We start from the raw sequence: 288358 nt of genomic DNA, 5'->3' as shown, positions 1-288358 counted from the left end.
ACGCCTTCAGTTACTATGGGACTGTGTAAAACACAGGAGATATCAACTATTTGTTCCCAGGTCTCCACCTTTTTTTTTCTTACTTTTGACAAGTCAGCCCTTGGCCGTAAACCAATTCTGGGCTCTCAGTGAACCCTTCTAACAGCTAGAGACTTTAGATATTCTAGTACAGAGGTGACCATCTAGGCTTTCATGCTCTGAGAAGCAAACTGGAAAAGTAAATGGACCATTGGCCAGGTTTTGTCAGAGAAAAAGATACTCTTCCATTTTCTATTTTACCTGACATTAGGCAGTATAGCACTTAGTTTTTTTCCCTATGGAATACATATTCCTCCATAAATGCAATTACATTTCCAGTTACACAGAAATGGTTATGAAAATCAGATAAGAAAAGCAGTATAGACAAGACTATATCCCAGATATACCCCAACCCCTAGGCAACATGCTAATTTATGGAGCAGTACCTTACTCACTGTTCCTCTTGACATCTTCTCTGACACAGAGGAAACAATAAAAGACCCATCAAAAATTCAAGTATCATAGTAGGCATATGAACAAAACTCGGCAGTTCTGAAAATACGAACATAAATTACTTTTTGGTGTATGTTTCCATCATGTGAAAATGAGCCTCTCAAAGCAGATGTGGGGGAGAAGAAATGTCCATTACACTCTGAGACCCTAAAAAGCAACAACATAACAGCCTACATTGCTTTCTGATACTCTAATAATCAGCAAAATAAATAAACCTGTAGAGAAAGAAAAGTCATAGCTAAATGATGCCCCTACTCTATTATGTTTTAGATACCTCCGTATCTACTCATCCTTGACACTTAGGGTTTGAATATTCATGCTGAAGTTTCAGAAGCTCACAAACGCTGACAGTCATCTACATCCACCTTTGCCAGAAATCTTTGTATGATATAATAAAGCTGCATTTCGAACTCCTTGTGAACTAGGGAGGCCAAAAAGCCGAAAGGCTCACAGTACGTGCATTTTCTCCCTGCTGGAAATGCAGGTACGATCTTATTCGTGGAAGGAAACTGCCCACAGTAACAGGCAGCAAAATGAAATAAGGGAAACCAGATAAAGGGGTCTCTTCAGGTTACTCTAACATCTCTCTTACACTTACTGACTTGAATTTCAGCAAGAAAAAAAATTAATAAATGAGGAGAACCATTATACATTCTGAGGGCCTGAAAGGGTCAAAAGCAGAATGATGAAGCCAGAGGCCTTGAGAGCAGTGTTCTGTGGGGCCTTAAAGGGTCGATAACAGAAAACTGTGCTCAAGGCCTCTGGCTTCATCATTCTGCTTTTGACCCTTTCAGGCCCTCAGAATGTATAATGGTTCTCCTCAAATAAAATCTTGTTTCTCCAGTAGCCTTTAAGTCTTTCTTTTAGTCTGTGTCAGTCATTTGTATACAGAAGTCAGATACAACTCAGAAGTAATATCAACCACAAAAGAGAAGGGAATAAAAGTACTTCTACGTTACTGGCCTTCACCGGGGCTGTTTGCTCCCATGCTTTCTCCAGCCCTTTCTAAGAAATGATTGTGCATCAGCAGTGTCAGAAATAATGACTCTGAGTCAGTAATGACCGAAATGCACGAACTCAAACATCCTGTTCCTATACATACGTACTTCAGTGATGGCTTAATTTTTCAATTTTTCTGCAATCATGTCCACTACTTTTTTTCTTTTTTTTAATCCCCATTAGACAAAAAATAAAATTCCATAGTATGTCAATGCTTTCCTTAACTGAAAAATTCTGGTGCAAGCTGTAGGTCCTCCTGCCAAGGCTGATCAGACTTGAGTGAATTGGGACATCCACTTACCCAGTTCTAGCTTCTTCTTCCTGTATTAGTCAGCAAAAGAGACTACAAAGTGTCAGCTAGCACACTCCCATCACTCATACAAGGCAAACTCAGCTGTTCAAATCAATATTTGTTAGCAGGCAGAATAAGCTAGTTTTGAGACTGTCCTAATTAGACAATAGAGATTATTACAAAACACCTGCAATGTTTGTAATCATTTAAAATAATGAGAATCAATATTAGCTTCCAAAGGCACCATATGGTAAATGCTCATTCCAGGCAGGTGGTCCCTGATAGGCTCTCAGTGTTTCAAATGCGATCATTAACGTTTTAATCTCAATGAACTTCTTCTCAGTTAATGCATCGGCTGCTGGTTTGTCCTTTGCATGTTGACCGCACACAAATCTGGCTTAATTGCAATGCCTCCTCAATTCATGCTGCAGGACCAGAGCTAGCTTTTTCAGCAAGTGACCCCACCAGACCAAGTCCACCAGGAAAGCTACCTTCCTCCTCTCTGTAGCATCCATGATCAAGAATCTCAGACATTTCAATGAAAACAAGCAAAATGTCTTTCCTGTAAGTCATATCTGCAGATTTGTCTGTATGTCAGTTTGGTTACAACTATTCAAGTGACCAATTTCATTTTCCAGTTGCAAGAAAAGCAGATTGCACACCTACAGTGTTGTGGAAAAAATAAATATAAATATCCCTAAGAGGTAGCTATTGCCATACCTCTTTTACAGAAGTATAATTTCAGATACTGTCTGTCCATGCCAAGATATAATTTTTTATTCAACAGGTAGTAACCCAGAGAAAAATCTTCCTATGCTGGTATGAAAGAAGACCTCAGTTTCTTCCCAGGCATACTGTGTACAGTGACTTCTGCGAGCTGATCGTGAAAGTAACAAAAGAAAGATAAATGAGTTACTTCCTTAGGTTCTCCCTTTAGACAGCAAGAAAAAGAAGCTGAATTCAAATAAATGTAAATATACTATTTTACAAATTAAATAATGCATCATTAAAAGTTCTCAGCCTCACTCTTTGCAAGGATAACAGCATAGTATGCCAAAGACAGAAACAGAAATTCAGGAAACTCAAGGAAACAGGTAGAAACAAACAAACAAACAAACCTTGAGATTGTCTAAGTCTAAACTTAGATAAACTTCATGAGGTTTTGGATACTAAACAATATTCAATGTGTTTATCTATCAACTATCATGCCAAGGATTTCCAAGCATCAAATTCACAAATTACTGAATCACATCAACAGATGTGATCTATCTGGACTTCTGTAGAGCCTTTGACACAGTTCCCCACACCATCCTTCTCTCTAAATTGGAGAGATATGGATTTGATGGGTGGACTGTTTGGTAGGTAAGAAACAGGTGTATAGGTGAATTGTAATTAATTGAAACAGTAAGAGAAATGCAGAATGGCAACTGAATCACCTGAGTCGGAAATTAATTACAGCTCCAGGGTGAAAACTGCAAGACTCTTAGAAAATATATCACTGGATTTTTTATGATTATAAGTAAAAAGGGTCTCATTTGAAATATTTAACCACAAGTCATATTACTTCTAGTAGTGATGCTGGGCATTATTTCTGAGTAAACTTGGGGAAGGAAAAAGCCTAACAAAGATCAGATGATCTTTCAAAGTCCCTTCCAACCCGAGTTATTCTATGATTCTATGAAATGACCATGACAGATTCTGCCATCTGCTTTAGGGAAGATCTTGTAATAAAAAACAGTGATTTTTCTGGCTTTATTTTATAGTTTGAAATTTTGAAAAATGTCAAAACTTCAGGGGGATGTTCTGATCACTGAGATATATCAAGTAGCTTTAAAGGAAGCTACTAGAAAAACAAAATTAAGCATTTAAATTTAGACTGTTAATAGAAATTTTTTAATGGTCACTACCCTCCCCTTGAGAGAAACTGAATTTCATTAAAAAAATGTATAAAAATATATTTTGTAGACTATTTTGATCATCTCTACTTTAGCCCATCTATGGACTTCCTATGACACAAAGAGAGCCAGAATCCTGGAGAGTATAAATAATGCACATTGCTTTGCTACCCTTTCACAAGCTGCACTAAGCGATACACCAAAGAAGGCACAGAGGAAAAGAGAGCTCCTGGGTTGAGCCACAACCAACAGACCACCCAAAGCAAGCAGCTGAGAGCTGACAGATCGGAGTAACACAAGGGCAGTCCTGCATTCCTCCTTTCCCGAGATGTTCCAAAACCTGGAGGCACAAAAGTGGTGCAAAGCCATCATTACTGTTTTACTTACTGGTTGGTGCCTTTGCTGTTGCTTCCCCTGAAGATTTAACACTCACTTGGACCAATATTTTGTCTCTAAGCTTTTCCCCCAGCTTTTTACCCCTGTGCGTTCAGCTTAGCTGGAATTAAATGACCATATCACAGCACAAGATGGAATACACAGAACTAGGAATGTTCGTTTCATGAGACACCAAAGCCAAAGTACACAATAAGAAGTCAGGAGACAGGATTTACCACAAGGCTTGTCCTTGTCCAGGGTTTTACACTTCATCATCCTCCTTCCTTCTATGTGAAGTATACATGGATTGCTGCTCTGAATTGCTCTAGTAAAGCACTGCCTGCTAGAGAGGCTGAGATCACAAACTCTTTGGGTACTGACACTTGTCACCATGATTGTAAGTCACAGCAATACAGAAACATTTTCAAAATGCTGTGAGCATAACTTCAGAGGGTTAATAAAGCTGCTTTCCAGTCCTGTATCTCCTTCCATCGATAACTCATTCAAATTGTAATTGCTTTTAATGTGAACCCTATATCACATTACTACATGTATTCCCTGGAGACATCCATCATCCCTGCCTTTCAGTAACGTTCTTATTCTTGCCCAACGATGGCAGCCAGGGTACCATTAACACATGGAGTATTGTCCCAAACCTTAACTGACACCCTCCAACCCTGACTCTCTTACCCTCAATCCCAGCTTAGTCCATTGCATTCAAATCAGCTCTTCAGCAGGCACTTCCGACAGACCAATTACCTTCCACATGGAAAACAGCATCATTGCCACCTTTTTCTCCTCCAGAAAACTCAGAGGCTGAGCATCCTCTCATTCAAACAGCAATTCCATCAGCTGCGCTCTGTATTTCACCAATGCAAATCATGGCAGACTGCTTCCCTGGCCTGGAAGCACAGCCAGCCACATACTGTTGAAGGAGGCAGTAGTGTTCTTCCCAATCAGTAGGCAAAAGCACTGAGCAAAACTACTCCTTTACGGTAGTTGTAAAATACCTGTAATTGAAAGGATAACATCACAGAGGCAGACAAAGCTCAATAAGCTTCCCTGATGCCCACTTCAACACTTACTTGTAGCACATATTTTTATCTTCGTCATTAATTTTATAGCATCCAAAGTTAAGGTAGGTTGGTTCCTGAAATATATATGACAATACGTACTCTGAAGACTTTCTGAAACTATTTCAAATGAGATAGGCTACGCTAATATTAAAGAAAGGTGGTCTCCTGGTGTAAGGAAGATCCAAGCCTGATTCAGACATGACAGAAGTCTACGTGCAGTGTAAAGACACAGTAAATAAAATGGTGGGCCTTTTTGACATAGCCTCTTTCAGCTCTGCTTTTGATCTCCACAGAGGCTCTGTGATGTGACCTGCAGCTTCCAGGCTCAGATGTCACCACAGCATTTTGATACATCTTAATTGCAACTCTCCAATTCCTGAATTTCTAGCGCTGGCTCTTCTTTAGGAAGGGATGACAACAAATACTGTAATTTAAAACTAAGAAGATGTTTCAAACACCTTAGTGTTCGAAAATTCTGAAGCAAGAAAACAATAACTATTCTTTTTATTTGCAGATCTTCATAGCTATGCATAGTCGTTGTTTGGAAGTAAATTTATCCTGAAAGCATTCCAAAGTGCATGTTTTAGTTCCACTTTATTGGCAAAAAAAAACCCAAACAAACAAACAAAAAAACCCCAAAAACACCCAAACAGTAAAGAAATAAACAAAAAACAAGGGGTGGTTGTGAGGTGTGCCCAAAGCTAACTAGCAAGTAGAAGTGACAGATCTAGAACGTCCAGATCTGACATCTACAACCAAAGGACATCTTAGCTGGCTCTCAGACTGTGTGTGTGTGGCCTCACAAAGAGGGACAAAGCCACTAGAAACATCTACCTAGTCATCGACAGGCAACGTGAGGTGGCTCTGTCCACGCTCTGAGCTGCCTACATGTGAGCCAGTTCTGGCCAAGAAACACTGTGCTCATCTTAATTCAAGTGTAGTGCTACACAAAAAGTCAAATGCAACTTCTGAGCATCAAGAGTCAAGATCTATTTCATACCATCCTAAAACACTGAAGGAAATCCCCACATCTGGCCATATGATTGCCTGCACAGGAATATACAGCTATGCCTCAGAAAAATTTACTCCTGTAACACATTTACCCTGAAATCTATTTGACTTCAGCAGATGTTTTTTCAGTGGTCCCGAGATACAAGCTTATCAAGTGGTTGAAAGAGACACTGGGACAGACGAGTAGTACTTTATTCTTTGTCTCTGTCTCCTAATGATCTGCGTTGCTCCTCTTCCATCCCCTATGTGGTCTATGGATTTACATGTTTTAGTTCAAGAACTGTCTCTTAGTAAGTAGATGGATAGTACCTAACTTAGTACATAAGCACTGCTGAAATATACATCGTAACAATTTCCCTAGCTGAATATTGTACAACATCCCCTCTCCTCCAGTGACCTCTCACTGAATCACAGAATCACAGAATCATTTAGTTTGGAAAAGACTTTTAAATCTACAAGTCCAACCCTAAACCTAATACTGCCAAGTTCACCACTAAACCATGTCCCTAAACACCACTTCTACGTGTCTTTCAAATGCCCCCAGGGATGGAGACTCCACCATTTCCCTGGACAGTCTGTTCCAGTGCTTGGCAACCCTTTTGGTTAAGTAGTATTTCCTAACACGCAATCTAAACAACTCCTAGCACAATTTGAGGCCACTTCCTCTTGTCCTCTCTCTTGTTATTTGGGAGAAGAGACCAACACCCACCTCACTACAACCTCCTTTCGGATAGTTCCAAGGAGTGATAAGGTCTCCCTTCAGCCTCCCTTTCTCCAGACTACACAGCCCCAGTTCCCTCAGCTGTTCCTCATAAGACACGTGTTCCAGAACCTTCACCAGCTTTGTTGCCTTTCTCTGGACATGCTCCAGCACCTCAATGTTCTTCTTGTTGTGAGGGGCCCAAAACTGAACACACACAATATTTGAGGCGCAGCCTTTCTAGTGCCAAGTACAAGTGGACAATCACTTCCCTGGTCTTGCTGGCCACACTGTTTCTGCCACAAGCCAGAATGCTGCTGGCTGCCTTGGCCACCTGGGCACACTGCTGGCTCATATTCAGCTGGCTGTTGACCAGTGTCCTCAGGTGCTTTTCTGCCAGGCAGCTTTCCAGCCATTCATCCCCAGGCCTGTAGTGTCGCATGGAGTTGTTGTGACCCAAATGCAGGACCAGACACTTAGCCTTGTTGAACCCCATGAAGCTGGCCTCAGCCCATCGACTGAGCCTGTCCAGATCCCTCTATAGCGTCTTCCTTCCCTATAGCAGACCTACAGTCCTGCACAACTTGGTGTTGTCTGCAAACTTACTAAGGTTGCACTCAAGCCCCTCATCCAGATCATTGATAAAGGTACTAAATAGAACTGATCCCAACACTGAGTCCTGGGGAACACAAGTGGCACAACTGAGTACCGTAATGTTATATTTGTTGCAACAAATAATATACTGTCTTTTTCCACAGATATTCTCAGTCCCCTGCACATGTTCCGAACCAGAAGAAGTCCAAGCTAGAGGGAAAATGTGGTTGGCCTCAGCCTAAGCACAGTATTATTTTTAGCTCACGGCTGATTAATCTAATGCATGCGAAAGGAAGAGATAAGCATTTAATTGTTACTAGAAGTGGGAAAGCTGATCAGGGCTGAATTAGTAGAATCTGTGGCCTAACTTCATAATTGTTTTAATGTTCTAGAAACTCAGGGCTTGTGCTTCTGCCAAAATGAGGCAGACAGCTCTTCAGACTGCTTTCTGCAATGGATGTTACCTTCTTCTCCCATTCAAACCTCTGCCTTGCTTCCAAATGAAGCTGCCCAGCCCATCAGCTTGCAATTACTTCTGTGCTACTATAAGATACTCTGCCCTTTATTTTTTTCTGTTCAGGCCCCACTTTTCACACAAGACTAAATATCAGGTTCCACATTAATCTGATCCTGACAGTGGTATGACTGATAGGAGCTCCTCCAAGTGCCCCAGAATTTGCATAGACACAAAGCACATGATAGATACTGTATGCTATGTATTTATATATTATCCTATAGATAAACCTGGTGAAGACTTCAAGTTATAATCAAGTTATAAGATCCTGGACCAACCAAGATAAGGTGTAGGGTGTGACACTCAGGTGTCCTAGCAGAAATGAACCTAGATCTCCACTTCTCAAAAGAAATTTTATTCTGCAGTATGCCTCTAATATTAGGGGGCATGCATAACTTTAGGGTAGAATTAACACATTTTCTCCAAGAAAACAACTAGATTACCACTCCTTCCCCTTCTTTGTTTCTCTTTGGGACATCCTGCTCTGCGTGAGGACAAAGGATAGGAGATTTTCTTCAGTTTGCAAAAAAGTATTCTAGAGATAACAAGAAGGGAAAGGAAATGGACTAGGAAAAACAACTGTGTATTTGTTTCATTTCCCTGTCCCCTCTTCTACAAGAGAAAGCCTGTTTGGGCAGCATTTGTTTGCAGGTGTTTCATTCAGCAGACCAAACACCCCAAACCCAAACTCTTTCTGACAGCAGTGAAGTCCCAGGTGCTTAGTTCCTCATAGGATGATGGCCTAGGTATGAGAGAGTCCAGGTTATTAACTACTGAGCAAAATAGTAGCTGAAATTAGATCTTCCCCACTCCACCCCCATTGCTTAAGACAAATCATTTATCTTCCTAGAGATCGTGCAGTATACCAAATTCCACACGCTGCTTCTCCAACAGGAGAGTTAACATTCCCAAGCAGGACTTCTTCAAAAACAGATTGCTTTCCCTTTGTGATTTACATTACCAGAGAGTCTATTAGTAGGCTGATATTTTACCTCCAACACTGTGAGAAATATTGCTGCCATAAACCCTGATGCCCTTAGTAGAAGTGAAACTACTTGCAAAAGCTAATAAAACGAGGAACAATGACAGCAATTGCCAATGAATACTTAAGCACCAAATGAGGCAGCTGCCCACTTGCACTCATGTGCACACACACACACGCACACGCACACATGCAAGCATTTCTTCTTCACACGGTTACTGCACCAGCAGAAAGGGGAATATAAGGACACTGCTGTTTTCACTGTATGCCATACAAAGCAGTAGAGCACTGGCAGGGAGATGGATGAGGTATTTTCACAGATCCTTAACTCATATGATTCACATTTCTCTTTGCAAACTTAGTTTTGTATCTAGCTAGTTTATTAAATGGTTCTGCTTTTTCCTGGATTCTTACCAAAGAAAGCAAGAAACAGAGATGGTGTGTAAGAAGATTTTATCAATGCAACAAAACTTTCTGTCCTCTCTTTCATACCACCTCTACTTTAAGAAAAGTTTTGAGTAATAAAATACAACAGCTAGAGTTAAATAGCAATGAAAGGAAATACATAATTGAAACATTCAAGCTGCTCTGAGCACAGGAGCTGGTCAGGGAAAATGCTCTTGTGCCAGTAGCTCCAGGACTGGAGAGAGAGGAGAGGAACTTCTAAGCGATACCAGCAGAAAAAACAGAAAGACACAGGCCTCATTAATTCAGTTGGGATGTGACAAAGACTTTGAAAGATGAGAGAAATTCTGAACCTCAGAAATTTACTGCAGCAAATACACTACCCTAAAGGATTATTATTCAAGGTTCCTAAGAAAAATCACTCAATCTCCTCTTTCACTCACTTCTGGTACTAGTCTGCAGCATCAAAACTTTGAGGAATTCTAAAAATATAGGATGCACTAGTCAATTATATTAGTTATTTAGCTGAAATCACTAAAGGTGCACAAATCTAAAAGCCGCTACTTAGATCCAAGGAGAGAATATTTTTTAGGGAAAGTCCAGGTCTACTCCTCCATTTTTGTATGGTCTGTCTTCCTGGACTCACAAAGGGGTACTTTGGGGCATGCAACTGTGTAAAACATCTCTGCATTCAAATTATTGTCCCATTTGCTATGTCTGCAAGTTTTTTGGCAGTTTTTTGCTGTTAGGAAAAGCATTTAATATTACAACTAGACATTTGTTTGATTTCTGGAGACTAAAGTATAGCAAGACGGTAAACTTCTATAACTACTTTTATTCTCTTACAATACTTCTGTCATCTGAAGAGCTGTGTAGCAGCATTCGCACTCATGGGAAGCCTTTTTTCTCCAGACAGTAAATCAAGAAAGTCTCTCTTCTCTGGATAGTAATCCAACAGCATTCTGTCACAACTCTAAACTCTCCTCATTTCTCCCTTCTCCCTGCAAAATCCCACTGGTGATCAATCTCATTAAGCATGTTACTACGCTAACACCTCCACCGTATTTGGCCTAACACACTTACGTTACTCTAAAGCTTCATGCGACCCAGTTTTGGTCTGCACCTTGACAGACACACTAAGGGCTTTGTACGGATCAACTTTGGAGTTCTGCAGCAAGGTCCGTTACTGTAGTAACTATTCACATATTTACACAACTCATCTACAGGTGCTCATTATTAACATATTACTTTGGCTGCTTGATTTTGCAGATTTCAGAGGAAAGAATTGATGTGGCTTCCTCAAGCTGGAACTTGCCTGTATTTAACTGGCCTACCCTTGCCTTCTCAGAGACCTAAAAAAAAAAAGAGAAACGGTCAACCATGCAGTGCCTGAGCCTCTCTGAGGTAACCATAGGGAAGGAAGCAAGGTCTTGTAATGAGAACACCTATCCCTTCTGGTTCACAGCAGGACTAAAACCCTGCCATAAAAGCATAATTATCAGAAGAAAAGCATAATTAGTCATTGCCAGCCAAGGTCACAGTATCCATAGTGATGGTCTGCATGAAAAAGTGTGGAGATCCCATTTTTAATTCCTGATCTAGCCAGATCCTTCCATGTAAGTCTGCTGTCATAAAAGAATCAGATATTATTGTGTATTAGGATGGTACATGCAAGAATCTTGAGACAGATCATTTCTTTATTGGCTCACAACCAATAAGGTTCATTGGCACTTGCAGCCTTCTACCTTGTGACCTTCTCACCTTCCCTACACTACCTGCTCCCTACTCCATTCATCTGCCAAGAAGATTCTGCTTTGCGTTAATTAGTGTCGGTGCCCTGAACTCCAAGAAAGTAGTCTTGATGTACTCCCCCACAGAGCACGGCCTCTGAGATTATGCAGTGAGACCCCAGTCGGCTCCTGCCACAGGGCCTGGGATTTATATGCTGCCCAGTCTCCTTTTGGCTTGGCATTATCTGCTCTGCCAGTGGTCTGAGTCATTCCCTTTAAGATACAATGGCCCTGAGGTGGGGCTGACAGGCTGTGATGAAGAGGGGTAGAAGGGTATACATACTCCCTTTATTTTGTCACTGCATCTACCCAAGCACTGTAAGGGAAATGTTACCAAGAAACTGTTAAAGGGCAACTTTTTCTGGAGTCACCCATACATCTCTGTGTGACATTTACTCTGCTAGGAATGATTTATCCCTTTAGAAGGAAAGGCCTGAGTCACAGACCAGCAATAACAAGTAAATCACCTTCTGGAGGAAGCTAATGGCTCTGCCTGTCATAGAGGGTTTTAAACCTATCAGATCAAACTCAACCCCATTCTTGATGAATAGTTAAATCTCACGTTCAGACTATGGTATTAAAGTCCCCAGATAGCCAAGAATACCTGGCCTTTATTCCCTCCTTCACTACTAATTCCCTAAGGGACTCTCTTCTTCCTCCTTCACTTGAATACAAGGCACTAATCATTACCTAACTCACATGGTGATTATGGGAACACAAATCAATACTGGCACAGAAATCTGACTCACAGAAGGGAAGTGCCAGAAGAAGAGTAAGGAGCATTGGCCTCCCACTTTTCTACTATTCCAACTCAAACATAATAAAAGAGCCAGGATCAGGAGAAAGGACTCATCTGTACTGAGAAATTTCCTAGCACAAAATTCTTCCTAGCACTAAGGAGCCTGACAGCATTGAAAAAAAAAAAAAAAACCAAAAAAAAAAAAACCACAGAAAAATGACAGAATATAAAAGCAACAGCGTAATAAATAATATTCAGCACTAGAATGCTTTTTAATGCCTTCCCCTGAGTCTTGCCAGGTTACAGCAACTTATGTTCTGCCCCAAACCGCCTGCTGTTCACCGTAAGATTATTCTCCAGTGATGTATTCTCACTATTTATCCTAATCCACTTTGAAGTGATTTGAGCTCCAGTTTCTGCACACGTTTAACTTTGATCACTTACAAGTGGAATCCTCCAGACATACACAACATCTATGCAAGTACAAGGAAAAGACACAGAAGAAACACAGGGTCACAGTTAAGCATGTACTGGCAAAGCTCTACAATGTGACCTAGACAGAATTACTGGAGGAAAGGAGCAAAAGATTTATACCTATTTACATTATCTTTGCTTCTAACCAGGAGCAATTTCCCCTTATTCTAAAACACTGAAATTTCCTAGGAGATTTGCTTAAATAACAGATGGAAAATGAGAATTCAGCTGCAGCTACTTCAGCCTAGAAAATGACGACACAGAGAGAATGTCAGACAGGGTTAAAAGCAGAAGGGAAGTCCAGCAGCTGTACGTCCACAGGGGAGCTCAGGTGAACAGAAAGTTTCTGGCATTATTCAGTGCTGCAAAGAGCAAGAGTTACACAAGACCAGCAGAGCCTGTGGTCAAATATTCTCTCCTGCAGGGATGGCATTCAGGTGATTACATGCCAGCATGCACACACTGTACTCACTCCAAAAGTCTCCTTCAAGTTGATACAAGATCCTGATGTGATCACAGCTTAAAGGTGGATCAGCCAAGGCTTGTGCATGTGGTGAGCAGTATCACAAGTGTTTTATAGTCAGAACTAAACCTATTATATCTTTCAGATGGAGAAAATGAAAAGCAAGGACATAGGGCAGACCAGAAAAAAAAGTTTTAAAGTTACATGCTTTGCCTTTTCTGGGGGCCTTTTGTTCCTTGCTCCTTTCAATATGCAGTTTCATAATCCTCTGGGCTGTAGCACACCATGCACAGACCTAACAGGGTCCCTGGGGAAAAGTCTATCCTTCCACTGCCTCAACAATCTGACTCTTTGCTTACTCCTGACAGTATTCTCCCGTGGCCAGTTTGTGCTGCAAAGCCCTTGCCTACTGCAGTCCTCTTCTTCTACAAGCCCCACTGCACACCCCAAAAGGTCCTAAGTCTTCTCCCTCCACCATGTGTTCCAGGCCCCACAGTGAAACTCAGTTTCCCTTGTTGTGGAAGGTCTTGTCTGAGCTCATCCCTTGAAGGACAGAATGATGTGGCATAATAAGCAGTAAGTAAAATCTCATCTGTCATGCAATCATTAGAAGTTCTTCTTAAGGAAGAGCTACTGAATTTGTCCCTATATTATATGTTAATATGGTCACTACTCTCCTCCAGTAGCAGCTGCAGATTAACTACACCGGTCTGTGAAAAGCTATTCTTTTTCAGAAGTGGCCCAAGGACTGCTAAAAGGTCAAGAATTGGAGTAAAACACCCCTTCTTACACTCAGTCAAAACATCTTACATCCTGCAGCCAGCCAGATCAAGTGTTTCTTGCCTACTCTGTGAGATCAGTCCATCCACAAACAAGACTTTCTACTGCAAGGGAGCAGTGCCTTGAGAAAGGACTAAAAAAGAACTTTTATAAAAGAAAACTTTCTCTTCCCAGCAAGTAATACCATGCTGTCACTTTCTGTTAAAGCACAGATAGATCACTGAGCTGAAAGAAACTTGCACTTGCTAAGAAAGGAAAGAAAAGTACAAACGGGAACATAACAAATCCAAAAGAAGTCAGGAAAGAATACGCAAAATGGACCATTTGGTCATGTGCAAGTAGAGCCCTCCTGCCCCTGTGCTTCATACTTGCTTTGGTATGTAACTGGGGAGCTTTTATGGTCTTTTGGAAGACTGTAACAAAAGTTAAGATACTTTAGATAAAAACAGAATATGACTCTTCACTAAAGTTCCTCAGTGCTGAAACACTCTTATCACTTTATTTTGATATATGATTTAATTCAGTCAATAAGGTGGTATTCAGATTATCATTCCCTTCTAAACTGGAAGGCTGTAAAGATTACTCTTTTGTGAAACAGGCTCCACCACTACTACTGAGCTGTTTGGGAAGCTGTTCTGTGGTACTTGCAACCTGAGCAGATGCTGGCACTATTGGAGGTCACAGAAAAAGCCACTGCTCATAGTGCTCCTTTTCCATCATTGTTCATGTGAACCTTTAATAGTTCGGGTTGGACGGGACCTTAAAGATCATCTAGTGATCATCTTTGGAGGCTTCTTTGTACTGATCTGCCAAACTTTTTTCTCTCCCTCCTCTATCCCAAGCTCTTGGATGCTCCACAAATCCAATGTCCAGACTGTTTGCTCCATTGCACAGAAATGCCATCATGCTGAGAGCCATTTGGCAACACCTGCCAGCGATGACTGTGCTTTATAACAGTCCATTAGCACAAGGTTCTTAATGAAAATGAAAGCTGGTAATGAAGCCAAAAGGCAGCAGCAGCATCTAGTCTGGGGAGGGTAATTAAGCTAGGAGGGATGGGGAGACTGAAGAGCAAAATTAACACATGGATAAAGAAAAGAGAGATCTGGTAGTGCATTAGCACTAATGTAGTTATGGCAAACCATCCAGCTCCCTTTATAAAAACATTTGTTTGCATTTCATAGACAATTTTTATATTACTAGGTGATACAACAAATTATTGCTTCCTCAGAGATACAGACATCAACTGGAGCAACACACACTGGATTTCAATGTGGGTCAAATGAAGAAATTTTGGAAAATGAAGGATCCTATATGTCTGTAGTATGGTACATTTGAACTTTGAAGAAGACAAAAGGTGTAAGTGATCCTCCTCTAAGTCACCGCCTCATGTCCACTATGTATGGAAGAGAAAGACTGGCTCCCAAGAATCGGAACTTCATTTGGTTTGTTTTCATTATAATTGTCAAAACTCAGTGGTTCCCGTTTTCTCACTTGGAAAAAGTACTCTATAAACTAATGCTATAGTTCACCATGTTAAGACGTTCCCCCTTGATAGTGGACCTAGAACACCTTTGTATGACTGAGTGGCACCCCTTCTAGGTAACTTCCCCAAGACTACACCTGCATAATTCTTCTTTCTTCTTTGTGTTTATGCTCTGTATGTGCTTGGAGAGGGCTTTCATTTCATATCTTGCCACTTTCTCAGCATGAAGATTAGCTATACATACTAGGTCTTTTATTGTTCCCTCATAATCAAGCCATGCATGATCTTAATCATCAAGCCCTTTCAAAATTCTTACAAATTGTTTGACATAGCTCCATCTTAAAGTATTTCAGGCTCTTAGCAGTTTAGACTAGGTGCAGCTTATCAGATCTTACAGATGAATTATCCACCTACTGCTTTATGAAGGATGTCAAGGCACTTATGCAACATTTATTCTGTTTTCTATCCACACTGATGATTGCAATTCTTTCTATTCTAGTCAAATGTACACATTTCATTAATGTCATTTCTTCCGCTTTTTGTGATTACTGAGAAAAACGCTGGACAGAAATGACTGTAACTTCCAATTTGTCTAGCCCTCCCAGTTCATGAAAATGCTGTTGCATTTTGTATTGTTCATTTATTTTATAAAACACTTCATGTTAAAGCCAAATTTTAATTGTTTTTTTTCAAGGAAGATTATATAGGGCTTTTGTCAAATAACACATTGAAGTCTAGATATATCATAACACTGTCTTCCTTTCATCCATTAATTTTGCAACTCAGTCCAAAAGTAATCAAATGAGTTTTGTTTATTAAATGATGATGATGATTGCTTATGGTTCTATTAGGCTGTATAGTTACAGATTCATTATTCTTAATATTGCTTCCATTATTTTATTGGAAGCTGATAAGGCTTTTAAGAAACAGTTTGAAAGTTAATTCATGGAATTGTTTGGGGAAGGACTGGAATTTAGCTATAGACAGAATCTAACTGTTGAAAAGCTGCCATAGCTTTTTAGTCTCCTAAGTATAACATACAGGACCAGAAGAAACAAGAGCAAATGAGAACTAGAGGTTATGTTATGATGGTTATATCATTGATAATATAGTTGAGAAATACACACAATGCACCACAACTGTTAGGCAAATTCAGAAAGTTTTGACAACCTCACAGAACAAAAGACTGATGATTCCACTGCCTGTTGGTTTGGGTAATTTTTATGTGTTTCATTATCACCCTATACAGCATCAAGAAATCTTGTGGACTTCAGGGTCTCACACACTAGAAATTATAATAGGAAAGGTGTACTTAAAGCTCTTTCTTTGATGTAATGTCAGCAAGATGGGGTGAAAGGGTTAGAAAGGGGGGATATGAACCCACAGAACCCGGTAATAGAATGAGAGGAACTGGCACTTTTCCTCTCTAAGAAACCCACCACACCAACAGTTGACAGCTAGGGGTACCTGAATTAATAAAAAAGATCTGACTCTCCCTGCCCCGTACCTACTGTGCCAACTGCCCTCAGATCACTTTGTTTTGCCCCTGTTGAAAGTTCATATTAGAATTCCTAAACATTTCCAGCAGTGGCAGCAGTAATAACACCAGCAGAGAGCTCTGTCAGATGGCAGGACAGCCTGCTGCCTTCTTTGGCTCAAACATTGTGACCTGGGAAGACTGGAAAACTACAATCAAACCTCTTTATGAGTGGATTGAATAACTGGCTGAATTTACAGCTGTTTATGTGGTGTCCCAGAAGGCACCAAGTAAACACCTGAACCTAGGCAATCACTCGTCTGTAACTAGAGCCTTGCAATGTAATAAATACTCAGTTCAGTATAAACGACAAATAATCTTGTAGTAAAAGACTCTGGAATCACTCTTATTTTTCCAGTGTTTCCCTTTCTCTAATGCACTCTGTTAACAAAGTGAAATCTTTATGTACAATGAAAGTTAATCTCCCCATTTCTTGGCAAGCCAGTGTCTCAAATGCAGTAGAGATGTTTTAATTAATATTATTTGCCTGTGAAAGGCTAAGAAAGTGCAGTAGAAGCAAATTCTATGTTGTCTAAGAATAGCATCAGTGCTTAGGCACACTTCTATATACGGCTTTGATGTGAATTGCTGTACCTAGCACGTTCAACTGAAAGCACTCTCAGCTCAGTAGCTCTCTGCCAACAGGAATCTGAGCCCCTGGCACTAGTAGCTCACCCTATCTCTGTGGAAAATCAGGTAAACTCTGTCCTTCACTATCTTCTTTTGTTAAGTGTTCTGAGTGAACTTAGCGTTCTGAGTGACCACACAGTACCTTCTGTTCAGAGCTTTATCAGTGTGTCTTGTTTCTAGCTCTGCTGTTCCACCAAACCCTACTTGCTGAAGGTCCAGAGATAGGCACTAACCTAACTCAGGAGTCCCAGCAGTGGGATGGCATCAATACCCTAGATCAGGGTGCAAGAGGGTCCCAGCACCACATTATCGAGCATGGCAAGCCAAAGCAAGTCAAAATCAAGGTTTATGTGGTAGAGCTGTGAAGCAAGAAAAAAACCTCTGTACTACAGTTCCAAATCTACTTACTTAGGTAGGGTAATATATATGGTAATATAAGGAAACACTTAAAACTGTTTTTGGCATAGATGTTTGAGATGGAAACATACTGACTATTATTCTGATAAAAATATACTTGGAACAAAATACATTTTTTTAATCACAGCTATTCATCAGTATAAAACCAAGGTAAAATAAACTGACATACTAAGAATATAATCAGAATAAAAAATACAACAGAAATAATGACTAGATGGAAAGAGAACAGAGGCTTAGATAAACATTATGGAACAACAGTATCAAGATACTGGAATTCTTATGGGAAGGTGTTAGTTATATAGGATCATATAATCATAGAATAGTTAGGGTTGGAAGGGACCTTAAAGATCGTCTAGTTCCAACCTGCCTGCCATGGACAGGGATACCTCCCACTGGATCAGGCTGCCCAAGGCCCCATCCAACCTGGCCCTGAACACCTCCAGGGATGGGGCAGCCACAACTTCCCTTGGCAACCTGTGCCAGTGCCTCACCACTCTCATGGTGAAGAAATTCTTCCTAATGTCCAGTCTACATCTGTCCCTCTCCAGTTTACACTCGTTCCCCCTCATCCTATCCCCACAAGCCTTTACGAACAGTCCCTCCCCAGCTTTCCTGTAGGCCCCCTTCAGGTACTGGAAGGTCAATATAAGATCTCCTCTGAGCCTTCTCTTCTCCAGGCTGAACAAGCCCAACTCTCTCAGCCTGTCCTTGTAGGGAAGGTGCTCCAGCCCTCTGATCATCTTTGTAGTCCTCCTCTGGACCCGTTCCAACAGCTCCATATCCTTCTGATGCTGAGGATTCCAGAACTGGGCACAGTATTCCAGATGAGGTCTCACAAGAGAGGAATAGAGGGGCAGAATCACCTCCCTCGACCTGCTAGCCACACTTCCTTTGATGCAGCCCAGGGTATGATTAGCTTTTTGGGCTGTGAGTGCACATTGCCAGCTCATGTCGAGCTTCTCATCAACCAGCACACCCTAGTCCTTCTCTGCAGGGCTGCTCTCAATCACGTCATCCCCCATCATGTACTGAAAATGGGGATTGCCCCGACCCAGGTGCAGGACCTTATACTTGGCCTTGTTGAACCTCATGAGGTCCTCACAGCCCCACTTCTCTAGCCTGTCCAGAACCCTCTGGGTGACATCCTGTCTTTCCAGTGTGGCAACTACAGCGCTCAGCTTGGTGTCATCTGCAAACTAGCTGAGGGTGCACTCAATCTCACTGTCAATATTCATAAAGATATTGAACAGCACTGGTCCCAGTACGGACACCTGAAGGACACCACTCGTCACAGATCTCCATCTGGACTTTGAGCCACTGACCACTACTCTTTGAATACAACCATCCAACCAGTTTCTTATCCACCATACCATCCACCCATCAAATCCAGATGTAGTGGGGGACCATGTCAAAGGTTTCACAGAAGTCTAGATAGATCGCGTCCATTATAACTTGAGCAAATTCATATTCTACATAGCCAAGGCCCTGGGATCTCTGCTCCTGTCCCAGAAATGCCCCATCAGCCAAACACACTCCAATCAAAGTCAACAAATCTGCATTGTAAGAGGAAAGGTTTAGCATTTAACTAAACTATGTGAACAAGTAAGGAACAAATACCAGAGAGCTTGCAAAAGCATGCAGGAATGCCTATGAAGTAACTCCATCCAAATTGTTTGTGTGGACTCAACAGGGCACAATCTCCCCATTTACACTTACACCTCATCTTACTGAGTCTTAACTGACAGAACAGGAAAAATATTACAACTTAGAAGTAGAATAAAATGAGTCAAGTCAGGTTATGCCTGATACTTATCAGAAAAGCAATAACAAACATTAACTGGTCCTTTCTTGGTACACATAATGTAGAGGGTAAAGATCATACAGCCGTAGTCACTATTGTGTTCCCATTTACCTAAGGACAGGGCTGAAAGTTTTGAACAAATAAGGACAGCACATACAGTGGAAAAACACAAAGTGAAAGCAGAAGCAAAGGCAGGACAAGAAAAGTTTCTGATATGGTCACTTCTCTGAGGAGGATGTCACACAAGAGCAAAATAAGTTAGGTGCCTGTCAGTTGCTGCTGCCTGTGGAGCAGTCAGCAGTGACTCCCAGATGCTGAAAGCTGTGCAATGGAGAGCAGGTAGCAAGTTCAGAGATCAAGACACAGCCGCAAGGTGGGAAGCTAGTGCCCCAGAAGGTAACTTGCCTGTCTCTGGCTTCAGCTACCCTGTGTAGGAATAGAGAAGATCCTTCCAGTCTGTTCGTTCTATTTTTACAAGCTGCAACTACCTAGTCTTGGGGACAGACATTTTAGTAGGGCCTGTAGTGATAAAACAAGGGCTAAGGGTTTTAAACTAAAAGAGGGTAGATTCAGACTAGATATAAGGAAGAATTTTTTTACAATGAGGGTAGAGAAACACTGGAACAGCTTGCCCACAGACATGGCAGATGACCCACCCCTGGAAACATTCAAGGTCAGGTTGGACAAGGCTCTGAGCAACCTGATCTAGTTATAGATGCCCCTGCTCATTGCAAAGGGGTTGGACTAGATGACCTTTAAGGGTGCCTTCATACTCAAACTATTCTATGATTCTATGAAAAATATACTGCCTTCAGGGTAAAAATTCAATTTCACTTGAAAGCAGGGCTGCTGTATCTTACTGAGAAACGCTCAAACCTCTCCAGCAATACTGAGATTAGCATGGACCCTATGTGCCACCATTGTCATCACACACAGACTCAGCAGGGCACCTTATAGAGCTTTTGCCCCTTTCCCATCATTGCTCTCCTGCTATTTGCTTTCTCGGCACCAAAGCATTACTTCTCTCAGGGTCTTCAGACAGTGCTGCCTGAGCTAAAGGTGAACTGAACTCTTTGCCTACAGCCCAAAGTCCAGGTTCCCACCAGCAGTGACATCTGTCAGGCTCTGTACAACCACAAGCCAGTCCCCAGGTCAGTTTGTGGATAAGGTGCAGTATGGTCAAGACTGCAAGCTGTGTTGCCCCTCTAGAGCCTGAGACATATGACCCACCAGTGCCATGAGGCAGTTCCTCTTCTCACCTCAAAAGGGGGCTGACCCTCCTGTTTCTACCAGTAGTATTGTGTCTACCCCACACATTACACAGAGGAAGAGATAATAAAGGGACAGAAATAACCCACCACTAACCACACCTGACATCACTGCTGGATGTGTGACCACAGTACGGGGCATAAGAATAATACTTTATCCTCTTCTTTTGTACTTATCACCCAAAAACTTAGCACACTTAAAGAGTAATTAATTTAGTTTCATGCAACATAAGAAAGTTATCACTGATTCCATTTCACACATGAACAAGCTGAGATTCACTGTAGGCAATCAGAATAGCCTGAAGCAAAATCAGAGCAACCAAGAACTGAACTGAGGACTCTAAATCTTGTGCCTTAACATTACCTTTCCTTTCTCAGCATGACCTCCTCTCAAGCTGAGATGCAACTTTTCCATATTCAAGGATATTACTTTCCTCCCTAGAGAGACCTGAAGGCTGAGCTGGCTTTTTTCTTCTTTCTCTTTGCTTAAAGAAAAAAACACATCCACAAACACACTCCAAAGGCAGCCTTACTTAATCCCAGTATAACTCTCACTGCTATTTCTTAATCCTTCCACCTGTGAGATAATTGCCAGCATTCTGGGAAGAACTCAATACTAATCATAGACTTGCATAAAAAGAGACAAAGAACCAGATAAAACAGACTAAGGGAAATCACAAGGCTTGAATTAACCATGCACATACACATCTACTCCAGACACCCTGCTGGATTAGCCTCTTTCACTACAGATAAAAGGTCCACTTATGGGCCTGGAGGAGAAGGCCATGAAAAGCCATGTCAGTAAATGAAGGCTTTAGGCTTCTGTGTGCACTGTGGAACGAGATGCTACAAAAACCAAAGAACCAAAACACACTCCCCCAAGTAATACCTAACTGACTAATATTCAGCAAAAAAATCATGTGCAGGAAATCTCTCACTTCGTTCTGTCCAGAAGACTAGCACTCATGTTAGATTCTCCTACCACTTTTTCTGGGCTACTCCTTCCAGATAAGAGTACATATGTTTCTACTACCCATACCTCTGCTTCCCTTCTCACTCATCCATCTGCCCCCTCTTCCCACCGCTAATGCTGTACATCCATTCTTCTTCCTCATAACTGTGAAAAAAATAATAAATCTATTCTCGGACAATTTAAGTACCTTCTTTCTTTTCCACTTCTTTCCTTCTATTCTTCCTTAAAGAAGAAACCCATGTTGTCTCTGCACTCATATGTACTTTCCCAGCGAACTCCTCACATAGTGCACTCGAGGCACTTCTGCTTTATGGATTTTTTTAATTCTGTGGATTTTTGTCACAAAGAATAAGTGTTGTTCCCTTTGTAAAATATGATAGCTATTTCTATGTTCATGTACATGTTTATCAATAGATAAATACAGTTTTAATCTTCTCAGAGAACTGCTTTAGCAGGTGGAATGTAATTTGGAGAGTCCCTGGTAGAAGCAGCAGGCTACTCACTGGTTGATAAAATAGACTGCACTGGTGCTTACAGGAACAAGAATGGACAAGAGAACTCTGGCATTTATTGACTGTTCTCCTTCAGCTCACTCCATCTCTCTGTGCTTCTGCTTATTCAACTGTAAAACGAGGAAAACAAATAATTAACCTTCTTACTGGACGGATGTGAAGTTGAATGATAATGCTTTGTACTCACTGCGTATTGTTTTCAAGACATTCTATAAGCATCAATGCAGCAGTCTCCTTGTGCAGTGGCAGAGGGCTTTTGTCCCCACTCCACTGCCACAGAGGCACAAAGGCCCCGACAATTCAGAGAGAAAGCCAGCCACGGAGCCGAAAAACACAACTCTCACTTCTGAGGCCTCCCCATTAAGCATAACGCTACTTAGGAACGTATTCCAAGCATTTATAAAACACTTATCAGGACAGGAGGTTGGTGGGATGTCAACATGTTACATGTGCACAGCTGATGACAAACAATGAGCACATAAAAAAGTATGTTTCAAGAGAATCACAGACAGGGCTGAAAATAGCACAGATAAGAAAAGCAACCACTCACAAGAGCAGAAGTCATAATTCAGCATCTCTTACAACAAACTGCTGAGAAATGGCCAACTGAAAATCCCAGCAAATAGAGCTACAACAAGCTCAAGGCCGGAAAGAAGGGAATCAGTGTCTATCCACTAAGCACATCAACAGGAAAACTTGTAAAGAGGTCTCAAGCTCCTGGATCAGTCAGATGGGAGAAGAGTCAAAGAGAAAGTGATTCCTGAAATAAATTTCTTTTTGGTTATTTTTGGAAAAGGAGACAAAAAGGAAGGAGGCTGGTACATTGGAAAGGTGACAAAAATCATTATTCTCTATAAATTGCTTTGACATTGTATTGGCAGTGACCTTCACAGCAGTACCAGTTTAATGGCATTTACTTCAGCAGTAGCTGATTTCACTATTAAACAGGGATGCATAGCACAAGATTACACAACTAAATCACTCTTGTAAATATTTAATATCATTGCCTTTCTTTTTTTTCCTTTTAACAAATAGCTATCAAAGGCAGAGCACACAGTAGAAAACACACTTATTTATTCTACCCTAGAAAAAGCTTAGTGCTCATGCATTTTATCTATCTAGTTCTCCAAATGACTTTGACACTTGAAAGCCCTTGTGATCAAAACAGTCTGAAGGAAGGCAATTTTGCAACCATTTAAGAACTGATTTCATGCACTGATCAACATTTACCAAACTCGCCTGATGGAACAGCACAAAGTTTAACCCAGCAGACTGATAGCAAACACCTGAAGGAGAAAATTAGTAAGAAGACTATACTGGTTGAAATAGAAGTATCTTAGGAGATAAAAAAGAAAATCAGAGATCATCTCTCCACTCTTCTCCTCACCCCCACCAAAAAGAAATAAAAAAAAAATCAGTATTTGGGAAGTCAAAGAGAACTGACACTAACAGAAAGAAAGTCACACTTCTGGCTGACAATACAATAAGTGCATCCACCACATAATACATTCATTCCATTATGGACATACAGTGTAGCACAGCAGGAAATAAAGTATCCACAGATTTTTCTTTAAAGACATCTGTTCTAAAGATGGAGTCAATAGATAAAACAAATAAAATTACTAATGATGTCTCTAGTATCATATCTAGTAACATAAAGCCAACTGAGAAATCAAAATATGAAGTCTGGAATTGAGTAACTTAAGTATAGGAAGTAATTTTTAAAGAGAACCTTATGATCTGTACATTCTGATTTTTCCAACTTTAGGAAAATATTTTTTCCACAATCTGGCATAAATGATCTGTCACATTGTGGCAAAAACTATATTCCGTTCAAACTGCAGATGATCAATGCCAGAAAGTGTTTTTTATGACAGTATTCCAGGAGACAAATAATGGAAGTCAGGCATCTTTTCAGCAATTTAGCAACAGAGGAAAGATAAATCAATGGATATTTAGCAACATAACAAATTCTGGAGAAAACAATAATTTGGTAAACTGAGGGATAAAAAACAGATGTAGAGAGCAGCTTGACCCACATGCCTACAGACTTCATTGAGACAGTCTGTGGAGTAAGACTCTCCAAAATAAATATGTGTAGTGGAAAACAGTCAGATAAATGTATTATTTGGATGATGGAGTTGGCCAGTCCTGCAAGGCACTGGTGCCTGAAACGTGTGCCCTTCGTCAGAGCTGGGAAATGCAAATGCATGGCAATGCTAGGTGCAGCCCTGAGTTTTATAAAAGCTTGCAACATCTTTAATGCAGAGCTAAGTGAGAGCCTGTAATCCCTGCACTGCGATGCAGCAACGTGCTCTTCCCTCACAGGACAAGCTAACAGCTATGCAAGATCCTTTTATCAACAGTCACAGGGCTGGAAAATAACTGTTCACAGTTTGATTCCCAACATTACCAGGTGAACCAAGAATTGCTCAGAGAACCGGCAGCTGAATACACATGTACAAGACAAAGGTTCTTCAGTGATATTTATTCTAGCCAAGTTTTAATATTTCAAGGCTTTTAGCAACTAACTCTTTACATAATCAAATGTAATTGTCTGATCCCAGCTGGTGATCAGCACATTCATCATCAACCTGGTCATTATTCATATATCATTAACTAGGGGGAATAAAGGTGTGTGCTTTTTAATGCTGGCTTAATACAATTCCACCATACCTAATAAGACTGCAGCTCCTTTTAAAATACAATTACTTTAACATTCAAGTTATACATTTTTGTTACCACTACTAACAACTAACAATCACAGAGCCATACCATTTTAGAACAAATGCTAAAATGGTTTTTAGAGTCTTCAGTAAAAATAATTTGGTCCTCTAAAAGGAACTATATTTTGCTTTAGAAATAATATGACACATGAGCAGTTTCCCAATCAAACTGAGTTTTGAGAGAAAAGCTCAATTAAAATGCATGCAATTGACAGAATCAAATCATAAACACTTACCTACATACACTACATACATTCTTCTTGCTCTACTGTAGGAGAGAAAGCGATATCTCAGGCACCACGGTGTGGTACTGCTTGGCAAATGCTACTGACTTTTTTAATGGTGACAACTGTGTACACAAATCCTCAAAGTACCAGTTCTGTTTAAAGCCTTTTCCCACAAAGCAGTGCTGGTAAAGGACTGTTTTATTAAATGCTTTGCTGTCTTTTACTTTAACAAGAGGGGAACTAAGACCATCATTTCGTGAGAAAGATCCAGAATCCCTCAGGTTAGTGTTTGAACAGTCTCAGAACCAGATTCTTCTCCATACTATTTCTTTTATATCAGTGCATTTCCTCTGCTTCGATATCAGTTATATCACAACAAAGTCCTTGCAGTGCAGTGAAGAATGCAGCTCTTAATACTATTACATCAAACTTACTGGTGTATAAAGCATATCCACTATGAGACCAACATCTCACAGAAAATACTACTGAAACAGAATTTGGGGACTTTACCCTTGCAGGTTTGCAACACGTTCCCAGATGCAAAACACCTTTAATTTCTGTGGGCTTCACCAGCTGTTTAGGGAACACAGAACCTTAAGGACAGCAACTTGCAGGATAAGTCTTCTGTAACATAAATTTCAAAACAAAGGGCTTTGAAAACAAATGAATGTGCTACAGCCTGTGAGTGCTGGATTCACACCTGATCGCTTGCTCTCTGTAGTGGCATTTTCTATTATCTCCTCTTATTTCACCACTTGTCAGTACTGATGTGTACTTGGACACATGCACTCAGAGCTATCGAGGCTCTTGAAACAAATGTGGAAATGAAAAAACAGCATGAGAAGGAGCTCTAGTTCCATGAAAGAGGCAAGCATGGCCCAAAAACTGAAAGGGTGTCACAGGAAGATCTGCACTAGCAATGGTGTACTGCCAAAATCAGAATCAAAAACCAGAATACTGATGGGAAAATCACACACCATTAGATGTAACCTATTAACTGGCACAGGCGATATTGGGTGAGTTATATCAAATGATTTGAGAAAGCATGACCTTCTTCACAGCAATAGTTTTACAACCATTTGCATGGTGTGTTATCCACTAATCTCTAGTCAAAATATTTACTATCTGCTAAAGCACTGCAAATAAGGGTGCTTTAGCTGAGTGCTTACTCTTCATGCATAAGATCCAGCTTACATAGCACATATTTTCTAAACTGTTCAATACTGTAATGTTATCACTGTAGTGCACAGAAGGCTACAGTAGACCTTAAATCAGGAAACTCCCCTCTTTCACTGAGTTTCATATTTTGCAGGGCTGTCTGATGTGTGTGACAGGGGTCTATTTCTGTTCCTGATGGCATTACCACCACTTTGCTGCATTACCATAAAGCCCAGGAAATAAGCTATTATCCACCATCACTCCTCCCAAATGTTATCACAGAGAATCATGAATTCACAAAACAGCATTAACTGTGCGAATTAGAGTCCATTTAAACTGCAGCTGTTCCCTCATTCCTAAATAGGTTCTTAGATCAAAACTTCTTCCTGACTGGTCTCATTACCAAATGTCCCTTTCAACTGGATGAAGAAAAAGATCACTTAAAAAATGTGATAAAAATGTATGTTTCACAAATAACACTCCTTCCCTGTATTATGACAACCAGGTACGTAACATTAAAAGGAAGAATTTTTAGAAAAATACAGTGGACACTCTAGCTTTCAGAATTGTGAGTTGAAATTTTACCTTCAAATGTCTGGCAACAGAAAAGAACCTGTAATTACGATTTTCTATTTCTAATTTATCTGATTTTCAGAATTTCAAGTCTCAGTTACTCAGGGAAAGACATTCTGTTTATTTTTAATGACAATACTAACTCTGCGCTAAGGGCTTTCTTTTAAAAGCAAAACCTAAATCCTGGATCTAATATACATGCTGGTGCTCCTTTCAGCTCTAAACCCGTGCCCTAGAAAAGCCCACAACCTTACATTCTGCTGTTATCAAAGAAAACATTGCTTATTATGTTCCATTTCCCTCTCTGCTTCTTTGCCTCTTTGTTACTGTCTGTTGGAAGCACTCCAACCTGCAGGAAAAAACCACTCTCAAATCTAAACTGAAAAACCTAAATGCCAGGAAAAAGCACAATGTCTCTTTAAGAGTCAACAGTAAATTAACTTGCCCATAAGAGTGCAATAATTAGCAGTTAGTAGCTTATTAAAAGGATGGCAAAGGCCAAGCTGCCATCTGGGATCTCCAGTTTCTTGTGATTGTTATTATGTCAAGATGTGCAACTTGCATTAGCTTTCATGTCACTGTGCTTGCCCTTACTTTACATGTAAATTTTAATGAAAGATACAGCACTTTAAAATCAGGCGTCCATCAAAAGTGCTATTAGTCTGCCTTTTACAAAGCGTATGTCCTGTTTTGCTACCTCTGCATCTCTACACACCACTGAATGCCTCAAATGAAGAAAACAGAGGAAGAAAAAAAAGCCTTTCAATGATATCAATTAAATATTCTCTTTGGGCAGAGTGAAACCTGAGAGTCATCGGAAACAGAAGACTACAATACAGTGAAAGAAGACAATATTTTAGCTCCTGTTTACACACAACAGAACCGCAATGCCTTTAACTCTCACAGGAATCATTCTTCTTAATGAAAATGAAAGCAAATGAAGAATCAGCTGTCTATTCACACATTAGAAAGACACAGTTTTAAAATAAGGCAGAAAGAAAGCACTTAAGAAAAAATAAATTACCTATAACCTACAAAACACTTAACACATTATTAAATATTTTATGCATACACATTATTTATTAAGATGCACGCTCATATGCACAAACAAAACATAATTTACAAGGAACACTCTATTTAAACTCTCATTTGTCTGCCTTCATAAAAATATTATAGAGGTGTAAAAAGAAGAATGTTTATAAGACATCTATTTCTTTGTTTTAGCTGCTATTCAACACTTAAGTGACTTCATTCACCAAAGTCTGGAAAATGTCAACATCTCTGGAATATAAATAGGATGAACGCTTTGCAGAAATGTATCCCAATATCTTATATTTTAAATTCATCAACTATCAGAATTACATTAAAGTACTTGTTTCTTTCCTAAATAAAATATGAAACCAGCAGAAAAAAAATACTTGCAAAAAAATTATTCCAGAAGAACCACATTTACATTGAAGGGTCCTCGAGCCTATCAAAAAGGTTTTACAGATTGGGTGTTCGCTAACCATAAGATAAAATACTTTCTTTTTTAAACAGTCATTAAGAAGAAAGCAAAAACTGAAAGTCACCATCCTTAAAATAATGGAAGATTTTTCCTCACAAAAAGGAAAATGAAGCCAATACCACACATATTAAAAAACTTAAGGAAAGAACTGTAAGTGTAGAAAGCAAAAGCATACAATATTTACATTTGATACCCAAATATTAAGATATTTTACAGGGCAAAGCAGAGCTTAAAAAACACTGCCAAGGATGGCAAGATGAATGTAGTGTTGTTTTTCCCCTTGTATAATTAGATATTTATAGAGTACAAATGATTTAATTTGTTACTGACATTTCACTTCAATGTTTGCATAAACTCTTGGCCACTCAGATGGACTTACCCACATCATACTGAAATCCTAACGGTATTACTGGTGAAATTATTTTCCAGATCAGTAAGGCCCAGTTGTTTCCTTCTATCTGAGTCCACATATGCTATTTCGTTTTTTCTGTGCCATTACCTCCTGGTCAATATTATTGAACAATTCAAAGGAATAACAACCTCACACTGCTCACTGAGAGCAATGATGAACATTACAAGACTTAAAAGACCTACTTGGCTTCAGAGCAGTTAGGACCAAGGGAGATAATCTGATTTTGTGATGCTGAGAGCTACACAGGGAATTTGCCAGTGGCGTCTTCAGTAAAAGATGTATTAAAAAATGTTTCAATCATGAAATATGTGAGTACTCCTTCATTTCTCTCTGAGAACACAGAAAAGAACTGCTCCATGTTGAAAATGGGTGTGCAGCTTTGCAGCTGAGCAGAGTTACTGATGGAGGGAAGGAGCCCAGTGCCTTACAGGAGAAGCAGCCATCTGCAGACTACACAAGGAACTACCAAAGTGTCCTGTGCGCACCCTGAAACCAGACACACCTGATCATCATTTTTTGTGTCAGAAGGGACTTTGGGACTTTTCAGTTCCTTGAGTGAATCTTGGCCCCTAAATTCAATGTCAATTTTGTTATTGCCTTCAAGAAGACACAGGACTTAATTCATCAAAAATAGCTCAATCCCATCAAGAATACAGCCAATTTCCTCTGGAGGCACAAACCTCAATAGAAGCGAGGTCCAAGCCAAGAGTGATTACAAAATAAAACCCACTATATATAAAAAAGAATAGTGAAAGTTACCAAAAAGGCCAATTATCATTTCTATAACAAAGGCTGTCAAGAAAACAGATTAGACGGAACAGTCTGACTACACAATAACTCCGGTTCAACAGCAAGTTAGAGTTGGATATTTATGATCTCCTTTGGTATCATTTACTTGTGCGGGAGTGTTAGGAAAATAAACTCAATATAATTGTTCCTTAATTGTCAGTTTTTCTCCAGAAGAGAAATCGTATTTTGCAGTTCATCACGAACTAAACAAAAGTCAGCCCCACTCATACATTTACCTCACCTCCATGAACAGTTCCATATGCCTAACAAAAACACAAACAATGCATATATACTCAGTTTGGGTTAAAACGCAAGTAGTATCCAGATGCTTTTCTGTATCTCAACTACCCCAGAACACCTACACTTCACTTCATCTTCTTCACCTTCCCAGGAACTTAGAAATGAAAAAAATAAATGTCTTGAACTTTTTAAAAAGGACAGAAGAAGCCTATTTACTGTAGTGGAAGCAACCTATGACAGACATGTTTAGAATGATGAATGCAAGGTCACAGACTTTTATATGTTGTGAAGAGGTTTTATGAAATCAAATACATCACATCCCTTGGTTACATATGTGGTGTGAGACAGAATGGTTGCCAGTTTTTACCAAAAACTTCAAGAATACTGAAAAATATGAACCTTCCCGGTATGATCACTGAGGCATCTGGTACCACCTCCTCTGCTGAAGGCCATCCATGGGTTCAAAATTACACCTGGAGCCCTCTGAAGGTAATATCATTTTTCATACAGAGTGATGGCTCTCTTACAAAATCACTTGCTATAACCAGAGCTAAAAACTACACATAGCTGGGAAGTGAAACAATATTTTCACTCAGTGACACAATAAATCAAGTTTCAGTGCATATGAATTAATTGTGGACTATATATTATAAACCTCATTCCTACAGGCTTGACTGGGAGTTTTGCTTCAGAAAAGATGTTCAGTTTAGTCCCGCATAGACTGGCCTGCAGTACAAATGCCACCCAAGAAAAGACGGGAGCAACATGAGCTAACATCATGCCATACAAGGTTCACCCTGATCTACACTGACCCTTAAATCACACTAAGCCATACATCAGCTAACTCAGTTATTGGCAGCTGTGTCAAGGCACAGCAACTTTGTGTGATGTGCTTAGAGCTTTAGGTTCTCACATTTTTTTGCAATGTATATGTGTGATTGTTACGTTGGGATGTTCACCTCTTGCTAAGAAGACAGCTCTGAGTACAACTCATGTATTATCTTCCATCATCCAATTTAGGATTGAATAGAAAAGCTATGGAATGATTTATTGGAATATTTTTTAAACCTAAAACCAGAACAAATAAAATTGATTACATGATGCTCCTCATCACAGAGAATCCAACAACACAAATTTGATAGAAGAAGACAGGGGATCAGAAAGAGGAACCATACAAAGAAAATATGCTTAATATGCCATTGTGCTCCCCAGAACTCAGGTATTACAGGAGCGATCATGAAGCAGATACTGCTTGTGCCTCAAAGAAAGTTAGTATGAGCAAATCCTCTCATATACTTGCAAATTCATAGCAGTACAATTAGTCATTTCATCCCCCAATGTCTTACTGGCATGGACACACACAAGATCCTCCAATGTGTTCAAATCACGCTGATCAATAGATCAGATTCTTCAGCAGTTGAAAAAGCAGTAAGCTTCAGCATAATAAAACTCTTTAATCTCTCTGTCTCATTGGAAAACTGGACAAAGAAATAGATTTTGCTCAAGCAGTGCTTGTAATTTATCCATTAATCTTCACCCTTGCCTCCAGTCCAACTGGAGACCTGCAGTAGGTTTGCAGCATTTTGCCTTTTTGACAGTTTTGATTAGGGATGGATGACTGCTCTCTGCATGCTGAAGATTGGTGTGAACTGCTGAAGAGCAAGCTGGAGTAGCCTTACATGCCCTGTGCTGTATGGAGCTGCAAAGGAAATAGACCTCTGTTTAGCCATGCCGATGACTTCTATTTCCTCTGCAACTTTTCACAATTCAGTTCTTCCTTGAAAACCACCTTTTCACTAACAGAGAAGATCGGAGGTGGAGCTCGAGTGAGAAATGATAGCTCAAAAGACCTCCATCGTTGAAGAGTACTGGACAAGCTCAGGTCCTACTTCCACCAACACCAGTGCCAAAACTCCCAACAGCAGCATTGCTCCAGTGCAAGAGAGTCAGCAGTACCAGCACCCTGGCCTCTGCGTTCCACTGAACTGACTATCCCTTTGCACCCCAGCATCACCAGCTCCAGAGAGTTTGACACTGCATAGCCCATGATTAGTGTGAACAGAGAGAAAACAACATATGTTAAGAAGGCCTCAAAGCATTCATCTTAATAAATATTTCTTCCATAATTCAATACCAAACAAGATTGTTGAAAGACTTTTAAAAGTAATAGCATTAAGTTCTAATACAAACCACATTTATAAAAATAAAATTTGTCAACAGACAAACAAACATTTTATAAGCAATGAAGTCTTAGAAAGAACGGAATTTCTACCTTTGCTTCTACCTACAGACAGGGAGGTGTGCATCCAGTTAACAGGAGGAACAAGAAGGGTGTCCATCATGGAGGAGGCAAAAGAGAAGAGAGGGAAGAAATATAAAAAACAAAAAATTATGCCATTGCTCGTACTTACAAAACAACCCAAGAAAATGAACATATTTATGTAGCAGACAAACCGAGCAAAACACAATGTCAAGGGAAAAATGAGAGACACGCCACAACTGAAGTACGAAGCAAGGCTTAAACAACTGATAGTACAACCAGCAACTGCCTGGTTAAGCCCTCGAGTTTTAATTTGATTTTCTACTAAGAAATGCAAACCCCTCATGCGATAGCACACCAGTGATATGCCTCATTCCATGTCAAATTCAAAACAGCAAGGGAAACAACAGAGTAGGACAGAAAAAAAATAAATCTCATCGTAATATATTTGCTAAACACATTTCACCTTCCAGAGTTAATGTATTTGTATATTATGTTGACATTGCATATTTACTCACACATATACATTTACATATTTTATGTCCATCATATTTTTATAGAGAGTAAATATTTACCAAAAGGGAATATCTGTGAGTCCCTTGGCAAGAAAAGAGAAGCCACTGTTCCCTGATGCATTATGGGTAAATAAGGGTGGCTAAAGTTGCCAGAAGCCAATAGTTTTCAAATCGTTTTCCCAGGCAAGGGAGTACAGAAAGGGATAATGAGCATCATACAGGCCTGAATAGGTCATACAAGTCTTCACGAGCCAGCTGGATTGCAACTTGTAATTTAAATAGTCAAGTGCATCTGTTTATATAATCCAGTGCTAAATCACAGACTACTACTAAGATATGTTCAGTGTTACTCAAATTGGAAGTGATCAGGAAAGTTCACTGTTCTGATTACTCCAAATTGCCATCATCATTCCACTGCCAATAGCTTGCTGCATCCTAAGCAGTTAGGACATGCTGAAAGGACCTGTCTGCTGGTGCCTTCACCAAGCACAACCTCCGAGCCATGAGGCTAGCTGAACAGCAAATGGGGATAGAGAAGGAGCTCAATGCTTCCCAGAGCTTAGTCAGATGCTTCATCTGCCAAATAACATGGCCTTGATATGCACTCATAAATAGCCTTATTTTCCTACCTTTCCCATCACATAGGGATGCTAAGCAGCACGGAAACTCAAGATTGAGCCCTAGATTCACTTCTGACTGTTTCTTAAGCTTTCACAACGGCAGAGCAGACATCTGCCTTGAACTATAGAATAAAAACTGATTATATCCTAAGCCTCTCTACATTTCACTGAGATACGCAAAAGCGATGTCTTTTTTATTCAAGTATCTAATGACTCCTAATCATCCACAGGATCTACTTTCTATCTTATTAACTCCTTGGACTCTCTAACTTCAGATATGTGTTCACTTAAAGGCAAAACACTATTGTGTACATCTAGTCTTGGTAAGTCTAATCAGGCTTTAGACTGAAACTTCATGTTTTTTCCCTGCAGACAAACAGTTAGTCTGGTCTTCCTAGTGTACAATACGCACAAACCTTACATTAAGTCTTTGATCATTTCACTCCTGCATTCGCAAGACTAGAATGCATCACCAGCACCGCTAACTCCTGCCTGTGTATCCATGTCAGCAAGATGCTGACACTGTCCAAGGAAAATAGAATCACTCCTCTCTTCACCTCACCCCTCCTCACCGGCATCTTGCTCCGCACCCCCACAGTGCAAAATAGGACTCATGATCCCATCATGTCATGCTCAACAGATCCATAACACAATCCAGTCTGAGATATTAAAATGCAAACTCTGATACAGGCCTAGATACAATTTGTAGCTCAACCTGGGGTTAGCCTTGCTCTTTTTCTAAACCATTTTGGTCTGTGCATATTTGAATCACTTAAATTGCAGACACAGGACTTACAGGCCATTATATGTAATTTTGCTCAGGATTCATGAGTTAGAATCATGTCATGAGGGCTATTAACACATTTTTTTTAATAATTGCACTCTTCAAAATAAAGACCAACACTGAGGTCTACATTTAGCAGGCATAAGTGGGAGTCATTATAGCTGGCACAACAAGAAAGAAATGGCAAGATAAAATAGTTGATGGGCTGCAGGGGAGGGGGAAGCATACCTCTTTACTGTCCATGGAATCATTCTGTGCTCCCTCCTGGGTACCCAAGTCCCAGGCTGACAAGAAACTGCGGCTCATGGGACAGGGATGCATAAATGCAAATGGCTTAACCAGCACCCAGTAGGCTTAGTTGCTTTTTCCATGCAAAGCCTAGCTCAGAAAAGTAGCAGGGGCAAAGCTCTTTCATGATCAGTGACTGAAGCAAAGAGAAAATCTAAGAACTTACCTTGTTCACCCATCATCAGGTGTGAGAGGCCTTTGAGAGAGAAGGAGAGAGAGAGAGAGGAAGTAAGAAAAAAAGAACAAAACAGAAAAAGCAGCAGCAATATCCATGCACATTGGTCACAGTCCAACACCTCTCAGAACTGGAGCTTGCATACTTGAAGGAGACCAAGTATGGGTGTAGCACACAGGGCACACACACATGCTGGTGCTGCTTTCCACACTGAGCAGGAAAATGTCTGTCACAGGTAGAAATACTCTGCTGGTAGTTGCAGAACTGTGTTCGATGTTCATCATATCCCTTGGGGAGAGACTCCAGAGGTACTGCACACAGGTATGGCCGAATAGGCTATGAAGCCCAAGGTCTGCAATGGGGCTCTGCAGGAGCATTTGCTTCTCTGCAGAGCTATAGAAATAACTCCATCTCATCAAAAGATTTGAAATTCAAGGCTGCAGTGGTCAGTGAAAGGGAGGCCATGATCTCACCACATTTTTGCCTCAGACAAAACATCTGGGCTAAATGCACACAGACACACAAAGCTATTGCCATTCTTGAATGTGATTGCTTCAGCACGTAATTGTAGGAGCTGATCAAAACTGCTCACACTTACTAATTAGACACCAATACACCACGACCTGGCAAGGACTAAAAAAATCACCAGTAATTTGTTTTTAATACTACTCCATTTCCTTTCTGGAAAGAACTGGTGATTCAACTTCTGAGGGTAGTGTGCTACTTTATGGGTCCATAGCTAAAGCTACTCATTGGTTTCATAATTCAAGATAAGGCCAGAAAGCAGCACAGCTCCCTTCAGCAGCAACAGTCACTGACAGCTTTGTAGATGGGGCTGTGGTGGTCACCTGAGCTGCTCCACTCTCTGTCCAGTAACTCTTTCTGGCATAAAGCTTGTTTGTTTCAATTAAAATCCATTTCTAGCCACAATTTTCTAATGTTTACTGTACAACTGTATTCATGCAAATATTATTTAGTTACTATTGTATATATGTTCACGTCCAATTCATTAAGCATCAACTGACCCATTAGTCAATTTTGCGACACATGATTTCACAGAACTGACATATACAAAACTCGAGTACTACCCACTCAAGCCACGAGTGACCCCTTCAATACTTGGTTCCCTGTTCTCCTTCCCTTAGCCTTATTCCTTCACACCTCCTACCTCTCACAGCACTTAGTATGGCAGGGATTTTGATACAACCATACACACACACACCCCCTATCTTAAGTCAGTTTATTAATCTAACAGGGCTGTGACTTTTTTAAATTTCAAATTAAGAGAGGTCAAATGAATTTATTTGAATAAGAATTTTCAACAAGCAGCATGCTGAGTTTAAATTTGTTTATTTCTCTCTCTTTTATATTTTTCCTTTGCATCTGCTGGAGAAATCTAAAATCCAGATCATCCCAAGAATATGTTCACCCACAGAGAACTCCAAGCCAGATAAGGGGATTAATCATTGCACAGTCTAAGGAATGTAAATATCTTAATGTTCTTGAAGATTATTGTGGATTTAGAAAAATAATCAGAAACACAACGTAGGTTCGGGGGGGGGTTAATTTTTTTAGCTATAAATAAACATAGAAGATTTGATACAGTGGGACATATTTCTGGTCTAAATTATAAGATAGCATTTCAATTAATTATTTTGCTCTGCTAGCCGAGTTGGTTGCATTTGTTTCTCTATTTTATTTGTCTCTCTATTTATGGCCACAGACCCCGTCATTCTTGAAAGGCAAATATTAGGCTGTCCAAATGGGCACTTGAAAGTCACTATAAAAGGCACTGTAAAAGACAACAAGACAAAAGTATAATTGTTAGGACCTACAAAGCAGAGAGACCCTGCAACAATAGAGAAAAAGGAGAAAAGGCAAGAAGGTGGCACTATGTTATGCAGCTGACTTGGCCAGACAGTGAGGGGACATCAGAGCCAGAGCAGAGATCATGGTCCCAAGCCCTTAGCCCTTGTACACCAAAGGGAAGGAAAGCTATGGCTAAGAGTCACAGCACCAACAGATGCAGCTGCTGGGCATGGCATGGGCCTTGTCAACTTGGGGAGACAGGACACTGACAAAAAGAAACCTCCAGGGAGGCATCAAAGAAAAAGTCTGTATTAAACACCCTGAATCACACTATAAGAAGACCCCTTCTCTCTCTACAAGCTATAAAAATCTCAAAATGTCAGGAATGTCAACACTTCTTTCGTCCTTATTCCTGGAAGGCCAATGCTGTGTGTCCTATCTGTCAGGTGCATCAGCCAGGTGCAGCCCAGAGCCCCTTGCCTTGCAGTTCCCAATCTGGCCTTCACTCAAATAGCTGAGAAAGAAAGTCTCCTTGAGAAATGTTTTGGTTCTCTGCTTCTTGACGAATTTGAAATACAACAGCAACTGTAGTATTGCATATACCTCTTGATCTTCCAGTCCCAACTGGACAATGGAAGTAGGGAGATTAAAGAAAAACAATGGTCCCCTTTCAAATGCTACTTTTTCCCTTTTAAAACAGAAAAAAAAAGGAGGGTGGATTGGAGATATAACAAAAAAAAAAAAACAAACCCACAACAGCATTAGCCCTTAAATTGTCCATCAACACAGATCCTTATTTTAATGAAGAGAACTGAAACAGAATTTCACATTCATTATTGGAAAGTCGTATAATATAAATAATGAAATAATGTATCAGCTTTTCTCATCTGAAAATTTTCCTCCCTTGCAATTTAAAGTAGGAGTGAAAATGAGTGTATTTATCTCCAACAAAATGTCATTAACAACCAAAACCTTCAACCATTGAGATCTAAAATCTGTGACATTTGCAGCATATGTAACAAAAGCCCCAAATTAGTCACAGTAAAATCAACACAGAAAACGTGAACTGACATCATTGTCTCACCTTGTAACATCAGTTACAAGATCTGACAAGACACTAAAACATTTTTCAAATCATAAAAGTCAAAGTTATCTCAAGGTGACATGGTGTACCAGCCACTATTGGACTATAAAAGTAATAGGGCATCCAACAAACCAATGCAAGAGGTGTGAGAAATGTTCAGACCTGCAAACTAGACCAGATTTTGCCAGAACAGCAGGGACACCTATCACCATGCTATTTGAGTATCAACCATAAAGGCCAGCAAAGCTTTCAACAGGCTCAGGACACCAAATGAATTCATAAGGCCTCAAAGCATGTTATTCATATATAAAATCACTGTTTGTGCCAAGAGCCATCCATTCCAGGGAAATTCTGTAAGAAAATTTGGTTTTGTTTAAATCTAGGCAAAACATGCTTTCCTTTTAATCTAAGAAACCCTGATTAGAGGCTCAAGGCTCAATACCCAGCCAGTGTAGAACTGGGAAAAGGTTGACACAAATTGGCATGAGCAACAATGGTCAAGGAGTTGTGTGCTTTTTCTAAACCAGTCTAGCCATAACAATCTACTGCCTGGGCACTACTGCTGCCCAACAAAAACAGTGGACAGCAAGTGTTCCAGAGAAGGTTTATGAAAATCTCAGAATAAATGTCTTCTCTGCCTGCAAAGAAATTTTATATCAAAGTCAGAAATCTGGTGACTTACTATTCCTGAACTTCAAACACGAGAAAGGACAAGCATATGGCTTTGAAAGGCGGTTCTCGATAGGTTTCTTAGATAATGATAAATATCTGCTTGTGCTCAGTCTTTGGAGCCCTAGCTTCTTCAGATCTTCATTAGTAATGTGAAGAGAATGTGGCCTGCTTCTATACTTCTTCAGAACACTGGTTTGTTATTAAAATAATATGTCCATTGCTGAGGGCAGAGACACATCTAAACTCTGCTCTCTGGCCATGATTTACCACAACTGTTTTGTCCTTTTTAGGTGTGTAAGGGTTTTTCATATTTCTTTAACCTACTACCAAATAAGTATTATTTTCTTAAAGGTTAATATTAATCTCTCCTGATCTCAAAGTAACACATTTTAAAGAACTGTATTGTTAAAAACATACTGTGAACAATCTGCTTTCTATATCAAAATAGTAAAATTAAATTGCTCTAACTGTAGTAAGTATCAAGGGCCAACACTGAATAGTCATGAAGCCAGAAGGACATTTTTTAAAGTAGCTTCAGAGTAAATGATATGAAAGAACAATGTAGTTAAACAGTAGTCCTCATATTTAAGGATGTACCGGTGCAATTTTCAGGGTGGAGGAAAAAATGAAGGCAAACCTTTGAACCTCAGCACACTGCTTCCCCCTGCACTGCATTTGGGTAATTAGCACTAAAATGGAAAAATAAAGCTGTAAACACAAGAAGGTAGCAAGAGCACAAAACACAGCTGAGAGTGACAACTGATTGCAGCAACAAAGGAAGATGGACTCCTTCATCTAGTTAATTATAGCTTGCCCTGTATTACTGGCCCCATGCTCTGGGGGTGTGCACATGTGCGTGGGTGTGCACGCATCGCTGAATTGCTCTGTTAAGGCAGACAGCCACAGTATTTCCCTTTTAATAATGCTGCCAGATGATAAGCCCAAAAGCTCTTAATGAATGGGAAGAGAGACTGCCAGGCAGCAGCAGCCCAGCTCTCCTCAGGGGCAGGCTTGCCCACAGAGGATCATTTTCTGGGTATCAGCCTCCATGACCCATTCAAACAATAAGAGGGCCAGCTGCAGTATGTGACTGAGGTAGGGCATCGTGTTCTCTAGTCTAGGATATGCTTGCAAATCTTTTATGGCAGAACTGAAGAAAGAAATCGCGCAAACCAAAGATTCTTCCAAAAATAAAATTGTATCTACTATAGAGATGTGCAGTCTGATGAGCGATTAAGTCTATTGTTTACAACTCTGTCTCTAATTTCCTAAAACTAGTACTTCCTTAAGAAATAGGCTTTTTTCCTCCTCTGAACCTCCTACCTCAGCTTCATCTGCAGTTGCCCTTTCTAATTAGGGAGGAGAGCTGACAAGTCCCTTGTCTCCCACACAGTCCTTCTTAAAATAGGCATCCTGAGGTTTTCTAAAACCCAAAGACCAAGAAAGACTCCCTAAGGGTCCCCATGTACCAAAATGAGGGCATTCCAGCAGGGCCAAAGGATGAGATTCAGAGGAAGATGCAAAACCGTTGTCTTAAAAGATGTGAAGAATGGATGATGAGAAAAAAGCATTCTGAGACCTAAATCAGACCTTTTACCTGCTAGACAGGTCAGCTTAGCCAAGAGGATGACCTAATTTCTTGGTGGCTGGCATACATGATGCCTATTGTTTCTAACTGGCAAAACAGTATCACAGGCTGAGGAGCAGTCATTTTTGTTTGAATCAACCACGATATGCACAACAGCCAAGAGGCTCCTTTCAGGCCCCAACAGTGCGGCCAGTCAGGAGTGCAGTTTTGTTATTGTAGCCCTAGGCCCACTTCCAATCCAATTACACACAACAGCTGTGCTAGCTCCTCTTTTCCATCCCCTTTGCTTCCTTTGCTATGTAATTCCAGGATAGGTTTTGTCATTATTTGGGGCAGTGAGTCAGGGTGAGTGGCAGCTACTCTGAATGGTCAAAGGAATAAGAGATGAGGCAGAATCCAAAGAGAAAGTCGTTTACTCCAAAATCTATGATCAGAAATAGCGATCAAACCATACTATCCCCTTTTGCCCATGGCAGAAACAGGATTCTGACATTGCATGTGACATATTCCTAGAAGTAATCACACAGGAAGGGCTACAAACATGGTGGTGTTTGAAAGGATGAAATAAGTATGCAAGTGTTCACAAAGATGGCCACATGCACAAGAGGATGTGTAGCATCCTCTAGCAGGTAGCAAGGTAGCAAGACCTGAGGGTGAATGCATTTTATGGCTGATCTATAAGAAGTTGTGTGTCAAATCAGAGTACCTGATCATCTAGATGCACAAGTTTGGAAAAGAAGAACTGCTAGACATGGAATAGAATTCCTCATCTTGGGAAAGATCCACCTGACAATTTATAAGATAAAAGTAAAATCCCTAATAATCAGATGAACAGGGAATTTTTTTTTTTTCCCGTTTGTTAGAACATGAGGAGTAGGAGTGACTGACTTAAATTCTCAAGCAACAGATGCAAAAACAAGTCAAAGATAGTATTTCTCACATTTAAATGATTAAACAATGGGACTTGTTATCATAGGATACTGTGGAGTTAAACATATAAGTAGATTAAGAAAAATAAAGACTTGACACATCCAGAGAAAATATGTCCATCAATGATTGTACAACACCATGATCTGGATGCAGTATCAAGTCAGAGAGTTCTTAAAACAATAACTACCAGAAACCACAAAGGTATATGAGGACAAGACCAACGCTAATGTAGTTTCTTAAACATCTCCAAAGCATCTACTTTGATAAAAAGAGGCTTCTGGGCTACGTCAATTCTTACTCTGACCTCAGTGAACAATATTGCTATTTGGTTGCACATAGCTGTGCACCAAGCTGAAAAACACTCAAGATTTCAGTGTGAGAGAACCCGATTTAGGAACAGTGCTTGTGCAAAGAGCATGCAAGAATCAAAACCACAGTGACAGCTATGAAGAAGTATGTAAGCCTATACAAAATTATTTCAAACATCCATGTAAGTGGCACTGAAGATACAGCATTCTTACTCTGACCTAGTACCTTCTGCAAACAGGAAATTTCAAATGGGCTGAAAGACAATGCAAACATTTTCATGCCCAAAAAGCAGAGTTCAGCTTCGAGGAAGCAGAAGCCAGCATACAGGTACTGCTTAAATGACCCTATGACATGTGACATGATGTTAAAGAGACAGACTAAAACAGTAGCCCTGAGATGAAAAAGGGAGATAAGCATTAAAAGATGGAGTCTGAAAGATTAAAGATCTGGATCAAAAAGTGTGCTAGTATGCTTGTGCCTTCAAGGGTCTCTGTATCTTTATGAAGGAGTTATTCAGGCAAACAAGGACTAATTTTTCCTCAGGGCTCCAACTAACTAGGTCATTTCTACTGGGCTGTGTCCATTCAGTTACAGGAAGACTCTAGTCAGCAATAAAATCACGACAGCAAAATGCCCAGAAACTTTATCCTCTAGCCTGCTCTCATGAACATCTGAAAATCTCCCCCACAAAGGCATGCATAGGAAAAGAACTGTTTAAACTTCTACACCCCCTAAGCATCAATATCAGTCACTATAATATCAAGGACCCGTAATTAGTTCTCTCTCCCATATGTTCTTCCACTAAAAAAAGCCAAATGAGACAGGACCCTATCACTTGCTCCTTGATCTGCTGTTTTTTTCCAAATAATTTGTCTTTCAGCACCTAGATCACTCGCAAAGAGTAGAAGGTGAGAGGAAGGGGCAGATACTGTGCAGACATGACAGAGGCATCCATTCTGGTCTGTGCTGCATACCGTTCCTCAGCCAACGCACTTAACCTCTGTAACAAGGTCCTTAACCTCCATAGTGTACAGCCCAAGATCTCTAAGCATGTTGTGAAGGTGGATGAGGCTGTAGCTATAACCCTGAAAAGAAAACTGAAGTACTTAAAAGAGAACTTTCTTCTCCTTTACACAACACAACAGAGTGACCCAACTGAGTAAAGACACCAACAATCCCGACTCCAGTGCCCTGTTCTAAAAATTTTACTTTGCTGCTTACATTGTAGTGTTGTTATTTTGTGACCAGGGGCAGCAATACCTGCAGGGCAGCAATATCTGCAAGGCAGCTGGGCTAACATCTGACAAACTCCTTTGATTTGTGAAATAAGCCAGATGGGATCTTCAGTAGGGTCTTGAAAGCAGTGTAGCGCACCAGCCCCTGTTGCTGGAGTATCCCTTTTTCACAAGCAGAGACCCCACAGCTTGGGAAGGGTCATACTAAACATTTCTGTTTACTTTGAACAGGATCAACTCCTCTGCAACATGCGCGAATTGCACCCATCAAAGCCCTGTGGTTCCCACTTCTGCCAGTCCCAGCCTAATCACAGCTGTCTTCGCTTACTGGGGAAATAGCTCTAATGGGTTTATTCAACAATAAAAATATGCAGTTAATCAAGGGGCAAGGGGCTCTTTACAGCACTTCTACTGCACTGTGGGCATCCTGGTTTCAGCTGAGATAGAGTTAATTTTCTTTCTGGTAGCTGGTATAGTGCTGTGTTTAGGATTTAGTATGAGAATAATGTAGATAACACCAATGTTCTAGTTGTTGCTAAGCAGTGCTTATACTACTCAATGACTTTTCAGCTTCTTACGCCCTGCCAGCAAAAACCTGAGAGGGGGCACAGCCAGGACATCCATGCCATACCGTATGATGTCACGCTCAGTATATAAATGTTGGGAGAGTTGGCCAGGGGATGCCACAGCTTGGGAATTAGCTGGGCAGTGGGAGGTGAGCAATCATGCTATGCATCGCTTATCTTACACATTATTTTATCATCATCTTTTTCTGTCCTATTTAACTGCCTTTATCTCAACCCATGAGGTTTACCTATTTTTACTTATCTCTCCCCAATCTCACTGGGGGAGGAGAGTGCAAATAGTTGTCTAGTTGTATTAGCAGCCTGCCAGGCTAAACCCCAACAGCGGGTAAATAGTTATCATGAGCTCATAAAATCACTAGTTTGTCTTGCAGACAGTGGATGGTTACAGTAACCATTTTGACAGGGGCCTGGACTCTGTCCTCACAATACAGATAGCTGGATGGCCAGACAGGAAGAGAGCCTCCGTGCAGCCACACCACTGCAAACGCAGCTGAGCAGAGGGATTAGACTGCCTAGGCTCAAACAGTTAAGGAGCCCAACAATGATGTGCAGGTAATCATCAGACTGAAAATATACAGAGCACATGGAAAAAAGCACTTGTGTGTGACTAGAAATCCATGTGAGAAAGCACAGAGCAGTCCTGAGAATAAGAACATATGTGTATGAGCAATGGGGAGAATTAAAAAATGAACATCCAAGCATATAAATTATGAGAATATGAGGGCAGTGTGGCAGAAAAGCCCATTCAGAGGGCAGAAGGATGGACTCCTCCAGGGTGCCCACAGTATCAACAGCAGGGTCCTGTCCTCATTGTGCCATCTCTGCTTGGGCACCTACTAGTGATGCCGTCATTCACTGCAAACTGTGTGGGCCTTGAAGATGGCCCTCATGTTGTTTGAAGTAACACTCGTTCATGACTTTATACCATGAGTCCTACTGGTAGAGCATAGCAAGACCATGTCTTCCCAGTCTAACCACCCTCCCTGCCACAGACACCAGGAGCTTCAGGATGTGGTGGAAACACTTGTGACCCCAAGCCCTTGGTGCATGTCCTGCCAGATCCTGCCATGATGAGAGGAGACGGGAGTACATGGACACCTCAGATTGGTGCAGAGAAGGTACATCTTCAGCCCCATGGGTCACTGAAAAGATTCAGTGTTACAGTTGACAGAGTCATTCTTCCCAAGGCATGCTAAGCAACATTTACCATTTGGCCACTTCCACTGTTGCCAGATGAGATGCACACAGAATGCAAAGGACCACAGCAGAATGAAAAGGAGGCTGACAAGAGAAGCCAAAAGGCTAAACACACGGGCAAATTACCCAAGTAGCTGCACTTCTCTAAAGTGTTTCACAAAATCTGATTATCCAAGCATAGGAAAGAGGCAAATTGAATGGAGAACATATTCCATGTCCAGGTTGGATTTAGCAAAAGTTATGCAGAGAACTGAGAAGGAAAAGAGTCTTGATGCTCCCATCATCCCACTCCAGCCAGGGCACTGCCAGCCGCTTCCCTGGGCTCTCATTTCCATTTCACATAATGATAAACCAGGTTGAGCTGTCTGAGCATGAGGTAAAAGCTAGTTTCTTAAGCTTCAGTTGACAACAGTATGTGGAATACAGAGTAAGGTGGCCTGCTTTGATTAACTCTTGTACCTGAAGTCTGGGGACACAGATCCTCTCGGCAATGAGAGAGCAATCAGGAGAGGCAGGTTTGGAGTTCTCTGTGGTAAAGTACTTCTGTGTTGAAGAACTCCTCAAATAAACAAGCACATAAACCACACATTCTTTATTCCTTTTAAATTAATCATTTGTGCCCTGACAGGAATTAAAGTTTTGTCCCCTAAATAAGATCACACATTCACATTCAGCCACAAGGATACCCTCTGGCTTTTAAAACCTAAAATGAAACAACACAAAAAAAACCCCTTTGTTAGTGGAAATAAAACTCAACAGGGTATCAATGGGACTAGCCAACGGAGTAGACTGCAGCAGGAGAAGGAAAATGACTGAACTAGATTTGTATGCCAGACTACACACAGATGCATCAGAAATAAACTGTATATAATACAATGTTCAATGTCAGGTAATGAACAATACAGGCAACATTTTTTAATGTGATTTTCATCCAGAAAACATCCCTTTTACTGACCAACACAATGTAATCTCTGAAGAGGGAAGTTTGTGAGCTTTGCTACTGTGAGGTCCTGCTTTTAGTAAAGACTTTGCAATCCAGACCCTATGACGCCCACTATGAAGATCTTTTCTGTGCACTCTTAGGAAGCGGGATGAGATTTCTGCCCCTGGTAACTGCCCACCACCACTCCTTAAAGAGCAGTCTTTCAGCTCAGCAAAAGCAACACTTACCTGGAATATGATTGACATCTGTTGAGGTGTTTTCATGGCAAGCAGAAGGGAGAAAAGGAAAAGAGAGAGAAAGAAGAGAGAAAAGCCATTAGAGATGCACACAGCAACTCAGCATCCTTGCATGGAAATCAATTTCATGCAAAACCAGAAGTAATTAGGTTTGTTTGAAGGCCACCCATCTGCAGCCAATCACCCAGCCATGCAAGGGAGGAGGCATTGGCTCCGTCTCCACTGTGCATGTACAAGTGAATCCACCATCACATCTGTCCGGAGAGAGAGTTCCTGGAATCAGATAGAACCAAGCTACGTCAGTTCCTGTAAGAATATTGGTTAAAATATTCTACTGGTTTTCACACACAAAAGCAAGACAAAGAAACAAAAAACAACCTGCCTGCAGTAGGTTTCTATTGCACATAAATTCAAGCAAGTTTTCAGAAAAAAAAAAGAAAAGAACCTGCTCCCCTTTAATGAGGGGCAATGTGAATTTATGACCAGGTGCAAGACACTCAACATAGTCCCAAAGTCTAGAAGAGAGTCCATTCCTTTTCATTCCCCCTGTCCATCATTCCCAAAACAACATCCTTCATTGCAGACAGCAGTGGGGGTGGGGGAAGAGTGCCAGAGGCTTGCACGTCCCACATGTTGTCTTTTCACAAGATGCTGAAATCAGACCAAATGTCATTCAATATTATTTCTCTTTGTGTCATAAGATAGCTTTTCAGAATCATCCACATAAATCCCAGAATAAATTAGTCCTTTAATAAAGAGAGGAGCAAGACTATGTATGTGACCGTATCAATCGCAGAAACGGTATATCATTGAATGTAGTATCTGTTTCGGGCAGAGCCCACCAACCCCAGAGAATGTACTTTAAAAAATATAACCCTCTGCTTTTTTAGTATCCCAAGATTAGTCTTGCTCTGAATAGCTAAGCTTATCACAACACCATGAGGGAAGAACCCCTTAAATCTCACAGGATTAGACTACATTAATATCTTCCTCCCAAGACAGCTGTCCAAAGAAAAAAATGAACTTGCTTGAGGGCACAGTGAGGCCGCATCTATAGGTAGCATTCTTCCCTGGAAGCCTGTACTTTGCCCAGGAGTTGTGTTGCTGTAGGTATCATCTTTTAAGTAAGACTTCAAAGCATACATTAATAATTTGGACTACTACACATCCCAGACCACTTCTGCCACAAGTCTAGGAGCATGACATGATGGGTGCTTTGGCTACACACCAAGGTCTAGGAATGTATTCTCCTTCCCCAAACACCCCCTCCAATTTCCATCAGTATTCCCTCTTTCTGTCCAAACCAGCTGTGTTGCTGTGAAACTGGTGCCACTTGTCTTCCTGAGACACTTGCAATTCAGTGATGAGTAATTCCCATGCATGTTGCTTTTCATTTATCACTTTCTGTTGCTTTTTTTTCATCACTTTGTAATGGCTCCAGATTCATTCGAGGAAAAGTCCCTGTGGTACATCACACATATATCAAGCTATCCTTTTCTAAGGAGGTAATAACCCAAATAAAACAATGCACAAAGAGGGGAGGAACTGTTGCATTGAATCATTTAATTTCTGTAGCTTCTACTAAACATATATGTCAGATCTCATGAGTGTTATTTGTTGCTTTTCCTTTTTTAACATATAATTATATTTAAGAACTGGTGTGTTGGTATGCAAGCCTGGAAGGACACTTAACACTGAAAGTTTGCCTGAAAGTAATTATTTTTAGGTAGGAAAAGAAAATAAGTGTCAGGCAGCAATGTATGCATTGAACAAGGAAGGCAAAAAGGAGGTGAGAGCAGGGATGGAAGTAAAGACCAGAGCCTTAAACAGTGCTGCAGAATGGAAGCACGATGCCAAAGAATTTACAAGTCCACAGCCAGGACCTGAGTTGAAGCATTGCTTGGGAAAATCAGTGGCAGTCAAAGAAGGTGATCACACATTTAAAGAGAGGAAGAAGGGAGCATTATAATGTACTACAACTTTTTCTGGTGATCCAGATGCTGCCTGAAAGCCTATTCTAAGTAGGTAAAAAGCTCTAGATCCATGATGTCCTCTCAGCCTTCCTGCACACTTGACAAAGGAGAAGGCATGGCAGCAGCCTGGGCTACCTCAGGGGCCCGGGAGCAGCAAGCAGCCTCACCAGGGTGTGTCTGTGCTACAGGAGGAAATCTGTGGGCTGATTAAGGAGTAAAAAGGATCAGCAGATAGAAGAGGCAAAGGAAAGAGCTAAGCAAGGGTAACCAAGGGATAAACACATTAAGCAAATAAAAGAGGAGGCACTGGGCAGTAACTGATATACTGCTTGACATAATACTTATTTAACTGTGTGTGAATTGAACAGGTCATGAAGATGTTAAAAAGGGGAACAATGAAGTATTAAGAACTACACAAGCATCTCTAAAATGTTTCTCAATGGAAAGTAACAGGGAACAGACAGCAAGGGGATTTCCATTTACCATTTTTTCATTCCAATGTCGTTACGAGTAGGTGTCCCCAATCCTAACTGGCTTTACTCTTAGCTATCTTTTCGCTATATCTTTTTCAGAAGCTTTCCACCCAACATAATTTCTGTATACACTAGCTGCATCAGAAAAGTCACTGTCGGCATCTCTCTGACATTTTTGCAGTATTTACCTATGTGGAAGTCCTGGTCACTACTGTTACTTCCCATACTAAACACAAAGGGAGTCTCTTGTATTGCAGACACCCCCCCCCTGTGGTACCTGCCGGCAAATGCTGATCTTCAAACAGTGAAAGTACTTGTTTTCTTTTATTTTAAAACAAGCGTGAGAAAGCACTGCTTTCTTTGTGAAGACAAAAACCCTATATAGCCAGTCAGTCCTCACTGAAGACCCTACAATAAATACCACTGCGGCATACAATTGGAATTACCATGCAAGTCCACACAGGAAACTCCACAATACCTCTGCAGTGTGGCAGGCCACTCCACTGGGGTGCATAATTAAAACTGTGGTTGCATATGTTGACGGAAGTGAGTCTTAATAAGAAACCTCTGATGCAGCAGCTTACAGCTGGTGGGTCCGCAATTAGAAGAAATCTAATGCCTCAAGAAAGGTAGAAGATGGAGATGGCAAATAGGCAGAGTGACCAAGATGGGGGAGCTGAGTCAACTGTCCTTCAGACCCTGTCATCTGAGACATTTTCTCAAATTCTCTTCACGTTTTTCTGGTTTGTTTTTAAAAGGACTGATTAAAATATGTCCTCACTTTCTTCCTCTTCCATCAGCACTAACTTCCCCTCCCATAGGGATCTCCTACCTGTCATAGGGACTCAGGAGGTACAGTGTCCCCAATTAAACTGGGAGCACCTCTAAGAACCCATGGCTAACAAAAAGCCCAGTTACCATTGCCGTACAGGTGGAGGTTTCTCTACTTCCTCCAGCTCAGAAGACTTCACAGAAAGGTCTGTGTCTTAACCAACGAAAAGGCAGAGTTTGCTGTATCCTTTACACAATGGTCCATTTACTGTGTCTTTGTAAAGGGCTGAGCCGCAAGCCGGTGTTGTTTGCTTTTGTTCTTTGATGCTAATAGCTGGGTTGAAAGAGGGATCAGCAGGGCTGCTGCCTTTGTTTGGTGCAGCCCCAACCATCTGGGTGGGGTGGAAGGGGAAGGAGAAGGATGACAAGGAGTGGGAGGAACAAAGCAAACATTATTACAGCTCAGATCATTGCCATGCCTGTAGAGGAAACATCTGAGGTATTTTTAATTCTAACATTTTTAACAAAAAGGTTAGCAATAAGGGAAGATGTCATGAAGAGTGCACTTCTGTCTTCACTTGGAAGACAAGGACAGCACAGACTTTCTATGCACACCAGCCCCACCAGTACATGTTACCATGACCTGAAGAGTCCTGCTTTCTTTCCTGTCTCCATTGTCCATTCAACCTTGTCCCTCTCCCTTTGATGGGCTGTGGACACCTGTCTTCTGCCAGCTAAACTAAGAGCCACTGACAGAATTCACACATCATAAACCAAGTGTCAGGTGGAAGCATCCTGGGCTAAGTGGAAATAAACACCTAGAAGAGAATAGCACTGTCTACACTCTACGAGTCCCTCGACCTCTCTGGCAAAACCCTCCAGGGCTCTCTCGTTACTCTCTCTCTGAACACCCGCATGTGGAAAGGACTGGGGAGAGGAGGAGAACAAAAGTGTAACATTTAGATGCATATTTGTTTCATAGGGCACCCACTCCCAAATAAGAGGAGATCCTGCCTTCAGACAGGAAAATGACCTTATTCTGAAGCTCATTCAGCTACCAACATCTAAAGAAGCTTTTCTAAAGCAGATTTGGTTGTCATGATGATGCAAACAACAGAAAATGGACATAAGCACAATTTCACCAGCAGAAGTATGACTAGTTGGGAACTCTCAGTCACTGACTTTGATATACTGATATATACAAAAACAGTTCAGAGATCATATATTGATACATTTACGTCAGCCTGTGGAATGATTTAAAAGATATGTGATGAGCCAGTCTGGATTCCTGTGATTTGGTAGTAAGAGATGCTGGTGACTGAGAACTGGGTAATTTGCTCTTAACCGAACTTTGATGCAACATTCTAACAATGGAATCAAGAGCTGAATTTTGGCTGAGCTGGAAACCCCTTAAATTTGAAATGAGCAAAATCTTCATTAATTTGATACTTCATCAAACAAAGTGTTAATCCTAGATGCCAATTTGGCAACTGCTCTCATTCCACCCTAACCTGGTCTGTTAAGGTAAATGTAAACATTTGGCTCCTGTACTGTTGGGGGCCAGTATTGTTGATGCAAAGCTGTACAGTCTCCCCATTTTTCTCGAGGATATAGTGGTTCAAAGCCACATGGGAGGGTTACAGCGACATAAACAGAAACAGTATTTACATTGTATAAACAGTTTCTAACAACAATTTGCTTGGGTAAAAACAGGCTCTGTAAAGCGATGAATTCCAAGCATCAGCACAACATCCCTGCAGGGCTGATGCTCACACGTGAGACAGGCACCTTGAAGATTGTTGTATGTGTGGCTAACTAGGTTAAGTTACTTTGACAGCGTCATATTTACTTAACAACTTTTGTCTTACTCTGATAGTAGGCTCCTCCCCTGGTATCTCTCCACTGATTCTAGTGGAATTGCCACAGAAGTAAATTTGACCAATTCTATTTAATTTGCTAAATATTTAGGATACTGAAACAAATCCAAGTCTGCTTGAGCCTATGATGTCTGTCAGTGAGCTGCATAATGGCACCACGAAGAATTTCACTGTTCTAGCAGGTGTAGGCCTTATTGTCTCTCTCTAGAAGACTAGGACCCTGTAATTTGTGTTAATGGAGTGTTGAACACTTCTGATTTTATTCAGTGGAGATAAGTGGTGACACATACACAAATAAGTTCATTACAATCAATTACATTTCTTCTGTGTCCTTTGTCCTAGGGGATCTCTTAGGCTTCAGTCTCTCGGGAATATTGCTCACTTGATGTGTTGCATAGAATTGCAGACATTTGTGGTACTGTGCCTTTGCACAGCTAATACTTGGGATCCTAAAGCACTTATTAGCTGTGAATATAGGAATCATTCATCCAGCACTGAAATGCAGCCAGCTCTGAAGTGAAAGAGACAGATGTTTAACAGCTTATAGGAACACCATACATCAGTTTACTGTGTCAGAGTTAGAACAAGAACTATTTTAAAAGGCAGAATGAAACTTGACTGATTCTACTAAAAGCATCACATGATTTTAAAGTACTTCTGATTTAAATGAGGGGAAGGGAGTTGATTTCAAATCTGAATGATTAACAGTGATGTGGTGACTCCAAAAGTCTCCTCCATACTGTGTGCATTAATGTTAGGGGCAGCCTGCCCTCTCCACAGGGGAGAGCTGGGAGACACTTGCAAGCAACTGGGTTTGTGACAATTGCTTGGTCAGTTAGAAAAGCACTTTCATGTCAACATCATATAGATGGATTAAATACGCCTGCTGCTTTCAGAAACTAATGCAGAGAGTTACTTAGCTCCAGAAAGAGTAAAAAAAAACAACAAAAAAAATCTTAGAGAAATTAATTCATAATAATTCCTGTAATTAACTTGGTATCATTACTATTCTTAGATAAAGTTGCTGGCTGATTTCACGGCTTTCAGTGAAAGTACCATCTTCTCCTACACATCCCAACAAATATGCTCATGTATGTTCCTCAGGGCTCTGGCTACATAGCTGGGAAAAAGTCAGTAGTTCTGTAGCCTACTACTAGCAAAAATTCAGCTGGGATTTAATTACTCAGTGTCCTCCAAACAATATCTTGACCTTCATTTAAACTGCCTAGACCCATTGCCTGAGCACTCCAGGATGAAACTTCTTTCTATTTCACCCTAGGTGCCTGGGCACCAGAGGAAACAGAAGATTTGCTCCCTGCCACTTTTCACCATACATCTCCATTCAGCCATTTGCATTCATAGTCTTGTGGAGTGCACAAAGGTAAATAACTGTACAATTTATGAAGTGCATGGGCAAGCAGAATAATAAAAAATGTCCTCTGTATTCACCATAGATAGAATGAAAAGAAACTTATGACACAGGACAGGAAGTTTTGGGTTAATATTAGAAAAAAAATGGTAGCAACAGGGTAGAAAAGCTCTGGAATAGCTTGGCTACTGGAAGATAGCCACCAGCACTGGAGACTATTGAGAAAAGACTAGACAAGTATTTCTCACTAGTTTTTCAGATACACCTGATCTGTCTTGGAGGGACTGGAAAGATCTTTTCCAGTCTCAATTTCTACTATTTTATTATTATAATTCAAAATGCACTTTCCTCAGACAATCCCATCAGTAGCAGCTGCCAGGCACCATAAGTTAAGAGCTTCAATAATGGAGCAGGATAGACACTAAGGGTGAGCCTCTCACAGTTGCCAAGCACCAGTATTCAGGGAAAAGTCAAAGGAACTGAGAAAATTCACAGTATGCTTATTCACAGCTTCCAGCAATGATAGACTGGTGGAGGTTGCATCATGGTCAAAATGTTTAACAGTCCTTGATGGCCTTTCTCCTCCTTGAATTCGTCTGGTGTCTTCTAGAACTAGTGTCGATGTGGAGCGAAACAGTATTTTTGTTGGGTTTTTTGTTTAAAACCAGCAGCTGAATATGTTACATTTGGTATCTCTTATCTATTGCATTATAAAAGTTTATCAATAAACATTCTTCATTCAGCATTACCACAGCACTCTTGATTATAATTATCCTCCTCAAGTCTCGCTTTAGCCACTTCTAGAAACTGAAGAGTGCTGGTCCATCAAAACCCTATGCATACAGCAGCCATTCTGTGCCTACAGTGAAAAGACTTCTAAGTTACCTAAAGCAGGGCCAATTTTTAATTTTATCCTTGGGTTAGTTGAACTGGCCCATTTGTGTAACTATACTTTAGCACAGGTCTAAACCTATCAGAAGCCTGTCTCTTCCCCAGGGGCACACAGTACTACTCAATCTGGCTGAAAATCCAATGAGAACAAAGCTTGTCAGAAACACAGGCTGACAAGTTTACGAATAAGAAATATATACAGATTGTGTTTGGACAAATTAGCCTAAGAACACACTGCCTCTCTGGAGATCCTTGTTCCTCACCAGGGCCGTGAGCAGATCCAGACCCTCTTTTCTCTTTTCATGTAGTACTATCATATACACAACCCCATGAAGAGCACTCATCTGCCCCAGAGTTCACTTGCGACACTTGAGCCAAGAACAAGCTCCTGTGAAGGGTAAATATTTACCAGAGGACAAACAAAGCATGTCATAGAAAAACACGGACATACCATGATGTGTGCCCAAGTTACGCACATGCAATACACAGTCTCCTCCACAAACACTAGGATTTGTTATTTGATATTCTGTGCAAACAGCAAAAGTTGCCATATGCTTCATCATGGTATGTAGTAGAAGAGTGAAAGCTTTTTCCACATAAGTGGCCACTCACAGAAGAAATGGGGACTAAATTACTCTCCTGCCTTTAGCTACAATATTTGGAACCACTATTTATAAACCACTTACGTATTAGGAGCAGTGGCAGGGTTACTCAGAAAGTTGATTTTGCATTTTCATAGGTCATCTTCACTGGTAAAAAGAGGAAGATGATTTCTCTTTCCCCTCCCTGAGCTGAGCCAAGAGCCCGTGACCTTCTAAAATCATACATTGCTTATACATTCACCTATTTCATCACATTTCTATAACATTACCTAGGTACCTCTGTACCTGCTTCCATGTAAACAATTACAGCAGGAAACTCTTGCCCTCATTCAGATTTCCCTTTAAGGTAAGAGAGCCCTGTGCTTTGCAAAGCCTTTCAAGAACTACTTGCAAGAGAGCTACATTACCATGGACATCTGCTTCCTCATATTTAACTACAGTTGAAAGTACCTTACCATTACAAGACAAATTTTTTCTCCAATTTTGACTTCAGAAAGGTCTAAATCAGCCAATGTGACACTTCAGTGGCTGTATCATCTCATAGCAAGAGATGTTCTTATGAGCTGGAGGTAACTCACACCAGAGATCTTATGAATACAGGATCCAGTCTTTCTCCAATGGCCTTCCTATTTTAATTGATCTGGGCAGCAGGAAGGAATGGCAACTGGATGGATCTCTCTACATGAAATACCCTCCCTGCCAGGAAGGCCTTGCCTAGATTCACCAACATAGCTACTTCTTCTCAGATCCAGCAAAAGCAAAAACACTAGAAGTTTATCAGGACATAAAGACAACAGGGAGCTTGCTGATGATAACGCACAACAGTGGACTGACCACCACAAAAGTTAACCTATTTTTGAGCAGTCCTGTGGCTTATACTAAAGTGAACTAGCCATGTGACCCAAGAAGCTAAAACTAGTTTCATTGCAGCCATTCTGCTGTCTGCTCAAAGTCCTGAAACGGGGCCCGTGGTGTTCCAAGTTTGCATCACCTGCAAGACCGACAGAGAGACCAGTAAACAGGGTATCACCCAACATATGCCACAGAAAAAGGGTACCTGTCCTCCTGTTGAGAAAGAACCTGTGCGCGTGCTCAGTATTTTCAGCTTTGTCTTATTCTCAGACCATCACCATGACAGCTACCAAAAGGCATTTACTACCCCCAAATCCACTACAAACTGTGCTGCCTCCATTCCTCTCTTATCATCCAGAAAATGACGGACAGAAATGAACTTTGGGCATATTCCCCATGACATATACAGCACTGAGTATATTCAATAAATAGTAACACAAAGAACAGAAAAAGGAGTTAACACTAGCAGATTTGGAAAAAAAAGTGGTAAGTAAGCACAGAAAGGGCTCGTTAAGCCTATGAAGTGGCCCAGGCTATAATCTATTTGCTGTAACCAGTCTTGGAATTAATAAAACAAATCCCTCGATAAGTCTGACAGAGTTATTAGAGGATACTAATATTCCCCTCAGAGCAATCTGGAGAAGCAGAGCTGGAGCCACAGGAGACTGTGACTAGCCTAGTCAGACAAGGGTGAAAGGAGAGGAAGGGGGAAGTCCTCTCCAATCCACCTCACTCTTATTGTCAGCATTGCACACTCCTACCCAGGCTGTCCTGGAAGGGTTCAGAAGCTCGCTTCCTTTCTCAATACTGATCATACTTAGTATGGAATCAAATCTACATTTGCTACACAATTCAGATTGGATTAATTTGTAACTCTGGTCTGTATTGGGAGCCTTGTGGAAGAGACCGTATTCACGGAGTTAGTGATCCTGACCAGGCACGTTCTTGGGCCTTGTTCCTGGGGCTTAAGAAGCCCATGCATTATCAGCAGCCACCAGTGCATGGGAGCCTGCTGGACTGCCCTGTGCCTGCCTATGCTGTGCACCACTGGGTGCTATGACAGAGATAACATCTCTTCCTGTCAGGACAAGATACATGATTCTGTTTGCCACACAAAATAAAAAGGACCACAGCATAGGAAGGAGGAGGAAAATCCATCCAAGGTCCATCTGATGCTGTGTGAAAGCAGAGTTCCCCAGGGTCTGAAGCAATGTAAGATTTACTCCCTATTTATATTCCTCTTTTTACGCTACCTTATCAAAATGTTTGTTTTATTACAGCATTTGTTGTTGACTCTTCTTATTGAAGTCCGGAAAAAAAACCTATACGCTCCCTGTCATGCACTCTCTCACCCACCGGCTCCCTGGGGCAGAGCAGCTCTAAGGGAAAGACTCCTCAGAAAAGGTTGCCATTGTGCTGGTTGCCACCTGGTGCTATCAGGTGCTAAGATTTGTACTTCAGTAGGTCTCTGGCCAAGGAACCACTCACAGTCTCCTGTTCTCCCTAAATTGCCTAGTGATTTGAAAGTAAAGACCATGATCTTGAAATTTACTTAGTATCCATAATGTGCCTAGCATGCCTCTGGGTTTGGTGTTAAGTATCAACTAATTATTGATTCATTCACTCCAGTTCCAATTAGAATGGAGTTACAGTGTGCCTGTAAAGTGAGAACTCTATTTATTACACATAAAAATATATAGTGCATGTTCCTCCAACTTACAATAATCACCCTAAATAAAGCATGAGTAATCAGAAGAAATGCATCTTCTTTTGCTCTCCCTCCTACACCTACATATCATTTTTAGAGTATGTGTTAGTGGGTTTTATATTCCATGTTATTGCTGTATTTGCTGCTGCAACATATATATTTAAATTAAATAGAAGTCATCAAGAGGTACTATTGGAAGCATTTGCCTTGTTTATTGTTGAAAGACTCTGCTTGGAAAAGAGTAACTGCTGACTTAAGTAAATGTGAAACATAATGACGGGAAACAGCTGCATTCTGCGTCTTTCAGAACTCTAAATTTTCTTGTGTGAATGTCTAAATGTAGACCTCCAGCCTGCAGCGGGATCCATGCAGATGCAGACCCAAGTGCATAATCACAGGGCAGGGCAGGACCTCACACTCACTGAATTCAGCAGATGTCTCTCCTGATTGAATGGACTAGCATCAGGCCCCTAAAATTACCATCACTTGTATGCAGAAGAATTTTGGGTTTCTTTTTTTTTATACAGAGTCCAAAATACTTCTGATTAACGTGTTAACATAATACACATAAGCTCATACAAAGAACAGCAGAAAACAGATAGAAAAGGTGTAGGGAAAAGAGCTGTACATCTTTTTCTGGTTTTGAAAAAATGTCAAGTTCAACTCTTTCTTAAATCTGTGAAAAGGAGTGTGTGCAGTACTTCCCATGTTCATTTTCTCACATCTGTTATACAAAAGACACTGCTGAGCAGTGTGAAGCTTTTCACCACCCTGTCATCAGTTCAAATCCACCGTACGTCAATAAAGATTCAAAGTCATTCCCAGCTAGCAATCCTTTGATGACCTAAGTGAAAGCAGATGAGTGCAGCACTCAATTCGTATCCTGGCTGATTTCTGAATCCAGAAAAGCTACTATCATAATAATTGGCTTCCAGCAGTACAGAAACATGTTGAGCACTATATAAACTGAGAAAGCACAATCCCCTCACCAAGAAGACTGCTCAATACAGTCAAATACTACCACTAATTGATACCTCACCTGGGCCTTACACAAGGAAAGAACACAACTTAGTCTCTTATTTCTAAATGCACCTGAGCTGTGCCAGAATGTCAGGGCAGAAGAAGAAAATTTCCACCAGGTGTTTGTTGCATGAGTAAAAGCTAGTATCTCTCCTCCACAAGCTGTTATTACTCGCCAGCAGGGATCCAGTTCTAAGTATTCATGCACCAAAAGCATGGAAAAGGAAGGCGTTAGAAGCAGCAGCATATGTCAGGGTGTCCCAGGAAATTTGTACTTCCATGTCAGTGAAGGGGTCATGAAAAGCTACAGCACTCTCTTATTTTTTGAAGAATTCAGGACCCATAACTGCAGCATGAACCAAGGAAACCTTATTTGGATTACATTTTACAGAGGCCCATTCACTGCCAGACAGGTAATCAGTCCCATACTTGAAGAACTAATAAAACTTCCTTCACTTAGGAGACACAGACCTGAAACAAAACAATGGCCATTAGGGAGCAGAGATGTGATTCACCTTTGGATTTCAGTGATATTCATAAGTGCTATTGCTGAGGGATTTGGAAGAGGCACTGTACCTTCTTCTCTATGATGATAAAACCTGTTCTCTCTTCTTCAAGAATACACCAGTGAACCCACTGGACATGGCTGGAAACAAGTATCCATCCAGGATTGCAGGAGAAAAGTATTTCAACTGTATCAAAGAATGACTGAAGGACGGTGCTCCTAAACTCGCACCTGACCTAGCTGCCTTGTCAAAAACACGATGTTTAACAAGAGTAGAAAATGGATTACACTGTATTGCCACCTCACAACACATTGCAGAAACATGCACTAACATCTGCTTCTGAGTTTATAGAACCACAGAATCACAAAGTACTTAAGGTTTGAAGTGACCTCTCAAGACCAGCTCTTCTGACAATCCAACTCCCTTGGGGTCAAAATAGAGCAAGCCGCTCAGGACTTTCACTGGCCAGAATTTTAATATCTTCAAGGATAGAAAAATATGTAACAGTTGATGAAGTGTGCCTGGGTATCCAAAACAGCCCATTCATTTAAAGACACCTGGATACAATCTCCATGTGGTTCAGAAAGGTCTGTCTTTGATGGGATAGATATAGCCATAAGTACATAAGGAAATGGTCCAAGAGATGTATTTGTTTGCCCTCTACAGAGGAATGCAATTTTTAACAGAAAAACAGCACAGATAATAATTTGAAAAGAACCCCAAAGACTTAGGGGAATGAAGGAATGAAGTTGGAGTTTCAGTTATGGAGTTACGGACCCATCTTCTTGAAATTGAAGGCTGCATGACACAGTTGAAGGAGCCGAAGATGAGCTATTATATTAGAGGACATCCACAAGAAGAAGATTTCAAGGACAGTAAAGTCTAAAGCAGTTTCAAAGCAAACTTTAGAGGCTTAAGGCAGAAGTTAAGTCTCTAAGGAATAGAAGTTATTATAGACTAGAATCACAGAACGGTTTCGGTTGGAAAAGACCTTTAAGATCATTGAGTCCAACCACTCAATCCACTGATCCAGCCGTGCTGTCTGCCACTAGACCATGTCCTCAAGTACAACATCTACTTGTCTTTTAAACACCTCTAGGGATGGTAACTCAACCACTTCCCTGGGCAGCCTATTCCAGTGCTTGACAATCCTTTCAGTAAAGAAATTCCTCCTAATATCCAACCTAAATCTCCCCGGTGCACCTTGAGGCCATTTACCTTTATCCTGTCACTAGCTAGCAAGGAGAAGAGAAATCCTAAAGAATTCCACATATTGATAACACTGAATTTAAAACAGAATACAAGATTGGATGTAACTACATAAGTATGTGATACGCTGATATTTTTGTAAGGTCAACCCCCAGAACTGCATATTAACCCAGCTCATTACAAGAGCAGCATGTAGGAGCCATCTCCTTACCAGGGACTTGCACAGGTTCAGATAGCTATAAGTAGTTCCTATTTAAAACTCATAGCCTGAGAAATAACTCCTCCTGGATGAGAACTTGTTGGTTTGCATTACAATCTCCTGAATCTGTAAGAAGAAAACTGGTAGTCATATTCAGCCCCTCACCTCTCATCTGTCACACGCCGCAGCCACTCAACTAGGAACATTATCTGCATGCCATTCCAGTACACATCCACATAAGATGGAAAAAGGGTGGGAGCTACCTGTACATCTGGACAGGTATGACAACCCAAACACTGTCATTTGGTAAAAGGTGATGAGGAAAATCATAGACTCACACCACCTAATTCTGAATATTAGACAGCATATATGGGAAGTAATAGACTATTACACAACTGCAAAATTAAGCCAATAGAAAACTGGCACAGACAATATACAGAGCAGCAGATTGAGCCCATGGTGCCTGCCCTTGTAAAGAAGTCTATAATGAAATACCTGTACTAACAGAACACATAGCAGAATATGTGTAAGTACTTTTTCAGCAGCCACCAGTTGCTGGATATCAGAAGTCTGGTGAGGAAGATTGCCAGCTTGGAGGCATTGAGCAACAAGGTTAATAACACAATATCCAGATCCTGATGATTCCCCAGGGAGAGGACAATTGAGTGTATCTCACTGGCTGCTTATATAGTGTAACATTATATGGGCATATTGCTTATCAGCCATGCCACAACAGAACTCTTTATAGAGTGTGTTACAACACTCAGAAACACTATGCAGACCAGCCTGACAACTTTCTATTCCATTACATTATGGTAGCTCCATCTCCTTCTGAGAGCACATTACTTACCACTGCAGACAGCTCAAGTGGATATCTTTACCTTATAGCAGTATTGCCCTGGAATGGTCACGATCATTGTAACTGTGGAGAGGACAACAAGGAGCACTCTTTTTCTCTACGATTAGCCATAAAAAAGTGAGGTGGAAACATGTGATCCCCTTGGTTTTATGGTGCCTAGACAGAATATACTGACCCCCACCATGTTCCAGAGGGCCAGAGGTGAAGCCTAACAGACAGCATCAGTTCTGCCCACCATTTGAGAGGTGCTGATCCCTTCTTACCAGTGTAATACAGTTTAATCCCCACTAGTAAATGAGTAGTAGAAAAAGCAACTATCCAAGAGGAGGATATTGCCTATCAGTCATAATGTTCATGGACATAATTGCATGTCATGAATGAAAGATTAATTGTGGTAGCCTTCATCTACTGGGGGAAGTAGAACATTCTTCTACTCCAAATGCTAAACTCTCCTAAAATAGCATGAAGAGTCAGGAAAAAAACAGGCCTTTTGTTAGGAACAGAGGTTAACAGCACCACTCCAAGGTACATCCTCCTAAGGACTCCTCAGGACTGGGTGATGGTATGCAAGAACTGAGAGCTGGTCCTGAGCTTGGAGATGTCAGTAGATAAAGGTCTGCTTTAGTACCCTAATCTTCAAACAGAAGACAAAATATATGCATCTGCTAGGTTCCTTCAGACCTAGAACAGGGAAACAACCTCCCTTACTATTTGGTGTAATGCAGAATGATCAAAAACTGCTTCTCCACACCTACATAATCTCTTGTATGATTCCCAGAGAAAGCAACACCTACTTCTGTTGAAGGCAATCCTATTGAGTGACACCCTGAAAAACAATGGGGAAAAGATATAGAAGATTAAACTGGCCATATAGCTACAGCCACACCGTGATTTACAAAAGAGGATGAGGCTATCTCCAAAGATTTATTCACTAAACTCTGAGAGTGACCCTAATCATCACTGTAAATTTGCAGATGTATAATATGGCAGGAGGGTGTTATTACTAGGGAAGAAGATGACTGCTGCCCTCCAGTATCTCACTGAACTTCTTGGTATGATATTCAGGTTGCTAAGAAAATAAAATCTATTGATCCAAGAATTTTATTCACTGCAATTCAATGACAAAATGGGTTGGTTTGAACATCTTTGAACCTCTAATATCTAAAAATCCAGGGTAACACCTTGCCAACATGGTAGATATAAGCCACAGTATTGGGGATGTCCACTGCCATCTGCAAGGCCACCTTGGCCAATACTTTCTTTAATAACTTTTAAGCACTCTCTTTGTTAAAAATGTGGTAAATGCCATGCTGCCACATTTCAGTAGTTCTTCAGTCACAGTCTTCTTGACTGTTGCTTATAATTTTACAGGACCTCCTGCAGGAAATGCATGACACTCATATAAAGAAATCATACATTGCCAAAAGTAATGACTATAGACATACTCAGTCCCACAGAAGGAACTGGAATCCATTCTCCACTCATTCTGCACTGGGTATTACTCAACTGATGCTGGCAAAGAGCTCCGGCATGGTCAAAGAGGCCTATGTATTACCATAATAATTTTGGTTCGACGATATTACAACCTGTATATCAAGATAAACTTGATATCTCGAACCCTAGAGATTCTGAAACCCTTAAGAACAACTTCTGAGCACCTAACAGCACCTTAATATACTCCAGTCTGCATGACACTACTTCACCAAATGACAAGGATATAACAGGTCCTTTGCTAGTGAGCATGAGTATTGCTTTGTCACTAGATCTTACCATTCATAGTCTTTCTCCATACAAGTAGGGAAAGTTATTTTCCATTGTCTTAAATGCAGTACAGACCACCTTCTTAACAACTCCAGATCACTTAGCATGTGCAGTCTCATGACTTACAGATTATTGATGGCTTGCTGAATACTGGCCAACTTTGGGCTACTCCTGACAAGGTTTCAGGCAGGACGTGGCTCCAGTACCAATGATAATCAAATGATTATCAAATCAGCTTTGGTGCTGCTGCCCCGGCACACGAGTAACTTCAGCTCTGGCTGTTTTCTGCCTGCTGTCTTTTCCACACCAGCTTTTGCTTTTCTGTTTGCTATAGGAGACCCTGAATGAACCCACCTCATTTGAGAGCAGAAGGCTGGAGCTTGTCTCCAACAGGGCCTTCAAGGACAGTTCCAGCAGATGGAGCTTTTACCTTATGTCTTGCAATTTACACATTCTTGTGGAGAATGACAATCTGGCATCTACTCCTTTCTGAGATTCCCACACACAGAAGATATGTCTATTGTGTCCATCCCATATAATGATCAACCATGGGAAACACAGAGCACTTAAAGCTGAATCCCAGAGAGATCAAGAGGAGTCAGTTCAGACAGACAGAAGCAATTCATAGCAAGTGGACTAGGAGATGAGCAGTTTCTCAGAAATTAGTTTAGCTTGAGTGTTTCAGCCACGTTCCACTATCTAATTCTCAGCCTGCAGAGAAAAGAAAGGAGGTTACAGCACCTTTACATCATTCTATTAAAGGAAAGAAAGAGCCAAAGCTCCTACAACTCCTCTAATTTCATATATGTGGAATGGGTTGTCCCAATAGGATCCATGGTGACGCCTGAAGACCTCAAAGACTTCAGTCCCCAAAGCCAAGATTGGAAGAATGCAGAAAAAAAAGATGACTGTTGTAAGAAAAAAAAAGAGATTCATGGATTGCTGCACGGTTCTTACACCAGGCAATGTTCTTGGGACAGATTTGATGAGGGATAAAAAGGTGTAAGGAGTATTTCTCTAGCATCAGGTAGCCAATTCCAACAAGGGAATCAAACATCAGAAGGAGAGAGACTTAGACCCCTCCCAGCAGAAGCTCATGGAACAGATCCTCGAAGGCTGTTGATGATTTCCTTAGCTGAAGACAAATACTAGGATGAAAATTTGAATAGTAATGTGTGGCATTCCAGAAGAGATAGGTATTGGGACCAGTACTGTTTAACATCTTTATCTCAGATATGGACAGTGGGATTAAGGGCACCGTCAACAAGTTTGCTGATGACATCAAGCTGTGTGGCACAGTCGACATGCTGGAGGGAAGAGATGACATCCAGAGGGACCTGGACAGTCTTGAGAGGTGCACCTGCGTGAACCTCACGAGGTTCAACAAGGCCAAGCGCAAGCTCCTGCACCTGGGTTGGACCAATCCCAAGCACAAATACAGACTGGGTGAAGAATGGATTGACAGTAGCCCTGAAGAGAAGGACTTTGGGTGTTGATGGATGAGAAGCTCAATATGAGACAGCAATGTGCGCTTCCAGCCCAGAAAGAAAACCGTATCCTGGACTGCATCAAACGAAGTGTGACCAGGAGGTAAAGAGAGGCGATTCTGGCCCTCTACTCTGCTCTTGTGAGACCCCACCTGGACTACTGCATTCAGTTCTGGAGTCCTCAGCACAGGAAGGACATGGATCTGTTAGAGCAAATCTAGAGGAGGTCCACAAAGACGATCAGAGGGCTGGAGTACCTCCCATATAAGGGCAGAGTAGGCTGGTTTAGCCTAGAGAAGAGAAGGCTCTGCAAAGACTTAGATTTAGCCTGGATATTAGGAAGAAATTATTTACTGTGAGAGTGGTGAGGCAGTGGAGCAGGTTGTACAGATAAGTTGTGGATGCCCCATCCCTGGAGGTGTTCAAGGCCATGCTGGATGAGGCTGTGAGCATCCTGAACTACTGGAAGGTGTCCCTATCCACGGCAGGGGAGTTGGAACTGGATCATCTTTAAGGCCCCTTCAACCCAAACCATTCTATCATTCTACGAAATGTGAAAGTACAACTTTACCTTCCAACTGGGTGCCTTGAAGACTGATCAGTTTTCCATGCTTGGGCAGCCTTCCTACCTCAGAAACACAGAGTGACTTGGTTCTCTTGTGCTGACTCACTTTCTCTTTCTCCAGTTACAAAACCCAACCCCCAGCCTCCTGTAGCTTTGCCTCAGAGAAACTGCTTTGTCTCCCATTGCCAGCATGCAAAAGCTGGCCTGGACAGTCACAACTGGGAGGCTGTTCACCTGCCAGTCATGATTATCTTGACAGTTGTGTTTTCTCCTCACGTCATCTATCATCTCTCTCACTACACCTCTCCTTCCCAAATTCAACTTCCTCCATCTTACCACGTTAGGGCTGGAGTCAAGAGGAAGGAGGATCAGTGCCAAAGTCAGAGTGCTATCTGCTTCCTACCTACTCCCAGTAAAGTGATTGATGAGCCTAGAAGAGCCAATGTGAAGCCTGGATGGGACAATTAGGCTAGAGAAAAAGCAGTGAAAAGAGGTAGAGTCATTAGCACCTACACAAATCAACCCATTTTCCTTCTGCTTTGAGGAAGGAACACCTGGAGTGTCAGTGTTGAGGTGTGGTTTGGCTTATGAAAGACTGCCAGAAAGATTTAAGGAAATAATCCATATAGTCACAGGTCTGCACATCACTCTCCAACCATCTATCATGGAGCTAATAGCTCTAGCAACACATCACAGTCTGGATTGGCCACTCTCTTTTCTGTGAGTATCTTCAGATCCACTTTGACAGCATTACCAACAAATGTCACTCCTGATCTTGGCATTGCCTGTTAGTTTACATCTGTTACCTTCTAGCCTAGTTCTGCTGATGAGTTTTATTACAGACCTGAAGGATTTCCAGTGATTTGCTTCTTCACAGCACTAACAATTAAATTCTATTGTGTGCTGCACTGAAATAATCCATAAGTATGTTTACAGCTTCTAATAATTTAATTTAAACAGCTTCTATAATAAATGCCAGGTCAGTAATGTTAGTTACCCCTAAGCAAATTAGTCCTACTCACACTCCTGTATGCTATGCAGTAAAACAGAGTATCTGTTGGAGGACAGTACAGTTAAATGCAGTATGTCATGATTGTACAGAAAATAAGAGAACACTTTTAGGTTAAGAGCCTCTACTCAGGTCTCCTCATTTTGTTGTTGTTACCAGAATGAGCACAAGACCATCCTGCCACACCTGCTACCATCTTCATTCCATGTAGAACTCTCTGCTCGCCTGTTGTTTGCCAGGCAAGTTTGTTTTCAAGGGTAACACTAGAAATGGGACTTACTGGAACCATTTTCAGTGTCTAAAGAGGAGACTTTTGGGCAACAAACGCAAAAGAAAGACTCCTTCTAAAATGTTCCATTGTTTTCAGGAATTCATTTTTCCATGTGATCTCTCAAAATAACCAAGCAAAATAAAAAGTCCAACCAAATGCTCTTCTGTCTGCATCACATCTGCACAACTTCCTATAAACTCAGATCTATCTCTCAGCTGGAAGCCCAGCAAGTCAGGGTCCTGCCTTCAGTGGTTCATTGATGTCTCTCCTCTCTGGAGCAAAGTTTCCAGAGGAACTCACTGTACAATGAATGTTAGGCAGGAAGAGAAGGTTACACAAGAGCATCACCTTGGCAAGTTTGCAGAAATGCAGAGGGGAGAAGAAATGTAAGACCCAAGTACACTTTCTCCTGACACCTTCCATCCAAGTGGATGTTCAGTAAAGCATTCAGAGACTTGAAATTAGTGTTTCATTTTGGTATTTTTGTTTAAATAACAAACTTTTCTCAACTGGAAACATTTAAAGGAACTGGATCTTTTCTTCCCTGTTTCGAAAGATTATATGGAAGAGCATGGAAACCACAGATGGGCAAAAACAGCTCAAATTTTTATTCCTTCAAATCTATTTTTCCTCATTACTGACTATAAACCAGCACTAAACAGAGAAATCCATAAAGTACACCTCAAACACTGCAGCAGACTGGCAATAGGTAAGGAGCAAGCTGTTACAAGATGGTTTCAGGCAACAAAGTTTTGTGACAACAGCCACAAAGGGCAGAATTTCTTGGATATGGACAATCCACTCCAGCACAAAGAATAAAAAGTGATCTTTCTTTGAATTTCAATCAACTGAAATTTCACAAGAATACCTAAAATCCAAAGCCCCATTTTTAACTTCACAGTCAATGTAAACCACAGCAGCTTTTCTAGCACACTTGGATAAAACTCGATAAACTACTATATTGTTTAATACTTAGGATTTAGTGTTCTGGACTCCAATCCCACCTCAGGCAGCTTCTGACTCCATACCTTTCAATAATTCACATTCTGCTTGCCTCTCACTTCTGTCATCAGTAAAATGAAGATAACATGCATTTCTCAGTGTGGTAGAGTGTTGTGAAGGCTGACTGATTTATCAGTAGTTGTGAGATGCTTAGGAATACTCTGATGAAATGTGCCACATGTATGCACAATTTATTATTAACCTGACAGCATTTTAGCTCTACTACTTTCCTGCCTTGCACACAATTCAAGTGCAGGATGTCTGAAGCACATTTGAACGGATGCCATGTGGCATTTTGATTGTAGCAGGTACTACCATTACATTCTGAAATTCACAACTTCAACATCACATTAAAGCAGGACTTTTTGCAATTACATTTCCTTCACTCTGTTTAAAAACAGAACATTTGAATGGCCTTGGTTTTAGTTCAGTATCAGATCATTAGAATTACTAAAAGCAAACACAGGCAAGGAAAGGATCTCAAACAGAAATGTGTTTTTTGGGCCAAATCTTTAGAGGTGAAAAGGATGGAAAAAAATACAATATAAAGGTAAAAGATCAAAATTACTATTTAGAAGCCCAAACCTGTCACAACACTCCACGGTACCTGAATCTCTTTTCAAAATGAGACTTAAAAGTAGTATTTTTTAAACTGACAAGGTCAACAAATCTAAACAGATTTGAGTTTAGTTCTTAGTTAAGCACATCCTTCACCAATATGAATGAGGACTTTGCTACAGAGCACTCATTGTATGAGTTAACTTTAAGTTGAATACTATTTATGCAACCAGATGTGCAAGAAAATATTTTATACAAAGATCTGTACATTGGATGTATTTTGTAGAGAACAGCTCATTAATGACACTGCATCTGCACGATCAAATAGTTCATGTACCCAGGACACTCAGCCAAGGATCCACAAAGAGAAAACAACTGGGCGAATGTAAGGCTAGAAACTAAAATAGATGAAACCTACATTTCATTTCACTCCCAGACCTGAAAAGTGGCTTAAATTGTTTTAGTCAGCTTTCCAACAATAACATTTTGTCAAGTAACCAAGAGGAAACTTAAGCAATTCCAGCTCTGGAAGAAAACCAGTGAGGACCATTACAAATGCCCCAAAATAGTGGTGTATAGATTCATAGATTTTTAAGGCCAGAGGGAGCACTAAATAGACCTACAACACAGCAGTGATCTCCACTATAAGTGGTAGCAGGGCTATAATTAAACACCATTGACAAATGAGGTCTGAAAACACAGCCAATTGTTCTCCTGAGACAGATCTGTTAGTACTTTGGTTTAGCTATCCTTTGCCTCAGGCAAACTGGGATTCACCACACTGGCATAGGCAATGACAAGGAAAACATTCCAGAGCTCAAGAGTGGCTGTCATACCATACTAGTGCAGTTCCCAAGTGATTTTCATAGGCAGAGCCTTGCTCATTCAGCGCAAATCTCAGCTTGGGCTGGCTGCATTTCAAAGAGCATTTCTTGCACAGAGATGTATTTGTTATGGTCTTTTTTGGAAATGCCCACTGCCCAGTCCTTAGGTTCAGCTACGCTGCAACTATAATACTTAGATTCAATCCCACACACTAAAAAGGTGAAGATACAATTGCTGACAATACCAACTTCTCAAACCAGCAGCTGTGGTCCTTCACTGTGATTGTCCAACAACTGCACTGTTCAGTGATATTGGCACATCTGAGCAATCATATAGGGAATAATCCACTCAAGTCCTGTCCACCCAAGATAATCCTTTGGACCCTTCCTTTAGTGGAGCTCTTGACAGACAGCAGTTACCTACAGATCTGTCACTTCCAATGAACAGTGCTCCATGCCACTCTTTCCTCCTGGGAGGCTTCAAAGGGCATTGATCTGATTCATTGCCCTGCCTGTGCTCCTGGCCCTGCTCGCTGTCTGCAAGCAGAAAATCTATTCTCCTCTCTGGTCAAGTCTAATTTATGCTTAGGTCTCCTTACACTTTCACTTCTGGGCCTAGCAGTTCCCACAGTCCTGGCACAGTGGGGTTGAGTCCACAGGCTTTCATTAGAGATTGTTAGTCAGCATGGGAGCATATGCCCCTTCCTTAAAATACTTAAACATTTCTGTGATATATTGCAGCTCATCAGTAGAAGGTCCATATTAGGGGCAATAATGTCAATAAGTTAAAAAATCAGCTAGAAATATATGCACAATTGATATAGATTACATTTAAACAAAGTCAGAATCCAGAAATTCTGCATAATAAAAATACATTACTTTTCTACTGACATAAATCAAGGTTTTTTTCTAAATATTTTGATTTGAATGAAACCACCATTTCTCACAAGGAAAGCATTTCCAAACTGTCTTTTTCTGATGTGTCTTAGCTGGTCAAAATGTTGGTTCACATATCTTTCATTTGAAGATGCCACAAGATAGAGTAGTCAAAAAACAGACTGCCTTATAGATACATTTATGTGCAAGATGCAAAGCAGAGTTTATAGGTCTCATACCTGTTCAAAATCAGCAGGTTGGGAATTTGTTGGAGATACATTCATTGCTGCAGTTGAGAAACAGCTTAGCCAACAACCTAAATTGCAATTTGATCATCAGAACCTTAATGTTTTGGGAGGTTTTTTATTCTTTTTTATTAAAAAAAAAAAAATCAGCTCTCCAACAACACAGTGTCCACTAAAGGAACTCTGAAGAAAGAGGATTTTACATTTTCTGTAGCATCCAATGTTTCCAGGTCTTCTACCCATTAATAAACCAATAGTGACACCGTCATCATCATACTACTACCTTCCAAGCTGCCACATTCCTAAGCTGGCAAATTTTCAGCTAGATATGCCTGCATGAGTGGTCCTCATTTTTGAGGTGCAACTAATAAGGAAATAATAAGGAAACTGGAGACCTAATTACCCAGGACATGGAGAAGGCTGAGGTACTCAATGACTTTTTTGTCTCAGGTTTCACTGGCAAGGGCTCAAGCCACACCCCTCAAATCTCAGAAGGCAAAGGCAGAGACCGGGAGACCAAAGAACCACCCACTGTGGAAGAGGATCAGGTTGGAGACCATCTAAGTAACGTGAAGGTGCAGAAGTCCATGGGACCCTAATAAGAAGCATCCTCAGGTCCTCAGGGAACTGGCAGGTGAAGTTGCTAAGCTACTATCCATCATATTTGAGAAACCGTAACAGTCTGGTGAAGCTCCCACTGACTGGAAAAGTGGAAACAGAATTCATTTTATGAAAGGACAGAAGAAAGACCAGGGGAACTACAGGCCGGTCAGTCTGACCTCTATGCCCAGCAAGATCATGGAGCAGATCCTCCTGGAAACTCTGCTGAGGCACATGGAAAATAAGGAAGTGACTGGTGACAGCCAACATGGCTTCACTAAGGACAAATCATGCCTGACAAATTCAGTGGCCTTCTATGATGGGGCTACAGTTTGGTGGATAAGGGAAGAGTAACTGACATCATCTCCCTGGACTTGTGCTAAGAATTCATCTTTGTCAGAGACACAGACCATGAAATTGAGAGCACCATCGGCAAGTTTGCCAATGACATCAAGCTGTGTGGCACGGTTGACATGCTAGAGGGAAGGAATGCCATCCAGACGGACCTGGACAGGCTTAAGAGGTGCACCTCATGAACCTCATGAGGTTCAACAAGCCCAAGTCTTGCACCTGGGTCGGGCAACAAATACAGGTTGGGTGAAGAATGGATTGAGAAGGAAAGAGACTTAGACCCCTCCCAGCAGAAGCTCATGGAACAGATCCTCGAAGGCTGTTGATGATTTACTTAGCTGAAGACAAATACTAGGATGAAAATTTGAATAGTAATGTGTGGCATTCCAGAAGAGATAGGTATTGGGACCAGTACTGTTTAACATCTTTGTCTCAGACATGGACAGTGGGATTAAGGGCACCGTCAACAAGTTTGCTGATGACATCAAGCTGTGTGGCACAGTCGACATGCTGGAGGGAAGAGATGACATCCAGAGGGACCTGGACAGTCTTGAGAGGTGCACCTGCGTGAACCTCACGAGGTTCAACAAGGCCAAGCGCAAGCTCCTGCACCTGGGTTGGGCCAATCCCAAGCACAAATACAGACTGGGTGAAGAATGGATTGAGAGTAGCCCTGAAGAGAAGGACTTTGGGTGTTGATGGATGAGAAGCTCAACATGAGACAGCAATGTGCGCTTCCAGCCCAGAAAGAAAACCGTATCCTGGACTGCATCAAACGAAGTGTGATCAGGAGGTAAAGAGAGGTGATTCTGGCCCTCTACTCTGCTCTTGTGAGACCCCACCTGGACTACTGCATTCAGTTCTGGAGTCCTCAGCACAGGAAGGACATGGATCTGTTAGAGCAAATCTAGAGGAGGTCCGCAAAGACGATCAGAGGGCTGGAGTACCTCCCATATAAGGGCAGAGTAGGCTGGTTTAGCCTAGAGAAGAGAAGGCTCTGCAAAGACTTAGATTTAGCCTGGATATTAGGAAGAAATTATTTACTGTGAGAGTGGTGAGGCAGTGGAGCAGGTTGTACAGATAAGTTGAGGATGCTCCATCCCTGCAGGTGTTCAAGGCCATGCTGGATGAGGCTTTGAGCACCGTGACCTAGTGGAAGGTGTCCCTGTCCATGGCAGGGGTGTGGAACTAGATGATCCCTTTCAACCTAAACCATTCTATTAATCTGTTATTCTAATCTATACATACCTCTAGCTCTGGTTATCCTGAGAGATGTAAAATGCTATTGCTTAATGATAGCAATATATCCAATCCTTTTTGTTTGTTTTATGTTCATTGATCTCCTGTTATCTTCCTTAAAAGTTGAAGCTACCTGAATAACAACGACCTACACAGATCTCCAATTACACCAGAATTCTGGCATGCATCATGCAGGGTGGTCCCTTTGTGCAGTCCTCTGCCTCCCTACCACACCAAGTCTCAGGGCAGCTCTCACAGAAGCCACAGAGGAAAAAGCAAAAGATAGAAGAAAAAAGCATAGAAATTCTTGCTGCTTTCCCATTTTTTTCTTTTGGATGGTCCTAGACGAGAAATTTAATCTCCTTTCCTCTTCATAAATCTCACCTTTTTATTTTTTTGCCTTCTTTGTTTAAGAGCAATTTATTAAAGAATTATTCCATACACTTCTTCCCCATTTAAAAAATTCTTTGGGGAACATAAGCAATATATCTTTGGCCATATACAGATAGAAGCTTAAGCAATTTAGCTGCAAACACCACTAAGCTATAAAACTCGCAGATCAAAACACAACCTGTTCTCATCTCCGCTAGCCATCTCTGCTTCAACAGTAGTTCCTGATCATCCTCAGTGACAAATCTGCCTTTAAGACCAAGGATATCTCCTATATTCTCTTGAGGAGAAAGGAACTGAGAGGTACTCTGACCCTGAAAGCCATGCTGGCAGGATGGAAGGAGCAGCAAAGAGCAGAAACTCAAATATGTGCCTGCAGAAAGACACGAGAAGTTTGGAAAACTCACTCAGTGACATATTTTCTCAAGTACTAAGGCAACAAACTTATGAAAGAAATGAAAATCCACCCAAGAGACTATGGAGTCTGAGAAAGGCTTCTGAATACATGCAGCAGCCAAGCAACCTCTGGGGCCTGGTTTTAACCTACAGCTCAGATTTCTACTTCTACCAATGAACTGCTTCTTCCTTTCTGATAAAGTTCTCTGTCAAATACTCAAAGCCAAATCCAGTCTATTATATTCACTCAGGTTACTTCACTGGTCAAATTCTATGAGTAAGAGGAAAAAGATCACACCTCAGAGCAAAATCCCGAGGGCCGAGTATCCCTTTCCTCCCTGATCTATACTGCAAACTGCAGACCAGCTGCAAAACAGTGCTGCTGTTTAATAACAAGTTAGACATGTGTTCACGAAAGTTAACAGGAAAAGAAAAGATTTTACCTACCATTTCAGTGCCTTAGAATCACAAAATATGTGCCAGCTTTGGGCTAATTAAACACTCAAAAACATGCTTTCTTCTCTATTTTCCTGATTTTTGTGCAACGATTCATACAGGAATAGAGGGAGGACAAACCTGGCCATTCTGCTCCAGTAGCCTTTTTTATACCTTCTTTTCTTTCCCTGATGGCACAAGGTCGAGGTGAGTGCCAAGCATGGAGGGTGAAAGGGGTAAGCTGGAAGCAGCAGCCACAGCAGAGAGAGTGCCAGTGCAGACAGGTAGGCAGAGATGGGTCACCACACAAGGTAAAGCACATGGTCAGCATTTGAGGTTCATGACTAAGGGCATTTGGGGAAAGTCAGTGGAACACCTAAGATAAATACCAAACCAAAAAAAAAAAAAAAAAAAAAGAAAAGAGTCAAAAACTGTCCTCCCATTGCTTTTCTCAGCACTCTGCAGTGCAGCATCTGCTCCATGAGACCCAGCAGTGAAGAGGCTACAGTGCTGCTTGGGCTCTGTCTTTACCACCACGACTGTAGCTTGGCCTCGGAAGCGTCTGAGTACTCAGAGTGCGATACGTGCACAAAGTGGCAGGAGACTGGGAGATTTCAGTTGAAAAGGAAGATGAAGAATGCTCCACAAAGATGGCTACTTTACAAGGAAAGACACCTTAATTTCTAACTGCAAGCCTAGCTGGAAAATTGACAATCAGATCAGGTCATCCTACCGGGTGCTCATGAATTATCATCATTTACCTGTCCTGCTAAGTTATTTATACATCTCCCTCACTGTCATACAGAAGCATATAGGATTCTTAATACCTACAGTACAGGAAACTCCACCAGCTAAACACGTCAGATATGGAAACCGACAGAAAGAGGGTAGCCAGGTATATACTTCCTGCAAAGAAAGGTGAATCAATCAATCAATCAACTCAATCTTGAGTCCTTTAGTCTGTCAGCAAATCACTCCATGGACACAGGAAACCTGTGGCAGAAATGGAAATTAGTCTCTTAGGTGCTAATGCACTTATGACCAGACCACCCAAGTTCTGCTGCCCAAGTCCGCTTTCATTACACGTTATAACTAGCGTCTCCTCTCAGGATAATGAGTTTAGCAAGTGTACATGCAGGCAGGGCCTGGACAGCTGAAATGGCATGACTGGCAACACAGTTGGCAACACAGAATGTGAACACAGTGCACTCAGGCGTGTGTCCCCATTTCAGAGCAAACACATTCAAATACAAACCAGTTATGCTTCGAGTTGTCTGTGATACCCACAGTCCTCCCTACACCCTCCCATTTACCTTTCTCAGCCCTTAGGCTATTTTGCACCCAGTTGTCAGCTCCTGGACTTGTTTACAGTCAACAGAAGGGCAAATGCTTTGCTCTGCACTATAGGTTTACAATGGTAGTGAGTCTGTCTGCAATGAAGGATTGTGGGAGACACACACACATACACCCAAAAGTCACACTGCTGTCTCTGGACAGCAATAACATGGCATTTTGCTTTTCTATAGGGAAAGAAAGAAACCTATCTATCTATCAAGTTCAAAGAGGGTCAGCAAAGGAAGAGGCAAAGCAAAATCAGAAGTTGGCCCAGGACAGGCGGCCACTCTACCATTTCATCACATGTATTACCACCTTCTCCCGCATCTGGGAGCAGTCAGTGCTGAGGTCGACATGCAGAAGCTCATCTTCTCTTAGCAGTGCCAGAGTTTGCTGGACAGATGTGTTCCTCCTCTGCTTCTTTTCCTGTAGCTTTGTCGCGCCATTTCCAGCATCCTCAATATACCTGGGAGGATTATGTGCCTCCATTTTCCACCAAAACTCAACAAAAATTACCCTGTGGCAAATGACCTGCAGGCCTCCATCCTAATAAGAATGAAAGCAAGGCTGCAGCATGTGCTGTCTCATTTAGGGCTATGTTTACTGCTGATTGACTTCCATGACAGGCTGCCTAACTCAGCAGAAGCCTGGACAGTAATAACAGATCAACTTCCTCCCATCTTTTAGATTCTTTAGGGCAAAACCAAAAGAAAATAATCCTTCCTTCTGAAAACAAATTATACCTTGACCATAAGCTGGAAAGAGAAGTTTCCAGCTCTGCTCACTTTCATAATTTTTATTAGTTACTTTTATTTAAACCATTATTTAGTAACGCCGCCCCCCCCCAAAAAAAAAAAAAAAACAAACCAAAAACAAAACAACAGTTTAGAACCTTGCAGTGCCCACTTTGGGACAGAGCAGGAGCCAGGAGGCTGGTCTACAGGCTGATAGAGGAAGCTGGTATTCAAACTCCAGCTAGATTTAGCCCTCAGAAACTCACTCAGCCCATTCAAGGCTACTCTTAGTGACAGCTAAGAACTGTTCTCTTATACTATTAAGCAGGTAAAACCAAGACAGAACAGCTGCTGTAAACAGCCTAAGTAACCTATGGCTTACTCTAAAAAATTTAACATTTTCATTCCATTTTTTTCGCCCAAATCTCATCTCATTCTTGCCTACAATTGTTCTCACTCCACCATTTCCACCTCACACCAAATGGTTATCTCCTTTGTACCCAACTGCAGTTTGCTTCATTTCAGCAGGGGAGATGTCCAAGCTCTGCCCAGCTGAGTGAGGGCTATAACTTGTTTGTTGCCTGAGGGCTGCAGCTGATCTGCAATCAAGCAGAAAAGGATTGTAGCCTCATGGTCATCTATAATACAGAAGAGTGAAACAAGAAGAATATAGCTGTCAGCATGTATTGCAGCTAGACTGTTTGAATCAACAGCATACTCCATGCAGGGGCTGGGAATCTCCCTGTGGCTCCCCTCCATTAAAAGCAGGGAAGGGTATGAAACAAATCCAGCTATGTCTGGAGCTGCAGGCAGTCCACACTTAGGGAAGTGAGATGGGTCCAAAGCAATTTCTGTGCAGGGATATGTATGACTCAAATAGAAATTCTGTGACTCCTGCTCAGTTTTAGTATCTATTATTAAGAATAACAAATGGTGCTTAAACTGCACTTTGGAGTTTCAAAACACCTTATAAACATTAATTAATATCTTAATGCACCACCTTTGTCCGGTGCTCATCTGGCAATGCATCAAAGAACTACAACCAGATGGTTAAAAGATTACTATTTTAAATACAACCAAGGGAACCTGAACTAGGAAGAATGGGCAAGAGAAAGAGACGGGGAAAAACAACTTGCTGCAAAACTAAGTCATGAACAGAGTTATTACCAGCTTTCTGGCCAGAGCTGGGGCGTAAGAAGCGTCATAAAACAGCATATTTGCCCCTTGCAATATTTACTCCACAGCCCTTGGAGGCAATCAATTCTAGAGCTCTACACTGGCGAGTGAAGATCTGGACCCATCTATAGTGTGTCCCAGAACTGCCTACTGTCCTCTGCAACAGCAAAGTACAAGACCAAATGGAGAGTCTGCAGCTGTTTATTGCTGGTGAATTCAACAACAACCAATTTATATTCATCTATCAAGGAATACACAAGTGGAGGCAAATATTATGGTCATGTTCATTTGTTTCTGATTACAAAATTTATGTAAATGAATATGCAAATTAGGTGCACCCATCAAGCTCATGGCAAAGGGCCAAATTACTCTCTCAGTGTTACAAAGTTTGGGGTGGCTGGCAGGAGATAAGGTGATTGCAAGTGAGGCTAGGCAGTCCTTTCAGATGCAGCCAAAATTGGGCTGCTCTGAAGGGGCAGGTGGAAGATAAATCCTGCAGTAACTTGTTGCTCTAAAAGAAGCTGAGGGGCCATAGACAAATCTGTTCCCACTGCAGTTAAAAGTGTGATAATTACAGAGCAACGGGCTCCTCTGTCATTCAGCAGGCAGCATCCCCAGGAAATCTTGTTCTGTAATCAAGGGAAGAGGTGCAATCAGGCCCCTATTCAGGCTTCGTTTAGAAACAGCCCCTGCAGGCAACACAAAGGCTTCAGCATGGTGCTTTGTGAAGCTGGTGATCACACCAATGTCTTGGTTCTGCAACTGAAAGCACAGTCAATATCATTTCTAAGCATGTCTTCTGTTCACCTTCCCTCACAAAGTCCAGAAAGGGCCTAGGGAGAGACGTAAGGTCTTGGGCCAAAATACTCTTTGCACAAACACTGTCCACATTAGCAAATTCATTCTTTGTGCCACCACACTGGAAGAAGAGAGAGTTTATTGCAGGCTAAGGAAGACAGCGTGATCCTGAGCGAGCAGACATGAAGATGCTCGTCTGGCTGCTACAATAGCACCGATGGCAAAATTTGCATGGCACAGGTTTTGTTGGTCTGGGTTTTTTTTCCCTCAGTGTTACGAATGTATCTGTGCTGCTCAAATTCTACAGGAACCTCATTCTCTTGGCAGCAGCCTGATCACACAGAGACTGATGAGGTTTATTAGAGGGGAAGGTATCTCTGATTTCAGCTTTTTTGTCTAATGCCACAATTGCCCAGAAACATACAAATTAATTACTACTTGAATCAGGCATCCTTTGTACCCTACAGAGCTGTCAGATTCAATGAAGCGGTTTACTCCAGCTGCAATAGAAATAGTATCACATTTTATTCAAAACAGCCAAACCTTCCAAAGTGTGCACACATTTGCACTCCCACTGCATGCACTCAGACACAGAGATCTTACTTCCCACTGACCAGCAATGACGAGCTCAGCTACCCATCTGGGCATGTACCTACCATGGCATACACAAACTTGGTAACTTTGGGTGCACAGTAAGTGCCAAAAATCTTTTTGCACATTGGGGCACATTCTGGATAGGATTTACAGTTTTGTCTTAGTATGGTATTGTTGTTTGCTGAAGTTCACCATAACTGGAACTGCACTTCGCGTTACAGTAACCCCTAATTCTGTAAATGGAGCTTCATTCTGTCACAGTACAGGCTGAGCCGGTACCACTGTCTATTTATTTCTTATTTCTCTGGCCACAGAATAAACGAGTTTGCTGTGGTTTTACCATCTGCAGGCACAGGCATCAGTCAATAGTCAAGTAATGGCCTGGACACTATCAAGAGAACTCATTATTGAAAAGGTACATATTACATTTAGCTGTTCAAACAGAAGTTGTTATTGATTGGATCCCATCAGTTCACAGTAAAATAGCCAACTCCGGTGATGAAATCAAAATACGCACACAGACTGCAGACTAGTAAATACCGTAATGGAGTTAAGGATCCTCCCCAATAGGGAGTTGCTGATATCCAGTTGAAAGAGCATGTCTTTTTCAAAAACAAGACTGCAAATAAAATAACCGTGTTACTTCTGCAAATATCCAGAGGCAGGATAAGGAAACAAAACAAAAGCTAACAGTTTTGGCAACAAGCATTTCAATCTATTGTGAAAGAGCAAACAAAGAAAATACAAGCTAGTTAATGGCCAGTCGAGCCACAGGCAAGAAGAGCCTGCATTTAGTCCAGCCATTCCTACCACATCCTACCGTTCATCAAAGGAGGATCTGCCACACTCTCAGAATTGAAAGAGGGCATCTTTGGAGTTTGCTAGATTTTTCAAAGTCAGATAAAAAGGCAACTATACTTAACTTGGTTCCTTTTTTGTTTCCTTGCCACTTTTCTTTGTCTGCTTGTTTTTACTTACTAAAGAGCTTTTCTTCTGTTTTTCCCCTTCTTCTCACAATCTGCACAGACATTGTAACATTATTGGGTGACAGCATTTAACACACAGAAATCACCAGGGCTGCAGCAGAAACGAGGCAGAAAACAAAGCTGATTATAAAAATCTGACATAAACCAAATGTACAACGTGAAGTCATACAAGAGAAAATCGAAGAATCAAACAAGGTAACAAATGTGGAAGTCTCTACATTTGTTTTATTGGAAAAGTTATCTGCACAGCATCTTATGTGTGAGTAAACAGACCACAACTAACAGCAAGTTAAAAACGTTTATTAAAAAAGATGCAGTGTGACAAACTTCTTTGCTTACTCTGAATAGAAGGTTGGGCTGGAAACTGATGAATCACTACAGGAAACAAACAGTAATGGTGACGCATGGATTCAAAAAGTAACAATAGCACTGCTTGATCAGTGATGTCTAGAACAGAAATATCCCTTGTTTCATTAGAAGATATATTTCATATTGCTCCTCCCATCCAGAAAATGCAGGAATTCCATCACCTGTACCCTGGTTGGAGCTCTCACGACTGCCCACAGGTAACACGGAAGCCTCACGCACTTTCAGTAAATCCCTTGAGAAATTACTGTAAAGTACATACTGTTGATGTCTGCAGCAGCAACCTACAGAGTCTGAAACCATTAGCCCAGCAGTAGAAAGAGGCTTGTATCTTTATGTTTCAGGGTCCCCATACCTGTGTGACTTTTGCAATTCTACATCACCATAACTGGCATTTAGACATGGCATATATTAGTTCTGTAAGTGCATGAGAGTTGGGCCTAGTGTCTCAAGCTACTGAAGTGCTTGGGCACACCTGGCAATCTCTCCAGCTCCGCATAATTAATGGTTCAAGCACAGAAAATAGTTCTGGCTCATTATTGGTTTAGACCTGATGGGTGAGGAGCAAATAGCCAGGAAGAATTCTGGTGTTCAGCACTTCACACACTCACACCTCCTACCTAATTATCATGTACTATAGTGTAATATTTGGATACAGAGCCAAATTTTCTGTTATTAATAGCACCTTAAAATTAATGTACATATGGCTGCCATGTCTATTTTCCAAATGTTCCCTTCCTATAAAAACACGTTTACTTTTCCATCTATAATGTAAATGTTGAGCTGTATTTACATAGTATTTCTGTAGGGCTTTTTGCTCACATTAACCATATAGAGAGTTAATTTTCAGCACTTCTCACATTCTACACAGTAAATTCCAGTTAATCTATTTTCATCACCATTAAACAAATGCTAGTTGTGATAAGTAAGACCTTAATGCAAGTATTTCAATTTTCACAAAATTTCAGGGTTTTCTTTTCCATGAGATTAGATGCACATCTTTGGCTTAAGTTCAAACTGTTGTGTTTCAAGCCAAATGTCATAAAAAATGATGTAATGAGATTCTCAAATTCACACTGGGATTTCCAGTTAGCTTCCAGTTAACTTAAGTAAGCCTCTTGCACATACAAAGTTAATTACCATCATACTGCTAAAGACGAAAGAAAAAATCCTAAAGTACACTTCATTCACATGGTTTGCATGACTTAAAACTTCTGAACTCAAATTTAAAAAAAAAAAAAAGAGTACAAAAGAATGTGGAAACACTGAAATCCCTCTTCCCTTTGCAATGCTAACAAAGATTTTTCAGCAGCTTGCACAGCAATTTAATCAAGGATGCTAAAATAATCAAGGTGCTGCTCAGCGATTAGTATGCAAGCAATTGAGGGGGAGCATGGGACTTGTACTGACTAGCAACAGCTAACGCCAAAGATGGCCTAACTTTTGCAGTGTTAGCCATACACATGTGGCTCCAGTTTACCAACACTTCTCTCAGTTTTCAGAGACACGGAGTAATGGAATTCACCCAGATATCCAAGATAACTTCTTACTGCTACTTTTGCCCGCCCCAACATAGGGTACATCTGTATTGGGTAATTTATATTCTCAACCCCTATAAATAAGTTGCTGATGAAAATCTACCCATACTTCAAATGCAGCTTCCTTTCAGAAAGGCACTTTCTGCAATTGCTCATCCTCTCCATCTACTGCCATTTCATTACTTCCAGCTGTCAAAAGAACGATGGAACTTTAATTCCTCTGATAGTCACCAGCAGGGATAAGAGCTCACTTGTAGCCCTACTATGTAACAAATTAACTCTTTGGATTGTGTAAAGTTCAATGGGAAGCAAGAATGTAGCCTCTTACCTTCAGAACACAGCTTGCCAGCATATCCAGTGGCTGAGCAGTCACAGTGTGGCTCACCATCCAGAAGGAAGCAAGTGCCACCATTTTCACATGGGTTTTCTGTGCAGAGCCCTTCCATTTCCAGTCGGACCCCTTGACTGCCCAGGAGCTGAGGCTCAGAGTTGCCGTATTTCAGATCCAGGATAAATCCTTGAAAAGGAGGCTCACTTAGAACACCATCAAGGGTCAAGGCAGCAGGACGGATGTCCAGTGGGACTCCACCAACAAAAAGGTCACTGACAATATTCATATATTGGCGTTGTGGACGCACCTCGCCTGGCTTGGCTTCACCATCCAGCACCAGCACTGTCCGAAGGTGATTGCGGCTGACCATCAAGAAGTGCCAGTTGCTGTCATTGACCTGCTTGTCTGTGATAACCGTAGTCTCCGCACAGTCCACACTGAACTGGAGCTGGATGTGCCCATCAACAAGAGACAGACAGAGGAAGTCACAGACACCACCGTCATCAAAGTAGAGAAGCAGCCCAGCAGAGACATTGGTCTTGAACTGGAAGCTGAGTTCACTCCTAGTGCTGGCATCCCAGCGGAGGTAGCGGGCCCACTGGTTGGGGATGCCCATGAACTCCAAACCCAAACAGAGACCCAGCAAGGAGCCCAGAAGCAAACTCACCTTCAAGGTGAAGTAGACGGAGTGCAGAGTGAAGCCCATTGTTTCAAGAATCAGCTCTTCCCTAAGAGAAAAACAAAAGCCACGCTACTGGGAAGAGAAGCCCAGCAGTCAACACCAGATGTAAAATCCAATGGGAAGAGGAGGAGAGTACAGAAAGTGACAAAGAGAGAGGAAGTAAGTGGAAAGTGAGATAGCAAGTATATGCGACCAAGAGGAAATGTCTCCTCCCTAAGGAAAGATCTCAATTATCCTTTTAGGATCCAGAGGCTTTTATCTCAGAAGTATGGGGTATATGAAGTGACTTCTCTAGTCGGTGTACTTTTGTGAGGGGAAAATAACCCACAGGTGACACTGACTGTTCCAGGGAAGAAGGAAAGGCAGAGCTGAAGTCCAAGCCTCAAATTCTCATTTCCTAGAAGTGATTGCTGTACTGACAGAGGCAGCAGTGAGATGTAGGAGAGAGCGAATGCATAAAGCACGTGATCCTCAGGACAGCAAAACCAAAGTCAGTCTTCATGATGCACTGGTGGCTACCCAGCCCATAATTCACTGCTTGGCACTCACAGAGCTTGCAGGACCTGTATGGTCAAGAGAAGAAAAGAAAGGAAAAAGTTAGTTCTACTACTCACTGTATCTTTACCATGAAGCTTATTAACATCTTGCCCATAACTCATTTACATTTCTTGATAGTCTGGCCACTTCTTCATGCCTGCAATTGTCCTCCAAAGTGTCAAGGACATCTATGTCCGCAAAACTAAGAGGACCAAACAGAGAATTCACCAAGTAACAATTACATCTCAATGAAAATGCTCAGGGCAAAGACCACAGTTCCTTAGCATACAGAGGAACTGTATACAGAGGAGCTTGTAGAGCAAAAGAAGACAATATCCAAACTTCATATTCCCATACTTTCATTATGTTTCCTAGCATTAGAGAAGACAACTCTGCTGTCAGTTTGTCATGTAATAGCTGCTTTTACTTTACATGTCTTGCACACTTCAGAAGCTCTAACAGAGACCTTTGCAACCTGGGAACATGTGCTATGCAAATTATATACAGCAACCTGCAGCTTAGAAGATAGGAAACTTGTAGCTTAGATGATAAGAACTGCCTAAGCACTTAATCACTTACCCTGGTCTAGTGGTTTTCGAACAGGCCAAATTCACGCCTAGCTAACATTGGGCAATCCCAACCGCCTTCAGTGAGCAGGAGTAACACCCGCTAACACTGGGATATACTTCACTTCTGCCTGTTTGCATGTGAGTGACTGTATGTCTGGGGTAGGAGGATGTTTTAGGATGAAAAGAAAAGACAGCACAAAGTTAGGCTTCTTCTTTGAAAATCCTGCTTTAAGAGAAAGTATTCACTTGAGAAAATGTGTTGTGCTGCGGACGATGAAAGTTGCTGGGGCTGTGGCTGCTGTTGGTCTGACCAGATGCCTTTCAATCCCACTGCCCACCCTGCTCCAAAAGAGAAGGCCCACTGACACTGCAGAAATGGGCAGTGTAGTAAAGTTTTTGTTTGGTAAGGGCAGAGGCTGAGCAGGAGAAGAATCACAAGGCAATGGAGATGACAGCTCACACAGTCACAGCCTCTGCTGTACCTGCCCTAGGGACCTGAAGAAGCCATAAGTCTCCAGAGCTGTCAGTCTGGCATATTTAGCCAACACAAAAACCAAGTCATTTAGAAAACAAAACAGATCAATTAAAAAATACCCCACAAGCTGGAGAGGAACATGAGCTTTCAGTGCCCAGTGGAAACCAGGCCTGTTTCCCGCAGCTGCCTGAGTGGAGCTTGTTAGCTAAACTGCTATAAACACAAATAAAATCAAGTCAAAACCAGAGGGAAGATAATTCCTTTTAATTGTTAACAGCTTGGCTCAGGAGAACGGAAGGAGGAAAAAGAAGGTGTTGGGAGAGGTGTAAAATGAAGAAAAAAAAAAAAACAAACCCAAACCAGTTCCAAATGCTCAAATCATCTGTCTTCCCAATAATCACAATGTTGTCTCAGTTCACAGGGGGTTTTGGGGGGTCTTGAAAATCAACTAGGGACAAAAAGTTTGCGGCTCCTGTCCATTTACCTTTCTCCTCTGTGCTCCCTAGCGGCTCCACTAAAATAGCCCATAACTTACGGAGAGTGAGAGGGAAGGAAGAGAGAAAGTGATGACCCAAGCCTGGAATTATTGATGAGATGGGAATAGGAATATAATAATGTGTGTAAATTAGCCTGTGATGTGCTCCTAGCAGCTCACAGTTCCCTGGAACATTTAGCAGCACTGTAACAAAATTCACTTCTCCATTGGACAGCTCTGTGCTCAGTCTGAGCTCGGATGGGAGGCAAGCCCAGCATGGCACCAACTACCCACTGCAGACAGGCTCTTGCCACAGCTTTTGGCTCTCCTGGGCACGGTGGGTTGCACTGTCTGCATCAGAAGTAGCCCTCAGCCTCACTACACTTCTTTCCCTGTTTTAGAAAACTAACTCTGTCAGAACCAGTGCTGTAAATCACAGTAGCAGGTGTGAACACACCTGAACCATAGATGATATGCATATGCCCATGTACCACCCAATCTCTCCCAGCCCTTGACTGCTGAAACCCTGTTTTATGCACACAAAGAAATATCAGTCTCCATGGGTTAATTCAATTCTTGGGATATTTCAAAGGCATCATAAAGGGAGCAGGCTACCACCATGGTACAGATTTCTGTAACATCAGTACGTGTTCACTGGGAGAGAGCAAAAGCCACAGCCAGCAAGGGAAAACAGACAAAAATGGTGAAACAGAAATAGCATTGTTGGCTGAGGGAAGCCAAGGCAAGCCCTCTCTAGCTATTTTGACAGAATATAGTGCCAGTTCTGTTTCAGAAGGGGAAGAAGACACAAACCCCATGAAATATAGGTGTCACTTTGCTTCATTGCCTGTTAGACAGTGCAGCTCAGGTTTTGGGAAGGCTGCCTGCATTCAGCTGCTAAGCAGGCTGGGACGACCTGAGGCTTCTCCAGAGCTCTGTCAGTACCCATCAGTCCTGACCCATGGTGCTTCCCACTATTCCAGTTTTGTGTCCCATACAGTTCAGCATATGAAAGCACATCTCACTGCACAGTAGCATACTGTTAAAGCAAAACTCAGGAGTCCTAGTGTCCTTTTTGGCAGTGGCCAGAATCTGAATTCTAACCTTGAGTGAGTAAATCCTGACACAACAAATCCGTGCCTCACCTATTTCCCACAATGATCATCCAAGACATACTGAGAATAAATAATTTTCTGCTCTTACTGTTTTATTTTTAGCATAAGTACTACCCCAGCAGCCTCATACAGCACTCTGCTACCATAGCAATACATTACAGTTTGGGACAATAATTACAGAATTCCATCATATTTTCTTTATATATATTATTTCTGAGAAATCTCAAGCTTTGTCATGGTGTGAGCACATCTGACAAAATATGACTTCATGATGGACACTGTCTCTCCTAGTCACGAATTAGCAACACCCCTGTTCCAATTCCATCTATTGCTCACACAGAAGGTCAACATAACATGTATTTTCTGTGTCATATTTTTAGTTTGATCTGACTTAGAAGCATGAAACAAGACAGCCAGTTGAATGTGTTCAGCCCTTGAACAAACCACTGGGCAAGGTCCTTGCAGAGCATTTCAAATTCTTGCTACCCTGAAAGAATGAGAGAGCCAACAAGTTATCCCCCAGAAGCCTGCGCCACCTCCCTGGCCTTTCAGAGAGCTGAGACAGTGAGGAACCTGCACACCGAACAGATGGCTCAGCATCTCACACATGCAAAACTGCTGTAGGAAATACACTCACACTATTGAAACATCCCACTCACAGGGCTGACAAAGTTGCACAACTTTCCAAGTTGAGAAAGGGAGGCAGCTCTGCCAAAGTGCCATGGGCAAGTGCTACCCGACAACCACACACCTTCCCAAACTTGAGGACAGCCCATTAAAGCCAGGAGGTCAAAGCTATCTGCTCAGCAGCCCACAGAGAATGTCTCACCCTTGCTTTGGAGTGGCTTTCAACCGCTTATCAGCTGTATGTGGAAAGTAAGTGACATTATCTAATTGCTAACTAATTTCCATAATTACTGATTGGCACACTCCATATGCGGGGTTAATATCTTTGCAAACGTCTCACAATGCACCTGCTTAGGAAAGAGGGTGCGAAGCTGGGCACAGTGCTGCTCCACAGCTTATTTATCCAACTGCACAGAAAGGTTGTGGGAGACAAGGCTGTCACTCCTTGCCCTCCCTCCTCCACTATCTCCCTCTCTGGCTGCCAATTGTTTGAGGATGGACTTATTTGTATTTAAAAGTGTAATTTTCAAAATTTTTTAGCGTAGAAAGGATAACAGAGTCAGAGGAAGGCAAGAAAAGGCTGGCTTTGCTCACAATTCCCTGCCACATCAGCCCACTGCAAGCCTGTGTAAGTCCTGTTATTGCACTTAAGGATACAGGACCAATTCCCACTGGCTCACTGATTGGAGGGGTTTGCAGTTCCCCTGGTCTGACACTCCATTCTGCAACCAAAACTATTCATTATGTCATACTTCATGTGGAGGGAAAAACATATTTTGATCACCTAAGATTCATATATTTATACCCCATATTAATTCATCCTTGTCCATGCCTTCACAGTAAAAAAAAAAACAAAAAAAAAAACAAACAAAACCCAATGGTTTCCTTTATTCCCCAGGCCCTTCTGAAGCAGAGGAGTTTTAAGAAGATATAAACAGGGCTCTAATTTGGCTCTGCATCCATGTGTGTTCCTGCAGTCAGCCCAAAGCACAGCAATCAGATCATTACAGCTCTACGACATATGCTGCTCAAAACGATCTAGTGAGATTCACAATCAATAATTAATATTAAAAGCCAAACTTGCCAGCGGCAGAGATATGGGAATTAATAGGATTTATTCAGCCTGTCTTCATTCATCCAGTTCTCTAGTGAGCAACAGGCTTCTTTAGGCTCGCATCTTGAGTGTGGGTTTCCACAGAGACTCCTATCTCTTAAGCAGAAATCTTCCTGCCTGGTCTATTCCCAGCTGAATTGTGACTAAAAAAGAAAGGAGGGAAAGAACAAAAAGAACCCTCTTCCAATAAAAAATGCAGATGTGAAAACTGTGAGTTGCTGCTGCACTATGGAAAAAAAGGAACACAAAAACTCTACTATGGAACAGCCTCCTCACAAGGATGCATGTTGAAATGTTTACAGAGAATTGAGAGGGGACATGAAGGCTTGAAATTCAAGAGACTAGAGAAAACTACCCAGATTAATTTAGGTTTTAATTACTCTACCAACATTCGCATCTCAACTACAAATCTGAAGTCTAGCATCATCCTCTTGTTGGGCTAGAGAAGACTCTGTGGTGATGCCAGAAGAACTAAGCTGAAAGAAATGGGCTGGAGGCAAAAGGGAAAATGGGCTCTCCCTTACTGAAGAGGCTGGAAATGAAACTGAAAATGGGGTCTTTGTACGCAAAGAGCTGAACAAACCCAGCTCCTGCTGAAGTTGGCACTTCATGGGATGCTGTGCCTTACATGACTGGCTGCAGGGATAAAAATGGAAAAGGGAAGAGATTTACAGTTTGGATATAGAGACATGTGGACATGAAGGCCAGCATCTTATAACTGGGAACTGGGGGTGACACAGAGCACTTGTTGACCTCTTCTGGATGATTTCCAGGGATATAGTATTCATGCCAATCTCTAACAACATCATGAGAACCACAATTGCCCTTGCACCCTCCCAAGCCTAAGGAGTAGACATTCTATGTTCAGTGATTCTTGTGAACTCACTGCTGATATCTTGCAGGCTTCGGTTTTCCATTCCTGAAAGTGGATATGGAGTTGCTCAAATCTCCTTATCTGAATTCAGCACAAAGCTCCCTAGGAAGCAGTAGCAAAAATCCTGTATCAAAGCAAAAAGCAAGAAAAGGAGATGCTACTATTCAGGGAGGCCAAGGGTTGCAGTCCAAGAGTGTCCTCTTAAAGAAAACACAACAGCTAGACTTTCTTTGTCTTTGCTGTCCTATAGTGGATTAGGATATACACATGATGCATGCATACGTCGTTAGCCACGATCTACAGGTAGGCAGTTGGGTGGCTTCTTGGTATCTGGGTACATGGTTTGCAATGAAGCAGGTTAAGCCCATTGCTCTTCTCCCTGTCCCTAGTTCTCACCTGAAAAAGGCCTGAACAACTGTTTATGGCAAGTTTACTTTTAGAGCTCACCTCCAGAAACACTGGGTAATACTCAAACTATGTACCTATGCATGAGGGAGCTGAGCTCACATACACTCACAAGACACACAGCTGAAATGCCATCAGCCACCTCAGGAGGAATATGAGCAAGCTAGTAATGTGTTCAGTTCAACAACAAGCACGGGTCCGCAGCAGCACAGCCTCACTCTTCAGAGCTATTAGGCTGGGAAGCCATCTGACTGCTGGAAGAGTTAATATTTTATAATAATGGCCCTTCACAGTTCTAACCTCCTGAGCCTATTTAAGCAAACAATTCACAACCAGAGCTCCTCAAATCTATACTGGAAGGAGATGGGTTAAAAGCTCTACAAGGGACAGTGTGACTCCCTTCTTAAACACTCTCCCCTCTGCTTGAGAAGAGGCCATGTAGCCCACCCGAGTGACCTTTAACTAGCCTACCTAGCCCAAGCTCAGCATGAATGCAATTTACAGACTATTTCAGCTCTCCAGCTTTCTTAACACAAAGAAAAATCAAAACCCAAGCACAATGGAAAAGAAAGAGAGAGAGAAAATAGCCCTGCAGAGCAATCACGTCTGGGACTCTCCGATAGCTTTCTGTTCTGTTCCAGGACACAGAAATGACTCCTAGTGTGTTAATTACTCCCATTACCACAAACTCTTCACTAACAAGCACTAGCTAAAAGGAAGTGTTGGCAGTAGCTGAGCAGTTATTGCTCTGTACTGCCACACAGGAGAAACCAGACTCCACCATCCCCAAGCTGGTACTAACCACAAGAGCAATTTTTGCAAAACTCAACAGCCTTTATTGTAATTCCCATGGCAGCTGTGCTAGGAACACCGGCCTTTCCTCAATTCCAACATTGTTAAAAGAGAACAAAAATACCTGCTTTTTTTAAAGACTTTGTAGTTCAACAGTTGGAGTGTTCTGAATCATTACCATTTATTTTACTCCTATAGTTGGTCTGCTTCTGTCCCTCGCATCCTCTCCTTCCTGCCACCAAGAAGCCTGGATAGATCAGTAGTGCTGTTTATTCTATCAAATCCTAATATACCAAATGCAAAGCCTGAAGCCACACACATCATAGCACAGAATTTTAGCAGGGAATTCTGTGAATTTGCAGTGCTGGCATTATTGATAAATGGCAGAACTTCTTCAGATCCCTTCTTCATATCTGACACACACACTGTATTCCATTTCCTTTTAACAAAAATCAAGCCTTTTAAAAATGTGTTCACCATTACTGCAAATTTAAGTTTGAGTATGTCATCAATGCTTTCAAGATTTTCCTAACAGTCTAGAATAGTTTACTTTTCCCTCAAAGCATATTTGATACTGCAGAGACAGGCCAGTATTACATATTACTCAGAGGAGAGACACAGTTGGAGCATAAGAGGCTCCCAACTTTGAAACAAGGAGAGGGAAAAGTCACCATTGGCACTGCTTAATCAGCTACTTAGCATTAGGAAGGATACAGATCTGTTAGAGCAAGTCCAGGGGAGGGCCACAAAGATGACCAGAGGGCTGGAGCACCTCCCATACAACAACACACTGAGAGAGTTGGGCTGGTTTAGCCTAGAGAGGAGAAGGCTCCACAGAGACTCTCTATCAGCCTTCAGTACTTAAAGAGTGCCTACAGGAAAGATGGTGAGAGACTCCTTATCAGGATAGAACAAGGGGTAACAGTTTTAAGCTGAAAGAGGGGAGATTTAGATTAGATATTAGGAAGAATTTTTTTTATTGTGAGGGTGGTGAGGCACTGGATCAGGTTGCCCAGAGAAGTCATGGATACCCCATCCCTAGAGGTGTTCAAGGTCAGGTTGGATGGGGCTTTGAGCAACTTGCTGTAGTGGGAGGTGTCCCTGCCCATGGCAGGCAGGTTGGAATTAGATGATCTTTAAGGTCCCTTCCAACACAAACCATTCTATGATTCTATGAAAAGGTATAGAGCATAAAAAGCATCAGTAAAATAAAACTAATGGCTGGCACACCAACCAGTAACATCTTGTTCTTCCTATCTGTCTGTCTGTTCATCTGCTTCTTCCATTCAAATGTATTTTTATTTTCTGTTTCACAGCATCTAGCATAACACAGTCAAGAACAAAGCTTTTAGGCTCTGCTCACATACACATAAATAATTTTGATTTACTGTACTTGAGCTAGCACTAAAATGCCTCTACATTCCAGCTGGCATATAGCATTTCCTTTTTAAAAAAAAAAAATTAAAGAAAGAAAAAAAAGCATATAAGGACTATCAAAAAAATAGAATAAGAACAGAGGTTAAACTTATTCATTCCTTCACTTACAGATCATAGCCAATTCATACTTCATTCAACATGTTTTTGCACTCCTGACCCTGATTTCCATTAAATCAGAGAGGTTTGCACGTTTTTAAATGTTGTGGTAGCAATAGAGAGGAAACAGATGCACTCAGTTTGGTTATTTTACTAAAAACATGGCATGTATAGGGGGGACACTGCATCTGGCCAGACTTTCCTGGTGTTAGTATGGCTAGTAATTCATTTAGGTCAGTCCCTATAGTGTGGTGGCTCATGGGAAGATGAGCAGCATCCACTTAAAAAGAAAGAAAGGGCCCAAAGACACCTGGAAAGTTACAGCGGATTTCCCCATTATGTAACATGTAGCACATTCAATGTTATATTGCAACTTCATAATCTCATGCAAAAATTGCCAAGAGCTTCCCACAAAGCAAACAAGGAAGAGCCAAACCTAGCAAACAGGTGTGATCAGCTGCCCACGGTACAGGGAACACTCGGCTCGGTTCCTAAGCTCTTTAAAATAGTTGACTCTCTGTTTACAGACCAAATGGGAACGCCTTTCAGGGAGCTCAGTTAAATAAAGGAATTGAAGTATGAGGGATCTACGTTCACACAGATCTTACAGTCCTTGATGATGACCATCATGAGGGAGTAAAGACTCTAAAAGCTTGAACCCACTGTGAGATGAGGTGTGAGCTTTCCAAACCCAATTCTTCCCTTACCACCACCTCCAGAAAAAATGTTACCTGTTGTGGGTATGTACACAAGAGCATGACAGATTTCCCTGGCAAATCACTGCATTCTGCCAGCTCTCTGCTCTTTTCACCTTCTAGCATACAAAAATTCTGCCAAAATTCACTCTATGCTGCTCTCCTCACACTTCTACCTAAGGGCTGCTGGGGGGATGTGACAAGATATTACGCATATACAGGTTTCTCAGTTCCAGTGTGCCAGGAATGGAAGTGGAAATCTTTGCCAAAACAGACTGCTAGGAAAAATCTTTGCGTGTAGGTGTCTTGGCTGGAAAAGGATAATACGTTAAATGGCTCGGGATATTGAAAACTTTACAGATCAACAAGGAAATGGCTTGTAGCTTTGCACAATAGGGACCAGTTTTTAAGCTAACCAGCATTTACGGCACAGATAAGAAATGTTCTGGGCACGTTGTACTTGTGAGAAGCAATTTCAGCCTGGCCTGTGCCTGCAGCACTGCATGGTGACCTGTCAGTGTGCACCAAGCAATCCTCTGCCTAACCCAGCCAGCCTGCCAGCAAGGCTGGAATCACAAACCTGCCACTCTGCTGCAGCAGTGCCCTCACAACAAGGACTGAGACAGCTCTGGTAAAGGCTACCTAGGCTACCAAGCCCTAGGGACCCTCAAAGGAGAAACACAGTGCTTATGACAGTATCTCCTTTGAAAGGAAGGTTGAAAAGACAAATCTAGGCTTAAGAGCCCTATGAGTCCAAGAGCCGAGAGAGTGGAAGGAGTTACACACAGGACATGCGTTTCACTATTCTTTCTTAGTTCATGTACATCTTCCTGAATTGCGTTTCTATGCTTCACACTATTTTGCCCTACAAGTTTTCTCTCTAGTTATACCTTTTCCTCAGAGACTTGCTACTGTGAAATGTAGAAACAAACATTAAGATGTGCAAAACAAAAAGATTTTTATGTAATTTAAGTATGAAGGATTTATCTGTTTATGTCAGTGGAACTACCCAATAATGAGGTAATGACATTTCTCAGAGTAAATAAGACCCAAGTAGTCAAAATGGCAGAGAATGGGCACATGTGTCAAAGCCAAGAGGAATAATCATACACATAGGGTGACAAAGAGACAGACATTAGCTAAAATAATAAGTCCAGAGAGTGCATCCTGGGCTGTCAGAAGTACTTGGGCATGACTGCAGGAAGGTGGGAGAACAGCACAATTGCCAGCACAATCCAAAATGAACCTGGATAAAACCACTAGGAAATAGTGTAACAGGGAATAACCCTTCACCACCTGAGAAACAGACTGAGAGGCACCATACCAACACTCTTCTATTCTCTCCATGTATTTCAAGTCATTGCTGAAAACCCCAAACTAGGCAGAGGCATGCCAGGGCCACAGACCCAGGAAGCAAAGCCTGTCAGCCAGCCCAATAACCTCACCAGCCCAGGGGAAAAAAAACCAAACAAACAAAAAAAAACCCACCCCACTAAAAAACTAACTAGCAGCATTATGGAAAGTAATGCATTTAGAGATGAATTCAAATTTTCTAACGGAACGCTATAATACCACTGGAGAAGACATGTCTCTTTATTTAAGCATTAGTTGCTACATATTGATAAATCAATCAATCACACTTGGCACATTTAGAAAGACCTAAAAGATATATATATATTCTCCTGCAAATGTTCCTTTAAAAGTCAGATGGTCTTTTAAAAAGCTTCCAGCCTTGGGACTCATAGTGCAGTGCCCTGGAAGACAATTGACATTCTGAGTGACTGGGCTGTGAATTCAAAATCCCAGCTGAACCTGCTCAAGTCAGGATTCAACATCACATACTTTAAAAGTAGGAAAGAAAAAGACAAAAAAAGAGAAAGCGAGGAAACTACTTGAATTCCTGCAGTTCCCCAGGACAGAACCTCTCAGGGTATAGATGCAACCGTGGGTCAGGGAATATGTCTGTACACTATCTGCACAGGACATATTTTGTGCTTTACCAAACTAAATACGAATCTCTGTACTGTTAGCAATAAAGCTGTTTGCTATGAAAGTCACTAGTGAAAACGAAAAAAATATTATATTGAGGTATGTTCAGTGATTTTTCTGGTTTTAATTAAAAAAATGAAACATTCTAATTTACCTAGCTTTAGTTATAGCAACTTTCAGTCATTATTTGCTGTTTCGTTTTAATTCTTCTGAGAAAGGAGCAGAGAATAGTAAAAGTGGGAAAATTGAGACTGCTATATAAATAGCTCTATTCCTAGCAACTGCATAACTCTTCATTTCAAATAAATTTTAAATGCATTTCCATACCTTTCAACAAAAAAAATCTGAACATTCTGAACAATACATCCTTTCTGCTAATATTGTTTTCATAGTCTGAAAAGCCATTGTTTTGACAAAAACATTATGAGCAGTTTTGCTAACAGCACTCACTTTTTCCCTTTATTCCAAGCCCAGTGCCTGAGACTGCACCTGGCTGGGAAGTCCTGAATAGCTCCAGAGATCAGTGACGAGGCAGTGATGGGTCTCATTTCTCTTTTGCACCAATTTTAATCTCCTTCTTCCAAACAGATCTTTTGCTACCTGCTAGTAAACCAGAAGCCAATGTGAAATGCTGCAGGTTTAGCCTTAGTTTCTAAATTAAACCCTTCACCAGAAGCAACAATGATTCTTCTACTGTCCACCAGTAAGGCGAGCAAGGAAAGAACAAACAACACAACACTCCACACATAAGGAGACACTCTGCCTAGGATATAGATAAAATACATGGATGGAGAAAAAAATTCACTATTGAGAGCATTCATTCCTGGGTATACTGAGCACTCCAGCCTCCCACACCTGTCATGAGTACAAAAATAAACCTGGCAGAAACAGGGGGGGGAAACACTTAAAAGGAAGATACCTGAGGTGGTCATAATAACCTGGCAGAACTTCTGTTTCTAAATTGCATTGAGTAACTGAGATTTAGAGGTAACCATGGAAAATTATTACTTTGTACCACGGGCAACAGATGGTTCCTGCAACTTGGCAGTTGCCAGATTTTGGGCCAAATTTCTCCCCCATTTAACCTCATCACATGTTAATTTAACTCACTTTGCCTGTGGTACCTAGTTATCGGCTGCCAATATTTTGCTGCTCTGTAGTTCTTCATGCAATAAGATTCATGTAGTAGCAGACAGGGTACACGCATGAGTCAGAAGAAGACAACTTGTGACCTATTTGTGTGGCCTCGGGCAAAGTGCTCTTTCAGGGGATATAGCTAGGACTACAGCAGCCACATTGTAAAGTTTAATTACTGATTGTAAAGCAGTCCACCCACTCAAAAGTCAAGCTAACATAAGAGCAACCTATTTTCCTTTGTGACATTAATAGTCCCATTTCAAATTAAGCAAGAGAAGATGCATCTATAAACCACAGCAGATTTTCTTTTGTTACTTCTGATGGCTTTGCCCCAAAAAGGCCCAAGTTTACTCAGCAGGCAGGGAGAAAGGCAGGGCAGTGGTGACAAGAGGGGAAGCATTCATCTGCCTCAACTCCTGACCCACATCCAGCTGCCCTCGCACTCCACCATCACCAGACGACTTTTCACAGCACAACAGGTTCTTCCAAGTTCCTCCTCAGCACCTGTCATGAAGAGCTGACATGGCCAGCACCTCCCCAGGGACTGCCATGTCTCGCCATATGATACGTCCCTCCTGTGATGCAACATGGGAAACAGGAGCACTCACCTGCCTCATTTAAATACAAATCCAGTGAATCTATACGTTGGTCACTTTGTGTTTTAAACTGGAATCACAGCTAATGGTGCATGCACTGCTCAGGCAGGAGATCTGCAATACTTCTTTTTCTCCCAAACACCCCTAATTCCCCTAGGGCTCCAAAAACAGGTGGTCAACCATGTGGGGGAAAAAAAGGTACATTTAATTCTATTTTTCATCAATGGTCATTTAAACCATTTGAGAAGCTCAGAGGAAGGGAAAGGCATAAAGTCAGGCAGACTGCTTGAATGCAGCACTGCCCAGCACTAAGGATCACCTTAGTACAATGTCGTAAGGTTGTATTGTAGATTCCTGCATGTTCCTCCAGATTTCTGGGGCTATTAAAAGTCAAAAATAAAGGTAAGTTAAAAAAGGTATGCATCTAATGGGAGAAAATCCCTCTATGCATTTAATTAAGACCGACACAAAGAAAAAAAAGCTACGAAGTGCATGCCTGTCTATTTAAGTTAGCCTACAAGAAAATACAAGAGTTTAGCTATGTTGAATTACAAACGTTTAAAAAAAACATGAAAAGCTGCTTTCAAAGTAGCCAGTTTTCAAACATGTGCAATGTGTGCTACTGTTAAAAGTAAAACTGCATCCACAGTTTACAGGAAAGGGAAGACCTGCATCACTGTAAACTGCTTTTAAAGAATCCCTAACGCAGGATTTCCTATGAAGTTAAATGAAAAGGAAAAAGGATATGGAAAAATACATCAGCCTACCTCAGTCTTCCAATTACTTCACAAATACAGGCTAGAAGTAGTCACCTGTTAAAATATACATGTTGATAAAAGGTATACAGTTACTCTGCAGCACTGAGCCAGTATGTTGTCTTGGACTACAGCTCACTGTTGGCTTTCTGTCAGATGTCTCCCAAGAGAATCCTGCACAGCTTCACCATGACAAACACTGCTCATCCAGGGCAGCAGAATTAGAGCCATTCAGAGTATGTCTCCTAAAATATCCATTCCCAATAGCTTTTTCCAGCTAGTGGGTGAGATTAAGATTGCAACTGTACAAAACTACATCTGCCATTCCCTACACAACTAGTTGACTCTAAACCACAAGACTGCAGGCTATTTCATGATGATGAAAATAGAGTCTGAGGTAACAGTACCACAGAGGCAAGAGTGCATGATTGAGCAGAGAAGGCAATAGTGGTGTTCAGCAGAATATTTGCTATTTAGGTAAGTAATAGTAATAAAGTAAGAAAAAAATGTTATAACCAGCACCAGGAGGTGGGGGGAATATAACGAAAAAAAACAACCACACTCCAAATCAACTGATTTCACAGACTTCAGGAAAAAGCTTAATCTTCACACTCATAAAAACTAAGAATCCCAAAACCCAAAGGGGCATCATCCCCTCCAACAGACTATGCAACACCAGGCTGAGAAAACTCTCCTGTTGAAGGTTTTTCCCAAGACACCAACTAGATACTGATCCCTCTAGCCATCCCATGCAGTGCATACCTTCCTCCAGTACTTCTACACTCAGAACACAGGACCCTGCACATTGAAATCAGCCTGTCTTAACTGCAGTAATTTTGCATTAAAAGAGGATAGTGTGTGCTCCTTCCTTTCTCCCTCACCAGTTTCTTGCTTCAGTGCCATCTCATCTTGCCCAATGCCAGAGCAGAAGTCTGCCTTCTGCTCAGTCACTTCACATCCTGCTTCTTAACACCTAATAAGACAATCACACAATTTTAACAAAGCCACTCCTCTCCTCTCCACTTCAATCTTGGCTATAACCCAGGAATTGGATCCCCCTTCTCTTGACCACTGTGGGTTTTTACAGCACTCCCCACCTTAGTCCTCTTCTCACAAGCTGAGCAGTCCCAGCCTTTCCATATCTCTTCACAGATATTACTGAGGGTCTGGCAAACTTTTTCCCTTATTCTTCTAGATAGGATAATGAAAACTGCACGGAGCTAGTAATTGCATCATACTGATTTGAGATCTTGATGGGTTTTATAATGCAAAAAGGAACCAAATTAACTTCAGAACAGGAAGTACCCAAAGAAAACCCAAGGTACCCCCTGCGTACTATTCAGTCTAATCTGTGGTCCCTATTAACCTGAGTTCTCCTTTGGTTCTTTTATAGCTTATATCTTCGAGATATTCAAGTGCGTAACAGTAAGCAATGTGATTAGAATTGATCCAGTAAGTGTCCTATCCTGCCTCAAGGGAACAATTACACTATGTTCAAATCATGAAATTAAAGTACTTGATTCTGAACCAAAGATACAAAGGTAGAAAGCCCTGCTTCCATACTTGTACGAAACCTCCCACCCACAATATTTGTCCATAGATATCGTATAATAATTATTTATATATACACTCTAGTCTGCTACAAAGGTGACTGATGGAATCTCAAGAATAGTAGAAAGCAAAGTAGCCAGTGCTACACGTGGGAGCTAAACTGAGGTGCTGGGCTGCAATGTAAAGCATACACTTTTTTTGCAGTTATCAAAGAAAATATTCACCAATCCATTAAAGGTGATCAGGTCAGGGGATTGTTTTTTTCCTAGTTTTAGGTAAGAGATTAAGTGAGTTTAAGATTTTTCTTTGACCACAAGCTTTCTTTAGCTTTTCACAGGGGAATGGAACTAATTCCCACTAGAAAAAGAGTTTTAAAAAAGTCCTGTGGCAAATAAATAAAAAAATAGTCCAATTCCCTGGGACCATAGGTTTAGGAGCACCAAAGCTACGGCTTCTGTCAGACAGCAGGGTGGGAAAGAATTGGTGAACACAGAGTAAGATGAGGCCTATATCTTGGATCAATCATAGTCTCCTGTAAAACAAGTAATATTTACTCATCATGCTATTAATCATTTTGTTATTTCAGTGACTTCAATATCCCCACTTCATGCTCCCAAGTTGGTGTTTTTCCTTTCTGGAGGTCTATCCACAATATTAATGGCCCAGAAAAGAAATTAGTTGTTCCCTTTTTTAAGAGCGGTGTTTGACTTTAATTACATTTGTACTTGCTTGGGAAATCAGACTTCACTCTCAAGAGGGTTAAAAAGGGGAAAGGGAAGGGGGGAAAAAAAAAAAAAGAGAAACAGAAACAGAAAGGAGAGACCAAAGTAAGTCAGATTAATTCAATTAAAAGTTTCTAAGCTCCTATCCCTGAATTTTCAGCCAAACCCACTACTTAGTAATATGGGAGGACTGTGTTTTTTAATTATTTTCTAAGTTTTCTTTTATCGGTTATCTATTCAGAAAATTGCTGACGTTACCCTTCAAGCAGACACGGTTATCAATCATTAGAAAATGCTTTCATCTGGAGCTGCTCATAAGAAATTGAAGTCTTTCCAAGATGAACTTAATGCAGACTGATAATAGTTCAATGGAGAGGGAAAAACAAGCAAACATGAGGAAAGTCTGGTTACCTTTTCTTCCATGTGGGTTATTACTCAACTGAAAAAAAACAGAGCACTGCAGTCACAGTGCACAGAGAAGATTCTGCAGAAGTGGCTAAGAAGCAGTTACAACAAAGACTGCTCCATGAAAAATGCTTTTGCTTTTTACATTTATTGTTTTCATCTCTTATGACCAAATTTCTCAGTGATCCAACACTATGTTGCCTGTCCAAGCTGTATCCATGACTGCCAAAACATTTATTCCTAGTTGGCTAGTCTAGTGCTGAACAGCACTCAGCAGCATGGTCAAACCTTCATCGTCCATTCCTTTCTCCCTCTCCTGTACTTCCCTCTTCTTCTCCCAGCCTTTCATTCCTCTACCCTTACCCCTCCTCATTCCATTTTAATCAAGGTTCTTTCCTAATTAAAACAAACAAATATGAGGAAGCAATTAACGTTTTGAAGGAAGCAGATGGTGCAATAGTGCCATTTCATTATTGCATTAAGTCTTAACTTGCTATCACTTCAAACTTTCTGCACTTTAATTAAGCGCTGTTACAGGCAAGTTCAATGGGCTCTAGAGTAGGGTTTATCCGATTAGCTCCTGAAAAGCTGATGGTGCACAGTGCAGGCTGAGCGTGCTGTGCAGTGTACAGCTGGAAAGGGCAGCCCCTGGGGCCAAAAGGGACCAGGAACTTCCCTTACACATGCAGCACGCAGGAAAAGGAGCAAGTGGGAATTGAATGTCAGTGCTATGGCAGAAATGTAAACCAGCCCTGCCCTTTCATCTTCTGGAAGAAGTTTTTCACTGCCCATGTCACAAGACTCAATGATCGTGAATTCTATGTGCACATATTTTAAGGGGCCATGGTGACTTTCAATGTCCATGCCATCCTCCCAGAGGGGGAAGGAGTGAAGATGATCTCAAACGTAGGTTAAAGAAATTATTTATAGCTTTCAGGCCCATTTATCACCCTACCATCTCCTGCATTCCTTGCACTTCAATCCTCAGTTTCTATTATATCCCCAGACACAACGGACCGACAAAGAACTGAAAGGAGCTTGGATCATATAGAAAACTACACCTGGAAAAAGGGATTTTTCGTTTTTTTTTTTTTTGACCTTTGCAGACAAAGTAAGCATCAAAGAACAGTTGTGTCAGCTAGGGTCATCCTCTCACTTGGCCCCCATATACACATGCCAGAAATGTGAGCAATCCAAATTTACCTCTGCCCTACCACATTCTGGCAGATAATCCATTACTGTTCACCACCAGAGAGATGAGTGTCTCTGAATCCCACTAGCAAACACCTAAAGAAACAAAAACCACTGAGCACGATTCAGATGGACAAAGCCCTATAGATCCCAAGCTCCTCTGCACAGAAGCATCTCAATTCTCTACGCCCATATGAGGGAAAACATATTGCATCCAATTTATAGATATGAATGAGAACCACAGACAATATTTGTGATTCCTAGGGTCACACAGGGGCCATGTTGAGATAACATTTTTCTGTTTCTCTCAACCCCAAAGATCATCTTTTTTGTATAATCAAGGTTGGAATATGACTCTTGGAGGATTCACAAATTACAAAGCCAAAGAACATCCCTGGGGGTCATCTTGCCTGAGAACTCTGAATTAATTTCTGTTTGAAGTGGGAAGGGGTGGGGGCAGAAATCCATTCCTGTTTTAAAGATTTCTCTTAATGAAGAGTTCACAACAAGTCCTAGAATACTTTTTCAGGGCCTAATTATCATAATAGTTAAATATGTGCATTTTATTTCTAGCCCAAATTTAGTTCCTTCAGCTTCTAACTACTTGATCTTGGTATATACCTTTACTCAACTGGAGAACCATCTATTGTAAAAGCCCCTCTTCCTCTCTTAAGGATAAAAGACAACATGCAACACACATTTGCTGAGGGATGAGACTTAGTGTCCGGGCATCTCTTCATACATCAAAGTTCCAAACTCAAACAAGGAAACCATTAAAAGCCATACTAAGAAATGCAACCACAGCATGTTATAAATAATAATATTTTCCTTTTAGGTCTTTCCCTTTACAGTTGTGCCACATACAATGCATATATATTTATTATGTTGGGTACTTAAATGTGTAAAATTCAGAGATTATGAACATCCAGTTCCCACTATAACCATGATTTGGCCCCAAGTACAGATGTAGGATTTTGCATTTTCCTGTGGATTTTATCATAATTACAACCTAAAGACACCATACAAAGAAGAGAGAAACAGAACAGAAACTCTCAATTTCCTGACTTTAGGTCCTTAAATTCACTGATTATATTATCACACAATAGACTGTTCTGCACACACAACAGGATTATCAACACAAGATTCAAATATTTTGGTACGTATATATACTCTCCAACTAGAAGTGCATTTACACATAATCATTTCGCATCTATCCTTATTTAAGGCACATTCAAGTTCATATGTTAAGTATTACACACAATGCTCTCAAAAAGCAGATGTGTTCATATCCACATACAATGAAAAAACCTGCTACCTTCAATTATGCTCAAGGAGGACCTATTTTGTACTAAGTGTACTATCTATCTGATTATTTGACCCAATAAATCAATTTGGCCATGCAATGACATTAGATAGATGCTTAACATAGATGCACTAATAGGATGCAGCAGCATGCCGGCTTCTGAATTAAATCTGACTTGCCCAGTTAATCTTATCCCCAACCTATGAGACTAAGAAAATCCCACCAATGCCTCTGGAGCAAGAGTTGAGTCCATGTTGCCACAAGGACCATTATCTATTAACCGTGCCCTGAAAATCAGATCCTTCTGTTTTGTAAACACCCCACAATCTAAAAATTTATGTAGAAATTTAAAATGCAAGAGTTCCGTGCTAAGTCCTGACAGGTGGATTAGCACACAAACCTGGCAATGAGCTGTTTTACTGCAGTACCCAGAGGCCCTAACACATCTGAGGCTTGCCTCCAGCCATCATGCCAGAGAGTGGTTAGACCTGCTTTAAAACAACACATGCCATTCTTGTGACCTATGCTTACAAAGTCAGAACCCAGACGAAGCAAGTTTCAAGAAAGTCTTTGAGGATGAACCAGACGACCCAGAGCCTATTACACATGAAGACACTAAGACAATATGGCACCTTTAGCCTAACAAGATAAAGCCAAATAGAGATGACTGCAGTCTATGAATACTTTGGGATCAGGGAAAAAGAGAGATTTAAGCTAAAGTGCAATACTGGCACCAGAACCAAGGTGCATAAACCGACTAAAATTAAGCATATACTGGGAATTAAAATAGCATTTCTAACAAGCAGCAGACTGAAGCTCTGAAATAGCCGTCCATCCAGAAAAGAAACAGACATCACAAAACTAATGGGGTTTTATTTTTTATTAGATATATAGTTGCATGTCATGGGACTCAGGAAGTCCTCCATAGTCCTGTGTTCGTACACAGATCAAGGTAAATATTGTAAAAAACATATAAGAAGGCACAGTCTGAGCCCCAAAGGGTCACAAATATTAAAGGTTTCAAGACAAAGCTGAAGGATGGTGTGGAAGAGAAACTGTCTCCAGTGTACTGTTCCAAATAATGTTTTAAGTCTCCAAAATAGCTCCAAATTGTGTATGAGCATATGCTCAGGTCATACAGCTTCCCTTATTAAACAGGCAATTGGAGTAGATCATTATAATGGCTACTTCTGGCCTTAAAATCCACGGATCACATGGCAAGGTAGAAATGATACAAGCATCAACAGAAAACCTACTCCCATTCACTCAGCTCTCAAAACCTTACAACTGATTCAGTTCTCAAATATTTTCCTAGCCAGGAAAACAGCCTGACCTAGGGCTGCTCCAAAGGTGAAATATAGACTCCAATACATCTGATCTGTATTTGGTTAGAGACCAGAGATACCTTCACATCACCCATTTTTCGCACTTGTCTTTCATCATCTAACATGATCTGGAGAAATGTCAGTCCCTAGATAAAATAAAAGAATACACCACTAGAAGTCAAAGGCGGAAAGTAAATATAGTAACAATAGTTTAACATGACAAAAAAAAAGCACTTATCCTAAGAAAGCATGAACAGATTGTGTAATTTCACTCTTTCAGATAACTTTCAGAACAAAACTATAAATATGACTTTTAGAAGTCCTTCCACAGGAACAGGCAAGACGCAGTCCCTGCCTTGCTCACAATTCACCTCCTGCAACCATGTTCCATCTTGCCAACAGCCCTCTGCATGATCAGCCAGCACACTCTTCAACCAGTCACCGCTACTGCCCAACTCCAGGGACATACATCAAATCCCTTAAAAAACAAGAATACAGTGAACATTGAGCTTCCTCTAGGAAATACCCTCAGAGAAGTGGCATCTCTAATGTGGACAAAATAGACAAAACAATCAAGATGGGGAGCCCACGCATGACATTAATTCAGTGCACCTTCCATTTTGAATTCCCAGATGAAATTCAAAGCTTCCTTGCCTGAGAATAACCAAAGAGCGTGCATTTACCCCAAGACAGAGCTGACTCCTACAGCAGACTTTATATACACACAAGTCTTCTACATGGCTGAAGAAATGCCAAGTTTTAGAACTCTAGGGATCTTCAGATGAAAGAGAGCATCTAAAACCTGCACAAAGCAAATATTTATGGTCTATAAATACACACAGGCACATTCTTCCTCCACTCTCCAGAGAGCAGAGACTCCCACTACAAAGTGTCTTGCAACATGTCAGACATATTGACAAAGCAAGCAGAAGCTCGGGGTTTTTTTCACTGCTCCACATAACAAGGCCAAGTTCTTTATTCCTACTCCTTGAATATTTATCCCTCCCTTTTTTCTCCATCTTCCACCTCAGGCCACAGGCTTGTCGGCTGTCTCTTCATATTGGAAACATGCAAGCTTGTTTGGTTTAAAAGGTCAATCACAGCTTGTTTGTACTAAGTCTCTGATGCAAAAATCTCTTACTGTAAGCTCGGAAAAATACTGGAGAAGATACTATGCTGGATGCAGGACTATGCAGTCTGGGCAACATAAAAAGGCCAGAGACACACAGCTAAGGTACTGTAGCTTACAGAGGCAGCGTACATCAGCTGAGAAGTTCACAGGTCTCTGTTCTTTATCAACAGCAAATAATCCAATTTAATTCAGCACATGACAAGAAAGGTTTAAACCAAATGAGGTTACTTAGTATTATTGCAACCTAATAACATCCACAAGCATGGCGACCATCAGACCCACCGACGTCCCATGCATTTATCTAAAGTGCATCACAAAATTTAACTCCTCAAAATCAGCAAAGGGGCTAAAATAGAAGGGGAATGGATAAAGATATTAACGTGGACACTTCTATGATCACGGGTCATGATACCAGCCAGGACATTTTAAATGTGTCCTGTGATTACATTGGTGCTTTTTTAATGTATATAATAAGCTTTAAAAATACAACACAAAATTTAGAAGTGCATGTCATCAATGCAATGTTCTACTTAGTTTAATGGCAACAACTATCTTTCAAATAAAATGGACACTATTTAATTTGCAAATGCTGAGCTGTGTGTCATAAACTCTCTACAGGTAACAGAGGAATTCAGTGACCAAAAGCTGTCCAAAGATGAAGTAGTGGATCCTATTCCCCACTTCCTTTGCCAATGGTTGTATTGCGTAGCTGCAAACTATCTGCCACACTTTTCAACTATAAAAAGTTGCAGTTTTCTCTTTCCCTCACCTGCCAGGGTATGCTTGCAGAACCACGTATTACTGTGCTGACAGCTGATGGTACTGCTAAGGCAACTCCATGAGTATTACTTCTTGGACTGCATCAGATACTGCCAGGATGAACATTATCTTCCACCACTGAAGGAGACCCTAAGTGCCAGGGTTGTCTGCCAGCAGTAAAAAACGCATCAGGAAAAAGTGTTTCCTCATGTCACACACACCACAAACCACTTCATTTCTACATTTCTGTGCTCTCCCTGCTGCCATGGAATTCATTTGCTCTTTCCTCAATTGTCAAAATAAAAAGAATTAAGTTCTTTTTCCACTCTCAGTCCTGCCCCTCTGTGATCTTCCAGAGCAGTTGTTTTCCATGGCATAGTCAGCCACCCTGGTCGCTCCAGGACCTGAAGTGAAAACCAAACCAAGACAAGCCTCTGTCAATTCAAAGATTAAAATCAGGTTTTGCTTTTAAGTGCATTTAAGGTGGACCAGCTCTTGGTTTGCTATTTCCAATAGTTATTGATGGCATTCCATAAGACACTTAAGAACTCTATTCTGCCACTTGAGAGTTACTAGACCATCAATAACCACAGAAAATAGTGTACCCCAAGACAGGCCAGAGCAGAACCTTAGTTTCCAAAGTCTTTCTTTACCTGCGTAGTCTGTGGTGAAGCACAGCACTGAGTAGCTCAGTAGTACTGGCTTCAGCTGACACTGATGGACCAGTGAGGAGCAGCACTCCTCTAAAAAGGGGGGGAAGGGGGGAAACAACCCAAAAAACCCCACAAGAAAAATACTACTGCTTCATTTTTCTTCTCTGTGAAAAAGTGCAAGTCTCTGTCCCGTATAATCAGAGACAGCCTTGGAGCAAACACCCACATAGCACCCTGCTGCTATTCATTAATCGCTCCAGCAGCTCGCAATGAAATCCTCAGAGAAATTTTATAGCCCTTCTGTAACTCTACACGTCTGTTCGAAAAGACTCGAGACAGACACATACATAGGCACCCATCGCATGCTAGCAAATATTTGAAAGCTTGGTCCCTGTGGAATATCAGAGAGGTGCCACACGTACCTGCTCCCACAAGAGACAAGAAGTAGAAACTCAGTGACCTCCACTCACTCATGGTACATGGTAAAATACAACTGTGTACAAACCATACCTCCTTCAGAAGGTATTGATTTATATATATACATTGCACAACATGTCTTGGGAAATTTCAGTGAAGCATACGACGTGTAGGGAGAAATACTTCAGGAGCTAAATGTCTAAGAGCAAAGCAGCCAAGGGGGTGCAAAGAAACAAAGCAGAGATATTTGTTACTCCATTAAGACAACAGGAAAGGCCAGAAGTCATGGTTGTAGCAGATGATAGAACCGCCCTCAGTTACTTTGTTCTTCTCAGACACCCACAATTCTAGTGTAGAGAGTCTACATTTTGTTGGGGGAAGATGACAATGAATGTTATCCAAAGAATCAGGAGAGATAAAGTAATATTCAGCTCTACTGAAGTGAGAAGCAATTTTTATTGGCTTCAGTAAAGCTAAAAAGCACTCTTTTATCCTATTTTTTTATTAGATGCTTAAAGCAGAGGATATTTTATAATCAAAGACACCAACAAGCCCTGAAGATGGCATTTTGAGCTGCTCTTTTTTTTTTCCCTGAAGTTCAACCTGGGCATTTCCAAAAGGCGTGTATTTCCTCTGTGTTCTGTTGAGATTTTGAGCACAGGACAAAGCTTCAAGGATGCCTACACCACAGTAGATGCAAACTGCAACAGAAACTTGCACTTTTCATCTCCAGTCCAGCATCCTCCTCTTCTGATCTTCACAGATCAACCCTGTGTGTCCTGTTTCAGAAACTGTAATTGCAAATAAAGACATAAAACCTAGTTAACTCTATTAACTTTAAAGTGTCATGCCAAGAAACATCATCACACTTTACAATGCTGTCAATCTATGCCACAGCCTTTTTGGCCTGGCTTTCTCTTTCCATTCGGTCTCTCCCAGATGTTCACTGTAGCCTGCAGCTTTTCTGAGCTACCCACCTTACCTGTGCACATGCACTCTAGAACAATATGAATATTACACGTAGCAACATTTGCAGCAAAGGATATATTAAGTCCCATATTTTGAATGTCACTTTTATCATACCTATAAAAAGACTCTATGCAAAAGACTGGATTATGTATTTTTGTGCTGTATAGGAACAGGGTACAAGTGAGAGACATGGCAAGCAGGAATGCTCCCATCCGGGTGCAGCAGCCTTTGGCAGCCAGCAACCGGATGGGATTTGCAGAGAATGCTGTAAAACTTATCTTTCTACAAGCACTATAGCTCGTTGAGTCCACAGGATTTTTACATCTCAGGAGGTTTCCAATGAGATATCATAAAAAAAGTGCTGGTGAATTTTGTCCCTTACAGTGAGTGGATTACACGCTGCTCTTCAATTTCTCTGTAATCACTCAAAAATGTGACATCTTTAGATCTCACTGTGTGCCCCCCTACAGCTCATACTAGAGGGCCAGAAGGAAGAGGAATGCCTACCAGGCACTTTTAACACTTGATAATATTTGGAGCCTTCTATCCTATTTGTCCTTACTACTTCCAAACTAAATTAGGGCACAAGGAACAATTACAGCTTCACAGTTAAGGCTCATCTCCTTCTGCATTACCTCTGTTCCTGTACTTCAGTTCTGGCCTACCTAAACAGACTTCCCACAGCAGAAGAACGTTTAACCTCCATGTCCTTGCAACTTTAGGTTTCCTTGGGATAGCAAACCTACAAAACAAACAGGACTGGAAGCACTTTAAAGCATGGATAGCTGAGATTACTGGAAGGCTTCTTTTTTTTTCCCTGGCATCACATACCAAGAGTGACATTCATATAAGAGGCAGGGTTTCCTAGCACCGCTACCTCCAAATAACAGAGAAACTTACCTGGGAATTAGGTCATTAAAACAGAGGGCCTGACTCACAATGAGAGACAGATCGATAAGTGACCTTTGACGGACTGGAGCCACTGATCAATGATTACTTTTTTATTAAATGATTCTTTTCCTTAGCCAGCAGGGACCTCTTCTTCCTTTGCACACAGCATTAACATTGACCTTTGCTACACAAGGATTAAGGAGCTGATACCACAGAGGACTCTCAAGGAATGAGTGAGCAATAGGAGAAAAGGCAAAACAGAAGCTTAGCCCAAGGAAAGACACTCTTCCCCTCTACTTAGATGGCTGGCTCATGCTGTCTAATTTCACCATTGGTACTCCATCCTCCTCTATCTGTTGTACATAAACACTGGCAGGTCAGTCTGAAAAAGAAGGCAGCTCTTAATATGTTTCAAAAGGCTGGGAAATGAGGGATATCCAGTGAAGGTAGATGGGCAAGGTGACACACATGGCCATAACAACATAAATAAATTAGCCACAGCACGACAGTGAAAATCAGGTTCTACAATTCAAATGGAAGCTGTGCTGACCCACAACTCCCAGGCCCTTGACTGATGGCAGACACAACCTGAGGCCTTTCTATTTAACTGCCTGGCTCCATCCCAAAACACTTCTGCTTCTACCCATGCCAACCAGTTCGACTTCAAACCATTTGCTTCTCCTGAGTGGATATCATCAGTCACACCGATCTGTGTGAGCTATTTTGTGAGATAAGTAAAAAATCCCCTCATAGAAAAGCACAGCTCATCAAACTTGCTGTGCCTGGGACTTAGGTTCGATCTCAACCCAGATCTCCTGGGATGACCCTGTACGCTAATCAGGTTTGCCCTTTGGCACTCTGCCCAAAGCAGAAAGACCAGGTGGAAAAAGTTTTTTAGACCATAAACAGATAAGAGAATGCAAGCATGACACGGGAACAGACATCTTCTTACTGATTTTGAGGGTGGAATGCTCCAGTGTGACTTCTACTATGAAGGTTCTGCTGGCTTCTCCATATGCTTCTTTAGATGATATATCTCACAGGAACTGAAAGAAGGATCACATCTTTCCTTCTCAAACAGTCTAACTTCATTACTCCCAAGTAAACATTGCACTGTAACACCCTGTGAATCAAAACATCTTTGTCTTGGTGCAGTTGCAAGAAACCAAGTGTCATTTGAGCCTCAGAAGAGAACATCATCCTACAGGCAGCTCAGCCCTCAGCAAAAGGAAACATTTGGCTAAAGGGAAAAGCATGGAAATCAGAGACAAAAGATATCTAGTTCAGCTTCACTTCATACATCTTGCATGTGTATGATTTGCCACCATATATTTCAACAGCTGACCTCCAAGGAGGGCTCAGACATATCCAAAGTGTCTCCACCAACTACTTTGCACTGAAAAATCCCACCAGACATGACAAAGCGCTCTCAGCTGAAGAAGGCATTATGCTTTCAAATCATTCTACAGTCTTGCTTCAAGAACATATTTCTTCTTCTTCTTCTTCAAGGCCTCATTTCTTTCAACATACTTACATGCTCACTGGTGTCTTCAGGATCTCAATCTGCATGTACAGTGTTTCCTTCCATGCTAAATTTCCTCTATTCTCTCAGCACATAATAGAGAGGAAGGATGACAGTACTAAGCAGATCTTATATTTTCAGTTTATGGAATTGTTGCACAAACTAATTGCATCATACATGCTATTTCCAAGTCATTTCAATTTTGTGCTTCCCTACTGTCCTTAGCAAAGTTGCTGGCCCTTGCTCCTTTCCCACTACCATACCAGCTCCCAAAAAGTAAACCTCCACCTCCCAGTCACAGCCAGCAGGCATCATCAGCCAACACCAGCTCCCCAAGAAACCTTCCACTATTGCATCAAGCTGAGAAAGCTGAGCTCTTCCAAGGGTCAGCACCAGCCTCTCCCTCTCCATCCAGAAAAGCCAGGGAAAGATAAGGATACACAATTACAGATTGTAGCTGTCATTTGATGGAAGGTGTGTTTTTCATTCCTGGTTTTAACCAAAGAAAATGTAATAAGGGACTTCGAAAAGCTGTGGCATCCAGAATAAAGGTGGCAAGGGCTAGCATGAATCTTCTTGCTGATTCCACGGTTTCCCCCAGAGAAGGAAATGAACCAAGAGCAGATACAGCCAGCCTCAGGAGAGAGGGGAAGGACTGGCTGCAACAGACATCCCACAAGAGAGCTGCAGAAGCCCACAGTGGGAAATGAGGTAGTAATGCCATAATAAGGCTATCCCTACCTGGCTTTGCCCACAATAACCTCTCCCTGCCCCCTAAATCCATACATCTATGGTTTGCCCTTCTAGTTGCAAGCTGCACACCAGGTCCTTCCCAGCAACTTGGTCAAACTGTAATATTCATAGAGAGTGAATGAGGTGAAAGGAGTAACATCATGCTCTTATCCCATACAAACTCACCTTCTCCCTCTCATTTCTTCATGATGCCTTTCCACTTTTTTAATTTCCTGCAATCCTCTATGTAGCTAATCCAGATTTTTCTCCTCACTATGAATTATTTGAGTCTGCCCAATAATTTCAGTGGTCAAAACAAAAATGTGCTTCCTCAAGCCATTTTATCATGAGCACAGATTTATATATATATATATATATATATATATATATATATATATATATAAAAGTAGGATCTAGGTAGTTCATAATAACTGAATTAAAAAAATGGCATCTTCTCATCTTGCAGGCTTTAGAAAACAAGTGCAAGTTTCTAAATTTTAACAGATCTTGCACTGATTTTAAGCACATTTTAAAATAACAAAAAATATGACATAGCTTTCTTGTTATTTGTCTTGGATCCTAAAATATGTTCCATTGAAGGACACTACCAATTAAAAAAAATATATATTCTATTTGAGGTCTTTTTTATTTGCTATCATTACAAGTAACATCTAAGATTAATAGAACTGAAGGATTAGAAGGGAAAATGCCTTTCACCTAAATGCTTACTCTGTGCATTTGACAGCATTTTGTATTAAGTCAGTTTTACCGTTTCTCTTGTAAGCAGTCAGTTCCCCTGTTAGCTGAGCTGGATTAGACCCATACAAATAGAAGAGGAAAAATACACATGGAAATTTAACTGCAGAAACTCCAATATTAGCAAGTGAGCCCAAGGAGACCACATTTTTTTTCAGCTAAGTAAAATGAAGCTGCTGGGCACTCCTTAAAGAACACACACACTGAAAATCCTCCGCCTCAAATAAACACTCATTTCCCATCAGACACAAAAACATATTCAACATTCAACAGACAGTGTCAATATTGGCTATAGTTGCTTTTTCTTATTTCAGTAAAGCACACAATCTGCTTTCTCACACACTCTACCCTAGAAACATGAGACATCTATGATTCATTCTGCAACCTACCTCTCCCATCATACACCTAGAGGGAAGGCATGTTGAAGGTTTTGGGGGTTGTTTTCACATCAAAGAATAAAAATATTAAAAGCATTACATTTCTTTTGGGATTTTGTTCCTCCTCAAAAGAAGTCTCATCACTTAAGTTTTTGCTTCAGGATTTCTCTATGCTTCCCCCACATCTAATTCACTGCCTGGTGTTCTTTATCATCCCAGAATTTGTCTCCTTTCCCACTTTGCTCCTTCTGGACACCCTTTCCAGTGCTGTCTCCTGGCTCTTCTCTCTCCCTTTCCATGCCAAGTCGGCCAGGCTCTTGCGCAGCTGTCATCAGGGTCAGCATACACACAAAGCTGTTAGATGTACACTATGTAAATCAGAAAGCTGCTTTCAGTTCTCTTTATTTGCTCTCTTCACTCAGACTTTTTATCTAGTCCTTTCCCTCCCAGCTATTTTCCCCATCTCTCCTACTTCCCTCTATCCTTTTCCTTCTCCCAAAGCTTGGTAATTTTCTTCTCTCTCTTGCTCTTACAACTTCCTATTTCTCACCTATTCTCCACTCACTTCCTCTGGCTTCTTTTGCTACTGGACTGTCATCTGTGTTTTTAGGCCTAACTATGCTTCCAGAACAGTTAAACCATTTATTATGCTCCCTTAATTTTCCCCACTTGCTCCTTGAGTTTTAGCACTGCCAGTTCCCAGTCACATCTTCTGGATTTGTGCCTGGTGCTGTAGTGAAGGGGTTCAGCTTTTACAACAATGGGACATTCTTTGATTACTACAGCCTGTTAGGGAGGGATGGGATCCAGCTGTCTAAAAGAGGCAAGGGAATCTTTAGCAACCAGCTGGCCAACTTGGAGAGGTGGGCTTTAAACCGAAGGACTTGAGGGGCAGGTTCTAAAAGGCAATGCTCACACGATTGCAGCCAGCTGGAGAATAAGCCAGCCCCACCAGAGCAGCAGCATACCTCCTCCCAAGATAAAAAGCAGAACACCAACCAACTCAGTTGTATGTATACACATACACAGCCTGGGGGGGAAGCACAGAAGGAACTGGAGCTCTACACCCAGTGAGAAAGTTATGAAAGCATAGGAATAGCTGAAACATGGAGAGACAACTCATATGATTGGACGATTGCAATGGATAGCTATATGTTGTTTCAGAAAGGCAGGGAAGAAGAGGAGGAGGAGTTGTGCTTTATGTTAAGGAGAATTTTGAATGTGTAGAATTCAACTACAGTGATTGTGGAACTCCTAACAAATGTCTGGGTTAAGAGCAGAGGGGTCGTCTCCAAGGGGGATCTTACAGTAGGCACCTGTTACCGACCTCCAAACCAAGATGATAAGGCGAACAAAATAATATTTGGGTCACTTATTCAATGAGCCCTGACAGTACTCACCTGAGGATAAAAGAGCTGTCTGAGATCATTGCAAGGGCACTATCCATAAGCTTTGAGAAGTCATGGAGATCAGAAGACTAGAAGGCGGCTAATGTCACCCCCATATAAAAGAAGAGCTTAAAGGAGGATCCAGGAAATGATAGGCCTATCAGTCTTACTTCAGTCCCTGGGAGAGTTATGGAATGAATCTTCCCGGGGGCTATCAGAATTCAAATTAAGCACGTGATTAGGAAAAGCCAGCATAGATTCAATGAGGGTAAATCATGCCTTGGAAATCTGCCTCCCACAACTAAGTAACCTCCTCAGTCGATGTGGGATGAGCAGGGGACATTGTTTACTTGGTTTTAAACACTGTTTTCCACAGCCACCTCCTAGAAACACTGATGCAAGACAAGCAGTCTACATGGTGGGTGGGGAACTGGTTGACTGGCTGCACCCAGAGGGTGGTGCTAAACAGTTCCTTTTCAAACTGGTAACCTGTCACAAGTGGGGTCCCCAGGGATTGATATTGGACCCAATGTTGTTCAACATCTTCAAAAGTGATCTAGATGATGGGTTCAAGTGTACCCTGATAAAGTTTGCCGATGATATCAAACTAAATGGGGAAATGGACACTTTGGAAGGGGAAGCCACCCTGCAGGAAGACCTGCATAGGGTGGAAGAGTAGGCTAACAAGAACATTATGAAGTTCAACAAGGACAAATGTAAGGTGTTCTTGCACCTGGAAAACCATAATCCCAGACTGCAGCACATGCTAGGATCTACCCAGCTGGGGAGCAGCTCAGTGGAAAGGGACCTGGGGGTCCTGGTAGACAACAAGCTCAATATGAGTGCCGTGTGCTGCTGCAGCAAAGAAAGCCAACAGGATGCTGGCTTGCATCAACAAGGGCATTACCAGCAGAGATAAAGACACCATTACCCCACTCTACTCGGTGCCTGTCAGGCCACACCTGGAATATTGCATGCCGTTTTGGTCCCTGCTATACAAAAAATATGTGGATGGTCTGGAGAGAGTCCAGAGAAGAGCCACAAAGATTAACAAAGGACTGGGAAGCCTGATATATGAGGAATGGATGAGAGAACTGGGTTTGTTCAACCTTGAGAAAAGAATGCTTAGGGGAGACCTTAATACCATGTTCCAGTATTTAAAGGGTGGTTACGAAGAAGATGGAGAATCCCTTTTTACAACAAGTCATGTACAAATGATGAGGTGTAATGGGTATAAGTTACTTCTCAGGAGATTCCAATTGGACATAAGAGGAAAACTTTTCACAATGAGAACAATGATCCACTGGAATAACTTCCCTAGGGAAGTGGTGGATTTCTTAACACTGAACACTTCTAAGGTTTGGCTGGATAGTGTGCTGGGCCGTCTTGTCTAGACCACGCCAAGAAGGGTTGGACCAGTTGATCCTTGAGGTCCCTTCCAACCTGGTATTCCATGATTCAAACCCACACCCTGTCCACTCCTCCTCTCAAATAGCAGTCTTCCACTGGGAACTGACTGCTCATACAGGAAGCAATTACCAAGCCCTTTTGCAGTGGTGCATGATGATGTGCCAGTGTTAAGAGCTTGGCTTACTGTGAACTGATTGGAAGAGATAAGCGAAGCCTTGATAATCAAGGCTGACTCTATTTAATGTTCAGACGAACGTTTGGGCTGACTGTTCTGGGGCAACTTATCCCTAGAAACACAAAAGAAACAAGATTCAGCTGAGACATTTTATCTGTGGACAGAGCTAAAAAGGACATTGAGAAGTTCCAGGACATTGAGAAGTTCCAAAAGGAGTCAACCCCAGCAGCCAAATACCAGAGCAGCCATATACCTCTTCAGAGTTCAAACTCTACACACAGTCAGCAGGCAACAGTGTAGGGCAACTTTCCAGCTACTTAAAGAAGCTAAGAGGAATGAGTCATAGGAGCAGCATTTATGATGCTAAAAGTTTCACCTGGAAAAGAAGAGAAGAAAAGGAGAGCAACATCTGCCCAGGAAGCTGACCGATAAGGCACACGAGGAGACAAAGACACACACACATCCCCAACCCACAAGTAGTGAGTCAGGATGGAACCTTTCAAAATCTGATGCATGATCCTCTACATGAAAGTTGACCTGTTGCTCCTACACCTCATATGAAGGCTGCCTATAGTATCATCCTTAAACTTATGGCAGGTTACACTGTGACACGACATACTACACAGCCAGATGCAAAATCATGTATGTGAGCGGCAAAGGAGAAGGCAGGCAGAGAAGTGGATGAACATATAGGCAGCTGTGATTGAAAACTCTGAAAGTCTAAGGTCTCTGCAAATGCCTGAGTTAAAAGCAGAGGCAGTCTCCCGTATCGATTATGCATGCACGCCACTGAAAACACAGGCTGCTAAAGTGGTAGAGACCTGCTGGATAATTTATAGGCTGGTGTTAGTATTCACGGAGCAGTGGGCAGAGTTCAAAGGAACGAGATGGAGAATAGAAGTTTGAGCCTTATGAAAACAGTCACAGCCAGCACAAGCCTTAGCTCCACAAAGGACTTCACTTGTGCTCAGTACAGGCAGAAGCCAGCAAACTTATCACAGCAGAAGCCAGCAAGTGCCATCAAGACACAGGGGCAGAGTTCATGGAGGGTGCAGAACCAGAGTGTGCAAACAGGCAAACTTTGTGAGTGTCTGAGCACACGCCTGCTTGGCTCTTGGGAAAGTATGGGAGAGCTGTGTGCCAAACAGCCTCTGACTCATGTTCTCCCACAACCCCTCCTCACAATCCTCTTGATTCTCCTAGGCCTGCCATACACCAAACTTCCTGAGCTACTTCTGCCATAGAGATAAACATCAAGCCGGGAATCAGTGAAGACCTTTACGTGTCTTTCTTAGTTATGGTCCCATCAGGATTTGAAGCCAGGACTTCAGGGAAGAAATTAATCATACTAAGTCACCCAAAATGCAAGCTTTCTTCAGGTGAGCTTGAGTTTTCTGGCTTTATAATTGCTAGAGCCTCTCAGACATCTAGTTATCAGGAGACAAAAATGAGAAAACAGTGAGGTCAAGAATTTACTAAGCCCTGTGTCTGCTCACGTTTGAGATTTGACACAACACCAATGGCATTAGAATAAGCAATGTGTGGTTGTCTTCAGCAGAGAAGTAAAGCAAAGGCTGCCTCACCGGTCTTCTCTTTCCCCTCTGCAAGGCTACTACGAAACCAGATCTTGGTCAGACACACAGGTTGACAGATGCCCACTCTTTAAAAAGGGGGAGGAGGCAAGGACTGAAACAAGGAACTTTTATGTTTAGTCTCTTAAGCAATTGCACAGAACCTCTATGAAGTGCTGGCAACACTGTAACATGCATGTTCAGCATTAACCTGATTAGTTCAGTTTCTAGATACATGGTGATCATCAGCATCTTGGCAATTAATCTATAGTTAGTCAACAACACCATTTCAGGAGGATTTTCAACAACAATATTACTAAAGGTCTGAGGACATAAGCAAATGGTGCACAGCACAGAATTTTGAAGATTGGCAGCATTTGCTGATAAGTTTGACAACCATTAACTGAAAGAACAATTTGGGATAGAATCTCAAGCCAATCCTAAAATGAGAGTGTACTAAATGTGATTAAATAAAATCAGTTTGTTGTCTATGATCTTCAACAAAATTAATTTAAACCCCTTCTATTGAATTTGAGACCCATTTTAGAGATAAGAAATAGAGAGAGCAATTTGCTTTTGTTGTGAAATAAATCAATGGCAGAATGAAGAAAAAAGTTTGTGCCTTCTATCTTTTCCATTTGATTATTTACCTCTGGCAGTGTAAAGAAGGGAAGTGTCAGGAAAAAAATAAACAAAACTAAACAAAACCACATCAAATAAGGCAAATGAAAATATCTGGACACAGTCCAACAAAAAGAGGCTATAAAGAAGATAGAAAAGACTTATATGGAAATAGAACAGGTATAATGTGTTTAACAGGGACAGAGACAAAAATTACAGAGCACAACAACCAAACCTGAAATAACATATAAATCAGTTTACAAACAGAACCATTTTCCCAGCACAATTATGGTGAGAGAAGAATCACTGGAGAGCTTTAAGAAATCATTCACCGAGCACTTACATGGGATAATCCAGCAAGGAGGCTCAGGAGACCTGGTTGATCTTAAAGAACAAACTCCTCAGAGCACAAGAACTGTCCAATTCAATGTGTGGGAAGCCAAGCAGGTGTGGAAAGAAGCAGGAGGCTGAATGGGAAACACCCAACAAAAGCTCAAACACAAAGGAAAGCAAATCGAAGGTGAAAGTAGGGGTGTGCTCCCCAGGAGAAATAATGAAACTCTGCCTCAGCACATCAGGATTAAAATTAGAAAAGCTTGAAATTGCATGAAAATACAAAAAATGTGAAAGGCAGCAAAGGCTTCTACATACACAGTGGTAGAAAGAAGATGACTAAGGAAACTGTGGGCCGAAAGCTGAACAGGACTTGGGAGTAGTGGGAAAAGGCATGGAAAATACTTAGGTCCTCGATGCCTTTTCCACCTTGATCTTCACTTGCAGGACTGTTCTCAGACTCCCTGTTCCATGTGGCCAGTGGAACAATCCAGGGAACAGAAGTACTACCCATAGCAGAGGAAGACTGAGTTAGGGACCATTTAAGCAAACTAGGCATACTCAAGTCCCCAGGACCAGTCAAGTTGCCCCAACAGCACTGAGGGATTCAACAATGGCTGATGCCACTGTGAGGTCACTCTCTGTCATGTTGGAAAGGTCACATTGACTGCAGTAGGGTCCTGATGACTGGAAACAGGTAAATGTCATACCTGTCCTCATGAAGGAAGAGTCAGGGAAATGTAGACTGCAGTCGGTGTAACATCAGTGCCTCGGAAGGCTGTGTAGCAAATCCTCCTGGAACCCATTTCCAGGCATAGGAATGACTAGAAGGCAATTTGGAACAGCCAGCATGGATTTACTGAGGGAAAAACCAGCTGGATTGCCTTCTGTGATGAGATGACTGGCCCAATGATGAAAAGAAGACCACAGTTTTTGAAACAGTCTCCAACAGCATAATTATAAACAATTTACAGACAGATGAAACCAGATGGGTATATTGCAAAGCACATGGAAAACTGATTGAACCACTGCACTCAAAGACTAGTGGTCAGCAGTACAACAACCCAGTGGCAGCCAGTTGCTAACGATGCTCCTCAGAGGTTCTTTGCTGAATTTGATCCATTTTCTTAACATCTTCCTTGTACTGGAGAATCCAGAACTGGATACAGTATGCAGATATGGCCCCATGAGTGCTGCACATGGGGAATAAACCCACCCCTTGACCTGCTACCTACGCTTTTCCCAATACAGTATATGATTACAGTATGTGATTCAGTATATGATTCAGTACATGATTGGCTTTCATCACTGCAAGAACCACCATGATGGTTAGGGCCAGAGCATGACGCGCAAAGAAGATGGGAGAGCTGGTGACATTCAGCTCAAGAAGAGCTGAATATCTGGTCCTCATTCTCCATACTCTTCAGCTTTGAACCTAAAAACTCTACAAGCAGCCTTGAAACCACAACATCCACTAAGCGAGCACAAAAGACAAATTGAAGCACAGAGTCAAAAAACACAGTGCTTTTAACTACTTGTTACACAGAATTCTGTAGTAGATCCAGGAAGAAACCCTCAAATGGCCAACTCCCTTTTCTATAAGCACTCACCCCAAAAATATGTTCTTGTACTGATGGTCCCATAATTCTGCAGTTTGTCTATACTGGAGTATTCCTGACAATGACTTCACCCAGAATAAGTTAAATAAGACTCAGTTGGACAGTGGACAGTTCAAGCTTTAAGTTTTAGACCATTCTGACTACTTACCATTACACACACTATAAAACATGCAGCTGCATCTAATATCCCATGATCACTTCTGGGTTGCTGAACAGTAAATGGCATGTCAGGCCAAACTGGAAAGGAAATGGGTGTTGGCAACATGAGAGTTAAAACCAGGCATATTTGTAACATGTCTGATGTCAGCATACTGTGTGTTGATAACAAACTACATGGTAAAACAGAGAGGGTGCTGTGGCACCACACAAAGTTACCTGAAATAATATGAAAGAAAGGGCACCCTAAAATTACCTGATGTCTATTCTGCATGTTGATGTAACACTCAAAGCAAGAAACACCTGTGAACACAGCCACTGGTATAGACAGAGCCTCTTGGTATGACACCACGTCTGCCGACAAACCTCTTGCATTATGCCACTCCAATGAACTTTGAACCCTTTGGATGTTCATCCTGCTGAAATTCCTCAGTCTTTTTCCCAGTGTCCTTTTAAGCACTCAGGATCAAAATCCTGTGCTTCCTGTTGCATTCCCTTTCCATAACAAAAAATTAGAGCTTCTCTTAAAAACTGCAGTAGACACTTCATTGTTGGATCAGTGTGTGTCCCTGTCTACATCAGATAAATTATGGGAAGTTTTGGGACAGAAAATCCTCATTGAGCGAGAATTAAACTGTTTAAATAAAACAGATGGAAGATGCACATGCAAAAACACCAAAGCAATGGCCGCAGCTTGAATTATTGTTGTAATCCTTTGCCACATGCCTACAGAAAGCTTAACAACAACTAAGCTGTCAACATGCTATCATACCACCCATCCTGCTGACCAACTTTCTTTTTTCTGCACTCCTCCAGTTATCTGTGTCCATCTGTTGTCTCCAGTCTCATCTTTAGCTTGCTAGCTCTTTGGGGCAGGGAACATTTTTTGCCATGTTTGAACCAGGATTGTGTAGATGCTACCACAATAGGCAGCAATAATAATAACAACAATAATTAAGTTATATCTCACTATATCTTTGAGTTGGAATGATTCCCTCATGACTCCACAGCAGGGTTCATAAACAATTATTACTTTGTGCAATATGAGGCTTTGTAAACAAATAATTAAATCCCAAACTACCTTCAACCATTTCACCACTCGTCCCTTGAGGCTTGAATCAGCTGAGGTTTCCATGTTCTCCAAACGGTGAGTCTGTGTAAACTAAGCTGCAGAAGAAGATACCAGCCTTGCAACGCAGCAGGACTAATGCCCTGCTTACATCCCTTAGATTTTCCCTGGACAGAACAAGCTTCCTACACACAACCTGTTGCCTCCTACTTTGGTGTGTCAAACCTGACTCACTTCCAATGGCAAGATGTAAAAGATATCTTCATACTCCACTCACTCTGAAGAATGGCAAGAGCCTGCAGTTACAAGTTATGTAAGAAGATGGAGAATGGTTATATTACAAACTGTGCACACATATAGTGGCCATCCCCAACATTGTCCAAGTTCAACAAGTATATATTCCTGGATGTTCTGGTAATCTAAAATGAATAAACTTCCTTCTTTGAGAAGGTTTGTTAGGGAAATTGGCTCTCCACATTGAAGATGCTCAGGCCCTCGACTCCTAGGCCTGACTAGCTCCAGAGAGGCTGATAGTGTAAATCTAAGATTCAGGAAAAGATACAAGTAACACACCAAGCAGTAGGTCTTGGATTACTTTCTAACAGCCACTGAAAGTTTTTGCTGAACTCTCAAGGAAGAACAGTAGCCCTGCCTGAGTAACATCCTCCTCTCTGGAAATGCCATGAGCCCCTTTCACAAGTACTGAAGTTCATGTCTTTACTGGATCAGGCATTAGACTCCCTTTTCTCAAGTCCACTGGGTGTTAATGCATCACCCTGCAATGCCTAATCTACACTACTCTGCTTAAAGCAACTAGAAGAAAAGATAGTTGCAGAAAGGAAAACTCTTTGCCCTTGCCCACTAAATTTGACAGAAGAGCACAGAAAATTCTTCTTGCAGTAAATGTGACCCTCCATACAAACCTGCAGTGTTTTCTAACAAGTGAAAGCAGAAGTGGAAGTCTTCTTGACTGTCTCCCAAAACATCTGGCCAAATCTTCCCGGCATAAATTAATCAGTAGCCAGGATAAAATTTTCTAATAACTTCCATTTCCTAGTCATGAGGATGTAGGAAGCTAGGCCAGCTCGCCGCTTATTTGTTAACTGCAGAAATAGAAAGGCTTATAGTGCCAGATGCAAAAACACACAAGCTGCCTCAGGCCTTTTTGGGACACACACTGTAAGAGTGGATCATGACAGGGGCATGAAAGGTGCTTGCAGGGGCATAGCACAAGGAGTGTTTTGCTCCACGCTTCCACCACAACAGCCAGTAAGGGGAGAAATCTGCCTTTCAGGGAGCGCAGGAGGTGTTGGGACCAGACGTCGAGAGTTCAGGCAGCCCATTTCCCCTTCCAAATCACTAAAAACTATAACAAAACTACATAAATAAAATCTGGTGTCTCTCTGTCTCATATGCTCTTAAACTCGCTGTGATGAGGGCACCACAACCTCGCTCAACATGCTGTTTTCATGCTGAACTATCCAAATACTCACAAAGCTTTTCCTTGCACCTATCTCCACATCTTCCTTGCTACAAATTAAGCCGATTACTTCTTGCCCTATTCCCAGTGGACAGAGAGAACAATTAATCACTCTCTTCTCAAAACAAGCTTTTAAATATTGGGAGACTTTTCATATCTCTCATTAATCTTCTCTCTAGACTAAACCAACCCGGTTCTCGGAGCCTCTCTTTGCAGGTAGCACTCACCGCTCAGGCTGCCTTCTCTTCATCTCCTCCCACCGTTTCTGGTATCGCTGCTCACACTGGACACAGTGCTCTGCCGTGGCTTCAGCAGCGGCTGCTAGAGTAGAAAAGCTACTGCCTGTGTGCTACACGTGACATTCCTGTTAAATATACCCTAAAATGAGATTTGCTTTTTTTGCAATGTCACCACACTGTTGACTCACATTCAGTCTCTGACTCACTGTAGTGACTCTCAGATCCTTTTCTGTAGTTCTGTTGCCTGGCTTGTTATCCCCCATTTTACATGTAGGCATTTGATTTCACTTTCCCAAATGTAGTACTTTTCATTTGTCTTTAATAAATTTCTTCTCATCGAATTCAAACCAGTTTCCAGTTTCACAGGTACATGACCTGTGTTGGGCCAAGAAAGCAGACCGACTTCCTGCCTTCTTTTATACAACAGCAACAAAGAGAGCGCAGAAGGAAGGACTGTGGTGTTCAAGTAAACTTCTTAAGAGTTACTGTCTTATAAAAAGCCTATCAATTTCTTATTCCCTTTTCATTCTGCATTTCTACTAGATACATCATGACCCTAGTAAAAAAACAGTAGTTCTATGTAGCCTCATAAAATAGACGTCAATGAGATTATAATCCGCTGCCAAAAAAGTACTGCAACATTTCACTCTATAACCTAAGCAAGTACCAAATAGAGCTGCTAGCAACTCACTAACTAGGCCGTATCAACCAACAAGGAAGACAAAGGACGCATTCAAAAAAACTAATTGCATTGAGCTAAATCCTCAAGACCCAGCTCAACAAAATTATGCCTTCTGGTCCACTGTTTTTAGATACGCTCTCAATATACATTTGATTAATGACATATGAAATTATGTCAAGAATCAAGTTGTTTCCTTGTATTTTCTCATAAAGCCCTTAATTTTTTGGTTCCCAGGTACACAGAAGGTAGTTTAAAATACATATACCTAAAATTATATTGTATCACATCCTCTTTCAACATGCTGCATGAGCTGCCAGACAAGCCAGGAGATTTTCAAGCCAGGACTTCAATGCAATATCAGGCAAAGAAAGTCCCTTGAGAAGGTTGGCCTTAGCCCCAGAATTCTTGCATTCCTGATTTCTGTCCCCAAAAAAGTCAAAACAATCAATAATTTAAAATTTCTTTCTTCACGGTCTACAAAAAGATTGCCGTGTGTAACCAGCCATAGTAACAGAACAATTAAGGAAACTGGAGTCTCTCGTCCTACATATTAAGTAGGATGTTAAGGTACTTGAAAGCATCCAGAGGAGGGCAACAAAGGTGGTGAAAGGCTGGAAGAAATGTCCTATAGAGAGCAGCTGAAGACTCTGGATTTGTCTGTTTTCGAGAAAAGGAGGCTGAGGGGCAACTTCATTGCTCTCTACAGCTTCCTAAAGAGGGGAAATGGATAGGGAGATGCTGATCTCATCTCCCTGCTATTCAGTGACAGAACATACAGGAATGGTTCAAAGATGCACCAGAAGTTCAGACCAGGTATTGGGAAGGAAACAGTTCTCTGCAGAGAGGGTGACCAAACCTGGAACATGCTTCCTTGAGGGGTGGCTGATGTCCCATGCCTATCACGAGGCATTTGTACAATGCCCTTAATAACATGCTTCAACTTTCGGACAGCACTGAATTGGTCAGGCAGTTGGACTAGATGATTATTGTAGGTCACTTCCAAATGGAACATTCTATTCTACTTTCAGATATATGAAGCCTTCCTTTCAAGAAAATCATAATCCCTTACAAATGACAATTTTGAATTTTCAGTGGATAGAGAAAGCGACAACTAGTATGAAAAACTTGTTTGACACATTGTGGAAAAGAATTCCAGAATTTTGCTTAATACTTAAGGACCATCCTGCCTGCTCAGATGATATTCCTTACCACTGTAGAGATGTTCATGGGCCAAGTATCAGTACACACTGAGAACCACCTGGCTGAAGAGCAGCTTTGCAGGAAAGGACCTCGGACACCAAGTGGACACCAAGTTCAATATCATCCATCAGGCTACTGGTATCCTGGGCTGCATTAAGACTGCTGCCAGCGGATTGAGGAAGGGGTTCCTTCCCTTCTACTCAGCACCCATGAAGTTAAACCAGGAGCACTGTGTGCAGTTCTGGGGCCCACAGCACAAGAGAGAGAGATGGACATAAGGGTCAACAAAGGGTCACAAAGAGGATTAAGAGCATCTGTCTTATGAGGAAAGGCTGGGAGAACTGGGACTGTTTAAACTGAAGAAAGAAAAGACTCAGGGAGGGATCTTATCAATGTACATAAATACCTGAAGGGAGCATATAGAGACAACAAAGCCAGGCTCTTTCCGGTGCTGCCCAGTGACAGAACCAGAGGCAACAAACACAAACTGAAACACAGGAGGCCCTGTCTGAAACATCTCTTTTTTTTTATTTTAAGGTTGACCAGGCCCTGGCAGAGGTTGCGCAGAGAAGTTGTGGAGTCTCTTTCCTGGAAGATATTCCGAAGCTGTCCGGATGTGACACCTTTTCTAGGCAGCCCAGCTTGAGCAGTGCGTTGATCAGATGACCTCTCTCCAGAGTTCCCTTCCAAGCTCAAACATTCTGTGATTCTGTAGGTTTCACCAGCTATGAACAGGCTGAAAATTTTCCTGGAAAATAGTTGCTCCATGGCTTAATCTGTTCCTTTTCAAATGGGTCCTGATCCTTCTGTAGTCCAATATTGCAGATTATTGCATTAAATGAAATGTTTGAGAGATCCCTTTAATTCAGACTTATGCAATGCTCAGAAAGGTCAGAGAGGTTATTCCCTCCTTTCCATTATTTCGCAGAACTAGTGAAGACAGAAAGCACAGTAGTCAAAATAATTCAAATCAACCTGTTTAATGTCATAAGAATATATTGCTCACATCAGCAGAGATGTTTACTCCAGATGAGATCTCATGAATCTTTGCTTTGGTCTATCTTCCCCATGTATGCCTAACACCTGGAAGCAGAAAAGAAGAGCAGCATAGCCTCCAACTGGCTCTTCCAGCCTAATGAACAGAAAAGAGTTCAACCAAGCAAGGGAGGGAGATATCACAATCTTGTCTCACGTTCCACTGCTCTAAGGATCTGAATAGAAAATGTTAAATGTGCACATCACTATCTTCTATCCGTGTTCAGGGAGTGACTTACCCATGCAGTAAACAAAGGTCAGCTGAGCTACTAGATATCTGCAAGTAACGAGAGTATGGACGTCATTATGACTGGTACTTTGACTGGTACCACAGCTTAATTAATTTATAGGTACAACAGTAACTACAAGAGTCATTTGTAGTGTGCCAAACTGAACAGAAAGTCTCTTGAATGCCAAAATGCCTTGAAAATTCTCTAATAAAAATAAGAATAATAAATTAATAAAAATTAAGTATTTCATTACTTACATCTTTTAAGTAAATACAGTTGGCTACCTACTAATACCTCAGCACACATCAGTAAAAAACGTGCAGTTACAGAAGGGAAAAGATTCCCCCTTAAGGACTCTAAACTTTAGGTGAACAGATTTTTCTCCAGCCCCTTCTTGCTTTCCTCCATGACTGGTCATGAAGACAGCTGACAGAAGGTCCTTCCACACATCCCTCACCGGATCCCATTCCTCCACACTCCATTTAGTTTCTGCAGTTCAAGCAGATTCTTTTTTCCCCTGAAATCAATGTTTAATTAACACATTATTGGAAAAAAAAATGGGCTGTAACAGCAGACTGAAATGAAGCCAGCATCTCCCTGCTCCGCAGATTCAGCCAGGCCCATCAGGTAGTTACCCCACTGTAAAGTTCTTCCTCTTCTCATCCTTCTTCGGCTGCCAGCAAACATCATGTTCTTGAGTAGTTACCCTCCTTTCCATCCCCCATGGGACTCTTCCCCTCTTTAGAAGTGGTTCACAACAGCAGGAAGACAGAAAGTAGAGAGAGAAGGGGGGCAAGTGCTCGCTGGGTAGCCTCATAGTATGACCAAAGCCTCACCTTTAATCCTGCCATCTCCATCAGAGCAGCACACTGATTCCCCTGACGACATTCCTCATCAACACGGCAATGCAATCAGTGCCACAGCAGAAACAGGACAGTATGCTTCACTGTGAGCAGAGGATGTTCCAAGGGAAAAAACTCTCGAACAGATCCTGGGACGACATGCAGCTATATATGGAGAGATTATCGGCAGCTTCAAAATGTTTGCATCATACCTCCCTCATCCTCATCAATTATTATTCTATCCCATTCCTTGGCTCTCATCCGGCTGCTGGGAGGTACTTGGATGCAGGAGATGCTGCAGCACTGTCAAGGGCATTATGAGGCAGGCCTCGGCCTTGGGCACCCTCTCTGCTGAACACACAAGCACCCTCACTATGGGGTTGCTGCAGCAGGCAAGAAACAGAGTCCATGAATTCCCAGACTGGGCTGCCCTAGTTATGAAAAGAGACATTAGGATCTTTGAAAGAGTCTACTATCCCAGCACTGTCATTCCCAGGATCCAAAGCTACTAGTGTTAATTAGTTTCCATGACGTGATGGATGACAGGCGGCAGGGCTAGGAATGACACAAGCAGATTGTGTTCAAAATAAGCTGTCCCTCACTATAAAGGGCAGAGGAAAGGAATTTGGAAAGGACAGGAGCTGAGCACACCACTGACGGGTATACTGACGGAGCCCCCACTCATTCCTGACATCCTCTTCCCAACACCCCAGCTCACTCCTGCTTCCAGCAGACAGGAAACAGGCAGGGTAGTGTGCCTGGGAGAGAATTTGGGTACAGGGCTATGAGAGATAAGGGGAAAGCTCTCAGAGACACGGGGAGGCAAGACAGATGAAAGCCTCATCTGCTCAGTGGCAAGGGGCCACATTCCAGACAGAGCTGAACTTCAAATGGGTGTGGCCACACCTCCATCACCCTTTGCAAAGCCACTTAGTGATGCCTGCAGCAGCCTGGAGTCCCAAGAGGCTGCAGACTTTAGCCCAGAGGACTCTGCCCAATTGGCTGTGTGGTGTGCAGTTCCCAACAGCTGTCCACAGTGCTCAGAGAGTGCCTTTTTCTGTCAACCGCATCAAGAGAAATCATATTCCCACCTTACCATAATGTAGAATGCAGGATATTCCAAATCACTATCATACTTCCACCAGGAGTCTTATTGCTCAACTTTTCATTCATACAACTACACAGACCCTGCGCTTAATCCCTAATAGACCCCAGTGTACTCTAGCTAACCCAGCCCAGTCATGACTTTTTCATTAAAAAGAAAAAAAAGAAAAAAAAAAACTTCTTGCACACACTGCCTTCTTCTTCCTTTTCTTTTTTTACAAATATGTCTTTGGCTGTTGGATTGGCAGCACAAGGTCATATCGTCTTTGATTCTCAGAGTCCTTTACACAAAAGAATTGTTTTTTTCTCTATGCTCGTATGAGGAGAAATCATAGAAAAGCAAAAGCAAATGATCTGACCCTAGATTATGCAGTGTGCTGGTTTCAAGACGCTACCAATCCCACTAGCATCCTGGTTTCTGAAATGCAAAACATCCTCCTCACCACTTGCTGTACGTATTAAGATCCAAGTCTGCTAGATTGACAGACTCTGTTATTAACTAGAAGAGGGGGATGAGGAGAAGAGTGCTGATAAAAATTAGCAAAGTTTAACCAAAATTTGGGTGATTTCTTGCTCCAGCTGCATTGGCAAGAGTCCAAAAATAAAACCTGTTGTCTCTTCATTCTGGTGAGGGTAAGGCCAAATAAAGTTAGATGCATTTTGGTTTTAAACAAGTGATTCATGTATCTTGATTCTTGTCAGAAGACATCTCATATCCTGGCTTTTGGTCCTCACAAAGTTTCTGGCTCTTTCTGTTTGTTCTTGGCCAGATCACTATATATATCATTGTCCTCCATACAATAGATCACAGCTCACACAGTATCCAGACTTCTACCTACACATGCCCAGAGCACAGAGCTGAGAGGAGAGCAAAAGAAAACTGATCAAGGTGGGGAAAAATACATTCCACTTCTCTCAAGACAGGTAAATTCCAGAGCCCTGGAGCAGGCTGAAGAAAACAAAAGCAAGATCCACCATTTCAGTAGATCCACTGAAATACCACTGCTACTACGAGAAGAAAGGGACTAAATTCTCCCTTCCCAGGAACATGCCACACAAGAGCCAGAAGATCTTGTGCAGTTTATAGGTGTCCTGTAGGTTGAGAGTTTAAATCCAATTCTAACACAAAAAGAACATGAGTTGCTTGCAGATGATGGCTTGGTAACTTGCTTGAAAAGGCAAGAAAGTAAGGGAGGGAGGAAGCATTGTTTCCTTTTTGTACGGGAACTTGGGTCTTAAAATCCACCATTATCACTACCACAAATTACCCTGGCACGACCTCTCACCTTTTGAATGCTCTGCAAGAACCAAGTTCCCTTCTCACTTCAAGGGTTCAAATCACTTAGGATCAGGAGCAAATTCAGCACTCCATGAAGTTCACTCTGCTCCACTGGCTGTACGAGTTCGAGGAAGGAGAAAGCACCACAACCAGGCACTGCTGAGCTAAAAAACTCACATGGTAATCATTGAAGTTTACCTACAATAAAGCTTTTTTTTCTAACCTTTCCTATTCCTGCCAACAAATAATTCATAAACAGACACTGACAAGAACACACCTGTCCCTTAGTCACTCAGGAAATGGAAGAACCATAAAACCAGGGCTCATATTCACCTTGCAGGGTACCAAGGAGGCAGTCTCTCACCTCCTGCTTGTTGCTTATCTGGGTTGCTGCATCACCTTCAAGAGTGGCCACGGCTGGCCTACGAGCACAGGAGACAGAAGGACAATCTGAAGTGACTGAATAAAGGGAAGGCAGGGGGAAGTAAAAAAGTAACTGGTGAAGTTAGGCAGGCGCAGCAAGATTGGCTCTGGAGGCACAGACTGGGGTGGTGTAAACAGCAACTCTCTGGGCATCACCTACAGCAACAGTGTGGGGCATTGGCCACATCTCTGCCCCATCTTCCTGGCTGCAGTTTACTACTGCATCTCAAGGTCAGAGAGAATGGAGAAAAACAAAAGGCAAATAACAATAGCCCTGGACAGATCCATTTATTCAGCTTTTGCTATCGCTCCATGAAGTGGAAAGATCCAGAAACACAGAGACCTCGGAGCAGGCGTAGCCACACACAGATGAGAAGCAGCGGCAGGCAGAACCGTAAGAGCACCTTTCTCCTCCACATCCCTTTCGCCGCCTTCTGAGCAGCCCGTGACCTTCACACCCAGAGGAGGGTGCTGAGTAGGTGTGCTAGCCTTGGAGAGGGTCCTGGCCCACTTGAAACCCAGAAGAAGCCTCCCTCTCACTGCCTTAGCTTCCCCAACCCTGCACTAGGATAGCCATAGCTACTCACTGCGACTCGCTGGGCCCTTCCCCACATTCTAGCTAGGGAAAAGAAGGAAAAGAGGAAGAGAGGGAGAGATGGAGGAACAGACTCTCAGCTTCCTATGCTCTCCCTGCAGCCTTTTCCCTGCTCTACTCAGACCTGAAAAGCTGTGACTCCCTTGCACATCGTACAACAGAAACTAGGAGCTTTTCTCCACCTCCTTCAATTCACCACCCTCCAGCCTCCGGCAGGGATTGCATGGAAATGGCGATATTCCTAGATCGTCTGCATCAACGGTACTGATAAGCTCAAAGAGGGCAAAGGAAAATGGCACAGGAGGATGAGGTGGAAAGGCTTTGTTTGGTTCTAGCTCTAGTGCAGCCCATCCCCTCTCTCCATCTCAATGCCCTCCAGCTCAGACATGCAAGAAGGCGTTGGGAAGGGAGGGAGCCTGGGGTGCTTATGAATTTTGTTTCCCCCATCAAGGGGACAGCTTACTCCCCTGAGCATGCCTGGCTCTGCCAGAGCTCCCTGGAGTAACCTTCATTCCAGTGTGTTGCAAGCGTGTATTTCATGGATGGTTACACCGAATCATTATCACCAGACGTTCATTTGACCAAAATAATGTTATTAGCATCGTCAGATTCATTTCATCTGTGTGTCTCCCCCCCACAAAATTCCTTCCTTCATGGTACACATACACCCCCTCCAGCCCCCAGGCCCTTGCCATCCACAAAGGGCACACCTCTCCCCGACACAAAATCTCATGATGTGTGACACAATGTCCGCGGAAAAAGAGACCGGTAAGATGGGCTGGCAAAATGGATGGACATGCCTTTGGCATTTACTGCGTTCCCTACCCTGTGCCAATGTTTATCAGCCGCACACATACACACACAAAGACATACACACAAAAATTGGAATTAAATCACGGCCTGTCCTAGGTACGTGACTATGGGTGTATGAGTGCGTGCACACATGCCCAAGCTGCGATCGCAGTCCTATCGGGGACCCAAATCTGTGTGACATGAAGCAAAGGTCATCATGCCACTGTTGTGATGCACTAAAAAAAAAAAAGCCGCAGAGCCATCAGGATGTTACACAGAATTTTCTCGTCAAGGGACGAGAAACCTTCAGGGGGTGGGGTTTGGGAGGAGGAAAGCGGGTGTGCGGTTGGGGGGGATGGGGGGAAATGGCAGAAAATGGGGAGGAAAATGAAGAATACAAAGCTCCATTTCGCTAATCCAAGATAGACAATCCATCCCTTCCCCCCTCTCTATGCCCTCCCTCCCCCCGAAATGTTGGTGCAGATGGATTTCTGTATCTTGGTTTTGCAGCAGTGGGTCTAATGACTCCCATACCAAACCCCCTCCCTATGATAACCCCTCCCACTATTTTTTTTTTCCAGACTGGGCTGAAGAATAACGTGTTTTTAGAGATAATGGGTTTTATAAAAAGAAAAGAAACGAAAAAGGGATGCAGCGCAGACATTATGCGAATAAGCTGCTCCCTGCATTACCCCCATCTTCCCCCAACCACACATCCCCATTTCACCCCCTCCCATCATTTTCCAGCCTTCTGCCATTAGCTCCCCCAAGGAAAGGACAAAAACCCACAACACGATCTCGGTAGCCGATCTCAAAATCCCAAGCACTAATCCGCTTGAATTTGTTCTTCCCCTTATATAAGCAGCAGCACGTCAACATGTTCGGTAGAAACGCAGCGTAAAATGAGGCCAGGCTACAGTCATGGAACAGGAGTGATATCGGCAGATATCGCTTCTATCGAGAAGCCATCACCACCAGGTCGACGAAATCAAGTATTGGGCTTTTAGCCATTCTCTTCCTTTATGTATTTATTTATTTATTTATTTTTAAACATTTACTCTAATTTTATTTCATTTCATTTTGGTTTCGCTCTACTCCATTTTTTAAAGGACAAAAGTGAAATAAATAATTAAAAGCCTAGAGACATACCCCATCAGAAGGTGCCCGAATGCTCCAGAAAGAGAATCCTCACCTCCAAACTTCCTTTTTTTTTTTTTAAATAAATATAGTCCTGTTGCTCCCATTATCCCCCAACTTCTAATGTCCCCACCTGCACTCCAAAAAAACAGATACTTTGTTAGAGATTTTAAGAAACTGCCAAAGACGCAGAAGAAACTGATACAGAATGGAAATTATGTCTATACAACAGTGTAGTTCGTTCAGCTAATAAAGTGCATCCAGTCCCCAAATCAAAAGCAATAACCTCTACAGCCTCCTCCCCCCAAAATACTACTAACCCTTAGATAAACTTGCCCGACTTAACACCAATGACCGTTTTAACTTAAACCAGTGACAGACGAAACACCCTTCTGGTTGACGTTACAATTAATAACTGACTGTATCATCACGGCAAACAAAACCCTTTGTGATCAAATTTTCCCCCACCCACTCAAGATCTCTTTAAGACTCTTCACCGGTCTAGTTAAGAGTTAGCCCCCTCAAAAAATTGTCCCTTAAAATATGTGATAAGCAGGTATCGGTGAGCGGTCATTTCAATATTCACCTATTTAGGAGGGCTGTGTGCTCACCACGGAACAATTGTGTGGAGTAAGAAATATGGGAGGAACAATTAATATTTAAGAAAATCCAAAATAATTTCTTAAAACTGTTTGCAATGAAGCGTTGAACAGTTTGACCATGGAAAAGTAGAAAGAGAGCCTAGGAAAGCGAAAGACTGGAAGTGTCCTTTTTATAAATGATTCGGTGTGTTTAGCCTGGATTCTGCCTCCCCAATCCTTTGGTTTTTCTGCCGCTGATCTCATGCCTAATCTTTTTATTGTTTTCTTTTGGGGGGGTAGAAATCAGGGGAAAAAAATTTTTTTGAAATAAATATTTCAGTTTCAACAAAATACATCCTCAAAGAGCAGTGGTTAAATACGTTGTTCCTAGCTACAAAAGACTGCAATTAAAATAAATTTAAAGAGTAAGCAAAAGACAAGTCACCTGCAAAGCACCAGAGTCAGTGCCCTTAGGTAGGAGAATTACATCACTCCCTGACTGAATGATGTTTTCTTTTAAATTATAAAGCAGGTGAATTTTTTTTAACAGAAGGAGGGAGGAAAAAACTGAAACCAACCACCACGTTGGTTATTTCACATACATCTTGCACGAAGAAAGCATTGAACCAACCTTTAAGGTCACTGACTGCCTGAAAACCCACAGCAGTCGCTCACGGTGGAAGTTTTCAGGCAAGACGGCTACTAAATCATTAATACAAACAAATGGAAGGCGGGGAGGAAAGGCGCTACTGTAATAGATCCGAAGACTTGGAGAAGGAAAAAATATTAAAGGGAAAAAACTTTCATCTTCAGCCTGTCTTCTTCCCTCATTAATATTTTTTTTAAAGAAATCCTTAAGCTTTAGTCAAGCGGCAGGCTCTCTCTAAGCGTCTCCCTGCCGTAACTCAGCGCAGCATCCTCTTCTTTTCCGCGAGGCTCCCCCATTTTCCACTCCGAAAAGCCCCGCCATGAGAACCGCGATTCCCTACGAAGTCGGGCACGGGGAGCCGGGGCGGGAGCGTCCCGGAGGGTCGGTGCGCGGCGCCCGGCGGGACAGAACGCTCCCAAGCAGTCAGCGGTGCGACGGGCTCGGGAGAAGCCCACCCGCGGAGCCGCCCCGCGCCGCCCCCCGCCCGCCGCCCCCGCTCACCTCCGCAGCCGGGCGGACGCCGGGGGGCTGCCCGCGGGGCTCCAGCGCGGCCCCAGCCGCGGGGGCTCGGGGGGTCCCGGGGAGCCGCGCCGAGGCAGCCGCGGGCGGAGCTGCGCAGGGCTGAGCGCGCCGCGGTGCCGGAGCAGCCCGAGCCCCGCGCGCACGCCGCCGCCGCCGCCCCCTGCCGCCGCGCCCGCCCGGCCCGGCCCCGCCCGGCCGCAGCTTTTAAAGAGACCGCGGGCCGCCCGGCCGCGGGCAGGGGCTGGACGCGGCTCCCCCGCTGCCTCGGGACGGCGGGGCGCTGCTCCTGCCCCTCCGCTCGCGGCCGCGGCGGGGGATGCGGCTCGTTTCTTTTACCTTCGAGAGTTCGCCGGCGCCGCCCGAGCGAACGGGGACCTGCCCGCCGAGCAGGCGGATCGCGGTGCTGGGGCGGGCGCCTCGGCATCCCCCCAACCCCTTACGGCTCCAAGATCCTTCCCTTCTAGCTCAGGGTCTGACACAAACCAGCGGAGTGTTTCAAGTCAATCCGCGCGCTGCCCGTTTCGTTTAAACCAGCCGCTAAGTTTCCTTGCTGCCTTACACAAATCCCTTAAACTTTCTATCCACTTTCTCTCCGCTCATTTCCTCGCTTGTGAAAGTAGAGACGATGGCATCGACGGACACGTTCGGCTGTTCAGAATGTATATCCTAAATATATCGTTTAGAATATATCTCCTACATATTGTTATTTATCATTGTATCACCATTAGCACTTGGCACAGTGAGCAAGTAATTCAGAGTGCTTTCTGTGGGGGGAAAAAAAAAATTACGTACAATTTTTTAATGTGTTTTCATGCTGAAAGTTCACCTCAAAGAAGACTAGCAGGCAGGAACATTATGCACATTAAGTGCACACAAAACCAAAAGTGAGAAATCAAACCTTCTGACCCCTTCCTCTAGACCTATGGTCTTGTAAAATCTGTGTGCGGCGCTCATACTGCAATGCCAGACACTTAAAATTGCATTTGCCCTAGGGACGGACTGAAAAGCTATTTCACTTTCCTTCCCCTTCTGATCATGTATTCAAATGTTTCTATCTTTTTGTATATTTTGCATAGCAGAGAGCCTACTCGCAACACTAAATAGATAATGAATACTAATTATTTTATTATACAGTAAGCATTGATCACTTCACTCACTATCGAAATGCATCTGTGTCTGAGGTGGGTAACAGCCACCCAGAAATACTAAATAATAGTTTCAAGTAGTATTAGGAGTCCCCTGGGAAGTTTCTCTGGGAAACACAGTCCTTCATATTCCACTAACAAATACAGATACATACACAGAGAGGGTAATGGAGACCTGTTTCAACAAGGTGATGACAGTCCAGGAAAGAGGCATCCACATGACTCAAAATCGGCATCCCAAGAGCAAGACTTTATCCCTTTAAATGTCTGCAAAAAGATAGGTTATTGTTACGTTTCCTGCTTTATATGGACAACATAACAGCAGTGAGAACTATCAATCCCTCCTCAGGGCATGGGATTAGATCCTGGTCTCAATTGCTGTGAAGAATATCAGGTATTACTTTATTTACTTCAATAGTTAACTCCAGATTTAAAATGTGCATCTGACAATAAAATCTGACTTCCAGTACCACTCTTCTTCTGCTGATAGTTCTGGCAATCTAGTATTTTGTAGCTTGGAGTTTATCAAAGTAATTATTTGATGAGGTAGCCATCTGAAATTGCACCACTTCTGGCCCTTCACTCTCCAAGGTCTTTTAAGATCATGTATATACTTGCATCATGTTTTGTTCTGACTGCCTATGATCAGAGTATCCTCCATGCAAAATCAATGACAACAGCAGACTTCACTTCTAGTTCCGAGATAAACCTCTTCAATTTGGCAGTCAGAAAACAGCCTGTACCCTGAGAGAAAAAAAAAAAACAAACTAGACATGGCACCTTATAGCCAGATTAATCATGAAGGGTAAAGTGAGCCCAAAAACATTTGGGGAAAACAAGCTAGTGTTTATCCACACACTATTCTTTCAACTAAAAAAAAAAGAAAAACCTAGAATCCCCATGTGTGAAATGTTTATAAATCAGAAAGGAGAATAGGAGACTTCATCTAACTGAGGACCTACTATTCACAGTGCTATATATGAATCCAGGAAGATAACTACTTTGAAAAAAAAGATCTTACTGTAAAAATCTAACAGACACGTAGACGTCTACTTCTGAAAATCTGTTACAGTTAAACACTGAAATAACAGACATCATTTATAAATAGGTAGAGAGTAGCGAGAAAATATTAGAAACCAGGGAAGTTTCTTTAAGGTTGCAAGATGTGTCTCTGCTGTGGTGTGGAGCAAAACAGAAGCAAGGGGAAAACAGTGCAGTACAAGGAGAAGTTCTTTGTCCGGAAAGCAATTCTCTAATTGCTCAACAGAGGAGTGGATTTTTCTTACCAGTGCCTCTAATTGTTTCTTTCACATCTCTAGCTCCAGCCCTGCAGTTTGCAAGCAAGTTGTACAGAGAGGAAGGAAAAAAAAATAACACACTACCACAGTGAGGTTCACACCAGCCCCCCTCTAATAGTGCTCCCCTCCCTAACATATTGTGAGACTTTTATCTAGAGCATGTCATGCATTTTTAAAGTATTTTGTCCCGGTCTATTAGATGATCAGTAGATACATCAGCCTTTTCTGGTGTCTTCATTAAGAAAACAGCCAGTTCCCTTTCCAAGCAGCCTTGTAAATTAGCATTGGCACAGACTGATACACCTGAGCACCTATACAGTCCCTCCTGACACAGGCACTGGACTCTCTCCTCCCACCACCAGAGAGAAGAGGCAAAGGCAAGAATATAGAGGCAAAGACAAGAATATAGAGGCAAAGACATGCTATTCATCTTCTTTTGCTTGCTCCCTTTAGAATAAATTTCCAAACTTTTTTGCCAAACTTAGGTGCTTGTTTTAACTAAAAGATATAACACTGCCAATAAACTGGGACAATTCAGTTGGTGCAATTTTCAATAAGTTGCAAAGTGAGACTGTATGTCTTCAGTGTACTTATTCTGCTCCGAGGTCTGGAGTTGCTAATTCTGTAGTACTCACAAGACATAGCTTTTGCCTGCATCCTGCTAGAGGAGCAAGCTGGTTTACAGCAGTTACCTAAATCCCCGATGCAGTAGACACCGTGCATGCCATTATCATCAGCTCCTGGTCTCCGCCCCTTTTCCATTACACAAAGGTGATGAGAGAGAGGGATCACAGCCTGGGAAAGGCTCTGGGGACAGAACAGGCAGGCACCATCCATCGTGCCAGCATGTCCGAAAGCTGCAACACAAGATCTAGAAGATTCCATCTGAATTTATGCTCCAAGTATGACAGCAGGGGATGGGAAGAGAGGATGCACTGCAGTATTGTCCCATAGAGTACAATCCTTGAAATAAAGCATTTGTGTGGTACTGTTTAATGGAAGTGAGGCTCAAGGGGAATTTGCCATTGAAACCATGGCAGAGAAGTCTGTGCAACAAGGGAAGAACGCAATTTATCTCTCTGGTTTCCTTTTTTTTTTTTTTTTTTTTTTTTTTGCCATGTTAGCACTTTCAGTGTCTTTTTGCCCAGAAGTTAATACCCAAGGTGAATTTAGAAGCTGCAGTCCAAACTGCAATAAGATCATCCTGGTTGTGCCAAACAAAGCTGATCTTATCTCACTGGTGACCTTACCCGACTTGAGAGAGCAAAACTCATTACAATAATACGAAATAACAGAGATGGAAGAAGTGCAATCGTGACAGCACCTGGTCAGAACTCCCTTTACCATCATTTCAGAGGGTTAGTTCTGAGCTCATCTCCTGTAAACGTCATTTTTCACTTCAGTAGAAGGTTCAACCTCCAAAGTTATTCTGGCCACTTGCAGGACATACCTGTTCATTCTTGATTCACAGATCTTTTCCTACTCCTGCTAGCATGTTGATTGCATTTATTTAATAGCCAGAGAAACTCTATACAGTATATACAGGAAGCAATTTTCTGAGCACTGCTTTATTTAGCAGAGTGTACAGGGGACACCCTATACAGACGTATATTTGTGTGTGTGGCAGTATTTGAATGGGAGACCACACGTCAAAAAAAAAAAATCACACCTGTACCCAGCATGTAAGGGTGAACCCATTCAAAAGGGATAAAGTAAACCTCTTATTATTAAATCTCTCAGCCAATGCATCCACAGGAGCTATTCCTTGAAGAGCTCCTCAAGTAAGGTTAAATAGTATTTCCACTTTGACCTTGACCCTTTCCAGCAACCTTGAAGGGCAGACACCTTGACTGCTCAAGACCAGTGGTACAAGATAGGGGCATTTCCTGCTGTAACCACTAGATAACACTCCAAACAATGCAGGAAATATAGAAAATTGGAGGTTTTGTATCTACTCTTGTGTCCATTTCTCAGGATGAACTCCTAGCAATCTCAGGTCAAATGCTTACCTGTAGCTGGCTTCTTACCCACACAACAGAAACCCTCCCCAGGCAACAAGAGCAGGTGGAATAAAGACATTAGTGCAGGACAAGACAGGCTGCCCCATCTTTCTTTCAAAAAGCAGCCCCCCACACACTCACTACAGCACCCATCTAATAACTAAGCTCATATCTGCTCCACAATAACTGAAGTGTAAGTTTCCCCAGCAGAATTTCTTTTTATAACTTATAGGCTGGGAAGCTCGCAGGGTAAGGGACAACTGCTGCACCAAGCACCCGTCTAATGACTGGGCTATCTCATTATAAATCCTTATGCACCAGTTTGGATAAACATGATAAAATTAAACAATCTGTTATTTTCTCTACTCACATACTAGACAAACACAGAACCATGAAAGATTGTTCTGTGCACAGGAGGAAGTACTTCTTGTTGACAGTCAGGTGACAAGCTTCTTTTTTTTTCATGAGCCTATAACTTGAAGATTCAAGGTGATATGAGGAACCCCAAATAGGATTCAAATAAAACTGACCAGAGAGGTGAAAATTCCCTTTGTGCTGCTAACAAACACTAGGGGATGGGAATTTTTTAGCTAAAGCAAAATCCAAAAGTAGCAAAGCGTACCTTCTTTCCACATAGTGAATACTAATTTTGACAAAAGCTTTTTAGTATGTGCTTAATGATAGATGTGGAGTATCTCCAGGGTAAGTTTAAGGCCTTGCTTTTGACCTTTAAAGCACTACAGTCTCCTTTTCCAGAAGTAATAGGCATTAAATATCCATGTTATTTAAGTACTTTCTGAAAATACTACTGGGTACCTGTCTTGGAAAATCCAACCCTAACTGAGTTTTGAAAACTCAGCCCAAAGTGACTTGGGTCTCATCACATGTTTTCTGAAAGGTTAACTAAATAGCAACTCCCAACCACATAAGCATGACCATAGTGAACTAGCAGACAGGACCCTGCCCTACATTTTTTGCAGGACTATGTTCTCCTGCATGTTTCCCCTCCACACCTTGTGAAAGGCTCTGACCAAGGCTGCAAGACTGGCAGCAGGCCTGTTTCTTCCAGTTACAGATTCTGCACCCATCACTGTGTATCAAAGCAAGGTCTTGCATTTCCTGAGCTCAGTCCAGGCTTTAAGACAGGCAAGTTGGAAAGCTAGACAAATGCATACATTTGAAAAAGGGACAGCAAAAAAATGGAGAGCAGTTCCCCTTCTATAGCCTGGCCCCTGTGTCCCAGAGCAAATACAAAGCTTGCTTTAGGGCACCGTATAAATTGGTATTATAAATTCAGATGGTGCACCAGGGAGTGCCTCATTCTGTATGATTGGAGCCGTTCTCAGGAGCAGTTCAGGCACTCAGCCTGCCACATGCGACTGCTGCCCCAAGGGCTGCCATTACAGATGCATTATTACAAAGCGCTGCAATAAAGCATGAACTAAAACAACTTCATTGAAATGAAGATTAATATGGAACATGTGTTCACCTCCGTACACTCAGAAGGAACAGTCCAGCAAACACTAGCACCACAGTGCTGGCACTGATGGGGTAGGGGAGCAACACAAGCAGCCAACTGCTGCTATTGCTGAAGGCAAGCAATACATTTCTATAGCATCTTTTAAGTATCCATGGATGGATTTAGTGAAGCAGTTGTGAAACAGAGTGAGGCAAGCAAAACATGTGGCATGCTGAAAAATGCAGGAAAGTGAGCTGTTTCTGAGGCAGGGAACAGAGATGCTTCAAAACTACAGAAGCAATACCATTAGCTGCAGAATGATTCGTGCCTTTAGTTATCACAAACTTCAATGGATATCGATGGATATTCTCAGCACTTCAAAGTGTCATAGACACATGAGAGTTATGATATGTGCCGTAAAGATATGGGTATGTTTAGCTCGGATACTCGAAAACGGAATTAAGACTCAAACCAGGTCACATGCCACTGTTTATTCGGTTATGAGGCATGCATCGGAAGGCAAAACAGAAGGAAAGAAATTAAGAAAGAAAGTGAGAGATATAGATAGCTACCCCCACAGTGCTACAGCATCCCATCCATCTGATGCTCAGTCTGGTGGAAGAATGCTTTCCAAAGCTCACCTTTGCTTCATCCCTTTCTATGCCTGGGGTCATGCCTTGCTAATAGGCTCATTTCCCTAACTCTATCCCTTATTTTCCCACCCAAAATGTGCACCTGTTCAGGCACGTTCAGCTCCCAGCAGTTGTTTTGTCTGGTAGCTGTACCCATTATCAGGGTGGACACTGCAAGCCCATCCTGTTCAGCGCTGCAGTCCACATGTAGTTGTCTGGGAAATGAGATCTTCAGGTTAGGTGTGATGTTGGAACAGACCAGTTCTTTCTGTGGTATACTACAAGTTACGGGTGAGGAAGATCAGGCCAGGTGATAGCTCATCCATTCTCCTTCCAATCAGAACAAGATTATTCCTCATGATCTATTTGTTGGTGCCATTGCCACCACATTTAAACTCTGCTATGCACTACAACACTCACTACTTCTCCCTTCTGATGCCCTTTCAGAGCCTCGAATTCCAACACTGGCATAAACTGAGGGCCTTTACATCTATCTATTTCCCAGCTCAAATTAAATTTATGATACCCTGTTATGGTTTAATAGCCCACTTATCATGCACCCTCTTCACTGTAGGTTTTTCATTCTTTCCTTGAAATCAGTGTAAGGCTCCTATCAAAAATTGTCTGTGACTACTCATGACTAGCCCCAGTGGATTGCTTCCTTCATTCTGTCAACCAAGTCAGCCCTAAACTTACAGTAGTAAGCATATAGGCATCCAGGAAGGACACCATTCATCACAACTAGAATAAATAAATGACTCAGTCAATCCTAAAGTGTACTGAGTACTCCTAGATCCCTTCGAAGTCTGTGAGACATGATCCTCTGTGAAGGCATTGAGAGTGAAAGATGGCATAACATCAGGTTGTCTTACTAAGAAAAAAAAAAATACGGGGGAAGGGGAACACGTGGCATTTCATGACAGAAAACAAAGGGTTTGAGTTATAATACAGCAACCAAAGTAACAGGTTCATGATAAATCTGCATGATGGTATTTGGTACTATAAGGAAAAAACAACAGTCTTCCCTGAGGATACAACTCACTGAATACAGGCTTTGACACCTGGGAATCAACTGCACACAAGGCTTTTACTTATCCTTTAGCAGTGCTTAGGACCTCATAGATAGCCTGTCTTTGGCATAACATCCAGGTAGGTACATTGTAAGAGATGATGCAGGTAGGTTTTTGGTTGTTTTTTTTTTGTTGGCTGGGTTTTTTTGGGGGAAGAAACAAAAAAAAGTCATGCATCTCTCTACATGGGCTGAAGTCGGGGGAGGGAAGACTAATTAAAAGTAGAAAACAGATGCCCCTATGATGTTAGCGTCTCTATGGCTTTCTGTTTCTGGAATCAAAATACCATTTGTCATAAAAATAAATGAACTGACATAAAATATTTGAATTTTAAAAAAAAGGGAAAAGATTGAAGGGGAGATAAAAATACACAGTAAACAAGCAAAAGCTCCAGTTAGCAGGTTTGCCTTTCCTCCCCAAGCTGACTGGCATTGCACCAGTGGAACTCAGAAAACAAGATCAGCTGCATGCAAACAATTTCTCACAGAGTTGAAACTCTGCACTGAACACGGATGAGCAAAGGCTGGGCAGCTGCCTTTAGACAAGCCTGCCATGTCACTGCCCATTCGAAGGGCAATACTGTAAAGAAATGGGTATAAATTATATTAGTTCTCAGCAAGGTGCCATCCATTCCTCCTTGCACTGCAATTTTACATCCCAAAAATACAGTAGCCTTCACAGCCCTCCCACAGCGCACCTCTCACACCACCACAAATACAGCTCCTTAACAGTCCATTGCCCTCAATGTTTCCCTTACTGAAGATGACTTAATAAAATATTCTTAGAAGCCAATCAACATGGCTTATAATTAAAAAGGAGCCAATGTTAAGCTCTGTTGAATTATTGCTTTCTCTCAGCTCTCCACACTTCTACTAAACCAGACATCATGCTACATTCCAAGATGGATCTATGCTTAATGTCTAGTTCTCAAAGGAGATCTCTGAACTGACAGCATTTCTTCTATTACTTTAAAACACAACTTCACAGACATATCTCTTAGATTTAGACCACATATAGAAGTCAAAAAAGCTCCACACATTGATGTCTAAATGCCTGCACAGACCCAATCCCCATGATGCAGAAAGACATGTGAATCCTTATGCAGGATTAATACAGAATGACTATTAAATTTCTGTAACAAGTAGATTACTACTAGGCAAAATGCTGTTTGCATGCCTATGGTTATCACTGGAGGCACTGAAACTTTCTTCTCTTCAGATCTAGGATCAGAGTGTGAACTGCAATAAAATAATGGGTGCATCTGGTTAAACGACGAGGCACTCACTCAGCATCTGCCTCTTCTAAACAGAAGTCAGAAGCCTCCTATAGGAAATGATCCTTTGACAGAAGGGCAGAAATTGTCAGAAAACCCACTGGGTCTGCAGTTGTCACGTTTCATGTTACCATCCTAATAAAAGAGGAGGTTCCAATTAACAATGTTCTGCCTATCCTGTCATTGTCTCAGCAAGAGGCCCTAGGGATTAAGTCAAGGGGACTATTACCACCTGAACACACCTTGGCAAGCATAAGTCACAGCTGAACTGCAGCATCTTGAAGATACTGTGCTCAATTCTATGCAAGGAGTCACAGTGATCATAAAAAGCATGGTTATTATGATCACCCCAGGCACATACAAATTTATAACAGCTGAAGACTCCATGTTTTCCAACCCAGCTACAAACCACAGATGACTGTTAAGATACTGACCTGCAGACAGATTGATTATCTTATCCCTTTTCACCAGGCACAGTCCTGGGACTATAGCTCAATGCACTTGTGGCACTACTGATCATCACTGCAGAAGTGGCCGAGTCATTTCTGAGTTTATCACAATATCTGCGTGGATGTTGCAGAAAGTGCTGCATCATAGGTAAATTTTACTAGGTTTTGTCTGAAACAGAGTTTTACTGGGCTTATCGGTACAACATCAAAACTCTTGTTAAAACAAGTGTTATAATTCCCTGTGTAGATGATTGCTGCAGAACGAGAGTAGCTCTTGTGTTTCCCTTCCAAAGTGATGCAAGCTGACCTTATAAAGGTCAGCTATCCAAGCTATCTTATAAAGAAACAATGAAGCTATACTAGCATATCAATTTGTGTCCACACTTACACATGCCAGTATTACTTCTCCAGGCAGACAACATACTAGATAAGAGACTTTCGTACCATTATCAACAGCAAAATGGAAGAAGCTACATCAGATACTAACACAGACAGAATTGAGGTCATCTCTGGGTCTTTTCTACTACCTTTGGAAGGAAAATGTGGTTTGGCGTCAAGCAGAAATCACCGAAAGCTGGCAATCCAGATACCTGCAACTATGTCTACTAGACAGTGTCCTTCTCTGTACCTCATCTTATCCAACAGTAAAATGAAGGGCACCCCTCCAACACTTTCCCATGAATTTTATAAAGCTTAACTATTCAATACTAAAGATAGCTTCTACAAACAAAAATTAATGGAACAATATACCTGAAAAACCTTTTAAGAAGATATGAGTTACTACCCTGACTGTAACTTTTTTTAGGTTTCTTTTTCAAGTAAGCTACTTACATATACATGCACCAGTTTTAAATGTTGTGGGCTCTTCAACAGTTTTGGAGCCAGAAGCCTGGCTACATTCCATCTTTAAAGACTTCCCATATTAACAAAGTTTCCCTACTGTAAAACATTCAAAATTACTCCTTCTCTCTCCCTCAGAAAAAAAAAAAAAAAAAAGGCTTTTGTAAGGGGTTATGATGCATCTTTAATGATGGCACCAAGAGAAGTGCCTGCCATACAAAGAAGCTAATCAGTCAATCAAGAGCCCCCTCACCAGACAGAAGCCGTCAGTGCCTAACAGCTCCATCTCCACCTGTCCAGAAGAACAACAAAACAGCATGGGACATGCCTGCCAATTGAATGCAAAATAGCACATGTGCTTATATATTTCTAAGCATTAAGGGAGCAAGTTGCTTCTGCAAATTAACATTTTCAAAAATAAGAATAACCAACCCAGCACCACACATGTACTGATAGGCATTTGAAATAAGACTAGTGACTCTCTTATCCTTTTGAAATCAGCAGCAATCCTCAGGATACAGAAGGATGGTAAGTAAGAACTGCTATAATTAGGCTAGCTGCAAAATCGTTTGCCATAAGCTTGCCAACGTAGATCAGTTAAGTGAACAGTAGTTTAGAAAAGGAAATATGTCTCTTAAAGCCAAAATGGGATGAGCTATAGGAGCTGTATTCGTTTGTATTTCTGAGAGTATGATGGTCATGGTCTTTGTTTCCTAGATCTGACACTGGCTGACTGAACAGGCTGAGGCAAAACACATTATCCTTATATGCCTCAGTTTCCCCATCCAGAAAAGGATAATGAAACCTGCATCGATTTTAAAAGGATGATTTGTTTTGCTGCTAGCTTCATCAATACTCAAAAAGTGGAGACCCTTGCACAAGAAGCACTGCCCAAGTAGCGACTGTTAAACTTGCCATTTTGCCGAGTGCTCCTGCAAAGAACTCCGATTTTTTTTTCCAGCTCTCTTCTAACAGCCGGGTGTTTGGCAAGCACTCGACATGCAAAACGTTCGTAAGAGCATCAAGTGGTTTAAAACCAGCCGCACGTTAGTCAGCGGCGCCGCGCGAGGCTGAGCGAAGCGGTGCGTCGCTCTCCGTGGTGCTGAACTCCCCCGGTCCCCGGCCGCGCCCCTCGCCGCTCTCCGTGGTGCTGAACTCCCCTGGGCCCCGACCCCGACCCCTCGCCGCTCTCCGTGGTGCTGAACCCCCCGAACCCCGCCCCGCTCCCCTCCCCTCCCTGCGGATCGCGACTTGTTGCCAGTTTCCACCCGAACCTACAAGCTCTTACCAGGACCCTTTCCATAAGCGGAGTTTAGTCCACGTTATATGCTGGCTAGGCTGCATCACAGAGATACTGTGAATAATTGCAGCATGTTGTTCGATTATTTTCACAGACAAATGTGAGGTAAGATTCTAGATTCTGTTACTGACAGTGCATCCCAGTCTCCGTTGCTTACTGGCCTGATCGCTCCCTGACCAGGGAGGAGGGTCAAGTCATAGCCAATATGTGATCTCGCTAGACTTCACAGTATGGGTACCTTCCTTTCACTCAGAATCATAGAATAGTTGGGGTTGGAAGGGAACTTAAAGATCATCTAGTTCCAGCCTGTTCTGTGTCTAAATCTTTTTGGGTACAGAAGCCTGCTGCAGAGCTTCAAACACAGCTTTATGCACTTCGAAGCCAGGCCTTACTTCACTTCTTGCTCATTGTCCATTTCCATGGAAGGGAATGGCAAGAGTACTCTGGTTTGCAAAGTTAAAAAAAATATTTACCGAGAGAGGGGAAACGGAGAGGGATCTCTGTATCCCTAGCCTACTTGCCTTTTCTTTTTATTCTGTGTCACCACCTATCTAGTTATTTCCATGAACACAGGTGCTTGAGCCAGCAGCAGGCCCCAGAGAAGCTGTACAGCTGTTCTGCAGGAAATAGTCTGAAAAAAAGAATGGGAATTGCATCTCCTCTCTTTCATCAAAACCCAACACTTAAGTGAAAGGAATCACAGGCTTCCCGTGTGCACCCCACAGGTAGGGCTCACATGACAGGAAAACCTACCTGAGCAGAGAATCCTAATGCCAGCCAGAAGGAAGAGGGGACAGGCCAGCTGCCCAACATACAATACCCGATACAAGAATAACTTGATATTTTGTTCATGAAATATACAGTGATTGGCTCCTCATTCTGTCTGATCCCTGCATTCACCGCAAGCAAGAAGAGAGTGAGGGAAATGCTCCATTTCCTATCAAGTCTTTTGAGGTTCATTACATTACCAGTTGCTTCCTAACCTGAATATTTGTGCCCTTTCCTTGTGGAAAAGGACAATAAACTAAACTGTAATCCCCAGTACAAGGAACAAACCAGACCTCCCCAATCTTATACTTCTTTTCAGTGACCATTCCTAGGCATGAAAAGGCAGCTGGGAAAGTACTTCCTAGCCTCACAGAGGTTATATTAGACGAAATTCATTCATGTTTTAAGACTCAGATATTACAAGAATGCAGGTCATAGAAAAAGCTTATCAAGAAAATTAAATACAGGATCCTCAGTGCCTATCTCTAATCTTAGGAATTCTCAGGATGGGGAAGAGATAAATAAAATCATACTTGCTCTGAGGGTTGACTCAGTGTCATGGCTAAAATCCAAATTGAGTAATTACATTCTGTCTCTGGAGTGTGTCCTTGAAGTTTCTGCTAAGCATGTGACTTCCCTTCACTTCCTGTTGCCAAGTTTTGTTAGGTGTGCCCATGCATCAGCTGTACCCTCCCCTATGACCTGACTCACAATGTGGGAAGGGGAAGGTTTTTGTTCAACCTCCACTATGAAATCTTTTGGTGAAATGTTTTGTTGTGTTTTCATACCAGAGTTCCAAAATCAGTCCACTAGGCTTGTTTCACTATCAGCAGCTTTACCATATTTGCTCCCTAGCACATTTCATAAATACCCTTTCCTGGTGACAGAAATACTATGTCTGCGCCAAACCTCTAATATCTAGAGCACATCTTGTTGTACTCCCTTATTTAACAGAGATGCTGAATAGGTTGAGAACATGCTGACTGTTTGTTTATGGCACAGGGTTTAAAGGTAAGGTTTAGCATTGCAGTCATTCCCTGAACTAGGAAAGGGCCTATAGAAACCCAAGACAAAAATCTCCTTGTGATACTAACAGAGCCATAAATTGTCTTTCACAGGCACTTTTATACATCTTTTTATTGCATATTTACTTAGGCTTCCTTCTTTACAGTACATTTTCTCCTAACAGGAAACACGTTTTATATCCCTCCAACATTACTCCAGAGAAGCCAGGATGATTGTGAAGCAAAGACAGCATCTATTTCTCACAGGCTGTTTGATTTTCCTGGAACGCATGCTAAACTTAGAAATACTGGAAAGGCAGGTAGTGATTAGGGTCTGCTCAGATCAGGAATCCAGGAACAGACTATCTGTATTCCATGAGATTTCAAAATGCCACTGGGATAGGAAAAAAATGTAATAAAGAATAAACTCACTTCTCCCAACTAGATCCTAAATCTTAAGGATATACAGGTATCTTATTCAAATTAAAACAGATTACAGATAGCCACTCTAATATTAAAAAAAATCTGGGGCCCATAGTCTCTATTCCCTTCTTCACTTGACATCCTTAACCCTGATGGCCAAGATACTATATCATCTTACAGAATCTTGAAACTCACAAGCAGAAGGCTTAGAAAAGATCTAAAAATATATGCATCCAAACAGACTACCTATATTTCCTGGAAGACACAAAGCAAAAGAACCTTATTCTAAAGTTAAATCAATTATCAAGGCACTTTAAAAAAAAAAAAAATTAAAAATTCATTATTAAGCAGCAGTTAAAAAGGTAGCTTTTCATTACCTGAAAAATAATAAAAATAATTAAGTCTAGTTCTTAGATATGTTTTCCATCCACACTTTTAGTAACTTCCATTAGCAGAAGAGAGGTCTTTCTTGTAACAATATTCCAAAATGCCAAAAACCTGCAACTCCATTTAGCTTTAATAAAAGCTATGGGCAACAAAACAAAAATTACTCCAGGTCTGTCTGACAGTATTTTGCTATACTGCGTGCAAGTAATTGCCTTCATCCATACCTGGAAAGAAGATAACTGCCATTGGCAACTTGGTATTCCAAATGACTTCAAATTTGATCTCAGGCATTAGCTACACAGGACAATGCTGACCTGTTCTTGAAATAGGAGAATGAACAAGGTACTTGAAATCCACCCTTCTGAACACAGGCAGAGCAACAGCTGCAAAAGATCAATCAACTTGCTTGAAATTCTTACTTGCAGAAACAGCTACGAAGAAAGAAGTGGAAGCTATTCCTCTATGGCTCTTGGAAGTCTCCAACTGAAACCAATCAAGAGGGGCACTATCCAGACTGTTAAGTGTGTATGGTGCACACGTAGTGACTGGTAAAGGGATACTGCTAGTGACTAACTACAGTGATTCAGGATATAGATAGGCAGCTGACTAGAACACCTCAGCACTAAGTCCTACTTCTCAGAATTGCACCTACTTTTTATTAACTTCACCACCACGTCAAGATGCCTGTTCATGTGTTTGAGACCCACCACTGTCACCTGTAAAAATTAAATCTATCTCCCTAGAAAATGCTGGAGAGTTCCTACACAGCTGTAGTCCGTTGGCAGTGAGAGCAGAAAAGCTCAGCTGTTCTAGAACAATGAAACACAATGACAACACAGACTGACATGCTCCAAGAGAGCATTTTGCTGCTTTGCATCTTTTTTTTTTTTCCAGTTTTCAATACAACCCACATTCCATAATCTCAGTAAATGACCATTTTCCGTGCTTGACTCAGACTAGCTACAGAAATGAAAAGGTAGGAGCTACATAAAGAAGTGACATAAGCAAATGAGCCATCTGATGACTGCTTACTAAAAGAGAACAAGGAACCTCGTGATCCCCTCCCACCCCCTACCTTTGTCACTGTACTACACGGAAGCACAGGACAATAAAGTCATGGCATTGCACACTCAGAGGATTGATGTAAAATCCTGCAAGACGTCACAAATTCTGTTCACACGATAGCTCTCTGACTAGCTAAAATGGGCTTCATTCTTGCTTTGTTTCCCTCTGTTGCCTCATCTCCCTTGTTGGACTTTGCTTTGCCTCAGTGAACTCTCATTGTTCACAGCAGAACATGAGGTTGATGAATTTATCCTCACATTACTCTCTGGAAGGCAGAGAAGTGTCAACTTCTCATCTGCAAAAGGGTGATAATTAAATGCTGAGAGGATAAATGACTAGCACAAGGTCATTTGGGAAGTATGTGGCAGAGTTGAAAATTAAATGCAGATCTCCAGAGCTGCAGGTCAAGGCCCAGAACACAAAATCTTTCTGCCCTGCTAGCACAGTGGAGATCAGACTCCCAGTGTATCATAAGGCACCCTGTAGGAACGTGTGTGTTTAGGGAGATGAACTGAACTTCTTGTGTGCAGTTTATCTGTAGGAAGAAATGGATAAGTTTCAAAGAATCAGGTAACTATCACAGATCAAGGAAACAGGAAAGCAGCACAGAATCTACCTGAAGAGCTATCAACTGCCTTTTTACCACCTTGTAATAAGGCAAAGTTGTCATGTTAGTCCTCTTCTATCACACATTCTACTAGTCCAGGGGAAAAGTTGAAATCAGTGCAACGTTTAACATGTAGAAGTAGCAAAATGCACCCATGGAAGAATCTTTCCAATCTCTCATAAGGTTTGTTAACAGAGAAAAAAATGCAGTAGCTCTATGGGTTGTGTCAGGGTTACAGTTCTTTGTGCAAACTCCTGCTAAGCAACCTCTTTTAACCTTCCTTCTCTTCTTTCATTTGCAGATGCTTTCTGGTGAGCCACATGGTGGGATTTACCCCCTTACTTGCATGTAACACTCTTCCTTCATGTCTCCCTCAAAACTGTCTACTCTAAGGCTTTCAAAAGGAAATTGTCATCTTAACTAGTAATACCCCAGTGGCACAGTTATATTGGGTTCCTAAATGCATTTCATAGCAAAACGCATTATCATTGCTAGGTTGCAATTCAGTTGCTGCACTGCACCTCCTTCTGACCTGCTCCATGAATCCTGACTTGTCCCCACCCTGCTCTGGCTCACAGCGCCTTTTCCCAGAGAACTACATAATGGTTGAAGCTGGAAAGGACCTCTGGAGGTCATCTGATCCAAACCCCTGCCACCTAGAGCCAGGCACATGACCATGTCCAGATGGTTTTTGAATATCACCAAGGATGGAAACTTCAAAACCTCCCTGGGCAACCTGTGCCAGTCCTCATCAACGTCACGATAAAAGAAGTGTTTCTTGATGTCGAGACTGAACCTCCTATGTTTCAGTTTGTGCTCATTGCTTCTGGTTCTGTCTCTGGGCAGCAGTGAACAGAGCCTGGCTCCATCTTCTTTACAGACTACCTCAGATATTTATGTACATAGGTAAGATTCTCTCTGAGCCTTCTCTTCATCAGACTGAAGAGTCTCGGCTGTCCCAGGCTTTCCTCATATGAGAGGTGACGCTTAATCACCTTAGAGGCCTTTTGTTGAACTATCTACAGTAGGTCCATATCTCTCATACTGGGGGAGGGCTGAACTGGACACAGTACTCCAGGCATGACCTCACCAGTACAGAGTACAGGAGAAGGATCACCTCTCTTGACCTGCTGGCAGCACCCCTCCTAATGCAGCCCAGCATACCAGTAGCCATCTTTATAGCAAGGGCACATTACTGGCTGATGTTGAACTTGGTGTCCACCAAGACCCCAGCTCCTTTTACGCAAAGTTGCTTCCCAGACAGCCAGCCTCTAGCATGTGGTGGTGCACAGAGTTGTTCCTTCCCAGGTCCAGGACTTTAGACTTCTTTTTTAATTTAATGAGGTTCTTCTCAGTCCACTTCACCAGCCTGTTGAGGTCCTTCTGGATGGCAGCACAACCCTCTGGTGCACCATCCACCACTCTCAGTTTTGTGCCACCTGTAAAGCTGCTGAGAGTGTGCTCTGTCCTATCATCTACATCATTAATTAAGATGTTAAACACAACTGGAGCCAGTATTGACCCTGATGTACACCACTAGATAGTCATTTCCAGCTAGGCTTTGTGCCACTGATCGGTACCCTCCGAGTCTGGTCATTCAGTTGGTTTTCAGCACACCTTGCCATCTTCTCATCCAGATCAGACTTCACCAACTTCTCTGAGGATCTTATGGGACACAGTGTTGAAAGCCTTACTGAAAGCTAAGTAGGCAATATACCGTTCTCCCCTCATCTACCAAACCAGTCACTTCATCCTAGAAGGTTATCATGTTGGTTAAGCACAAATTACCTGTCGTGAATTCATGCTGACTACTCCTGATGATTTTTTTTGTTGTTGTTTTTCATGTGCTTGCAAATGGTTTTCAGAATTAGGTACTCCATCACCATCCTGAGGATCAAGGTGAGGCCAACTGGCCAGTAGTTCCCTGGGTCCTCCTCCTCGTGCTTTTTGAAGCTAGGAGTGACACAGTACACATTCCCACCGTCTTTGCAGAACCAGAGGTGAAATGCAGGGGCACTGTAACCTGTAAAGCCTCCTTAAGGAAGCAACAGGGTATCAGGAAGATGACATGGCAGCAGTGAAAGTTTGAGCTGCTATGAAAGCAGGACTGAGAATGGAGAAGGTGCTTGTAAAGACATGAAGAGAGTAGGTAAAGGAAAAGGTGAGGAGCTGGAAGAGACTCATCCAGGTGGAGATATTCACCAGCTAGGTCCAAGCTCCATCTATGATTTCAAAACAACTGGTCACCAGGCACAACAGTATTCTGCAATTCCTTGATTGTTGGTGCTGCTTTTTGAGAGGTATCAGTACCGTGAAATGCTTTAGTGGTCCTGCTCATCACTAATCCCATGTGTCTGCCTCACCTCAGTGGTGAATCTTCCTCATGTCTAATGTATATACTATGCCACTTCGCTGCTGCCTGAACCCTGCTGTGAAGTCCCAGAGCGGCCCTTGTTCCTAATGTGTGCACAAAAGAAAGCAGATGGGTAAAGCTTAACCCTGACAACAATAGTAATAGTAGGGGTAATCACAATAAATCAAATGCCGTCACCATAGTTCTGGCAGATTTCTACTCATTCCAGAAAATTTGTGTTTGCATTAAAATCCTCAATGTTGGGACATTGATTCTCAGCTTCATCTGGACAGCTCAGGTTTTCATATTACACCCCAGTTTCCACATATCCTTATGGCCTTTAATGAGACAAAATAGTTGGAAAAGTTTCTAACTATAATGTTTTTGTTCCAAACATACTCCACCACCAAAATAAGAGAGAGGGGGGTTTTGTTGTTTTTATAAAACAAAGTAAGCATTCGCGGTCAGCTGAAGTGTCTCAGGTAAAGAAAAACATCAAATTGTCACAAAATTATGGCTTAAAGGGCATTTTAACAGCTGCAGTTCAAATTTACTAGTAGATTAAAGTACTGAGAAAAAATTTCACCCTGAAACAATGCATTTATTGCTCAAAAATAACTGAAAAAACCCCAGTCTTTTTATGTTCTTGGACTTTTTTTTTAAATGGCTCTCTTAATGCTCTTAACCCAGTCACTAGAGGGTGTCATCAAATTATGGTTTTGAAAATACAATGAAGCTAGATTCATCCCAAAGGCTTAATTAATCCTAAAGAGGATCGCCAGATAGGATATCTGACTGTTCTGTATAAGAACCTGGCTTCATCCCCTATTCCAGTCTGAATACTGCAGAACATCCATAGACAAATCTGCTTTCTTGCCAGTGAGGAGTAAGTGCTACTGCACTGTCTTGCTCCTGCATTCACACAGAGATTTTAGTTAAAAAGAACAAAGTCAAAATCCCTGAAGTTTTCTTGCCCTGTTCTTGGAGGATGTATGTGCTGGTACAAAAGACATAACAGACATTTTTATTATTATCTCAGCAGTAAAGCACTGTAACCCTAATAGTTCTGTGTAATCACTGCACACCGACTCCAACTGATTACATCTGTTTACAGTGTCCATACACAGATAACTTCATAGATCTCACAGACAAGAACAGCCAATGGCCTAAACGTGGTCAGTGGATTTTGCTGCTAGAGCCAGAGCTGCATACCCCCTTCACAGCAACATCTCTGTAAAGGTAAGATGGGCTTACCATGCTGACATCATCAGAGAATACAGTCCCTCCTTAACAAATACTCCTTTTCTTGTCCTTCTTCCTTCTCCTCCAAATTCACTGCTCTTTGCCCCAACAGGCAAATTTCTATAGGACTCCATGCAAGAGCTCTCCAAAACAAAAAGAAAAACTGAATCCAGTAAGGCTTGATCAGCAGCTACATCAGGACTAATAACCTCTGTGAAAGAGGAAAACAAGAATACTTTCAGTGTTTGTAGAGAAACTGTGGGAGTAAGGACTGTGGGTAAGGGCTCAGGTGCAGTAGATCTCTGTGCACAAACCACAAATAACAGCTCTGGTTGTCCCGCTGCAGCCACTAGCCCAGTGGATCTTAAGCTGTGATTAACAGTAATAATAAAATGGGATATCCCTCCTTGACCACTCTAACTCTACTCTGAAGAACAGTATAGAAACCATAATGGGGCTACCTAAATATTATCAAGAGAAGAGCTGTGGGAGTGAGGCTGAGTACAGGCATACACTGCCCGAGAGACCACCAGATATGATGCAAAGCAGTGTCCTGCTCAGTTCAGAAGGAAGTGTTCCCAAGCATGTGAAATGGATCAAGAAGGCCTCAGTGCAGCAGATGCACCCTGCACGGATGCACTGATTTTGCACCCATGAACACACTTGCACTGTGATAAAAGGAAAGAAATGCTGCAAATGGAGAAACAGTCTTCACATTTCCATGGAACATTAGTCTGAGGGGTCCCGCAGGGCAGCATGCATCATTTTCGACCTGCCAACCCTAAATGCACAAGGCATTGTGTGACAAAGACCCAAAATTAGGCACATAAAAATTATTAACTTTCAAATCCTGAGGGGTTTCTCTTTGCTGTAAATAGCTCTTTCTGTTGCTGTAGCTTCATTATTCTTGGCTTTCAAGGGGAGCATATTTTGATTACTCTGGTGAAAGAGCACCAAACTTTGGATGGGAATCAGGACTTTGAAACCAAATTGAGCAATGCCCCTGCAAAATTACATACAACTGAGAAGCCCAAGCACAAAGTCCCCTTTTTCTTTATAAGTTTTCCTTCAACATGATCATCCTTCCCACAGAGGAAGGAAGGCACACAACGATGGCTTCACCATGGTCTTTGCTGGGATTGGCAACTTCATGCTACACGAGTACCACCTCCCTCTCTTCCTGATCTCCTACTTTTCACCCTTTGGTTAAACATCTTTCCTGCCTTCCCCATTGCATTTTCCTTTTCAGATAGACTTCACTATCTCAGCCTTTTTCTGACTTTTTTCCACATTCTGCCCTCCATACAAGTCCATTCCCAGCCCTCCTCAGCTGCTCCCACTGACACATTTCTTCGTTCTCCAGCCACTCATCCTTAAGCCCTCTCTTTCCAACTCTTTAGCCCCAACACCTTTCTCTGCTTTCTTTACACCCACAGCTGTAATCCTATTTGCTGCCTTCCTCGCTGTATTTCACTCCCCAGCCCTCAGGCCCCGTTTCCTGCCTCAAGCTTCACATTCCCTCCTCAGTTTCCATGTAGATGTTTCTCAGGCTTTCCCCTCTTCATCCTGGGACCTTTCCTCCCACTAGGCCCAGCTTGCTGCCTTTTGTTTACACAGCCAGGTCTTCCCTCCCCAGCTTTACTTCTAGATCTGCCACATTTAGAGAGTCACCATGACCTACTTAGATTCCCTGACCTAGTTATAGCAGAAATACCAATTCTAAACACTTGAGAAAGAAAGGGCAGCAGGAGAAGGGAAATATTGTCATTATTGTTTGAAGCTAAAACAAAGCCACCAGCACAGAGTTGTTGAATTATTCCAGCTCTGGCCATTCCCTAGGGAAGCAAGATCAGCGGTTCACTTGATGTTACAATGCCAGTGTGGCCATGGATGGTCCAGACATAGAAATTACCTGGAAGGATGATCTGTAGTCTCTTAACAGCACCCCGTTTTCTTTTCCTTATCCCTGCCCCTTTCTTATGGGCTGTATTCACCCAAGTATTTCATAGCAAACATGGTTTCATCCACTACTCTCACCAGTCCTCCTTTGCCTTTGAACCCAGGCAACAGCAGCAGTTTGCTCAAGAACAGCATTTCCACAGCTGAGCTTCATTTAGACATCAAGCATTGCTTACATCTGTTTGGTTGACCTCCTCAGCCCTTTTATTCTACTTCAGCTATTGCCACAGCTGTCTCCTCCCTTCCCCTCCAATGTGTGCTATTCACCCACCTTGCTGCTCTTTTCTTTACCAGCTCTGGAGGTGGTGTCAGCAGTACTAACACTGACATTGAGCTAGTAAAACTGACTAGAAGCAGCAGATGTATTCCAGAATTAGAGAAGAGTCTCTGGGTTAGCAATGCCTATTCACTGAGTGCTGTGTACTGTGCTCATAGCTTAGTGGCCAGGAACCACTGCTCTGTGACAGCTGCGTCTGTTATTTACTCCCAGCTCAGCTTTCATTTTAGTCACTGTTAACAGATTTCCCTGTGGCGTTTGTATTTTAGGAGTAGTATTGGCCCTGTAGTTCCATGGATGAGTTCATTAAATCAAATTATTTCTCCTTACAGCTGATATTTTGTAGTGCTGACCCTGCTGGTATAGGGCCAGCACCGTGATTGACACTGGAAGCAGCGTGCCCTGCACCCTGAGTTCACAAAGTACTCAAACCACCACTACTTCAAATCCTGCCAAATAGTCCAGCAGAGGTTCCCCTTCCATTGCCAAAGCCCCATCAGAAATATGTAGCTGAGTGCACTGTAGCCCTCCAACAATTCCACCAGAGGTATTTGTACAGATATGAGTGTGACTAAAATGGCATTTACTGTGTAAAACGTTCAGTTTTCAATGTCAGCCACATGTGGTCACTTGTCATTCTGTATTCATTTACTGTGATTTTGTACCTGTTTGCCAGCTTCAGCATAAAACACACTTTCTGTCTATTGATTTCCTGGGTCATGCACTAATCTACTGTGCAAATGGCTTTGGGAATTTACTGTGGAGCCCCCAAATCCCTACGTTGTCATCAACCACTGCCTGCTAAATGTGCTTTTGTGGATACATTAAGCTGCAGTTTAGGCTCCTGCATTTCCTTTGTAACCAATATCTCAGGTCTGCCCTCCACCTGCTGGTTTTCTGCTCCTCACTGTGCTGTATCTACATTTGGGCACGGTCATTCAAAGGCACTTCTAGCCCATGTGAAGTTCAGCCACCCTCCGTTGTGACTAACACCATCACTTGCTGGTGTCTCTCCATACTCCACTCTTCTAGCCTGCATTGCTACCAGCCAGCCCAGCCACAGGCCTCCACACCGCTCTGACAGCGCCTCCCTCCCCTGACCTGCATCACATTCCATTTAGTCAGATCAACACTGAATTCTTCCAGCATGCAAGACTGACATGTAGGGTCTGCAACACCAACAAGCCCTGAATCCTGAATGCACCGAGAAAGCGGCTCATATCTATAGCTATGGGCAGAAACACCTTGCGTTAGCATCATCCCCCACATCCATTTATAAAGGACCAAGAAGGGGCAACAGCTATGTGCAGAGGATCCTTGCTAGTTTTTCAATACAATATAAAACCAACAAATTAAGACAATTCCAGACATGCTGATTACATTTGCCATTCCAATTTTTGATGGGATTTTCAGATGTCTCTGAGCATTTCTCTGCCTGGCATGTGTCAGCAACACTTCATTGCTGCCTTCATGTTATTAGTATTGACAGCCACTCAGTTTAAATGGAGGTTAGGATTGAAATCCTGTCTGTTTGCTTATCTGTGCCTTTTTATCTTGTTTGTTTCCAGTCATTAGGGAGAAATCTTCCTTTTCATAAAGCCCCTTTGAATACCTCAGCAAATACACAAACACAATGCTAAATGGATTAACTGGGAGTACTGGTGTCTGAAGCCTGCCATAATAGATGCTCCTGGATCAATCAGCTCTGCATAGCAATACTAGTGGTTTGAGTTCCTCCAGACCTTTCTAGGGGTTCAGCACAGGTCCAGTGGCATGCTGGTTATAACTCTTTCTTTTCAGGAAAGGCAGAAGAATATCTGGTCTGTAAGAGGTAGCTAGTAACTCAGTAATATTATAAACCACTGCAGGATTTTAACACATGGCAATAGAAAGGAAGTGGGTGTGTCACAACTGCAGATTATGCCACCAAATGTTATCATCTCACTTTTGTCTTGTCCTCTCCCCTGTTTTCTGGATAATAGACACATGCTGGCAACTGTCATATTGTTCTTTTGAAAGGTGTTTAGGACAGAGAATATCTTTCTCATATATGCATACAGAAAGCTTAGCACAGTGGCACTCAGGTCCCAAAATGAGACCTCTGAGATGTCACTGCAATACAAATAATGGCAATAATGCTCTTCCATCTTTAGGTCCTTACAGCATGTTTTCTAGACATGAATTTAGCCTCCAAACATCCCCTGTCAGTTGTTGTTACTGTTATATTATCCATCTATGTTATACAGTTTATTTTAGTGTCTAGTTCATCGTAAAGCTGAGACACCTGAGGCAGAGACTAAGGCATCCCTATACCATAGCACCTTGCACAGCCAGAAAACTCTGTCCACAGTGGCACTGAGCACAGCTTTTGCAGTCCAGCTGGGGTGGAGGGCTTGTGGGCTGGGCTACAATGCCCTGCTGCTAAGCTGCAGCCGGGCTCTTCTCTGCCCCAAACCTAGGAGAACTCCAGTAGACACCCCAGTAGAGAACAGCCCTCCAAGCTTCCTACACAGGCTGGCAACAACGACCAGAGGCAAGAGAGGCATTTTGATTTCAGGATCAAAGATGAGCAGTACGCTGACATCTCCTGCCACAAAACCTTCTCGGTAGACCAAAGGCAGTATGGGAAAGACCATCTAATTTTCTTCATGGAGATGGAAATGCTCTAGAACAAGTAGCAAGGTCTATTCAGCCCTTGATCTTTGCTAATATAGGCAAGGAGTTTACCAAAGTGCACTACAGTTCGTGAGGGCTTTGACATACTTGAAATGGGATGAGAACTCACCCTGAACCAACCATTCATTCTGATGGAGTCTGCAAAAACATCTGGACCAAGGCATGCTGCCCCTATTTCTTGTGGGTACTTAGTAAGGATGGAAACCCCAACCGGAGCCACTAGGTTAAACATACATTCTCACTCTGTGCTAAGGCAGGTGACAGACCAGAAATTCAGCTTTTCAGAGAAAAACAGTTGCTCTGCACCTTGATGGTAAATGAGATACCCAGATGCCTGCTATGGCTGGTGGCATATTCCAGAATCCAACACTATCAGGCCTGACAGAAAACAACTTTACCTTAAAATACATGAAAGGTGGAGGTTAATGACGGAGAACAGAATAGCCCAACACAAAGAAGTATACTTGTACTTATTCTACTTAGCAGCTATAAAAAGGGTCAAAGATAATGTACAAGGCCAGCATAGGTACTGCTAGCTAAACAAACCTGCTCTCTAAACAAAAGCCTTAATCCAAACCAAATCTACATTAACGTTGATAATCTATACATCTTTGGTTACTACCTAACTCAAATTATGTACCAACCTGTCTAGCATATACGTGCGTCTCTTTCACTTTCTAAAGCTAACAAACAACTTTCTGCAACCCAGAATATTGCACAAGGCACTTTCTCCAGTAACTCAGGCCACTGGAAGTGACAGTCCACTGCATATTGTTTTCTAAAGCACCAGCAAAGCAGGCGAAGTATAAATTTAGTGCTTACAGTAATATAGCTCATGAATACTATCTGCAGACTCACTCAGCAACACTGTTCTTTTTTTTCTTCTAGCAGCTGAATATGCACATCTGACTCAGAAAGATTGGTACATGCAAGAAAGCTAGAAACTGTGTTGAATGAAAACTGTTGGTGCATCACTGGTTGCCACATACTAACTAGTGTGAACCTGCCATATACACCTGCCTGGACTGGGCCTCTGGGCATAAGGAACGTGGTTCCAGGTAATACAGAAGTCACATAACAAACTAAAAACATGTGGCATTCAAGATATAGACACACCACAGCTGTTGGCTAACTGAAATGCCCCAAAAGCCTTCTTGCTACAACAAGTGTTTAAAAGCCCAACAAAGGCCACACAATTGGAAACATGCCATTTACAGTTCAATTTGTTTAATGAGGGGCTGTTAACAAGCACTGATGCTGCCTAGAGGCATGGTAACATAACAACTAATCTGGAGATTTTGAATCTTCTTTGTAGAGTAGGTATAACAAAGCTGTTACACAAAGAAGGGCTGACTAACAGAAAAGACACATGGGAGTGTAGGGAAACAAAAGTGATGGTCTGTGAGCTCTAGGAGGAGCTGCAGAACACAGAAGACTTGGCCATGTTTGCTCATTCGATCACAGCATTTCCTAGCTTTGACATATTACACAAGTGTGGAGGAAGGATACAGAAAGCAGTTGCCTGTACAATGCACAAGTATTAACTGATGATGTATGTGGTCAAGGTAGACAATATGACCTTGCCTTTCAAAAGCAACCAGGACAGACACAGGCCACCTTGGATTTTACCTTGACCAGTCCCTCAAACCTCCATCAGCCATTTTGATCGTTCTTGAAGTTCTCGTTCTCCTATGTATTAACATCTTGATGATGAATGGTGACAAGCTGCCTGACGAACAAAAGCAAAAGGGCAGATCCCATCAGAGCAGGAGGCTGCCTGTTATCTGCTTGTTTCCCACATCTAAAGGTAAGCACCCATCCCCAAAGTGGCTAATTTCTATCCAGTGAGGCATATTGGTGTCATGGGCAAAAACGGTTTACTGATTTGGGGCAGTTTTCAATTAATTTAAATAACTGTCAATAAACAAAGATCTAATCACTGATTTTGGTAGTGAAACAAACTAACAGGCACACAGAGAAAACACTCATTTTCTCTGCCAAACCTCTCCTCCCCTCTGCTCCCCACTCCCCTCTGTAGTCCTTATACTCTATCCTCCAGACAGGGACTGCCCCTGAGTCCAGGGGTAATGCAGGAAAACAGGAACAGTGCTTTGTGTGTCCCCGAACAACAGCAGCCCCATCCAAGCCAAATCTCCTAGCCCAGCTTGGCACCTATGCTTTCACAGAGGTGCCACAGAGGTCGTGGGGGAGCTGGCTAGAACCAGCTGGGATGGGTATGGAGCAGTGGTGGCCTCCACCTACAGTGGCTGTCCTGCAGCTCTGACACACGACAGGACACGATCTCTTCTGGTCCAGCAGAGAGGAATGGAGGGTAGAGGTACCGCTACCACGGCCCCATTCTCCTGAGCTCTTGGCAATACGTGTTGCTGCCCTTTCCCTTCCTGCCGAGCCGGGTGTGGGTGACAGCACGATGGATTTCAGGAGTGGCCTCCTGGGCCACTGGTCACTCCCGCTTTGACTGATACATACATTTTCTGCCTATTATACGTATATATTGGTTTTCAGGGGGAAATGCATTTATTGCTTTTAGCACACTTAGGAGCTTAAATAAAAACAAATATATCTATATTGACTGTAGTTATTATGCTTGGTTTCATACAGCGTAAGTGGTTCAAATAAAAATAGATTGGTTGGAGTGAATGTGCATCAGTTCCAATAATAACACAGCTTCAAGAAGCACAGAAGTTGCATTTAATGTGCACTAGGCTTACAAAGAAGAGGGAAGAAACATTGGTTTAGAGCAGCTTTTAGTCTATATTTTCTGTATAAAGGCTTCTACATTTACCAGAATTTTGAAACAGAATGAGAGTCCATAAACAAGTGAATATAGGGGTTTATTAGGAGGCCCAGAAGGGTATTACAAGGAGAAAGTGATCTACAGTAAAACATGACTCTAAGGTAAAAATTCCCAACTATATTACCTTTTGACAGTTAGTCACCTATGTGTGATATTTTCCCCCCACAGAAAGGCTGAGCTTCAAGCTGGATCATGCAAAAACTTGGTATAACAAAAGACCACGATTTCTGAGACCCTTGGAGCTAGTTTTCAAAGGGAAAATTACCATCAAATAGCAACTGGGAGCTTAAAAACCCTACTGGGTCTAAGCCATACTACTCAAGAAAAGGCTGCAGGAAACTAGTGTAAAGGAGGAGAGGGAATGCCTTGAGCAGGATGCAGCCGGGCTTTCTGCCCCTGGCTTTGTGAATCCAGCAGCCACTACAATCATAACAGCTCCAGTACAGATAAAGGAAAAGGAAAATACATCTCCTTGAGATATGAGACTTTCTGTGGAAAGCATCTGGGAAATTATCTCAGGAGCAGTCGTTTGGAAATCCAGGAATTGCTGTTGATGGTAAAGGGACTGGTTCAATCCTGCACTTCTGTTTCCCAATATGATAAGTTAGAGCAAAGCTAGGACTGTAACTTAAGAGCATATATTGAAAAGACACTTGTTCAGATGCATGGTGACTCACAACAGACTCTTAAGGCAATGGATTTATACTCAAGTCTCCAGTCATTGCGGAAATCTGCTATGGTTTTATCCTAGGTAGCAGAGAAGGCATATTCTGGCACAAGAAGTTATTTTGATGGTACCAAAGACAAAGGCCTTTATATCATGGTCTTCAAGTCTCTGTATTTTACCTATTTCTCTCTTCATCCTCAGATTTTTTTCTATGTCCAACAGAAAGGAGGACACTGTCTGTATGTTGGAACCCACTGCTTCAGCATGGGTTAAGATGTTAACCTACCCACTAACACCTAATGGCAATAAAGAGGGATTTTCCTTGGGATTAAAAACATACTAAAGGTGAATGGTTTCACTGTGCCTTTAGGACATGCTTTTGAGGTAAAGGATGGGATTCCATCTTCCACCAAAAGCCCTTGGAAGATCCCAGCTCTGGGACCATCTGTCCCCCATAGGACCATCTGTTCCCAGTGAGCAACATTCCAGGAGAGCGTGTTTACTAAGAGTAGCAGATTGAAGCTTGGCAGAGTTTGCAAGAAAGCAATAGGAAGCCTTTAAGTGCAGACTTTCTATTTGCAGTATGTGAAGCGTGTGTGTGTGTGTGTGTGTTTCCTTCAACCACTCATATACCACAGGGGAAAGTATTCAGAAACAGGTCCCAAAATAGAAGAAATTGTGTGACTCACAGCCCTGCCACCCTGAGTAGTGTGCTCATGAGAAATCCCAAGCAAGGTAGTGTTTGGAGCTACACACCCTCAGCACTCATAGCTGCAAGTAACCCCAAAGGAAAACCTACACTATATACCTACAACAATAAATCCTGTGTTAAAGGCATTCCAATCAACAGCGTTCTTACTTCTTGATGGGCACTGCTCCAACACCACACTTAGAAGGTTTTGTTCTGCTGACTGTGCCCAGTCTTCTGGTACAAAACAACGGAGAGGATCAGCTCCCTCTGGTGTGCAAAGCACAGGCATGGCTGCCTGCAAGGATTAAGGCACAATACACAAATATAGTAATATTAACACCAGTGTCCTTGGCCACATTGTTATTTCCCTTAGATTTTCAACTAAGAAAGTTGTTCTTCTCTTCTGCTCTTAAAGCATGTTCTCTTCAATAGTTGTCATGGTCTTCCCATAGATGTTCATATTTCAGAGGTTACTGAATCACGGTTTTGTCTATAGAGACAAAAAGGTGCATGAGACTTGCCGGTTTTTGCCTGAGTAATATCTATATTCCTGTCAGATAACAGCAAACAGCTGAAAATTTTCTCAAGAAATATATTTCTGGTGGAAGTATTTTTGACAAATTTCTTGATTTTTTGTAAGATTGTCCAATGTTTGAATGTATTTTGGCAGCTACTGAAAGAACTAAAACTAGCAAAATGTGGGATTTCTAATCAAGAATGAAAAAAAAAGAGAGCATTTTATTTGTCTAAACCCAAAAGTCTTGGGTGACAAGTATCAGTCAGAAATCATAGTAAATATTTTATCATGAGAAAAAGTTCATTTAATGATCAACTCCAGCCATTCCCCTTTGCACCATGTTGGCCAGGTGGACTGCATGATACAAATAGCAATACAGGTTTTCTGTGCGTACTCATGTCTCTCTCTAGTGGAAAGCCCTCATCACTACACAAATACAGATAAGAGGCATGGGATCTTCAGTTCAGGCCAGGGAGACCTGCTCCCCACCAACACGCTGCACCTCAGGGGCTGATGATGCCCATGGTTGGAGCAGAGCTGTCCCTCCTTGCACTGAAGCCCATTCCTTTTATCCTTTGCCCCCAAGCAGGGTTATGTTATGCCTTAACCTAAGCACATTATTCTGGAGATGGGGAGACATTAGTATCATACCTGGAGATAATTCAGTACCGAAAAAGTGTTGGTGTTTAGGGATCTAAATCAGATACTTTTGCACTGCAAAGAAGGACAACTAAGAAGTCTTCAAATGTTTTATTAAATGCAATTCCAGGTAGAAGCTGCCCACAGAAGGAGAGAGAGGCATCAACTAAAATCTAATAGCACACCCTTGGAACGGCAGCTCGATACCCATCAGCTGCCAGCCCACTCTGCACTATTCCTCCTAACCCCTAGGGACCAAGAGGAGACATGCCCCAGCAGAGCCCACCAGCCTTGTCTTGCAAGTCTTTTCTTACATCCCTACACATCCATGTGGAGGCTTTGCTTTAGGCTCAGATGTTCAGTTTAGAGCCCGCTGATGGGAGGCACATGCACCCTTGACCCTCACTGCACTGGGACCCCCTTCAGCCAGCACTGCTGCAAAGCACCCAGAGCCAGCGGCGTGGCGTCTACAAACAGTGTCATGCTGCCTGCTTGTGAGTGCCAAGCAGAGTCAGCGCACCGAGCACGTGTCACTGTTGCACATGGCTGGGTTTTCCTCTCTGCGGTGACAAATAAGCACCATTATACTGGCAGAGGAGGGAGCTTGTGTGGACCTGGCCTGGCACGAGTTGAATGGCTCAAAGTGGGTGATTGCCCGCAGCCTCAGTGCTGGAGAGCTGGAAGTACTGAAGAGCACATCTGGACTGGTCTAGGGAGGAGGGACTCTGTGGGCAGCCTGCGTTTATGCTTTCCAGTGTTCAGGGGCCTTCTCGAGGGCAGCACCAGGATCCATTGCTGTATTGTGCTGGGACTGAGAGCATTGCCCCAGAGAAACCATGGGATGGCTGGAGGCTGCAGGGTGCTGGGATGGCTTAATTGCACAGCTGATGTGAGCAGCCTGTGATGGCACCTAGGACCCAGGTTTCCCTAGGAGTAACAAGTCACCCAATGTTTCCCTGCTGCCATGTAGTGTGAACAGATTATTTTGGCCTGAAGGCTTCCCACAGAACAGTTAATCTCCTGTAGTGTTGCCTCTCTTTCACAGAGGTGGAAACTGAGAGCCACTGAAAGCAGCAAGTCTCCATTATAAACGTGAGGTGCCCAACTGCAAGCTGAGTCAATAGGCAGATGTGCAGAGCCTTGCTAGGCCCTGCAGATAGAGGGAGATCTGCTGGTGCTCCACATTTGGGTTGTTGCTTCTGAGGCACTTCAAATAATTTGATGCTTTTGGAAATCCTGGCCTAAATGTTGTACCTGGGGTGGCAAAGTACTGGCAAGGTATAGCTGGGAACAGGAGATGTCTTCAGGTGTTTTCCCAGGTGTGACTACAAAGCCTTCTTTTCCTGTGAACCCACTTCTGACTGTGGATCTTTTTATCCCTGATTTTCATTCCTACAGTAACCCCTGTTTTAATTCTATATAAATATAGCAACACTGATTCCATGATAAAGATCAGTACTAGGTTTCCAAGTAACTGTATGTATTTCTAAGTATTTGTCATATGTTGGGAAGAGGGCAGTGGGTGCAAATAGGTACTATGAGTGCCAATAGCCTTGAGCAAAGCAACATCCACAGTGCCCTCTGCTTACACTCAGCAAAACTGAAGGCTGTAATATACTTTACACAGGAGAGATGACTATCACATATCAAACGTGAGCTTTCCTTCAGGGAGTAACAGGCATAAAGCTATTTATTTGTTTCATTTGGGATACAATGTCAAGAGGCTACTCAAAACAAGATAAAAACTTTTTAGAGAAGACTTGAAACTCCCCTTTGATCATCTATCAAAGATTGGCTGAAAATCCAAGCATAACTTTGCTTGCCTAATTTGTAATATGTCTCTGATACAGGATGACAGCAGTGACTATCCAGGGGAGTGCCTCCGTTGTTTGAGTGTAGTATTTGTCTTTCACTAATAAGCTAATTCATTGAGCTTGGCTGTTAGAAGCTCTGAGTTTTGTGCACCATGAACCCTGTATGTTTTTAATATCTATCAGCTAGAGGTCAAAAATGAACAGTATTTTATTTCCTCCTCTGTTTCCCAGTCAGAATGATTTTGAAGTGATGGGTTTAAAGGCTCACATCACTTTTTGTTTCCTAAACAAATCATTTTCCCAAATTCTTTCAGTTACACTTTATCTCTGACAGCATCTAAGCAGCAGCTATTGAGCTTGACTTTAAATCTCATCCAGCCCTACCTTTCCTTGTGGCCACAGAGGGAAATCTTTAGTGCCAGCTACTCTGCCACTTCACCTCCTAACACCATATTATTTCATCGCAACCTGTCCAGTGAGCAAATTGCCTTTTTGGCCCCCTCACTGTCTCTGTACATGGCCTGGGCTATTGATTGCAACAGTATGCCAGAGCATATGGGGTGATTCCTGGAGAGGAAGGATCAATGGGAGCATAATTGCTACCTTGCCAGCAGCGACCAGGGAAGGGGAGGCAAAGCACAGCTCAGTGGCGGAAAAAATGCTGATGCTGCTCCTGAAGCATCTTCCTCCTGGCTGCAGGGTGCTTTGTCATGGGGCGAGGAACACAATTAGGCTGCCACCAGGGAAACAGACAGCGGTTATGCCCACAACAGTGGTTTTGCAGCTGTTCATGGGGAAGTAGAGAGCTGAGACCACAGATGAGGGCTTTGCGTCTAGAAAGGAACGCCAAGGGAATGATTGGTGAAGAAAGTGGCATGGAGCTGCAGGTCAGTTATTCCTCCAAGGTGCACGTGTATTGCAATCACAGAAAATAGGTCTGGAAGGGAGACATCAAGGGTTAAATATCCTACCCCTCTGCTCAAAGGCACAAGGCTGCAACGCTAGCTCCAGACAGCACAGAATGGTACAAAACAGACCAGAAACAAGAGCTCTTATCTTCAATACAAGACCATAAGTTTCAAAGACTGTAGCATACAAAGTAACCAAAATGATGAAAACGTTATTACATGTTGGACTGGTTCATTTTATACATTGGTCCATTTTATCCATACCTTCCATGTTTGTAAGTACCAAATGCTTCAGAGGAAACTTCAATCACCAAGTAAAGAGTAACTATTTAACACGTTGCCTATCAGGAAGTTCTTTGTTAACAGTAAACAACAGCTAATAACAAATGAATATTTTTAATATAGTGTGATTGCAAATATTTCCATTATCAGTTCAGCTGAATGTCACAAACTCAACACTGTCCTGTAATATACAATAGGGATTAATTTTTTGATTATTGGAAGGTGAAGAATTCACAGTGCTGATCAAAACAGTGACAGTGTCTCAGTAGGTAATGCTGGGGGCCTCATTTCTCCCCTTTGTGCCTCAGTTTCCTCATCAAGTAAATAAGAAAAACAGTACTCGTCAGTTAAATAGAGATACCTAAAATTGTTAATATCTAATAAACACAAAGGCTCATAGTTACTTATATTACTATCCAAATTAATATATATAACAATAGTTTTTTCTAGAAAGGCCTGAGATGAGATATCAGCCAAAAAAGAAGGAACTGATTTCATCCTAGGCACAGCTGTATTACAACATACCAGAAAGAAATTTTGCACAATGAGAACTGAGTGGCCTCTGGAAAAGACTGGTTTTCCTTGCATAGTAGGTAACATGAGCTAGTTAAATGAAAATGTTGGCTGGATTTTTATTTTGTTCATTTATTGGCATATTTATCCTCTTAATTTTTACCCCTGCCTATCATCAGAAGACTCGCACTTGCTAAGTAACAATAACGGTAAGTATTTAATACAGCTCTCACAGTCCTCCGTAATAACAGAAAGCGTCTTATTGCTGCCACTGGACAAACAGGGAAACTAAGGCTCTGGGCCCCTCAGTACAAGAAGGACATTGAGGTGCTGGAGCACATCCAGAGATGGGCAACAAAGCTGGTGAATAATCTGGGGCACAAGTCTTCGGAGGAGGAGCTGAAGGAACTGGTGTTGTTTAGTCTGGAGAAGAGGAAGCTGAGGGGAGACCTTATCGCTGTCTAGAACTACCTGAAAAGAGGTTTTAGCAAGGTGGGTGTTGGTCTCTTCTCCCAAGTAACTAGCAGTAGGATGAGAGGAAATAGTCTCAAGTTGCATCAGGGGAGGTTCATACTGGATATTAGGGAAAATTCATTTACTGAAAGACTGGTGAAGCATTGGAACAGGCTGCCCAGGGAAGTGGTGGAGTCTCCATCCTTAGAGGTGCGGGAAAAAAAAAGTAGACATGGCACTTCAGGACACGGTTTAGTAGGCACGGCAGTGTTGGGCTGACAGTTGGACCTGATGATCTTAGAAGTCTTTTCCAATCTTAATTATTCTATGAGGGGAAATATCCATTTGGCAGCAGAGGCAAGCATAGAGTCCAACAATGTAGGGAGATTTATTTGGGAAATTAACTCATATGAAGATAAAAAGTTCCAGATGTTACCCTTTTTCATATGATGTTTGCCTCATTGGCTTCAATTTCAGTCTCGTGAGAAGGCAGGCTTGCAAGCAGTGGTTCCTGCACTCCACACTACTACCACCTCTGCTGAGCTTTCCAACCACAGAGGCAAACTCAGAGCTGCCAAACATGTCAAACTGGAGAAACTTAGCTGCAGCCAACTGCAGCATATTCCCTATGTCAGAAACACCAGTTGTGCCAACCATGACTCTGATAGCTTCTCCTCCCCATTTGGCACCCTTCCATATCACAGGATCACAGAATCACTAGGTTGGAAAAGACCTCCAGGATTATTGAGTCCAACCATTCCTATCAACCACTAAACCATGTCCCTTAGCACCTTATCTACTGTCTTTTAAATACCTCCAGGGATGGTGGCTCAACCCCCTCCCTGGGCAGCGTCTGCCAGTGCCCAATGACCCTTTCTGTGAAAATTTTTTTCTGATGTCCAGCCTGATGTTGGCTTGGATGTTGCTACAGCTCAAGGAGAAACTTTGACATGGTGCTCTCATTGCTTCCACATTTGTGGGTGACTCTTCATCACTGACACTGCCTGCTGTTCCACTTAGAGCTTTACAGACTCATCCAGGGAGTAAATGCAGGTGATTTATTGTCTGACCACCTTGTGACAGCTGGATGCTCTAATGTGCTTACACAACCAGGGACAGAGTATGTTTTCTCACCTCCAATCAATCAACAAAAGCCTCCACTGCAGGCTCCCACCAGTGATGCCCAAACAGGAATGATGGTCATGGCAGCACAGGGCACTAAGGTAGAAGCAGAACCCTGAAAATTACTTCTTCATTCAGTGAACACCCACAGCAAGGAATGGTTGGGGACACAGCGTGAACTCAAAGGCATCCTGCAGATTAGATCTCCTGGGGATGAAATAAAGTTTTTAAACTTCTTCAGAGTATAATGTTAGATTTGGGGATACAAATTTGACCTGTTTTGTTTGGCACTCTTAGTCATCAAATTTTTTACTGCAAACACCAGAGCATTTCCACAGTTGGAAATCTCCTCCTAAACTCTGCTCAAGCTGCTGCTATTTTAATGCCTCAGTGGAATATTTCTAAACTTTGCCTCAGAGGCAGCTTTAAATCCAGGGGAGCTTCCACGGAAAGTCGGGCCTTGCAGGAATCGAAGCCTACTTTCAAAGGCCAGCTACACCGGGCTAGGTTGTACCCACTTTCTTCTCTGTTTTTAATTCCACTGCAATGTCACAAATTAATTTCTGCTACACTGATGATCTGAAATCATGGCATTAGTAGCCTGATTCCAAAACTCTGAGGCTAGAGCATTATAGAAGCTCCAAAATTCAAGTGACCTCAGACCAGTAAGCAAGCATCCAGCCAGACAAGGGCCTGGATTGACAGCTCTTTCTGTTTCCAATGCACAACACTACCTTTCTCATGAGTGGCATCACAACTTCTCAGAGCTTCCTGTATTGCAGAAGCCAATGTTTGATCTAAATACCGCCTCTGTCACCCTGGCAGCAGCTGGATGGGAAAGAGCTGACACAGTATTGGTGTCTCCAGCTCTATCTGGAAGAGGCAGCACCAGAAGTTCAAGAAGGCTTGGCAGAGGGCTGAAGGAAAGCATCAGACTTGGTCCTCAGCAGCCCAGGTTTTTTCCAACCTAATGTGGAGCAAAACCAGAAGAAAACAGGACCTAACCAAACCTGAGCTCCGTTGTTCCCCTGCTGGAGAGCTTGCCTGCAGTGCAGTTTGCTCCACACACACTGAGAAAGGCAGAAATTGTACGTGGTGTCTTGCATGACAATTAGAGGTCCCGCGTCTCTTTACGTGTTACATCACATCATCCTAGGGACTGGCACAATATATACCCATATGTGGAAACAGTGTAGAAATGCAAACTCACTTACTAAAAAACATCTGTTAACTCCCCAACTTCCCCAAGCTTCATCCAAGTCTGACACAGACAGCAGCAGGGAAGGAAGGAGGCAGACATATCACTTAGCATTTTGATCAAAGATTCAAGTTTGTTATTGATTCATCCAAGATCATTTACCTCCCTGCCACCCTTCAATTCTTCCCAGCATCACTGATTCTGTCTCCAGTGCTTAAACATCAAGCCAAAGAATTTCCTCCTCAAAACTGTGTGCTGTGAGAAAGCAAAGGAAATGTATTGCTCTGAGAAACTCTATCCTTTCCATCACACTGGTCTCCTGCCTTCAGGCTCAGCTCGCAGCAGAGAACAACTTTGTCATCACTTGTAAATGGAGTGCTTTAGCGTGGACATCACCAAAATAGAATAAACACAAACCACAGTGCTGTTTCAGAATTACTTCTCTGATGTTCCCAACAGCATGTTGTGCTTACATGGTGCTTTGTCTCCTAAGATCTGAAATCAACATACTTGCTGTCAACCTGATAGGAAAAAAGGTCATAAAATAAACCTAGGATTAATATTAGCATACATTTATTGGAGCTCATCTAGTGCAGGAATCAGATCTGCAGTGTTTATTTCCTTTCTTTGCTTCAAGGTGTTACAGTTTCTGAAGATAAATACAGAGGAAGGTGCCCATGGCAAAACAGCTCCCAAGGCAGGAGGGGATTGTATGTTTCACCCAAGAACAGGCTGACCAATCTGCCTGGCTCTTCTAGCAAAGCAAGCATAATTCTTCATTGAGATTTGGCAGTGATCTCATACTCAATATCACATCATGTTTAGAGAAAAAAAAATCCAAATCGATTGCTATTCATGTATCAGATGGGCAGACACCAGCTGCAGCGTCGCCCACTTACTCTGAATTAGTAACGACTGTATTGCAATTCAGCCTTTGAGCTTTTCTAAAACACAAGCAGGGAGAGACCATCATAATGTCTGTGATAATGACTGGGTGTGTGGATCATGGACCTGAAAATTATTTCTCCTAAACTCCTTCCTTAGAAAAGGACATGTGTTCAGATTTGGCTGGTTGGTCTGAAATCAGGCCTGAGTTCATCAATCTCTGCTACATATCCAGTTTGTGCACTGGGACATATCACCATGCTCGTTTCAGCTTGAAAATATCATGGTAACAGATAAAAACCACACCACAACCTTAAACGGACCTTCCACCACTACATTATTTTATAATTTAATAACAATTATAGTCTTGAAATTACAATTATACCATGTAGAAGCGTGGATGAGAATGTCAATTTGGTTACATGCTCAAAATACCTCCACTTTTCAAAGACAAAAACAACTTTCTATTGCAGACTAAAGTTATAGCCCAGATCTTCACCTAGCATAAACTGGCAACACCACTGTGCTGCACCAGTTTATATCTACTACAGAAGATGTAGCCCAGTGACTTCAAAATAATTAGATAGTAATCCCATCCACAGCACTTAGCAGAACTGTACATAGGTATATATTACACATGCACACTGACCATTGGTCATGTATTTGTAGAACAAGCTAATGAACAGGAATTAAGACTGTGCACTATGATGTATTCAGTCACTTGATGTGAACCATAGGGGTGAATTAATTGTTATATTGGAATCATAAATGAAGGCATGAACATGCAGACATCGCTAAGTATCATGACAGTTGTACTAATACTCAGAGAGTCATGTGGCACAGAATGCACAAGAATTTGTGGTTTTCTTGCACTGAGAAAAGTCTTTCAGCAGCCTCAGCTGAAGACTGTTGGTGTCTGAGAGCAAGAGGGGGAATTCCTTGCAAACTGTAGCTTGGTGTAGTATGAAGGTTGGTATGTCCCCATCACTCTGTGGGCTGCAGCAAGGGTATCCGTAGATGCTGAGCCAGAGGCAAAGGAGTCCTGGTCTTCCTCATTCAGGACTGAGCAACAATCCAGCATTCTAGCCTCACAGGAATGCTATAGAAACAGCAGGAGGTAGCCTTTCTGTTGTGCAGTTAGACAGGCTGAAAAAGAAAAATCCAAGTCTGCATCAGCATAGAACACCTTGGCTCCAGCTCTTAGCCAGGCTTCCACCCTCCTCCCAGTCTGCACAAGCAGCCTAGCACCTACAAATATCTGCACAGGCAAAACCATAGCTTGTAGTATCTGCACAGGCTGCCCAACCCAGTCAAACACCCGCGGCTCCAAGACCGTGACCAGGTGCAATCAGGAGTGCTGAGCATTGTGGGTATAGCTTTGTCTTTATATCCAATTAGCAATGCAAAGTTGCACCCGCATCAGATTCTGCCTAACATACAAAAAAAAAAAATGACCTATTTTTTAATGTTCTTATTAGCACTGAATGCCTTCCTCCCTACCCAGACACAAGACTGGGAGAGAAGGAGACAAGGGCTCTAGCCTTTGCGCATAATCAGGCGGGGCAAGCTATCTGACCCACTCATGCCTCTGTCTCCCCCTCTTCCAGTTAGTGTTTTCATCATGCTGAGCTACTGCACTGTGGTTTCCAGGCGAATTTCCACTCGGTGCTCAGAGAGCTGAAACCTTTAGATTAATCCCAGATCTGTCAGTCTCCATCATTTTCAAGCAGTGCTGTGAGCTCCAGGGCACTCTGTTACTTTCTCTAGTACTGAGGAGCCTTAAACCTCTTGCTTTCACTCTCCTGGAGAGTGGACAGCCCCATTCCTCTCCATCCCCATCCTGAGATGACCCTGAGCCTATGGCCAGTATGGTTTTGGCAGGTTTCTGCATGAATCAGGTGATCAATTTATTTCCTCTCTCAATGAATTTTGGTTTGATCTGCAGAGTTGAAGCCACCCAGGAGCCAAACCCTGCCAGCATGCCCCGTGCTCCCTGACACATGGCTGCCCCAGCCTTCGAGCTGCAGCCTCACTAGCTGGCACTGTTAATCCCACCTGTTTGCTGCAGGTATGGAAATGAACCTAAACACTGCACACAGAAACTCTTTAGCCATTTCACTGATAGCTCAATATTCCTCATCAGCTAAACTCAAATTTTTGGTCAGATCTGATTTTGGTTAGACTGAACTTCTCTGATTTGTCTGCCAGTGATCAACCGCCAGGGAAATTTCTTTCCCCTGCTCCAGCAGTCTGTCATTGCCAGTTATCTATCCCCCATCTCTAAAACAATGTTCCCTAGTCATTCCAGGAATTCACATACTTCCCTCCTGCTTACCTTCTGCCTTATTCATTTCGCTCTACTCCTGGAAGCAGCAGTGGCTGCTGATCTGAGGCTGTAATGCCTAGGACTGGTGCCTAGAACCATACAGCACGGTCTCCAAGATTTTTGTGCTTATTAGTCATGTATGAACCATGGAGAACACCTCCATCATGCTCTTAACCTGCTGGAGATGATGTGTAGCTAATTCAGCAGGACCCTTGTAAGTGGCAGGCATGACCATATGGAGGAAGCAAAATGGAAAAGAGGATTCGTAATATTACTCACTAATTACTAAATTCTATGCTGAGTGCTCTTCAAAGCACAGACCAAGAACTATTTTCTCCCCCACTGGCCTATAATCCAGCATTTCTTTCCAGCCTGTCCCAGGCTACAGAAGTGGGATATGCTTGCTCAGTCCGCAACAGACTCTAATGGATTTCCTCCCTTGTGCTGGAGTGTGGCATAGGGTTAGAAGCATTGTGCAAGAGGCTGAGCCCTGCAAAAGTCAACATTGGTAGAGCAAAACAGTCCTTGTCCTGGTTGCTCAGCATTCACTATGGCCCTCCATCCTTCTGGCAGCTGGAAGGCAGGTGTAAGCAGCTCACCTGTACCAGAGCACATGTAACCCTGTATGAGTTGCCCGAAACCATCTCAATCCCAAGGGCCAAGGCCTCCCGTGTCTGTCACAACCCTGTGCTTTGACCCTGTCAATGACAGGGAGGTGCTGGGCAAAGAGAAGAGCACAATGCTGAAGCTTGTTGAGGAGGCATGAAATGAAGTAGAAATAAAACATAGTGAAGGGTTGAAAGGTCTGTCCCTGAGAAAAATCCTTGCAGACACTAAGAAAAACAGATGACATGCACAGAGCAGTGCTGGTACCACTGCCCAGGACTTTCTCTGGACTCCTTCCCTTCACACAGGCAATCTGAGATAGACTGAGGAAACCTGCCAAAGGCCTCATGTATGGAGCAGCAGGCTGTGTCCCTGCCACCCAGCACCCCTAGGAAGAAGAGCAGTCCTTGCTGAAGGCCTTGACAGGGAATATTTGAAGCTTCAGGTACAAGTCAGGAAGTAAAGCCCCATGCATGCTATCCAGGATGCTGAGGAAACCATGGTCTGCCCTGACCCCAGAGGAGCAGGTGGTTACCCCACATTGCAAGGAGGTCTCCCAGCACACAGCCCCTGCAAGCCAGCTGCAATCCTGCCCTCCACAGCCCTGCCAAGAAAGAGCTCCTTGAGGGGCCAGGCTCACTGCTTAAGCAGTTATCCTTTCTGTGAATCCCTCCTGCTCGTGTGTGGAAAGGGGAGATACTCTGGTGTTGGGCACTGTGAAAAGAGTTTAACCCTTCAGCACGTAGCAAATAAATCCCATTATTCCAGCTCCCTGGCTAGCACTCCCTCCAGCCTGTGCTCCCCGAATCCCTTTCAAGAGCAGCTGAATCAATGTTTGACTTGTACAAACAGCCACCCGACTGCAGTTTGGAAGGGATTCAGATGGGGATTACAGCAAGGCAGTGGATAAAAATCTATTACATGGCAGTATTTATTCTAGATCCCTGTGGCACTCAGTGTGAGCTCTGGCAGCAACTCCTGTTCCTTATTCAGTGGCACATGTGCAGCAGATTGAAAAGAATCACTTTCAGAAGATTACGCTGTAGAGCAGTCAGAGGAGAGGACTGGGATCCAGACTGAGTACACATTTCTAAGCCAGACTGACTTGGCTTTGCAGTGGGTCCAGGAGGTGGGAACACTTCTAGTTTTGAGGATAATTTGATGTTGGTATGTTGCTTTGACAGCCCTAAGGACCTGCGCCAGCTCTGGTTTACCAAAGACCAATGGTCTGGCTCAGTGCAGCTGTATCTGGGATCAAAATCCAGTCCTGCCTTCTCTCCTAGGGCACGGAATAGATCTGAGTCCTAAGTCAGCAGCAGGAGCTCCCTGGGTGCAGGAAGTCTGCCTGAGCTCAGACCACGAGAGCAACTTTTGCAGCAAATCTCACATTGCTACTCTCTCCTTGTAGTCTAGCAATGAGGGGAGCAGTCCAGGCAAGGGGTGAGGTGAGGTCGAAATAGCAATCTCTGAGATGAGTTGACACAGGAGCAGGACTGCAAACAACCCACTCAATGCCCATGGGGGTCACCACCAATCCACTGCTGTTGGCCCAGCCTGGCCAAGCTAGACAGGAATAGTCTCCCAGGACAGGCATCTAGCCCTAGTACCCTCAGTCCTTTACCAGCACACACACATACAGTCTGCTAGCACAAGGGAGCATGGGGAGTGCCAGGGAAGTGCTGCGAGATGCTGCTGACTTAACAGGCTGTGACAGGGCTGTCCAGAAGCAAAGAGAGGCAAAGAAGCCACCACTCTCAAAAAAAAATAAATGGAGATAGGGGAGGGGTCCAATGGGGCTGAACTACCTTGCCCTGGCTTTGCTTTCTTTTGGATTGAAAGTACCAAATTTTCATCTGCTAGAGGTTCATCATGTGTCAAGGGAGACCGTACTCTCTACATCAGTTCTGCAATTTTTTTTCTGTAGGGTGATAGCACTAGGAGAAAAATGAGCACTGGCCAAGGCCCCCTTGCCTTTCAGCCACTGACAAGGCAGTGTGTGCAGGCGCCCCACTCCCTGGCAGCAGTGTTTCTGGGCTGAGTGATGCAAAGATGACAGCCACAAATGGACTGGAGCAGCCTGAGCCAGTTCAGGCAGCCCCAGCAGTGAGGGACCTGCCCTAAGCACAGCCGCAGACTTCGAAGTCCAAAGTGATCGTGTCCTAAATGCTTAACAGCTCCCTCTGGGGACTGCTCACGTGGCTGGATCTGCACTGGAGTCAGCTCTGCATCAGTGAATGAAGCTCTCCCATGAGGTGCTGGCAGAAATACAAGGGAGCAGAGTTTGCTAGCAGGGATCACCACAAGCCTCCTCTTCCTCAGCTCTTCCCTAGGCTCTACAAAAGTCACCACCCCTCCTATACAGCTGTACAGGTGATTGCCTGGATGACTAACTGGCTTCAAGTTAACCAGCATTGCTAGCACATGGGATACTGGATCATTTTCTCATGTTAACCATTTGAACTTTTTGTTTGAATTTTGTTACCTGTAAACCTGAGATCAGTCTGACCTACAAAGATGTTGGGAAACTTAATGAATGAAAAGCTAGCATTATGTTGTAAGATTACAAGGGAGAAGACACCAAGATGGACAAAATATTGCTATAAGTGTAATATTTTATCAGATTATAACAAAATTGGAAGTACGTCTCGTACCAATCTTATATAAAAATGTGCTCTATCATACATTATTTCTTACAGGACCCACACTGTATTAAAAAGAAATAAACCTCTGGAAGGAAACAAAGAAGAATTTGTAACTCTCAGATTTCTGTCCCCTAGATCCATTCCCTCCATGTGGTCTCTTTTCTTCCTTGCTTCGTATTTCACCGAAATCCACACTTCTGTTATCCCCCAGTTATTGACCCTGTCTTCCTCCATCTGCTGCTGCAAAATTATTGCTCTCTGGGTTTTGTTTTCATGCAGACACCGAAAAGCCTCAGAAGTAACATGGAGTCCCAGAGCCAAGCTCAGTGGGACAGTAGCTTTCACATCTTTTCCTCTGGATGCACCAACTGCCTTTGGGAGTTGCGACAGGGCTATGAATCTGGGACTTCCCCAGCTTTATGCGTCACTTCTGTGGCCACATGGGTTTTCTGCAGGGACAAGGCTGAAGTGTCCCTCAAGGAGAACTTCACCTTCATGCCACAGGAAAGCCTCCACCCTTGCCAGGGTAATTTGGTCTATCCCAGTCGCCAGCAACCCAGGCTTACCTGTGCAGGCCCTGTTGTTTTGCTCAAAGGGAGACAACCAGGCACTACATTATATATTACTGCTAATTAAGTTGGTTTGTTTGTTTCTGTTGCTTAGGGGAACACTTAATGTCTCAGAACACCCTTTAAGAGCATTGGGCTTTGTTTATAAACTATTTATTTTGTAAGATAAATTTGGAGAAGGGATTCCTATCAGGACTCCTTCTGGGAGAAAAGAATGTCAAGAGTCTCAGAGGATAAAATGGGTCTAGAACCCCAGATTGGATTCTTATCTAGAACAACAAGCAGTTCCCATCCTTCTTAATAGTGTAAAAGATAAACAGTTTCATCTTCAGTTTTCTCCCAGCAGCCAGAAGAAAGGGGATCTGACATGCTTAGGGGTCTTGTGCTTTCTTTGCCTAGGGTCTGACACTCCTTCGCTCCTACTAATGTAAAATCCCTATCCTTACCAAAATAGTGGAAGGGAAACCTGCAGGTTGCTGTATCATTGCTGCTGCTCCTACAGGAAGGGTCTGGCAGGGTGGCAGGGAAAAGCAGGATGGCACTTGTATAGGAAGTCTTCAGAAGAAAGGGGAGAAAGGGAACCTCGTGGTTGGAGAACAACTAGGATTAGCCTGTTCACTCGTAGGCCTAGGAGCTGTGTTCACACCTGCTGAGCCCTTCTTCGGGTAAGCGAGTGGCAGAGGAAATACAGATAAATGCAACAAGTTAAGCGGTTATGATTAGAAGTGAGCACTGTAGGCTATCCTAAAGCTTTGCAGGAAAGTTAGGACAGCCCTCAAGCCCCTCCCCAGCAATATTATCAGTTTGATGCCTTCCTGCACTCAGTCTAATACTCACAAGATCCCTTAAAAGTGAAAAGATCTTACAGTTTTAGAAGTGTCCTATCTGATGCATCTCCATTCTCCCTGTATGCCCCTGATGCCCAGAGAGGAATAGGCAGGTGGGAAGTGACACTGCTCTCTTGCACAGCCATGTTGTATAAGTCAAAGCGAAGATGCCATCTCCTTTCTGCCCATGTATGCAGCTGGCATTTGAATATGGCCTTTCTGGTCAGAGCCCACTGCGGCTATTTGCAGAGAGAGGATCACCCCTACGGCATCCTCCTGTTGGGAGCGTGACTCTTCTGGCCTTTCTTGGCTGGAGGCAGCTGTAAGGGAGGAATAACCGTCTCTCCCTGATGTGCATGGGAATAGAGTTGAGAGGGAGTGGTGTGGATTCAGCCTCCAGCCACCTGCTGTACGGGAACGGGCAGATCATTACCCAGAGAGCTCTGTAATTTTGCTTTGCAAATGCTTGCCCACTGGCGCAGAGCCTGAGGAGGAGAAGGGGGGGAGAGGGGCTGCTCACAGCACTGCATGCCAAAAAGGCACTTTACCACGCATGAGGCTACCAACGCTTCTGCAGCCATGAAATTTTGCAGGCTTAACCCTCTCTGCTACTCCCAAAGCCAGCTTTTTGTAAGAGGGGAGGAAGAAGTGGCAAGAGAGGGTAGAGAAGGAAAGAAAGAACAAGGGGCTGTTGGAAGAAGAGAAGAAAGAGTGATGCAAGGAAAGGGAGAGGTCATGATGGCTGGGGAAAAGGGTGCATAGAGATCATGGAAGTATGTCAAGACAGGAGTCTCTGCAAAAGCTGACAGAGTGAAAGGGAGAAGACTCCATTCCCTCAGGTCTCCAAAACTGTCAAGGTGTAAGCACCCTCTGGGAACTAACAGCAAAAGCAGGGAAGAGCCTGATTGAAACTTTCTGCTAAATGCACTAAGGCTCTGGAAAGTCTGCTTGCTGGAGAAGTATCGCTCACCTAGGTGTACAACTTCCAACTACAGCAGTCTGCCCTTCCTCCTGTTTCCCCCACCTTGCCAGAGCTTTTAAATTTGTGGGCAAATTTCAGCTAAATCATTGACATGGCTAAAACTGGTATTACAGTTTTACAAGTTTCATGAAAACAGGCAAACAGATAGTGAAGAGAAGCCAGGTTTCTATGAAGGGACATACAAGATGTGAATTCAATGTTATTGAAAAAAACAGGAAAGTGTTTCAATGAATGAGTGTTGCAACAAAGTTCAAACTCCCACGCTCTTAAAAGTAGTTTTTCAGCCAGCAATTGTGCAAAACCACAACGATTTGAGCAAGCTGGACCCATTAGATTCTGTTCCATGGCAATGCCTGCTTACCTTCTGATTTGTTAGAGCCCATTCCCTAGAGATATTCCCTCTGAGGTGTACATCAGAGAAGACAGCAAGCTGAATCTGCTGAGAACAAGTGTAAACCCAAGTGTTCAGCATCCATTATCTTTGAAGCAGATCTCCCTGCTCTGCAGCCACTGAGCCACACACACACAACCAGAGGATGGCTGCATCCTATGAATCCTATCTCTACAGAGATCTGAACAGAACTTCCAAGGCAGCAGGGTTTTTACCATGCCTTACTTTGCAAGAATCTGCTACAACTTGACAGACCTATGGCCCAAGAAGGCATGTGTGTCCAGAGCGCTGCACACCAGAGAGGGGCTCTATTGTTTTCCTCACGTGCCAGTCAATCCTCTCTCCTCTGCTGCTAGGCCTATGTGCAGACAGGGAAGATGTTTTCAGTGCAGAAGGAAAATAAGGCTCAGTTGCTCACAGCCACATCCAGCTCCTACTTCCCAAGCAAGATGGGAAAGCCTGTTCTGCTAAGTACATCTAGATATTCCTTCTACATTCAAGTAGCTCCAAAAAGGGCAAACTTCACACTTTTCAAATACCATTTCCCACCCTGTCTTAAGGTCTCTGGCTAAAGTAAGCCAACATGAGAAACATCTGAGAAAAAAAGCTTAAATCATGAGAAAGCAGGTCTCTGCTATCCGTGGCCAGATGCTCTTCTTTTTGTAGCAGAACACCTGTTTTCTACTTCACTCTTTATTTCTAATAGAAGAAAACTAGATCCACTGTGGCCACCTGATCTATTGTAGCAGCAAATATACATCCATATTTCCTGGCACTATTGAAGGGACCAGTAGCACCTGTGTCTTACAGAATATTCACTGGGCTTAAAATCACTTCAAAAAACAACAGGATAACTTTTTCTTTAATGTAGTTTGATGACAGTTTGATGAGTCACATCATTTTATCACAAATTTTCATCAGCTCTTATTTTTCTAATTATTTCTAGAAGTGTGCTATGAGTTTTTCAAGCATCTAATTAGGGAATTGCTGTCCTGAAAAGCTCCAGTCTGAGCTCCATGATCCTACACATGTACGTGGAGGGTTGACTTCCACATCAGGGCTTCAGATATGAAAATGGACAAGGGACAGACAGGAAGGGGGCAAGATCTAGGATGACTAAGACAGTGTTCTACATGTTGATTGTTATGATTTTTTTTTTTATTCCCTTTCTCCTGAATTTTCCATCCAGGTCTCACCCACTCACAACATGGTGCAGTGACAGGTGCACCTTTCCTTAGCAGAGCTGAGAAACTGAAAACCTTAACTTTAGGATGAAAGAGTCCTTTCAATCACACTAACACTGCCTTGTGTGATGTTGGAATACAGCTGGGAATTAATGGGTCAGAACAAAAAAATTTTCCCTGAACCGAAAAAAATTATATATTGCTGTTGATTGCTTCATTTCTTTCCTAAGTACATGAGGCAGAGATCTCATCAATAAGATTTCAAGAAAAGAAAAAATAAGAAAAAAATATGCTGAGACTTTCTATATTTAGTGGCTTCTGCGTTTTGGCACATTTACTTGCTAAAAATACCTAAATGCACTTATTGGCAGAGTAGGGGAATGAGTATTTCTGCTTTTCACTATCCAATTACCCCAGCAACGAGAGAGGTAAACAATTGTAATTTCAGATTCTCTGACAGTTGACTGCTGAATGTACAGCACTTAAGGCCCCATGTTTGCAGAGGACAGTGAGGAACCCAATCAAGAAGGATACCACTGGGGTTAGCACATTGCTGAGGTGCTCAGCAGCACATCCAGGTGAGCCAAAGCTCAGCCTGGACAGCCAGCAGTCCGGAGTTAAGGATCACACCTCACCTGCGGCAGAGAGATGGTGTCCACATCCCCCCTGGGCCAGGCAGGGGGTACAGGGACACAGGCAACCAAAACCAGCATCAGGGCACAAGCAGGGAGGGAGGAGGTGCCAGGAGCAAGACACCTCTCAGTCCAGGACACCTCTGAGCAACTGGGATGCACAACCTGATTCCCTTCCTGGATTAGCATATAAATTACATCTTTGGGGACTGTCAGACTATGCTTACTCTGTTTCTTTCAAGCACTACCCCCACATAGTGCTTCTTAGATAGCCCAGCACCCAGAACAGTGGACCAGGGAGCTGTAGACCCAAGCTGTTAGTCTCTTCAGCCTGAGGAGGTTTGGTTGCCACAACCAGCCCCATTTGGTGTCTGTATCTCTGAAGAAAGATGCCCCACATCCATTAGGGCATACATCCTGGCTCACCTGAGTTACATTTTTGGACCAGGACCTAGGGACAAGTTTCCTTAGGTCAGTTCTTAGGTTACCTGATCTTCACGATTTTGTGGGACTCAGCCTTCCCTCCAGTATAAATAATATTATTAGTAAGTAACTACCTCCAAGCATAAAGTAGATTTTTCTGAGTATACGTGAAGTTGCTGAGAACTATTGGTTCTGAGGCACATTTTTCAACAGGAGACCCCTGAACCTAAGGTAGAAAGGAGAATTATAGAAACCAACATGGATTTGCAAGAGCAGCTCTGGTCATAGTGTTCTAGTTTCCTTTTCCAACAGAGTAACAGGGTTTGGAAGGCATCAGGTGCTGTGTCTCAGCTGTAGTGAAGCTTCTGACATTTTTACATGTAACTCACAATATTCAAGAAAAGATTGTCTAGGTGAACTTACTAGGGGATAATATTTGGTTAGACAAACATTTCTTGAAAATAGCTATTTTTTCATTGCTAGATGAAGAATGCATTGAGTGGATCCTACAGGTATTCGTTGGAGGGTCCAGCACTAGTCAATGTTTCCATTAATGACTTGGATAATGGAATAGAGAGTATGCTTATTAAATCTGCAGATGACATCAAGCTGGGAGACACTGAATACACTGGAGGACAGAAATAGAATACAAGGCAATCACAGCAAATTGGACAAATGATCGAAGAACACAAAAGGAAATTCAACCAGGACATATTTATGTAATTAGACTTAAGCAGGAACAATCAACTTCATAAAATCAGAAAAAAGAACAGTCATGTAGATGCCAAGTCTGCAAAAAGGAGTCTGGGGGTTACTGTATATCACAAGCTGAAAAGCAACAAAAATCACACCTCATCACCACAGGACAAGAAGTATCATATTAGGACACTAAGGCTAGTCTGACAGACCTGTAATGCAAGTTTATCCTTGGAGGATTATGCCCAGTACAGAGTGTCCCACTCTGAGATAGACTCCAACTACAGACAGCCCAGGAGAGAAGAAGAAGGACGGTCAAAGGGTTAGGGTCCATGGCCAACAAGAGCAGACAGAACAGACAGAGGATGTCTAGATAAAGAAAAGATGACTGGGGGTGGACACTGTAACAGTTTTCAAGTATCTGAACAGCCGCTAGAAGGGAAAGAATAATCTGTTTTCCATGCCCATGGTGAATAAGAGGCAAGAAATTCAGCTTCAGCGTGGAAGATTTGGGTTAATCTGTTAAGAATAGGAAAGTGCTGGAATAGATTGCCCAGAGCTCAGTTAAAATATTGTCAGGGGCAAAGGAGGTGCAGCTGAGCATGCCTGGGGCAAGGAGATGGACTAGATAGATCATCTCTCAAAGCCCCTTCCAGTCCTATTTCCTATGACTTTTTTGATCAGTAGTAGCAAGTTTAAACAGAAGCTGTTCACAGAACTCTCCTTTCCACATCCCTTTTGTCAGATATTTTCCACAATGAAAAGGGAGAGTTTTGAAGCTTTTACAGTACAGCAAAACCACAAACCAGTTCCTACCCAGCTTCAGCAGATCTATTTTTTAAATATGCCAGACACATCGGGTTGTGTCTCAACTCTGTGTGGAACAGAGCTTGGGACATTAATCTTTCAGCAACAAAAACATAGTCCTCTTATTACAAGCCTGCGTAACTATTCCTAGAGGTGAACGCAGAGCCACAAACCCCTGCGACTCACTGCACTGGCTTTCCCCACTCAGTAGCCCGGGCTAGGATAAGTGTTTACATCCAAGGCTTGCTGGTCTGTTCAGTCCTGAAAATAAAGAGTTTGGGTGTTGTTTGGTCAGGTGTTTTTTTAATATTTTCCTGTGGAAACTCCTCACATATTAAATCTATGCACCCACCCAATAATCTAAGGTTATGTCTAAAAAGGATTATAAAACCCTAAAACTAATACCAGTCTCAGACTCCAAATATAGGAATGATGGCAATAATGTCAGCAAAACCTGCATTTGAAATCACCTCCCTGTCTCTCTGTGAGACTAGGAGAAGCCCTTCTGCCAAGCCCTAGAGCTGTTCCAGGACCCATTGAGCAGGCAGCCACAACGCTGTCCTGCTGGAGGGCAGAATATGCCCTTGGAAATGGGAGAGGAACATAGGCTGGGAGCAATGTACCCTGCAGTGCTCCCAGTTGAACAGGACACAGGTTATGGATGTGTAGTATTACCAAAAGCAGAAAAAGTGACCCCAGGGCTATAATTAGCAGAAGTAGAGCAAAGATATATCCCTTTCTTTTTAAGAAATTGTGAAACTTTCTGGTGTTAAGACAATCAGGGGTGCGTGAAACATCCCCTCGTATGCCACAGATTTGTGTCCATATGGACCTACAGCAACTCTCTCCAGATTGAGGTCATTGTCTTTATTCAGCCTGCCAGTAATGAGGATAATTAATGCCATTTCTCAGGTCAACCATGAAGTCCCAGGCCAGCACCTAGCAAAGTCAAGGAGTAATGTATTTTGATGCTAAAGAGCTTTTGAGAGGAGCTGTCATCTGGCCTCAGTTGTTCTAGCCATCCCTACAAGGTCCCATCTGCTGCAGGGTTTTCCTCCCTGTGGTCAGGCTCTGTCTGCCTGCCAAGAGGCTAATCCTGCCCCACGCTGATCACCCTCTGCTCTGGGGACCAACAGGAAACAAGGTCTCTTGGGCAATGCTTTAAGGGGCACCCAAGAAGAGCTTGAAGTAATTTTGCTACAAGATGGAACAAGCTCCCAATGCACCTTGTCTGGGGAGATATGGGTCTCTGCAGCCTGTCCAAGCAGCTCTGCTGCTACAGCACGGCACAACTCTGGTTTTCTTCTCAACACACTCAGGAGGGCAGCGGGGACCACGGGGTGGAGCATGATCCGGGGCTGGCCATCCTTCCTCTCCCATTTCTTGCCCATGGCATATCTGAGCAATGCTCCCATCGCTGGATGTGCCCCTACTGCTTGAGTTAATTACAGTAATTATACCTGCACTCCTCAGCTCCAGCTCGCTTTTGTTGTCACTTTCCTGACCGTTCATTTGCAAATCTGATAGCTTGGTGGATTTTTTAAAAAGAAAAGGGGCAGAGAGGGCAAATAAACAAATGAAGAAAGAAAGTATGATTCGTGTAACAGCAATACAATGAGAATTGAGAAGCTATAGAGCAGCACCAGGTGTTTTATTTAGTACCCCTGCATGCTGCTCCTGACTCTGACAGACAGGCCTTTGCTGGGCTACAGCACCAGACCACAGTGGGGACAGAAAGTAAGAATCTCATTAGCCTCCCCCTGTGCCTGCCAAATTGCCTCAATCGAGGTCCACAGCAGAGCTCAAGATACTGTCCAGTGCTTCAGAGCACACTTGCAGAGGGGCAGAAATACTTCCGCAGGCAACCAGTGCTCTCAGCACATCTGGCATGGCACAATGCCCACACGGCCATGGGCACTCATGAACATGAGCCACTGCTTTTCTCAGTGCTGGGTCTTACCCATTTCTTGGGCAGAATTCCTGTGTGCAAGAGGTGCTGCAGTATCAGCTGTGGGAACAGAAGTCTCTTTTCATGCCTGGGAACAGAGGCTTTCTAGTCGGGGCCCTGGAAGAGCCATTGAGAGCGTGTAGTTCAGGATACCTGTCTGATAAGGATAGATATGAAGTCAATCCTTCAAAAAAAAGTGGAAGAAAATGTAATCAGAAAAAAAAAGGGGGGGCAGAAATGACTTCCTAACCATTTTCAGGTGCTCTGAAGAAAAGGAGGCAAGAAGGAGAAGCCTCTAATATGCCCTGCCAGCTGATTCTGGGACAAGCTTTGTATCGCTGTCACAGGGCAGCAAGGTACAGCAGTGGCTTTTGTTCACGCAGTACTGTGTACACAGTTTCAAGGAGAAAAGCACAAAACTGTGTGATTTTTGTCTTCTAGGGTCAACAGATAGGGACAGTGAAACAGAGCAAGGGGCACAGAGATGCGCTGGTTCCTTCGCACTAAGCACAACAATTATATCATACTGAACTGAAGCACCTTCACCCTAGCCCTTACACCAGTTTGTCTGTGTAGCCACACACTTCCGAGTTTGTTTGCATTATTATCCCACATGCCAGAATTCCTAACTGTGCAATGCTTTTCCACTCAGTTCTAGGGCTGATTTCTCTCATCGCCCGTGGTGGAAGGGCAGCCCAGGTGGCTGCAGAAGTCCAGGAGTTTGAAACAGAGAGGGATGAACTAAGTTCCCTGATAAAGTATTAGAGTAGATGGGTTTTTTTAATAAGGAGGCTGAAAATAGATGATGTTTCTCATGATCAGAGTGGATGTTTCTTGTCATCATATGTTTGTACATAAAACATGTATTGTTTTGCATGTCTGCATAGCCAAAAAAAGCACTTCTAGAGAACAGACGGGAGCAAAAGATAGAGAGACCTTATGAACATCATGGACAAGCAGAGAGGTAGTCAAGAAAACAGGTCAATACTGTAAAGTGTTATTATTTTAAGATAAAATCCAACTAGAAATTTTTTAGCAAAGTGAAAGCAACAAATTCATTTGAATACAACCTGGTAAAAAATGCAAACCCCTAAAAGTAATGCTTTGTTTCCAGGCAAGAAATACGAAACAAGGGTACTGCAGTGATCTGAGCAACATGTAACTACAGTGTGGCAAACTAGAGTCTTCAAGTCCTTTAGATGACGTGCTCAAAAGGATTTTCCATCTCCCGGGAGGCTGATTGCTGGGGTAGGAGAGAAAGGACCTGCAATTAGGTTGATTAAAATAGTGGTCCCAGTATGGTCTGCTCTTCCCTGTTGCCAGGAGACTAGAAGCCTGGGATGAACTATTCAACCTTTTTGTAACAAAAATAGGTATTTACTTCCACACCATATGATCTTGGCTGTCTCCAAGGCTGCACATTCGCTTTTAGTCCTCCAGAAAAAAATCCCAACCCAACCTCACTTTCTTAGACCTGTGTTAAGATCGATTTACTATGCCTAAAACCACACTGATTTTTCCCTGTGATTCTATGATCTTCCCAACCCAGTGCCCAGCTCCATTCAGGGATTGTTCTTTTACATACTACAATATTAATCCTGTCTTTCCCTTCTGATCTGGACCCTACTTCTAGGCAGGCAGGTCAATTCCATGTTACTCACCCACACCACAGGATATATCCATCTGAAGCAAAGGCTAGTTACATGGCTCAGCTAATGGGTGAGGAGCCACTCACAGGTTATGAAGTGGACATGCACTACGTGCAGTCAGTGACTTATGCTAGAAAAGGTTATTATAATTCTTCGGGAAACAGAGGATTTTAATATAGTAACCAAGCTAGGCTATCTTATCAACTTACACCATTTTTTGCCCTCCTTTTTCCTAGCTGACAGAAAAGTGAAAGGAAACACTGAGTCTATTGGTAGGATATGGTAATAGTCCAAAGTGAAGCCCTAGTTTTACCTTCAAGTCCCCTTTGGGCACCATAATGGAAAAAAAACCACCAAAGACAAAAAACAAAGTCTGCAGTTGTAACTGTTCTGAAGTTAAAAGCCTGAAGAACTCCATGCATTTGAAGCATCTCTGTAGCCTGATATAGGCCATTTTCTTCAAGATAAGTCTCCTCTTCCCTAAAGCTAAATGCATTAAAGAAACTGAACCAATGTGCCTTTTCTGTGGCCTTCTCTTGTTGTATCTGCTGCTACAAAAACTGTGCATGCCCCAATGCCAACATCCTGAACAGGAGGTAAGGAACTGTGATAGACGGATGGATAGCAGGGATGACTCTGTTTTGGAAAGGAAGGGTAGGGATGACAGTGAAAGTACAAGACTGCAAAGACAGCAGCAAAATTAGCTCAAAGCTTAAATCTGTAGTGTGCGCGTGGGTGAAGGGAGTTTGAATGCCAAGAGAGAGGATTCTTGCTCCTGTTAACACAACAGCAATCAGGCAATAGCTGGAAAGAGCCATTTAAACCTCCCTGTGTAGCTGTGTTATAACACAGCACATAATTACTCATCGTGCTTCTTTCCACAGCCTCTGCAAGCTGCTTGCTGGACGGGCTGCATGGCAGAGCCATCTCAGCACAGATTGGCCACAGGAGTCCTTGGGTACCCTCCAGATCAGGCAGAGGGGAATTTGTACGAGTACCAGAGATCTTCCTGGCTAAATCCTGTAACACTCACAAGGCTTCTGTTGTCACTCCACTGAACTCTTTACCTCCTCACACTTGAGTGGAGAAATGGCACTGTTCACAGGGAAAAGTAGCCTAAGAATAAGGGCAAGCAACAGGAGTGCTACCAGAAAGTCTGTTTTGTTTCCTAGTCTTCAGGCCCTTCACCAGACTCATACTGGGCACCAGTCCTGTTAGCACCTCTCTTCCGCATTTGCTCCAACATGCGTATCCAGTATCGCAAAGAAGGCTCTCCAAAGTGGGTATGTACACCCAGGGATTCTGAAGCGGCTCAGAAGGGAGCACAAAGGCACAGCCTCATTAGTGAAGGATAAAAAACTCACTATTACTAGTACTAGAAAGAGAGCCTCAGGTTTCTTACCAGAGTTTTAATAGAAGTGTTTCTGCTTCAAAACCACCTTGACTGGATGTCAAGGACACACTGTAAAGGCAGGTCAATCCAGGTGTGAAGCAGTGTAGCATAGAGATAGCAGCTGGAAGACTGCCAGAAGCAAAAAACCTAAGAACACACCCAAGAATCTTAAACCCAGCAAGCACACTCTGGAATTACTAAATGAATTGCTTCCTGCAACCTCAGATGCTAATTACTTGTGTGTTTTAATTTTTGTACTTAGCATTCTTAGTACAGACTCCAAGTGTCTTTTTCTTTGAAAGCTTGTCACACTAGCCAGTACCCAGGTAAATGTCAGAACAGCACTTTTTTAACTCCGAAGAGGCTTTTGCCTTACATGTTTTGAGCTGGGAAGACAGACGGAAAAATAGTGCAGGAGGTAGAGAATTTTAGTTTTTAGTCCTGCCTTTTAGTCCTGTCTGTCTACAGCTGTAGCCATTCAGCCTTCAGTAAAGGCTACTGGGAAGGTCACACCACCCAGAGAAACACACCACTGTATGTTAATAGCATCCAGTAGATGCTTCTCAAGTTCCATACCCTAACTCTGCAGGAAGAGCGAGCCAGCCGCAGAGCCCAAGGGTGCTTTTCTAGCTTCTTTTTACAAACTCTTCTTGAGTAGCAGCCTCCTAGCCTTGCTTATACTCCTTCCATCTTGAATATTGCTCCTTTGACGTTCCTTGTTCCTCAAGTTTCTAGAGGCTTCTTGCAGGTAAGAGAAACACCCATCCAGTGTGTTGCAGCATCTCTGGTCCCAGTGGCCACACAGCATCAGGCACAGAGGAGCCCAGGGAAGGAAGGAGGGACACGGCATGGGTTTTCTACACAACTTTAAAAAGTCAAGACTGCCTCAAAGGGTCTGCACAAGCAAGAGCTGTTACTTAGCTCTTTGATAAAAAAAGCAGGTGGTGAATTTACAGAACTATGTCTCCCTCCTCGAAGAGTTTTAACACAAATTTCTGTCACTTTATGAAAGCTCTTTGCTCCTACCTTGATGACACCCTTTGCCACTGATGGTAGGGAGGAGGATGTTTGTCTCAGCAGATAGACGGCTTTATCAGATCCAGAGGAATCTGTGAAATTATTGAGTAGCTGACATAGGGGGATTAACCAGAGCATGGGTTATCTTTGTAATAAATACAGTCTGCCACAAATCTCCATATTTGAGAGCAGCTTCTCCGGGTCAATAGCCTTGGTAGCATTGGTCAGTCAGTAAGACCTAGTATTAGCCTCAGCGAAAGTGTCAATTCCTGCTTAACAAAACATAGTTTATGTTTTGAGTCTCCCAGGCACTTTTCTACTGCAAACTTCCCCTCATGCAGCCAAATCCCTCCAGAGTCCAGGAAGCAAAATAGAGGTGCTGATGAGCCAGTAGGCAGCAATGTTTTCAGCCTGTGTGAGTAAAGCATTGGTGCACAAAATCAAAACTCCTCTCAGTGACACAGAATGAGGAAGAAAACAGGTTGGTGGAGACCTTTACAGAACACAGCTCCCTCCAAAAGTCTCAGCACTGCTTTGCTCTTCTCACACCTTCTCCCACCTGTCTTCAGCTGCCCTCACACACCATACCAGGCAACATAGGATGAAGGTCCCCTCACATACTCGTTGTCAGGCTTGCAAAGAAGTCCAAGGAGACATACACAATCATACTATCAAAAGCCATGAGCAGGACTTTCCGTAGGCACACTTCCCTTTGATTTTTCCCTGACAACAAAACAGGGAAATACTTGCCTTCCTCCAGGTCACCAGACAAAACAGGCCCCTCCCTGGGGCAGTTACAATGCTCTTAGCTCTTATCTCCTGCCCTTTTCTTCCCTTTCTTCTCCACATTACCCAAACAAGCTACCAATGCCTTCGCAGGTGCACTGGTTACTTCCAGCACCAGAAAAAGCAGCCACAACTCAAAGCTGCAAGTTTGTTACAGTTTGCAATGAGCTGATGGGAAAATATTTCTGGCTGATTAGAATCCTTAATGAGCTTCTGATTATTATGAGTTCAAGCTGGCTGGCCTCCTATTTTGTCCTGTCTGTAATGGCAGGACACCTTCTAGCACCCCTCAAGTATCTCTTCCCTTCAGCCCAGCAGACTCCTCACCAATCTGTACCACACCGACAACAGCAAAAGAGAAATACTGCTGGTATTACTACATTAGCCTTTGCTGTAAATCAAGGCTTAAGCTTTCTGCTGCCTGGCAAAAAAATTTAGTCACCAGCAATGCCATCAAAGACACCAGTTAAAGACACTGAGTCATGTTGTGCCCCAGAGACTGTGGATGGGGGTTTTAAGACCCCTTTACAAGTGCTTCAAACCCAGATGCTCTTTTTTCTGTTGTACTTTACCTACTGAAAAATCGTCCCCCTCAAGAAATGGGAGCTGTCAGGCAATCTCACTAGCAGAGGAAAACTGCAAATTATGTATTTACAAAAGCATGTGTAGTCAATACTACATGGTAATCAGAGGCATGAGGTCACCCAAGGCAGAAAGGTAGATCAGACACTGCCACATTTTCCTACAGGCATCTTCCCCACTGGCAGCTTCAGGAAGAGGGCAGAAAGGCTGGGACAGAAAATGTCCTGTCATCCCAAGGAAGATGTGGTGTATCTGCAAGGCTGCTCTCTGAATCACATCAAGAGTTTTCTTGCCTTTTTCCAGCTTGGGACCACAGATATCCTGATGAAATCCTGCACGTCATCAGCCTCCACATTCCCCCATCACAGCAAGCCCACCAGGCAGTAGCAATCAATATGAGTCGTCAACCTTTTTCCACTCCATATATGAATAATGGAACATTGTACCATTGAAGAGTTTTCCATCTTTATTTCCTGACCATTTGTTTTTACCTCAAGGCCCTGTATTCTGCCTTCTCCAAATTCTTCAGCCAAAATGGCTGCAGCCCTCATTCTTGAATCTTTCTCCAAAAGCCATGACAGCCAGCACCTCCTCTCATCAAGCTATTTCTTCTTCCATAGTGACCAACAATGTCTTTTCTCTGGCTTTCTGACAGGAATTTCTACAGCTCAAAGTAAACCAGGCTGAGCTCTGGGAGGGGAAGAAGAGGTTCTCCAAGCTCAGCTTACCTTATAACACAACCTAGCATTACGGTGCACCCATGTGACAGTCACAGGCAGCATCAGGTTGGGTAGAAAAAAACAAACCCAAACACTAATTGTTTGATTTAATATTAAAGATAGAGCATACCTTTACTGCTCTTTTACAAAACATCTTTGGAGTGACTGAACTAGTCTTGGGATCTGAAATGCCTCATCTGGTTTTGATGATTCAATTCCAGGCCACATAACTCAAGTGCCCAAGATGTTCTGGTGATGTGACAGAGCCAGGTGACTCATATGATTAGGAGGGCTTGCACAGAACACCTCATTGACCACTGTGACGCAGTCTTTCCCAGTCTTGTGCCATAGAGAATGGCTGGACCCAGACAGACACAGTCAATTGTTAGTCATTGTGCCTGGTATTGGTTATAAAGATACATTTTTCAAGGTTCTTAATAATTATTTTAAAAAGCCCTGGTTGCATTATATGCAAACACATACGTATATGTATTTAGATATGTTAACAGAAGAGGCAGAAACATTCTTGTTCAAAATTTGGACCTGCTATAAACAGACATATGGAGTAAGAAGAAACTTCTCCAGTTGGCAAGACTTACGTATTGTCCATTTGTGTGTCTTTTCCACCTCCCCCTGAGCCAGCCAGGATAAACTACTTTTGGAGGTTGCAGTCTGGACTGGGTGGAGCATTGGTCTAATCTGGCCATTAAGATTCCAGTTTAATGTTAGAAATGGTGGCTTTCAATTACGTGTAGTATCAATATTTTAATGACTTTTTTCCACTCAGTCAACACCAATGCCCTTCTATCTACATAATGCCAGATGTTCAAGGAGTGTGGTTGGTTTGTACTTTCAGCAATGGAGAACTAGGAGATTTGTGCCTGGAAATATTACATATTTTGCCTATACACTCAGCCTTGGAGCAGAGGTGGTGAAGAACCTGTGAAGGATCTGTTGGGAACCTCACACCAGGAACTGTGTGGGTTTCTCCTTGAACTGACATTAATAAAAGACCAAAGCAGAACAGTGGTGCTTACAAGGCTCTCTCTCTTTAGGGGTCCTGACTCTTCCCCAAAACTTACAACCCCTCCATGCCTCATCATATCTTTCCATGGCCAAACATAAGAAAAATAACTTGAAAGACTACGTATAGCAGGATCATCCATTGGCACATGCCTTAACAACATAAACATATCCTGTCTTTTGATACTAGTTACACAATTTTTCGCTGAGGTATTAATACTCAGCACTTACAACACTTCTAATCCATGTATATTAAAGCACTTCTGTGGAAAGGGAGATACTGTGTAGGCTGGTAGGAGCCTAGAGATAACTCGTTAAGATTTGGTAATAATGGCTAATATACTCATTGACCCAGGTGAAGAGGTACAGGAAAGTGACAGAACCCTCTGCCCAAATGCAGTTGGTTTGGTGTGAAGCCCAGAATGGCTTCCCTGGAGTAACGTGAAGTTCAAAACCATCTTCCTGTGAATACAGTAATAACACAGAGCTGCCTCTGTAAGTCAAATTCTCCCACTTCTAAGTATAGTCTCCAGCAGAACCTGATGTTTGAATCTAAAAGGCATAAAATACCCACCTGAGAACTTCTAATTGCCATCCCAATGGAAACAATGGGCACATAGAGTAAATAGCACTCTCTGCTCTTGCTTCTCCAATTTGTAACTACGTAGCATGTACTTCTGGGCAGAGGCTGCACTGTGCCACTGTAGAGAGATCCTAGGCAGCTGTTTTCCATCCAACATGTGAGAAATCAATGACAAAATGAGGTTGCTGGTGAAGGCTGAGTCCCGTCCTGCTGTAGAACACCCAGTCCTCTTCTGTCCCTCCTAGACAAGTAAGACCCCTTGACTTTTTGCTCTATGCTTTTATTTTCCCTTTTGCTTCCTCTTCCCCTCCAAACCACATTTCTCTCTCTTAGAGTTGTCCAGTGTCTCCCTCTGACCACTGTCCATGCTGAAAGCAATTAACTCTGCCACGTTCTTCAGGCCAGTTCCTCTGAAGATGACTGTGTCGTGTTTGCAGTAGATAATCCATCAAGCAAATAGCCAGCTGCCACCCAGGGGTCTGATGCAGTCCTTTGGCATGCCTTCTGGAAGGAAACTCTGGCTGCACGGCTGGTGGAGCATGGACAAGGCAATGCACCGGGAGCAAAACCAGCATGGGGTGGAGTTTACTGTTCCAGCCAGCATAAGCACACATCAACATAAGCACACATATGCACGCTTAAACTAGCAGCTCCATAGCCCCAAAGCTCAGGAGATGGCTGGAAGAAGAGTCCAGAAATTAATTAGCTGTCAGGAGACACCTTGCTTGCTCTCACACTGCAGACACCTCCTTCTTAGTCAAAAGGGAAACTCTCCTTACAAAGAGCTGGGTATGGTTTTCAGATTACTTATGGACCCCATGCAGTGTTATTATCTGAAGAAAATGAGAAAGTGATCTGGAGCCCATTGTGAGCCCACGTGTCCTGTGAGCATGCAGGGTACCTTGAGACCTGTTCTTGCAGTGCTGCCAGACTTCCCTGCTAAAGCTGGTGCTCCTGCAGCCTGCTGCGGTTAGCACAGCATCTCCTTTTCCTCATTAACAGCCTTTCTACATATAGAGCCCAGGCTATCCTCTCATGTAGGATGGCACCTCCTGGCCTGGTGATGCCACTACAGACCTGGCTTTCCACACTGCCCTGCGGAATACCTCCAGCATAGCTGCTGTGTCTGTTCCAGGCACTCACCCATGCTGAGCTGAGGTCTTGGTTATGCCCCTAATTAAGACTAAAATATTAATCTTTGGAGTCATCTAAAATGCACTCAACATCCTTCTGCAATAAGGATCATCGATAAGCAACATTGGCATCTCTGGGTCAAACCAAAGCCAAGCCTCCTTCAGCCCACCAAGATGTCTTGGAGAAGCAACCCAAGAACAACTCAAACATCATTGCAGAGTTGGTTTTAAAGACAGCGTCCAGCGAGAAAAGCAAGAGAGAAATGACTCAGCACGTGGATGCACTGTGCAGTCTGCTCTGACCAGATGGGCACGGCCCTACCAGCTTCATGCAGTTGAGATGGGGCAACATCTACCTCATGCATTAAGCACAGACCAAACCAAAACTGCGTGCCCTGTGCCAGTTGTCAATCCCTCCCTGTAGCCTGTTTGCTGCGTCCCCAGCACCAGCCACCTGTGCCATGAGGTGACGGCACATGGGCCATCAGTGCAGCAAAAACTGAGGAAAAAAAATCAGAATGAGAAATTGGTTGCAAGTGGGAGAAATATGCCAGAAGAGAGGCTAAACAGTAAGATGTGTGCTCCTTGCTGGAAGCAGGGCTAAGACGGCCAGGCTGCTGGCAAAGTGATTGGAGATCACTTCTTCCTTTATGTTTCCCTTGCTAGTCAGTTTTTTAAGGGCAGAGAATCTATCCCATCAAGCTGCCCTGAGAGGAGGGACTGAGCTCTCTGACCCTCTACAAGTTCCCTACTGACACCCATTTATTCAAATCTTTCTCCAGTTTCAACCAAGAGAGAGGCATAGCGATGCCAGAGACGGTGAAAATCCTCTAATGAAAATGAACATAGCTTTTAATGAAAATAGGTAGGTGGATACAGGAGAGAGGAGCATCCCAGCTGCAGGAGAGATTGCAATGAGAGATAAAATGCCAAGCACTAGAAAACCTTCATGGGAGAAACCATGTAGTTACCCTAGGCCACAGAGAACACATTTAATCTGCCTCCATTCTCAGAAGGGCACTTGCAGCTGGACCTGGAGCAGGGAGTCAGCAGGCAATGGAGGCAGACAGAGCCCATCACGGGTGGATCAGCAGCAGGTCTGTTCGTGTGGCGTCTGCACAGAGAGAGGACATGGCTGTCTGCAAGCAGATGCATCCATTGCACCTGGTCTGCTACCGTGTGGTAGCATGCTTCCTGGCATCATTGGTTAGTGCAGAACAGTGCATTACTGTCTGGAACTGACAAAGGTGTTTAAAAGGCCTCTCTGTTCTCTCATGAAGGAAAGAGCATCCTCATCCCTTGTCACAGCTGTCCCAAGGAGACTGTACCCTCTATGCTAATGGCACTGGACTGGCTCCGTAATGAAGCCACACCGTGCCTCTAATGTTCCTGCATCCTCTGGGCAGAGAAAGGCCAATGAGTCTGCTCTCTGCGCACACCCTCTGTGCAAACAAGCTCATGCCAGGTCATAGCCTGACTCCACACTGACTTTGCTGGCATGAGGACCCGCCAATTCCTTCAGAAGCTTCTGAACAATACGAAACAGGCTTAATGGTGGATGCAATGCTTGCCTGCTCCCTGTAGATTTTCTGTACTCTGCTTGGGAGAGCCCATTTCCCCCTCTGAAGGAAGAAGGCAGCAAAGGGAAGGGTGTTATCCCTCCTATCTACACTGAAACATTGGCAGGGACAACACATAAAAAAATGAAAGGAGACATATACCCTACTCTTTTAAAAACAGAAGGGCTAGGATGCTTTCCAAGCATAGAAACGAACTTAAACCCAAGGCTGACATTTCAGGGATCGTTGCCAGTTAACTCAATGAATAAAATTCTCCTCTTCAGCCATGCTCTCTGCATGCAGGAGAGGAGCCAGATTGTTTTCCTGCCCCAGTTCTGGATAGTAATTTTTGCTGCATTCACTTGGAGACATCTGTCTGTTTTCATGCCTGCAGTGTAAGCTGGTGTTGAAGTTGCATCTGCTAAGGAGCCTCTCTGCTCCCTATCCTGGGGGCTATTTCAGGGCAGAAAAATCCATTAACCACTTACACTGAAGCACACACTTGACAAAAGCATGAGCAAAGAACAAAATGATGCATCAAGCTCCACATATAACTCATCAGCTGTGGTCATGCCTGGAGAGATGGAGAGAGTGGTGGTCCAGAGCTGCTTGTGCCACAGTGGCGGTGCTGCACGGGGTCCCCAGCCCCACGTCTGCGCCATGGCATGGGCAGCACAGCTTACTCCTTGGGCATCGCAGCACAACCAAAATCTCCAGCGTGTGTGGTGCCCCCATGCAGATCCATTCCCGAGGGTGGCTGGGCTTTCTGGGCAGCTCTCCCTGCCCGCCAGCTGGTCCCAAGAAGGATGTGCACTGCTGCGAGCCACTACAGTCATCCTCCTTCCTGGGGGACCTGAACCCACATCACATCCACCCTTCTCCTGCTGCCACCAAGGCCCAAGTGACATTTCCCAGCTTCATGAGCTGCTGTTTCACCAACCACATCCTAGAGGTGCTAAATAAAATACTGGTGAATTCCCAAATCCATTATAAAAAGAGAAAGGGAACAAGAAAAGGGTTGGGTGTGGTGTGTGTTTCAGGGTGTATGAGTGGCTGGAAACAAACCCCAAATCCCTGAAAGCTCAGAGAAAACAGGAACAAAAGGTGGGAGAAAACCACACAAGCAAGGGTGAGGCAGCACGAAGAGGGGCTCTCAGTATTGATGTTTGAAACAGGCTCTTTAAAATGGAAGATAATGACACCGAAAATTATTCTGAGCTTTTCAAAGGCATAAATGACCAAACTGCCTCCTGACTCCTGAATTACATTATCCAGAAAGAACTTAATAGCATGTTATTATCGCTTCTCCTCACTGACAGGATTTCGGCACTGAAAAGACAAACAAGAAGTGCATTCATAATCGCAACCGCCTTCACCTCTGCGATGCACTGGCCACAGCTAATTTCAGGTAAGTGTCTCAGCGGCCAGCTGGCCGGGGCGCTCAGCGGGGCTCGCTGCGCTTGGCGGTGAGGTAATTGTCTTTGTTGCTGCCAGAAGGGGACCAGCTGGTCGTCCCCAGGTGCGGCTGGCCCCGAAAACCAGCTACACGGGGAAAAAAATCATGGCCTGAGCCAGACAGTGATGGGGACCTACCCCTGTGGGGACGGGTCTGGTGGATCACGGTGCTTCCCATCCCAGCGTGTACCTGGAGGGTCCCAGGGCTGCATAGACAGCAGTAGGGTGTCCTTGTCTACTGCAGACATGGCTCTGCTGGCCTGCCAGGATCTTATAAGAATGAGAGCAAGACAAGAAAGAGGGGCATAGGGACGTATGAGAGCTGGGGAGTGTGAGCAAGCAACCTGGCCTGAGCTATCCAGACACAGTCCCAACCTTTGGCAATTGTGGTGTACAGTTCCTTTTTGTGATGGGCAGCTTCGGAGATAGCAGTGCCACTCATTTCCAGAGCTGGGCAGCCTGGCAAGCTGCACTCCTGCCCCTAACTGCCACTCTATCTCTGTGCCCTGGATCCAAGGTCAGAAGGCAGCACCATCATGGTGTACTTCTAACCGACCTGGGTTTCTCAGTCATGTCCTGGGATGGGCATCGTCCCAGTGCAAGTGCATGAATCATAGAATCATAGAATCACCAGGTTGGAAAGGACACACCCGATCATCGAGTCCAACCATGATGATTCTGGCATCATGCAGCACCATTGTGCAACCATCTGAGTGGGACCACAATACAGCAGTTTGCTTTGGACCATTCCCAAAGCCTTTCTTTAAGTTTTCCTTGTTTTTTTCTTATCAATGTGCACCACTGCAGTCTCAAATGCCTCTCTCCCAGGAGATGCCCCCTCCCCCAACAACCAGAGAAAGGGGACCATCTGCAGCTGTGGCAGAGCAGTGTGGGAGCCTAGCCTGGAGGGAAAGAAGCAGGGAAGGAAGATGCATGGAGCCATTCTGTGGGTTCTACTCAGTTGCTGCTGCTGCAGGATAGGTTTGCATGGGAACACCCAGGATGCAGAGCATGGCCCGGTCCAGCAGGGTCCACAGGCAGAACACCAACCAACCCTGTTACAGGGCCAGCATGACAAGGCTGAACGAGGAGAAGCCTTCATGCAGCATTCCATAGATGCCTGTGATTTATATCCCAGGTTTAACAACATTTCATTTCAGCAGCCACGCTCCAGCATCTGTAGGCTGCTAAGCGAGTGAAGGGGGTAACTGCCAATAATAACAGCCAATGCTGTGCTCTGCCACCCGCTCACTGCTTGTATAGTCATGATTTTTTTGCCCAGTAGCACAATATGGCAAATAAACCTTCCCAACAGAAGACAGGCTGCAGAGGGAGCTTACACAGTACACCCAGAGCCACCCACAACACTGGGGTGGGACTTCCCAGTCAGGCCCCATCAGGATTCTCCAGGAGGAGGGGTCACATCATAAGAGCAACTGCTCCCATAGCAAAATTCAAGTGCTGCTGGGGAGAGGGAACACAGCATGGGAGCATCTGAGCAGCTTTGCAGACCTCTGGCCTCCAATGGGATCTCCCCAGGGTCCAGTCTCTAGTCTAGGACGGCTTGGCAGAGAGTACAAACACAGCAACCAAAGGAAACTAGGGTAAGAAGACCTGGGATGAAGATTCCAAAAGCAGGACCATGGAGCAAGGCTCCAAACGAAAGGAGTTGCAGAAACCGTGTAACCCAGGAAGGGACAGGTCTGAAGCACAAACTGCATGGCCTGCACAGCTCTCCATCCCCTTTCCCAGCTTTCCTAACTCTTATTCTCTGCATACAGTCAAGTATGATTTCTACAGGGAGAAACTCTTCTCCCACGAAACTGACTGTTCAGCCTACTATGCAATTACCAGCAATACCACACTTGCACCTGTCTTCCCACCCCATCGCAGACAGCCTTCTTCCCCCACCCCACCCTTCTCTGGGGCTCACTGGCTCACACCAATGCATTTTAGGTGCATTGATATCCCAAAGTAAATCCCCAGCCTACATCACCTCATTGCTCAAGTCTCCATGCCAGATGTTGCAGAGCAACTATTTCCACGCCGCGCTCCTGCCAGTGGGTATGCTGACAGGGTGCCTCAGCTTTGGCTCTGCTCTGATTTATCTGACAGTCCCATGATGCAGAGGAGCAACCGCAGTCCCAGCACAGTCTGAGTGCAGCACGGGCAGCCATGGCACTGGCTGCCTTGTGGTATATGCATTTTATATCACCGGGTTTTCCTTTCAGCCTTATCGGCATGATGGATAGTTTAGCCATGGTGAAGGACAAGATAGTAATAACAATCGTCATGATTACTATTTTTCATATTTTCCTTAAAAGCAATATGATATTACCAGCCTTTGTGCCTGTTGCTTTGTTTATTAGCTCCCATTTAGTAATCGTTCCATCTTTCCCTTATTAAAGGTAGAGGTGCTCTTAGGCTGTGGCCTGAGAGGAGAGCGGGGACTCACAGGGCAGCCACCCTGGGGAGATGCTCACTTACATCCATGCTGAGCCCAGAGCTGCAGGGCTGCAATCCACCAGCAGCAGCTAACGTGCATTTTACATGGAGTCACGTCCTGCTAGGTCAGCCCAAATTCCTCTTCCCTTCTTTGCAGTGCTCTGGTTATAGGAAGAGGCTTTATGAGTGTTATTTATGCTCATATTTATCAGAGTGTGAAATAGCAGCCTCAGCAAAAAAAAAAAAAAAAAATCAGAATCAAATAGTAAAACGTAAAAGAAGCAAAAAAGTAAAGTAAAAAAAAGAATAAAATAAAATAGTAAAAGAGCAAAGCTTCTCCCTGCTCCACACTGCTGTTAGAATCTGGGTGAATAGTTTTTACCAGACCATCAGAAATCAAAGTACCTGGGTTACAGCAAGCAGCTCAAGAGGGAAGCAGTGCGAAGAGCAGCCTGTGATCTGACATCGTGGCTGACCTGGCGTGCCATAGAGGGTAGCAAGCAGAGGAGTGATCTCCAGGTCATGCAAGCCAAACCAGAAAGGCGATTACCCTTTGACAAAGTCACCTTGAGCTGCACGGGGACTCCTGGGGAGTTCGGTGCAACCAAACGTGTCACAGAATTGACAGGAGGCACAGAGTGTGCAGCCATGTCCTGCCCAGGGCTCCCTCAGGCACAGCTCTGGGCGCATGCATGGCACTGATCCCAGCAGGAGACAGACATTCGGATTGCTACACCATGGAGAAGTGGCAGCAGCTTTCCAAGCTGCCACAGGGAAGCTCCTATCACCTCGTGCAAAAGCTCGGTATAGTCTCTCTGGGGCCTGGTTACCATCACTGAGAGGTCACTTAGCATCCCTCCAGCCTGTTAAAGAAACCTTCAACTGGATGTGAACAGAATTTACTCCTGGTTTAAAGCCTGTTTAAAGCCTGAGGTAGCCACAGCAGGACCCTGGGAAGGGTCCTGGGAAGGCCCAAATTGCCTCTTTTCAGCAAGGCATGGTGACGCGCAAGCTCTGCCCAAGAAGGATCTGAGAGGCAGCTTGCCAATTAAAACTGCAAGGCGAGATACCCAGGCTGGCATTTGTGAGGACAGGCAGGCTCACAGCCCTGCCTCCACAACCGAACCGAATGAAAACAGCTGGCAAGTTCTGCCCTGGGCTTCAGAGCAAAGATGAGCCCTGGGCGGGACGTTATCTTGTAGCTGAGCACAGACATTGACACAGGGGAATTGCTGCTAAGGGTGGAACCCAGAGCCAACCTCATCCCACAGAACTGACCCAACACCGGTGTGAGCCAGCCCCCTGCCTGCTCCATGCTGTGGCTGTGTGGATTCATGGGCACACTGGCTGGAAGGGGCCACGGGGCATCTCTCTGTCTGCCATCCCACTTCAAGGCAGGGTTGCCAACAGGAAAGCAGCAGAACCACACTTTGGCTGGCCTGGTCCTTGAAGCCCCCCAAGATGGAAATCCTCTCTGGGTGACATTCTAGCTCTGCACCAACCCCTGGTGAAGAAGTTAATCCCTGTGCTTTAAGTTGGAACTTGTGCCCATGGCAGTTGGCCATTGTTAAGTTGTCTGGCACTGGTACTACTGCCTCTCTAATTCCCTTTCAAACAGTCACCAGCCATTATCAGCTCATCGTTTTGCTTCTTCCTTCCCAGACTAAACAAGCCCATCTCCCTCAAAGGCTATGGGCAGTAGGTCCTGGCCATGTCACATGCCCTGCACCAGACCCAATCCAGTTTTCCAGCATCCCTCTTGAACTGAGAGAACAGAAAGAGGAGACTGTCTCAGGAGTAGACTCGGCAGCACTAAGCAGAAGAGGAGAACAAGTAGCCTCACCAGTCACACTCCTCCTGATGTATTCCAGAATGGGGCACTGCGAGCTCATGTTTACCTTGGGTGCCCTATAACGCCTCCCTGCTTCTTTTCAGCAGAACTGTTACTCCACTAGTAGATTTTCTTATCAGCTGAAAGGTCCTAGTGATACCTTACAGAGTAAGATGTTAGGGGACATGACTATCATCTGCATGATGCTTGGAAAGGATAATTTTTCTCAGAAGGGTAATTAACTAGTTACAAATTTAAATCTCTCACTGTCCAGCTCTTTTGCAGTCTTGGAGAGAACTTGAGCAACTGCTGGAGGAAGGAGAATGACCCCACCCCGAAGGGACCTCGATGGCACTGACAAAGAGTCAGCCCCAGGCCAGTGGGAGCCCAGCGGCAGGAGCAAGGGGGAGATCTTCATTGTGCCAGCAGCAACAGCTCACCTGCCACAGCATCTGAGTGACCTGCAAAACAAAAAGCAGAGAGTGCATTCCAGAAGCATTTAGACATTACAAGTCTGTTTAGAACTATGATGGGGTTTTGAATTTACCCTCAAAAGGTGAGGGACATGATCCTTTCCTTTTCTTTTTCCTTTCCTTTTGCTTTCCTCAGCCTCCCTCCCCCTCTCTCCATCACCCAGGACCAGCACATCCTCTGGGTGAGTTGAAGACAGCCACAGCTTGGGCTGCAGGGGCTGAAGAGCCCCAGGTTCTTCTCTCTAGATAGGTGCCAAGGAGCAGGAAATTTCTGTCCTCCTCTATTGGGTTTGCATCGTAACGTTTGTAGAGGATGGTTACAGGGGTCACTTCTGTGAGAAACTGCTGGAAGCTTTCCCTATGTCCGACGGTCAATGCCACATGGTTCCAAGACAGAACCTCGGCTGGCCAAGGCCAAGCCCATCAGCAGCAGTGGTAGTACCTCTGGGATAACATATTTAAGAAGGGAAAAAGCAAACCAACTGGGCTGGGTAGAGGAGTGAGAATATGTGAAAGAAACGACTCTGCATACACCAGGGTCACTGAAGGAGAGGAAGGAGGTGCTCCAGGCACCATAGCAGAGATTCTCCTGCAGCTCATGGTGAAGACCATGGTGAGGCAGGCTGTCCCCCTGCAGCCCGTGTTGGTTAACAGTGGAGCAGATATCCACTTGCAGTTCACAGAGGACTCCACGCAGGAGCAGGTGGGTGTGCTTGAAGGAGGCCGGGGTCCCTGAAACTGGGGCAGGCTCCTGGCAGGACCTGTGGCCCCATGAAGAGAGGAGCCCATACTGGAGCAGGTTTGCTGGCAAGACTTGTGACCCCACAGGGGACTCACGCTGGAACAGTCTGTTCCTGAAGGACTGCATCATGTGGAGAGGACCCATCCTAGAGCAGTATGTAAAGAACTGTGGCCTGTGGGAAGGACTTAGATTGGAGAAGTTAATGGAGGACCACCTCTCTTTGGAGGGATCCCCATGCTGGAGCAGGGGAAAAGTCTGAGGAGTCTTCTCCATGAGGAGAAAGGAGTGGCAGAGAACTTGTGATGAACTGACTACAACCCCTATTCCTCATCCTCCTGCATCGCTGGCAGTGGAAAGGAGGTAGAGAATTTCGGAGTGCACCAGCCACAAGATCTTGGTCTGCAAATCCATATGCCACACACTTGCCACCATTAAAGTTCACTGGATGTGCTAGGTAAAGACTATGACATTTAGCAGAGACTAATGTGCTCTCTGGCTTTTTCTTCAGCTGGATATGAAAAAAAGCCTGTTCACTTAATACCCTAAATTCTTCCAGTTTTGCATGGTGATATCTTTTACCCTGACTGCCCCATGTTCCACCTCCAGCCAACCCAAGGATGGTAAATTAAAATGCTAGATTAAATAACTGCTGGCATAAAAGCATCTTTAGGATGGGAGATGTTACGAGGCTACAACATAGTATTTCATATTATGGGAGCTGAACGTCGCTTATCAGTTTCACATCTCTGGCCTCAGCTTTAATCCCCCAAATAGTCCCAAGAAAGGCCTGGTGGGCTCAGGAATCTGCTGCAAGGCCAACATTTAGCACCAAACTCCAGTCTGCTTGTAGCTGAAGGTGGGCAGACAGCAGCTCATGCACTGACTGCAGGCAAAGCAGCAGAGGCTGTTTGCTGGTGGTGAAAACACCAATAAATGCAGGTTGGAAGGAGAGGCCAAGTTCACAGAGCTGATCCAGGCTACCCATGTTTGACAACCACAAACTGTGATGAGAAAGTGTCTTTTCAAAACCCTTCTAACACATTCACCTTTGAGAGCTTTCATCAAAAAGACAAGGCAGGAATGTTAAAGGGTGAAACTCCGGGTGTTTGCTTGTTCTTTCCTCAGGCAAACCCTCATTGATTGATTGTGGGAAGGGTGAGAGCTGAGCACAACTGACAGAGGAGTCCCACTGCTAACATCGAAGCATGCAGCCTCCCAGCAGAGACTAACGACAATACACAAAGCTCTCCCAATTACATCCCGCTCCCTGCCTCCTGCGCACTGCCAAGAATAACAGTCTGAGGGGCTGCTGGTCTCCTACCACTTTTAAAGCCAGCACCTCCCAAAGGCAGGGGAACTAATGGTTGCACAGCTGAGTTTTGGAGGGGGGAAAGAACAGGAATGGTGCCTGAAAGCAGGCCAGGGTCTTAGCAGTCAATGCAAACAACAGCTGCAGAGAACCCCTCTCTGACATGGGATCCTCTGGAAATGAGGGCTATGACCAGGGTCTCTCTGTGGGACGAGCTTTCATGCAGAGATGTTGGCGAGACCCAGGCAGTGTTCTGGTCGGTATGTCCAGACATGGATAGGCATTTGCAAGGGCAGCCACAAGATGAGGGTGTGCAGTCAGTGGCCATTGCTAGAGGGTCTCCGGGACTTCACTGGGCCAATTATCTGAGAACAACGCTGCTCCTGAAGAGAACAAGACAGGCCCACCCACACTGACCAGTCTACGAGCTGTAAGTGCCTAAGCAAGGCACCAATTCAGCCAGAGCGCTGACATGAGCAAAGACCACTCTTGTACAGGTGCAGGACCAATACACCAGGGCCCCTAGGACTCCTTGGCAACACAGGAGTCTCATCACTGGAATTACCACCACTCCATTCCCTGACGCCAGCACAACTCAGAAGTCAGGGGAACTCTCTGACCCATCATTGCACAGGCTGGGGACAAGATTTCCGAGGACATTCAGTCTTACCAGGGTTTCTGGTTTTGCTCTTATCAAAGATAGCAAAGCACAACCCTCCTGCAGCTGTTTGCACAGTAGGAAGGGCTCAGAGAGTTAACACCATGGTCAAGTGATTGACTGCACAGGAAACCAAAAGCCTTCATTCTTTAACTCCCTATCCACAACTCTACCAATCACACACCACTACTTGCCAGTCCTGCTCCAGCTGGCTATGCCTACACTCTTGCACATGCCCACAGTCACTAACTCATCGTGCTCAAGCACATCGTCAATCAGGTACCTTTTCTGGATTACATGCCTTCCATCTCCCACACAGCCAGCACGAAAATGAGTTCTTCACACACTGACACGTGCACTCGTCCTCTCTGTCCCTTGTTTCCCTTCCCATGCAAAAGGACTCACTGCAAAGCGAGATCTCACACCCATGCAAGGCAGGAAACAATGCAAACTAGGAGAGCACATGGTCTTCTTGTGGCTTGCTCCCAGACACAGCCTGGTATCTGAGTAATGACCCTCAGCTTAACAAGCTTGCTGGCAGTAGAGGGACATTCCCATCCTGTTCTCCACATCTCCTTTCACCTGTTTCTGGCCAGGAAAAGGTTAATTTCCTAGTTTGGGCAGGGGCAGAGTTAATTTTTACAAGAAGCTGGGAAGGAATACATCCAGGGCAGCTGACCAAACTGGTCAATGAGATATTCCATACCATCAACACAATGTCCAGGGGTTCATGGCTGGGTTTTGCAACATGGTTTGGGTATGCAGCTGCAGAGCGTGGTTCGGGATTCAGATCGGGAGCACACCAGCCATTGTTTTTGAGGCAGTGAGTGATTTGCATATTCCTTTATCGTTATTATTATTGCTGTATTTTGTCTTCCTTTGCTGCCCTGCTAAACTGCTCTTATTCCAACCCATGTGTTTTATCTCCTTTGCTTCCAATTCTCTTCCTCATTCCATGGAGGGAGTGAGAAATTGGCCACTTGGTTCTTTGTTGCTGGTTTGAGGCTAAACCACAACACCAAGACAGTTTATGGGAAAGCTGTAATGATCCAAGCAGCCACCTCCATCCACATTTCTTGGCTACAGGAATCCTCAAAAGCAGCAGGGACATCTCTCAGGATCCCAAATACATCTCAAATAAAAGCTCTGGGTAAGGCTTCCTGGTAGATGTCCCATAGCTGCAGAGTCAGAGCTGTCAGACCCGTCACTTGTAACACAGAGCAAGTGGCAGGTTTCTGTCTGAGGCAGGAGCAGTCAAACATCACAGGCAGTGATGAGGCGAAATGTTCAGTGTGTGGCACAGGGATGGTGAAGCCTCACAGATGTGCTGCAGCATGCGCCCACAGGCAGGGAGGAGGTAGGTTCAGCGTGGATCTGGGTGGCAAGGAGTGGTGCATCCTCACAGTCGAATGATGCTCACTCCTCCATTTTATCCCAACACACATCTGATACAGCATCAGAGGATCCAGATGTGGAACAAACCTCTTGGGAAGAGTAAAGACCAAGAGGCTATTTCATTTGGCATGCAAGGAGTTAACAGTGCTGCCTGGCATTGTTCCCTCAGTGGGGAAACAGAAACTTCAGCGGAGACTGAAGTTAAAGGCCCAAACCTCACAGGGAGCACACAGTCAGGGATCCCTCCCCCAAAAGTCTTTGATATATCACATTTATTTTGCTTTGTGGCAGGACTGTACAGTAAACACACTGAAAGAAAGGACTACTTTAAATTTTTGTACTGTGCTGAAAATTCTTTTCCCCTGGGTTTATAAACATTAATTTGTATTTTTCATATTTTCAGAGCCCTGAGTTATCAGTCCTTCTGCCTTCCCCGAATTTCGAAAAAGAGGCAGAACCACTGTCGCCTTCCCCCATTTCATCTCCAAGGAAACAGGCCAAGAAAAGTCCAAAAACACAAAGCACTTGCCGACAGGACTAGAGACAAACCTCAGGAAGCTGGACTCCCAGTCCAGCACATTCACCATTAGAGTCCCCTTTCCCTGGTGCTGGGAGAGGAAGCCCTTGTGCCTGGTCTCCACAAGGTCTCACTCTTCTAAGAAACTCTCCGCACACCTGAACAGAAATCAGACTAAAAAGACTGCAAAACCCAATAGAAGTCCTATTGGATTTTAAAGGGACTTACCTCCTCTCTTTGAGGGTCTGAGAAATGTTTGGGGGCATCTAGGTTAGGATTCTCTTAAATTTTGTAAGATTGTTCAAGAAAGAGACATGGACAGTCTTTTGCTTCCAGTGCAGTCCCACTGGAATCTGAGTAGAACTTCCCCTGCTCAAATGGGGAAAGAAAGTACCCTGCCCTTCCTGACACGTGGTATCCCACACCTCCTTTTCCTAAACCACAAAATGGCAGAGCAATTCCACTTCTCAGTGCCACACGGAAAGCTAATGCTGTAACATGCAAGGACAGTGCAGCGTGTAACATGGAACGAGAGCCAAAAATAGACCACAGAGTAGACAGAAACAGTCAAAAAGTAAAATGTGCTGCGGAGAGCAGAAGGGAGGGAGGGAGCACCCAGCCATCTCCCACAAGTTCCTGTCAGTATGTGGAATGGTGCATCCGGCTCAGGAGAGCAATGACCCAGTTCCCCAGCTGGGACCCCTTCAGCCACAGAAAGAGTTCATACAAGTTGATCTGCCACAGGCTCAGGGCTTCTGCGAGCGTGATCTGAGCCCTCCTGTAAAGTGAGTGACTCCTGCTCCTCTGGTACCTAGAATGAGAGAAACAGCTGCATTAGATCCAGCAGGAATGCAGGCTGGCAGGAAGGAGGCCTGTCCTACATCTTCAGTACAACTGACCCACCCCAGAGGAGGGGAACATCCCACTTCTGGAGAATGACGGTCAGTGAGGACCCATGTGAATACGGATTTTCGCCATGTTCCTCAGGAGCTGAGGACTGCATTCCTAGCACAAATCTGGCAGAAGAGACAGCCTGCTCCCTTGTGAGCCCAGTTCTCTCCCCACTGTACATAGTAACCCTGAGCCACAGCCTAGGTTCTCTTCAGCTAACAGGGACAGGTACACACCCCCACAGCCTTTCCTGGTAGCACACTCTTAAGAGTACAGTAATCCTGACACACTGATTCTGGGAAAAGTAATTCTCTGCCTTTCTCTAGAAGCAGAGATTAACTGGGCTTCGTAAGTCCCTCATCAGCCAGAGAAAAAAACATTACTTCTTCTGCAAGGAGGTGGAATCTGAGACAGAAGTGTATTGACTCAAAAATGGATGGAAATTTGCACAACTCTTGTTCTTGGCTTTTAACCATCACTCTGTTCTGCACAGTCAACCTTAGCCCCTCAAGCAGGCTGCAGAAACTGACAGCAGTGAACCCACAAATACTTCCCAGTGGTGATGCCTGTAATGGTCAGGAAGACCCTTCCCTTCCTCTGGAGGGGCTAAATCCTAAACTCTTATCCTATGGGCTCCAACTCCATCCCTGTTCCAGCCCCGGGGTGACAGAGCTGTCCTCTGGAGAGGCTGATGGGCATGAGAACAGCAAGACCTGTCTTGTCTCAACAGTCCTTCCTGATAACCACTGGACCTGATCTACAGACTGACTTTCCAGTTTGACCTTGGACCTGCCCTGTCATCCTGATGTTGCATTATGATATGGATTTTTTATTGGACCTGACCACCATCTCAGGGTCTGTCCTGCTTGCCTTGCTCAGCTACTGTGGGACTGGGCCCTGACCAGCCTGCTGGCCCTGGGTTCCATCACAGCTCCTGGCCTCCAGGGACAGCCAGCCCCTGCTGCACCACGTCTGGCTCCTGACGCCCGGAGAAGAGACTCACGTGGAAACAGCTCTGATGCAGCAGCGGGACATGTTGAGGAAGGAGGTGGCACTGGCCCGCGTGTGCAGGGCTGATTCAATCCCCCTTAACAAGTCATTGGTCTTCAGCAGCAGCAGCATCTGACGGGGGACGTTGTTGAGGAGCTGGGTGATCTGGGGTAGGTAAGCAGCAGCATTGGACCGGATCTCCACATCCTGTGGCCAGTCAGGTCATGTCAGAGAGAAAAGAGAGAGAAGCTGAGAGTGCACGGGAAACTCAGGACCAGATGCAGCTGAGATTTGGCACGAGAACATAGTGTTTTTCCAGACCGTGAGTCTAGGACAGAAGCTGAAGCACAATTTGTCCTGCTTTCCTACAGACATCTGGCTGTCCCAAGCACTCACAGCACAGTCACAGGTCACTCTTGCTGTATCCCACCTGCCCTCAGTAAGATAAGGCTCTGTCCCCTCACTGGTAGGATTAATACCCTCTCAGAAGAGAAGGGCACACACTGGTATCTGAGTGCTTGGCCCCAGGCAGCTCATAGCAACCATGTCTTATCACTGCCCTTGCAGTCTTCTGACTGAGTCTCACCTCACCAGTCCCAAAGCTGGCAGAGCTGTAAGAAGCACAGGACTGCTCAGGAAGGTGGAGCATGCTGCAAGGACAACCAGACTGCTTCTTGTCCTGCTGTGCCACGCAATCGATGGCTTTACGCTATACTGATAAAGGTGTTTCCAAGGCCTAATTTTAGTCCTCTGTCCTCAACACAATTCAGCAGAGGTGAGAAAGCATTATGCAGTTAACCATCATGCCAACCCAAAAGATCAAAACCTGTCATCTGTCAAGACTAAGGGTCAACTTAGACCCGTACCCTGTCCAGAAGTAGCCAGCAGCAGACTTAAGGAAAGAGTGTAAGACCAAGGCAGACATGGGGTAATCATGTTCCTTGGTTCCCCAGCTTCCCATAAATACACTGTTCACGGTAAGATCGCAGTGATAACGGATAGGGTACAGCCTGAACCACTTAAGATGGGGTCTCCTCCAAACAAGAGCCACCACAGCACGCAAGATGGCCAGCCCCCATTCATCTGCGTCTTTTAGATGCGTGGTGTGGAGCTGATCCATATGCACAACCGAGTCCCTGCCTCTTTCTACAGAGGCCATGACATGAATCAGCAAATCCAAACAGAAATCCCTGGAACACCTGAAATCTCCAGAATCCTACAGAATACATGCAGGGGCAGAAAATGACTTTGTACAAGACAGAGGCTCCTTTGTGGGAAAGGACAGCTCTAAAACCTTCTCTCCGCTGGGACAGACAGCCTTTATTTCACAATATGGAATCTCATACTCACTCCTTCTGAACTTCAGACTTAATATAATGGAATAGACCTACACAAGTTGAGTGTGCAGGTCATGGTGGTCAGAGATGTACACAGCTCACAAACCACCATGGTTGCTTTGCTGCTGATAAATAAATCTTGGTGTTCTCCTGCTTCCACTACTGACAGCATACAGAAAGCTTCAACAAGAAGATGCTTAGCTCTCCTAAATGTTAAATGTGTTGTTCCATTATTTCTTGGCAGAAAATTCCTCCCTGATTCTCTCTTATTCCTTATCCTAGCCAGCATCACTGCAGAGCCTACTTTATTTTCTACACATAGGTTTTCTTTTCTACTTCTTTTCTACTTCTTTTCGTTTTATTTTTAGCTCCAGTTGCTTGTCCACATTGCAAAACAACCACATGATCTGTCATCAAAACTGTCATTTTCTGTCAAGGGTGAAGCCTGTGTGCAGAGGAAGAAATGAGCTATGCCACAGGACCTGAGAAAAGCCCCTTGGCTGCAGTCGCTGAGGCTGTTGCAGGATGCAGCAAAACACAATCATAAAATCAGATGAGATGAGGCTAGCAGCCACCCTGAGCGGTCAGCTGCCTGGCCTTGGCTCAAGGCAGTAACCTATAGCAATCCTCACACATTTGCCTAGCCTGCTTCTAAAACTCCCCAGTGAGAGACAGCCTCTCCGCACCACCCGCACTAGAATTTCACTAGCCTTGCCATTAGATTTTGGCTTTTCTTCTGTTTAAATTCCAGTCTCCTTAGCTGCATTTAAACAAATTACTTCTTGTCCTGTTTGCACCAGTCTTTAATAGATTTAGAAATCACTATCACAACTCTTTTGAGCTGTGCTTTTCTAGACTTTTTCTGCCCTTATTTGCTCAGACTTACCTGATAGGTTGTATCTGCTAGACCACTAGTCCTTGAGCTTCCTACTGGACTTGCCTCAGTTTCATTATCTTTCTCAATATGCAGTGCTCCAGACTGGACACAGCACTACAACTAAGATTTTGCTTCAGGAAGGTTGCTTCCTTGTTTCAAAGGCTACTCTCCATTCAATACATCCTCCAGTCCACTCTCTGGAGGTCTGCATTGATGGTACCTGCCTACAGAGCGTCTGTCTCTTGTTGCTGATACAATCTTTCAAATTCACCTCTAAACTAAGGGCAAACAGCAGCTCATTTCCTAATGCCACAGCAAATCTGCTCAGCTCCCCATTATCTGATGCAGGCTCCATACAAGTAATTCAACTCAATGACAAAGTTCATCATCCCAAACAAGGCACCACACAGCCACAGTTATACCTCTGGCATAACCTTCACAAGCAGTTTGGGATAAACACTGCTTATTAGCTCACTTATTATTCAACACTGCCCTTTTAGTATCTGTGTTGATTCGCTTCTGTGCCTCTGAATTTCTTTCTGGAGCTACCAGCACCAGAACTCACCAGATCAAGCACAGATCTGCTAGACAGTCACTGTATTATTTGTGATATGCATAAAATTAACTCAAGTAAGAGCAATCAAATTACTAGGGGCTGTGGGGTCCATTAACCAAGGTATCTGACCTTCTCATTGCTATGGATAATGGCAAGCCAGTGCAGCAAATTCTGCCATATACATCAAAATGAAATCCAACTTGAAGGAATTTTGAGAAGAGAATTTCACAGGACAATATGATAATACTACTTAAATGAATTTCCTCCTCTCTACTACAAATGAGTGCAGATAAGAACAAACTATAGGTCACATTTCTACCTACAGACACTAGTCTGTTGCCTAAAATCACATCACTATATGCTTATCTCTAAAAAGAGCACAATTAGCAGGGGCACAATTATCTTTGAGGCAGTGTGCGCATGTCAAGTGCAAGGAGGCACGAGAAGGATCCCAGCATGTGTGGATAGAAAAGGGTGGAGAATGTAAGTGGCAGTTCCCTAGATTTGTAGTGATTGACTTGACAGGATCTGCAGTTAAGCAACCTTGACTCCAAGTTAATAGGGTTTCTGATTGGGAGGCGATTTCCAAGGGTTTTTAGGAGTTTGTATCAGTGCTGATAGTCATTTACATGAACAGTGGTAATGCATTATCCTTCTCATGTATTCCCACAAAGCCTTTATGTCTCCTCTACCTTAACCCATCCTCCTTGATGGTTCCCTGCACAGCTGCATTCAACACTTTTTTTAAGAAAAGGCTGATCTACAAATGTTTCTCCTGTCAGAACTGGTGAACGCTTGGCCATTAAAATATTATACAAAATTTACGCAGCCCATGACAAGCGGAAGTGGGAAATTAAATTCAGCCACTATAAAATACATTGCAGAAGGACTCCTGCTTTTTTCTAGCTTAGCTCTCAATGCAGGATTTGCTACAGAGCTGCCAGGGGTTGCCCAGCATCACTGCAATATCAGCGGTGCAAGTTGTTGCAACAAAGAAAGGTACCCAAGGAGGAAGGACACACAATAGGGAATGGCACACAGGACCTACCTCACTGGCTGAGACTGGTGACCGGTCAATGCCCCTGTTGACAGACTCCCAAGACCTGGCGGTCAGCATGCAGGCGAAGAGAGGGTACAGATCCCCTGCGCCAAGCCGCCGGCTGTACTTCTGCATCCTCTTCATATCAGCCTTGATGAGGGCCTGCCAAAGGCGGCAATAGTCCATGCGGAATGACTCACTCAGCACCTGGGGAGGGAAACATGGTCCCCGGAAGTCCATGGAGGACAGGAAACTGGCACGGAAAGCCTTGTGACCCCTAGCTGTGCCCTATCCCCCATTTCAGAGCCAGGGAATATCCTTGGAGGGTTATGGGAATAATAAGAAAAATGTAGTCATGCGGACTTATGAGGAAGGCTACAGCTGGGAGTGCTTCTTACAGCCTTATGGGGCTCTGGAAGCCCCCCATAGCTACATACCTGGTAAAGACCATGGTCCAGGAGGATAATGTGGGCCTTGCCAGAGACTGGGCATTTCTTGACTAGCACGTTGCCTGGGTGTGGGTCACAGTGCACAAAGCCATTCACGAAGATCATTTCACTGTAGAGTTTCCCCAGGTTGCGAGAGATCTGTGAGGAGACAGGAGACGGTGACACACTGCCACCCACAGCAGGGTCCCTCCTGGGGAGGGGAGGCGGCCCTGCGTGCCAATACTGAGGAGCAAGGGTCTGGTACATGCCAAAGTCCCCATGCAGAGCTCTTGCTCCTCCTCATACTGACAAAAAGACAGGATAGCTGCTGGCATCACCACATGGTGACCTAGGACATTCAGGGAAGGATTCATGAAGGGGCCACCAGGAAGGTGCTTGTGGGAGCAGGCTTTACTTAAGGACACTTGCCTGTCATGAAAAAGAGGAAATACCTGTGGGTAGGACTGGGGTTTCTGGTAATGAGGAGGAAAGTGAGACAGCAAATAGGGGCATACAGGCATTCATAGGGAAGGCACAGAAGTTGCTGCTGGGGTGGGTGAGAGACGGCTTGGAGTAAGACTCAGTTGTTTCCATCCATGATGGCAGCAGGACCCAGCAGAAAATGTGTGGGAGGAGATTCAGCCTGCCCATCTCATCAGAATGAACATGGGTTCCCTCCCCCTTCCCTCCATCACACTGTCCCCCACTTTCCCCCTTCCTTTTCTCAGATGCACACTAATCTGATTGGTGATGTCTGTGAAGATGAAGCATCACAGAAAAGCTGTTCAAATCATCCTGTCACTGCTGTGTCCATCCATGCCACTACTCCTTATCACCAAGAGATGTAATTAAAGTAAAAAACATCCCAGGACCAAGCAAACACTCCCAGGACCCAGGATCAATTATTCGCCGTGCACTAACACAGCAGTCTCACCCTGACATTCCACCACCAGCCTCCTCTATCATCAGAGAGCGGCATGGTTCTCCACAGTGGAGTGCTGAACGAGCAATTAAAAGACAATCATTATAAATTATTCCAAGCATGTCCCCAGACACACAATGTAAGCAGCACACGGGCAGCTGTCCCCATAAGCAAAGGTGGTGGAAGAGGTAACGAAGATATTAACAACATCTCATTCTCCAGAAAACCAGACAACCAGGCAAGGGCCTGCTTTACCTACCTCTGAAATGCAGCCATCTCTGAGAAGAGCATTTGGTATGAATAGTGCCCAAGTAACTACAAATGGGAACCCTTCCTGCAGCGTACCAACAGGGACAGCTGTAGGGCCAGGTGAGACAATCTGCCACCACAACCCCCTCAAGTGGGACCTGGAGCCACTGCTGAATCATGGAGAATGCTATTCCCATGCCAAATCACCCACATGGGTGGTGTAGCACAGCCCTGCAGTCTTCTGTAGTGCAGTTCCTCTAATGCCAAACAGGTGTTATTGTAAGTACTGACAGAGGGGAACAACGTTTCCCCTCTGAATCACCAGCAGAGATCACTGGAGGTACGAAGTGACCCCTCCAGGCCTCCTGGATCAACAAGCTCTAAAACTGGATAGGACCAAAGTACCAGGTGCTGTGACCTTCTAGAAAGGCTGAGTAGTACTTGCTGATAGTCCAAGGACATTGCCAGATCATCTGTTTTAAACCAGTCACTCATTCACACAGCCTCCCAGGTACCTGCACACCAGGAGGAATGGACTTGGACATAATGACTGATCTTAGCATCAACCATGACATCTGTGCACACATTGAACAAACTGCATTTTGCCTCTGCCTCAGCTGTTTGCCCTCTAGGGACCTGAAACAGTACAGAATTATTGAAGGTGAGGACTTGTGAACAATCTGGGGCACAGCGTGGTGCCTCATACCTATTAAACACAAGTCCAGATAGGGGCTAGCAGTTCTGCAAACCTGTTGCTTGGTCACGGCTAAAGCCTGGAAAACTATTAGTTTAGGGCACTGGAGCATGGGCTGCTTCAAAAACAGTAGATTCTCCTTCTGTCCTCTGGTAACAGCACAGGCTGGGGAAGTCAAGCATTGGAACAAGTTGCGCAGAGGCGTTGTGTGAGCTTGCCCATCTAGACACCCACAAGTCTATGGGGCTGGATGGGATCCACCCAAGAGTATTAACGAAGCTGGTGGATGTCCTTTCCAAACCCCTTTCCATCATCTTCCAGCGGTCCTGGCTGACTGGGGAAGTTCCACTGGACTGGAGGCTGGCTAATCTTGTGCCCATCTACAAGAAGGGTTGCAGAGAGGATCCAGGGAACTACAGGGCTATCAGTCTGACCTCAGTGCCGGGGAAAGTCATGGAACAGGTGATCTTGAGTGCTATCATGAAGTACATGCAAGAGAACCAGGTGATCAGGCCCAGTCAACATGGGTTCACGAAAGTCAGGTCTTGCCAAACTAACCTGATCGCCTTCTATGACAAAGTGACTCGACTACTGGATGGGGGAAAGGCTGTGGATGTTGTCTTCTTGGACTTCAGTAAAGCCTTTGACACAGTTTCTCACAGCATTCTGCTTCAGAAACTGTCAGCCTCTGGCCTGGACAGGCGCACACTCTCCTGGGTTGAAAACTGGTTGGATGGCCGGGCCCAGAGAGTGGTGGTAAACGCAGTTAACTCCAGCTGGAGGCCAGTTACAAGTGGGGTTCCTCAGGGCTCGGTACTGGGTCCAGCCCTGTTCAATGTCTTTATCAATGACCTGGATGAGGGGATTGAATGCATCCTAAGTAAGTTTGCAGATGACACTAAGCTGGGTGGAAGTGTGGATCTCCTGGAGGGTAGGAGGGCTCTGCAAAGGGACCTGAACAGGCTGGACTGCTGGGCTGAGACCGATGGCGTGAGGTTTAATGAGGCCAAATGCCGGGTCCTGCACTTGGGGCATAACAACCCTATGCAGTGCTACAGACTGGGGGAAGAGTCGATGGAGAGCTGCACGGAGGAGAGAGACCTGGGGGTGATGGTTGACAGCCAACTGAATATGAGCCAGCAGTGTGCCCAGGTGGCCAAGAAGGCCAATGGCATCTTGGCTTGTATCAGAAACGGTTTGACCAGCAGGTCCAGGGAGGTTACTCTCCCCCTGTACTCAGCACTGGTGAGACCGCACCTCAAATCCTGTGTTCAGTTCTGGGCCCCTCACAACAAGAAGGATGTTGAGGCTCTGGAGCATGTCCAGAGAAGAGCAGCGAAGCTGGTGAGAGGGCTGGAGAACAAGTCTTACAAGGAGCGGCTGGGAGAGCTGGGGTTGTTTAGCCTGGAGAAGAGGAGGCTGAGGGGAGACCTTATTGCTCTCTACAACTACCTGGAAAGGAGGTTGTGGAGAGGGGGGAGCTGCCCTTTTCTCCCAAGTGACAGGGGACAGGACAAGGGGGAATAGCCTCAAGCTCTGCCAGGGGAGGTTCAGACTTGACATCAGGAAAAAAAATTTCATGGAAAGGGTCATTGGGCACTGGCAGAGGCTGCCCAGGCAGGTGGTTGAGTCACATTCCCTGGAGGTGTTTAAGGGACGGGTGGACGAGGTGGTGAGGGGTATGGTTTAGGGAGTGTTAGGAATGGTTGGCCTCGATGACCCAGTGGGTCCCTTCCAACCTAGTGATTCTATGATTCTATGATTCTATAATTCCATCTCTACCCCTGGATATTTTTAGACTTGACTTTAACACCCTGAGTAAGCTGATCTGACCTCATACCTGACCTTGTCTTAGAAGGTTTGATAGGAGACCACCTAAGGTCCCTTCCAATCTCAAATATCCCAGGATACTACAAAAACAACTCTCACCAAGTTATCCACACCACCCGTATAACAGCATCTTAAGGTATGGCTGTAGGTTCCAGGTTCAGCAAACGTCTGCCCTCCTGAGTAACCATCAGCAGACAGGTTACTAAGCAGACCCATGGTCATAGCCTTTTGCAGCCCATGATGCAACACAAAAGCAGCTCAGGATTCATCTTCTCATCTTCCCATCTTACCATGAAAACAGCGGGGCCACAACCCTGTTCAAACCCACAGGCTGGGTCATGGGTACAAGACAATCTTCACTGCAACACCCTCACCCTCTCTCCCTTCCCTGCTGTACTTACATTTACCTCTGCCCCAGCACACCACCTGGAGTATCTATAGTAGTTAATTCATTGAAAGTAAAACTTTATGGCTTCTTTAAGAAAGAGGAACACATTCTGTATCATTTAGTTAGTATACAGAAGATATGTTACAGGGATTTATGATACAAGCATATGAACAGTCTTTACTTTTGAAAAAAAAAATCCCCAGCATAAGAGATGGAGCTGTGCTGCACACTAAAGAATTGTCACATATTTTTACCTGTTGATACACATCTGAAATAGGATAAAAATTAAATTAAGATAGAAAGTAAGAATACTGCTGAATTCTAAACAAAAAAGGAAGGTTATATTTCTAGGGCTTAGAGTGTAATATGTGAATAGCAACCTACCATTATAGTTCAGGCAAAAGAAGTTCATGTTTCTAGAGAAAAGTTTAGGGAAAAAAAACAGAGAACCTTTATATACATTAATTCTCCAGTACTGTGCCCCTTCACTGCGGGCATTTATCCCATCCTTATTGAGAAGGCCTCTGGATAAACAACATACACAGAATTCACTCTGGAAGAATGCAGTTAAGTGAAAGGAGAAAATAAACATGTGAAAACCTCTACTCAAGAGAAGGGAGGAATTCAGCGTGCATTTAGGCTGTGTAAAACCTCAGGGTGAAAGTGCAGTGCAAATTAGACAAAAGGTTGCAGTGATTTACAGAAGCAAAGACCAAAGGTAGCGCACAGGCATTTTGTTATGACACAGAGAGGTCATCATTCCTTTCCTTGTTTATCACCCAACACAATGAGCCCTTATCATTACCAGGGACCTCCAGCATTGTTCTGATGCACATCGTAAAAAATAATAATCACTCTTGGAATCCTGCATTCACTTCCAGACACCTCATTAACACAGAGAGGCAGACTACACAGAGTGAGTTTAGAGAAAGCAAATAAACAAGCAGGATGCAGGAGGAATTTACTTGGGAAAAAGATTCAAAGAGCTGAAGATCCCTTGGCTAAGGAATGGCACAGGAGGGGCAGTCTACCAATGTTAGAAGGTTTAAATAGCAAGGAAGCAGAACACTGGATTTGGTACAAGAAATACAACTAGGCAGAAGGGGATGTAACCCAGAACAGCACAATTTAGGCGTAACACGCAAGAAAAAAAGCCTACGCTAGTCAGCAAGCATGGCTGAGCTTGCTATGTCAGGCTGACACCAGGCTCTGGCTCTGGCCACAGGCGTGTCCTTGTCTATTGCCAGATGGTGCATTATCGCTTAAAAGAAGTTCCATTTGTCTGTGCTGCAGCAGAACATGATGACTAAGTTGCCAAGTGAGCCTGTGGCCTCACCAGTCAATGCAAATAGCAACCTGCCACATTACATGACTTGACTGTGACACTGTGTCAGGCAAACCGCAGGTTTTCAGCCAAATGTTTCATTTTGAAAAAAGTGTAGCTGAGGAATAAGCAGATTGCAGATGATGAAATAGAGAGTTAGCAGCCTGGGCAAAAACAATGGAGTGACAGATACATGCGTAGCAGCCAGACTTGAAATAACTCTTCACCAAACTAAGTAGATTGAACCAATGTTCAATCTATGTACTCAATACAGCAAGGATGCTACACGTCACAAACTATCTTATGTGAGTTACAAGCCAATAAGGAAGAAAACAAGAATGCATGACAGGTATTAAGGACTGTTATTTGTCTCAGTTTAGAAACCAGAACATTATTGAATGATATTACATAGTTACTCTATAAACTGGTCAAGTTGACTGGAAATAAGACACAAAGTATGACTTTGGAGGCTGTCCCAAAAATTCACTCTTTAGATGGATAGAACCTTTCCCCTAAATCCCAGTCTAATTCTAATGATGTCCAGTTGAAACAATTTCCTTAGTTAATATAACCCTACGGTTACATATAGATATACACATATATATTTACACATATATATAGATATACACATATATATCTAAAACTAGTTCCTTCTCCCTCTAGTATTGATTACTCCAATGTGTTCATCAGTAAGATAACTGAACTGCTGGAATGTGCACAAAGAAAAGCAACAAAGCAGGTGAAGGGTCTGGAGCACAAGTGTTATGAGGAGTGTCTGAGGGAACTGGGGATGTTTAGTCTAGAGTAAAAGAGGCTGAAGGGAGACCTTATCACTGTCTACAACTACCTGAAAGGAGGTTGTGGGGAGGTGGGTGTTCGTCTGTGCTCCCAAGTAACAAGTGTTAGGACAAGAGGAAATGGCCTCCAGTTAAGCCAGGGGAGGTTTAGGCTAGATATCAGGAAATACTACCTCACTGAAAGGGTTGTCAAGCACTGGCACAGGCTGCCCAGGGAAGTGGCTGAGTCACGATCCCTGGAGGTATTTAAAAGAGCTGTAAATGTGGCACAGTTTAGTGGTGGAGTTGGCAGTGTTAGTTAATGGCTGGACTCTTAAAGGTCTTTCCAAACCTAAATGATTCTGTGATTCTATGATAACCATGAGTGTAAATATAGCATAAATAATTCCCCATTTCTACAGGATGTTCCTTTATCTAATGTGTCCTAGGAGTCAACTACCTTTTTACGTAGCCACATTGCATTGGAAACACACACTCACCCTACAACTGACTAATACCCCAAAGTTAATTCTGTCACTCCCAACATATTTCATAAACCCTTCTTACTCATTTTTAAGCACAACACTTTTCACTTGATATTGCTCATTTTTATCCCTTTCTATCACGTCAGTCCTCAAGGCCACCAAGTGCTATTGCTATTCTGGTCCTCCAACACAACGACAGAACCTCCCAACTTGGTGTTATCAACAACATCCTTCACACAGTCCTGTCTGTGTCAAGGTCACCACTGAATTTATTAAAAAGATCAGTTTGAAGAGCAAACCTCACAGAACTCCACTACAGTAATTTCTCTCCACCACTGCCTCTATCAGTTTCCTACTTACTTTGAACTGTCTCTGCTAATCCTCACCTTTTCTAGTTAACTGACTCACATCCAGTGTACGAAGTATTTTACCAAGTACCCCTACTGTCATCCAATTTAAAGTACCCCAAGCTGTGGCACAGACACAGCAGTGATATATTTCCTCTTGCATACATACATATATTTCCTCTTGCATACATACACAGCTGCAAAGTGTTGCTGCCATCAGTTTTGAAAGCCTAGACAACTTGTTACCCTCACATGATCCACTGGGAGCTACTTTAGGTGAACCCATAGTATGCTCCCTTGCACACGGCCCCATAGCAGCAAACTCCCAGGCACACACCAGCCCCTGTCTGCAACTGTCCCCTCCACAAATAGGCACACCCAGCCACCAGACCAACCTGGCAATAGCAAAACAAGGAAAGTCCATCACTGCTGAACGTCTTTACCAACACCAATACACAACAGTTAGCAAGAAACCTCTTGGAAAGGAAAGAATGCATGCAAATGTGAACCTATGAATACTCCTACAGTAAAAAGATAGCACACACATGATGTTCATGGGTGGCTGCAATGTAACAAACCGGCCTGGGTTATCCATGGAAAGTCACTGATAATCTCCTAGCCTTGTGAGCAAGTTGAGTGGTCCTGGCTCCATGCCTCCAACTGACATGAAGAAGAAAGGCAAAGGAAAAAGTCCTGTGACATGGTCCTGTAGAGCTGATCTCACTGCCTGACTGTGATGAGTCCCAGATGAAACTGCCAGATAGGACATCATCCCTTCCTGTCCCACCTCCATCTCTGACTGTCTCTTTAGATCAGGAGCAGATACTAGTCTCTGGCTTTAATTTGGCTGTAATATTTGCCAATTATTTTAAGAGATGGCGACACTAACTTTTATTGATCTCATTAAAAGTAAAGGTCGTCGTGCAGCTCATTTCTCAGCGCTCAATATTACCTCCTCAGGCCAAAATAATAGCATTGATTTTGGAACCTTAATCGAAGGTTAATTGGATTGAAGAGTGTACTGGGGTTTTGCTTTCTTTCATTGTTGTTATTACAGCCATCATCTAAGGGTCTGCTTAATCCTGCCAGAGCAATCCTGCCCAGTTAAACTGGCGTCAAACTAGCAAAGGGTGTGGATGGAGAAGAGCCACAATTTGGAGCCTGCTCTGTGTCTCTGCTCTGAAATGGCTCTTGTCCACAGCAGATTAGGATGGTCACACAAAAGAGATCTGATTTCACACTCTGCCCTCTGTAATCCAATTGTGAGAATCAAAACACAGCTCTGTAAAGCAGCACTATCACTATGCAGTGATCTAGCATCACAGAAAGGTGGTACCTGGACACACAACATGTCACTGAGATACAGGAATAGTTTTTAGAACTCCTGGAGTGTACTCCTAGCATGCCCTGTATTCTCTGCTGGGGACACAGGAAATTATTTTCCTGCTCAGTGCCCCATCTTCCACGGTGTTTAAGCAGGGAGAAATATTCTGACTCATCCTCCCAGGGAACTGAGGAACTAACTTGATAAGCTTCTAGTGATTCTCAAGAGGACACAGGAAGAGACCAGTGGTTGTTTTTCTATTTGTTTCTTGCATCTCTGCCAGACCCAAAATGGCCAAGGGGATCATTGTCCCTTGGCTTTAAATGTAGTAATATTTCCTTGGACTTAATGTAAAGCATCTTGCTGAGACTTAAGCAATTGATTGATATTGAGACTTGAGACTGACTTTCAGTGAGAAAAGGGTTTGTGTGTAATTTAACTCTTTTACGCAGTGTTTTTGCACAGTTCAGAAGCTGGAAATGCTGGAGGGCACTATCTCTGCTTATCAGTGCTGTGTGGATTTTCATTAAGCTTCAGACAAGAGGAAACATAAGACAATCTGCAAAGAAACCTCTCAGACTAAATCAGCAGGTGCAAAGAGCAAGAATAGCCATTTTCATAGAATCACGGAATGGTTTGGGTTGGAAGGGACCTTAAAGATCATATAATTCCAATCCCCATGCCATGGGCAGGGACACTCCCACCAGGCCAGGCCCCATCCAACCTGGCCTTGAACACCTCCAGGGATGGGGCATCCACAGCTTCCCTGAGCAACCTGTGCCAGTGCCTCACCGTCCGTACAGTAAAAAATTTCTTCCTAGAATCTAATATAAATCTCCCCCTTTTCAGCTTAAAACTGCTACCTCTCATCCTATCACTGTACTCCCTGATACAGAGCCCCTCCTCATCTTTCCTGTAGGCCCCCTTTAAGTACTGGAAGGCTGTGATGAGGTGTCCCTAGAGCCTTGCCTTCTCTTCTCTTGGCTAAAAAAGCCCAACTCTCTCAGCCTGTTCTCGTACGGGAGGTGCTCCAGCCCCCTGATCATCTTTGTGGACCTCCTCTTGACATGCTCTAACAAATCTATGTCCTTCCTGTGCTGAGTACTCCAGAACTGAACACAGTACTCCAAGTGAAGTCTCATGAAAGCACAGCAGAGGTGGACAACCACCTCCCTCGACCTGCTGCTCACTTCTTTTGATGCAATTCAGAATACAATTCGCTTTCTGGGCTGCAAGCACACATTGCTGGCTCATGTTGAGCTTCTCATCCACCAACAACTCCAAGTCCTTCTCTTCAGGGCTACTCTCAATCCATCCTTCACCCAGCCTGTATTTGTGCTTGGGATTGTCCTGACACAGGTGCAGGACCTTGCACTTGGCATTGTTGAACTTCATGAGGTTCGCACAGGCACACTTCTTTAGTGTGTCCAGGTCCCTCTGGATGGCATCCCTTCCCTACAGCACGTTGACTATGTCACACAGCTTGGTGTCATCAGTGAACTTGCTGATGATGCCCTCAATCCCACTGTCCACATCTCCAACAGAGATGTTAAACAACACTGGTCCTAACACCGACCTCTGTGGGATGCTGTACATGCTGATGACTGACCAGCTTGTAATTCCTTGGATCTTCCTTTTTTCCTTTTTTAAAAATGGGAGTTACATTTCCTCTTTTCCAGTCAGTAGGAACTTCATGAGACTACCACGACTTCTCAAATATGATGGACTGTGGCTTAGCAACTTCATTCCCTCAGGATCCAAGGATACATCTAAACAGGTCCCACATACTGATGCCCCTTCTAGTTCTTTAGATGGTCTCAAACCTGATTCTCTCTTACAGTGAGTAGTTCTTCAATCTCCCAGTCCCTCCCTTTGCCTTCTGTGACTTGGGCAATGTGGCTTGAGCCCTTGCCAGTGAAGACAGAGACAAAAAAGTCATTGAGTAACTCACTCTTCTGTATATGCTGGGTAACCAGAATGGAGAGGGCCCACATTCTCCCTAATCTTCCTTTTATCACTGACATATCTACAGAAAGTTTTCTTACTGTCCTTGACATTCTTGGCCAAATTTAATTCTATCTGGGCTTTAGTTTTCCTAACCTAATCCCTGGCTGCTTGGACAATTTCCCTGTATTGCTCCCAGGCTACCTGCCTTAGGCTTCCTTTTTGTGTTTAAGTTTGTCCAGGAGTTCCTTGTTCATCCACACAGGCCTAACGGCACAACTTCCTCTTTGTCGGGAAGAATTGCTCCTAAGCTCAGAAGAGGTAATCCTTGAATATTAACCAGCTTTCTTAGGTCCTTCTTCCCTCCAGGGCTTTACCTCATGGTACTCTACCAAGCAGATCCCTGAAGAGGCCAAAGTCTGCTTCCCTAAAGTTCAGGGTAGTGAGCTTACTGAGCATCATCCTTATTGCCCTAAGAATCCTGAACTTGATCACTTTGTGGTCACTGTAGCCAAGGCTTTCCTTGAACTTCACACCCCCCACCCATCCTTGTTGGTGAGAACAAGGTCCAGCATATCACCTCTCCTCATGGCTCTTTTATAACTTCTAGAAGGAAGTTATCATGAACACATTCCAGGAACCTTCTATATTACTTGTGCCCTGCTGTCTTATCCCTCCAGCAGATATCGGGGTGGCTGAAGTCCCCTGCAAGGACCAGAGCTTGTGAAAACAAGGCTGTGTCTATCTGTCTATAAAGGGCCTCATCCACTCGCTCTACGTGGTCTGGTGGCCTGTAGCAGATTCCCACTAAAATGTCACCGGTCCCTGCCTTCCCTTTAATCCTGACCCACGAGTTTCTGGTTGGCTCCTCATCCACCCCGCGCACCGTGCACTCCAGTGACATAAAGACCGACACCCCCTTCTCGTCTCACTTGCCTACCCTTCCTAAAGAGCCCATATCCTTCCATCCCAACATTCCAATCATAGGATCCATTCCACCATGATGCCAATGAGATCACATCTCTGCAGGTGTGTGCACATCTCTAACTCCTCGCATTTATTCCCCATGCCCCATGCACTTGCATAGAGACACTTAAGTTGGGCCCCTGATGAAGTGGTCTTTTTGGATGGAGATCCTTTGTGTTTCCCTTCAGGTGCTCTCCTGCTGATCTGTGTTCCTTCTCCAGGCTCTGGGCATCTATTGTTAGCTCTGGCATCAAACTGGTAGGAGTGGGATGGATTGAGGTTCCACTCCCCAAGCAACTTCAGTTTAAAGCCCTATTCACCAGGCTATGACCAAGCCTATGACCAAGGATGCTCTTCCCTCCTCTGACAGATGGATCCCATCAGCCTCCAGTAGACCAGGCTTCTCTAAGCAAGTCCAACGGTCTAAGTAGCCAAAGCCCTGGATGCAACACCAGTCCTGTAACCATTTGTTGTAACTATTTGCTGATTTGCCAGACTCAACTGGCCCTTTCAAACCCAATTCCTTTGACAAGGAGGATTGATGAAAAAAACTGCCTGTGCTCCAGAGTTCCTTACGGCTGCTCCCAGGGCTCCGTAATCCTTCTTGACACCCCTCAGACCGCCTCTAGCCATATCACTGATGCCCACATGAAACAGCAGCAGATGGTAGTCAGTGGGCTTTTGGCAGCCTCTTGGTGATATCCCTGATACGAGCCCCTGACAGGCAGCATATCACTGGAGAGTGGGTTGGGTCAGCAAATGGGTGCCTCCCTACTGCTCAGAAGAGAGTCTCCTACTACTGTCACTCAGCACCTTTTCTCTGCTGTGCCAGCTGTTATCCAGGGAGCAGACCAGGCTGCCTTACTCGGCTCCAGCACCTCTCTGGATGTGACGGGTGTTTCCTTTTCAGTCTGCAGAACAGTGAAGTGGTTCTGCAAGGACACCTCAGGCTTTGGGTGAAGCCTCTTCCTACTGCTGGTCCTTGCCTTCCAAGATTCCATTCTTCATTATCGTCCCACCTCCCTTCTGTGTGTGCTGGTGGCAGAGTTTTGGGTTGTTTGGCCATGGGCCCACAGCAGACTGCACTTGGAACCAGGTACCTAACTCCTCCTCAGGCTCGTTGATGCTACACAGCCTTCTCACCACCTCCTGCAGCTCAGCCACCTGCTGCAGCAGCTCCTCCACCTGAGCACACGTTTTGCAGGCAGGTCTGCTGCTTGCCCCTGCCCCAGAAGAAAGGTCTAGGCACTTCCTGCAGTCTGTGGTCTGCACTACAGCCTCTCCCCTCAGCAGCTCCATCTGCATGGAGGGATTGGCTGTGCTCTGGCTATCATGCCATGCTCTGTTCACCCACCCTGGCTGCCATGTTCCTGGTTGCTGCACTCCCTAGGACTGACTTTTGTGGGAGTAGGGGTGGCTGCCATTACCGCTGGCCCCATCCACACTGTGTCAGCCACTCTGCCGCTGCTTCCTGGTGGATCTCTGTGGGTCTCTGTGCTCTCCCTGGAACTTCCCTGCTTCAGAAAACCCCTCTGAATGTCATGATTCCCCACTCTGCTGTGGCACACACCTGCACCGGCACTGATCGTCTCTGCAAATTTCTCCAGAAACAGTGTTCTTCTCCATGCTCCATTTCATCTGACACTTGAGTGTTATAAGCACAAATCCTTGAGACATGAGAGACACTTGCGCTGACAAAGGGATCCCACCCTGGGAAATCCCACTTAAATTTTAGCAGCAACAAGGCAGCAGCTCGTGACTCTTGGCAGAAGGGTAAATCCCACACTGAAAGCATATTTCAAGTTGCAAAGCTGTCAACCATGAGAAGGTAGCTGGGCTTTTTATTGAGCTAAGAGATACTGTTCCGGTGCAGAACCCATTTAGTAACAGAAGGAAGCAAAAAGCCACAGTAGGATGGGGTGACAGATGGCAATAATTGTGCACAGTAGCTCATCTTAAGTACCTTAGCTGTTTGCTTTCACTTCTCAGCTGGACAAAACACATTCCTGACTTCTGAATCATTCACGATCAGGCTCCTAGTGAGCTCAAGTACATGGCGTCATTTTCTTTCCCTGACTCAAGTCCAAGCCAGGGTGATCATGGGGGACTCTCCACTTGGCTACCTGAGCTGGCAGATTACTCAGAGGTAATACAACACATGTCACAAGTGCGTCTGTAAGCCCCACAGCTCCCACACCCTGTTGATTTAGCAGGGTCTGAGGAGACAGGCAAAGCATCCACAAGGAGAGACAGCATGCAACAGATCAGAGATAATGATAAGATTGTATCCAGGCAATGTCTTTCTAAATCAATCAGGTAAAATCAGAATGGGTACAAAAGGAGCATTTGGGCCATTTGAGACCTTCTTTAAAAGTCCATGTAGCCTTGCTATCTTTCTTTCCCTTCAGCATACAATATGCCACAAACATCTTGAGAGCCTCTAGGTCTATTTTCCCTCTCTTCCCGGCTCTATCCACCTCTTCCAAATACAACTTCCCAAGCAAGACCTTAAATGCACAAATGCTCTCATGTCTTGAACAGGAACCGCCCAGTTTTCAGGTGGCCTCCTACTTAACCCTGCCATGGCCTGGTCTTCCCTCAAATTTCATGCCAGCTCTTTTCTTGATAACTCACCTCTGCGGGCTTCTCTACCACTGTCAATATTCTAGCTGCACGCTCATCCTCAGCTACACTTGCACATGAATAAGTAACTGTTCCACAGGCAGATATTTCAGTGTTTGCACTTGTCTTTAGAAATCAAAGCCTTCTCTGATTAAATGCCATTACAATCCAGCGCTTGGACGGATCGAGAGAGATTAATGTGCTTTTGGGCAGCTTTAATGATAATCCTGCTACAGACGGTATTAAGTAAATGTCAGTAACCTGGTTTGAAGGGAGCTTTCACCTCAGGGATCCTTTCCATTTAGAGGAGAGAGGCTCAGCTTGCTTTTCAAGGCTGCATTGTCATACAAGAGAAATCCTTCTTGGTGAAGACTCCTCTTCCTCCATCCAGTAAAAAGAAAAATGGAGTAAGATGATAGAGGGCAGATAGATAGATAGATAGATAGATAGATAGATAGATAGAGGTGATTTATAGGAAGCCAATGCATCTCTTGAAAGCCAGAACTGCTGTGTATTATCAGCCATGTCACAGTTTTGAAACCTGGCTTTTTCACCCCCTTCTCATGCTCCTCTCAGTGTCTGCTACCTTTTGCTCATTTCACCACCATGCCATGCAGTTCTTTACCCAGAGTATCAACAGCAGCAGCTGATAACAGACCTTGGTCATATTTGTTCCCATCTTCTACACTTTGCCAGAGGAGAGGTCTGAGGTGTGCACTGCTCCTGCCTCATCTTACTGTGGCCATAGTAACAGACCCCATTCTCCATGAGACATAAGTCTCTCCTTTCTACTGATGCTTTGCTGGCAACAATAATTCAGGGGGTAATTAATGTCAAAGGGTGGGGAGAGAAAAGGAAGAAAGAACAGCTCAGCACAGGCACTGATAAAGTTTGCAGAAACTCAGTCCTACCACTGAGATGAGTAACATCCTGTACCTGACAGACTGCCAGAAACCTCTGAAGCTTATACTTTGCAGTAGTAGAAGTCTGTTGACAATTTTTTTAAAATTACATCTTAGCCATTGTTTAGAGATCAGCTCAGAATCAGCAAAATATGTGATTTAATTCCTACATGAAACCTATTGTACCAAGATGTCAAATAATGACCTTACCAAACGCATGGATGAACAAAAAACAAGCTGAATTTTCACCCTAAATCTTTCCTATCACAAGCAGGTTAGAAACCTAACCATTGCAGGTTAGAAAAACTGAAGTTAGCTGTTTACCTCCTTTATTTTGGCTCATGCTGGCAACAAAAGATCCCACTGAAAGGCGAAAGTCATTGAATTTTCCATCCCGACTGAGAGTGAGGTATGGAAGATTGCAGATAATGTTTTTCCCTGGGCTCCTCCAGACACCTTTGTTATCTCCCTCAGTTTGGGAAAATTCAAAGAAGCAACCCAAGTCCCAGGGAGCTACACTATGCTAGCTACCTCAATCTCAATGGATCTGCTGTCCAAGAACTGTGAGGAAATCCAGCTCAAAATCTGAATGTACATATTGTTCAAGAGTCATCCTGAATCAAAACAAGACTTTCGGACTCACTACTCTTGAGGAATACTCACTGTTGTATCTGAGCACTGTGGGCTAGGTTTGACCTCTGCCTTTATGGCAGAAAAGGATAGGATAAACCCACTCAAAGAAATGGTTCTCTTGCTTTTGACCAGTTCACTTGTCCAGGTGAATGGAGCTGCCTGCATGTTCTGCCATGGACAAGGTTTTTAAAATCTCTCTTGATAGCAAAGTCCATGAGCTACCATTTCCTCAAGAGGCACACTATGGTGTTCTCTGCAGATCAAATGCATCATGGAGGCACTTACGTTGGTAAATACGAAGAAAGATTATCAGCTAAAAACAGGCACAGAGAAGGAATTGGGTCTACCTCTGATCAGCTGGAAATGCTCCAAATTCTTTCCAATGGAGACATGAAAGGAGAGAGACTGCATTGTCTACATGTGAGGCTGTATTCACATAAGAAGTCCTATGAATGCAAAATGGACCAGACATCTTGCAGGGAACAGAGCATTGTTCACTATTACCCATGGACCTTGACTTATTCATCACAGTTCCAATGGCAAGTCTCAAAATCTATTTTAACCTTAGACCTTCCTTTCCTGTATTTCAGTAGAGAACCACATGAAAAGGTGCCTACCTTGCTGCCTGCAGTGGTTACTAGAAAATATGTCATTCACTTCCGTGAGATGCAAGAGCAGAGGAAGAGGCAAAGAGAAAGAGGCAGACAAACAGGCAGGTTACTCAGTCCTCCATCCACAATTTGGCAGAGCTCTTCAGGCAGAGAAAGAGCTGCATGCTGACTTAGGGAGACAGATGAGAAGATACACTTAACATTCTCTCCTCGTGTGGCACACCAAACCCATATTTCCCCTCCCTTGAGAGGTCTTTGGCATGTCTTTAAATGATGCCACATGAACTTTGCCATGGATAGAAAGGAAGCAGAGAGGAAGAAGAGCAGAAAGAGAGGAAGTGTTCAGATTTTGGAGGTAAGTGGACGGATAGATTAAATACTATTGATTTTGTGTCTTAGCTCTTTGATAGCCAGTCAACCAAGTGCAGCTTTGAGGCTCATCAATAGGGCACAAGGGGAAAGCCAAGCAGCAGTGCCTCAAACAGCACTCACTGACTGGAAGGTGTGGCTTGACATACTGTCCAATGGCTCAAAACCCTATGCCCCTGCAACTTCTCAGCCCTTCTGGGAAGTAGGACCCTCTTTTTCTCAAAAATCTCTCAGCCACAAAGAATTCAGAGTGCTCTCCCAACTTCATGTCACACATACAAACTATTTTACTCATCAGGGAAATACAGCCTCTCAGAAGGGATGAAATCTGACAGCTGTTTAATGAAGGACTGCAAAACTACACAGCTATGTCGGACCAGGAAGCAAAGAAGTAAACTGTTGCATCTGAAAGAAAATGGGAGATTTTGGAAAGCAGAAGATAACCACCCATATCAGAATATTATGCAAAGCACCATGGCTGAGGCTCCAGCAGTCTAATAACTGTAATCATATATGATGTATGATTTGTCTTCTGCATAAGGTGATAGCTGTTGGGATGTAAAAGCTACATCCCATGCATTTGTCCAGGAGAAAGTTAATGCACAAGAAAGAGAGAGAAAGAAAAGAGACCAAGAAAAACAAAAAAAAAAAAAAAAAAAGAAAACAAAGCACAAGTTGTTCCTTTAGGAATAACACAAACAGACATCTTGGAACAAACCATGGATGTACGTAACATAAGAGCATGGTGACGTCTCACTACCTGTCTCCTTGAAGATCTCTCCAGCTGTGCAGCCTACAGCACAGTATTCAAAAAAAGTGGTTATGCTTCCCAGAAGCACAAGAACTGAGATCTCCCGAACTGATTGTTCTATTCACATCTGTACGCGCTTCTTTCTCTGACCCCTCCTGCCCTGTCAGCCTCCATTTTGCACTGCAGTCAGTTGATGTCATCATGAGTTTCACATTGCCCACCACACCCAAATCAGAGGTGGCTGAGAAACTACCTCATTAACATTGATGCCATTCTTCTCCATATAGGCCCTGTCGTTCACCTGTCCCCCTTCCATAAACTCCATGAGAAGGACACGCCTTGTTGAGAGCTCCCAGTAGATCCTGGGGACCTGAAACAGGAAGAGATGGCTTAGGTCAAACAACAGATTGGGAAAGCAAGAAGAATATATCACACACAACCAAGAAAAGGAGTAAAAACGGAAGAGGCTGAAATGAGGACTTGTGTTTGTTCCTGAGCACAAGGGAGATAAATCCATCTACTGTCCTCTTTCCCAGGACAGCAGCAATGTGTGCAAGGACAACACACCAATTCAATGGCAGCAGGATCCATCCTCATGCAACATTTCTGGCTCTACAAGATTTTGACCACCTCCCATCCCACTCATGTCTGAGCACTTTCTTATCTGCTGTTTAACTGGTACCTATGGCAAGTTTCTGAAACATCCACTCAGCTTTAGACAGGAACTGCACCTCATTTGCTACGCACAAGGCCCACTTACGCAGCTCTAAAAATGATAAGCCATTGTCATAAATTGCATCTCCACAGTGTCCCTTAGAACACGAATGGTTTTGAGCTGACAAACCCGGCATACTTAGGCCATCTGCAATTGAACTGAGAGAAAAATCAAGTGTCACAAACAAGGGGCTTGTCACAGAAACCCGGGGAGACCCTTAACTATCTTATTGCCAACGTGACACAATAGCAAGCGTAAAATGTCAAAGCACTTTTCCTTTAATGTACAGTAAATCAAGCTGTGTGAGGTAGCAGTAAAAGGTTTGGTGTCAGCAAGAGAGGCAGTGACGCAGGCATTGCTCAGGTTGGCTCCTCCTTTTCAGTCTCTCTTGCCAGCCAAATTCTTTCCATGCTGAAGTCCCGACTGTCAAGAGTCCTTTTGTCGAAGTTCCCTTTGGATGTTCTTCATGTCACTGTGCTCCCAAGCTGTCCAGATTAGCCTTTGCACATGGGTGAAGCCAGACAGGCGCATTTGACCAAAGGTATACTCCACCCATTCCCATTACTGCGCCTCAGTACAGAGATACACATTTTGGATCCTGTAATGACAGAGACAGTTGTGCAGCCCACTCTCCCCACTCACTTCACCTGGCTGTGACTCAGGACTTGCACACTGTGAGGATCCAGCACCTTAGGGCAGGACAGGAAGAGGTAAAAGATGTGGTCCAGCTAGTGTGACCAAAGCCAGGGGAACCAGCCAAGCCACTGTAGCCCGTCATAACTCCTGAACAAGCAGCATTTGTTTCATACTCTGCTTGTAACTACTGGCAGTGTCTCAGTCTCTCACAAACTGTCTGCCTCCTCCAGTGTTCCTGCCTGAGAGAGAGACCATTTTCCCAGTGTCACTCAATGCTAAGTCACCACGTGTGTGCCGCTTTATATCAAAGACTCCTTTGCTGAGCAATTCCGATGCTCCTCATTCCCACTGTTCAACACTCCTGGCATACTTTGCTTGTTAACCTTGAGTAGACTGTGATCCAGGGATCCACTATGGGTGAGGGGGGATGCCTTTACTCTCAGCCTTCCCAGCTTAGCTAGATGTCCATTCTTTGCAGTTAGACTGGTGAGATAGCAAATAAACTCCAAAATTAACAGTTCCCCAGCCCCATCTAGCTCCCTGATCCCTGCTGCCTTAGATTATTTCAGATGACACTCATTCTTACCTCAAGACTTACAGGCGCAAGTCAGTGGCTTGTAAAGTGCTATCCATGCTCTTGGAGATGTCTCTCTCATTCACAGCCAAATTCTTCAGCGATTTTTTTAATTGCTCACAGATGTTTGGCTGTAATGCTAGTGCATGGAAACAATTTATTGCTGGCTTTAAAAGCTCAAATAGGTTCACAGCACAAAATCTACTTCTCAGCTTTCTAGCGTGTTTAGGAAAATTAATAACACAGAGCCCAATTCTTCCATTGCCTTTGGGTGATGAACACGTCTCTGAATTGGCAGGTCAGACGGGAGGATCCATTATTTAGCCATCTCAAGCCATTTGTTATTCTTACACATATTGATATCATGATAGCTCCTTAACCCAGCGAGAAAATGATTGGCCGTCTCCATAGGGATTTATTTCACAGTACCCTAGTTACAGCAGCAGTGGATACAGGTCTCCAACACGCAGCACTTCTGATAAGCACCCACTCAGCAAAATTCTTGGCTTTTGGCTTTCGGTAGCTCTGGTGACTTTTAGCTACCTGTGTCTATAGGAAGGCCACTGGGCTCTGAAAGGACTGCATCAAGCATGGAGTCAGGTGACAAGGAGTTATAGTCCTTGCATGGAGGAAGCAAGGACAAAAAGGATGCATCATCCTGTAAAGTACAAACTTCAAATATCTGTCACTTCTAGTTTGGGACTTCTGCATAAACAGAAGGTGAAAACCCAATTTTGATGTCTGTATGGAGGCGGTTCAAAGGAGGGGGCATTTTTTGCCACCTTTATGTATGTGTGAGCACAGTTACATCAGCCACTGTGCCTACAGCACTACTTGTGCTTGACCACACTTGTGTATTTCCAGAACGCACACAGTGCAGGCTTGTGCCTCTTGTATGTCAGCAAAAGATTCGTACACATGCGACTTCAAAGATGTGAGTGCATGTCTGCAAAGAAGGGATGTGTACGTCTGGCTGCACTTGAGACACCTGTCAGTGACCTCAGTCATTGTGTAGCGGGAGAGGTGGAGTTAGAGCGTCAGTGGGAAAGACCACAACATGGGTGCAGCTGAGTTTGTGTACAAAGGTAACATGAAGACATTAGCCACTGAAGCATACGCAGGATGTATGCTCAACACCAGAGCGAGAATGTGCTTTTCTGCAGGAGGAAATATTTGTATGAACATGCTTCCTCCTGAGATACAGTGTACCAAACCCTACTTGACATCATCAGCTTCAGTCTGGCTTTCCTGGTTTATGTTCATTTCTTGCCTTCAGTTGAGATAAAGTCCCACCATATGACTCAGCAAAGAATGGCAAATTCACACATCTCTGGACAAGTTCAGAAACAGTTTGGGGAAACGAATGGCAGGCTCAGGACCGCACTGGCCCCAGGCCACCACTCCTCATCCAATTCACAGTGCCTACAGTAGGAAACAGACAAGGAGGAAGCATGTCTCAGAACAGTTTCTGGTCCATATCAGCAGAGTAGTCTAAGATGAACAACACAGAGGAACCAAACTCCATGTTCTCTCTGTATGGTTCCTCCATACACGAGGTGAATGAGATGCACAAGACACATAGACTATTAATGCGCACACATACAAGGAAAATGTGTTCCCTCACCTTCAGGAAGTCAAAGTTCTTAAGCATATGAGCAACCTTCTCAGCATTTCTGCCTTCATTGAGGAAATCCAGCTCCAAAGGCAGATTCTTCTTGGCTTCTTCCACCAGCCACATGAACTCAAAATCTGGAAAGATTTGCTTCACAACTAAGAGGAGAACCTGAGAGCAAGGAAACAGACAATCAGCTGCATCCTGGCTCCAAAGCCATGCAGCTACACACAGTGCTGTTTTGATAGAATCATTCCATGTAACTTACAGACAATAAAATCAACCTGCATCCCAAATCCTAGTAGGGCTTCTTACAGTATCATAACACAACACATGGTGTCGTGCCTTGGTCGTGCAACACAAATTTTGGCTTGCCCTTCCACAGAGGCCCATCTTGGAGTTCAATGATGGCATAGACACTGAAGGGAGACAGCTGCTTTTCCCCTTGAAGTAAGAGAACAAAGCCCTGGAGAAGAGATTACACGGCCAGATCTCACCAAGGGCATGGCCCAAGAGCAACTCTCTTCTTAGCTTTATAATTCAACACATCACTATTTGGCTTCGTTCAAATAAGCCTCAGATAACAGAGAAGAGGAAAACCTGAAGTAAGACTTGTCATCTCTCTGTTACTTTTTCCACTGCTAAGAATTTTGCTAGCACAGAAAATCCACCAGGCAGTTCAGAGAAGACAGTGGAGTTTGGATACAGGTAGTAGGCTATGGATCTTTAAAGGACAATTCAGGTGGGGTTCACAGAGTGGGTTGATCCCCAGCATCAGCAACAGATATCCTCAGCAATGCTGAGGTGGTGTTTTCTAAGTATCACATGTCCATCACCTGGCATCCTCTTCAAGGGATCAGGTATTCAGTCGCACAGGGCCTTGCAAAGCCCAGCCAAGAAGTTCCTGGAAACATTTGCTTAAAACAACATCTAAGGTGCAAGTAATAGGCTCTCCTTCCGGAAGAAAATCGAGATTATGCACTTGGATGGCAGAATCTACATTGCACAGCAGCCAAGCATGCTTTCTGTTCTAATGAAGGGCCAGTTTCTCAAACAGCACCACAAATTTACACAAGCTGACAATTTGGACCACATCTTAAGGAAAATTGTTTGGCTGTTTTCAACTTCTTGAGTGATAAAACAGGAATAAAACCTAAAAATGCAATCTGATTTGCTGTCCCTATCTTAGCTTGTTCTGTACATCTATCTAAAAATGAATACAGACTTGTCAGTGACTATTCCTGGACACTTTCCCTTTCTAGATCTTGTCCACTGAGGTGGGAATTCCTGCACCACAGGAGGAACATTTAAAGCACACACAGAAAGCTCCTATCATCAAAACGTATGACAAGAAATAAATTTATGAACCACCACTGCTCTGTTCAGCTGAGTGAAAACGTTTGTTCTCCACCCCTGTCTCTACTTCTCTTATCTAAATGTCAGTTCCAAACCCAATGTTCCTTTAAAAATGTAATCACCAGGTTCCAGACACTACTGAATGATTTTTCTACTGTTATATCTAGAGGCATAAATCCTTTCAAATTTATGTCACCCAAATGCAATGTAACCAGTGATCTTCATGAACGCGTACTAAACTTTACAGTGGCTGCAGGTTTATTCCCCTGGTGTCTGATGTGAGAAAAATTCATGCATTTTTTTTTGTTTCTTTAAATGCTCTTTTCAATCAATTTGCCAAACTGACCATCAATTGGGACATTCTTAACAAGTATTTGTCCTGTCCCTTTTCTAATATCTGTCTAACATATTGTCTTGAAATAAGTATTGATAAAAGAAGAGCAGTGAGGTATCTCTCTCTGGATTTAACAGATGCTGCACTGATTTTTAGTCCGCACCGATGCTATGAAACCCCAAGTGAATTTAAGAATTTTCCATCTAGCTTTTCCCATTCAAATTCTTTCCCATCAGTCTCCAAACAAGACCATTTCCATCAATATTTAAATCAACCTCCTACCTAGCTGCAATGTCTGTCTAATTCTTAAAGGACCAGAACCTCAGTGTGTATAATCTTGCTTTCAGTGCAGCCTACACAAAATGAGTCCCACACAAGAATACAGTGACGTATGCAAGCCAACACTCCACAAGAGACTCTCTAAAAACAAGACTGCACGTGTCATGTCGTGAGCTACTTTCCCATAGCTGTGTGTACACAGCAGATCTCGGGGATGACAAACTATACCATCTGTAGAGGAACGACAATACTAAACAGCCAAAAGGAAATACACTGTTTTAGTTTCAAGTTCACCAGAAGGATTAGTCTAATAACAGAAAAGATAGGGATCATTCTAAAATTATTTGTTTGCCTCTTACCAGTATAACCACCAATCATAGCAACATAATGTGAGGAGGTTTTTTTTTTCTCTTTTATACCCAGCGTTAAAAGGGCAAATGTCTAAAGGTGCATCTAGGTCTTGGCTCATTCCTACACAGTCCTCTTACTGCCCTGCTCTCACAGTCTACCACTACCTTGCATATCCTTCCTCCTTAACTGCTTAGTTTCTGCTGTTCTGTCGGGAGCAGGAATGAAGGATGCCATAAGCCCCCTGGGAACTGAACAGGCTGGACCGCTGGGCTGAGACCAATAGTATGATGTTTAACAAGACCAAATGCCGGGTCCTGCACTTGGGGCACAACAACCCTATGCAGCGCTACAGACTAAGGGAAGAGTGGGTAGAAAGCTGCCTAGAGGAGAAGGACCTGGGGGTGTTGGTTGACAGCCAACTGAACATGAGCCAGCAGTGTGCCCAGGTGGCCAAGAAGGCCAATGGCATCTTGGCTTGTATCAGAAATGGTGTGGCCAGCAGGTCCAGGTAGGTTATTCTCCTGTACTCAACACTGCTGAGACCGCATCTCAAATACTGTGTTCAGTTCTGGGCACGCCCCCCACAAGAAGGATGTTGAGGCTCTGGAGTGTGTCCAGAGCCGAGCAACAAAGCTGGTGAAGGGCCTGGAGAACAAGTCTTATGACGAGCAGCTGAGGGAACTGGGGTTGTTTAGCCTTGAGAAGAGGAGGCTGAAGGGAGACCTTATTGCTCTCTACAACTACCTGGAAAGGAGGTTGTGGAGAGGAGGGAGCTGGCCTCTTCTCCTCAGTGACAGGAGACAGGACAAGGGGGAATGGCCTAAGCTGTGCCAGGGGAGGTTATATATAGGCTGGATATCAGAAAAAAAATTTTCACAGAAAGGATCATCAGGCACTGGCAGAGGCTGCCCAGGGAGGTGGTTGAGTCACCATCCCTGGAGGTATTTAAAAGACAGGTAGACGAGGTGTTCAGGGACATGGTTTAGTGGCAGACAGGAACGGTTGGACTCGATGATCCAAGAGGTCTTTTCCAACCTGGTGATCCTATGATTCTATGAACTGCTGTGCATTTGACAACTCACAAAAGCAAACTCGTCAGGCACACCACTGCAGTTAGCCTTAGAGAGGCCTTGATGCAAATCCAAATCTACAGCTGGACTCAAAGCAAATTCAGTTCTCTATTCTCAAACGAGCACTGCAACAGATATCCCATCTCATTGGGGCATCTTTATTGAATTAAAAAATTATTTCACTACAAGTTCAAAGTAAATGTTCAGCTGCAAACTGATATGCTCTAGCTGGAACCAGACGTGTTTCTTTGCAGACTAGCCAGGATTCCTCAAAGCAGAGTGTTTTAACTGCCCAAAGAAGATTTAGTTATATGCTTCTCTGAGAGGGTGCTGGCAGGTTCTTTGGTTTCTGATCTCCTATGAAGGAAAACTGTGTGTCATTGCACAAACAGTACCCTCTGAACAGTTACGAGACTCTCTCAGCTTAATCTTCCCTTTTTTAGTCCCATGGCCAAACTTGTCTACCAATGGATGCGCACATCTACTGGACATGCACACAGAGGTTTACTAGGAGAGCTGAAAGCTTTACCATTATCCTTCCCCTCTCCTTCACCTCAGCCCCGTCTACAGTTCCTATTCCCTATCGTACCACTGGCACCTTTGACCCCTGCAACGCAGTGCAGTGCCACAGCTTTTCTCCAGTTCTCCTTCAACTGATTAGATTTAGCAGTCTCAGAGAAGCTACATCATCGCACTGAGAAGATGAGTAGTACCCATCACTCGGGCAATGAAGAGGACACAGGCACTGAAACTTTTTTCCTAGCTATGTGTCTCCCCGTTTTGGGTGGCCTTCTCCATATCTCAGTGATTTTATTTCCAGCATGAATCAGTTCAGAATTAAGGAGCTGATCAAGAAACAGAACTGAATCAGAGGAAGTTCAGCCACTGTTGAATCCACACTGGAATTTAACTGAAAAAAAACATGCTAATCATGGAGAATGATTTTAATTCGGCCACACAGCTCTGACTGCAAGGGGAACTGAGACCAATTTAATCATAGAATCATAGAATAGTTAGAGTTGGAAGGGACCTTAAAAATCATCTAGTTCCAACCCCCCTGCCATGGGCAGGGAAATCCCACTAGATCAGGCTGCCCACGGCCCCATCCAACCTGGCCTTGAACATCTCCACGGATGGGGCAGCCACATCCTCCCCGGGTCTTAATCCACCAGCTAATAGGCACATAGGCAGAAGAGAGACTTAAGGCCTCCCTTTCTAGTTTTTAAATCTCATATGGACTTACTCAGATATCATTCATGTTTACCTGTCTTCTCCTTCTGCCTTTGTTCAGTCTTACCCTGTTGTTCAGCCTCTGCACCCATACAATCACCCTCCCTCCAATCCCCATCAACATTCTGTATTATTTGCATAAGACAGCATTTATCTCTGTGGAGGTTTCAAAGCTACAGGACAGTCTTGTTATACCTGCTTACATCATAGGCGAATGTGTGTCCCACACGTTTCAATGGCAATTAGTATGTAAGTCAAGTCAATAGCTAGTTTTACCTCCATGAGCAAAATATCCTTGGAGCTCTGAGCTTGGACCTTTGGGTGCTGGATTTTCACTGCCACCGTTCTCCCATCCCGCAGCACTGCTTTATGCACCTGGGCTAGTGATGCTGCTCCCAAGGGAGTATCTTCAAAACTCACAAAGAGCTCTTCTATCTGCCGGAGAAGAGAAATAGGCATCAGCTGGAGTACCAGAGACTATTCTAAGGAAAGTGCTCCCTACAGGCCAGAGACAACACATGCCAAAGCTGGGCAGATTCAGCCCTTTTAGCCCTCCTCTACACCCTGCCTCAGCTTTGCCACTGTTTGGCCTCCCACTGAAGCTTGCCAAGCACCAAAGTGCCCTGGAGATACTCTGCTTATGGAAACCTGTAGCACAACCCTAGCAGTGCATTTCATCTAGGACATGGTCTGGCCAGGCAGCAGGTGAGGGACCCCTCTTGGCTGTCCAGAAAACAGGTTGGAGCGATTACAGTCAGCATCCTTGGCTATCACTGGGTGCAGAAGCCAACGGCAGTCCCTTTACATGTAAATCATTTTTGCAGATATTTAATATCACCCACCATCACCCTCCGAAACCTGACAGTGCGTGTTCCCATGCACTGACAGCAGCATTGGTCAGCTTACATGGTGAAAGCCTGGATTCAGGTTGGGGAGACAAATATTGCAGTTCACACCTCTGACAACTTGGCCTGAAAACATGTTTTACGTGAAGGACTTTCTCAGGCCTCCAGTAAGAATAACCAGTGCCCTCAGCTCAGAGAAAGCACCAGATGGGGACAGCAAAGCACTTTAAGGTCAGGAAAGGAAAGTACTAGCAGCTCTAGATTTTAAACTCAAGACTAGGCTATAAGAAAAGCTGTAGATGAAGAAGTAGATTCACTAGAGGGATGTCCAGGAAGCAAAAACCTAGACGGGTATGGGTGAGGCAATGGGAGACAGGCAAAGGCCCATCTGCCCTTCATAACACAGCACCCTGGCAGCACTGGGCAGCTCAGACGCTATTACCACGACAGTGTGATAGCCTGGCTGAGCTGCCCGGCCCCTCCACAGAGTTAATGAGCTCAGAGGGGGTGCCAGCGTGCTTCTGGGGCTCCAGGCATGCAGTTAGTTCATGTAACGCTGGTTGAGGGTTTCTGTCCTGCTCTGCACAACTAGGTGTAGACAAGCTTTGAAGCACCCAGAAGTTAGCAAAGGGAGCCTATCCCACCCTTTGCACAAGCTGGACTGATTTCGGGTGAACAGTTGAGAAGCCTGTAATTTATGCAGTAAGAGAAAAGAAAGAATGTCAGTGCATTTTTATAACCTGCTTTTAAAAAGGTAATTAAAGATGGGAGCTGCAGCAAGCTAGTAATTAAATATGAATAAAGAACTTCTAAGCAAAGTCTTCATGCAAAGCGTTAAATGAATATTCTTTTTGCTGACAAGGAAGAAAAATACTATGCAAGGAGCAGCCTGTTCCCTCCTGCAGCTGCCAGGGAATGAGCCCCCTCCCACACCACCCTACCCCTTTCCTTCTCTCTCAGCCCCTTCCACAGAAGACTAAAGCTAGCAACAGACATTTGCAGCAATTAGATTCCAACAGAGACTCAGCTGCCACCAGTAATTCACTAGGAAGGTGCATTTGATTTATTTATTTATTTCCCTTTGGTCCTGGCGGCAAAATCAATTAAGCAAAACAACTGCATTTAAAAACAACTAGTTATGTGTTTTTTAATTACAGCAGGTCCATAATTCAAACCTATTGACATTCCCATCTCCCGAGGAAAAAGTTTTTTCTCTCTTCCCCGCCACCCCACCCCCCTTCTTTTCTTTTCTCTCTCACTTCTGGATTTCGAGATTCTTATTTCAGATTAGAAAGAATTTCAGATTCTTTCTTTAGAAAGAAGCACCTACAGGATAACAGATGGCTCAGGGGATGTGTTCAAGACACAGGGACTTTTACCTTTACTGAAGTTTGTTTATCAGCTGAAGAAAGAACCTATTAAGGGGAAGAGATTTAAGGTGGCCAGAAGCATGCTGGGTTATGAGTACCTGTAAGGAAGGAAAATATGCAAATAGAGAACTTGCCACATGAGGTCAAGCTGGGGCTTTCTTCACCTCTCTCACTACCCTACATCCTCATGTTAAAGGGATGCACACTTTACAAAGTAGCAGCCAATATCACTAGTCTAACTGTCATAATGGCAGTAACATCCTCCAAAGGTTAAAGCACAGAATTGAGAGTTCACTGGCCTGAATCCCGTAAGATACATTTCTAGTAAGACCATATATCAATTGCATAAAATTCCATCTGCTCTGGATTTCAAAACCTTTTAATTGCCTAGACTGTGAATCCAACCATTTTCACAAGTATTGAATGCACGCAGAGGGGGAGAAAAGCTGCACATATTCCCTCTGGCAGGAATAATATATACAATATTCTTGTGTGACTAAGCTTTCTAAGGAAACATCGTTTGAAGAAAGCTGTCTCTGGGAGTTCTTTTAGGCAGAAGTATTTAATTTAAAAACTTGTTATTTGGAACATGAAAGCCGGGTTAGCAGTCATGTCCATTCGAGCCAACCCACTGGCCCTGCTGCAATTCAAGGGAGAATTTGTGCACACCCACAGGCTGCGGGAGAGAGCAGCAAGGGTAGCGAAGGCAAGAAGGGCAGAGAATTGATGGCTCCTTCAGGAGCAGAAGGGTAGAGCGTGCAGACAGGGAGGGAGGAGATCACAGCCGGGACATTACATGAGCAGGTGTGAGGCTGAGATAAAGCAGCAGCACAATTATGGCTGGGCTCCAGGACCCCCCACTTAGCAAATCACCCTCATTCATTATGAAATTGTCCTTTTGCAGCTGGCTGGAGGCAGCTAGCAACTCGATGCAGGCTCTGTGTCCCAGACAGGCAAAAGTGAGGGAGATGGAAGCAGAGAAGAGGTGAGCCAGGCTGCCACACTGCCTGCTGGAGAGACGCGTCCTTCCCACGGGCAGGCAGCTGCACCCATTTCATGCAGGCAGGGAGTTCTTGGAGCAGGCTGCAGGTTCTTACTGTTCACAAGCACCCAGCTAATAAGAACCCTTAACAAAAATTCTAACCATCATTTCCAGAATGGATAATTAGCAATCGAAGGTCTGCAACAATCTCGGAGCCCATCCAATATGGTATTTAAAGGAACCCTCAAGCGTCTTTCAGGCCACAGCTGGTCTCAGAGGGCCTTATCAAACTGGCTGTTACCATCTGTAATCCTGGCAGGAGACGAAAGAAGCACAGTTTCCAGACATGTTTAATAAAGATTTAAAAGAAAGAAAAGGAACTTTAGGGCTGCACTTTAAAAGGAGTAGGACAGCCAGCTGCAGGTTTACAGCTGTAGAGGTGAGCAGTGCCCCTGGACGCAGTGGTTTCCCTCACAGCCTTCTGCCCCGCCAGCTCCCTGTCAGGCACGCGCTCAACCAGCAAATCAATGTGTCACTGTATTTCACTGGCTGGATACACAGGCCTGACTGTTTAATTCTAAAGAATGACACTCGTTTGATTCTAAAGATGCAAATTCTTTTCGTGCTTGTTGGCATTAGTATTCACACCTCAGGGAGATGATATAAAAAGTCTTTCTGGTTCTACTTAGACACTTACTAGGATGTATTTCTGCTGAGGATGCACCTAGAGACCATCATTAAACCCAGAGTGCCATTGTACAAGGTGCGCAGCCACCACAGGCCCTGCACAAACTCCTGCTTTCCAGGACATCCCAGTTGCCACCTACAGGCCTCCTCACACACTGAAGTGCCTTCCCGAAGCACACACTCCTCTGCTGGAGGTCTGTGGAGCGCACCAGCTGATGCCACAATGCTGAGGATCAGAATGCCTCAGCATTTTTTGTAAATTCTATCCTTAAACACTTAGGAAGTGTCTGGAGGTCAATTGGATTTAAGTTCCCAAATCCCAAGTGCTTTCTGAAAGTATTACCTTACACGACCTGCCCAGCATTATCTGAGAAGTCTTTGACAGAGCCGGGATTTAACCCAGATATCCCAAATTCCAGCCTGATGTCTTAATTTCCAAACCATAAACGTTAAGTGTGCATGTCTTGCTAGCTAATTTCTTTTGAAATATACTGCCTTTTAATCTCAGCCTTTTTATATTCATGTGCTGCAGCAAATGATCACATATTACCATCTGGTTTCAACGTGCCTGTTCAACAGAGAGGTATGTTCCCTCTCCTCTCCAGAAAGGCTGCTAACAAGGTACTCTGAAACAGTCATGAAGCCCCTTCCTGACCTAGCACTACGTAACATCATCCCAAGTGGGATATGGTGGCTCTGCTCTGCCATAGTGACCACGGCAGACGAAGAGTGGCCATGCTTCAGTCGTCTGTTCAGGACAAATTTAGGATGCAGTGGGATGCAGGACCACTAACAGAAGGTGTCTCAACCCTGTTTAGCTGGCAGGCTGAACCCCTTCCAGCATGGTGCTTCAGACCCATGTATGTGGTACACCCAGAATAAGGCCACTATATGGTCTAAAAAAGAATGTTTCACATTACAAGTACTATCCAAGAGGTTTCCAGCAGAGTCCAGGACAGTTTTGAAAATCCTGTTTTTCTACAACCACTTACAAAGAACCTTTCCTCAACTCTGCCAGAGCTGAACCAGTCCAGAATAGGTGGTGTCAGTGAGGATACATTTCCCAGGGGAATAGAGTCCTTCACTAAAGCACTTCAAAACTGCCTTCGAATACTCCCCAGGACTTCAAAGGACTCTTGAGCCTGGAAGGAGCTCAAGATGGAAAGTCACAGACTTTTACTTCTGTCACTGAGATAGTATTGGGAACACTTTTCACTCCATAGAAGAACTCAGAAGCAGCAAAATGATGATTAGCACACAAGATTACCTGACAGTAGCATTAAAACAAGCAAAAATGAGTATTTTTTTCCCCACACCAACTAAGCTATAACTCATCGCCACAGAATGTTATAAATACCATAAGCCCAGGAGGGTAGATAAGTCAATGAAGAAAATCCATCACAACTTATTAAACTCTGAGATACAATCTCTGGCCCAGGAAACCTCTAATCTTCAGATTACTGGGAGCAGGAAGATCATACCAGGCAAAGTTTAGCTGCAAGCCTGCCATCTTTTCATAGCCTTTGTCTCTTAGCCAGCACCGGCTACAGTTGGAGGTATAGTGGTGGGCTTCAGCTTTTGGTCTCATCTCTACAGCCAACCCTATGTTCTTCAGAAGCTCTTCCCACCAGACTCATCAGTCTCAACCACAGCAGTATGGACAATGGAGCAATTGTTTCACCTGCTGCCAGCTTGTGACTCAGTTGCTGTTTAACAGCCCAGAAAGTTCCTGATAGACCCCGTAAGTTTCTGAGAGTGCAAAGGGCATGTGGGGATCATAGCTGGAAGTGCCCCAGTCTACACAGTAAACCCTGAGCTCTGGTGCATCTTCATTAAATGTCTGTCATGTAACTTTCAGACAATAAAGTTGCTTCTGTTACCAAAAGTAATAGAGCTGAGTGTAAATATGTCCATATCAGGGCATTCTGACAGTCTGGCAGAAACATGCAGCAGGAGCTGAGACTGTCTTGGACAGAGGCCGTCTCCAGACACTTCACTGTGCTCCACATCTTCACCAATCACAGCCACTCAAAATAATACACAAAAAGGGGTCCAACAGGGATGATGCTATTCTCTTATCACCACAAAGCAATGCAAACTGAAACATTAAAATCCTCAACCACAATTTCACAGCAGATCTCCTCTTCTGATCACAGCATACTGTAATTGCTCCGGAGTCTTGCATTTTGTATTTGGAGATAACAATCTATGAGATGTCCTGCTATTTCAGAAGGGGCTGACTAGGCAACACAGGATTAACTTCTTGCCTCCAGGATGCTCATCACAGGCCATGATACAACAGAGCTCTAGAAACAACATTATTGTGTTGTGATGGCCAGGAGCAGCTTGCAGTCTCTTAGTATTTTGATGCCATGCAGTAGCACAAGAAGATGCACACAGAGAAGTTGCTATGAATCCATTCAAGACAAAGAGAATCATGCAGTTGGGAGACAGGACCATGGTGGAAGCTGTCAGCAAGTAAGTGACTTAAAGTAGGTAAATTTTGTACATCTGCTTGTGCTGTGATTCTCCAAGCTGGAATTCCCTTGACAAGGTGACTTGGTCCACCTGTTTTATCTATTCCTGATAGAGATAGCACTGAACAGTCCCCTCTCAATCCTGACTCCATGGATGCTAAGGTGAGCTCAGTCTGCAGCTGAGATTTACATAGGGATCATGCTGCCTGCAGCCTTCCAGCCAAGACAGAGTGGGGCAGTGTGGTAATAGGATTAACGAGCTTGCTGGAAAACAGACCAACACAATCCCCCTCTGGGAAGAGAGCAGGTTTCCCAGGGAAGTTTTGTGGACTGCAGCGGCCATCTTAACACTGTCTAGTACAATGTTCCGTCTATTTCATATGGCAGAATAGCTGAAGAGTTACTCAATTCTATGTCTGATACTGTTTCTAATACTTTGATTCCCAGAACTTTTGGAATTCACTTTATTAACCTGAACTAGGTCCAAGGGATGTGAACCTCACCCTAGGCTGGCCATCTCTTCAAGAACATGCACATAATTGTCCACGACACCAAGGACTCACTCAACCCCGAGAGCCTGCAAGACCAGAGTTCTAGGCATGAGAAAACGTTAACCTGGAGTAGAGCAATTTACTTTCCAGAAGCAAATGAGGGTTTTTTTCCCATTGTCCCACTCTTTCCATCCCCTCTACAAAAACAAAATGTCACAGTGTTGCTCTGAGAATTATTAAGACAGCAAAAACTGAAAGATTAGATTTATCACAGCAGACAGTGGATTATGAAGAATAATTCATCAAACGTCAGAACAAACAGCCCACAATTTATAGGCGGCTTTGTTGAGTCAGTGAAATCTGATTGGACTTCTCCCCACATAATGAATGCCAAGCCTAATGGATGGTTCCTAAATGCATCTGTCAAGAACATGTATTTATTAACTCAATATTTTCAATAATATTGCAGACATACACAGAATAGTGGCTTTCTTTTGAATGGAATCCCCGGTGTTCATGTCACTTATACATGTAAGTGTGCATACATATAGAGGTATATAATGCATCCAAATGAATACAAGCAATAGCTTTGTGTGTATTCTGATGCACTGAAACAATTACATATGGCTTATTACACAAAATCCCTGCATTTTTCAGTGCCCCGGATGGCAAAGCAATGTGGCCTGTTTCAAGGGAAGATGTGCAGTAAGGTGCCTGCCTAGAATTCGGAAGAGCTGAGCTCTAGCACTGGCTTACCCTGGTATCCCATGTAATGCTGTGCCACACCATGTCACAGAGCTCTTGCATGGATGAGTAGAATTAGGGCTATTCAGTCAGCTATTAATCTGCCTTTATTTAATTTCTCAGGACCAAATTTGTAACTTTAATATCTTTTTTTAAATCTCTCTGTATAATACATATGCAGACATGTAACTACATCTGCCAATGGTATACATTTGCTCCTGGCATGCCAATCACTGCTAACTTTGTTAATCACTGCTAACGTTGCACCACAATAGCACAAAACCAGGGCTGTCCATCAGCCTTTCTTCTGGGAAAGGGCTGTGAGCCACCTAGGGTATGAAGTTCATTTTTTACTGTTATTCGTACCTGGTACCACCTTGGCACTCTGCAGCCCACTACCAGCTATACCACCGAGACTCTTCTCTGGGATCTCACAAACAGCATTTCCCAGCTACAAAGCCATGAAAGTTACAGAAAATGAACTCTGCTAAAGGAAGAGTCCTTGATTCCATCATCCAGAGACCAAAGTTGGCTTGCTCATGCACCGCCTGATACCTAGGATCCTGGCTATTCTCTGTTCTTCTCACCTACTATCCTCTTTCTGCAGTCTTTTCTGGCTAGAAAAGCAGTGGGAAAGCCTACAAGAAGCCACCCTTACTCTCTTCTCATCCATTTACTGATCTGTACAGCACAGTATGAGTCTACCCGCTATAATACCTTTAATTGTTACAGAGCCATACTTTAAGGAGAAGCTTCTTTTATTCCACCCTTGACGACTTCTGCTTAATAGTCTGTGCTCAGACACATACATGGTAGCTTCATTTATTTTCCCGAGTAAAGTCAGATCCTTAAAACAAGGCAGAACCATCTTGAGAATATCACTCATCCTAGATCGAAACCAATCTCAGTGGTGACAGCTACAACAGGCAGTAACAGCAAGGAGCAGACAGAGCTGATGCACGTCTCCTGAGACCCTACCTGTGAGGGGGACCTCATCTCCCATCCCTCTGAAAAGTGAGATGCTTACCTACAGCTTCCACAAACAAACAATATTCAGTCCAATAAAAGCAAGGATTCTCAGGCAGACTGGAACCTAACTGGCTCAGGAACATCCTCCTGACTGGCACAAGATGAAAATTGTTTTCATCAATTAAGTTACTGAGTGTCCTACTACCTTCCAGAGACACAGGATGCTAAGATTAACAGACTAGCTCAGCACCCTGAAAGCCGATGCTTTCAACAGTTGGAGCTCTACAAGCTTTCCACTAGTATCACTACCACCTTTTCCATGCTTAGCTTCATTCAGCTATTCTTTGTCCCAGTGCTGGTTTCACAAAGCACTCTGAAAGCAAAGAAACTGCACATTAGAATTCTGACACAAGGCAGATATCAAGCTGGAGAGTAGAAAAGCAGAGTCCAGACATTACCTGCAGGGCTAGCACAACACCTGCGATAGCACAAGTACGTACGGCAAACCAGAGAGAGGGAACAGCAAAGCTGGGACGTCTCAGAACAAGTCTTTAACCCATCCACCAGTGTGAACATTACTCTTTGTCAAAGTATTCCATTTCAGACAATGCAGACAGCTTTCCCCCACGCCTGTAATCCCATGCTCAGAATTAACTTCCAAGAAGCACTTTCTTTCCAAAATGTCCATTAGCAAGGGAAAGATTGTTTGTTGGAAGCATAATTTTATGCTGCAAGTTCAGTTCACTTGCCTGTAGAGAAGCTGGAAGACCCCTGCACCACTGAAATAAATTATTTCCTCAGGATACTCACGAATGACAACGAAGTACCAGTTCCTCTATCCCTGATGTGGCCACTGGGAAAATGCTCATTTCCTATTTCCAGATGCAGTTAATAGGAACAATGGCCAGGCTTCTTCAGCATCCCACTTTTTTCCACCTCAGAATAACCGTCTTGTGCAGATAATCACCTTCCTGCCACCCTAAACCAGTTCCACAATCCAGTCTATCTGTGACAGGCCTCCAACAGCAGCCAGTGTTTCCTAATCCAGAGTCAAGCCAGAGTCCACTAGAAACTACGCTTGTGTGGAGAGAGAAGGTGGAAAATGATAATCTGCCAAAGTGCACACTAAATAGTGCCACTACGCACCCTGCTTTTCATAATATAAACATCTTATAGCCCATGCATAAAGTACGGGCCAAAGCAGAGTAAAGCAGAGGCATGTATATACGTATACATATATACATATACATATACCTACACACATACATTTCTGTCCACTTTGTTCCGTTCCATCATGATGAAAAAGAAAGTAGTGACTTGTGAGCTACTTAATTCCTCTAATAGTGCAGGTTATGCGGCAGATGATCCAACCTGCCCCATGTTCTCCACCCTCTCCTTGCACATACAAATGCTTCCCTTAATCTTAATTTGCTCTTTCATCTTGAGCTGTCTCCCACTTGAACAACGCTCATTAAATCTACTCTTTTCTCTCGGTCTTTTTGAAGAAATATTACTTCACCTCCATTTCTCCTGTCTGTGATGATGGAGCCACACTTGTCAATCACTCAGACAGATTGGAATCACAGTCCTTTAAGAGCACACAACTTCTCCACTCCCAGTCACTTGTTGTGTTTTAAACGAAAGTACTCTGTTTCTTTCTCTTTCTCCCCCTGCTAATAAAGGAGGCTCTCACTCGTTATACCAGTGTGTAGTAAGAGCAAGACAGAAGACAACTCTGCTGCTAATAAACTTCCTTGTGCATCCCATCTGCCCAAAGAGAGTCTTAGTCAATGGTTCAGGAAGAGCAGTAGTAGCCCCTTTTTATGGAGATCTTCAAGGCTTACTGTGTTCTCTGCAGCTCTCCAGCTCCCAAGAAACAGAGCTGAAAATTGCTAACAGCAGGAAGGTCCCTGTTCCTAAGTTCCTAAGGAAGGGAGTAGTTTCCTTAGCCTTCTGCTCTTCTTTTGGCTATGTTAGCATGTCGGAGCAGCCTCCTTATCCCTTTCCCAGCTTTCTAGAGATAGTCCACACAGCTCTGCTCGCAGCCCCTAACCACCCCCCCCCCCCCAGTATCTGGATAATAGCTCACACAAAATTCCCACCTCCTCTCTGGTGACTTGTATTTCTACCTCTGTACTCTAGATCAGCCTGCTTCCAGCCAAACCACAATTTTAGCCTGTCTCTCAGACATCTTCTTTTACATAGACATCTCTCTGTTCATCTTCAACAAAGCTAAAGCATGACTTCTAATCTTTTCACTCAAACCATCCCTCCTGTCTCCTTTCTCATTACAACAGACACTGTCAACAACTTTCTGTCAAGCACGCCTGCAGCCTTGGCATTGTCATCAACACTGACCTCTCCAGGTCTCGTTTCCAGGCCAGGTCTCGATCTAGTACTGCCCATGGAGTACTAATGTTCATAAGTGGCCGGTGACAACAATCCACCTGTTCTGTCTTGTCCCCAAAAAAGTTCCCATTTCTCTTGAACCACTTATGCAGCAAAACACGTCAGGGTCCCCAACAGAACCCCTTGATCAAATTCCTTTGGACTTATTCCCAAATGACTTATCACCCTTACAGGTGCCAGCAGCCTGCTGTAAAGACAGAACACTTCGAAAGCATCACCAAATCATAGAACAGTCCAGGCTGGAAGGGACCTCAAAAGATCATCTTGTCCGACTTTTCATGGGAAAGGGAGCCTAGATGAGATTATCGCATCTTGAATACCTCCAGTGATGAGGACTCTACCACATCCCTGGGGAGGTTGTTCCCCTGACTGACAGACCTCAATGTGAAAAATTTCTTTCTTATCTCAAGACAAAAACTCTCTCAAAATGCCACAGAGACAAGGTCAGCTGGCACATTAAACAAGAAAGTAAAATTTAAGCACCCAGAAGCAAAAGATCATTTTGACTCAAGGCATAAACGCATCACTGCCATGCTCTGGCTGAAACCCAACTAAGAGAGGGTCAACGGACCCACAGCAAACAGGTTCCACGTTAGCCACAACCAGGTAGAGGGATGTTCTGCCGAAAGCTGCAGAAATGCCCCAAGGGCCCTGTCAGCAGTAAGCCTGAACAACAGCAGCAGTCCTGTGAGAAATAACCAGCTGCCAGAGCCTGAGAATATATAGGGACTTTGGGGAACACACATCACCTGTAACTCATCTCAAATGCCTCTGATTCAGTTTTGAGAGCCTGGGGGTTTTGAGTAGTGTATAAGAGAAGTAGGGGAAGGAAAAGACGGGGGATAGAGAAGAAACATCTATGGGCATGTTTACGTGACTATACAGAGAATGGTAAGGGGATGTCTGGGGGTCTATGTTTGGAAGAGGTGGGCTACAAGCATCTGATTGGCAAGCAAAGCTATGCCAGGGCTTGTGCAGAGAGTTAAGGAGGAGGCATGGGGCAGTGTATTTGTGTGCACAGCTTGTCTGCAGAATGGCAGGCAAAATCCTGCATCCACAGAGAGGCAAGTGAAGAATGGGGTCAGGCAAGTGTTCATGTGTGTGTGTAGAGGCAAGGTGTGCAGGGGTGAGCAAATTGCAGTATACACATCTAGCAGGACAGCACTGCATATATCTGAGTATATGCTACACTGACAGACCCTTCCACTCCAGCTCCTAAAATGGGCAAAGAGAGGTATACTCCCACAAGTACTATGTGGAATGTGTCTCCTCAGAAAAGGATGAGGAGAAAAGCGTTCTAGGCCTGGAACAAAGGGTGGGAATGACAGAAGCAGCACTGCACAATCCAGCAGCCTGACACCTGGGTGGACAGAGGCACAGCACAATGAAAACATGCAGAGGTCAAACCCCAGTTCCAGCCAGATCCTGCCCAGTTACATGCTTTCCTCATACTCTGGCCATTATTACATTGATGCAAGCATGATAAAGTTTTATTGAAGCACAGCATTGCCCCAGAGTAACAGGACAGGAAAGTAAGAATGAGGACCCGAGGTGGACATGGAAATAGATGCAGCCTGGCAGATGTGGGCAGCTCTGCCTGAATTGAATTTGTTTCAAGAAATTAATATAATGAGGCCACTATATTGGAAGAGAAAGATGATAAAAAGGCAGTAAAGCCCTGCTGAAGATAGATGTAAAGCCCATAAGCCAGTTACTGGTGTTGACTGTCTTGATGAGATACTGAAACACAGGCACGTCTGGACAGCCAGTTAAAGCAAGAGGCACAGCTGTACAGCAGTCCACAGCATAGAAGACAAGCTGCAGGGATTGAAGAGAAGTTGAGTTATAATAACTTACAAAGAAATCTGGATGGGACCCTGGAGTTTGTATCATTTGCAGCCTACTCTCAGAAAAAAATGTGAAGAGATATAGAAAAGTCATTTGAGAGAGACAACTGCATGACAAATTAAATCCACAACCAATTCTGTCACCTGCATCACTGACACCATGCTAGGCAAGAGGTTCCATGCATCCCCTCATACAAACTCTGGAGCTCAGAGCTCTCTGCACTGAACCAGAGAGGAAAGTCCTATTGCTAAGACAACCACATCATTTCCTGCTTCCTTCTTGTCAATATCACATCTGATTATCAACCTCTCCTTTCTTCTCCTGTCCATATTTCCCCTACTTTTCATGTCTCTGCACTGATCCATCTGCTCCTTCTACAACTTATTTATTATCTGTCTCTTCCTCCTTTTCCTCCCATGTTTTTTCCCTTGCCCCCAGATCTGCTTGTTGGGCTGCCAAGTCCCTGGTTCAGTGGTGTAACTCAGCTGATTTACTCTCCTTAAAGCAGTGTCTGCTCTCATGTAAATCACCCTCCAACCCCTGCTTGTGAAATGGGCTTGTTCACTAAACTCTATGAATAGGAAAGTAGGCACAGCTGGCCTATTCATAATCAACATAAAAAATAGATTAGCACTTTACAGATTAAACATTATCGTTTCAACAGTTAACATAAATCAACTACACTTACAGACCTAGCATTGCTGCTGCCACTGCAGGGTGACAAGCATTGCAAAGGGAACGGCTGCCAGTTCCGGGTGCAGTGGGAAACAGATCATTTGTCTTCCACCTTGAACGTAAGTTCTCCTCCGGCACCCCAGGATGTACTACTAGAGGTTGTTAAAAGGAGAAAAGTGGGCTAAGGAAACAAAGATAGGGGGCTAATTTTGATTAATTCACATCCATTTCCAAGCAATCCATTAACCCACTATTCTAGAGCCAGAATCCAATTTCCCTACCTCCCTCCTTAGGGCTGGTGCAGCTCAAAAACAGATGGAGCAATGGAGTGAGCCCCAGGAATAAGAACAGGACAAGGAGCCTCTAAACACTGACTCATATCTAGCTCTGCTTCCTATAGTTCAAAATCATTGGGCTCCTGTGGATGATGTAAAGCAGTTTGGTAGATTTTATCTAATGTAAGCAAGAGCACCCATCTCAAAAAATAACCCAGTGAGCGACCTTACCAAAGAAGAGTTGAGAACTAAGATCCACTCCAGACATGCACCATGGAGAGCAGAGCCAGGAGAGACCAGCCCAGAGTCTGTTGTTTGTTGGGCTTTACCTTCTTCATCAGGCACAAGACACAGTCAATGGAGATGCTCAACCCAACACACTGTCATCAGTGTGCCATGGTTGTGTAGTCAATGGAGAGATAAGATCCACGAAACCAGTATAGTCCATATCCTTCCTGTCCTTCCTGTTCACTCACGGAGAACCACCCAGTGTCTCAAACGTTTAGCCTGGAGCAGCCAACCCATAATTCCTGGGCTGGTCCTGATGATTGCAAGAAATTGGTAAAGACCTTTGACATGACATACCGTTAAGAAACAGCCTCACCACACTTCCAAATAAAAAGGGGAAAACAAAAAAAGAGGAAGAGGTTAGGTTATGGTCCAAACTACACGACAGCCTGGGACAGGAGGCACGCGCTTAGAGTTTTTCTTGGCAGTCCAGGCAATGACACTAGCAGTTCACAAAGGACAGGGGAGCAAAAGTTGCACGAAGACACTTCTTTAGCATTAACCCCTCTTAACAAGTCCAGATAATTTTAAATGCTATAGCCTCCTTCTAGCCTTTTGTGATAAAGGGAAATAAAAGTTAATAGACCTGAACCAATCAGTTACATCCAGTAAGGTGTTCAGCAAAATGAGCTTTGTTCGTCACTCACAACCGATACCACCTCAGTTTCATTCGTTATCTGAATTAAGCCAATTAATGTATATTTTCTACTAATCATTTGAAATTTGGAAGGGTTGGTGCTGAACAGCCTCTTCCAAGAACTTGTCAATTTGAGATAGAGTGCTTATGTGAGCTTTGTAAGAGAAAAACTCGTGGGTTTGTTTCAGCTGAGCTCTCCTGGCACAAGCAATAGGTCACATGAGTTTATTGCTTCAGCTGTCACAGAAAACTTCACAGGTTTGGCTCTGAACCATGCATCCTGTGAAATCAAAGCTTACAGAAAATAAGTACACGATGTGTTTAATGTTCACAAACATAACTTGATTTCCAAAGAGAATGTGAGAAAATTTCCTCTCTTAGGCTTGCCTGCCTACCAGGGACTGACACACTTTGCTCACTAATAGTGGAAAGACTTTTGAGATCCAAATTTTTCCTTCAATTCTCAAAATACGAAAGCATGTTGAGTATGAGGCTTCCCATGAGAATTTCCAATGTTCTTACCCATAGCAGCTTTTTCACATGGAGGAAAACTTAAAGGCAGGGTTGAGTGCTTTCTATAGCTCAACATCTTTCCGTGATACCAGGGACTATCTCTCAGACAGATCCCAGAAGTGCCATAAAACAAAGCTTATTACATCACTATACTTCTTAAAAATTCATAAAAAATGCTGCCTGTCTATTCTGTGTGTTATGAAAGTGTTGCTTTGCTCAGATCAGGCCTTATAACTCATTGTTTCCTCTTATGTCATGTGTTTAATCTACAAATAATCTATTGCCAAAAGTTGCCAGACTCACTGCATCATGTTTTCTTGTTTCCAGTGGGTCAAGAAACAAGTAACTGGGCATATGTAAAAGTCTCAAAGAAAACAGGAGATGCTAACCAGGCAGGATCAAGTAGGATATTAAAAGATTACTGAGGAGGCAGACGACAGGATTCCCTGCTCCCTCAGAGAAAAATCAGGCATACTAAATGCAGCCTGTGTCTGGATCAGAGCATCAAGTAAGAATATTCCTGAGCATAGCAGCAGGTTTTGAAACAGAAGCCAGTCCTTCCACGTGGCAGCTCAGTGTTGCTGCCCCTGCCCAGATCCTGCTGTGTCATAAGTGCATAGAGATTGCTGAGCAAAGGAGATACACACGACAATTGAAAAAAGAAAGTCTCCATATGCAAGAAGGTCACATAAGGACTATTAATCCCAGTTACAGATAGACATTTCCAGTGATTGTTTTGAACTGGAAGGGTTACCTATGTGCTGAGAGGTGTTTTCCGCCGATGGCTAGAGAACTGCTGTGCAGCACATCCACCACCTCCGCAGGACGTGGACAGTGAACACAGACCAACACAGCTGTGGTGTGCATTGTCAGCCAAGATTTATTTGCATCAAAGCAACACTTCAGGTGTCATCAAAACTTTGAGAAAACCATACTGAAAAGAGCCTACCATCTGCACACAGGACACTGTGAGCCAACAAATTCCATGCAGGGATTTCACATCCTAACCCCCAGGCACCTAAAGATCCACTAAGCATGCAGATCAGAACTACCCCTTACCAGGCCATTTCCCGCTGCATTTTCTGATCTCAACTCTTTCAATTCCTTGCAGAACCCCAAAAAAATCCTTCAGAAAGCCTACCATCCAACCTCCTGTATTGTAAATTTGTATTAACTTGAAAGAAGCCGAAGGTGATTATGCTCTAATCTAACCACAGACCCTTCCCTTTCTTGGGCAACAGGGATTAGAGCACCCCAGAAGAGGCTGCCATGAGCAGGACTCTGCAAGATCATCTCCCAGGAGCCATGAGCAGAAAGAAAACCCACTGAAGGGGTGAGTAACCTGTCCCAAAGCTCCCGTAGCAATAATGACACCAGGTTGTCCTTGGCATGACATTAAGAGTCAGTACCACTGGAACTTGCAAACAGAGCAAGCAGGGGCACAAGGGACAAAGCAAAGTGGATTGCCTGAGCAGCGCAAAGCTTCCTGTTTGCCTTCCGCACCTGCACTCGGCAGGCAAACAGTGGTTCTAGGCAGCTACTGCCTGCACAAGGGCCCGCTGTAGGGGCAGCTGTACGAAGATCCACCAGTGACTGGGGTCTCTCACAGAGACAGGGCAGGGGGAGCAGAGTGGAGACTGCAGCAGTAGCAGGACCTGCACAGGCAGCCAATCCTGCCTTTCAGTTGAGTAATGCGGGCCCATTTGTTCTGGGTGACATTAATGCTATTCGCCATCCATCTCAGACTCTTTAAATTACCTTTTTATGGCCCAAATCCTTTTCATAATTGATAAAAATCTCTATTTTATATCCCGAGTTATTGAAAAAAATGTGAAGTTTTTTTATTCCTCATTACAGTTTTAATATAAATGTGGTTTTTATTGATGGCTGCTTGGAAGCCCTGATGGGCGTACTGAGAGAGGCTCAGAGGGGTGGGAGAAGGGCCAAATCCTTCCTCCCGTCCAACTTGCCAACTCCTCACATTGTCAGACTAAAAGGCCACCACAGCCCCAGACTCTGGTGGGTATTGGAGGGTGGGGAGTGTCATGGAGGAAGAGGAGATTTCCTGTGATGGAAATAAAACCCATAGCAGGCAGAAGAGGTTCTTGCTGACCTAAACCTAATTTTCCCACGTCTGTTAGTGAAGTACATGAGGGCCAACTTCACAGAGTACTCCAGCAGTGTTGCTGGCACAGGTTACTTAAGGACAGAACCAGAGAACCAGGGTCACAAGCTATGGGAGACCCAGCTGTTCAGCTGAGCCATTCAGCATCAGTCCTATAGCCCCAAGCAACAATGAAAGTGCCCATGCACTGACCATGCCACACATCAGGGCTTTCAGGCAGAACACTCAACCACAAACCTATGCAAAACCAGAGGAAGCAGGCACATGTCCTGGCATCCCGGATGGGTTAGACAACACTTCCAGCCTGGGAAGAGGCTTCCTGGGGCCATAAGAGAACATGCAGCACTGTAACCTGAAGTCCTTGTGATCTAGCAGGGTAAATGAACCTTCTCTAGGGCAACAGATGGAGCCAGCTACAGAAAGTGGCTCATACTCCCCTGGGAAGAACTTGAAGGCTGTAGGACATGCAGTGTAATACCCAACAGCCTACTGAAGGCCTAACTCCTCTCCCACAGGACTGAGCACTGCTTCAGTAGTTGCAGAAATCAGAAGTAAGCGTATATCTCGCCAGAGCTTAAACTGCTAATCAGCACTTCCAGAAGGAACGGAATCAGTCTGTCCTTCTCCTTGTTACTGGCACAGCATATAATGTCACACTGTACCAACAGTGTGTACAGAAATAGCAGTAAAAAGAGGATTCTCTTCTATTCTTTCTGTCTTTTCTCAGACTCCAAGAGTTTGAGGGCAGGGAAGTCTCTTGCCATGCAGATTGCCACGTGTCCATTGTCTCATTCTAAATCTTTTCCATGCCAGGTTCACATGGTCATACCATTTTCATTCCTCCCTGTCAAATGGCCACGTGGCATCACTGCACATCATAGCAGTGACCACATTCCCAGGTGTACATGGGTACATTTGGACAGTGGGCACATAATGTTTGTGCACCCAACCTAAAAAGCACTTTGGGAACCTTGTGATCAATTTAAAGAAGAGGAACAAAGGGCAGCATCCTTCCTGGCCAAGGTTTTGCTGCAGGACAATGACTTCTTAGACAAGGAGTTTCTTACCACACAGCACTGATGCTGTGCCAGGTACAAGGATAGGAATCCAAGGAGAGCAAAGCTCTTCAACGAAAGACAGGGTCCCCCAAACATCACTGTGAAAATGCATCCTGCTTCACAAACCACAGCACAGGAGGTTCCTCTACCACACGTGCTTTGCTTACAAATTGTAGTCAAACCATTGACGCATCCTGTCCTGCTCAATCTGTGAGCTCCATTACAGCATGGTTGCAGGAGGCTTCTTGTAAATGGCAAAATAGTCCTTGAACAACAGGTAAAAGCCACAATTAACTGTGGATGAAAAGGATGGCCTCCTTGGAGGTGCTGCCTAATAAAGCAATTAGAAACTACCTCCCATTACCTGCACTCCCACAAAGCACAGCCAGACTGACATCCCTCCAAATGACTGTCTTTCCATCTATCTAATCCCTTTATAAGATTTGGCTTCAGACAAGCCTTGACCTCTGGGCTCTCCCCAGCCCTCTTTCCCAGCTTTGAACAAAGCAAGCACTGGAAGCAACACATTCAATCACTGGTGTGTTCTCCCTGTGGAACCCCTTTTGCTTCACAGCGTTCCTGGAGTGCAGCAAACCCACCAGGAACAGTGCAATTGTGCATGCAGATGTGGATACCTGGGGTCAGGATTTCTTTGGATCTGTCACTTAAAAGCATCCGAGACTGCACAGTTTCAGCAATTCCCACTCATCTCTGTGACAGCTTCAATAACTGTTATGAAGAGGTCAGAGATGTGCGGATAAGTCAAGGGGCAAGAAGAAAGGAGACCCTCACTCCCATGGCAGCCGAAGCTGGCCCTGTGCCCTACATCAGCCCCTCACCCCCCAAGCACAGACTTAGCTTGGACAGATTGCACCTGGGCAGCCACGCCACACAGGTGTCTCCCCGGCAGGCAAAGACCCTACCTGAGACCATGGTGGCCCCATCAGGATGCTAACTTTACCCTTGCCTTAGCCCCCAGCCATACAAACTCACACCAGACACAGGAGGAGGGACCAGAGAAACAGCCTGATGGGAAACTGACAGAAAGGAGCACAGGTAGACAAACTGGGATATTTCTGAAAGGATAGTGGTGAGAGATGGGTGGGGAAAGAGTATCTCCCACCAAGAAAAATTACCTCCGTTGTGAGTTAAAGCCTGTGTAGAGCATGGAGCACACAAACACACCAAGGAGGAGAATAAGGAGTCTTGGGGAAAAGGTCAGAAATTTGATTACAAAATGCCGATGTGTGAGGATGTGTTGGAAGCAGATGGGTGATGGGATCTGGAAAGTGATGCTTTGCTGTATGTAGGAGAGGGATTACAGTGGTGCTGGATGGGTAGAGCTATGCTGTGGCCTACTCGCATGTACAATATGATGGCAAACCAGGAGGTATTTTAGGACAAGAGATAACAAGGTGTTGGCATAAACAGGAGTACACAGTGAAGCCAGGAGATGTCACAGTATCTAAACACATTACCATTGCACCACAGCAGAGGAGCAAAACCCACAGACCCATACTAGGGACTGCACTGGAGCCACACAATAGAAAGGCACCAGGGATATTTGGAAGAGCAGGCTTGTAAATCTGTCAAGCCATTCTACAGCCAATCAGTCCTACGAGGAGGGATGCTCTGGAATGGCCTTGACCAAAGCAGACAGAAACCAAAGTACTTTTGAAAGGGGAGAGTTTCACAATAGTCCAACCAGTCTTAGCAATGAGCGATCAGCTCCTCTGAGCACTTTGTCCATGGAAATCAGGAGACCAACAGGATGCATTTCCGACATACACCAAGGGGATGTCAGGTGGAGCTGGCTTGGCCAGACTCAGAGGTGCTCTGGGTTCTGCATATCTGCTTTGGGACCAGACTGGCATCACCTTCCCAGTATTTTTTTATCCAATAGCCACAAGCCAGTCTTTCCAACAGACTTGGCACAGGTGGGAAATGCCTCTAATCCCAGTGCTGGCCAAACATTTCTTCAATCATTTCTAGTTTCTAAGCACAACAATTTTGTGATTTTAAAATGCAGCCACTTAAAAAGATTCACTTTCCAGAGACCCTCATCAGTCTTTCTCCCTAAATGTCTGGTGTCCACATTTCACCAGAAGCTGCCTGGCTCTGCTCTGCATGCACTTTGTTGAGATAGAGAGCTTAGCTGAACCAGTTATCTTTCCCCGTGTCTTTAATAGCTCTGCAGAGAAAATTACAATTGTGGTGTTTTATTCATTTTGCATACATTTTCCATGCCTGACACCTTTTCACTGTCAGAACCCTTTTCAAGCCAGGAAGATAAAAACAAAGGTAGGAGAGACTCTTTCATTCATATCTCATCACCCATTCTTCCGTATACAGCTTTTCCCAACTGTTCCAATATCCAGAACAAGCCCAACCTGTGGTATCTCCACTGTCTCCCCAAAAGACTCTTACTCTACGATCTGGCTGGTGAGTATTTCCAGGAGTCATTGTAAAGATTTCTTTGTGCAGCCTCTCCTGCTGCTCCTACTCATGTTGTCCTAAGAACCCCACCCCTACCTCAACTTCTTGCATACAACACTCAAGAGATTGATCACCTCCTACCAGCACAGCTAAACCCCTTTAGATGAGATTAGAAAGATAGCACCTGCTCACTCCTGATTATTTTTGTCCCAACGAACCCTTATAGGAACACAGATTCCCTCCAGAATTAAAACAGGTTTTGACAGGGCAACCCACTAGTCAGCATATATGACGCTTCTCCTTCTGTGTCAGATCAGCACACATGCCAATTGCCTTTAAATCAGTCCATTAGCTCGTGCAGCAGAGCTACATGCTGCAGTTCCCAGTCTCCACTCATGATGCTTGCCTGGAATGAGATTTCTCTCATCAGCAGGGCGTCACACAAGTCTGCATGATGACAATAGAGCCATGTCCAACTGCTGTAAACTACCTCACAACCCTCTGCCTTTGCTCAAAGATCAGTCGCAGTGGCATGGTCTCCAGTTTTCTCACAAAACCACTCCATTTGTCAAACACCCAAGCCTCTGATGAGATTCTCAAGAGTAGGTCACATCAGAAGACAGACTATTTCTAATTGACTGAAGATACAATGCTTCTATACACGAAATTGGCTTTCTTTGATCTTCACATCCTTTTGCAAGCTCTTGCCTAATTTGTCAGCTTGTCACATCCCTCTCTAGGTATCGCTGCATTTCCAGTTGCTATTTCCCCCATTTGTTCTGCACTGATCCAAACTGTATGTAATTGCTTCTGCCCTATGCTTGAAATTCATCTGAGGAGCCTGCTCTTGCGCCTGATGGGAGACCTTCAAGTCTTACCGCTGAATTCGAGAGCCACAGCATTAGGCCTAGAGAAGGTTCCCTCACTGACATTTTCTCTTCTATTTGAATCCATCTGCAGGTTTCCAGGTGTGATGTTGGTCCCGAGGGGGAAGATTTCAGGATCCCTCTTTGCACATCTCTCTGCCCTGACACTCCACCTTGCCCTTCTGCTATCTATATTTCAGCTACGTGTACTGTATTTAAAATGTACTAAGGATGTAGCTATACTGGAATTAAATTTGTTCCTGAAGTAACCCTATTAAATTCTCGGGGCTACAGCAAAGACAGCTTTGGTGCATTAGGTTCCTCAAATCCTTTCTGTTTTTAAACTCCTTGATTTCTTACCTTGTAATTAATGGTACATTGACATTTACCTCTGCCTTTAATTCTGCCCAGTTTCATCAGCTCCTTTATTTTTATACATGTCATTCTCTTAATTTCCCTCTTTTATCATCACACTCTTTCTCCCATCAGTATTTCCTCTCTTATCTGTTTCTTCCCATTTCTACTTTCTTTCTCCCTCTCTCTGTCTCTTTAAAATTAAATATTGCCCATCACTGCTCATGTGGGTGAAGTGAATGCTAAGAAGGACGGCTGCCGTGGAGCCTGGATTCGAACTGCCTTGCTGGGAATCAATGAGGCATAGAGGGCTCGTCTAGCTTCTGCAAAGCTGAAAAGAAACCAGGGCATATCAATAGCAGCTGAACACACGCTTGAGAGAAAGGAAGCCACCTTTGAGCACCTGGCTCAGCCTCTGAGAGACACCACACAAACTGAGCCAAAGACGGCTGCTGTGGAAATTTAATGGGGGTTAACCTAAAGGCACTTTCTGCAGCTCCTGCGGAGGGGAGATTGCCGAGCGGAGGCCCACGGAGCAGCAGAGGTCTGCAGGCAGCAGCCAGCCTGCCCTGCTCCATCTATCCACTGAGCTATGTGAAACACAGCTGGTACCAGCCATGCTACAAGGATGCAGTGCTGAGAGAGGGAGCATCTTGCAGGTCAGAGGCTGCCATTAACCTGCAGGGAACCATTAATTGTCATTCATGAGTAGACAATACCTAGACCCTTCAACTACACACAGGCAGACCCATCCCATCCAAATCTGTCCCTAATACACCCACTAGGTGCAAATATTTAATGTATTCGTGTAGTAACTCACACATATCATGTTTCCTCTGTACCTCCTTATCACACAGTCAGACAGCCCAGAACAACCCAAACTAGCCCCACAAACCTCTATATATGTATGAGCAACAACAGATGTACACATTGCTTCCCTTCATCAGCCTCCTGATTTCCTCCCCCTCACACACACGTTCTTTGCCATTGCTTTTGCACACTGTTGCCTCCTCCCTTCCTCTCACCGCGTCAGTTGAGCTCCTTGAAATGCCTCTCCTCAATCTGGGCTGCATGGTGCAGGAACCTCTTCTCATAAGGGGCAGGACGCAAAGTAGCAGAACACCCTCTCTCAACACTGTGGTTACTTCCCTTTTATCTAATGAACACAAGCACTTACCTCTGATCTCAGTGCCATGGGCTGTTGAGGGTTAATGGTGACACAGACTGCCGGGCTACTGCATTAAATGACTGCAAGCACCAAAAGTGATTTATGCTATTATTTTCTTTGGGGGTTAATTAGGTGCTCAAGAAAGTAAAGGGCTGTCAGTGCTAGCTGGAATTGGTCTGGTGCAGCCAGGGGAGAGCAGCCATCCCTCACAGAGCTCTGCTAATATATCTTTGTCCTGAACGTCAATATTTCCAGTTCCCACCCCTCAGTGTGGCAGTCGGCCCTCCATCCTGACCTCCTGCAACTCTGTTAGTCTTCGTATAACCTCTGCTCTGCTGAGTCCTGCTATTTCCACCTGGCAGTTTTCATATCTTTAATCCTCCATTATCTTTTCCTTTCCTAAGCTTGCCAATAATGCCTATCAATGGCCACGGAAAATTCACATGGTATTCTGCCAGGGGCAAGGAGGAGATACCATCCCTTGGTACCTCTTGCATCTGAGAACCACCAGGGACCTCTTTGCTCCTATTTTCCTTCTTTCAGCTTCCAGGGCTTGCTGAGGCCTAAGAAGCCAACATAGGCTATGGCTGCCCCTACCTCTTTGCCCAGCTCCTCACGGATGACTTGCTCGATCTCCTGTCTGGTGCTCTGCGGGGCCTGGCTGTGCAGCACTTTGAGGGTGCGGGTGTACTCCTCAGGCAGCAGGTAGTCAAGCGCTCCCAGATGCTGTCCCACCTTGATGAAGGTGCCTCTGTTGGCGCAGCACAGCTCCCGGAGGCGCTCAGCAGAGCGCAGGTGCACCTGCAGAGAGACCAGAACATTAGCCAAGACCACTTGCTGTCTGTTAGCTGCACACACCCACATGCGTACCCTTTATGTGCCCAGTATTTAAACAGACCAAGGATTTCCTTTCTCAATTTTGAGCATCACCATCTAATGTGTCAGGCAAGTACTAGGACTCTGGCTCAATTTAGAGAAGCTGCACCAGACCAGGACAAGATGCTCCAGGGGCTTCAATGTTTGTCTGCACAGGCACCATGATCAGTGACACATTAGTTTTTGGCTCTGTCCAGGGCTACATCACTGCACAGAATAAGATGGCTATAGCCATAGGGCAGCATTGGTTTGACACTGTGATCGACCGCTATGATGCACAGTTTGGAAACTCCTTGTCAAAACACAAAAGTCAGGACCACAACCATGTACATTATATTCTTAGTATGAGGGCAACAAATCAAAGTGAGAAGAAAACCACAGATACCATCCCAGAAATGTCCAGGAATTTGGAAGAAAAGTCTGTTAAAAATCAAAACTATTGAGACGTCTATTTGGCAGTGAGGAGGATAGTATGTGGGCTGTCCTTCATGCTCCTCAGCTCACTGTAACACACAAGGGGAAATTACAATCCTCCAGTCCAGCCAGGTCTTCATCTTACTTCTTACATCACCATGTCCACAGTGACAATGGTTTTCGAAACTAAGAATTAGAAGACTTGCCAGTTTTGCTCGCATCAGCCAAAATGCAGCCACCAAATGACAAAACCCATCACCAACCACTTGCCTGGTGTGGATTTCAGCTCCTGAGGTTCACACCACCTCTCAAGAACAGACCAGCCACCACATACTTCAGTGACAATGATTTATTCTGCCTTTATTACTCTCACTAGAAAAACCTCCTGCCAAGGGCACATCTATACTCAATATTCTTTAATAAACTGTAGATAAGTTTACCCTGCTACATTAATAAAATCTAAGCAAATCAATGACAAAAAATAACTCCACACCCATCTATGGTTAATGGCTGACACCTTATCTGCATGAAGGCTCCTAGTTCCTCCAGCTTCTGTGTCAGAAGACTCTGAAGGTCAAATCTGCACACCTCATCTGCTCAAGATGCTATGGTGAGACTCCACCAAAAGCCTTTAAGTATATGGCAGAAAGGAACAACACCACAAATTTACATGAACACCATACACCCCGCATACCCACCCCATTCGGTGACTACTTTTGCTCTCTGCGCCAAGCAGTGCCGCGTCACATCATGGGACAAGGCAAGTGTCTCACATTTGGGAATGCGTCAGGGGACAGACTGGGTGCTGAGCTGCAAGTGCATGAAACACAGGCCTACGAGAGCGTGAGAAGAAAGCATAATGTGCAAATCTCACACTCAGCATGTGAGACTTGACGGCTTCATGCACACATACACACATACACGCTTTCCTAGGTAGATGCACATAGGCAAGTGTGACTTGCGCTAGGAGAGTGAGCTTCCTCCAGCATGCTGCCTGCTGAAAAGCACTCACAAATATGTAGGCAGAAAATAACATCCATGAGCACGCCTGGTCTCCCACATTATTGTGCTGCATTTTACACACCAGCTTTAAAGCTCCTGTTGTAACAAGCAAGGCTTTGCCCTGGCTGTTTCCCTGCTCTCCTTCCCTGTGTGCAGCAAAGGCAAAGCAGGCCAAAAGGGGACAAGGAAAGGAAGCTGTGAAAGAAGACAAGAGGGCAAGAAAAGCAGGGAGGCAGTAATGGGATGAAAGAGAAAGGCAGCGTGAGGGAGGGAGCCAGAGCAGCTGAGTAGTTGTCACAGCACCAGGAGGGCAGCCCATTACAAGCAAACAGCTTTTATGCAGCTCCGATAATCGTCCTGCCTTCATCCATAGAGGAAACCCCCTGTAAGCAGTGAAGAGAAGGGGGAACAGTGGCCAGCCACCCTTCCTGACGCATCAGGCTGCCACAGCCCACAGCACAGCCTGGAAACAGTGGCAAGGATCCTTGCAGACGTGCTACAAAAACCCCAGCACTGAGCACAGGTCAGCACAGGACCCCACAACCTCACACAGGGACAGCAGGAGCCCATCAAATGACTCTGGGCTGTGGCATGGCTCGGGGCAGAGTGGCAGCACCGCTGGGACTGTAGTACAATGCTTAGTGTGAGGCTGGGCAGCCAGCTCGGGGTAGAGGTGCTGGCTCCAATCCACCTACCCACTCTGTACAGGTCACCGAGGGAGATGGAAAAAACAGGATGGATAGCTCATATAGCTGAAAATGCAATTGGTTGTAGACACACTCAGATGCAGGGTGTATCTCCATATCAGTCAGTGCTGAGAAGGAGGCAGAAATTGCCCCTCTCTCCTCTAGCACAAGGAGAGAGGAAATTTTGGCCCTCTCGAACTCATCCACCCTGTGGGGAACCCAGTTGGCCTCACAGACACAGAATTTCTGGCCAAGAGAGACAAGAGAATCCTTACAGAGGGATCCAGGAACAAAACAGAACAGCCTGCTCATGCACAGCATGCATGAGCTGCTCTCACCATGCTCTCACAACCGCCACCATGCTCTCACAACCACCCCTGTTAGAGCGATAGAAGATGACCAGGTAACTCGTCTCAGAAGAAGGAAATCTTGCTGTAGCCCTACATTTTACAAAACCAGTCCACATTAGAGGCAGAAGTACAGCAAGAATGAAGCAGTACTGTGAATGCAGCTTTCAAGGTCTCTTTCCTTACCAATCAGGTCAAGATTTTTAGCAGAAAAATGTTCATAACGCTATCTGTTAATTGCCTGGATCTCCCCAAGCTAGGTCACGGTCCAGAGGCAGCACTTGGTTCTCTGACAGATGATCTCCTAATCATAGGCAGAGTGCCATGTTTCCACTACTGTGCCCAATACTGTTGACCTACGTTTCTGTCCTACCTTGAAGCAGGGTAAATGGCTTAGAGCCCCTAGAATGGCTCAGAGCTTTTCTCCAAGGAATCTCTCAAGATTGCTCTTTGTTGCATGAGCAATACCTTGAATACTCTTCTTATCAGAGAAAAGAGCTGGGAACAACAGGCATCATGCCTATGAGCACGCTGCACAGAAGAGAAGAATTTCTCATACTGAGGATTACCAAGAATAAGTCTGCCTCAGGAAGCACTTCAGATTACAAATGCTGTATGAGTGTGTATACAGCTCTTTCCTCAGTTCACATGGTCATCTTCTTCTGCCTCAAACCCCTTCCCTGAGTTCCAGCAGGACAAACTCCCCATCAGCCCACAACATGGCTATCAGACCCATGTGGTTTGCTTAAGCCCTGGTAGACTGCAATTAACACTGACTATTAAAATTGTCTCGCGTGGGCCATAATGGAAGTAATAACTGTCAGGTATGGAGAGGAGGCACCTCTGGAATGAAGAACATACCCTGCAAACAGAGCTGCAAAGGGATGTTTTTTACCCTTGATGTACAAGCAGACACAGCTTCTCACGTAATCTTGATGCTTTTGAAGGAGCCTTTATTCACAGAGACCTCAGCAATGAAATGTTCTTCAGAGCATCAGACTTACAAGGTGTCTCAGATTGGCAGATGCTAATCCAGTCTTAAAAACAGAGGAATTAATTTAGCAGAAAATAAATACCAAAGTTAAAATATACTGGTGAAAATCTGAGTATCTGTTGACAGACCTGGTGCCAAAACAGCTCAGAAAAGCCACTAGAGACAGTAAGGTAAGTGGTAGAAGCCACTCCTGATATGAAAAATCCTTCAGAAAAGTCATTCTAACCCTGAAGGGCATTTTCAGAGCGGGCAAAACATGAAATGACGATTAGGAATGCAGTGAGAAAATTTGAAATGCAATTAGTCAAAGACATAACAAGAAGTCACCAGGAATTCCTGGTGATGAGTGCTGCCTCCAGGAACACTGCAGACATAGACATCTCATAAAGGACACCAGGCTGGATTTCACCCAAAGGACAGGGCTAGAAGGGTTGCTCTTTCTCTCACCTCCATTCTGAAAAGCACTCTGGTACAGGTGAGCAGGATCAGCTCCACATCACGTGGTGCCCACTCACATCTCACCTACTCCCAACCTGAGCAAAGAAAAGGAGGCACCTTCTCCTGCTGCAGGCAATTCCCTGCACTGGGCTTGACTGCTTACAATGGAGAAACACTCTCCAAGACAGTATTTCAAGAAAGATATCTTCAGAAAATACCTTGAAAATTTCAATCATATAAAAATCAATTACAAAAGGAGCTAAGATGCTAATAACTGTAATAAAAAGGGGATCACATATTAAATCTGTCAGCTTCCAAAAGACTGAAGGGGAATAAATGTTGCCCTGTTTTTAAGAAAAATCTACAGTAATCTGGGAAATAATAGTCCTGCAAGCTTTTATTCTGTCTCAACTAAATTAGTTGAGACAATAATTACAGAGAGTACAAAAAATCCTCTAGCTAAATGTGATATGACTGAGAAAAGCCAACAAGGATTTTGAGAGGGAAAAAATCATTCTTCACTGGTCCACTAAAATACACTGAGCATGTTAATGCAATGGTCAATAGAAAAGAAAAGGGAGATATTTATTGGGACTTTCAAATGGCTTTCAATAAATTCCCTCACAAAGAGTGAAAAGAAAATCAAGTAATTATTGGAGAAGATGCAAGAACATCACTTGCTCATTTTATCCAACTCCCAACTCAGAATTTCCTCTTCACAACACCAAGCCCAGCACTACAGACAGCAGCAGTGGCGAACTCTCCACCTAGGACAACGCTGCAACATGTAGTGATGTTTTTACCACAGCTTCGTTTCAACCTGCTCTGAACTCTTTTAGATGAGGTGATACTTCAGAAGCTCTTGTCTACATTAGCACTTGCAATGTTGTTACTTCCAGTGAGGCTGAGCTAGCACTGAAACACTGAGAAACGTGATGAAAAGCGAGAGAGGTACAGGCAGAAGGGCACAAGGCCGAAGGGGTTCTCTCCTATAGATGAGTTGACCCGCATCACTGTCAAAAACAAACAGCAGTGTCCCATTACACCCATTCCTACACCAAGGTTTAATTTCCCTGCTAGTGATCTGGCAAGGGAGAGGACAGCGCAGTGACAAAAATTCCATGAGATATAACAGAAATTATTCACCACTACGGAAAAATAAGCCCTGCCAAGTCCCTACAAAAGACAGGTGAACAATCAATAGACTGGCAAATCAACATCAACATAGATGGCTGCAAGGTTACACATATTGGAAGGTGCAATTTATCCTGCCCAGACACACTGATAGGCTCTAAATTAACTATAACCACCAAAAAACTTGCATCACGTTGTTGTTGATGGTTCAGTGAAGGCACCTGCTCCATGCACAGCAGGAGTCAGGTAAACCCAAACAAGCTGTTTGACTGTGTTAAGAAAGGAAAAGAAAAAAAATACAAATATCAAAATGCCATTGTAAAAACTGAAAGCACAATCTCACCTTGGATTCTAGACATCACAAAAAGAGGTACAGAAGAAAAAAGGACACGACAGAGAAGAACAGGGAAAACTGATCAAGGACTTTTGAAAGAATCTGTTAAAAAAGAGTTCTGAAATGCTAGGGGACTGTTTAGATTTGAGAGAGCTGATGCATAAGAGAAAAGAGTTATATGAAATAATAAAATCTATTATTCCTATATCCAGCTATCACAACACAGCAAACAATATGGCACTCCACAAAGCAACAACCTTTTTTAAGTTTTTTTGCATCTCATTTTGCACAATACAGCATTAACCAGTGGCACTCACTGTCAGAGGACAGAGAAGCCAAGAGCTTAATGGAATTCAGAAAGGCTTTAGACATTTATGATAAAACAACCATACCTGATTTTATATGGAGCTTTTCATCTCTAAAAGTGCTTTTGCAAAGCTCTCTACAAAACTCAGGATCGCTATCCCCCATTTTGCAGACTCATAACTACATTACATGTAATAAAATGTATAAAGGGCTTTAAACACTCTTGCTCAAGGCATCAAGACAAAAATTACCCTATTGATTTGCCACAGTGAGAGACAGATTGCAAACAGAGCACACTGATACTCCCAGCATCATTAACATCTTTAAAGAACCTACTTGGAGCATTCCGCTCCCACATTCTAGTTAAATTTGTCACCCCCTCTGCTGGGGTTCAATCTGCTTCCAAGGATCTTCTGTATTTATTAAATTACCTGCCATTGCAAGCACTTGGGACATTGGTGATGGACTCTTGCTTTCTCCCCATGACAGAGCAGAATTGCTGTTTATGGTATTTCATACTAAGATTTTGGGATGCTGAGAAGTATCTTGTGGCACACAGTGTGTGAGAGCATCCCATGCATATATGCTGTCAGCCATCCTGCACAAGACATCTCTTCCAGGAATGTCTGTGGTAGCAGGAGACTGGACTGGAAGAGCTAGGCTATCCCTTGGACTCCATACAGAGGGAAGAGATGATGGCATCACATCTCTTTAGTGGGTATCTCCAGAACACAGTAAATTGGAGAGGGAGAAAAGACATATCAGAGAAGACAGGAAAGGAATCTGGCCACAGTCCTTTTCTTTCCAACTCCTGATAACGACAGGGCTACATACACATGACTGGTAAACCTACAGAACAGCTTTAGATGAACCAGGACAGCACAAACCGAGGAGGAACAAAGCGATGTCCACCTCAATTTAACACAGTGAGAGAATGAAACTAAGTGCCATACCAAAAGATCTGCGAAGATGTCTAGGGAGAATATGGCTACTGGTGAAATGAATAGGGTACCTGGGTGCCTTAAAAACAGCAATAGAAAACCTAAAAACCATTGCAATGACAGTGTAGTTCTGTCCAAGAGACTGCTATCTCCTCTTTCAACAAATCTGAATAAGCCTACAGCTAATACAAACTACTATAGCCTTCACTAACACTATCAGCCTGGTAATCAAATTGACTGACAGCACGGATGTTGCAGGGAGACACGCAACTCTAAACGGAATTGTCATTGCCTCCTTTTTGTACTATCTTTCCTGCCTACCTTTTACAAAAGCTCATTCCTATGCATACCAGATATTTCCCATTCAAATAGTTCCCTCTACCAATACTAACTGATCATACTGCTGATCACGGGCAGATTCACGTCTTTGGAATTGGAATAACTCCTGCACTGCTCCCCACTATCTAATAATTCATTATTTGTGTAAGTTATGTATAACATTCCTAAAGAATCACCTATAGGTCTCTGCCTGCTCATATGAAAGCAGGGCCCTCCATTGGTTCCCACGTAGGCAGGTACATTGCTAACTTTTCAGACCTATACTTTTTAGCTAGTTCCCCTTGGTGCAAACCCTGACTAAAAAGGCATTCCCCTAATTCTCAGGTTTGGCTTCCACAGCTCAAAATAGTCCTAGCAGAGATGAAAACCCTTCAGAAATTCTGGCAGAGCAGTGGTACAGCCGGAAAGCCAGAAACAGAGCTTTAGAGATTGCAAAAGATAAATGACAGAGATGACCCCCTAGACTAAAGTGACATTTTCTTAGCTTCTCAGTTTCACAAACACAGGAACAAGGAGTCACATAACCAGCAAGATGGCCAGTGCACTCTGTACCCATGGAAGGATATACAGAGCGAGCCTGCTCCAGACAGCTGGAGTCTGGTGTTGGTGCTGGGGATTTGCATTGCCAGTGCTAAATGCAGCTGAAGTTAAAGCAAACACGTTTCACGATTTGTGCAATCTTTCCTGGAGATCAGGAAAGACTTTTCCAAACCTAGGCCAGCCCACTTCACACTGAACAGGTGTGCAAGCTCCCACCCTCCAAGCCATCAGGACTCTGAATTTCCACACACGAGCACACACAGACATCAACCTCGCACCTACATTATGCATACTCCCATAGTCTTCCCGCTAATGCCCTGATTCATAACATGGTTCCTAAAAGTCCATGGAGGTGACTAAGGGGTGGCCTAGCAAAAAAACCCTAGTTTGAGATGCCACTTGGTTCAGGTAACACGCTGGGCTGAGATCCATTTCTTCCACCAGTCACTTCCCAAGCTGCTCTATAGAGGAGGAAGCAGCGTTGTTTGAATGCAGCACAGGGCACTAGCAGTCACCTTGCTGAACCCTATCCTGTCTGGCTGGTGCATGGACAACCAGTACTGATCGTGTGCTTCTGTTCCATCTTCATTTTGCTCCAAGCTCGGACATTTGTGTTCTGATTATCTCTCATTACTGACGACCTTGCTGTAATGAGTTTTAATCTGCCTCATATTAATTAAAAACATTTTCATTAGCCAGCTCAATTTTAGGTAAATAGCTAATAGAAGCAACTGAGCTGCAATTAGTTATCTGTGGGGCAGTTCAGGTAAGAAATCAGAAGGGAGCAGCTGTTCCCCCTCTAGACACCTCTGTGATATAATGCACTATTCTAAGTCTCTGGAGCAGAGAAAACAAGGAACGCAGGGAAAGGATGGTTAGAGACATGGGGAAAATAACATGGTAAAATAACTGGATCTTAGCACTTCTATAGCTAAGGCATTACCTGCGTGTCCTCTCCAACTAACAGTTCCAGATCGAACTGCTGAATACAGGAATCTGAGAGTCAAGCTGAGTCCTGTACACCTACATACATCGCCTCCAGTGAACAAAGTTCTGCTCTTGAAGCCATCTCCAGAAGATGATGCCTGTGACTGCTCAACAGGTCCCGCACACAGGCTCTCTTTTGGGGCATGTGAATGGTACTCTCACATGAGGATAAGATCAGATCAGATTTTCATGATAAGGAAGGATCAGGCCTATGTATATACAGACATATAATACTTGCAAAGTCAGCATGTTCCCAAAAGTGCCTTCAGTGCCACCCTGTCCTGATAGAGTTGATACACAAAGAGATATATCCTGTGCTTCATTGCAGAGCACCCATGGAGGATAGGAAGTCATTCAACAGCACGGCTGTAGAAAGCACAGAAACATTTATAGAAGCCGCAGTGAAATCAGGCACATGTCTCAATCCATTGATCACAGTGCCTGCAGCTTCTGTTACAGAGGCAGGTGAAATGATAATAAATTTGACACAGCATCTCTCAAAATCTTGCTTACAAAATTAATTCCACTCAGCTTGGATCAGACCATGTGGCACCGCAGTGAAAACAAGCTGAGGGATATAAAGACACCATTTTATATTTTATATAGGGGGAAGGGGCTCCCAGCCATCAGTCCTATTAAGCTCTGTTCTATTTGCTATTTTTGGTTGTTGTAAGGAACAAGATCAATCCAGACATGTTACATTCAGAAGTGTTTCCTAAACAGAAGCTGCCAACATGCCCTACAGAAACCATAGACTATTGACTGAACATAAAGAGGTAATGTTGTGCAGCAAAAGTGATGTGAAGGGAGAACGCTCCCTACACAGCCATGGCCATGTAAGGAAACCGTGGGAAGGCAATAACATGGGAAGTGCAGGTTGGTCCTGGCTCATAGGGCACAGGAAGGAAAAAGCTCTAACAAGGCCACAAGGAAGTAGCTGTCACTGAAGCTCATAGAATTATGGCTACGCATAGGGAGGCTCCACATTGGCACAAGTTGAGTGTAGGGATGATCTCTTTGCTTGTAAAAAGGTCTGAAGTCCCAGAAAGAGCAGAAGGAGCAAAACAAACAATCAAAAGTACATCAGGAGCTACTGCAAGACAGATGAACCACTATGGTATAAATGTGAAAGACTTTCAACCAGATGGTGCCAAGAAGACCGACCTGGTAACATTTTCAGACACTGTAAACAGGAAGGGAAACGTACAGGATGTTACTATGGTTAGTAAAGAGGTGGAAGATGAGAGTAAATGTGTATCAAGGGAATCTTTTCAACTCCTAGCCTTCAAAGCAAAGCGAAGGATCCTAGCAGCAGATGAAAACAGACATCTAACAGACTCTTCCCTTAGTCCCCACCCCATCTCCTGCAATAAAATGGAGCTGAAAAAGCCATGGAGTCCACAGGAAGCATCGTCAGACAGGATATACTGAAAGACACACTAAAAGATGAGGTTTATCAAAACGGATGGCCCAAGCACAGAAGGAAGATAAAGAAAGCTCAGCTGAGTCTCATCTAGTTCAGCAGCTGAGGTTCAAAACAGGGTAGCTTCACACAGTCTGCTCTCCTAGTGTGGGTGTGCAGGGGAGAAGGAAGCACAGAAGCAGCCGTTGCAGCTGGAGGGGAGAAATCGTCGCATCCACTTTGTCAACACCAAAGAATCTGGGCTGACATTTTTCTCTTCCCAACAGTCGAATCCCACCCTACCAGCTGCACGTCACAGCTGACCTCCAGTCAGGACCTATCTGAGTCAATGTCAGGCGATTAAACCATGCAACAGCAGCTTCTCCCGCTTGTACATACGCAAACTCTCTCCTGACAGGTCACTCCAATGGCCAGGGGAGCAGAGCAAGAGGGCTCCCCTCTTACAGCCACACAGATGAGCACCAGCATTTATGTTCATCACAGGACCCAGAAAGAAGGGTTTCCACTGCAGCTTCTCTAGAGATCTCAGTACATCCCCTTACTGAATTGACAGAGGGAGATTCTTTTCCCCTTCTTTAATCTGAGAAGCTCTGACCTTTAAAGTACAGACCTCTTCCCATAGGAACAGGATGCCTGAAGAGGAGAGAGACAGTAACACATGAAATACCTAGAAGTGATTAAATTGGATTGACGAGGAAGTCAGGAAAGATAACCACCATGGGATTATGCTGTCAATTCCAAAAAACTGTAGTGACTGTCATAGCACTACATCCAACAGACAGAAAGTGGCTGCAGTGCCACTAAGTCATCATCAACGGTAAAGTGCAGTCCTACTTTAAAAAGTGCCTATGTTGGGGAAAAAAAAAAACACCAAGAAATGTCCCCTTGTTACTCAGTAGGTCTGTTCCCCTTCAGGTATCAGTCAGAGTTGCTGACTTCATTTATATATATATATATATATATAAAAAAAAATAATTCCAGCTTCTTCATCCAGTTAACATCACACAGCTCCATACCAAGAAAGGCAGTTGGTGTCTATTAGCATCCCAGCAATGTCACCACTACAGGAGACTGAGCTGCTGTCTCTTCTGATCCATGCACAATCAATAGACTTGTTAGACTGCAATTAGAAGGTCAGATTCTTCCTTACAGCCACTCCTTTGCTTTCACACTGAAAACAATAGGTTTGTCCAGGTGCCAGTGGAAGCAGAATTAGGAAAAAGTGGTCTTAAGTGGGTGCCAGTGAAGGTAGCATTTGATCTACTGAAGCTGCTAGGAACACAAATAGCAGGGAGAACCTATATTGGCTTTGAGGGTACCGCTTAAAAATAGTATGAGACAGCAGTTTAATAAAGTAAAACATATGAATATTTGACATGGCACCATACTGAGATGAACAAAAGGAGAGCCTAGATGAGGCCGCGCATTGGTTGTTCATTATCTAGACGAGATTACTTTTGCTCCCACAATAAGCAGAAGATATTACCCCCAGCAGTACCAGAGGCAATTGCCTTTATTGCAGCAGGTATCACAATGAACAATATTGTACGTGTTTCCCTTGCACTTCACTGCGGCTCACCGAGGTTTTGAAGGGAATAAAACTGAGATTGTCTCAATATGCAATTACATATTCAACATTTTGCCCTTTCCATTGCCACTTGCTGAGTTTTCCCTCATTCAAGAGATGAATGAGCATCCATGAGGTAAGGACGCTGCATTTGTAAATGTCAAACATATTATAAGAACCTAGAATAAAATAGTGAGTAAAGCTGCTGGATATCTTGTCTCATTCTAATTTTAAGAAAACAGAGCATCCCTCCACCTGCAGACTCACTGTCAGCCATTATTTTATTTACAAAGAATTGGGTGCAATGGGAAACATTATCAGTGCATGAGGAGTTGAGTAGAAAGCCAAGAAGAAAAGGAACAGAGAGCCTCCACCTCCAGGTAACCTATCCCATCCAGGATCAAAGTGACGGGTCACCAGTCTTTAAGAGTGGTTCAGCCTAGGAAATTATAAAATAGATTCCTGCTCTATTGCCTGTGGAGGAATATCCCTACTTTTATCCCCTACCCTTCCAGAGAAGCAACTACAAATAGCAGGAAGTGGGCTTTATCAAGTAGAAATCTAAGATGTTTTTTTTTTCTTGATATATGAGATGCTAACTACCACAGATCACCTGTGCAGCTACTCCAAGGGGCAGCGTAAGAAAAGCCTGGTCCATCACTACCAACTTACTAATTCTTTGAGGAAAAAATGCAAATTGGGCAGTGCTTGCCACCATTTAAAAAAGAAAGCACCATCTAGGAATCCAGAGGTTTCAGTTTCAATCTCACTTGAGCAAAAGCCAAGGTTTCATCAAGAGGGGGAGAACCTGGTGTAAGACGCTAACACTGGACAAGAGGAAACAAATATGACACTGCAGTGGATATAATAGGCAAGAGAAACTCTCCATCAACAGACCAGTCAAAGACAGCCAATTTCTAATGTTGACTAGAAGGTAAAAAGTGAACTTGAGACAGAAGGCCTATCACAAAGGCAATCTGTACAAAACCTTACAGAAAAATAAGATTGACAAAGATCCCCCAAAGAACTAGTCCTTGCTGGCAAAATACAATTATTGTGGATAGTCTCACAGACAAAATTTGCATGCCAAAAAGGACCATAGAGAATCAGCACTACAGAAGATGGGTGTGAAGCAAAGCAATGAAAACAAATCAGATACTAGTAAATGCTATCTACGACTTCTAGCGTCATATAATTATTTCATTAAAGCATTTATATTTTGCACAGAGATACAGAAATTCCACAAAGAAGGATGAAGTCACTGTGAAACAGAGAGTTGATGTCCACAGCCAGGGGAAGATGAGAAACAGGATAAATGTGGTCTTGGTTGGTCTCTGTAAAAGAGTGGAGCTTCACTGTTCTCTCATTAAAAAGATGATGGCATGAAAGAGCGTTGTGCATTGATTACCACAGAGGATGTGTTCCTTTCCTGGGCAAAGACAGAGTGCTGTACATACAAGCACTTGACTGAAGGTGATAAACTCTGTTTAAACATCTGCCTGATAAACTTGAGTGAGATTTCAAAGAAGGTAAAGCTGAGAATGTGAATAGGCCTCCTCCAGGCAGCTTATTTATTCTAGATTATGCCTATTCTGGAGCCTAAAATAGACTCCTTTTTAACTGTGTGCTCATCAGCACTTGGATTCAATAGCATCCCATAGTAGCCAGTCAACTGGGAGATACATATCTAATTACCTCTTTGAAAGCACAATTACCAAGTCTACATAAATTGCTATCCTGACTACACATAACTTGGGTGAGCTTCTAAACACAGCCATAAGCAATCCAGATATTTCAAACTCTTTCTCCCCCAGGCTTTGACAGAACAATTCAATTTCACGGAGGCAGGGTATCTCAGTCACTTCCACTACAGGAAGGCAGGCCACATCACAACAGTCCCCAGAGACCATGCCACAAGGATAATTTGGGGTAGGTAGTCTGCAGCTTCCAGGGGGACACAGGCACACAGAACATCACTGGCCACTTGGAACTTGGCCAGCACAACAGATCTGATGTCCCTGACACAGGGAACCCTTAGTGGCCATAAAGCAGTCTGGATAACGCCTTTATGTCTTGTAAAATCCATCAAATCTGAATGCAAGTCCAGCATTCCTCACTTCCAAGCCTTCATGATGCTGCTCAACCATGACCCAGACAGAAGACATTGGTCCAACATCAACCATGAAGACCTCCCCTCCATATGGCAATGACCAGTCAAGCTCATTTTGGCACATGATATTGGGAAACCAAAAGTTCAATAAAAGCAAGCTTGGAAACCCACTCTATACTCAAGTCCTAGTTTTGCAAATCCCCCATCGCAAACAAAATTTGTGTTGGCTTACAGAGAAGTACATGTTTCTAGCAGTTAGATGGGAGCTGTTAGATTTTACTATTCAGTTGCCTGAAACAAGAAAAAGAAATCTCCTCTGTTGGCTTATTAATCTGTCATAACGAGATTCTTCATAATTAATTTGTCCCTAACAGTTGCTTTGTAACAGTAGCGAGAGAATATTTCAGGAATGGCAATTACCTCTGGTGTCAAAATGATGAGGAAAACAAATGTTCAACTATCAACAAAATGCAGTGCCTTTTCCACTCCCACCCGATGGTGGGTGACAGCACTGCACATTAGAATTACAGTGCGGTTAATTACTTGGCATGTTGAAATTGAGAATTCATTTCCCCTCTTGAGATGAAATTTGTTGAGTGATGCAGGAGAAAGGAGGGGCACCTGTCACGGGGACGGGGGTTGTGTGGGGAAGCAGTCTTACCTATACTTTGCTGCTTCTTTAATTTATTACATGTATCTTCAACAATTACAAGCAGTGGACACTTTTTTAAAATATTTAAAGGAACCTTCCTTCATCAGCAACATATACGTCCCATCATTTCAAAGATTTTGCAAAAAGACAGAGCTTGACTTCTTTGCTGCTCCTTTTTTTAAATACAGTATCTTTCAAATAAAAACCACATGCCTACAACAGTCTTTCAATACCAATACGAAATATAATGAGTTTCTAGGCAGTTTGTAAACGGAAGAATTCCTTGGGCTGTGAGCTTATCGGATTTCAGCACGTTATGGAACCTGATACCTGACTGTTTCTTGGGTGAGATTTCCAGGAACAAAACTAAGGCACACACAGTATGGAGCTCATCTCTCCGCAGGACAACTCTCCATGGGGACAACTCTCCATAGGAAGCCATTAGAGTTAGTATGAGGGTTAGAGGTGTCCCGCATAGAGTTGTACTCACGTAGACTTGTGCCCACTGAGAGTTATCCCATGGAGAGTTGTCCTGGATTCATGCTGGGAATCCTACTCCAGAAGGGGACTGGGAAGGAGAAACCTGCTGGCTCAGCTGCCATGGACACAGTTGTGCAAAGCTGCAGCCTGAAGAGCTGTCCTGCCTGGAGCTGGCAACAAATCCACCAGTACGTAGGTCTCAGTTTTCTCAGAAAACTAAGATTGTGGCAAATCAATTTAAGACCTGGTAGAGTCAGTCTGAATCAAATCTGATAACAGCATGGCAAGGGCCAAGGAAGCGGCAGCCCAGGCTGAGGTATCAGTGGGGAGAGGCAAGGGCAGAGCTGGCGCTGGCAGACCAGGAAGCTGATTCAGGCCCAGTACAGGATAGCAGCGCAAGTGAACAGAGAGGTCAGCTGTGCAGGGCTAGCATGGGAAACTGCATGCAGGCAGGTGGGGATATACCAGGATTGGTGCATATGTGAAGCTGCTTCTGCCTGCATTTCGCTCAGTCCTGAGCCATGTTACCAAGCACTTGCTACCCTAAATTACAAATATAGGTTTAGAAACATCATTCTCACTCCTGTTACACACTCAGTCCCTAGCCTTTGGGGCCCTCCACATGCATCAGGTTGCAGACACCTCTTGTCTTCAAGCACACGGCCCAGTACAAGCACGAACTAGAGCAAGAAAAGCACAGTTCCAGCTAACAGCCTTGCTGTTTCTCACTCCCCACCACGCAGAAGCCATCATTTCATTATAACAATGTTCCCCAGTCAAGGATCACCACTCTTTATATTGGTAGTGAATAATTCGCAATTCAGACTGCCACAGCAAAACTTCAACTTACTGCAAGATATAGAAGCAGGGAAGCTGTCCTGGAGAGGAAACGGGGAGACAGAAGAGGCAATACCAAAGCATTTCAGAGATGAAACAGCTCCTACCGGGCTCTGGATATGCCCAGCTGTGCTGCCTGACTGTGAAAGCAAAGGAAAGGGCCTGAGGGAGGAAACTGTATCTTCCCTACTTCTCTTGACAGGACAGCCTACAATAAACACATGGGAGTGTAAAGTCTGCTGCCCTTTAGCAATCATGCAAAAACCAACTTGTGTTCAGAGCAACCCTTCAATAACAAACATACTGCACAGTTACAAAGTTCACAGGCAACTCAGAAAGAGTACATTTTCAGAGACTGCAGGGGCAGGAAAGACATTTTAGGAGATGGGGTGGGATTTTGTTTCGGGGTTTTTTTTAAAAGCAAATCTGCTGGTGGCCTTTTCAGTGAATTTAACTGTAAATTCAGCAAAGCTGGCAAGACAGTAAATGGATCTAGGCTTGGCAAGAAGTATTTCATAAAGCACTGTGCATGCGTGTGTATGTGCAGGCTCACATGCGAATTCATTGTTAAAGCAGAGCTAGGAACAGAGTCGAGGCTGTATAAAGATGACCTTTGTCACTATGTTTATCTGTTCCCTGTGGGCCCCTTCCAAGTCACATCAGCTCAGTACACTGACAAAAACAAGTTGTTACTGGTGTCAGACCTGCCAAGATGATGCTGCTGCAGAGGAAGGAGCAGCAAGCCACTCTGAATGGTGCACCATCAGCAGAATCTGCAGCCATCGAGACAGAACTCTCAAGTTAAAAAAAGAAAACAACAAAAAAAAAAGAAACTTCAAACCAATCCTATGGCACTAAAATTAGACTTAACTAGAGTAGCAGTGAATGTGATTACCATCTTGGATTCATTCCTCCAAAGTCATCTTTGAACCTTTGACTCTGTCTTGGAAGCGGTTATTTCAATAGAAGCACTCACATCCTAACACATGGGCACACGTCTATAGGCAGACAGATGCACCCATCCAGATGTACAAAATGCAGACACGTGCTCGCATCAGGTTTCTAGTGAGGGCACTTGAACACCCTAGTCAATAAAGTACAGTAGGTTCCAAACCTGGCACTGAATTTTACATTTTGCTTTGTTCCTAGACTAAATGATCAATTGTTCCAACTAAAGAGAAACATAAGATTCCTTTTTTCCTCAGCCCGGCAGAGTCCTGTCTGGCCCTGGGGTACCGGATGGAGGAAGACGGCAGAGTTCCCTTCAGAGACACTTCCCCTCAAGTACGCAAATAAGGTGGCCTCCATCTAGGCAAAAGGGCTTGCCTGAAACCCACTAAGATGCCTTCAGTGTTGCCAAGAATTCCAGAGAAGTATTTGCAAGACACCACCCATCACAACACTGACCTAACAGACTAAATGAAGACACTGGCTTGACAGGTAAGCTAATTGTGTGCTACCCTCTAGCACATTCTTTTGTCAGATACACTTTAGGGAGAATGCCATAAGGTCACTGGTTTGGCAGAGCAAATCTCCAGTATGCAGTCCTGCTTTGAAATTCGAGCCTGGCCTGATATGTGAAATATCTTTGGCAAGCCACACCAATCTCTTCACTCCCGTTTTTACATCCCTGTAATCCTAATTAGAGGTCCTTCAAGCTGTGTTTCACTGCAAGCTGACTACAGTAACCTCAGAAAGGGGAAAAGAATCCACAATATGGGTCTTATTAAGGACTCGACAAACCAAACAATGTTTGAGATGCCCAGTTTGCCACTGCATGTACTGATGTGTCCCTGTCCACAAATGAATCTTTTAGGTATCTATTTTCCTAGTCTCAGATAAGATTATTTAAATTCTCAAGCCAGATGTCTTCCATTTTCAAAATATGTAAAGCACTGGTTATCTGTCAGCTCTATTGATTTTTCAGGTGGCTTCCAAAAACTAAGTCATATAAACCAGCCAGAAGTTCAAGGCTACACAGTCCTTTATTAAGAAAGCATCCCTATTTAGTACTTCACCCAAAGTCAATGGGACCAGCTTTAAGTTACTTACAGTGGCATCCTAAGAAATTCCCACTTTTTTTTGTCTCCTTCTCTCTTTACACAGGCCTTCAACCCTCTGAGAAATCCTATGTGTATGTCTATTTGCATCACTCACACGTAGGGTGAAAATCCAAATAAACATCAACCATAAACTCTTTCAGAGAGGACAACATCTCTTGCCATATCTCTTGACTTTGCACTGATGAGTGTTCATCAGGCCACAAAGATGATCAGAGGGCTGGAGCACCTCCCATACAAGGACAGGCTGAGAGAGTTGGGCCTTGTTAGCCTAAAGGAGAGAAGGCTCCAGGGAGACCTTACAGCAGCCTTCCAGTACTTAAAGGGGGCCTACAGGAAATATGGGGATGAACTCCTTATCAGGAAATGTAGTGATAACAGTTTTAAGCTAGAAGAGGGTAAATTTAGATTAGATATTAGGGAGAAATTTTTTACTGTGAGGGTGGAGAGGCAATGAAACAGATTGTCCAGAGAAGTCATGGATGCCCCATCTCTGGAGGTGCTAAAGGCCAGACTGGATAAGGCTTTGAGTAAACTGATCTAGTGGAAGATGTCCCTGCCCACTACAAGGGGGATTCCAACTGGATGATTTTTAAGGTCCCTTCCAACCCAAACCACTCTATGATTCTATGATTCATTTCACATCAAGACTCAAGGAGTAGTCCAAACACTAAATATAACAAGATTACTTCTTCACTTTTCATTTGCTCTTTTTATAGCGCTCCTCGTGGTGCAGGCTCCTTGCAGTCTACACCCTTCAAGAGCTTCTTAATAGTTTCTTCACTGTACTGGCTGAGATGTTCTTCAGATAATCTTCTACCTATTACCTACCTCTTCAGTAGCCATAAGGAAGCAAAGTAATGAGGTCTTCAGGGACTCAAATGAAAAGGGATAGCCCCACCTGGAGGAGAGAAGGCTTAATGCTCCTAAGGCACACAGTTTCACTCCTGCTGTGGAGGTGCAAGATAGATGCAGGACCACTTAGGTAAGTGGTGTGCCTGACACCTCACAGTCATGCTCCTGGAGTGAAGCATTTCAGGGACAAGGGGGCACAGCCAGGAAAAGTGCAATAAATGAGGCACTGCCTCTTTCCCCTCGCTTCTCTGCTTCTTCCTCCTCTAAAAATGTCACAGTGTGATGGCCCATTTCTCTGAATAAATCACTGCAGAGGACTGAGAAACATCCTGTTTTACACACACAGAACTCAAAAAAATAGACATTCCTAATGCTACAAAATTAAAACCCAGAGATGCTGCAGCCATAATGTTCAGCTGACACCACTCTAGAAAGCAGAAGAAGGAAAAGGAAGTGTTTTACAATAAAATTTATTTTACAGCTTTTGTTTACAGTACAAAGCCTTCATGCTTTATATGTTGAAAGGAAGTTTGCTGGACAGTGATGCTCAAATGTAGAGTCATCAAGCCACCAGCTGGCCCTGCTAGTAGCTTTTTTAGTCTGCATTAGCATCAACCATGACGCCCTCTTTTAGATGAAGAGATATCCTGGGGAGCACATAATAGGGCAACCTAGTGTGATTAGCTCAGGAACTGTGGATGGGATGGGCTGTGAAGCTCTTGACCCCTCTATTGCTGGTTGCCATTTAGCATGGTGACAGAAAGTCACTGCCACCTAACGGTTATTCCGTGTGTCATAGGGAAGTCCATTTGCTTCTTCTCACAGTTCACCACAGGTTGAAGCACAGGCAAAGAGAGCCACCATGGCTCTCACCGGCTGTGGTGTGGAACAGCCCACAGTCCCCACTCAACAGCTGCCTTTTTGTAGGAAAGCCATAGAGAGCTCCTGAGGATTTCTTTCTGCAGATGCAGTCCACCTCCATCATGAAGAAACTATTTTAGGATGTCACTTCCTGTTAGTTAAGGCACACAATGTTACAGAATCACAAGGGAAGTCCAATGACACAGGCTACTTTGTTGGTCTGAACTATACAGAAGCTGTAGGTTATTTTTGAAAAACATAAGCACATGTACACCCAACTCATTTTCCTTCCACAATCCTTCAGTCAGGCAACTTCGCTGTGAGACACAGCTCATTTTGAAAAGACCCACCCTACCGTGAGAAGCAAATAAAACAAATGCCAGGAATAGCCTCCAAGGAGCAAGAAATCTTATTCTGCATAAAGATGGCACAAGGTTACACTTTCCAAATATTTGCCCAGATACTGACAGCCCAATAACCAGGAGTTTGAATGAGAAAATCCTCATCCTGCTCTCAAAAGGAGGAAAGTTAATTAACCTCCCCAAATGGCTTTTCCCTGACAAAGCAATTCTGAAGCCAACAAAGTTAATTCAGGAATGGATTCTCAGTGTCTCACGAGACACCTTGACCAGAGATTCTCTCTCCTCCCTACCTCCTCTCCATAAAAAAAATACCTGTATCCACTTTCACAGCAATAACCTTTTGGTTCACATAGGAAAATGATAACGAATGCCCTGCTCAAGATTTTCCAGTATGGACGCCATTGCGGAAATCTGCAAGATGACCAAATCATTGCAATCCTCTTAGTACACTGACAAAAACTCAGAAGCCCATTGATACCCGCACTTAAACAAACTGCATGTTGTCAGATACCTCCTGACTGACAGCACGATCAACAGAAATTGATGCCAGCAATATAGAAAGTGTCAACCAAGACATCCAGATGCTACGAGGAGAGGCACACTGGAAATGTCACCGAGCAGGCTGACAAACACTCAAGGAGGCAAACACTCTAGGAGGCAGAAGAATGTCCTCTACAGAATAAAATGGTTGAGAAAGCAATAGGTAAAGAAATGGCACTGAGCTGGCTGCTCTCCCTCCTCTGGCCCAGCACAAGCAGGAGCAAAAAATGGGAAGAAATGCCCAAGTTTATGTGTACAAAGATGGCCAGAATAATTTAATGAAACAGACATGAAGTGAAGAAAGCTCCTATCTCCCCTAATGCTCCTGATGCTAGACCTACAAACATCCAGCCCTGGGGCTAACCATGGCTACACCAATACGTTTGCATTATATTCATATAGAGGAAAAGGGCAGGCACCCCAGAAAAGAAACCATAACTCAGGAGAAAGATAAAGCTACCTATGCGATCCAGCCATCAGTGGTGAGATGAAGAAACCTTTGGGACAGACATGAAGTCTGACCACCTAAGCAGGTTTCTCTCCGCTATAGGGAGAGCAAAAAATGGAAAAGGTAAGGCATCTTTTCTCTTGACTGCTGCTAAGAGCTGTGAGTGCCATCAGGAAGGCAGATTCTCGTATCTGCTGGCTGACAGGAGAACCAGAGAGAGGTAAAGCAACCCCAGGGACACAAAATGAATTCCCAGCCACTGCTTCATGCCGCATGGAGAGTAGCAAATACACCCCCAATCTGCTGACCATAAAAAACTGCTAAGAACTAAGTGGCTGAGAGCATTTAGCATCAAAAGCAGCCCATGAGGGATGAAAAAATAGAGTAAGATTGAAGATAATTCCTTGGAGCTAACTGGGAACCTTGCTAAAAGCCCCTGGGGAACCCATTTCCTTCTTAATCTGCTTTGCATTTAATTGTTTCCTAATGACTCTGTCCCTGTTTGGCCCCAACAGGCTCGGGACTAGTGCAGCCACTGAGGCTTCCCATTTGTCATCTGAAGCTGTGGGTAATTTAGAGGCACCAGTTTAATGGCTGACTGGGAATCCGTGGAGAGTGAGTTAAACATTATCATTTGCACTGGAGTAGCACCCACCAATACGCTGAGTACCAGGAGGCGATGCACAGAAAAAATCTTCCAATCCCAGCTGCAAACCCATCCACGACACAAATGCAGCTGCACCCCGTCACCACATTCAGAGGCAGAGTGGTTACAACCATACTTGCTGGCACTATCCACAGTCTGACCAAATCCCTGCCTCACGGAATCTCTGTTCTAAGCATAGCACCAAAAGTAAGGCTGAAAATCAGCAACAAATTCATACACTTTCTTAAAAGAAAATTCCAAACTCAGCATATGAAGAGGAGGTTAAGCTGTCCTCACTTGAAAGACAGAAAGCCAACAGAGCACAACGAATAGCTGAGAGTAGCAGAGATCTAACCAGGACAGAGGCAAGTAGAAGCAACATTGGATAAGTATCCTTCACACACAACACTTACTTGGGAGAGGCATTCACATCCTCTTGATCCTATTCAGTGACTAACCTTTAGTACCAATTGCAATGGGGTAACTTCTTCAAAGCTGAGCTAGTCCAAGACCAACAAAAACAGCTCCCAGTGTTAAAAGAGCTGCAAGATGGTGAAGACTTTCTTGCTACCCACTTAGATCTGCACTGAGGTTCAGGATTTGGCGTGCACTCGGCCAGGCCTAAAAAATCTCCCCTGCCAAGCTGATGCTTTGCTAGCAGAAGCACTACAAGGATGCTGCTGAGGAATCCACAAGGGCTGTCACTGTCCAGTGGTGGCCCTCTGTACACCTGCCAGCAGCAGGACAGGCCTCCATAGCCCAACGAGTTTTGCTAACTCATGTTAAGCCTACACCTACTTCCTCTTCTCTATCTCCCAGCTCATTCCTCTTCACGCAGCCAAAGGCCATGCCACATAGCCCTCTTGTGCCATGCTGACATGCTGCACTTGCCGCTCCAGGCACAGAGGCTGACTCAGCCAGTCTTGGCTGCCAAGCAGGGAGAGGACAGCTCTGTGCAGCACCAGCAAAACCAGGCCCTTTCTGGATGCCAGGGGCAAGAATTGACAAACCATCAAAACCTGCATGACAGAGGTTAATGAAGCCATGGAGAGACACGGCAAAAGGTCAGGAATTTGCAAGGACTGCTGCAAACTGCTGCCAAATGACAAGCTGTCCACAGCACTGATAACTCCATAAATGAAATGTCACTCAAAAAAACCTGCAAGCAGCCCTTCTGCAAACCAGGTTTCAAAGCCGCATGACAGAGACATGGGCAGATGGAAAGTGAAGCTCCAGACTCCAACACACCTACCTCCAGTTTATGCCAGGGCATCAGTGCCACTCACCTGAGATGAGGAGCTACAGCAAAGGAGCTTAGCATCCCTAGACAGAAGAGGATGAGAACAAGCCCAAGAAAGCCTCTCTGCAAACTGTTCCAAATAGTCTGCAACCATACTGATGATGATGTGGATTTTTTGCCAGAGGAATACTAATGCACACTGAAGTCCAGTGTCACTGATTTCCACCTGGCCCACTGCTGTTCCCAGCTTTAGTGTGCCTGCAGTCTGAAAGTCCCTGGAGAGCACCACCCCATGTATTACAACCACACCAGTGGCCTAAATCCTACATGCACTAAAAAGAAAAATGAGGTTAAAGACCTTACTTCAAATATACTATGCAGACTGCCCTAATTCAGCACAAACTGTATTTCCCACTCCAAAGAGGCCCTGAGCTGGAATAGCAGAAATACTGTGGCTACATACACCATCCACACTGAATTAAAACTCAGTGTCACTTACAGCTCAAGGTTTTGTAGGGCTGTAGGCTGTAATGGAAGGTGCAGCACAGGACTGAGAGGAACAGTACGAGTGCACATCTTACTTCTCACTAGAAATGTTTTTTCTATTCACGTAAATTAGTGATATCAAAACACGACAACGTGTTTTGCAATGAGATGTACTTTGCCCAATTCTGATATCTTCAGAGATTTGCAAGACTGATTCATCCCTATTATTTCCCTTCCAACATACTCTTTTTCCTTAAATCCCTTAGGCTTCATGTTATGGCCATTACAGCAGGCTAAGAAAACACTGCCAGGCCCCTCCCAGCAGCAGATCTCCACACAACCTGTCTGGGCAGCAGAGGGTCAGTGACAGAGTCCAAACATGTCTCATCCCACACACCGAGAACTTGAATTTCTAATGGATATAAGTGAGCACTGGTTGCACAGGGCTACTCTTGATGAGGGATCTTCTCCATTGGTTGACACAGATCCTGCAGCAATCCTATGTAATATGCAGTACAGTTTGCTTCTGCTGTTACCAATTTGGTAGAAGATATATTGAATCATTAAGCTGACAGCTTGATCGTTTTCTTTACAGCAAAGGCTTTGGCAACACACTCCTGCCTTACAATTTCTGAGGAACACAGTCCAATGCTACCGCTTACCTGTGATTTGAGGAAGTCATACTCCTCTGATCCATATGGGACGCTCCGAAGGGAGGTGAGGTAGTCATAGGTGATAACTGCCGTCTGCAAATGAAACCAGAAATGTTAAGCAAGCTCTGAAGTTATCTTGGATTACAATAAAAAAAACTTCTGTTAGGGAGAATGTACATGGCTTAGGTTCCTAAGTTTTGGCCCCACAGTGGAGTTTATGGCAATAGACTCATAAAAAATTACATTAGAATATTTAAATTTCAATAAACACTTATAGAAGGCAGTGCAGGGAGCTCATTGACACATAGGTATTAAAAATAACCAACACTTGGTACTTCTATACTATCTTGCATTTGAAAGCTCAAAAGAACTGTCATCATCTCAGTCATTCTCTGTCAGCTTCCACAAAAAGGTCTGCTGCTTGTAACAAAGGCCATGAAGACCCTGTTTTGCCCCACCAGTTATCCCATACTTCATCTTCACACCTCCAACCTGCTAAACCACACTGGTGCCCAGTGAGCTCCCTCTGGGTAGATGGTTCAGCAGGGAGCAGAGTGGCTGAAGACAAGCTCACCAACTAGCACAAGCAGCAGTACTTTTGTGGATATTCAGCTGTGCAAAGGACTAGAGGACCAAAGCCTCAGATATCCAATTACAAAACAACTATATGGGGATCCAGCTAAAGCCTACTAGCTAGACATAGCCACAGACAATGGAATTGGATTCCTAAGTGCCTTAATGATTTCTGAAAATGGACTTGGGTATTTTCACAATTTTATCCTACAATTAAAGTTCCTCTTTTTCCACAGTTAGACAACAGAACAGAAACATACAGATAACATTCATAAAGTTTACTTTGCGGGAAGAGAAGAGAATATATACCTAGATGAACCTGCACGCTAACCTGCCATTTGAACTTCAAGATCCTTGCTATAAAGAACCACCTGGATGACTCAGATTGAAAAACAGATATCCTCAAACCTCCCTACTGAAGGAGTAGCATCCCATTTTGGGACAGGATACTAACCCCTTCCTTTCACCACAAACACACCTAGTAAAACCATAAAGCACAGTTGATGTAACATGAAAGCCAGGGAGGCAAGAGGATCAAATCTACTTAGAGATAAAGTTGCTGGAACTGACAACAGGGAAACAGTCAAAAGCTCAGAAATGCATCCAAGAAGGGATGAATCTGGCAATCAGTTACAGACAGACACGCTCCTTCCCTGTGAAGGTTAGGTTTCTCACATTTCCTGTTTTCCAGATCGGAAATTGAGCTTTTCAGGTTCTTTTGCCCCTGGTGAACTCAGGAGCTGCACAGCTACAGAGCATCATATTCAGAAGAAAAATTTTCAAAGCATCTTCCTAACCTCAAAGAACAACTTTGAAGTGGAGGGAGGTTCAAATCAGCCTTGCATGAAGGCTTGAGTTGATTCTTATATTATCTCTGGTTTACAAGGGTAATTATCACCTCCAACTTGAAAAGAAGCAGCTAACAGATTGGCCTGTATTACAGAGGAAGAGGGAATTAATTAAGCGGTTGCTAATTACATCATAATCTTAAACACTAAATTAGTATTATGATGATCCTGATAGGCAACTCTGACATTGCCAAATCCATGCTAGTGTGTCAGATGTATTTCAGCAACTGCACAGAATGTTCCTACTATATACCCAAAACAACTGGGATAACCTCAAAGAAACACAGCAAAAGCACAACTGTTCTGCCGTGTTTCTAATTTTACCAGAAAACAGAAACTGTCTAAACTGTGATTCTGTCTAGGCCACTGACTCCATTCTCATCCAAGATTAGTGCTGTCATTCATGTTACAGTGTAAGACTGAATCTCAGAGACATAAAGTGACCTCCAAGATCAACAAACTCCCTAACAAATGCCAGATTACTTCTTTAACTCATCTTGTACCCAGTCCAGTGTTATATGTCACAAAGACTTGGGATTCCACTTTGTATCAATGGATTCTCAACAACCTACATTCTTCAACCACTCCTGAGGTACCCTCAGATCTCATCAGGTCATTGCACAGTGTTCCCTCTGAACAGCTGCCTACTCACACGTAAGCAAGAGCCAGCTCCCTAAACTGAGGCTTAAGAAGACATGTTCTGCTGGCGCACTTCACCAACTGTCTTAAGAAAGTCTGCAAAGGACAACTGAACCCATATGCTTAAAATACAAGCAGACTCAAATCTTTCTAATCAAACCCAGCTGAAATCTGTCCAGAGCCCTGCAGCTCTAAGCCAGGTTTCTTGAACTCCACGTGTTCTTCCCTCCAGGCCTTTGTTGTGTTTTGGTTTGTTTATCACGACACAATTTGTCTTAAATTTTTGTGTCTGCTACTGCTGAACTTAGCTCTGAAGAATTACTGTTCCTTAATTACAGCCTGGTTTTGCCTGGCTATGGTCCAATGAGCAAATCAAGCACCCAGGTAAGAAGCCTGGGCAAGACTAAATTAAAGGACAGACACTTCAGGTCTATACGCATCTCACCAACATCCAAATTCTCTTGTTTGCTACAGAGTCTCAGCTTTCATCTACAAAAAGAGCAAGCCTGAGAAGCTAGGCTTATTAGAAATGAACATGTCTAATTGCTCTTTCGGCTTCACCCGATCTATGGCTAAGGAATGGGAGCAGTCAAGGCTGCCAGTGCTCAGATGAGAGCTGACCTCAGCCTTTCCAAGAAAGAGAAGGTCCCAAGCTGGGGAAGCAGAGGTCACTGGTGCAGCAGGACTGAAGAAGCTAAGCATATGCGGTCCTATAGCAGTGGAAACAGAGAATTCAAAAGAGACAGAAAATTCGTGTTGAAAAGTATACAAACACAGAGATATAAACACACACTGCCATCACCTACAGAACACTGGCAGCATGGTTTTGGTGGTCACTGCTTGCAGCTATGGGTGCTGAAGCCTCTACTGCATTTAAAAGCAGGGCCACTGAAGTGCTTTACAGCCTATGATTTGTGACCTCTCTGAAGGCAGACAACGTGAAAGTCAAGCACGTCTTTAGATTTGCTAGTGTCTAAAGCAAAGAAAATCTCCTGTCCCCTACTTCCCATTAATCAGGAAAGTAATCACTCAAATCACAGACGAACTGCGCAGCTTCATCACTGCAAAATTCTTACTTATTTTTGCCTTAAGCAGACACAAAAAAACACTGTCTTCAAGTCAGATTGAGAAACGTTGGTCAAGCAGACAGAACTCAAGGGTAGAACTCAAGCAGCCTGGGTAGCAGGTTCCTCCCCAGCCACAGTGAACTATATTCCTTTTCCATGCCTCAGTTTCCTGTGCAGTAAAATTGAGACAGTTGCTCCCTGTCACCAGGCAACACAGGGACAGAGCACAAAGCTTAGCACTTATTAGCTAAGAAGGACAGTTTGTATTTCTGCCCTCACGCTTTTGAAATAAACACTAATTTCTCACAACAGTTCATGGTGCAGTCTGCACATTTAAATAGCACAGCACCTGAGCCAACCCACAGAGTTTGTTTCTTATTCTATCTGCCCTCAGGAACTGACTCTCTCTAAAACTCATTAATGAAGTGCTTAAAAGTCATAGAATATGCAGACAGACAGCTGCTTACCACTGGGGTTCTGTAAATGATGGAGATCGTGGCCTGAAGTGACAGATACATAATGCAAGTGAGGTACAGGGAGACTGATACGCCCTCCAGAGTCTCTGCTCTCTTTGTTCCTGGCTGCTCATGGATTCATCAGTGAATATCCTCAAGGAGAAGGCAGCAACCTGGTTGGCTGGCAGTCTCCATTCTCACGTTTTCTGGAGTGGTGATCAACACAAAGGTGAAATAGCGATAATGCTAGGCAGATGTAGCATTTCTTAGGTGAGTATGGTAATCAATCCAATCTCAGTACATCATGTCCCATCTTCGCTTAATCCTTGCTTTGAGAATGATCCTCAAGACATCTGCCCACTTCTTCCCAAATCTCTCATACTAAGGGTGACAGGGCAATGGCTTCCATAGCATAGCAATACAACTGCTACGATTCCTAAACCAAAATGTTCCAATGCAAATATAGCATATGCAGACAAGATGGTTTGAACTAGATCACTGTTACAGGCCGCAGGACACCTGACCTGGGTGACTGACCTTGAAGGGCGTCTGATGAAGACACAGGCCCAAAGTGAGCCCTTGCTCTGACAGTCCCACCCTATCCACAGAAGCAAAGAAAGTTCTCTGCAGCTCAGTATCTCTGCTTATTATTTCCAAAACGTGCAAATGACAGCTCTACACCTTCTATGCTTTCACCTCTTTTCTACTATGTCCATAACTTGAAGACCTCCATATTGACCTTCTGACTTCAGGAGCCAGCTGCCAACTGGAAATGCAGAGAGAGAATGCAGGAAATCCCAAGTTCTTGCGAACTCCAATTCCCTTACCCACCTAGCGATCTTCCTGGGCATTACTAGGACAAAACTTACTGTGGCAATGGCTCGGCCCACTCGAACAACTCCAAAATCATTGGGATCCAGGAATTTGTTGCCATACAGATATATACCAGAAGTGGCTGCCACCAAGGAGGCAAGTTTCAAGGCCCTTCGTGCCATGACCGATGAACCCTGCCAAGACACAAAAGAGCAACTGTAACATCTGACACAGACATAGTGCTCCCACACTTACAGCTCCAAGGGACCTGACAATCCAAGTTCTAATTGCTCCTTTGCATTGCTAGCACTGCGCTCAGCCAAGAGCAGCCATGCAGCAACCAAATGCAAGCTCTGGCTTCATTGTTATTTCTAACTGAGTGGTGAACATGGGCCACAAACCCAGAAGTAACTCACTGTGCTAGACCTCATGTATATACAACAAAATATTTGCTCATGGTCAAAAGGAGTCTACATGGTCTACAAGGAGAAACAACAGGTGGACAGAGACAAGGGAGCACGTGCTCACCAAAAGTCAATTCTGATCACAACAACAGGCCACTTTGTCACTGCAAATGTTTTGAAGATATCACAGCACAGGCAGATTGCAAGGGGATAACAGAAGATGTAAAGAAACAGGGTGTAAAAAGAGTTCTTGTGACGTTAAGAGCACTCAAAAATTATTGGAAACTCTGCAAGGCCAGTTGTGAAAATGCCTGACTGCTGCTGAGTGGTGCAAGAAGAGGTGGTGCATCCTTAGAAGCTGCATGCAACTCCAGCAGCCAGTGGCAGCCACATACAACGCGGCTGGGGGACCTGATCAGAGGGACTTGTTTTCACATCATCACCATCACATTCAAGAGCCAGGCAGAGACTGCACTGGCAGAGCAAACATTTGCAGGAATCAACAGCTCAATCCTGGCTCTGTCACAGGTCCAGCACAGGCCTGCAGTGAGACACTGCTCTCCTCACTCACTTTTTCTCTGGAAGACAAAGGTAGGGAACAAACGCATTTCTGACACTACGTCCTTTGAAGCCCTGCATTCATTGCTCATAGAATATAAAGCAGTGTAAACATTTAATTCATTATATGTGATGTATGTATTATGATTCCTTATTTCACTTTAGAGGATTCAGACTTGGAAAAAAATTACAAATCAAAATCAGGTACATGTTTCTGCCCTTTCCCTTGGCTGGTATTCGATAGAAAATATGATCAGCCATTCTTTCTGCTTACACTGTGTATCAAGAGGCATAGTTCACCTACTCTGCAAGTATTCAAGAGCACCCTTAACAGAATGCAGGTTTTTACTTTATCAAGATGAAGCCCACTAACACTCCCACTCTTAGATCTGATCAAGAAACTTTCCTACTTTTCACTCGGAACCTTCCAGAGGGTCAGTCTGGTTCATGCCTTTTGTCTCGGAAGCCTTGTAACCAAAAAATACATGCAGTGACACAGGTCAAGGATTTCAAAAACAGTTCACAAAAACAGTATCAGCAACATAGTCCAATATAACACAAGAGACCTCTGTACACAAACCTTAGCTAAACTTCATTATTTCCTTTTATTTATTTTACAAGCCCCAGGTAACTTCAAGGCGGAAAAGCCAAGATTCTGCCAGTGCCAGTCAGAGCTGCATGCAGCACCCCAGCTGTTTCCCCTGTCAGAATGGGTAGCTGGCTCAGGAGTCCTCCAAACCTACAATCAAACTCAAGAAAAAATACATCTGTCCTCTTGACAGCAGCCAAATGAACATGTGCTTCCCAAAAAAAAAAAAGGCTGCCCTCCTCTCCCTGCTTCACCGAAATGTTGAGGCGTCTTCCTGGAGGACTGACCTCTTTTGTACAGAAATCTCTTGTATCCTCTGTGACCTTCAAAAAACATTTTCTGCAAAGTGTTTTAATTAAACCATTTCTGCTCCTTGTACATTTTTGTAAGATTTTGTTTACTGGAAAGTGAAAAGTGCAAACAGTGACCTTTTTTTTAACACAGAAAATATGCAGTTTTTTCCATTATTTTTTCCTTCACCTTCTTTATTACTAAAAGAACATTTGCTTGAAAGCAGGATGCAAGTCCATCTGTTCTTGCAGTTTATTCCTACCTGAAGCTATAATCTGTAGTTCATGACATCACACGTATTGCCATACCCGCCAGCTGTACATCAGAAACAAAAGGCAGGAACTTAGATAGCAAATAAACAGGCAAAGCAGCTGAGCTCTGCAGCAACATAGCTCCTGCTTTTATGCTTAACACATCGTACCAGTAAGAAGGGAATAATTAACCCCGCTGCCATGAAAGGGGCGCTGTCACAAATCAATAGTAGAATCTTAGGATGGTTTGGGTTGGAAGGGACCTTGAAGATCATTTAATTCCAACCCCCTGCCCTGGGCAGGGACACCTCCCACAGAGCAGCTGCCCATCCAGCCTGGCCTTGGACACCTGCAGGGACGGGGCAGCCACAGCTTCCCTGAGCAGTTTACTTCAAAGTTTTGCATATGGCGCTGCTCAGGAGCCCTTTCCAACTGCATCCGCTGTCGCAACACCCCAGCGGTGCCTCCGCCTCTCCCGATGCCGGCCTGCAGTAATTCATCGCCTCCCGCCGCCTTCCCGGGACTCGCAGGGGGCAGAGCCGCCCCGGCCTCGCCTCAGCCGCTCCCCGCAGCCCGGGCGCCGCGGTGCCCCCGCCAAGGACGCGAGGAGGCCGCCGGCGGCTGCGGCGGACTCTCCTTCAGCCCCGGCCCCGCGAGCCGCCCCCGCTGGCCCCGAGGCCGCACTTACTGCTTCGCCGGCGCCCAGCTGCCTGCTCCTTCCCCCCCCGCGGCTCGCACATGGTACGGCCCTGCCCGCGCGGCATGCTGGGACATGTAGTCTTCAGGTGCCGCCGCTGGGCACAGGCAGCTAAAAGTTATTATTCACGCTAATCCTACATTTTAGTTCTAAAATCATAACATCTACACATTTTTGTGTGTCATGCGTTCAGATTTTCAGGCACTGTATATTGATAGCATAAACTATGCAGCTATACTTAGCTTTTGTCATTCAGTGGCATGCACACATGGCTGCCTAATACCAATTTATATTTAAGGGTGTAATTCCAAAGGCCAAAGAGATGTGCCTGAGATAAATATCTCAGGAACTGCTGTTCTCCATCCAAGAGAATGATCCAGTACAACAATTGTGTTCATCGAGAATAAAAGAGCTGTTGGCAACAAGGAAAATAATTGCAGAATGGGAAAAAAAAAAGCT

The 288358-nt window shown here is 43.7% G+C and overlaps 2 protein-coding genes across 37 annotated transcripts in view; both read right to left on the bottom strand.

The window, feature by feature from the left end:
* The window catches only part of NRXN3 (neurexin 3), a 998348-nt gene extending 868723 nt beyond the window's left edge, over positions 1 to 129625 (bottom strand). For 14 of the 30 annotated variants that reach the window (XR_008449915.1, XR_008449916.1, XM_054066539.1 and 11 more), the window contains exons 1-4: positions 129471 to 129625; positions 79282 to 80529; positions 45100 to 45117; positions 34510 to 34539 (exon numbers count right to left, since the gene is read on the bottom strand). Coding sequence is in view for 27 of the 30 variants with exons in the window: in XM_054066539.1 (XP_053922514.1) it covers positions 34510 to 34539; positions 45100 to 45117; positions 79282 to 79990 (757 nt within the window). In the remaining 3 variants the exon portion in view is untranslated. 30 annotated transcript variants of the gene reach the window in all.
* Positions 129626 to 165627: 36002 nt separating this feature from the next.
* Positions 165628 to 287926, bottom strand: ADCK1 (aarF domain containing kinase 1). Of its 7 annotated transcripts, XR_008450019.1 has the most exons (14): positions 287891 to 287918; positions 287214 to 287266; positions 285166 to 285303; positions 280724 to 280807; positions 256754 to 256957; positions 233216 to 233374; positions 228332 to 228490; positions 225036 to 225152; positions 207655 to 207804; positions 207227 to 207424; positions 203422 to 203615; positions 201756 to 202338; positions 196874 to 196894; positions 165628 to 167371 (listed from the first exon to the last, which is right to left on the bottom strand). XR_008450019.1 is itself a non-coding variant. In XM_054067800.1 (12 exons), exons 3-12 carry the CDS (start codon positions 285289 to 285291, stop codon positions 202167 to 202169), a joined length of 1563 nt encoding a protein of 520 aa, XP_053923775.1. In that variant the 5' UTR covers positions 285292 to 285303; positions 287214 to 287266; positions 287891 to 287918; the 3' UTR covers positions 196910 to 202166. The 7 variants fall into 7 exon arrangements, 5 of the variants coding, with proteins under 5 accessions (XP_053923775.1, XP_053923776.1, XP_053923777.1 ...); XR_008450018.1 differs by lacking the exon at positions 165628 to 167371 and having other exon boundaries at positions 194931 to 196894; XM_054067800.1 differs by lacking the exons at positions 165628 to 167371; positions 196874 to 196894 and having other exon boundaries at positions 196910 to 202338.
* Positions 287927 to 288358: the final 432 nt, after the last annotated feature.

Source organism: Cuculus canorus, chromosome 5 (genome assembly GCF_017976375.1).
Source record: "Cuculus canorus isolate bCucCan1 chromosome 5, bCucCan1.pri, whole genome shotgun sequence".
NCBI lineage: Eukaryota > Metazoa > Chordata > Aves > Cuculiformes > Cuculidae > Cuculus > Cuculus canorus.
The sequence above is the reverse complement of the archived record's forward strand: the minus strand, read 5'-3'. Positions and strand labels throughout refer to the sequence as shown.

Coding starts and splice junctions, on each gene's coding strand:
- ADCK1 (XM_054067802.1), bottom strand. CDS start 285,291: ATGGCACGAAGGGCCTTGAAACTTGCCTCCTTGGTGGCAGCCACTTCT. Junction 280,808..285,165: donor TGGGCCGAGCCATTGCCACA/GTAAGTTTTGTC, acceptor TTTCATTTGCAG/ACGGCAGTTATCACCTATGA. Junction 228,491..233,215: donor AGGATATTTTGCTCATGGAG/GTAAAACTAGCT, acceptor CCTTGCTCTCAG/GTTCTCCTCTTAGTTGTGAA.